General features: G+C 39.8%; 3 protein-coding genes across 6 annotated transcripts in view; 1 reads left to right on the forward strand and 2 right to left on the reverse strand.

Moving 5' to 3' along the window:
- The first annotated feature begins 9,433 nt into the window (after nucleotides 1-9,433).
- On the forward strand, nucleotides 9,434-60,043 carry LOC128694619 (uncharacterized). Of its 4 annotated transcripts, none has more exons than XM_053784765.2 (2): nucleotides 9,434-9,601; nucleotides 55,847-60,043. In XM_053784765.2, the coding sequence occupies exon 2, from the start codon at nucleotides 56,246-56,248 to the stop codon at nucleotides 58,385-58,387; it is 2,142 nt and encodes a 713-aa protein (XP_053640740.2). In that variant the 5' UTR covers nucleotides 9,434-9,601; nucleotides 55,847-56,245; the 3' UTR covers nucleotides 58,388-60,043. The 4 variants fall into 4 exon arrangements, with proteins under 4 accessions (XP_053640740.2, XP_053640739.2, XP_053640741.2 ...); XM_053784764.2 differs by lacking the exon at nucleotides 9,434-9,601 and adding an exon at nucleotides 33,783-34,334; XM_053784766.2 differs by lacking the exon at nucleotides 9,434-9,601 and adding an exon at nucleotides 34,792-34,940.
- Nucleotides 60,044-68,532: 8,489 nt separating this feature from the next.
- Nucleotides 68,533-194,013, reverse strand: Cpsf100 (cleavage and polyadenylation specificity factor subunit 2). The gene is made up of 18 exons (XM_053784763.2): nucleotides 193,874-194,013; nucleotides 190,299-190,447; nucleotides 189,539-189,698; nucleotides 189,271-189,376; nucleotides 188,579-188,667; nucleotides 173,757-173,913; nucleotides 153,487-153,674; nucleotides 144,042-144,164; nucleotides 134,307-134,407; nucleotides 133,419-133,583; nucleotides 121,870-122,014; nucleotides 121,224-121,344; nucleotides 120,599-120,720; nucleotides 119,708-119,860; nucleotides 86,533-86,671; nucleotides 84,452-84,516; nucleotides 83,800-83,937; nucleotides 68,533-72,885 (listed from the first exon to the last, which is right to left on the reverse strand). The coding sequence occupies exons 2-18, from the start codon at nucleotides 190,445-190,447 to the stop codon at nucleotides 72,793-72,795; spliced, it is 2,214 nt and encodes a 737-aa protein (XP_053640738.1). The 5' UTR covers nucleotides 193,874-194,013; the 3' UTR covers nucleotides 68,533-72,792.
- Nucleotides 194,014-207,329: 13,316 nt separating this feature from the next.
- CRIF (growth arrest and DNA damage-inducible proteins-interacting protein CRIF) overlaps nucleotides 207,330-217,500 on the reverse strand; it is a 22,147-nt gene continuing 11,976 nt past the window's right edge. Inside the window, exon 4 of the mRNA XM_070095906.1 lies at nucleotides 207,330-212,531. Coding sequence (XP_069952007.1) covers nucleotides 212,262-212,531 — 270 coding nt within the window. The 3' untranslated portion in view covers nucleotides 207,330-212,261. The remainder of the gene's footprint in view (nucleotides 212,532-217,500) is intronic.

Here is a 217,500-nt window from a genome sequence, read left to right on the forward strand (position 1 = left end):
CAGTGGAGAACGCTTCAGTCTGGAGGTCCCAAGGTGGTAATTGCAGTGATGTATAACCCGCCACAGAACAACAGGGGGCCAAGGCAAGAGTATGATGAGAGTAATAAAGCAATGGTTGAGACACTGGCTGTAGTGGCAAGAGGGGCTCACGCGAGCAGGGCAAAGCTACTGATCATGGGTGACTTCAGCCACAAGGAAATCGACTGGGAGAACTTGGAGCCACATGGGGGCCAAGAAACGTGGAGAACTAAGATGATAGAGGTGGTACTGGAAAGCTTCATGTACCAACATGTAATAAACACTACCAAAGAGAGAGGAGTTGATGAACCAGCGAGACTGGACTTAGTATTCACCTTGAGTAGTGTAGATATTGAGGACAGCACACATGAAAGACCCCTTGGGGCCAGCGATCATGTGATTTTAAGATTCGAATACACAGTAGAGTTACAAATGGAGGAGGGGGGGGGGGCAGGAAGAGCTGGACGAATGAAGCCAAACTACAAGAAGGGGGACTACGCGGGAATGAAGAACTTCCTGAATGGAGTTCAGTGGGATAGAGAACTGGCAGGGAAGTCAGTAATCGAGATGATGGAATACGTGACAACAATATGCAAGGAAGCTGAGGAGAGGTTTGTACCCAAGGGTAACAGGAATACTGAAAAAGCCAGGATGAGCCCGTGGTTCACCCAAAGGTGCAGGGAGGCCAAACCAAGTGTGCTAGGGAATGGAAGAAGTATAGACGGCAAAGGACCCAGGAGAATAAGGAGAGCAGTCGTAGAGCCAGAAATGAATATGCACAGGTAAGAAGGGAGACCCAACGACAATATAAAAATGACATAGCAGCGAAAGCCAAATCTGACCCAAAGCTGTTGTACAGCCACATCAGCAGGAAAACAAGAGTCAAGGACCAGGTAATCAGGCTAAGGAAGGAAGGAGGAGAGATCACAAGAAACGACCAAGAAGTATGTGAGGAACTCAACACGAGATTCAAAGTGTTCACAGAGGAGACAGAAGGGACTCCCAAAAGACAAAGAGGCGGGGTACACCACCAAGTGTTGGACACAATACATGCAACCGAGGAAGAAGTGCTGCTGAGCGAGCTAGACACCTCAAAGGCGATGGGGTCGGATAGCATCTCTCCATGGGTCCTGAGAGAGGAAGCAGAGGCGCTATGTGTACCCTTAACAACAATATTCAACACATCTATCGAAACAGGGAGATTACCTAAGGTATGGAAGACAGCAAATGTAGTCCTAATTTTTAAAAAAGGAGAGAGACAAGAAGCACTAAACTACAGACCAGTGTCACTGACGTGTATAGTATGCAAAGTCATGGAGAAGATTATCAGGAAAAGAGTGGTGGAACACCTAGAAAGAAATGAGCTTATCAACAAGAGCCAACACGGTTTCAGGGACGGGAAATCCTGTCACAAACCTACTGGAATTCTATGACAGGGTGACAGCAGTAAGACAAGAGAGAGAGGGGTGGGTAGATTGCATTTTCTTGGACTGTAAGAAGGCGTTTGACACAGTTCTACACAAAAGATTAGTGCAAAAACTGGAGGACCAAGCAGGGATAACAGGGAAGGCACTACAATGGATCAGGGAATACCTGTCAGGAAGACAGCAGCGAGTCATGGTACAAGGCGAGGCGTCAGAGTGGGTGCCTGTGACGAGTGGGGTTCCACAGGGGTCAGTCCTAGGACCGGTGCTGTTTCTGGTATTTGTGAACGACATGACGGAAGGAATAGACTCCGGAGTGTCCCTGTTTGCAGATGATGTGAAGTTGATGAGAAGAATTCAATCGGACGAGGACCAGACAGAACTATAAAGGGATCTGGACAGGCTGCAGGCCTAGTCCAGCAATTGGCTCCTGGAGTTCAACCCCACCAAGTGCAAAGTCATGAAGATTGGGGAAGGGGAAAGAAGACCGCAGACGGTCTAAGGGGGTCTAAGGGGCCAGAGACTACAAACCTCACTCAAGGAAAAAGATCTTGGGGTGAGCATAACACCAGGCACATCTCCTGAGGTGCACATCAGCCAAATAACTGCTGCAGCATATGGGCGCCGAGCAAACTAAAGAACAACATTCCGCCATCTTATTAAGGAATCGTTCAGGCCCCTGTACACTGTGTACGTTAGACCCATATTGGAGTATGCGGCACCAGTTGGGAACCCACATCTTGCCAAGCACGTAAAGAAACTAGAGAAAGTGCAAAGGTTTGCAACAACACTAGTCCCAGAGCTAAGGGGTATGTCCTACGAGAAGAGGTTAAGGGAAATCGACCTGACGACACTGGAGGACAGGAGAGTTAGGGGGATATGATAACGACATATAAAATACTGAGGGAAATTGACAAGGTGGACAAAGACAGAATGTTCCAGAGATGGGACACAACAAGGGGACACAGTTGGAAGTTGAAGACACAGATGAATCACAGGGGTGTTAGGAAGTATTTCTTCAGCCACAGAGTAGTCAAGAAGTGGAATAGTTTGGGAAGCGATGTAGTGGAGGCAGGATCCATTCATAGCTTGAAACAGAGGTATGATAAAGCTCATGGTGCAGGGAGAGTGACCCAGTTGCGGCCAGTGAAGAGGCGGGGCCAGGAGCTATGACCCGACCCCTGCAACCACAACTAGGTGAGTACAACTAGGTGAGTACACAATAAGCTCTGGGAAAAAGAGACCACATTACAGATATTTTTACTTGTTATTCCTGACACAAAAATGGCGATTACCCTCTATTTCCAATTATATTTGAGTTTGCTGGAAGGTTTAAAATTATTTAATTTGCTAAGGAAGGTCTCAGATGTTATCATTTTGGAAAAATAAAAGTCATCTTCTACAGATCTCACCCATAACTGATCAGGAAGTAAAGTCTGTTAATAATTCAGCCTGAAAGTATCCCATAAAAAAAATGTCCCAGGATTGGTCCAGTGGATTTTCCACTGCACTGCGAAGTTATTCTTGCGATGTTAGATTCGGGACGTTAGACCTGAGAGTTGCAAGGTTTGGAAAAGGTATTTAGGAGGGTGTGTAAAAGAAGAAAGTTTTAATGATCACTCAAAATGACCAATGTGATGAATTAGAGTAAGATAATGTCTACGACATGAAAGAATAGACATTAGACTGGAATGAAGTATGAAGAGAGGATGTCAGGGCAGATGGGTACATGAAAGAATAGGAGAATCAGTGAACAGATAAAGGGAAGAACGTAGCTGGTGCTTTGAAGTATCGTTGAAAATATAAACACAAATGCAGTATAATGTGATCCTTTATTGACAACGTTTCACCCACACAGTGGGCTTTATCAAGTCACACACGGATCTACCTGGGGTTGGAAGGTACGAGAGTATTTATAGTCATGACTATAAATACTCTCGTACCTTCCAACCCCAGGTAGATCCGTGTGTGACTTGATAAAGCCCACTGTGTGGGTGAAACGTTGTCAATAAAGGATCACATTATACTGCATTTGTGTTTATATTTCCATTGTGTCGGTATTTTCTACCATTTATTTCCATTCTATCGTTGAAAAAAAAAAGAATTTTGTCAATGGATGTAAAAAAAAAGTAATTTATTATAACATTATGGTTCAGTATTTCTACATGGATGTGATACACGGCATTTTTCAATGTAACAGTGAGGGGAAAGGGGGCGGCTGGAGGCAGTGGAGATGTGCTCTGTGACTGGCGTGTGCCATAAATATTATACAAAGACTAAGGAGTAGAGAAATTTGCTTGTTGGTATGATAAACACGATTCAGAGAATAGAGGAGGGGTTGCTAAAATGGTTTGTTAATTTAAACACGATGAAGATAATCTGTTCAAGAAGTGTATAAATCTAGGATGGATGGAAGGTGTAGGGGACATCATAAATATTAAGGGCTATGAGAAGGTTATGAAAATATTTTTTGAGAGTCAAGAATTTGAACATCCTGCAGGTATGTGTGTTGGGCCGGAGACACATGTCTTTAAGGGATATGATGAGCTACTGGAGAGTGAGCAAGGTAACATCTGTGAAGGAATTCAGGAAAATTAGTTACCTGAACCTGTTTTCTGGAGGTAGAAAGTGCATTGAGGTAAGGTCGTTGCTGTTTGGTGGGTTATTTTGTAATAATGTTGGTAGGATTACCGATATGTTAGGCAAAAGGACACAAGTGCAACTAGTGCGACATTTTACTGTGGCAACATTTCGTTCTCCAGGAGCTCGACAAATCTCTTGGAGAGCGAAGCGTTGCCACAGTATAATGTCCCATTAGTTGCGCGTGTGTCCTTTTACCCAGCATTTTCATTATGATGTTTGTGGGTTTCTGGAAAGACAGCTGTTGATTGACTGATGGTGAATATTTTCTTCTTTGGGCCAACCTACCTTGTTGGGAAACAGCCGATTTGTTACCTCTCAAAAGCGATTTTACTTTCAAGAATAATGCTAAAAACACCAATGACTCAGACGAGAATCACTTTGCTGAGAGTTCAGAGTCGACGCAAAACTGGACTTGACAATACTCCTCTTCATGTAATTATTATATTTAGTGTGCAAATTTCAAAATTTATATTGTGGTTGCAGTCACGTGCACGATGGAATAGAGCATTGCTGTCGTTATTGCTGCATTGCTGTTGTGTTCATACACAGCATTATTCCAAATTTTACACGTTTTTCACACACTTATTCCAAACCCCGCTTGCAGGGAGGAAAGTAAACACTTTTTCTCAACATTATTCTTGGGTTTAGTTTTTACTACTGATCTCTTGGTATTATATATGTAAGCTACATCAATGTTATAAATGACAAATTTCCATCTAGTCAAGTTTAAACTACCCAACTGATGAAGGCACTAGTTAGAGGCACGAGTTATTATCTTTAAGTACAGTTTTCTTGTCTTCCACTAACTTCCTTCAAAGGCTTCCGTTGTTAACTTCTGAACGCCTTATCCAATCATCTTCAAATTTTCAACTATGGTAAACTATAATCTGAGGAAGGTTCATGGAACAAATGGCACGTGCAGGTACCCTCTGCTCAATTTTACATGGACCATTCCCGATTTTAGTTTCCATGCGATTAATGTAAAAAGACTCTTCTGGTCGGCTTCAAATTGAAAAAAACACTCGTGTTTCCAACTAAGAACAATGTTGGCATTGTCAGTGGAGTGTGTAGGTACCGTTTTGTTTAATTTCGAAATGGTACAGCAGTATTTTCCATTAAACATCTGGATTTTGCTGCTTCTGAATGGCTTAAATTTTCCATGGCTGATTTATGTTATAAAATAGGTGAAAATTTTAGGGAGGTTTAGGCTTTGAGGTCCAAATTTCTTAACTTAATAATCTAGTTAATAAACTTGAAATCGTTGGGTCCTGGACAGCTTTAGGATTTTAGTACCGATGCGTTTTTCTCTACTGAAGCTTCATCTTTATTTTATTAAAAAAAAATATGCTCCACTAAATAACCGGAGAATGTATCTCCTGATCAGGAGCTCGTGTCTGACTACTGAGTTATCCTAGATTAAATTTACGTAATGCATTTTTTATGTACTCGTGACATCTGAATGCCCTCAAAGCCATTGTAACAAATTAGTATATTATGTACGCAAAACCTCAATAAAAAGATACTAAAATAAAATAAAAGTTACTAGACCTTAATCGCTGATCAATCTTTCTTAGAGTAAAGAGTGATTGATTTTGGCCTGTGTTGGTCCCAAATTTTCATTTTTATTGAAGAAATTGGGAAAATTTAAATAGGCTGGTTTTGATAAGATAATGTCAGTTTCTCATCCGATTGGCTTCAACCCTTCAGCCCTATACCCTGATAATGAAATTTCTGAGCAGCTTCGCACTTAAGTGTCTTATGTGATACTGATCTATGTGAGATAACGACAGACTGCCTCTTAGCTTTGCTTTAAACTTTTAAAGCTAGTCTTTCTTGGTGGAAAGTTTGAATTTGTGCTGGGCTGTGTATGTACTAATTTGTTAATTTCTATTAAATAAATTGAGACATAAGTGTCCATGTGATAACTTGTGAATGTCTCTTCTCTTTCACTTAAAATCTCCAATGTTAATATTAAACTGCGTTACAAACTTGTACCTCACTCTTCACTCTGCCTTTCGAGTGCATTAGGCACAGGGGACTGGGATTATGCAGTAAGGGGATACCTTTCTCGAATCGTACAACGACCGAGAAAGGTGTGGAAAATACTGTATATTCTCCAAAAATACAGTATTTTGTATGTAAATTGATGGAATATATTGTAGGTAATAAAAATTAATTTGTAAATAAATAAAGAACCAGCAAAAGGGGTGAGGGTCGCTGGGGAAGAGTCGCCATGTTTTGAATTGACCGAGACAAACGTTAGTGAAAATCGGAAGAATTTTCGTAGCTCTAGGGGTTATATTGGGCTTAAAACCTCTCAAATAGGAGCCGAAATTGTTTGAATTTGCAGTCCTGCATAACGTGAGCATTAAGCAGATGGACAGGACAGCTATGGAACCCCAGCTAAGTTGTCTATTTATGCTGAAATTCTGGCCAGTATTTTCTTCATGATTTTAGGCAGGGGGTTTTGTGCATTACACACCGTAATCTCCAGACTAATTGGTGAGTCTTATTATTATAAATTCTCCTTCGATGTATATGTATTCATTTTTTAAATTTAATATACAGCCCACATATTTATATAATGTTTTTACCAGAATTCCTGGTGATGTATATTCCATTTGAAATTAATATAGGTCCAGAGTGACTTGTGGAGATATGACAGTAGTAGGTATCGAAGGACATTTTTTGCGACCTAGGTGTCCTAAAATGTCTCTGTAACTTTGATAAAGAATAATTATCTTTGTTACCATTTACTGGTATGTATCTAATGAGATTCATCCAAGTAAATTTAATTTTCCACAAAAGGTATCTAGTTTTTTTTTTATAACACCTTTTATGAAGATCTCATCAAATGGTTATGAGTTGTGCTGGGTGTATGTGTTTGCTCAGATTATCGGTTTGCGTCGCGTACTTGTTTACGTTGATACGAATGGTTACCTGGCAGTTTCACCTATGTACATCTTGCTACAATCTTAACATGGGATTTGGTAAACTGCAGCATTTACAAGTGTCTGCTTGTGACTGCAGTATTCTTGCCTTACAAAGTCGTGAATAATGGGGGAAATATTGACAGCTATTTTATTGTCGGTTTATAGAGTTTAGTCCCAGTTTTCCAGAAGACGAGTGTAAAATTGTCAGAGCTATTGGCAAAATATTCACTAATGTAATATAATGCATTCCTTTATTGGCAACGTTTCGCCCGCATTGTGGGTTCCATCATGTCATAAACAACGCGGTTGTCACAAACAGAACTGAGTCTTCATAAAGCCCACTGTATGAGCAAAACGTCAATAAAGGATCGCATTATACCGAATTCGTGTCTTTCCATCGTGTCAGTATTTTATACCATTTACCGCCATCAAAGATATTTTCAGAAAACTACATTACCTTACATATTTTATTCTAAATTGATGACAAAGAGACACAAAAATTCCAAAATACATCTAGATCCGACAGCAAAACAGGCAGATGTTTAGTCTTCCCCACAAGTAAATTCGCTTTCAACGTCACCAAAATGTTGAGCCCAACACGGGCAAAACCAATAATGAAGCGGCCACAAGCGCCACCACTATTTATGATCCTGCAAGGAATAAATACAGCGACCCTTAAGCAGGCAGAAGGAAGTCTTGCAGAAACAGTCGAGGAGAAACATACGTGACATCGATCACGTATGCATCGAGACACGACGGGAAAATAGTGAGAAAATGGCATATTTCTAGTTGAGGTTGTAAGCTCCTGAATCGCAAAACGAGCATTGAGGTCCTAAAGTCCATTACCCTGAAAACCATGTGCAGGAAGTCACGCAAGAGAAGACTTTCACATTAACTAAAGAGGCGACACAATCACTGTTTAATGTGAAGAACAATGGGATGAGAAGAATCAAAGCACTGTATTGCTTATTGACATTGAGAGATTCGGAAACTATGGCAAATAAAAGTCAGAACAAGGACGAAATGCAGATGACAACTGGAAGGAGTACATTAAGCTACGCAATGGAAACGCTGATTATATCTGGTAAAAGGCCACTGATTACACAGTCCTGGAAGACAGCCACGTACCCGGCACCTTCAACATATTGGGATCCATCAGTGTATACAGTAATAACATGGGACTGTGACTGAAAATGCTAGAGAAAGAACACATTGTTGTAGATGTGAATAAGAGTAACGTCTAAAGAGACTTGCCCAGACCTCTCGCCCTGCCCACAAATCGATCCCAGGTCTCTGCAGCTGCGGGCCGAACACTTCACTTACGAGGGATCCTCGCGATATGTTCAGCCATGGTATTGTGATTTATATTTTGCATGAATGTATAATGTGTTTACCTTGTGGACTAATTGAATATATTTAAAACTGTAAACCCACGTTATTTGTTAACTGTTGTTATTATTTATATCATAATTTAGTATATTATTTGAGTTAATGATTAGTGTTGTTGTTTGTTATCAGTGTATTTACTGAGTCATTGCTTAAGGAATGTCGGTGCAATATTAAAAAAAAGCTTTTGTTTGCACTGATATAAAAGGATCATCTTCTATATAAAAAAGAAAGTATTATATTAGATTCTCGGTGCGATTTTCTTGTTTCCGGTGTAACGATAAGATTATATTCTCCGCGGTTTTATTATGCCACAATTATATTCTTGACGTAGCGCTCTATTACATTCTCAATGTTATGTAGCAAAACTGACAATACATAATTTGCATTATAACGTCACAAAATTGCAATGTGACGTCAGCGAATAGTCCAAGTAACTACGTATAGAAGTTCAATCAATGTTCCTTCAGTGAGTACTCGGCTAAATTAATATTTAATGTTTATCAACTTGGAAGTTTTGGGGCTTATCCTACATAATAGTGTATAATTATTAGGGGCGTACAGTAATAAGACTATTATTTTATTTACAAAAAAAAAAAATATTTCGCGAATGCAAAAAAAGTGTATAAAGAAAAGAATTTAGCTTAAACTGATCAAGATTTTTTCTTCTAGAATATAGATGATGATTATGATTATTACATGCATGCATGCATAGGGAAGAAGTAAACCCTTAAGAGGTCATACATCGATTGGGGGGAATGGGAGACAGTGAGGTTCAAGCCAAGGAAAATGAATATGGGTTTAATTCCTTTGATCAAGTCACTCACCAGCATCAAGGCGCCTCCCTTGAAAGGTCTCCAGTGCGCCCAATGCCACGTACCGCTCTACAAAATAAATGCTAAACAGAAGCTGGCCAATTTTTAAATAGAATATCAAGTGATTATTTGACACGTCTTTGTGACGTTATTATATTTATCGTTTTCTTTCGCTTGAGGCAGCGCGCACTATGGGGGCGCCGCTCCCAGTGTGCAACCAGCCCTGGTAGGTGTAGGAGTACTGCGCTTCGCTCGCTAACTTCTAGCCGTTTTTAGGACCCTTTCATGTAGTGTGTCTTGCTTCACATTCTGTTTCCATCGCCACAATCACTAGAGTGTGAAGAAAAATCAGTGAAGCATCAGATTGTGTTTAATGACGTAGGTAAGTTTAGAAGAAGCCGCCGCCAGGTCTGCCATCCAGACACGGCACCTCACGTTCCTATGTTTACATTATTCGTGTGTATGAATGATGAGCTGCATTCCTATTCTCCAGTTCCTCTTAACCTATGCACCAATACACGCCCATATATTGATGTTCAGCATAGCATTTTAACTGTACTCAGAAGGGTTAGGTTTTATTACTAGATGTTAAGAGTGATTTGCTTGCTTAGTCGTCTGATGTTGTGCTTAGGAAGTGGTGATGGTGCAGTTTCTTATCCAACCATCCACCACTTACGAAACCACCACGGAAAGTACGTCTTATGTCACTGACTAACGGACACTGGCTTACATTATGTGAAAGAAAGTAATGCGAATACAAAGTAAGTTCAAGGTTATTTAAATCACGATTTTAGCTAGATCATTCGAACTGTTTGGATTACTTAAGATTTATTTCCAGACCTAAGGAATATTTGCGTAAAATTGTAGTATTCTCTTACCAGTACGCAATCTTTATGTTTCTGTTGGAATTCGCAGGATATATGATGTCTTTTTTTTCTTTACATTTCCTTGCAACGCTGTACAATTTACATATTTAGCGCTTGTTTTGAAACTTTAATACAGTTAACAATACTGATGTACATTAATATATTTAATATACTGAGTTTATTACATTTCTCAAGATGCCAGGGTAAATACCACTAAACCAGACCAAAGAAGAATATTTCAGTGAAACAGATACAGTTTAAAAGTGATTGATGCAATTTAATGCAGAGAAGAGTATCTGGTTGAGTACAAATAGGAAGCGTAACACGTCTCGCGCTAAGCAGACAGAATCAAACCATCACCACGTCTTGCACTGGATGATCCACATGGATTTAGCGCTTAACATGAATTATTTATTTTTATGAGTGCAGACAGTGTATGGTTCTAATCCTAAGAAAAGAAAATAATTGGCACTTATAAATTAAACTTAGGTCGCTGCGCAATCCGAATACTGCAGAGTGCGGCTTAAGTTGAAAATTTAGTTAAATATTAGTGTTGAAGATTTGAAAGGAAACAGATTAGGCTTTCATAAGTCATCATATGGAAACTGATATCCAGATTTCTTCGTTATTTTTTTTTAAATTAGGACATACGGTCCAGATCTAGTTCCAATCTTTCAAAGAAAAAAAAATGTTCTAAAATAAACAAGCACATTAAGCTTGAAGCTACTCAGAAGTTGCATTATCACGTTACGGATGAAAGTCTTGAAGCTAATCAGATGTGGCACTCAGAAACTACCGCATGAAGAGCATTATTTTTTTTCCAATTTCTTAAAAAAAAAAAAAATGGGACCTACGCAAGCTAAGATCACTCCAACTTTTCTCTAAGCAAGAGCGACCAGTTTCTAAGAAACAAAGGATGTAAATTTTATGAAAGCCTAGTATATGTAACTTACAAAATGTTACAGAAGGATCTTGAGGGGTCACACAAGTTATAAACGCAAAAAAGAAAATTAAGCTGATTTAACCATTGATAACCTAATAAAATCAAACACCGACATTTCTTATGAGAAGAGACATTCTCCAATTATTTCACAGAAATCAACTTGATTAATGAAACTGGCATATGATAGCTTACACAACCTAGCATCAAGAGCTTGTTTCCCTTAAGGAAAACATAAGCACTAAATGTTTAAAGCTGACCAGAAGGTGTATTTTCCAGTTATTACACAGAATCCAACAAAATTTATGCCTACACAGCCTTAACCTATGAAACGTTCCACCCATTTCGTATGATGCATCAGCCAGTGAAGACTGATGCTATTCATAATTGTTATATTTTAATCAGAATAAAGCGATTAACCCTCTTAAGGTCAAAGCTCCTGTCGAATGGGAGACATAAAAATTCGATTCAAGCAAGGGAAAGATAATTATGTCCAGTTCTTTGAATCGAGAGCCCTTCACCAGCATCAAGGAGGAAATAATGCGATAATATAAAAAAATACTATACTATTTCGTGGTTAAAAGTGGCAAAATGGCCGATCATAGGAACCTTTCTCCAATCACGCGGAGACAAAAATATGGGAATGACCTATGTAGCATTGCATATAGGACGTCATTGCATGCAAATAGTCCCATGAATCTTGCCCAAGATACGTTAAACAAACATTGAAATTTTGAAGCCGATCGAATAAGGCATTCTCGAGTTATAAACAAAAAAAATGTGATAGAACTAACGAACTAACGAAAAATGTTCCGAAATATAGGAAAGTCTCCCTCGTTAAACGGCCCAGTCCCTGGACCCATTACGTACCTCTGTAATCTGTAAATACCTTTGTAACTTGTCATGATTGTGACTAGACCTACCTGGAGTTCATTACCTTTGTAATTTGTGAGTTCATTACCTTTGTAAATTGTGAATTCATTACCTCTGTAACTTGCTCAGCTATCAAAACTTTGGAGTCCAGTCCCTGGACCAATTATGTACCTCTGTAATCTTTTGACTACCGCCCACAGGATGGGTATGGGGTGCATAATAAACATATTAAACTTAACTCGTTAAACCTAAAAAGCCATAAATTCGCGGATTTTTTTTTATTTGCATTTCACATTTACATTCTATTTAAAATTTTGTATAATCCTGTAGGGAAGAATATTTTACTGTAAATTTTCTGGAAAATCCAGTTTAATAAAAAATGGCAAATTGGCACACAAAAATATTGAGACACCTCCAGGGCCTTGAAGTTGATCAGAAGAGGACTTCAATATTTATTACTTTAGAAACAGTTTACTTTATAAAATTGGCAAATTTAAATTTACACAACTGAATGTGAGTAACAACCTGCCGATGGTAAAAGTTTGAAGCCGATCAGAAAAGGCATTCTTAAGTAATTGATCTGATTCCAAGTTTTTAACTTTCAGTAAAATTTCAAATTTGCATCTATTCAGGCTACACTTAAGAAAAGATAAGATTTTTTTTTTAACTCGGAGGTTTAGCCACCCAGGATAACCCAGTCAAGTAAGTGCGTCGTCGGGGACTGCCTGTCTTATGTCCAATGGGGTTCTTTTAATCTTGTCCGCCAGGATGCAACCCACAACAGTCGATTAACACCCAAGTACCTACTTACTGCTAGGTGAACAGGGACAGCAGGTGTAAGGAAATATGCCAAACGTTTCCACCCGTACCGGCATGTTTCCTCAACGATTCAGTTATTTTTTTTTTTAATATTCTATAACAACAAATTTACCTGCACGCAAACAGAACTTGGTAGGCCATTAAATATTAAAGTCGTTCAGAAAAGAGAAACTGAAATTTATTGAACATGATTTAACGGGAATAAAAATTAACGATATTTTACACATAAAAACTGTCAAATCTGTATTTACACTTTTGAATTGTACTCTGTCGTCGTCGTATTTTTTGGCATTTTATGTGAACGTTTGACGCTCCGTCGCTTAGAATTTTGTTAGCTGAGCCATTCCGGGATGCTGGGGATGGGTTCGATAACTTTGGTTAAAAGGAATGTGAACAAGCTAATTATTCATAGAATTTGGCCCTTGTTGTACACAGGTGTTGAAAATTTCAAGCCGATTGGATGAGGGGTTCTCGAGTTATGAACTAAATAAAATCGAGAAGTAGGAGGATACCTAATAATGTAGATCTTCAGTCAGATGAATGCGAAAAGGATTTAGGAATTTTGGTTACCATAAATTTAAAGTTAAGACAGTGCATGGTATAAACCTTGGTAATAAATACCGACAAGTTGGTTTAGAAAGACACGTAAGCAAACACTATAACATATTTATTAGAAAACGTTTCTGTCCTGGGACCTTGATCACTTCTAACATAGAGGTAGAAAGACATTATATATATAGGCGGAGAGTGAGATGTGATGCACGTGACCTGAGGAATGTCATAAGAACATAAGAATGGAGGAACACTGTAGAAGGCCTACTGGCCCATGCGAGGCAGGTCCTTATCAAAACAACCTCTGCCTATGATGAGGACGGGTAGACGATGAAATCATGTGACTCCTGTGTTGTTGGGTTGGTGCTGCTTAAGTATCATGTATGCCAATGTTTTTGAAATTTTGTAGTTTCCAGTGTTGCGTTCTATAGTGTCGGTGACGGCGATTAGTGAGGCTTCTAGGCACCGTCGGCGTCTGAGGTCTGGTTCGGTGAGAACGAGTTGTGCCTCGTTCCAGTTCATCAAATGCCCCGTGGAGTCTCTGTGGAGGACACAGGCGTACCTTACATCGTCTCTGTTAGAGGCATTTCGATGCTCATTCAGGCGGACTGCAAGATCTCTGCCTGTCTCGCCTACATATTTCTTGGGACAGAACCCACAGGGGATAGTGTAGACGCCTGCTGTAGAAGTTAGAGGTGTGGGGCTGCGTTTCGTAGTGAGGTCTTTGATAGAGGATGTGTTTATGAGTAACATCAACGTTTCCACCATAAACACATCCTCTATCAAAGACCTCACTACGAAACGCAGCCCCACACCTCTAACTTCTACAGCAGGCGTCTACACTATCCAACGCTTCTCACTTGAAAAGCTTGTCCAAGGTGTTTTCTGTACCAAGATGCCATGTGTTGCATGGGGGAGACTTACCTAACAACCTGTCGGTATTGTATACCATTTTGATGTTCATCTTGTCAGACACTGCAACATGTCTTACCTAACAACCTGTCGGTATTGTATACCATTTTGATGTTCAACTACTGGATTTTTTGCTTTATAGTGTTACTGACAGAAATTAGTGCAGCTTCAATGCATTTTCTCCGTCTTAAGTCGTCTTCTTTAATAACTAGTTTAGCTTCATTGAATTTCATGAGGTGTCCAACATCGTCTCTATGTTGAACACATGCGTTTTTGCGGTCATCATTTCTGCAAGCATTTTTGTGTTCTGCTATTCTAATGTCCAGAGTTCTGGCTGTTTCCCCTACATATACTTTGTCACACCCCCCACATGGTATAGTGTAGATTCCTGCACTTGTGCCAGAATCATGCTTGGGTTTTTGTATCAGGTTCCTAATAGTAGTTGAAGAGCTGGTAGATATTTTAGCCAGTTTTCTGTCAAACATGTTTGAAACATTAGTGGCAACGTTGCTGACCGGTAAAAGCCTCCAAGTTACATCGTTTTACCGGTCAGCAACGTTGCCACTAATGTTTCAAACATGTTTGACAGAAAACTGGCTATATATATAAATGTTTTCTTAGTTTTCTCTGTATTAGGACTGAAGAAGCCACTCGTGGCGAAACGTTTCCTTTAATAAATGTCCTGAACTGTACATAAGTGTCTTTTTCCACAACCCCAATCAAGATTAGACAGATGTTTCCTAAGTCCATTATAATCGGCAGAACGAAAATCAGGGATTTTTACTGTATTATCATTATTCTTGCATTCCCAATTAATGCTAAAAGTGATGGATTTGTGATCACTTACGCCAAGCTCTTCAGTGATCTCCAGATTATTCACGAGTGTTTCCTTATTTGACAAGACTAGGTCTAGCAAATTATTACCCCTTGTAGGCTCAGTTACACTCTGTTTCAGAAAACAGTCCTGAACTGTTTCCATAAAGTCACTGGACTCTAGATTACCTGTCAAAGAATTCCAGTCAATTTGACTAAAGTTAAAGTCCCCTACTATGACTATGTTACTGTGTCCAGAAGCCCTAACAATTTCGTCCCAAAGAAGTCTCCCTCTATCGTGATCCAAGCCTGGAGGTCGGTATATTACACCTAGAATTAGTTTTTTTGACCCTCCACGAACTCTACCCAAACAGACTCTGTTACTGCTCCATCTATTTTTATACCTGTTTTTATGCAACAATTAATATTTGCTCGAACATACAATGCAACGTCTCCCCCCTTCCCATTACATCTATCCACATTGAACAACTTAAATCCCTGAATATTACACTCAGCAGTCATATCCCGACTCTTTAAATCATACCACGTTTCAGTTAATGCAATGATATCAAAGTTTCCAGCACATGCTACCAAACGTAGTTCATTAATTTTATTTCTTGCACTTCGACTGTTAGCATAAAATACCATCATATGTTTTTTCTTCTGCACATTTTTCCTATTCATCTTTGTTTTTACACAATTTCTGAAATTATCATTACCCAGAGTTACTCCATGACAGTTACTATTAAGATTCTTAATATCAGAGCGTAAGTCAATATATCCATACTCATTATTAATAATTTCTAAACCCATACCTCTAACTAATCCTAGTTTAAAGTCCTAACAACCCCCTCAACTGAGTTAGCAAGAAAACCCACACCTGCCCTGGATAAGTGAACCCCATCCCTGGCATACATGTCATTTAGGCCATAGAAGTTGTCCCAGTTGTCAATGAATGGTACTGCATTATCCTTACAGTGTTTATCCAGCCAACAATTAATACCATTTGCTCTGGACAACCATTCATTACCAACACCTCTTCTTGGCAAAATGCCACATATAACAGGGCACCCCCCCCCTTCTTCCTAATTATGTCTATAGCTGTCCTGAACTTTCTAACTAAATCCTCACTTCTACACTTGCCTACATCATTGCCTCCAGCACTGAGGCAAATAATAGGATTGATCCCATTACCGTTCATGATGTTGTCAAGCCGGCTAACAATGTCCTCCATCCCAGCCCCAGGAAAGCATACCCTTTGTCTCCTACTCCTGTCCTTCAAGCAGAATGCCCTATCCATGTATCTAACCTGGCTATCCCCAACAACAACAATATTCTTACCTTCCTTGTTGTCGTTCGTCGTGACGATCCCAGTAGTCGACTCACATTCGTCGGGTAGCACCGAGAATGCGTTGGAGGTTTCCACAGGAGTTTCCACAGCAGTCTCTTCATCGTTTCTGGCTTTCCATTCGTCTTCTTGATCGTCAACTTTGTCGTCCCCTGCTGTCCAGCCACTGACCACGATCCCTTCTTGACCTGAGGACTCGAAACAGGAGGACTACTACGAATCCTCTTGTTTTCCTCGGTCAATCGCCGTATCTCCATCTTTGCTGCCCTCAATTCTTCCTTAAGTTGCTGGTAAAGTTGCTTGATGGAGGGCATCTTGGTTCAGTCCACGGGAGCAAACAAGACACTTCTTCACAGAGTTAAGTACAGGTCACCACTTATCTTCCACTTATACACCTCGATCAGGTCTTCCCTCATTCTTCGTCTAACAAGTGAATGTAACTTAAGAGTCTTCAATCTTTCTTCATAAGGAGGATTTCTAATGCTATGTATTAATTTAGTCATCCTACGCTGAATGTTTTCTAACGAATTTATGTCTGTTCTGTAATATGGAGACCAGAATTGAGCTGCATAATCTAGGTGAGGCCTTACTAATGATGTATAAAGCTGCAGTATGACCTCTGGACTTCTGTTGCTTACACTTCTTGATATAAATCCCAGTAATCTATTTGCCTTATTACGTACGCTTAGGCATTGCTGTCTTGGTTTAAGGTTGCTGCTCACCATAACCCCCAAGTCCTTTTCGCAATCTGTATGGCTAAGTTCTACATCATTTAACTTGTAAGTGCTAGGGTTATGGACACTCCCGAGCTTCAGAACCTTGCATTTATCTACAATGAACTGCATCTGCCACTTTTCTGACCAAGAATAGAGTTTGTTTAAATACTCCTGAAGTTCACTAACATCTACGTTTGAATCAATTATCCTACCTATCTTTGTATCATCGGCGAATTTGCTCATATCACTAGTAATTCTCTCACCAAGATCATTGATATATATTATAAACAACAACGGGCCCAAGACTGATCCCTGTGGAACGCCACTTGTTACAGATCCCCACTCAGATTTAACCCCATTTATGGACACTCTGCTTCCTGTCTGTGAGCCATGACTCGATCCACGAGAGCACTTTTCCCCCAATGCCATGAGCTGCCACTTTCTTTAACAGTCTTTGGTGAGGAACTCTATCAAAAGCCTTACTAAAATCTAAGTAAATAATATCAAATTCTTTATCGTGGTCAACAGCCTCAAAAGCTTTACTGAAGAAAGTTAATAAATTAGTTAGACTAGACCGGCCTCTTGTGAATCCATGCTGAGTATCATTAATCAAGCTATGCTTATTGAGATGGCTTCTTATAATCTGAGCTATAACTGGTTCTAGTAATTTGCCTACAATTGAGGTCAGGCTTATTGGGCGGTAATTTGACGGTAACGACTTGTCCCCTGTTTTAAAAATAGGAATTACATTAGCCATCTTCCACATATCAGACACTAAACCTGTTTGAAGAGATAAATTAAAAATATTAGTTAATGGTTCACAGAGTTCCATTTTGCATTCCTTAAGAACCCTTGAAAAAACCTCATCAGGACCCGGCGACTTATTTTGCTTCAGTCTGTCTATCTGCTTCACAATCATTTCACTAGTGACTGTGATGTTACATAATTTATCTTCTTCTAGCCCACTATAAAAATTAATTACCGGAATATTGTTAGTGTCTTCCTGTGTAAAAACTGAGAGAAAATAATTATTTAAAATCGAGCACATTTCATTCTCTTTGTCAGTAAGATGCCCATAGTTATTTTTGAGGGGACCTATCTTATCTCTAACCTTTGTTCTATAGACCTGGAAAAAACTTTTTGGGTTAGTTTTAGAATCCCTAGCAACTTTAATTTCATAGTCCCTTTTAGCTTTTCTTATCCCTTTTTTAATGTCCCTCTTAATGTCAATATACTGATTCATAAGATGACCCTCACCTCTTTTGATATGCCTATAAACTCCTTTCTTATGCCCTAGTAGATATTTCAGCCTATTATTCATCCATTTTGAGTCATTTCTATTTGATCTAATTTCTTTATACGGGGTAAACATTCTTTGGGCAGCATGTATAGTGTTTAGAAAGCTGTCATATTGATAGCTCTCTTCGTTACCCCAGTCAACAGATGATAAGTGTCCTCTAAGCCCATTGTAATCTGCTAAGCGAAAATCTGGGACTGTTATTGAGTTGTCCCTACTATCATACTTCCATTCTATGCTAAAGGTAATTGATTTGTGATCGCTTGTGCCAAGTTTCTCATTAATTTCTAAATTATTAACAAGGGTTTCCTTGTTCGCCAGAACCAAATCAAGTAGGTTATTTCCCCTTGTAGGTTCTGTCACAAACTGCTTCAAAAAACATCCCTGAACTACTTCTAAGAAGTCATTTGATTCTAAATTTCCAGGCAAGAAATTCCAATCAATGTGACTAAAGTTAAAGTCCCCTAGAATTACTACATTATCGTGCCTTGTGGCCTAACAATTTCCTCCCACAGTAATTTCCCTTGGTCACCTAGGCCTGTATACTTTGTACACCATGTACTTATAGAAATAAGGATTATTATTTTTAAAACAGTGAGCAAACATTCAATACGTATTAGGGCAGGGGAGATAACATATCACATAAGTAAACGTAGAAGCGAGATAAGAATCTGAAAACTTTCCTTGGAGGGTAATACTTGGAGAGGGTTTAGGGGGGTCAACGCCCTCGCGGACCGGTCTGTGACCAGGCCTCATGGTGGCTCGGCCTGATCAACCAGGCTGCTACTGGAAATAGATGGTATAAAATACCGACACAATGGAAATATAAACACATATGCAGTATAATGTGATCCTTTATTGACTACGTTTCGCCCACACAGTGGGCTTTTTCAAGTCACAAACAGAACTACCTGGGGTACGAACGAACGAAAGTTCAGGTAAGATCCCAAATGGGATGAGCGGGGAAGACGGGACAGACGAAGAATAGTGCTGGAGAGGAGTGTTCTTAGTCGTAGAAAATGAGCCAGGGCTTAACCCAGCAGCGAAGGCGATCGTGGGACAGATATTGAGAAGAGAAATTCAGGCTCTTCTGTTAGGACTCCACTGGGGTGAGCGAGGAGGAAAGGACATGCGACGTTTAGGGCTAGAGAGGAGTGTAGAACTGGGTCATGTCTTAACCCAAAAATGCTAAGGCAAAACGTGGGTCAGAGAATGGTACCTGTCATAGAAGGTACCTGTCAGCGGATCCAAGGTTATTTGTAAGTAGGGTTAGGAGCAGGATCATGCAAGGAGTAGAAAAGGTTGTGTTGGTTTGTGGGTCTGCGAATGTCTTCGTCAAGGAGAGAGGTCCAGTAGTCATGTCGTGTCTCAAGTTTGTTTATCTGTCTGTCACTGAGCCTCTTCCAGTACAGATTCAGCGCAGGGATGTCTAACTGGGCATGGAGAGACTCGCTTGTGGCGAACTCCTCCCATCTGATATCAAGCACCCAGCGCAGCACCTTGTTCTGGACACGCTGCAGTTTAAGTAAGTTTGTTTTTGCTGCAAGAGAGAGGGCTAGAGGAGAGTAAGTTATCAGAGGACGTATTAGGGATTTGTAGAGGTGTAGTTTGGTGCGTTGAGAGGCATGTTTCAGCTTGTAGAGGCCCGCAAGGGCCTTACTAGCTATTGCATGCCTTGAGTGAATGTGTCCGTGTAAACGAAGAAGGTAGTCAAGATTAACGCCAAGGACAGTGACAGATTGTGTGATAGGGAAGTAAGTGCGGGTGTCAGCTGTTCTGAGTTCGACAGGTAATGGAGGATCACGTTTCCTGTAGTTAAAATATGTAATGCTGGATTTAGCTGCATTGGTTTTGATCCTCCATTTTTGTTCCCAGATGGCTATCCTGTCGACCTCATTTTGTGTTTTGTGTGTGAGTGTATCTATATTGGCATGAGTGATAAGTTGTGTAATGTCGTCTGCATAGGCTAGTGTGATGGAGTTGTGGTATACAGGTGTTGGAATGTCATTAGTGTATAAAATGTAGAGGGTAGGGGAGAGGACAGATCCCTGGGGTACTCCGGCTTTTAGTGTGAAGTAGTCAGAGTAACAGCCTTGGAATTTGATTCTCATGGTACGGCCGTCTAGGAAGTTGCAGAGGAGTTTACGAGTAGTGAGAGGCAGGTTGAAGTTAGTGCAGAGTTTGTACTTGAGCCCTTCGTGCCAGACAGTGTCAAAGGCCTTTTCAACGTCTTTTGCAACCAGGGCTGTCCTGTTTCTTTGTTTTGTGCTGATGTGGATGTAGTTGAGAATGATGTTAATGGCATCCTGTGTGGATCTGTGTGTTCTGAAGCCAAACTGGCCATCAGAAAGTAGAGAATTGTGTTCCAGGTATCTGCGAAGGCGATGATTGATGAGTTTTTCAAAGAGTTTTCCTAAAGTTTCGAGGAGGCTGATAGGGCGATAGTTTCTAGGGTCAGAGTGGTCTTTATTGGGTTTAGGAAGGAGGATAGCAGTAGCAGCTTTGAAGAGGGAAGGGAAGTATCCAGAGGCAAGGGAGGCATTGAGGAGGTTTGTGTAGGCAGTAATGATAGAGTCAGGAAGGTGTTTCAGGATAATATGGTTTAGGCCAGAAGCACCAGGTGCCTTGGGAGGAAGGTGTCTGAGGAGAGATTTAATGTCTGTGTTGGTGAAAGGAGTGTCGAGTTCTTGGGAGGAGGTAAGAGAGTCTAGATGTATGTGGCTGTCTGGTGTTGTTTCGTGTGTGTGTGCAGTGTTCCAGTGTTCTATGTTCTGAATGTGTTGAATAACGTTAGGGTGAGGTGGGTGAGCGTGGTGTCTCAATTCTTCAACTTGTCGGTTTTCAAAACCATTCATCACATCTGTCAGACACTGCAACATCATGGGATCTTGGTACAAAGACTTCATCGCTTGCCCAACCTTTGAACGACGACCTACTTACACTAGTGGCAGGTCCCACTGTGATCCCGCCTCCTCCTGCTTGGACTCATCTCACCGCAGTATATAAGCCACCTCTCTGGCCCTGTGCTGCACTTCCTACAAGAGTGATGGACTGAACACATCGATTCCAGGTTGAGGGACTGATTACCTCAAAACTTCTACTCTCCTTACCCATTTCTACTTTGTATTGGACTGATGAAGCCACTGTGTGGCGAAACGTTTCTTCAATAAAGATTCCCATGTGTTGCATAAGTGTCTCAATTCTGCATTGATCTTGTTGAGAAGGGCCTGGATATTGAGACGTCTCGGATAGAAAACCAATATATCATCAACGTATCTTAGCCAGGTAACGGTGTTGGGAATGAGGGTGCTGAATTTCTCTGTCTCCAAGTTTTCCATGAAGAGGTTGGCAAGCACAGCACTGAGCGGGCTGCCCATTGCCATCCCAAAGCATTGTTTGTAACAGTTGTCCTGATACTTGAAGAAGTTGAAATTAACACACAGTTCCACTAGATTGATGAAATCTAGAAGAGGTAAAGGGAGGTCGTGGTTTTCAGTGAGCCTCTGTCTCAGAATGTTGATTGCAGCATCAGTAGGAACGTTCAGTACCAACGTTCCTACTGATGCTGCAATCAACATTCTGAGACAGAGGCTCACTGAAAACCACGACCTCCCTTTACCTCTTCTAGATTTCATCAATCTAGTGGAACTGTGTGTTAATTTCAACTTCTTCAAGTATCAGGACAACTGTTACAAACAATGCTTTGGGATGGCAATGGGCAGCCCGCTCAGTGCTGTGCTTGCCAACCTCTTCATGGAAAACTTGGAGACAGAGAAATTCAGCACCCTCATTCCCAACACCGTTACCTGGCTAAGATACGTTGATGATACATTGGTTTTCTATCCGAGACGTCTCAATATCCAGGCCCTTCTCAACAAGATCAATGCAGTTGAACCATCAATAAAGTTTACACTTGAACTCGAAAATGATGGCAAACTTCCTTTCCTCGACGTTCTACTGTGCAGATCTCCCGACAGTGACAAACTTCTCTTCAAAGTGTATAGAAAACTTACCAACAAGGACGATCTTATACACTTTTATTCACACCAAGACACCCGCACTAAGAGAGGAGTCCTCATTGGCTTCTTCTTGAGAGCTCTTCGCATCTCCAGCCCTTGTTTTCTAGAAGAAGAATGCACTTACATAACACAAGCCTTTACACGTCTTCAGTTCCCATCTTTCTTCATCCGAGATTGCAGACTCAAGGCACAAGCTATCCTCAACAAACCGCCCATGGAACAGCCCCCTAAACAGTTCATAGTACTCCCATGTGGCGATGTTGCCACGAATACTCGCCGGGCACTTGCTATGAGTAACATCAACGTTTCCACCATAAACACATCCTCTATCAAAGACCTCACTACGAAATGCAGCCCCACACCTCTAACTTCTACAGCAGGCGTCTACACTATCCCCTGTGGGTTCTGTCCCAAGAAATATGTAGGCGAGACAGGCAGAGATCTTGCAGTCCGCCTGAATGAGCATCGAAATGCCTCTAACAGAGACGATGTAAGGTACGCCTGTGTCCTCCACAGAGACTCCACGGGGCATTTGATGAACTGGAACGAGGCACAACTCGTTCTCACCGAACCAGACCTCAGACGCCGACGGTGCCTAGAAGCCTCACTAATCGCCGTCACCGACACTGTAGAACGCAACACTGGAAACTACAAAATTTCAAAAACATTGGCATACATGATACTTAAGCAGCACCAACCCAACAACACAGGAGTCACATGATTTCATCGTCCACCCGTCCTCATCATAGGCAGAGGTTGTTTTGATAAGGACCTGCCTCACATGGGCCAGTAGGCCTTCTACAGTGTTCCTCCATTCTTATGTTCTTATGACATTCCTCAGGTCACGTGCGTCACATCTCACTCTCCGCCTATATATATAATGTCTTTCTACCTCTGTATGTTAGTGTTGAGACAATCGTATTACGACAATCCATTGACACACACTCAGTTCACGGAGTTCACTACCTTATCACAAGATAGGCACATGGCTTCTGCCGAAAAGAAGAGGTCACGATGCTCCATGAACACGACGGAGGACTCAGATTTGGAAATGTGGGGCGAAATTCTAGCGAAGAAGTTGCGAGAGGAAGAGGAAGATCCTGCTCACATTGTAGCAGATCTGGCAGTCCCAACCATGGAGCCAGCGACAATAGAAACAGGTGCGGAAATAAACACCCCACCCCCCGAAAACCAAGAGAGATGGAACACTGTGGACAACAAGAAGAAGCGCCATCCGTCCAAGGAGCAGGCAAACCAGCTCAACCGACCTGGCAAATTCAAGGTGAAGTCTTACGGGGACCACAGAACCCACTATGGGGTTGTTTCATACCTGGAATCACGACACAACCTGAAGTTCAAGATATGATTCAACTTGAGGGGAGAACCAATATTGACTCCTCTCAACAAGGAAATGTATACCACCTTGAAGAGAGTCATGGAGACAGATGGCTCATTCACCCTGGAGGAACTGGACTCTCGGCAGAAGATCACCAAGGGTGTAGTGATGCGATACCCGCTGATGATGCCCATCGAGGCAGTAGCAGCTCACCCCAGTGTGGTGTCAGCTCAACGTCTCAAGGCAAAGACGGCAGGCAATGCACCAACCCGACAGGTCCTCATTCAGCATGTAGGACCACTGCCATCCCAGCTGGACCTCGGTTCTTGGGGCAGGTACGATGTCAGGACCTTCACAGCAGAACCAGTTCGCTGTTTCAAGTGTCAGCGTTTTGGACACCTGGGTGCGCTCTGTCCGAACAGAGTAATCTGCGGTGTCTGCAGCCAGCACCACCCTACCGAGGAATGCATCACCAAGCTGAAAAATGCATTGCCACCCACTCCACAATGCCCGAACTGCAGGCAGAAACACCATGCCTGGAATCCTCGATGCCCCGAGAGGCTCGCCAGAATTCAAGAAGTCTGGAAGACGCCAAAAACTCGGCAACAGGCTACAACGGATCATCACTCTCAGCAAATGATGGGTGCAGAGAACCCTGCCATACTGCAGATCTCTCAGCAGCCAACCCAAGTCAATGCCCAGGAATTCCCAACCCTAGAAGCCTCAACCAGGCGTCAAGGTCAAGAACCTCCTGCACCCCTACCTCAACGAAGAAACAGAAACAAGAGGAACAGGAGGCATCAACAGGGTGCATCTGGTCAATGCGATCAGCAGGCGGCACTAAACGAGCCCCCACTGGCCATAGCACGACAACGCAGGCACTCCTTACCCGGCACAGGCGCTTTGCAGACTCAACTGGCACCTCACCAGCAGATCCCGGCTACCCAACCTGGTATACAGCAACAGACCACGGTGCATACAATAAAGAAATCCAACCCTCAGCAGTCCCTACAGACCACAACAACCCAGATAATATCCACTCTTTCGAACCCAACTCCAAAGCAGGCCCTCACCAGGGAGGATCTCGTAGCACTCATCAAGGTGTTCACAGATCTTATTTGCAACACAATCAACTCCACGGAACAACAGAGCGCATTCCGGCAGATGGTCAGTACGCTCCTGAGAGTGTGCTTTCTGACCGAAGAGGAGACAGTGGATGCCATGAATTTGCAGGTTCTCAGAGCGGGCAGGACTCAGTCTCCAGCTCAGGAAACAACATCGATGGAATAACCTCGGTACCAAATCACACCCTCAAGGCCCTACAGTGGAACATTCAGGGCCTGAGGGGCAAACAGCACCTCTTGCTGGAGGCAGTAATTCGGGATCGGGTTGATATCGTCTTGCTACAAGAAACTCTGACTGTCCCGACTATGTGCCCAAGACTACCCGGTTTTGCTGGGTATTTTCGGCACACGGACCCGGGCGTTCACTGCAGAGGCACAGCTGTATTTGTATCCAATACAATACCTCACGAGGTTATAGCCAACCCTGTGGACTGTGGGGAGGATGTCGAGGTACAGGCCATCCTTGTGCACATACCTGGGGCACCCATTACCATCTATAACATCTACAAGAACCCAAGACACACCCTTGACATTGCAGAGCTCCTCGCACTAGCACACACTGAGTGTATTATTGTGGGTGGAGATTTCAACGCACATCACCCAATGCTGCACTCTCACTCAGCAACCAATGCTGCTGGCAGACACATAGCAATGCTCCTACACGATATTCCAGAGGTAAAGTTGCTAAACAATGGAGACCCCACACACCTGTTGGGTGGCTGCCTCGACCTTACCTTCGGGTCAAGACAACTCGCAGCAGGAGCCACATGGGAAACTCATCCTCACCTTGTCAGTGACCACTTTGCAGTGATCACCACCTTCAACATCAACAGGCCTCCCACAGTTGTGCTGCCTCCTAGATGGGACGTAAAGAGGGCCAACTGGAAGGTGTTCCAGGATTATCTTCATGACTGGTGGTCCACATACTCTCTATCTGAAGACTGTGATACGGCTGAACAGGAGCTAATCACTGTTCTCATCCAGGCAGCAGAGTGCGCAATTCCAAAGAAGTCCGCAGGACGCACTCACAAAAGAGACTGGTGGTTCTACAACGACGAGGTGCAGGAGCAGAACCACCGCATCAACTCTTTTAGGAAGCTATACAGGCGTAACCCTACGGCAGAGAACAGGAATACTCTGAGAGCTATTGTGCAGCATGCCCGCAGAGTCTCTCTCTCAGAGTAAAAACTGAGAAATGGCTGGAGTGGTGCTCAACATTCGGGCATCACACCACCTTATCTGAGATATGGGGCAAGCTCAACATAGCAAATGGCAAGAGCAAGCCGAGGCCACCAGCACACCCGAACCCATCCCAGGAAGCTGAGAAACTAGTGGAGCTTTTCACTTCCAGGGGAGCATCCACTCAGCTCCCACAGGACATCCGGAATATACAGACAGATCTTCTGCCACAGCGCCAGCTAACGATACAAGCTGCATGTGAGTCGGAAGATGTGACTGATGAAGACCTCACGGACTTGGAACTCCGACGTGCCATTAAGAACACAGGTGACACTGCCCCGGGCATCGATGGTGTTACATACTCCATGATTGCACGGGCTGGGCAGAGTGGATGGGAGGCTATACTAGACGTCATTAACAAGTCGTGGAGGGCCAGGACACTCCCAGCAGCTTGGAAGAAAGCTACCATCGTACCAATTCCAAAGCCCAAGGACCCAGGCAGTATGAGACCCATATCGCTGACCAGCTGCTTAGCCAAGACTGCTGAGAGGATGGTGTTAAACCGCCTCCTATGGAAACTTGGACCCTCTCATCATCACATATTTGGCTTCACCAAAGGAGTGGGTACAGCAGAGTGCATAACCACTCTACTAAGCCAGATTGCTGACAGTAACAAAAAACCTAGTATTGTCGTCTACCTCGACCTTGAAAAGGCATTTGAGCTAGCCAGCCCCACAGCAATTCTGGCAATACTAGCTCGGAAGGGAATCAAAGGACGCCTCCTGGCCTGGATAGAGTCCTACCTTAGGGGCAGGCAGGCCTGTGTCAGCTTTCAGGGACACTACTCTTCCTTTAAATCCCTGGAAAACGGTACGCCACAAGGAGGTGTGCTCAGTCCTACCCTGTTTAACATCCTTATGCAGGAACTTGTGAGCCTTCCCTTTCATAGTGGTACACAGCTCCTCAGCTATGCTGATGATCTTGCACTCGTAGTGAATGGGAAAGGCAATTTAGAACGACAGGCTCAGAGAGCTTTGGACCTAATTACGCAGTCTTGCAAGGAACTAGGCCTCAAGATCTCGGCCGAGAAATCTCTTGCAATGATGTTCAAGGGACCAGATCCTGTGAATAGATTACGTATTCAGGATATAGAACTTGAGTGGACAGGCTCCTACCTGTACTTGGGAATCTACATTGATAAAAAGCTGACCTTTCAGAAACAGGCCGAGTATGTCAGGTCACGTGCTCTACTCAGACTCAACGCCATGAGAGCCATGACGAGGCACCGTGCAGGGGCAAGCAAAGATGTACTTTGCTTGTACTATATACAAGCTATACGCTCGCTCATTGACTACGGCACACCGGCGTTAGCTCATCTCTTCCCGCAGAGCAGGCAAAGAGTGGAGGTCGTACAAAATCAGGCGATAAGAACTATGCTTGGGGCCCCCATCTGGACCAACACAGTATGTCTCAGATCTGAGGCCCGGCTTCCTTCCCTGGTTGACAGAGTAAGATACATAAACGCCTGCAAAGTGGCCACGATTCTGCACAGGCAGCAAGGTACCCCACTAAGGAGACGGATATTGACAACCATGTCACAAGATCCCACACTCTTCACGGACTACTCCTGGATTCGTTCGTTTTGTGCTGCTGGGCGGAAGCTGCTGCCTATACAACTACTCCTTGAGAAGAGTTGTGACCTTCCTGTTGCTGGGTACCATCCAACACCTCCCTGGCGCCCAGATCCAGCCGATGTTTGCATCATGCAGCTACCCATCTCTAAGCGTCTCTGCAGTCAAGACACTCTCAGCAATCATGCTGAGACTAGCATGGCACTGGCAGAGGGAGGCACATGTGCAGTGTATTTCACAGATGGTTCTGTCGACCCTGACAGGAAGAGAGCAGCAGCTGGACTGTACCACAATGGTCACACACAAGGCTGGCGACTCCCTGACCACTGCACGATCCTTCAAGCTGAGCTGGTGGCGATTCAGCAGGCATTGTCACATGCCCTACGACATCGACTCCGACCTGTCATACATGTTGATTCCACGTCTGCAATCAATGCCCTCTCCCATCCTCAACCACAGGACAATGTTCACCTCATCACATCGATCCTGAGCATAATGACAGCCTTAGAAGTTCAGGGTAACAGGTCGACATTGAACTGGATCCCCAGCCATGCTGGCATCCGGGGAAATGAGGCGGCAGATGATGCAGCCAAGGCAGCAACAGACTATCCACATGTTGGGATTACTGTCCCAATCAGCCTACGACAGACCAAACTGGTGGCTGCCAGAGCCATGAAACTTATGGGGGAGGTCTTAGGTGATACCCCATCTCAACACTGGTACCGAGCAGCGACTCAGGGAGAACCCCCTCCATGTGATAGAAGCTGGTCCAGAGCGCAGTGTACCACCATCCATCGGCTTCGTTTGGGCTTTCCCACAGCCAAGATGATGGTAGACAAGGCTGAGGAGGAGATGTGCCAGTACTGTCAGCACGTTGTCCAGCGGCCCCTAACACACTATCTTCTGGAGTGCGAAGTTACTGAGACACTCCGCAGGCAACTAGGAGTGATATTCCCTCCCGAAGAGGAACCAGAGATGACTGCGGCCACACTAGTGTACCATGGAGTCAACCAACCAGACAAGCTGTTACCTGTGATAACGACATATCCTCCTCCTCGCTAGTGTCCATAGTTAGGAGTACATACGGTGTTGTCGCTTATGAGATGCACCAGTTGAACTGACCAGAATGTCGCATCAGTGCTTGAACATCGCATATGTCGCATCATTGTATGGAAACACTTTCTCCCTCAGTGGGCTTTTTCAAGTCACCAGAGACGAGGTCATCGCAAGATTGAGACCATAGAATCAGTAATGATGATAGAGTGCCAGGAGCTACGGTCAGTTGACGCCCAGTTGTTAATTCTTATGCCTAACTCAACATTATCTTTCTTAACTAGGGAGGTGGCAACAAGAGCAGATGCAGCCCTGCCAGAAGACTCCTGTTTAGATCCATCAGTGTATATAACTTGTGATAACTTGTTACTACCAGCTAGGTGAGAAATTTCTTCTTGAGCAGTTGCTCTAACAAGAGATTTAAGGAAGGGATTACTAGCAATGAGCTTCTTGGGAGGGACTTGTAGGTATGTGATATTAAATGAACACATCTTCCATGGAGGGGTGAAATGCTCTTGTTGCCTACAGTGATACAGTTCATGCAGGTTATAAAACTTAATGCAATTGCACGTTTTCACAATCCATTTAGATCTGTGTGTATTTACCTCTAGACACTTGGTAAGATTCACTGTGACAGTGTCTGGTTCGTTTCTCAACATTCTAATACCGAGTACAGTGTTAATTTCAACAATCCTATCACTGATACTAGAAATACCAAGCTCCTTCCTCATGTTAAGAACTTTTGTAGATCTGGGACAGCCAAGAATAATCCTGAGAGCTTCATTTTGCATTAACTCCAAGGGTCGGAGAGAACTTTCTCTAGCTAATATCAACATGGGAGCAGCATAATCAATTAAGGACCTAACATAGGCTATGTACATCATTCTCACGATTCTCACATTAGCACCATAGTTGGGATTGTAGCCAGCAACAGCTTTGAGAGCATTTAGCCTAGCTTTACATTTCTTGTTTAGTTGTGGTATAGTGGATTTGTTAAAGGGTACATCTACACCAAGATATCTGTAAGTTTTAACGTAGCTAATGATTTCACCCTGCAAATAGATGGGTGGGGGATGTCGTTTGCTTGTTAATATCTTAGTTTTAGAGGAAGATATTATGAGGCCTAGTCGATTACAAATTGATTGAACTTCATTAAGAATGGTATTCATCTTCTTATGCCCTGTTGTATGGATCATGATATCATCAGCATAGCTTATAGCTATATGTTTAGGTGAGGCAGGTAGAGCATTTAGGAGAGCATTAATCAGAATATTAAATATCATGGGACTAAGAACTCCTCCCTGCGGTGTACCTAAAGACATTTCTTTAGAATCACTTCTGAAGCCTTGGTAAAGGACAGAGGATACTCTATTTGACAGGTATCCTATTATCCAGCAGAGTAAGCTACCACCAATATTCATTTTGGCTAGTTCATGTAGTATAACGGTTCTGTTCGCAATATCAAATGCAGATTTTAGATCAAGAAAAGTGGTAAAACTAGTAGAGGTGTGTGCACTGAGAAAGGTGGAAATACAGTTCTGCACACTTTTACCTTTCATGAACCCATAGAGGTAGGGGGAAAGTTGATGTCTGATTCTGTAGTACAGTCTGTTAAGCATCATTCTTTCAAAAGTTTTACAAAGACAACTAGTTAAGGAGATCGGCCTAAATGTATCAGGCTGTTGGGGCTTAGGGATAGGCACAATGAGACTATTGGTCCAGGAAGTAGGAAGAACGCCCTCAATGTAACTGAGATTATACAGTGCCAACAAAGGGTTATCAGGCACGTGCCTTAGAGTTCTGAGAATATCATAGGTTATACCATCCTCTCCAGGAGCAGTTGATCGACCTTTGGTTAATGCATTATCTAATTCATACTCGGTAAAGAGGCAATCACTCTCATCAATATTTTGGCTCATAAAATTAATCAGTTTCAACATTTCTTCAGAAGTACTCTCTAAATTTTTTCTAATATGAGATGGAAGGCTTTCATGCCTGGATGTTTTGGACCAGTCATTTATGAGGTCATTTGCTTTTTCAAGAGGAAAGGGATGAGCAACATTGCCAGTCTTTTTCCTGGTTATTTTATTTATACCTTTCCAAGCCAAACTCAAAGGGGTGGACCTATTTAATCCACTAACAAACTGTTCCCATTCCTGTTGCCTAAGTTCTTCCTTTCTATTCCTTGCATTTGTTAGTGCAGCTTGGAACGTTCTGAGCAGGTCTGGGGTTCTACATTCACGGTATGCTTTACCAATCATCCTAGCTGCATGTGTTAGATTGCGCAGCTGTGGATCATTATAGTATTTACAGTGGTTTTTATTGTTATTTATAGTGGAGGGTTTTTGTTTCCTATTCCTGCCCACTTGATCTGTGAGAACACTCTCAATAGTGGTAATTAAATCATCATTAAATTTTTGTGTGCCAATGGGCTCGTAATTCTTATACCATTGATCCAAGTGGTTAATAAAGTTGTCTCTGTGTTCTGGTTTGAGAATAAGTTTCCTCCTTCTGTATTTAGCTCCTTGATTGCTGGAGATGTGATCAAGATTGACAGTTGTTAGTCTTGGGAAGTGATCAGATAGAAGATCATCAACTATGACAGAGTCATGCATCGTATATGATGTATTAAATCCAAGACACAGATCTAGTATGCCACCATATATGTGAGTAGGCTCAGTAGTGCCCACAATTCGAACATTATCATGCTCATTTAGCAATCTCACTAGTTTAGTTCCATTGGTGTTTGTTATAGACCCACCAATATTCTTATGTCTGGCATTAAAATCTCCAAGAATGATGGTAGGTTCACTATTGATGCGATCTGGTAAAGCATCAGGTCGAAGCTGGTTCGCTGGGGCATAGAGATTAAAAATGTTTATGGAAAAATCGCCTGCATATACTTTGACACCATGATACTGCATGTTAACTCGACTCTGCAAGGAAAGGAGTGACTGTGGCAAGCTCTTTCTGACATACATCACACAACAGTTGGTTGACCTTAGGTTATAAGCTGCATATCCAGGCAAGTTTGGTGGAGGTGCTCCATCTTTCAATCTACATTCCTGCAAACAGATGACATCAATATTCTTGGTTGCACTAATATGATGTAAGTCAGGCAACCGCTTCCTGATGGAAGCAATGTTCCATGAAAAGATTTGTAATGTATCCATTGTAGTGAGTTATTACAATCTCTTGCTCATAAGATGGTAAAACTATTATGCTTTGACTACAGTGTGCAGATACTTAGTTTTAGTTTAATATGTTTATTATGCACCCCATACCCATCCTGTGGGCGGTAGTCAAAAGATTACAGAGGTACATAATTGGTCCAGGGACTGGACTCCAAAGTTTTGATAGCTGAGCAAGTTACAGAGGTAATGAACTCACAATTTACAAAGGTAATGAACTCACAATTTACAAAGGTAATGAACTCACAATTTACAAAGGTAATGAACTCCAGGTAAGTCTGGTCACAATCATGACAAGTTACAAAGGTATTTACAGATTACAGAGGTACGTAATGGGTCCAGGGACTGGGCCCCCAAAGTTTTGATAGCTGAACTAGGTACAAAGGTAATGAGCTCACAAGTTACAAAGGTAATGAATTCTGTAGAATGGTTACTTACGTTTATACTTTGGCTACAATCATGAACAAATTATAGAGTAATGAGCAATTCACACTTCCACACCCGGTCACAATTGTAATGAGTTATTGGTGCAAATATTGATTGTTGAGTCACACACACCACACACACACACACACACACACACACACACACACACACACACACACACACACACACACACACACACACACACACACACTTTAGTTTAATATCTTTATGCACCCCATACCCATCCTGTGGGCGGTAGTCAAAAGATTACAAAGGTACATAATGGGTCCAGTGACTGGACCCCAAAGTTATGATAGCTGAACTAGTTACAAAGGTAATGAACTCCAGGTAGATCTGGTCACTAATCATGGCAAGTTACAGAGGTAATGAATCAGCTTCACTCCTATACATGGTTACAGTCATGAACAAATTACAAAGTAATGAACCACTGATACGTCCACACCTGGTCACAATTGTAATGAGTTATAAATACAAATATTAAGTGGATACTTAAGTGGATACTTAAGTGGATACTTAAGTGATACTTAAGTGGATACTTAAGAGCAAATAGCATAGTTTGTACGTCTTTATCTTCAGGACCTTTATTTTTAAGTATTTTTCGGCATTTTGGCAGCCAGTGATAAGGCAAGTCTTGAAGGCAAGAGTTATGGGCTTCTTTCTCACAAATTGCTGGAAGCTTGAACGGAGATTGCTGCACTTTTGACATCACCATGCTCAAGAGCATCATCCTGATTACATATATTTATTAAACTTATCAGGATCTGTTCAAGATGCTCAATTTTTTTCTGGAAAGTTGTTATAATATGAGGAAGGTCTAACGAATCCAATGCCTCTCCGGAGGATGGCACTTCTGGGTTAGTGCTTTCTTTAACACCTATCACCTTAACAGGTACCATGGTTACATTAGTGTTCTCTGTTTCATCATTCATTGCAGGTAGGTCCTGTGCATCTGACTCATCTCCAATTTCCAGGGAGGTTACCTGTGTGGTGTCCGTCTGACTGTTGTAGTTGTGTGTATTGGGAGAAATGACAAACTCATCCCCATATTCAGGTGTAGCCATAGGTATCTGTAGTGGCAGACCAGTAGTTCCATATGCGCTAGCAGGGATGGCTAGCTCCTCCACAGCTGGTGTGTGTGATGGCATTCTGGTATCACCAGAATCCTTTGCAGTGAGGTGGGAATTATACAGAGGAGGTAGAGGAAAGAAAATAAGGGGTGGAGGAAAATATGGATGTGTTAAGATATTCAGCCCCCCTCCCCACACATTTATTTATTTATTTATTTATTTATTTATTATTATTATTATTATTATTATTATTATTATTATTATTATTATTATTATTATTATTATTATTATTATTATTATTATTATTATTATTATTTATTATTTATTATTATTATGCAATAATCGCGAACAAGCGATACAAGATGCAAAACAACCATAAGAGAGTTGAATGATAGATCTAGGTCTTTCTTGTTGCAATCAACACATCAGGAGCTTGCAGTGTTGCAGAAAGGGGGAGGAAGGCCAAGTAAATTTGTTCAGGAGGGCACGTTTTGCTTGAATGAGGTATGGGGGCAGGAGATGCTAAGTGCCCCAGGCATACGAGTACCCAGTGCCAGAAAGATTGATTAAAGCATTAGAAGACAGCCAGCCCACAAGCAATGATATTGTAGTAATGACCCAATGAACATGACATTAGTGACAGGACAGTTATCAAAAATTTGGTTGAACTTCGATACAGTATAAAAGACTTTATGTTCTGAATATAGATATACCTGGCAATTGCCTTAGGAAATTTCCGTACATTTAGAAAACGGGTCCATGGCCAACTCAGAACTAAAGGGAGACATATGTAGTTTATCCATAGGAAGACGGCCATAGTTTATCCTACAAGATTCTTGGGCAGACGCTGGTCTAACCATCAAGAACAAGCAGGAAAACAGGCCGAGTCCTTAACACAATCCAAAGCATTCCTATAGGAGTCCAGTTTTAGGGTATGCAAAATAGCCTCAATTATTAATGAATTGAGTTTGGATAAGCTGGGACTATTATTATATAATGAATGTTCATCATGTTTTATAATTGCTGATTCTACAATATTTTGTTCAAGTTGAGAGGCACAAGGGACAATGACTAGCTTCTGATCAATTTGCAGATTTATTGCAGACTCTTAATGTGGCTGAAAATCACATTTGATTCCTGTGCAGTTCCTTTTGAATATCAGCATTGTGATATCCTAACATCTAGAGGTTTGCTAGTCTGTCCCACATAAGATAAGTTGCTGAGGTCAGTGATCACGTGTGGTCATACCAGTCCTAGTTGTCTGGGATTAACATGGGGTGTTACCTAGCACCATGGCTTGTTATAGTGTTTTAAAATCTCAGGTTAAAGTGTTGAAGGAGATTCTACTTCTTCAGGAGAAAAATAGGAGGCTGAAGCTTCGTCTAGATGGGTTTGGGAGTGAGTGTGAGATGGTGGTAGCTGGTGAGGAGGAAAAAGTTACCAGCAGTGATTTGGAGAGTGGCAGCCGCTTTAAGTGGCAAGTGGTTCACCATTCAGGAAGAAGGATGATAAGGAAGGTTAATAGAGAAGATGTGAAGGTAGGAAATCGATTCTCTTCTCCAGGACAAGTGTACTTCAGTGGTTAGTGAGATTAAAGGTACCACTGACTCCCCTGCTTATCAAGGTAAGAATATTCTGATTGTGGGAGATTCTCAGGTAAGATATATGGACATTGCTTTTTGTAACAGAGATAGAAAGGTCAGACAGAGGGTGTGTCTCCCAGGAGCTGGTGTTGGTGACATAGTCAGCAGGTTGGATAATATTATGACAGGCAATGGGAACAAGCCCATTATCTGTCTTAGTGCTGGTGGAAATGACATCAGGATTGGCAGGAGACAAGAGCTGCTGGATAAGTATAAGTCAGCCATAGATGTAGGCAGGTCTAAGGGAGGGATCCCAATCATATGTAGCATCTGGCCTAGAAGTGGAGCCGGCAATGAATGGATGTCTACGGCAGTTGGTATAAATTGCTGGCTAGACAGGTACTGCAAGGAACTTGCAATTCCATTCATTGATAACTGGGACATATTCTATGGCAAGCATGATATGTATGCAAGGGATGGGGTTCATCTCTCTGGGGCTGGAGTGGTTGCATTAGCCAATTTGATTGAGGGGGTCATTGATGACTTGTCTAGGACTTTAAACTGATAGATTATAGAGGTATGGGTGTGTGGGAAACAATCAGGCTGCAGTACTAGGGTTGAAAACAGCAGATATAACCAGGATACTCCAGGGATATGTTTAAAAGACAATATTCAAAATAAAGTTGCTAGTAAAGGCAAAGCAATTGATTAATAAACAAAGAGGGATAGTAGAGGGCAACGAGTGACTAGCTCCCTTAAGGTTTACTATACAAATAGTAGGAGTCTAAGAAAGATAGATGAGCTAAGATTACTTGCAAGTGCAGGTAATATAGATATTATTGCTATAACAGAGACCTGGTTCAATTTGAAAGATAGAGATATGCCCTCCGAATGCAACATACAGGGTTATAAACTATCCCATACTGATAGGGTCAACAGGAAGGGTGATGGAGTGGCAATGTATGTCAGAGATAATTTAAATTGTTGTATTAGACAAGATATAAGATTAGAAACATCGGACACAGAATATGTTTGGCTACAGTTTCTCGAAGGTCATGAAAAGTTAATTTTGGGTGTGATTTATAGGCCCCCAAACCTTGATAGAGGGTACAGTAAGCTGCTATGGGACAAAATTCATAAGGCATCTAGATATGAAAATGTTGTGATAATGGGAGATTTTAACTTTAGACAAATTGATTGGAACAATGTGACAGGAAATCTTGAGTCGAGTGACTTTCCTGATATGGTTCAGGATTGCTTTTTAAAACAGTTTGTGACAGAACGAACTAGAGGAAACAATCTACTTGACTTGGTTCTTGCCAACAAAGAATCACTAGATAATAATCTTGAGGTTAATGATGAGCTAGGGGAAAGTGGTCACAAATCACTTAGTTTCAATATATCATGGAGTTACCCAGATAACTGCAATCAAATCTCTGTCCCAGACTTTCGCTTGGTCGATTTCGTGGGACTGAAAAATTACCTGGGTGGGCTAAATTGGGATGTCCTGACTATGGGTCAGGTAGGTGGTCTTGGTTGCCAATATGACATTTTTCAGAGCATGGTTCTAGCTGCCCAGACAACTTCTGTTCTGAGTAGGAAAATTAGATCTAACAAAAATGATCCCAAATGGATGAACAATAGATTAAAACGTCTCATTGGTCAAAAGAGAAGCATATATAGGCGTATCAAAAGAGGGGAGGGGCAGTTAAGAAATCAATATATTCAATTAAAGAGAGAAATAAAAAAAGGAATAAGAAAAGCAAAAAGGGATTATGAGGCTAAAGTCGCGAAGGATTCGAAGACTAACCCAAAAGGGTTCTTTCAGGTACACAGAAGTAAGATTAGGGACAAGATTGGCCCACTTAAGAGTAACTCTGGTCAGATCACTGACAGTGATAAGGATATGTGTGAAATTTTCAATTCTTACTTCCTCTCAGTTTTTACTCAGGAAGATACTAGTGAAATTCCAGAAATAATAGATTATGCACGATTGCGGTAACTAGTGACATGGTCCTCAGACAAATAGAGAAATTAAAAGCTAACAAATTCCCAGGCCCTGATGAACTGTTTGCAAGGGGGTTAAAGGAATGTAAAGAGGAACTTAGCATACCTTTGGCTAATCTTTTCAACATATCACTACAAACTGGCATAGTACCTGACAAGTGGAAAATGGCAAATGTAATACAGTGGACCCTCGACTAACGCTAATAATCCGTTCCTGAGAGCTCATCGTTAGTCAAAATTATCGTTAGTCAAGTTAATTTTCCCCATAAGAAATAATGGAAATCAAATTAATCCGTGTAGGACACCCCAAAGTATAAAAAAAAATGTTTTTACCACATGAAATATTAATTTTAATACACACAAACTGAAGAAGACATGCACAGTTACATGACACTTACCTTTATTGAAGATCAGGTGATGATTGATGGGATGGGAGGAGGGGAGAGTGTTGATGGTCTTAGTGTTTGGAAGGGGAATCCCCTTCCATTAGGACTTGAGGTGGCAAGTCCTTTTCCGGGGTTACTTCCCTTCCCTTTAAATCTCTCAAACCAACCTTTGCTGGCCTTAAATTCACTCACATCACCACTAGTTGCTGGCATTTTTTTAATTAAATCGTCATGCAACTTCCTAGCCTTTTCACATATGATCGCTTGAGAGATGCTGTCTCCTGCTATCTGTTTTTCGTTTATCCACACCAATAACAGTCTCTCAACATCTTCGAGTACTTGCGATCTCAGTTTCGAAAACATAGTTGCACCTTTGGCAAGAACAGCTTCCTTGACTGCCGTTTTCTTGCCCACAATAGTAGCGATGGTTAATTCGGATTTTGTGTACCCTTTTTGCTGTAGGGTTGGCACTAGAAGCTTTCTTGGGCCCATGGTGACTTATTTTGCAGGTGCAATAACTAAAAAGGCTGTGATAATATGAAATGTTCTGATTGTATGCTTGGAAGCGACCGCGGTGGCTGGCTGGCTTGTAAACACTGGCCAGAAGTGGACGCGTCTCAGACAGAACGAATAGTGTTGGTCGAGTTTTTTAGCGCTAGTCGAGGCAAAATTTTTGCGTTAAAATGTATTGCTAGTCGGATTTATCATTAATCGATGCCATCGTTGGTCGAGGGTCCACTGTAGTACCTATTTACAAGGCAGGTGACAGGTCCTTAGCTTCGAACTATAGACCAATAAGCCTTACCTCCTTAGTGGGAAAATTTATGGAATCAATAATTGCCGAAGCAATTCAGTCATCTCGAAAGGCGTAAATTGATTAATGAATCTCAGCACGGTTTTACAAAGGGGCCTTCCTGTCTTACGAATTTACTAACTTTCTTTACTAAGGTATTTGAGGAGGTAGATCATGGTACTGAATGATATTGTGTATATGGATTTCAGTAAGGCTGTCAATAGAGTTCCACATCAGAGGCTATTGAGGAAACTTTAGGCACACGGAATAGGACGAGAAATTTTTTTCCTGGGTTGAGGCATGGTTGACGAACAGGCAGCAGAGAGTTTGCATAAATGAGGAGAAATCAGAATGGGGGCACATCACAAGTGGTGTTCCACAGGGGTCAGTGTTGGGCCCCTTGTTGTTCACAATCTACATAAACGACATAGATGAAGGAATGAATAGCGACATAAGCAAATTTGCTGAGGACACCAAAATGAGGCATGGTTGACGAACAGGCAGCAGAGAGTTTGCATAAATGAGGAGAAATCAGAATGGGGGCACGTCACAAGTGGTGTTCCACAGGGGTCAGTGTTGGGCCCCTTGTTCACAATCTACATAAACGACATAGATGAAGGAATGAATAGCGACATAAGCAAATTTGCTGAGGACACCAAAATAGGCCGTCCAATTCATTCTAATGAGGACATTAGAGCACTCCAGGATGATTTGAATAGACTCATGCAGTGGTCGGAGAAGTGGCAGATGCAGTTTAATATAGACAAATGCAAAGTTCTAAATGTTGGACAGGAAAATAACCATGCCACATATAAACTAAATAATGTAGATCTTGATATTACGGATTGCAAAAAGGATTTAGGAGTTCTGGTTAGTAGTAATCTAAAACCAAGCCAACAGTGCATTAGTGTTTGCAATAAAGCTAACAGAATCCTTGGCTTCACAGCAAGAAGTATAAATAATAGAAATCCTCAGGTTGTTCTTCAACTCTGTATATCTTTGGTTAGGCCTCATTTAGATTATGCTGCACAGTTTTGGTCACCGTATTACAGAATGGATATAAATGCACTGGAAAACGTACAAAGGAGGATGACAAAGTTGATCCCATGTATCAGAAATCTTCCCTATGAGGATAGACTGAGGGCCCTGAATCTGCACTCTCTAGAAAGGCATAGAATTAGGGGGGATATGATTGAGGTGTATAAATGGAAAACAGGAATTAATAAAGGGGATGTAAATAACATACTAAAAATATCTAACATAGACAGGACTCGCAACAATGGCTTTAAATTGGAAAAATTCAGATTCAGGAAGGAAATAGGAAAGCACTGGTTTGGCAATAGAGTTGTGGATGAGTGGAACAAACTCGAGTACTGTCATAGACAATAGAATTAAAAATAGGTTGGATAAATACATGAGTGGGTGTGGGCAGGTGTGAGATGGACCTGACTAATTTGTGCTACTAGGTCAGATGCACTGCTGCTCCCTTAAGTGACATGACTAGGTCAAGGCATTGGCTTAAGCTGGTGGGAGAATTGGAGCTGCCTCGCATAGGCCAGTAGGCCCGTTGCAGTGTTCCTTCTTTCTTATGTTCTTATGTTCAGTTCTGTAAACACCACCATCACAGTTTTAACAGTCCATGAATTCTTAAAAACTACTTGTATGTTAAATCTTTTAAGGGCATTCAGCATTCCTGCTGAATGCTGGACACTGATGCTGGAGAGCCATACTGAACACAAACATTATGCAGGAGAGCATGCTGAACACAAGCATGATGCAGGAGAGCCGTACTGACCACAAGCAAAAAAAGGCTTGAAAACTGATGTAAATGTATGACAAAGTGTAAATATATGACTACAGTGTCCCATAGCTCAATCGCTAGCACACTCAGCTCACACACTTATGTCCAGAGTTTGAATCTCTGGTACAGCTGGAAAACATTAGAGACATTGTTTCCATAAGGCATCTGCTCTCCATGTTCACCTATCAGTATAAAATTGGTACCTGGGTGTTAGTCGCCTGGTGTGGGTCACATCCTGGGACAAAACTGACCTAATTTGCCTGAAATGCTCAGCATAACAAGCGGCTTTCTATATAGTAGTATGTCATTCATGTTAGCTATGGCCTGTATACCTTGTACATGTACTTGTAGAAATAAAGATATTATTATTTTGTTACTATTAAGTTATATTTCTGTTATTAGTGTTATATATTATAAACTTACATTAAGACAGTTTTTTGTCATTACATACACTACACTTAATATGTAGGCATAATATAATATTGTGTTAGGTAACACATATCATGTGGTTCTACAGTCTTAAATACCCAAAATATTGATCATAAGATTTCAAAAGTCCTTACGTGATAGGCACTAAACAAGCTCAGATTTGTAATCAGTACATCAGAGTTAGCCTACAACAAATTTTGTTTCTGAATTGGATAAAAAATTAAATTTTGTTGGCTAGTGTAATAAAAAGTAAGGGGGATATACAATTACTAGATTACTGGGAGGGGGAATAATATAACACTGTATTGGGTTATGACTGATCTGTTTTGCAACATTGAAAATAGTAATATATAATATGCTAGTGAAAGATATACTTATAATCAGTGGGTCCACCTGGGCCCTTCAGTCTTTATTTTGGGAATGGCTTCACACTGAAATGGTTTCACCAAGCCATTCACTTTCAGCCAGTTCGGTGACTGAGCCTTCACTGTTTTCTCTAGTCACCTTCTATGACCCCCATTTCCTCTTGAGTAGGTGAGTAGTGTAGCAATTTGTTGGGATATGTTGGCTCTTTTTCCAGGATGTGACCCACAAGTCAGCTAATACCCAGGTACCTTTATACTGCTAGGTGAACAGGGGCATACTGTAAATATTAGAGACTTGCCCATTCATCTTGCCTAGAACCGAACCCAGTAACACTGAAAATCATCAAATTATGCTATAATAATAATAATACAGTGGTTCCTCAATAATCGTCCGGCCTGAAAGTTGTCCACTTCGGAAATAGTCCTGTTATTTCGTCTAAATATTGGCTCGCAAATGGTCTGTTAACTCACTAATCGTCTTTCGTCCTGGACGCATACTCACGGCTCGGCCTCCCTTCCCAGCCAGTGTGCCATTGTTTACCAGTGGGTGACGGTCCCCTCACATGTTCATACGAAATATTTCATAATATTCCATTCATTTTAGTGATGACACTGTGCTCTTGGGAGATTCTGAAGAGAAGTTGCAGAGATTGGTGGATGAATTTGGTAGGGTGTGCAAAAGAAGAAAATTAAAAGTGAATACAGGAAAGAGTAAGGTTATGAGGATAACAAAAATATTAGGTGATGAAAGATTGGATATCAGATTGGAGGGAGAGAGTATGGAGGAGGTGAATGTATTCAGATATTTGGGAGTGGACGTGTCAGCGGATGGGTCTATGAAGGATGAGGTGAATCATAGAATTGATGAGGGGAAAAGGGTGAGTGGTGCTTAGGAGTCTGTGGAGACAAAGAACTTTGTCCTTGGAGGCAAAGAGGGGAATGTATGAGAGTATAGTTTTACCAACACTCTTATATGGGTGTGAAGCATGGGTGATGAATGTTGCAGCGAGGAGAAGGCTGGAGGCAGTGGAGATGTCATGTCTGAGGGCAATGTGTGGTGTGAATATAATGCAGAGAATTCGTAGTTTGGAAGTTAGGAGGAGGTGCGGGATTACCAAAACTGTTGTCCAGAGGGCTGAGGAAGGGTTGTTGAGGTGGTTCGGACATGTAGAGAGAATGGAGCGAAACAGAATGACTTCAAGAGTGTATCAGTCTGTAGTGGAAGGAAGGCGGGGTAGGGGTCGGCCTAGGAAAGGTTGGAGGGAGGGGGTAAAGGAGGTTTTGTGTGCGAGGGGCTTGGACTTCCAGCAGGCGTGCGTGAGCATGTTTGATAGGAGTGAATGGAGACGAATGGTTTTTAATACTTGATGTGCTGTTGGAGTGTGAGCAAAGTAACATTTATGAAGGGGTTCAGGGAAACCGGCAGGCCGGACTTGAGTCCTGGAGATGGGAAGTACAGTGCCTGCACTCTGAAGGAGGGGTGTTAATGTTGCAGTTTAAAAACTGTAGTGTAAAGCACCCTTCTGGCAAGACAGTAATGGAGTGAATGATGGTGAAAGTTTTTCTTTTTCGGGCCACCCTGCCTTGGTGGGAATCGGCCAGTGTGATAATAAAATAATAAGTGCTAAATAAGCTACCATGGCTCCCAAGAAAGCTCATAGTGCCAAGTCTTTGGTAAAGAAGGTGAGAAATACGATTGAATTTAACCCTTTGACTGTCGAAGGGCCAAATCCTGAAGTTGCTTCTGGTGTCGCAAAATTTTCGAAAAAAAAAAAATTATTTTTTCTTATGAAATGATAGAGAATCTTTTCCCGATTGTAAAGACACCAAAAAAACGAAATTTGATGGAAAACTGACGGAATTACGCTCTCGCGAAGTTAGCGACTTCGGCGATATTTAAAAATCGGCAATTTCGCCCACTTTGAGCCCTATTTTCGGCTAATTCCGTTATTCCAGTCAACCAAACTCATAACTATTTCTTCAGAACTCTATTTTTTCTATCGATTGAGTACAAGAAACTGCCCATTTACCGAATTCAACTACCCAATAACATGGTCAGAAATTTGCAATTTGGCCAATTTCACGAAAATTAAAAAATACGACAATTTCAAAATAAGGTCCAGAATGAACAATGCAGACATTCCTGGCTCTAAAATAACATTTTCTTTGTTCTTCAGTCATGTCTCCAGGTCCCTGTGATATTACTCTTGCTTTTTATTTTGAAATTTTATTCAAACAAAAAATAGAAGATTTACTGTTATGCAGACTACTGCAATACTGCAATAATTGTAAAAATTACATCAACCCATTCATGACTGCGTATTAGAATGGCTATTTGGTCATTTATTGGACAATGACATCATTTGTTCACTTTTGAACATCGGCAAAAATCAAACATTTCCTGTACTTTGTGCTCCATTTCCAGGTTCTTTTTATAGTAAAATTAATCAAAATCACCTCCATTTCTATAATATAGTTTCCATTCTATCAAATGAGACCAAGAAAACGAGAATACAACCACAAATACTATACGAAAATAGACCACAAAGTCGGCATTTTAATTAAAAAAAACGGTCGGAGTTTTTTTTTTCTCATTATGCACTGCGTGCTCCAGGATTTTTTTTATGTGGCGCACACTGACCACACAGACCCATTCTCTCACATGTGGGCCTACTAGCTTTCTCCTGCCTGATTTGAAGCCGCTAGAATTTATGAGTATATATACGTCAAACACGGTACCTCGCAAACGTATATATACGGCCGCGACAGTCAAAGGGTTAAGAAAAACATCATTGAACAATATGAAAGTGGCTTATGTATGGGCAAACTGGCCAGGATGTATAGCAAATCCCGTACAACCATATCTTCCATCATAGCCATGAAAAAGGAAATCAAGGAAGCTGTTGTTGCAAAGGGGGTAAATATGCTGACAAAAATGAGATCACCAGTACTCAAAGATGTTGAGAAGTTATTATTGGTGTGGATAAACGAGAAACAATCAGCAGGAGATAATCTTATGACGTCGCTTATTTGTGAAAAGGCTAGGCAGTTGCATGACGATTTGGTAAAGAAATTGCCTGCAACTAGTGGTGATGTGAGTGAATTTAAGGCCAGCAAAGGCTGGTTTGAGAGATTTAAGAAGCATACTGGCATACACAGTGTGATAAAGCATGGTGAGGCTGCCAGTTCGGACCAAAAATCGGCTGAAAAATATGTGCAGGAATTCAAGGAGTACATAGAGGCTGAAGGACTGAAACCTGAACAAGTGTTCAATTGTGACAAAACAGGCCTCTTTTGGAAGAAAATGCCAAAGAGGACCTACATTACCCAGGAGGAAAAGGCAATGCCAGGACACAAGCCTATGAAAGACAGGCTGATGCTCATGTTCTGTGCTAATGCTAGTGGGGATTTCGAAGTGAAGCCGTTACTAGTGTATCATTCTGAAAATCCCAGAGTGTTCAAGAAAAACAATGTTATGAAGAGTAAATTGTGTGTGTTTTGGAGATCTAATAATAAGGCATGGGTCACGAGGGAAATTTTCGTTGAGTGGTTCAATGAAGTGCTTGCCCCTAGTGTGAAGAATTACCTCCTGGAAAAGAAATTGGATCTCAAGTGCCTCCTAGTAATGGACAATGCACCTGCTCATCCTCCAAACTTGGATGACCTAATTCTGAAGGAGTTTGGGTTCATCACAGTAAAGTACTTGCTCCCAAATACCACTCCTCTCCTCCAGCCCATGGACCAGCAGGTCATTTCAAACTTTAAAAAGCTCTACACCAAAGCAATGTTTGAAAGGTGCTTTAATGTGACCTGACACTCACTTGACCCTAAAACAGATTTTTGGAAAGAACACTTCAGTATTCTCCGTTGCATAAGCCTTATAGGTAAGGCTTGGGAGGGAGTGACTACCAGGACTTTGAACTCTGCTTGGAGAAAATTGTGGCCAGATTGTGTACCTCTTCAGTACAGGAAAGACTGTGCTATAACTTAAATTGCCAGGCACACCATCTAAAGGGGACAAAAAGATACAAAACATCCAGGCCATGGGAAAACCTGGGTAGTCACAGCCACTCAAGAGGGAGAGGTTTTTTAGTGCCAGGAAGGAAAAAAAAACTGGCAGGAAATGGCAGAAATCGTACACCAAATCCAGCCATTCCTGGTGAAAAGCTCTGTTCCACAAGGCACAGTACTCGCTCCCATCTTGTTCCTCATCCTCATATCTGACATAGACAAGGATGTCAGCCACAGCACCGTGTCTTCCTTTGCAGATGACACCTGAATCTGCATGACAGTGTCTTCCATTGCAGACACTGCAAGGCTCCAGGCGGACATCAACCAAATCTTTCAGTGGGCTGCAGAAAACAATATGAAGTTCAACGATGAGAAATTTCAATTACTCAGATATGGTAAACACGAGGAAATTAAATCTTCATCAGAGTACAAAACAAATTCTGGCCACAAAATAGAGCGAAACACCAACGTCAAAGACCTGGGAGTGATCATGTCGGAGGATCTCACCTTCAAGGACCATAACATTGTATCGATCGCATCTGCTAGAAAAATGACAGGATGGATAATGAGAACCTTCAAAACGAGGGATGCCAAGCCCATGATGACACTCTTCAGGTCACTTGTTCTATCTAGGCTGGAATATTGCTGCACACTAACATCACCTTTCAAGGCAGGTGAAATTGCTGACCTAGAAAATGTACAAAGAACCTTCACGGCGCGCATAACTGAGATAAAACACCTCAATTACTGGGAGCGCTTGAGGTTCCTGAACCTGTATTCCCTGGAACGCAGGCGGGAGAGATACATGATTATATACACCTGGAAAATCCTAGAGGGACTAGTACCGAACTTGCACACGAAAATCACTCACTACGAAAGCAAAAGACTTGGCAGACGATGCAACATCCCCCCAATGAAAAGCAGGGGTGTCACTAGCACGTTAAGAGACCATACAATAAGTGTCAGGGGCCCGAGACTGTTCAACTGCCTCCCAGCATACATAAGGGGGATTACCAACAGACCCCTGGCAGTCTTCAAGCTGGCACTGGACAAGCACCTAAAGTCGGTTCCTGATCAGCCGGGCCAAGCTGGCACTGGACAAGCACCTAAAGTCGGTTCCTGATCAGCCGGGCTGTGGCTCGTACGTTGGTTTGCGTGCAGCCAGCAGTAACAGCCTGGTTGATCAGGCTCTGATCCACCAGGAGGCCTGGTCACAGACCGGGCCGCGGGGGCGTTGACCCCCGGAACTCTCTCCAGGTAAACTCCAGGTAAACAGTCAATGGCCTCCACTCCAAACCAACAGATACAGATACTAATGCCGGAAAAAAAATCCCCCCCCAGTACCAACAATACCACCAGTCCGATGACATTCTTCTTTGCAAATATACAGGGTCTAAAGCCAGCAACAAACAACAAAATACCTTTCATCCGTGGACTGCTTGCAGAGGCAAAGGCAATGTTCGCGGCTTTCACTGAGACCCACATAAAGGATCACTTGGACAACGAAATATATCCATCCCAGGTTACAACCTATACAGATGTGACAGAGTGAACAGGCAAAAGGGGGAAGGGTTGAACTGTACATTGCAGAGTCACTTGTTTGCACAGAACTGCTTAATGCCTCAAATGATGTAGTGGAAGTTTTAGCAGTAAAGGTCGAGAACCAAAACCTAGTCATTGTGGTAGTCTACAAGCCTCCGGATGCAACATCCCAGCAATTCCAGGAACAGCTGTTAAAAATTGACCACTGTCTGGAAAATCTTCCAGCTCCTGCACCCAATATCTTGCTCCTGGGGGATTTCAACTTAAGGCACCTAAAATGGAGGAATATAGCAAATAATATTGTTGCAGTAATAACACCAGGAGGCAGCTCTGATGAAAACTCACACTCACACGAGCTTTTAAATCTCTGCACAAAATTCAATTTAAACCAGCAAATAATAGAGCCTACTAGACTGGAGAATACACTAGACCTCATCTTCACTAACAATGATGATCTGATAAGAAATGTCACCATATCAAAAACAATATACTCAGATCACAACATAATTGAGGTTCAGACATGTATGCGTGGAGCCCCAGACCAACATAATGAGACTAGTCACGAGGGAGCATTCACCAAATTCAACTTCAATAACAAAAACATAAAGTGGGACCAAGTAAACCAAGTCCTAACTGATATAAGCTGGGAAGATATACTAAGCAACACAGACCCCAACTTATGCCTAGAACAGATTAACTTGGTGGCACTCGATGTATACACAAGGCTTATTCCTCTAAGAAAAAGGAGGAGTAGATGTAAAATAGAAAGAGACAGGCGCTTCCTTTACAGGCGATGGAAAAGAATAACAGAGCGGCTAAAAGAGGTCAATATATCTGAAATGTGTAGGGAGACACTGGTCAGAGAAGTAGCAAGCATCGAACTTAAGCTAAAGGAATCTTATAGGAGTCAGGAATCGCGGGAAGAACTAAAAGCCATAAATGAAATCAAAAGAAACCCAAAGTATTTCTTCTCCTATGCCAAATCAAAGTCGAGAACAACGTCCAGTATTGAGCCCCTACTTAAACAAGATGGGTCCTACACAGATGACAGCAAGGAAATGAGTGAGCTACTCAAGTCCCAATATGACTCAGTTTTTAGCAAGCCGCTAACCAGACTGAGAGTCGAAGATCAAAATGAATTTTTTATGAGAGAGCCACAAAATTTGATTAACACAAGCCTATCCGATGTTATCCTGATGCCAAATGACTTCGAACAGGCGATAAATGACATGCCCATGCACTCTGCCCCAGGGCCAGACTCATGGAACTCCGTGTTCATCAAGAACTGCAAGAAGCCCCTTTCACGAGCCTTTTCCATCCTATGGAGAGGGAGCATGGACACGGGGGTCGTCCCACAGTTACTAAAAACAACAGACATAGCCCCACTCCACAAAGGGGGCAGTAAAGCAACAGCAAAGAACTACAGACCAATAGCACTAACATCCCATATCATAAAAATCTTTGAAAGGGTCCTAAGAAGCAAGATCACCACCCATCTAGAAACCCATCAGTTACACAACCCAGGGCAACATGGGTTTAGAACAGGTCGCTCCTGTCTGTCTCAACTATTGGATCACTACGACAAGGTCCTAAATGCACTAGAAGACAAAAAGAATGCAGATGTAATATATACAGACTTTGCAAAAGCCTTCGACAAGTGTGGCCATGGCGTAATAGCGCACAAAATGCGTGCTAAAGGAATAACAGGAAAAGTCGGTCGATGGATCTATAATTTCCTCACTAACAGAACACAGAGAGTAGTCGTCAACAAAGTCCGAGGCAGCTACGGTGAAAAGCTCTGTTCCACAAGGCACAGTACTCACTCCCGTCTTGTTCCTCATCCTCATATCCGACATAGACAAGGATGTCAGCCACAGCACCGTGTCTTCCTTTGCAGATGACACCCGAATCTGCATGACAGTGTCTTCCATTGCAGACACTGCAAGGCTCCAGGCGGACATCAACCAAATCTTTCAGTGGGCTGCAGAAAACAATATGAAGTTCAACGATGAGAAATTTCAATTACTCAGATATGGTAAACACGAGGAAATTAAATCTTCATCAGAGTACAAAACAAATTCTGGCCACAAAATAGAGCGAAACACCAACGTCAAAGACCTGGGAGTGATCATGTCGGAGGATCTCACCTTCAAGGACCATAACATTGTATCAATCGCATCTGCTAGAAAAATGGCAGGATGGATAATGAGAACCTTCAAAACTAGGGAGGCCAAGCCCATGATGACACTCTTCAGGTCACTTGTTCTATCTAGGCTGGAATATTGCTGCACACTAACAGCACCTTTCAAGGAAGGTGAAATTGCTGACCTAGAAAATGTACAGAGAACCTTCACAGCGCGCATAACGGAGATAAAACACCTCAATTACTGGGAGCGCTTGAGGTTCCTAAACCTGTATTCCCTGGAACGCAGGCGGGAGAGATACATGATTATATACACCTGGAAAATCCTAGAGGGACTAGTACCGAACTTGCACACGAAAATCACTCGCTACGAAAGCAAAATACTTGGCAGACGATGCACCATCTCCCCAATGAAAAGCAGGGGTGTCACTAGCACGTTAAGAGACCATACAATAAGTGTCAGGGGCCCGAGACTGTTCAACTGCCTCCCAGCATACATAAGGGGGATTACCAACAGACCCCTGGCAGTCTTTAAGCTGGCACTGGACAAGCACCTAAAGTCGGTTCCTGACCAGCCGGGCTGTGGCTCGTACGTTAGTTTGCGTGCAGCCAGCAGCAACAGCCTGGTTGATCAGGCTCTGATCCACCAGGAGGCCTGGTCACAGACCGGGCCGCGGGGGCGTTGACCCCCGGAACTCTCTCCAGGTAAACTCCAGGTAAACAAGAGGAATTTTGAAGGGTTTGAGGCGGCCCCTGATGAGCCTATGTCAGTTGTGAACTCTATTGTGGCACTGGGAAGTTCCATGCGGTTGGATGTGAGTTTGGAGGATGTGGAAGAGTTGGTGGAGGACCACAACAAAGAGCTAACCACTGAGGAGCTGCAAGAGCTTCAGCAGGAACAGCAACAGATCGCAGCTCAGAATCTTGCTGCAAAGGAGGAGGAAGGGAGATGGAAGAAGGTGCCTTCTTCAGAAATTAAGGAGATTTTTGAAATGTGGGGTAGGATGGAAAGATTTATGGAGAAACATCACCCTGAGAAGGATGTTGCAAGCTATATCGGCAACTTGTACAGTGACAGAGTCTTGGCCCATTTTAGGGAAGTTTTAAAGAAACGCCAGAAACAGAGCTCTCTGGACAGTTTTTTTGCGAGACAGGACTCCAGTGACTCTCAAGCTGGTCCTAGTGGCATTAGGAAACAGAAAAGAGAAGTAATCCCAGAAAAAGCACTTGGTACCTGAGGTGTTGATGGAAGGGGATTCCCCTTCCAAACAGTAATTCAATCTCTCTCCTCCTCCAGTCTTCCATACACTAAGAAGAATTGCCAATAAAGGCAAGTGTTATGCTGTTAATGTGTCATTCATCATGTCCCATTGTATTGTTTATGTACTACATCTATATTTCATGTAAAAAATTTTTGTTTTAATACTTCTGGGTGTCAGGAACGGATTAATTGTATTTACATTATTTCTTATGGGGAAAATTGATTCAAAAATCGTCTATTTTGATAATAGTCCCACTTCCAGGAATGGATTAAGGACGATAATTGAGGGACCACTATAATAATAATAATAATATCTTTATTTACTACAAGTACATGTACAAGATATACAGGCCTAGCTAACATCAATGACATACTACTACATAGAAAGCCGCTTGTTATGCAGAGCATTTCAGGCAAATTAGGTCAGTTTTGTCTCAAAATGCGACCCACACCAGTTGACTAACACCCAGGTACCCATTTTACTGCTGGGTGAACATAGACAACCTGTGTAAGGAAACACATCCAATGTTTCCACCCCTTCGCTAGGAATTGAACCCAGACCCTCACCATGTGAAGCGAGAGGTTTTGCCACCAGGCCATGGTGGCCTCATGGTCTCACTAATCAAGGAGTATGCAGACATTTCAATGCCTTCATATGTTTACTGTATATATCCTTTTTGACATCCCCATCTTCAATATGGGTTCTTTTTGATTTCTAACTATATACTGTAATTGATTTATCACACCAGCAGTATTTTCCTTTTACTTTTAAGCTCACCATTGACACATCTATATCTTTCCCTCAGTCCATATCATATACAGTACATGTACTCTAAAGCCAGGGTGGGCAGCCCTGTTGTCAGTCGCCACAAGTGGCACATTGGCCATGAAAATGGTTAATTTGAGTTTGCCGTATTTTAACTTTAACACTAAAACATGACAAAAACATTTTGACTGTGCTGGTTGCAACTTGAAATTTAATATCCCATCTTACAAAAGAGTTACTGATGAAACAGTGTCAGCCAATACTTCCCTCACTCCCTTCCCCTTCCTTTTTTGTAACTTATAATATAGACAAAAGAATTGTCAAATTATGCAATCAGTTTTTCTCATTTTTTTTAAATTTAATTTTTTTTTTTGTGCCTAAAGCAGTTGTAACTGAATAGTCAAACTTACATATTTTGAATAAACTTGTTCAAACAATTTAATGTACAGTGGAACCCCGAGTTTTGAACGCATCGACTGTCAAATGCTTCAAGTTTCAACTGCTTTTTTTGCACCAATTTTGTCCCAGGTATTGAATGTGCCCCGTGTTTCGAACCGCATACCCGACTTGTCTGCATCCCCTGCGCAGGCATTGTGAGCCAGTCTGGCTTTGCTTATGCTTGAGTGAACATTAGCTTGTGTGCTCATTTAAACATTTCACAATTAATTCATTATGTTTGGTGCTTGTTTATTAAGTGCGACTGAAATAAGCTACCATGGTGGTGGTAGTGGATGGTGGTGGTGGGTGATGGTGGGGTGGGTGGTGGTGGATGGTATTGGTGGATGGTGGTGGATAGTGGTGGATGGTGCCTTCTTCAGAGATTAAGGAGATTTGTGCAATGTGGAATAGGGCATTTGCTGAAAAATATCACCCTGAGCAAGCTGAAACAAGCCATCTCTGCAACAAGTTCAGTGACAGAACCATGTCCCATTTTAGGGAAATCTTAAAGAAGGGAAGTAACCTCAGATTATCTGGGGTTACTAAAGTCTTTATGGAAGGGGATTCCCCTTCCAAACAATAAGTGCTCCCTCATTCCTCCCTATCTTCCAGATGCCATCAACAATCTTCAGTAAAGGTAAGTAAAAATGTTATTTTATATGTTTATTTAAATGTTTATTTATCTACATGTATTACTAATTGTACTATGTATGTTTGTTGTATGTAAAACTATAATTAATCTCTATAAAATGTATTTTTTTGTGAATATTTTTGGGTTTCTGGAACAGATTACTTGTACGTACTTACATTATTTCTCATGGGAAATATGGCTTTGAGTTTCGAACGTTTCAACTTTAGAACTAGCTCCTGGAACAGATTAAGTTCAAAACTCAGAGTACCACTGTAGTTTATAATTTTCAGTTGAGCAGCTTAATTTCTCATTTTTTGCATGAAGTGGTGAATTTCACTTCTCTTTTGCCATATCTGTGGCTACAATAAAACACCTCAATTACTGGAAACACCTGAAGTTCTTCAACCTATACTCCCTAGAATGCAGGTGGGGGAGATACATGTTTATATACACTTGGAAAATCCTAGAGGGATTAGTACCAAACTTGTACACATAAATCACTCCCTATGAAAGCAAAAGACTCGGCATACGATGCAACATCCCCCTACTGAAAAGCAGGGGCGCCACTAGCACGATAAGAGACAACACAATAAGTGTCAGGGGCCCAAGACAGTTCAGCTGTCTCCCAGCATACATAAGGGGGATTACCAATAGACCCCTGGCTGTCTTCAAGAATGCGTTGGGCAGGCACCTCAAATCAGTACCTGTGGTTTGTACGTCAAGTTGTGTGCAGCCAACAGTAACAGTCTGGTTGATCAGGCCCTGATCCACCATGAGGCCTGGTCACAGACTGGGCCATGGGGGCATTGACCCCCAAAACCCTCTCCAGGTATACATTTAAAAATATGCTGTCCATCTGTGCTCTAAAATACTAATACCCCACTCCACCACACCTCTTCTTAGGTCATTCCTCAAAGGGGGATGACATGATGTCCATGAATGGCTCTTAGGAATGGCTCAAAGGAATTAGAGCTCCCATCCCCTTCCTTGAATTAAACTGGATTGCTTCCAATTCTCAAGGAACTGTATGACTCTTATGGTTCATACAGTGCCTGTTAACTTCATTTTATTTGTGGAGGTTGGAATGTATTTATGTTCATTTCTTGTTTACAAGATACAATAATGGTGTCTCTCTGATACATAAAAAATCTGATCCTAATAAAAAAATAAAGCAGAATTTTTTCAAGGAATGTATATCTCAAGAAAACATGGGAATATATGTTTACCTTAGTGTAATTTCATTGAGCAAAGCTTGAAATTTTTTTCCGGACTGCATCTCTGTTACTATGTGAAGAATAACTGTGTTTAAAATAAGAAGAAGAAATAAGAATGTACAGCAGGTGAGAGATACCACTTACTGAGCGAGAATAAGCTAAGTGTAAGTCAACCTACACAGATTTCCTGCATCCCAGTGAGCTCCATGACCTGCAGAGCTTTACGATACAACAAAATATGTTTGCATAAGAGAGATTCTCTTCTCTGCCATCCTTCATGCAGGACACACAACCATCCAGGTTAAGCCAGTCCCAAAACTTCACTTCACTGCTCTGGACTGTTGTTGTTTGCTCTTCCTTGACTATTTCTAGCCACACTATGTCTACTGGTGTGTATATTGATGGCTTCAAAATCCAGTAATGGAGTGGGATACTCTGGAGTTTTCTTGATCATATGAGCCCCAAATTAAGGACCATAATCAGTATGAGCCCCAAATTAATGACCATAATCAGTATATTTTTTACTGGCTGCTGTCATCCATACTGTTACCATGTCTGTGTCATCATTTCTTGTACTGGAGTTTCAAATTAAGTGGATTGGTGTGAGTGATTAAGACCACTGATTCTGGCTCATCATTGATTGTACTGGAGTTTGATTAAGTGGGCTGGTGTGAATGATTCAGACCACTGAGTCCTTTTATCCTTTCATCCTTTACATTCAGTGCTGGCTGTGTCCCATTTTCAGTGGACACAAATGGTCATCTTTTGCCGAATCTCTGGCCATGCTAGTATTTAGGGCATTGACCTTGTTGATTCCTCTGCACATTCCACAGTTCAAAAACCTTCAATATCCTGTAGGCTGTTGATATTTTCTAGTACTAACTTAACTTAACATCCTTGATCTGTACGTACTTATTAAGGACTAACAAGCTTTTTGTTTAAACAACATTGGGCTTCTGGCCATCCTTTGTTCATCTCTGCCAGTTATGGAAAACTATGATCATGCACCTACATATTCATCACAATAGACTTTTGTTGTGTGGTTATCTTATGAAAGAACAGGGCACCTAGTACCATGGAAAAAATTATTAGGTCATGCCGACAGCCCAACACCTTTAAATTGATGGTCTCCTTCATCAGAGAGAATGCTGACTTTATTTTTTATCTCTCCATAAATCCCCTTAACTACTTTTATTTGCCCTGCTATCTGTCAGCCCAACCTTAATACAAATTCTGCAATTCGCTTTAATTGAAACCAATTTACTGTATCAACTGTGACTTTCTCCTTTTGCCCTTGTTCTCTTCCTCAACTCTCCTACCTCTAATCTTCTATTAGCCTCACTCAACCAATGCAGTAATGAATGATCCACATGGGTTCAGCATTTTCCCTGAATGTAATCAGTGTGTGTTCTTAATAATATATATTCAGGATGGTTATTACCATCCTGAATACGTATATATTATTTGATTCGAGTAAGGGAAAGATAGCTACAATTCCTCGAATGAACAGCTCTTCACCAGCATCAAGTTTCCTCTTGAAGGGACTCTGCTTGTAATATAACCTATCCAAAACCTGGAATTCATAATACAGTAGACTCCCAGCTTTCGTAATTAATCCGTTCCAGAAGGTTGGCTGAAATCTGAAATGGCCAAAAACTAAAGTACATGTAATATTTCCCATAAGAATAATGTAAATCCAATTAATCCATTTCAGACACCCAAAAACATTAACAAAAGATACATTTTATAGAGAATAGCTAGTTTTACATACAGAAAACAATGAGAAATAAATATGACTAATTTTAATGGTAAAAGAACATTACATACCTTTATTGAAGACTCTTTTTGGTGAGTAGTATTTATTTGTAGTCCCAGGCGAACTACGTCCCAGGTGTATACCTACCGGCTACATACACTGCGGCCTACACCCATATTATTACTATCGACACACCATGTTCACTGAGTTTGTTTCTCACAACTACCTTTAGATGCCATCATAAACAAAGGGAGAAGTAATGAATAATTCATTCCGAGAATTGTAAACAAAAGCCTTATGTCTTAAGGGCAGTTACTGGGCCAACGCAGATTCATACACGTTTTTTCTGAAGCTGGACCAGAGAAAAATGTAATGTTTACCCTCCACCGACCCCTCAATAGCATATAAACATTGCATTTTTATATGCTATATAAACATTGCATGTTTATATGCTATGTAACATGTTTCTTAAGTAATTTTGAAGAAAATATCATAGATGGATTAATGAAAATGTCTATATTAACATAAAATAAGACATTTAATGTGCCTAAGAGTGATTATTATTACGTACTATTAGTATTATTACTATGGAGGGATGTTCTTAGTGAACGAGTAACGAAGGCACGTTTATATGCTATGTAACGTGTTTCCTAGATATTTTTGAAGAAAATATCTTACATGGATTAATGAAAATGTCTATATTAACGTAAAATAAGACATTTAATGTGCCCAAGAGTGAGTCACAAACGTATGAGTGGCCCAGGCAGATGCATCTGGTACCAACGATTTCCGAGCAGATGTATGAAACCCAGGGGAAAATTTTGCCGAAAAAAGTGCTTGAAATCCAAATTGTACGATTTCCACACCGGCTGAAAACCGGGGGTCCACTGTACTGTATCTACATTACCAGTGGGAAATAATGCCATTTATTTTCTCATAATGTTTCACTCTTATTCTCGTGTTCATTGTCACCTCTCAAGAGTTACTCATATGCATAGTGTGTTTTATTTGTCATTATACCTACCTATTGCATTTTCTTGGCCTTCTCATTCTCCTACTGTCATATTCATGCAAATATACTTTCTACACAAAGCTAAAACAGAATGTAACATTCTCTGGCAACTATTAACCTGCTACTTCAGATATGGTATCTTCAAAACATAAAGACTTTTGAATGTCATGAGATTCTACATGTGACCATATCCTTGAAGAAGGAAAGTTCTCAGAGGGAACACAGCATTATTAATATACATTAATATAAAAATAAAAATTATTAATTTGTTATTAGAATAACAATGTAATCTTTCTCGCATTTCAGATAAGACGTGAAGTGGGAGCCAGAACATTCACAGGTATAAATACCAAGTTGAGAGAAGAGAGCTTACACTGGCAGATGCATGAGAATATCAGAATCTTCTTTCAAAAGTAACACAAGTTTAAATCACAATTCTGAGGCAGTTCCTGAGAATATCTTAATTCAGTAATCAAACTAAAATTTTGTGTTGCATATTAAGTACGGTACATAATCATAAAATTAGTGATAAACCTTGCAACAAGTGTGCAAAAAAAATCATAATACATGATTGTAGTGCAGTGGCTAAGGTGGCAGACAGGTAATCCCAGACTGTAAGTTTGAATCCTGATCACTCTGTTGAAATCTTAAACATTTATAAATACATATGGAAAATAAAGATTCAGTGTTGTTTGAGATATAGGCATGTCGGCAAATATTTTGAAGTGCTTCCATTGTCCTGACTGCAGTAAGGAATTTAGTAAAGAAAAGACATTGATAAAACATTTTAAAGTGCACAGCTCAGGAAAGTCCTATAGATGTAAAATATGTTATAATGTATATCCAAGCAAGAGACAGTACAATGATCACAAAAAAACACACTTAGAAAAGGAATACAGTAGCTGTGTCGAATGTGAAAAGAAAGTTCTCAAAACATTATTACATAGAAAATGTTGTGAAGAATGCTTTTTTAAACCTAAAAAGTACTTGTGTGAAAAATGTGGTAAATCATATGATTCCCTGGTGGGAGTAAGAATTCACATAAAAAAGGGAAAGCATTCTACCCTGTTTTTACAATGCTTTATATGTGCTTTGACATTCCATTCGAATATGGCATTGTTTTTACATGTGAGTCAACATTCAGAATATAATGTAAAAATAGTTGGGGCATCTGAACAAAGCTGCTTTGGAAATGATTGCTCAAAACCAGGAAATCTAGAGTTCAGTAACACATCATTACATTTCAAGGTGACTAACCTCTCTATGATGGTATTCAAGAATCATAAAGAAGTAAATGAAGATGCCAATAGAGAAAGTTCACAGGCTAGCACAAGTGAAGAGAAAAAAGTACTGCAAGGTATGAACAGAGCAATCAGTGAACATTATAAAAGTAAACAAGTTATGCCAGAGATGAATAGTATGCTACAGGCAGAGAGAATGCAGGAACTGGGAGGTCTGACACTTCAAGGCAACACAGTACAGCAGGCTATTACACCTAATAATACAATCTTAGATTCATATGTTGTTTTGCCACAGCAACAGGGCATGGCACAAGAGATGATAAGGAACAAGGTGTCACTGCCTAAAGACAGTAGTGCTTCAAATAATTCTACTCAGTTACAGAGTATAATGGGATTTGATTATGCAAACCCCCAGGAAAGGAAAGTCCCACAGGATGAAATATCAACATTGGGGAGTGAAAAATATGGGAATGACCAGAAAAGTGTTGTGGCTCCACAGAAAATTAACTCTGTACAGTATGAGTTACCAAACTGCAAAAGGGTTTTGCAGGAAGGTGGAACAATTTCTCTAGAAGCTTCAGTAGCTCTACAGGTTCATGACAAACCACAACCTAACAAAGACACACCTAGAATACCAAATCAAGAATGTTTATTATATGAGAAAATGTTTGGAAGTGAACTGAATATGGGAAGGTACACACAGTTGCACAACAAAATAAATAATCAAGCTGGAAGTCAGGATTTAATGACATTGCATCATGCATGGCCAAATGGTTACTGTGATGTGTTACTGAATGGACTACTTGCAGAAAATGTACAGTTGCATGAAAAAATAAAAAGTTCCAATCCAGTAGCAGTACAAGATAAAAATACTGAAGAACACCTCTTACTGGACTGTGAAGTGAGCAAGAGTAATGAACTTGGAATACACATGAAAGATATTGGAGAAAAAGAGGAAGTGCTGATTTTCAATGTAAGGGATAAGCTGGAGAAGAGCATGCAGGACAGACACTTTAAACAAGGAAATAAACAGCAGCTACTTTATAAAGAAGATTTGCAGTGTAAGTTTGAACCTCACCATGGCCAGACAATTCAAGCAAAAACTGCATTTCCAGTTGAGGATGACAGACTGGTGCACCATAACAAATTGACAACAAATGGGACAAAAGATACAAATAAGGTATTTGGTCTAAACAAGCGAGATAATTTACAATTAATAAATGATATGAAAAATGAAACTTTATTAATGTACAAGTTGTGGCTCGAACGTAAAAAGAAACAGAGTGTAACCGATGATATTGAAAGCAAGAAAAAAGACAGTGATAATTGTCTGGAAATGCTTAGTTCAGAACATTCAGAAAATAAGCTGAAATTAAGCTTTAGTCCAAAACAAAATATGTTAACTAATTCTCATCATTTTGATATTCGAAGTACTTTTCATGTTGGAAACCAGCATACAGAAAATGAAAATGTAATTTTCAGTGAAACTGAGAGACATATAATTGATCAGTTTGATGAAAAGTGGGCAACTGTTCCTCTACAAAATTCCATTGTTACAGGTGGTGTTAATGTTGAAGATTATATCAACCATCTCATGTGGCACTGAATTTAGTACTGTACTTGTTGTTAAATGTGCATTAATTTTTTACAAATACCAACAGGCCAACCATACCTGAATAAATTTAAATGCAACTTTTGATATAATTACTTCCATTGAAAGTACCTCCTCCCCTTCCTTGGATTAAACCTAAATGCCTCTCATTTCCTAGGTGCTATATAACCCCTATGGGTTTAGCATTTTCCCATGATTAAAAAAAATAATTTAGTGTCTCCAAGTATAAGTCAATAATACTGTCTGTCATTCTTATGGATTATAATATTACCTTGCTGTCTCCACCTTACCTGATGTTTTTGTTACTATTCACTTGTAAGAAATCAGAATCTAGTTTTGATTCCTGCACTTTCTATTAACTCATTGTTGCTATCAAGATTTTGCCACCAAAGATGTTTATAGCTTTATATGTTTGGGTTAGATTATGAGGTTAGCTTCAGGTCAGGCTGCAAGAACAAAATAACTCCTGGACTAGTCAAAAGAAATATTTAATTGTGTTAGTAAGAGGTTTCAGGCCGAGATGAAATTGAAAGGGAGACTGACAGAATTTTCAGGCTTAATAATAATAATAATAGTAATAATAATATCTTTATTTCTACATGTACAAGGTATACAGGCCTAGCTGACATCAATGACATACTACTGTATAGAAGGCCACTTGTTATGCAGAGCATTTCAGGCAAATTTGGTCAATCTTGTCCCAGGATGCAACCCACACCAGTCGACTAGCACCCAGGTACCCATTTTACTGATGGGTGAACATGGACAACCGGTGTAAGGAAACACGCCCATTGTTTTCACCCTTGCAGGGAACTGAACCTGGACCCTCAGCATGTGAAGTGAGAGCTTTTGCCACCAGGCCATGGGCCACCATATGTAGCTAAAAGTTGAGGGTGTCAGCTGACATATTTGAAGAGGAGCAAGTCATTATGAGATAATGACTTGGCTGTAGGCCTGTTTTGAAGTTTAAAGTGATCCTTGAAACAAGTGATACCCAAGTTTAATGGTGGGATTTACAGGTGAAATCCACCTCAAGGTCTCTTAATGCTAGCGAGGGGCATTTATTATTATAATCAAGGGGAAGCGCTAAACCCGGAGGATTATACAGCGCCTGGGGGGGGGATATGGAAGGCATTCAGGCTTAATTCGGGGAACTGGAGCACAGATCCAATTCCCTAAATCAAGAGCCCCTCACCAACATCTAGCGAGGGGCAGTTGACCCAAGGAATTGGGCCTATCCTTCCCTGCCTTGGATCAAACCTGAATGCCTCCAATTACCCCAAGTGCTGTATGACCCCACTTGGTTTAGCACTCCCCCCATTACGAGTGAGCTCAAGAGGGTTAGGGAAAATGTAAGACTTGGATTATATAATGAAAAGTATACCATATTTTGGCATTTCTATATTTGTATTGTAAGTGTTGTATACAGAAGGTACATATTTAAATTAATAATTACTATAATGTGAATAGTTGATGTTCAAATATTGAATTATTATTTTCACAAAAGACTAAAATTGAATAGGTGGTGTAACAACTTGGTATGTACAAACTTATCTGAATATTATGCCTTTATTTAGGCCTGTGATATCCTCATTATTTTTCTGAGGTTCATGGATATGGATAAACAAGTACAAAATATTTTGGAGGGAATTACACATAGGAACTTAAAAAAAATATGAATTTTTCTTATGGCATCTATTTGCAAATATAAGGAATAATATTCTCTGAACATGAAAAAGGTTATTTTGTAATCAATAATTTTGGTATGAATTTTTTTTTTTTTTTCAACAAGTTGGCTGTCTCCCACCGAGGCAGGGTGACCCTCAGCATTTCTTTTGTTTTTGTAAAAACACAAGACACATGTATCAGTTTTGCTCTTTTGATAAATATCTTTAATTTAAGAATATTACTACACCAATTTATATTTTTTTTAATAAGATTTTCCTGGTCTACTCCATTTTCATCTGTAATTTATTTTTGAGTTTTATCAGACATAGATACATGCATATGATAAAAACTAAAATATAATACAGTAAGCCCTCAATATAACACTTAGAATTATGAGCAAAATCCACTGGTTAACTTATATTTTTAATTGCTTTATTTCCAATGTTTATTGCAGTATATCTCTATATATTCCCTACCCTGCAGCGCTGTATAGCCCTTGTGGCTTAGCGCTTCTTTTTGAGTATAATAATAAATAATATGTTCAGTACTATTAAGTATACAGTTAACACTTTCAGGGTCCGTCCCGTAGATCTACAGCTTTACGTTCAGGGTCCAAACCGTAGATCTACGCCATGAGCTCAGCTCATTCTGATAAACTGTGAGTGGTACATTTGGGCCTAGATACGAGAGAATACATCTATGTGGTATGTGTGCACCACATAAAACAAATCCTGCAACACACTGTATATAATGAGAAAAAAAAAAAAACTGAGACCATGATTTTCGATTAAAACAACGACTTTGCAGTGTTTTTTCGTATGTTTTTTATAATTGTATTTGCGATTTCTTGGTCTCATTTGATAGAATGGAAGACGTACTACAGAAATAGAGATGATTTTGATTGGTTTTTGCAATGGAAATGGCTTGAAGCTTAGCTCAAAATAGCGGAAATGTTAAAATTTTGCCGATGTTCAAGAGTAAACAAACGACCTCACACATCTAATACACGCCAGCTGGTGGGTCTAATATACATTCACAAATGTGGTGATGATATTTATACAATTATTACAATATTGCATAACAGTAAATCTTCTATTTTTTGGTGTGAATAAAAATTCATTATGTGAATAAAAAATCAAAATGGAATTTATTTGTAAATCCTCAAAATGTAACTAATGAACAGAGGAAATGTTAGTTTAGTGCCAGGAATACCTACATTGTTTATGCTGGACCCTATTTTGAAACTGGAATATTTTGAACTTTGTGTTAAATTGGCCAAATTACCAATTTCCGATCACTTTATTTTGTAGTTGAAACAGTTGACTTGGCGACTTCTTGAGCTCAATCGATAGAATAGAATAATACTAGTGAAATAGCTAAGAATTTGGTCGACTGGAATAATATAATTGGCCTAAAATGGGAGTCAAAGTCGGCAAAATAGCCGATTCGTAAATATCGCTGACACATCAAAATTCGCGAAAGCATAATTTTGTCAATTTTCCATCAAATTTTGTACTTTTTGTTTTATTACCTTCACAAAAAGATTCTCTACCATTTCATAAGAAAAAATAAAATTTTTTTTTTTTTTTAAATTCTTGGACACTGGGGCACCACTTCAGATTTTGGCCTTGGACCCTGAAGGGGTTAAGTACAGTGGTACCTCGAATTACAAACTTAATTCGTTCCAGAAGGCTGTTTGAGTGCCAATACCAAATTTGTTCCCATAAGGAATAGTCCGTTTCAGACCCCCAAAAATACACTTACAAAAATATACTTACATAACTGTTCGAGTTGGGAACTGTTCGAAACTCAAGGTACCACTGTACTTTAGTATTCTACTGTATGCTGGTCTAATAGACACTCACAATCTCCTATTAGTCCATTTTATCAAAGGTTTACTGTATACAGTACAGTTGCCCCCCAGCTTAACTATGATAATGTTCACAAAGTAATTTTAACCCTTTCAGGGTCCGTCCCGTAGATCTACGGCTGGTCGGTGAGTGTCCAAACCATAGATCTACGCCAAAATTCTAGCGCCGTCAAATTTAGCGCGAAAGCGCTCATAGGCCTACATGTGAGAGAATGGGTCTGCGCCGTGGGTGTGCGCCATAAACAAAAAATCTAGGCGCCTGCATAGCATTGTGGGAACGCCGGCTCAGTCACCCTTGTTCACCATGCCTCGTCGCAAGTCAGCTCTCACTCCCCGGAAAATTGGGACTCTCCTCTTCCTGTCTGATAGTTCTGACACTGATGGAAGTGGAAATGAAGACGAATTCTACGGCTTTGATAAGTTAGTGACCGAAAATAATGACCAGGATATCGATAATGGTGCAGAAAACCCCGACGATCCTCGACCTTCTACCTCTGGTGTGGGCACTCGTGACTCACGGTCGGGTGTTCCTAAACATAAGAGAAAACTAATATTTTCCCGTGGCCTGGCCTCTGACTTCAGTAATGACGATGATTCTGACGTGGATTGTGATTTTATTGCGCTCGACGATCATTCGAGTAGTGATAGTGAGGAAACATATTCACCAGTGAAGCGTCGGTATGTTCGCCGCCGCATGCGCTCGGGTAGTGTACCCTATGCTGTGCCCAGGGGACGGAGTACATCCCGGAGTACATCCCGTGGCCCTACACCCGTTTTAGGTAGTGATAGTGAGGATGATGTGGCTACACTTGGCATGGATGGGCCACAGGCATCAGTGGATGGTGTTAGTGGGGCTGGTGGTGGTAGTGGCACCGCCATGCGTGACTCACTGTGCCACGCGGGGACCCACGCTGCTGACTCGTCAGTTCAAGGACAAAGCGGAGCGTCACCCACCAGCCCGCCACAACCACCCGTACAACCAGCCTATGATGTCCAGTATCCACCAGCAAACCGTATCTGGGATTGGCAGCAAAATCCCAATTTTGTTCCCAGCCCTCACCACTTTGATGACTCTCAAAGTGGAATTCTACCTACCTGTCCCCTTGGAACCACGGCCAATGAACTGGAATTCTTTGAATTATTCTTTGACCAGCCATTGATGGAAATTATTGTCAGGGAAAGTAATAAGTATTTTCAGTACACCATGGCAAATACGATCTTATCACCACAGTCAAGACTACACAGGTGGAAAGAGACGACTGTTGCAGAAATGTATTTGCTTTTTGCAACAATAATGCTTATGCCTCACGTCTATAAGCATAATATAAAAGCATACTGGTCCACAGATCGGCTAATTTGTACCCCATCCTTCAGTGAAATAATACCAGTGAACAGGTTTATCTTACTGTTACGTATGTTGCACTTCTCTGACAAAACCAGGCCTGACAGAAGTGACAGGTTATACAAGATTAGAAATGTTTTTATGTATCTCAAACAAAAGTTCAGGATATACTTTTATCCATTCAAGAATCTTGTAATTGACGAGTCTTTGATTTTGTTCAAAGGTAGACTGTCATTCAAGCAGTATATACCGAGCAAGAGGAACCGCTTTGGTATAAAATTGTTTGTACTCTGTGATTGTGACAGTGGCCTGGTGTTGGATATTGTTGTATACACGGGTAGTAAAACATTGAAAGATACCAAGATGTTATTGGGTATATCAGGTGACGTAGTGAGAAACATGATGGCACCTTATCTTGGTAAGGGCCATACATTATATACCGATAACTGGTACACAAGCCCATTACTCAGTGATTTCATGCGAGTGAACAAGACAGATGTGTGTGGCACAGTACGTTCTAATCGTAAACATATGCCCAGGCTCAACGCAGGTGTTCGTGGTGATGACGTGCAGGTGTTTACTGCCAATGACATCATGGCATTACGGTGGCATGACAAACGAGATGTCACATTGTTGACAACCATTCACCGTAATGAAATGCAAGACAGTGGCAAAGTTGATCGAGTGACTAATGAACGTATTCGAAAACCAGTGACAGTGATTGATTATACACAAAACATGCGCTTGGTTGACAAGTGTGACATGCAGATTGGTTTTGTTGACTGTGTTCGTAAGAGTTACAAGTGGTACATGAAACTTTTCTTCCATCTCATGGACATTTCAATGCTGAATGCATATAATATGTACCAAATAAAGACTGGTAACAGACCACCGTATGGTGAATTTTGTTTGTCTGTTGTCAGACAACTCATAATGAAGTACCAGGTAACAACACCTGCAATACAACATGGTCCTCGAATTCATCACAATATACCCAAGCGTTTGAGGAGAGAAGGTGATCATTTCATAATACAGCTTCCTTCAACTCAAAAGAAATTTGCTCAGAAGAGATGCATTGTCTGTGCACAAACAAAACGACGGCAACAAAGACGCAAAGACACTCGGTTTATGTGTGAGGAATGTAAGGTGCCTCTGTGCATGGTGCCTTGTTTCAAGGAGTTCCACAAGCTCCAGCAGTTCTAAAACCATGTCCAGTGATTGTAAATATGTAAATATATGATATGCATGTTTATTGTAATAAACAACAGTGGTAAACAATAATATGATAATAACTTTAGTGCGGTTATTGTGTTCAATACAGTGAGTATATATATATCAATTATATACAGTATTGGTCTCTCAGGCCCCAAATGTTAGTAGGAATAGAAAAAAATTGGAAAAGAAAAGAAAAAACAACTAAAACAACAAAATAATATAATACGCGTATGTGGAATTCGTCGATGTTGCCGCCACCACATCATTTTCTACAAACTTCTTGGCACTGTATCTCGGTAAGTACTGATCAGATTCTAATTTTTTTTGTTTTATTACCTTCACAAAAATATGCTCTTTAATTCTGTAAGAAAAAATAATTTTTTTTTTTTTTTCAAAATTTCTTGGACACTGGTGCGTGACTTCAGATTTTGGCCTTGGACCCTGAAAGGGTTAAATACTGTAATGACCCAAAAAAGCTTTGAGCTCCTACATAAAACTGGAATTTTTATTCATGCAGTGACCTCAAGTTAGCAAAAATTAGCAACATGTAAGGTTTGTATATCCCTGCTGCTGGTTTGATACAGTAGTACATAGCACTTGAGTATTTTTATACCATCCATGAATTTTTTTTTTATCCAGAAACAACTGAAAAAAAATAATTACAAACATCTCCCCAACAAGCATAATACAGACATCAACATTTCTTGACCACATTATACCAAACAAACAGGAACTTGCTGTCCTTCACCAAATGACCATATACCAAAGATAAATACATTTAGCATTAAAAACAGAAAAAAATAAATACTGCATAAATGTGGAGGCAGTATATGACAAGTACATGCAGTCAACCCTTAACCTGCCATTAATGTAAATTTATGCCAAGTGGGAAAATGCCATTGACATATATATTTATGCCAGAATTCAGGACATCCAAAATGGTCCTAATGAGCCTGTTTAGGCCTTCATCAAAGAAAACAGATCTGGGTCATAGGTGTGTGCAGTACAAAAAATAAATTGTGTGCAGGATATTGTGGGAGCCAGAAAATGCTATTTCCTTAGTACAGATTATTGAACATTAAATAGAAGTGACATGCTATATAAAAAACATAGGAGTAGGCCACCTTCAAACCTTAATATCTCAGTAAGTACTACTTCGATTTTATTCATTCTGGTCTTGTTACACTTCTTAAATTAGTACAGTATTTAATATTGTTTTCAAAATTGCCAGCACTGGATGCATGTTTATTTTAAAAGCTTCAGCAGTTTAAGGGTGGCAGTGTATGACTAACAGTCCTTTCTCCTCTTCTCCATTAAATATAACCTTTTTAGCTCCCTTATACATATTAGTTATATTAAAAAATTCCTGAACCTGCCCCAACTAAAGAGATGCTCTCTTTTGCATAGGTCATGAATATAAGCTGTACAGACAGTGCAGATGTGTGGCAGGCTTAGATTACTATATTCACGGAAAAGCACTCGAGCCATAAGTGGAGTGTTAGTGAAATTGCTAGGTCTCATTACTTCACTTGAGCAGAGGTATCAGTTGAGCTCAGACACTAGTGAGTGTCATCAGGCTGCTGCTCGACACACTTCCTTACTGGTTCTGAGTTTTGCTATCTTATGCCATTAATAGCATCTAATACTAAATAATAAGTTTGATCTACAACTGTTTTTAGTTAGTAAATGCAGCACAGTATAAGGGAGAAAAAATTACTAACAAATTACTGATGTATGGGCCACAAGCTATCCTCAGCTACGTCACTTGTACTTCTCTCATTGCCTCTTCTACTCATACCACCACTACCATATTACCTTGTCAGATACAATGGGAGGGAAGGAGTAATGTTGTCTTATTCACATCTCCAATTATAAAGAGTTTTTTATGAGAAAATGGGATTTAATTAAGGAACTATTTTATTTATCCCTATTTAGTGTGTAAGGTGTGACCAATATTTCAAAAATGTTTTCAGCATTCTCTTCACTGTATTTACTCAGGTATTAGCAAAATTTTGATGAAAATAAGAAAAAATTTTAGAGTGAGATAAACAGGTTAAGAAAGCTTAGGGAATGAATGGATTTGTCAGTTAAAAACAGAGTAGGGGAGTTAGTAGATGGGGAGCTGGAGGTATTGGGTAGATGGCGGGAATATTTTGAGGAACTCTTAAATGTCGATGAAGAAAGGGAGGCAGTAATTTCATGCAATGGCCAGGGAGGTATAACATCTTTTAGGAGTGAAGAAGAGCAGGAAGTGAGTGTGGGGGAGGTGTGTGAGGCATTACATAGAATGAAAGGGGGTAAAGCAGCTGGAACTGATGAGATTATGAGAGAAATGTTAAAAGCAGGGGGGGATGATATATTGTGTTGGAGTGGTCGGTATTTTTGTTTAATAAATTATGAAAGAGGGGAAGATACCTAGGGACTGGCAGAGAGCATGTATAGTTCTTTTATATAAAGGGAAGGGGGACAAAAGAGAATGTAAAAATTATAGGGGAATAAGTTTACTGAGTATATCAGGAAAAGTGTATGGTAGGATTATTATTGAAAGAATTAGGGGGAAGACAGAGAGTAGGATTGCAGATGAGCAAGGAGGCTTTAGAGTGGGTAGGCGATGTATTGATCAAGTGTTTACATTGAAGCATATATGTGAACAGTATTTAGATAAAGGTAGGGAAGTTTTTATTGCATTTATGGATTTAGAAAAGGCATATGATAGAGTGGATAGGAGAGCAATGTGGCAGATGATGCAAGTATATAGAATAGGTAGTAAGTTACTAAATGCTGTAAAGAGTTTTTATGAGGATAGTGAGGCTCAGGTTAGGGTGTGTAGAAGAGAGGGAGATTACTTCCTGGTAAAAGTAGGTCTTAGACAGGGATGTGTATGTCACCATGGTTGTTTAATATATTTATAGATGGGGTTGTAAAAGAAGTCAATGCTTGGGTGTTGGGAAGATGGGTGGGATTGAATTATGGGGAATCAAATACAAAATGGGAGTTGACACAGTTACTTTTTGCTGATGATACTGTTCTTATGGGAGATTCTAAAGAAAAGTTGCAAAGGTTAGTGGACAAGTTTGGGAGGGTGTGTAAAGGTGGAAAGTTGAAAGTGAACATAGATTAGAGTAAGGTGATGAGGGTATCAAATGATTTAGATAAAGAAAAATTGGGTATCACATTGGAGAGAAGGAGAATGGAAGTAGTCAATGTTTTCAGATATTTGGGAGTTGATGTGTCAGCAGATGGGTTTATGAAGGATGAGTTTAACCACAAAACTGATGGAGGAAAAAAGGTGAGTGGTGCATTGAGGTATATGTGGAGACTGCTTGACACATCCAACAATGAAGTAGGAGTATACATCAGACCATGCAGAGAAGAATCTTTCCATTTGTGTTCAAGAACACAATAATGCTTGCAACCAAGATGACATAAAACAAAGATATATCATCTCAATAACTCTGGCATGCTTCTTCTCAACTGCCACGTAACAGCAATAAGAGGACCTCACGCATTCGCCTATCACCAATGATGTGCATTCTCCACTATCCATGCTGTACTTTCTTGTTATCTTATCAAACCATACCCCGGCCGGGATTGAACCTGCGGTCAGAGAGTCTCAAAACTCCAGCCCGTCGTGTTAGCCACTAGACCAGCTAGCCACAATAAGATTCGTCCAACTAGGTATATTTCTACACCATAGGAAGGTTAGCACAGGCACCACTGTGACCACAAATGCAAGTTTTTACAGACGAATCTCCAGCTAGTGTGGCCGTGACGAACTCTAGCTCAAGTCCCTTCACTGCCGTCAACATGACTCACGAAATCGTAATGACACGATTGCAAACAAACCATACCCCGGCCGGGATTGAACCCGCGGTCAGAGTCTCAAAACTCCAGCCCGTCGCATTAGCCACTAGACCAGCTAGCCACAATAAGATTCGTCCAACTAGGTATATTTCTACACCATAGGAAGGTTAGCACAGGCACCTCTGTGACCACAAATGCAGCTAGTGGCTAACGCGACGGGCTGGAGTTTTGAGACTCTCTGACCGCGGGTTCAATCCCGGCCGGGGTATGGTTTGTTTGCAATCGTGTCATTACGATTTCGTGAGTCTTGTTATCTTATATCATTTGGAGTGACCAAGGTTCTGGAACTGAAATGTATCCAATAAAGACATTAAGTGTAAACACTTGTCTTTTCAACCATACTGTGGATATCATATTCCTTGTACCTTAAGAAAAGTTACTGATCATGTTGATTGAACATACAAAGAAAGGTGCTCCACTTAATGCCCTCATGATAAAGAGAAAAAAATACTGCTAGGTAAAAGAAACAGTAAAGATGCATTACAGAATACATGAGCACTTTAACACAGCCATCAACTACTGACAACTCTGCCACAGTTACTCACATTAAAACAAGAACCACAGGTCACCAGTTTGGCCACAGTAACTCTCTCCACACATTTACAAATAAGTACCAGCAACCAGAATTTAAAGTAGGGAAACAATGGGGGAGAGGTACACACACGCATGCACTCACTCCCCAGGATAGGAATTCTTAAACAATCGTCTGCATTTTTCCTTTCATTTCTGCCATTGCGTACTGCATTGATATTACAGAATTGTATAAACACCTTTCCTATCAATTTTCTTGATATATTATTTAAAGAAAATACTGTATTAATAAATGTAGCCCTTTAAAAGAAAGCTATATAAGGAGATTAAAGAAATTATAAAAACTTCTCAGCAAATAAACTTATAGAAAAAACAAAAAACAATAAAATATGAGAAGTAAGCAAATAGAAGAGTATGAAAAAGGATTAAAAGTGGGTGCTCCTTGAAAATTCTAAAATTATAACAAGAGAAATGAATACCTTTTCATACAGTGTTTCTGGGTTGGCCTCCCCTTCCCCTTAACCCTTTCAGGGTCCCCAGGCCCTCTCCCAGAGTTGTTCTCAGGGTTGCCCAAATTTCAAAAAAAAAAAAGAAATTATTTTCTCTTATGAAAAGATAGAGAATCTTTTCCCAATCATAATGACATGATTTTTGATGGAAAACTTACGGAATTATGCTCTCGCGAAGTTAGCGGTCTCGACGATGTTTTCGCATCGGCGATTTTGCCCATGTTGAGCCCTATTTTCGACCAATTCCAGAGTACTAGTCGACAAATATCATAACTATTTTGCTAGAACTCCATTTTTTCTATCGAATGAGTACAAGAAACCACCCATTTACCAATTTCAACTATCCAATACAATGGTCAGAATTTAGCAATTTTGCCAATTTCACACGAATTTCAAAAGATGCAAATTTCCAAATAGGGTCCAGAATAAACAAGAAAGACATTCCTAGTACTAAAATAACATTTCTTCTGTTCATTAGTCATGTCCCCATGCCCCTCTTACATTCTTTTGCTTTTCACCTTGAATTTTTATTCTCAAAAAAAAAAAAAATAGATTTACTGTTATGCAGACTACTGCATTAGTGTAGAAATAGTATAAATAATATCGGCGTACTTGTGAAAGAATATTAGACTCACTAGTTGACGTGTATTGGACGCTTAGCATGATTTGTTTACTTTTGAACTTTGGTAAAAATTGAACATTTCTGCTACTTTGAGCTCAATTTCAAGGTACTTTTCATTGTAAAACCAGTCAAAATCATCTAAATTTCTGTAATATGTCTTGCATTCTATAAAATGAGACCAGGAAAACTAGAATACAACAATAAATACCATACGAAAATACAGTGCAAAGTCGCTGTTTTAATCCAAAAACACGGTCAAAGTTTTTTTTTCTGATTATGCACTGTGTGCTGCAGGACTTTTTTTTATACTGCACACACTGACCACATAGATCCATTCTTTCATATGTAGGCCTACCAGCTTTCTCTCACTTGATTTGAGGGCGCTAGAATTTAGGCGTACTAGTACGTCAAAAACCCTGGTGCGTAAGCCGTACTAGTACGTCCGAAACCCTGAAAGGGTTAAAGGAGGGTGCCTCTGCCAGTGAATGATTTAATACAAAAAATTGTAACTACCACTTTTCCCTTTCCCTAGATCAAACCTGATTAACTAGGTGCTGAATGACTCCTATGGATGCAGCACTTTCTATGAATAAAATAACCAATTTTCTGTGCTTAAAAAATATGGAATGCCTATATCAACATGTAGAAATCATATGAATTATTCTTTTGTTAGTCATGACAATGTTACATATAATTTATGATGCTCAAACCTCAGTGCAAATGCTTCATTTTCTCTCCCTACCTTTAACAAAGTTGCTCATCACAACTCATCAGTACGATAAAAATATGAGTAAATATATCAAAATTTTTAACCCTTATAACTAGTTTTACATCACCTGTTTGAGTTGCATCTTTAATTAAATCTTAAAATAATGCTTGATGTTAAAATGGTATACAGTACAGCAAAGTTTCATCAACTAAGGCAATACAAGATGTGGTAGTTTCCAAAATTTTAAGGCAGTCTATGACAATTTTTTTTTACAGTCTGGTATTCGGAATTTAGCTATTAGGATCATATTCAAAGCAATCAAAGGGAATTTGACCATTTCTCCGACCATTCCTGCAGCTTGTGGAATATCGATATCTTTGGAGTAACTTGCAGTGGAAAATCCAGCTCTCCATGACTAAAAACAATAAAGTGATGAAATTTAACTGTTGGGACCAAAAGTTTTTTTCTTAATAATGAAATCCTGTCACTGATGAAAACCATGACTTGTAAAGTTATAAAAAATAAATACACAATGAGGGAATTTGCTTAGCACTAAATTTTCAGTTCTCTTTAACTTTTTTGATGTGGGTGTTGTTAATTTCATCATCAACTGGAGTACATAATATATGAACTGCATAATTACAATGTAATGCATATAGGAAGTGGGTGCTAATATTGCAGCTCTCAGTGGCTCAGTAATGTGTTGGGTGCTGTATCTCCTGATAAACATGTCTCTTAATAGGAAATTTAATACTGGTTTTATATTAAGCCAGTCGTCAAAGCTAATGTATTCATTATAAACTTGCACATTAAGAAGAAGAAATAATTCTATTTTAAATATAATGTATAGGCAAATGTTTTCATCATCACATGTTGCCTTTCTCCATCACTGCATTATCTGCACAACTTCAGAATGTTTTCTTTCAACCCTAAAAAGGACCCAAGCTGACTAGCATTTTGAATGTGACCCTAGTAATGAACATTTTGGTCCTAAACAATTAATATGGTAAATCATCTGCATATGGAAATAAATGTTTAAAAGAGTATTTGCTGAATACTCTCCTGTGTTGTTAAATATAAACTGATTCAAATTACAGTAAAACCTCTCGCTAACAAATTTTGTAAATTTCGGAAAAAAAAAAAAAACATATAAGTGCTCTAATTATCTGACAAAAATGGACAAAAGTTTGTAATTCCACACTTTGCCCATAGAGATAGTGCCCAGTTGTCTTCTGAAGTACATACTGGGCCAAATCCACTAACTCCAACGTTTGTCTGGTACGGACAAATAAAGAGGAGCTTTACAACTCCTGACTCAAAACAGTCATTCTGAGTTACTACTATCAATCAGTGCAGTTTACACCCAATCTCTCCACCATGAGAAACTAAGTAAAATTACTGCAAATTGTGTAGAATACTATAAAATTACTATATAGTACAGTATTATACTGTAGTACTACAAGTTACAATACTTGTATTCTTAGTGTCTCTGGTTGTCTTCTGCATCATTAGACCAAGTCCACTACTTACGAAGACAACTGGGTGATCATGAAATCTTAATTTCATAATTCAGGAGTTGCGGACAACTGGCATTATCGTACACCCCCCTCCTCTCCATTAGTTCATTAATGAGAGATTTCACTGTATCTTGTAGGGAGTAAAAATCAGACTCCAAACAATAAAAGCTTATATGATCCAGCCAAGCATTTCTTTATGCCAAATTTCATTTGTACCTAGAAAAGTAAGGCTGTCTCTTGGCTTTCTCTTCCTTAAAAAAAAAAAACTGAAATTCAGGTCTCATAAAAAGAAGACTTCTAGTTACAGTGTTCACAATTCTCAAGTCGCATATTTATAAACTGATCATGGGCCACATGTTGCATCACTGGTATGCTATGCAGGTACATAAGCAAATACAAAGGCTCATTTCAAATATAAATAAGCTTATTTATACCTTATTACACAGAGTTTGTGCCTTGATATTTGTGTTACATACTATGATAACTGCAACTGATGGTTCATCTCTAAGCTTCAATTTTTCCATGTCCTTCATTATGATTATTATATGTCTTCTATAATATTGCATATTGAGAATACAGCAGCTCACGAATTTCATAGTAATCAGAACTCAGTGGGCCTTCTAGGGATATACTGCCGGAGTCTTGCTGTTGGAAAAGTTTGTTTTAATATACATATTTAAGAAAATTGTACAATAAATACATTAAATGATTAAGAGAAAAATTAAATTTAGTAGCACAGTGGTTAAATACAACCTCTCCTCACTTAGCGACATACTCGTTTACCGAAGCCTCAGACTTACGATGGGCTCTCTGGCCAGTATTCATACTGAAATAATGTATATTAGAGCTGATTTCCTGTATTCTGTTTATTTAAATATACAGTACACTACTGTATAAACATTTAAAAATATACCAGAAATGTTATAAATGGTGCAAAGGTGACATTAAAACAATATCAAAGATGGTTGACACAAACTCACTATCATTATAGTACGTATGCTCCTCACTCAGCGATGAATTCATTTAACAACGTGGTCTCAGAAACAAAACTCCGTCGTTAAGAGAGGAGAGGTTGTATAAGGTCTTAATACAGCTGTTGCTGCTTAGGTGGTTTTTCTTTTTGTCCACTTTACCACTGACATATTTTCCCTTTCACTGACAATCAAACCATTCATCTCATTTGATTACTGTATATTTATCAGAAAAGTTGCTTTTCAAATAATTCTACACAGACACAGTGTGTTTTACAAATTTACATTAATGGCTTTCTTTTGTGCCTATTGTATTAATACATTTAAACTACATTATTTGTATGGCATAAAGAAATAACCATTATTATATTATTACTCGATACTATTTCTTGAACTTGCAAAATTCTTACATACTGATTACATTTGTGTGTTGTATGATGGGAACCCACATGAAACGTCACATGCATTCACACACAATAACTGCCACACCTCTCTATGTACTTTTTTCTACTCAATTTTGCATCCACTCACCTGTTCTTACTTGCTATGGTGCATATTGCCACATGTTTTCTTATGCATACCTAAATGACCAATTGTCAACTATTTGCAAAAACAAAGACCTAACCTATTTCTGCAATGAATCACTTACTAAAGAAAATGTTGAATTACTTAAACAGCTGATCGAGCAACTGAGTCTGCATGGTCCTTGCCCTAAACATCAGCATATCCAGGGACCTAGCAAAATATGACTTCTTTGTGCTTTCTAGAAATAGGATGAGGGAAGTTAGATTTCTGAATCGCCTATAATGCACTTTGGGAGTAAGAAGCAACTATGAAAGATGAAGTGGATACAGTCACAATGTGTATGATAGCAATGCGAATTTCATATAACTCTGCTGTGAAAATACTAGCTATTTCTAATAAATGACCTTTCATGATTCCTTCAGGAAAAATAACTGTATATCTGACACCATCAGGGGATTTAGAATCATCAGTGACCTCTGTAATAGCACAAGAGTGAAATTGGAAGTTATCAAAAAACATTAACATAATGTTGTAGGAGGCAAGTGAGCTTTTGCACATGCAAGTGGGGGAAGAGCAAAAATGAATCATTGGAACTTCCCAATAAGGAAGAGAAAGGTAAGATGCAGGGTGAATGCAAAAGGGAGGCAAACTAAGGGAATTCAAGCATGGATCTTTGATTGTTTCTACACATGTTGGCTTGCTGTTGCCTCTCCTGATTGCCAGCTTACTGTGTTCTGTTACATGCTTTGCTCTGAGCAGTGTGCACAGATCATCTGCAAACCATTATGGCACACCTTCCTGGGTCTGATACATTGCCCCTTCTAGCAGAGCTAGGTTACCTGGACTCCCCTGTATGGATTCTACCTCCACTTAGTTGCTTCCTCCATGTCTTGGTACCGGTGGTATGACTCAACACATGTCCCCAAAACTCCACAAATACTACCAGCATCTCTCCCAACTATTGTATTACAGATTCCAACTTTTCATTCAAGCATGCTCAAAGACCATAACAAATGAGTACACAATGAGCAGCACGGGTGATAGAGGTAAGATTGAGCAAAAAGGTATGTGGTATACTATACTAAGGATGAAATATATAGGGCAGGTAAATGTCTCCATGGGGAAGTGGAACAAAATTCTTCCTCAAAAAAAACCATGTGTGTTGTAAGAGGCGACTGAAATACCAGGAGCAAGGGACTAGTAACTCCTTCTCCAGTATATACTATTACTAAATTTAAAAGGAGAAACTTCATTTTTTCCTTTGGGCCACCCTGCCTCAGTGGGATACTGATGGTTTGTTGAAAGAAGAAGAAATGTCTTTTGCAAACTTAATATTTCATGCGAGTTCCCTGGCCCGCCAGTGCAAAAATGCTTCCCATGCTTCAAAAATGTAGTAAAGTACCTGTACCACTGTGATGTAAACCTACAGGTAATAATGAGGAAAAGCAGTTCTAAATTTTACATGGTAAATTTTTTGTAATACTGAATACATTTACATTTTCACCTAGGTAGCAGTAGCTGGTAGACAGCAATCACCCAGGGAGGTGCTACCATTCTGCCAAGTGAGTGCAAAATGGAATCCTGTAATTGTTTTACATGATGGTACGATTGCTGGTGTCTTTTTTCTGTCTCACAAACATGCATGATTTCAGGTACGTCTTGCTACTTCTACTTGCACTTAAGTCACACTGCACATACATGTACAAGCAATACAGTAGGGCCCCACTTTACGGCATTCCGCTAATACAGATATTTCAAATTATGACCAAAACTCACTATACGGCTCCCCCACCTGACTTTATAATATGGTCACCACAGGCCACCTGGTTTGTTTATATTCTCTATGAGCACTACTCTCCATTATGTCTTGAAACTTTCCAAATTTTCAAGTGTTATTTCATACTTTATATATACAGTGGACCCCCGCATAACGATCACCTCCGAAGGCGACCAATTATGTAAGTGTATTTATGTAAGTGCGTTTGTACGTGTATGTTTGGGGGTCTGAAATGGACTAATCTACTTCACAATATTCCTTATGGGAACAAATTCGGTCAGTACTGGCACCTGAACATACTTCTGGAGTGAAAAAATATCGTTAACCGGGGGTCCACTGTACTCTGATAATTGTACTTATTGTAGGTAGTAGGTTGGTAGACAGCAACTGCCCAGGGAGGTACTACTGTCCTGCCAAGTGAGTGTAAAACGAAAGCCTGTAATTGTTTTACGTGATGGTAGGATTGCTGGTGTCTTTTGTCTGTCTCATAAACATGCAAGATTTCAGGTATGTCTTGCTACTTCTACTTACACTTAGGTCACACCACACATACATGTACAAGCATATATATATACACACCCCTCTGGGTTTTCTGCTATTTTCTTTCTAGCTCTTGTTCTTGTTTATTTCCTCTTATCTCCATGGGGAAGTGGAACAGAATTCTTCCTCCGTAAGCCATGCCTGTCGTAAGAGGCGACTGAAATGCTGGGAGCAAGGGGCTAGTAACCCCTTCTCCTGTATATATTACTAAATTTGAAAGGAGAAACTTTCGTTTTTCCTTTTGGGCCACCCCACCTCGGTGGGATATGGCTGGTACGTTGAAAGACGAAGAAATTGTGCTTATGTGTACCTGTACCTAAATAAACTTACTGTGCTGGCATGCAGGTACACATTAAAATCACTAAGAGTATCTTATCAGTCTTGAAGATGCCATATTAATAATGATAATACAGTGGTACCTTGACATATGAGTTTAATTCGTTCAGTGACTGAGCTCGTAACCCAATTTGCTTGTATATCAGATCAATTTTCCTCACTGAAATTGATTGAAAAGCCATTAATCCAGTCCAGCTCCAAAAAAAAGCCCCAATTTTTTTGTTACGGGTTTTTAAATAAGAAAAATCTATTTATAAATAAGAAATGATTTTTGCCTTTTTTTGCCAGGTCCCAGCAATGTTTTAGAAATGCTGGAGTATACATGAAACTCCAGAGAACACGGTGTAAGATGAGCATCTTACACCGTGCACTGCCTTGGCTTTATTTTTCACTGTTACACATAAACATGTCTGTCCATCTGTTTGTTTCTATCTGTTTGTCTAGCTGTGTCTGTTTATCTCTGTCTCTGCTTATCTGTCTGTCTGCCTGTATTTCTGTGTTCCTGTCTCTCTACTTGTCTCTCTGTCTCAGAGAGAGAGCCGCTCATGAACCAACAGGCATTACACACGATGCAGTTGTCACATCTGATTCCTGAACAAGTGAAAATGTGTATTACTTGCCAGTCAAGCTTATCATACCTTACATCTACAAGCACAGTATAGCACTTAGTTTGGATTTTTTGGGTTATCCTAGGTAATTTACATTATGTATAACTGTATTTATGTGTACCTGTGAGATAGAGACAGAGATAGACAGAGACAGAGATAGACAGAGACAGAGATGGAGATAGAGACATATACAGGCAGAGACATGTACAGACAGACAGGAGATTGAGACAGCCAAAGCAAATCAGCCAGACAGCCAGCGGCTGGCTGGCATTTCCTTGGTATCTCCTGTGAGTGGCAGTGTATCTGAAGCTCGCTCAAAACTTGAATTTTGGCTTGCAACTCAAAGCAAAAAATTGACTGAGAGATGGCTCGTAACTCGGAAACTCGTAAGTTAAGGCACTTGTAATAATAACACACAATAATAATCACTCTGAGGCGCATTAAATATCGTATAGAACATTAATATAGACATTTTGCTTAATCCATCTATGATATTTTTTCAAAATTAAATAATAAATTGCTACATAATATATAAACATGATAAATACACCCACAATAGAATAAATTAACATAAATATGAGAGGTTTTTCTAGTCGTCTTGTCGAAGTGTCAGAAAGAATAGTTCAGCACCAAAGAAAATATGTACACAATAGTATTACTGGAGGTAACTGTATAAAATTATTCCTTTTGTATGCCTTCACTCAGAGCGGCATTCATTCCAAAAATGGTGTATTACATGAGAATGGGAGTGTTGCTCTTTATTTATTGTACTGTACCAATGTGGAGACAACTTGTACACAATGTAAGGTGTTTGTATGATGATATAAGCTTTACAATTATGGAAATGAACACGTATCAACCCACCAGCTGCGTTCGTCTGTTTGTTTACATACTCTGCAGCTCTGTCCTCTCTCATTTACTCGTTTTCTCTCTCTCTCTCTCTCTCGTTTATTCGTTTTTATCTCGTTTACTCACCTCTCACGCTACATTAAGACTACAAATATTTTGAGGTAAATAATGAGTGTACTGTACCTGTATGCATTTTATCACTCTAGGGCGCTTTAAATGTCATAGTATATTACGTGTAGGTGGGGTGGCCAGATGGGCTACCATACCTATCACACCTGACTTTCTACAAATACTATTCACCTCTCACCCTACATTATGACCATTATGACTACAAATGTTTTAAGGTAAGTAATGAGTGTACGCTATATGCATTTTATTGCTCTAGGGCGCTTTAAATGTCATAGTACAGTGGTCCCTTGCTTTTCGTAGTTCTCGGCAATCGTAAATTTTGCCAATCATAGGGGTATTTTCGTATAAACATGGACTCGCTTTTCATAGGTTGACTCGCGAATAGTAGTTCGTCCGGGACGCGTACACACGGTGTGAGCCAAGGCGGCCTCCCTACCCAGCCAGTCTGGCATTGTTTACCAGTGAGTGAAGGTCCCCTCAAGTGCTCCTACGAAATATTTCATAATATTCCACTCATTTTAGTGCTTGCAAGTACTAAATAAGCTACCATGGCTCCAAAGAAAGCTCCTAGTGCCAAGCCTGTGGTAAAGAAGGTGAGAAATATGTACAGTGACAAAGTCTTGGGCCATTTTAAGGAAGTGTTAAAGAGACGCCAGAAACAGAGCTCTCTCCACAGTTACTTTGCGAGACAGGACTAGAGTGACTCTCAAGGTGGTCCTAGTGGCATTAAGAAACAGAGAAGAGAAGCAACCCCAGAGAAGCAATTGGTACCTGAGGTGTTGCTGGAAGGGGATTCCCCTTCCAAACTGTAAACAATCCAATCTCTCTCCTCCTCCAGTCTCCCATACACTAAGAATCTTCAATAAAGGTAAGTGTTATGCTGTTAATGTTTCATTCATCATTTCCCATTGTATTGTTTATGTACTACATGCATATTTCATGTAAAAAATGTTTTTGTTTTAATACTTCTGTGTTTCAGGAACGGATTAATTGTATTTACATTATTTCTTATGGGGAAAATTGATTCGCAAATCGTAAATTTTGTTTATAGTAGCTCCTCCAGGAACGGATTAATTACAAAAAACGAGGGACCACTGTATATTATGTGTGGGTGGGGAGGGGTGGCCTGGCTGGCTACCATACCTGACTTCTTACAATAAACACTACTCACCTCTCACCCTATATTAAGACTACAAATATTTTGAGATAAGTAATGAGTGTACTGTGTGTATATTTTATTTTTTATTGTTTTTTAATGCCTAGTTCTATTGCTAACTTAATACATGCTAGTGCAAACTTATCATCTGGCTTTTATATGCATTCATAAGTGGAAAAAATGGTGTTCTGCTTTCTGGCGATGTCTGCTTTCCTGCAGTAGTCTGGAACCTATGTGAATGTGTTTTCTTTGGCTGTCTCCTGCCTTGGTGGAAAACAGCCATTGAGTTGAAATACAATAATAAAATAATCATATAAAATAGCTGGAGGGAAGGGGTAAAAAAAAGTTTGAGCATCCAGCAGACTTGTGTACGCATGTTAGATAGGAGTGAATGGAGACAAGTGGCTTTTAATGGACATGCTGATGGAACATGAACGAGGTAATGTAAATAAAGGGATTCGTGGAAAACCAGTCAGCTAGACTTGAATCTTGAAGGTGGGAAGTACAGTGCCTGTACTCTGAAGAAGGGGTGGGAATGTTACAGTTCAGAGGGTCAGATGAGCTGTAATGTCAGCATTCTTCTGGGAGACAGCTGGCTTTAAAAAAAATGATAATAAAACTCAATCCCATTGCCTAGCCAAGGAAAGAAAGTGTGGAAACAGGAAACTTAAAGAAATTAAAAAAAAAAAAGAAATAAAGGTTCAATCTGTGCATAGCTGTCATTTAATAAATCAACTTTTCATATCCAGTAAGGTTTAATGGTTTGGCAATATTGCACCTGTTTATGTTGGAATTGTATTAGTGGATAAAGAAACAGGAAAAAATTACACTTTACATATTAATGAAGGTCTTAACACATGCATCAAGATGGAAAACAAATGAATAGTACAGTAGACCATCGTTTAACATGGCTGTTACGTTCCTGGGAGCCCCCCCAAAAAGCCAAACAACTTTTTTTTAGACCAACAGATCTTACAAAAATAAAAGTGAATATGTAATTGTTGTTCACTGTTGTGATGTATTATGTTTTTTTACTGCATAAGATTACAAATGCAACAGAAATAATAGTATTTCTTACCTTAAATTATGGGTGCTGATGTTTGTGGACGATTGTGAAGAGAGTGGAAAGTTATGCTGTGGCCCTACTGGGTTGAGGTGGATGATAAGAGGTACTGGTACTGAACTCAATGGTTGTACTGGAGTGTGCATAAATTCTGTAAGGGATTTCTGTTCTATCTTACCCTACAGTACATTATACATTTTTTTTTTTTTTTTTTTCAACAAGTCGGTCGTCTCCCACCGAGGTAGGGTGACCCAAAAAAGAAAGAAAATCCCCAAAAAGAAAATACTTTCATCATCATTCAACACTTTCACCACACTCACACATTATCATTGCTTTTGCAGAGGTGCTCAGAATACAACAGTTTAGAAGCATATACGTATAAAGATACACAACATATCCCTCCAAACTGCCAATATCCCAAACCCCTCCTTTAAAGTGCAGGCATTGTACTTCCCATTTCCAGGACTCAAGTCCGACTATATGAAAATAACCGGTTTCCCTGAATCCCTTCACTAAATATTACCTTGCTCACACTCCAACAGATCGTCAGGTCCCAAGTATCATTTGTCTCCATTCACTCCTATCTAACACGCTCATGCACGCTTGCTGGAAGTCCAAGCCCCTCGCCCACAAAACCTCCTTTACCCCCTCTTTCCAACCCTTTCGAGGACGACCCCTACCCCTCTTTCCTTCCCCTATAGATTTATATGCTTTCCATGTCATTCTACTTTGATCCATTCTCTCTAAATGACCAAACCACCTCAACAACCCCTCTTCTGCCCTCTGACTAATGCTTTTATTAACTCCACACCTTCTCCTAATTTCCACACTCCGAATTTTCTGCATAATATTTACACCACACATTGCCCTTAGACAGGACATCTCCACTGCCTCCAACCGTCTCCTCGCTGCTGCATTTACCACCCAAGCTTCACATCCATATAAGAGTGTTGGTACTACTATACTTTCATACATTCCCTTCTTTGTCTCCATAGATAACGTTTTTTGACTCCACATATACCTCAACACACCACTCACCTTTTTTCCCTCATCAATTCTATGATTAACCTCATCCTTCATAAATCCATCCGCCGACACGTCAACTCCCAAGTATCTGAAAACATTCACTTCTTCCATACTCCTCCTCCCCAATTTGATATCCAATTTTTCTTTATCTAAATCATTTGATACCCTCATCACCTTACTCTTTTCTATGTTCACTTTCAACTTTCTACCTTTACACACATTCTCAAACTCATCCACTAACCTTTGCAATTTTTCTTTAGAATCTCCCATAAGCACAGTATCATCAGCAAAAAGTAACTGTGTCAATTCCCATTTTGAATTTGATTCCCCATAATTTAATCCCACCCCTCTCCCGAACACCCTAGCATTTACTTCTTTTACAACCCCATCTATAAATATATTAAACAACCATGGTGACATTACACATCCCTGTCTAAGACCTACTTTTACCGGGAAGTATTCTCCCTCTCTTCTACACACCCTAACCTGAGCCTCACTATCCTCATAAAAGCTCTTTACAGCATTTAGTAACTTACCACCTATTCCATATACTTGCAACATCTGCCACATTGCTCCTCTATCCACTCTATCATATGCCTTTTCTAAATCCATAAATGCAATAAAAACTTCCCTACCTTTATCTAAATACTGTTCACATATATGCTTCAATGTAAACACTTGATCTACACATCCCCTACCCACTCTGAAGCCTCCTTGCTCGTCCACAATTCTACATTCTGTCTTACCTCTAATTCTTTCAATTATAACCCTACCGTATACTTTTCCTGGTATACTCAGTAAACTTATTCCTCTATAATTTTTACAATCTCTTTTGTCCCCTTTCCCTTTATATAAAGGGACTATACATGCTCTCCGCCAATCCCTAGGTACCTTCCCCTCTTTCATACATTTATTAAACAAAAGTACCAACCACTCCAACACTATATCCCCCCCTGCTTTTAACATTTCTGTCATGATCCCATCAGTTCCAGCTGCTTTACCCCCTTTCATTCTACGTAATGCCTCACGTACCTCCACCACACTTACATTCTGCTCTTCTTCACTCCTAAAAGATGGTATACCTCCCTGGCCAGTGCATGAAATTACCGCCTCCCTTTCTTCCTTAACATTTAAAAGTTCCTCAAAATATTCTCGCCATCTACCTAATACCTCCCTCTCCCCATCTACTAACTCCCCTACTCTGTTTTTAACTGACAAATCCATACTTTCCCTAGGCTTTCTTAACTTGTTTAACTCACTCCAAAATTTTTTCTTATTTTCATTAAAATTTCTTGACAGTGCCTCTCCCACTCTTTCATCTGCTCTCCTTTTGCACTCTCTCACCACTCTCTTCACCTTTCTTTTACTCTCCATATACTCTGCTCTTCTTATAACACTTCTGCTTTGTAAAAACCTCTCGTAAGCTACCTTTTTCTCTTTTATCACACCCTTTACTTCATCATTCCACCAATCACTCCTCTTTCCTCCTGCCCCCACCCTCCTATAACCACAAACTTCTGCCCCACATTCTAATACTGCATTTTTAAAACTATTCCAACCCTCTTCAACCCCCCCACTACTCATCTTTGCACTAGCCCACCTTTCTGCCAATAGTCGCTTATATCTCGCCCGAACTTAAATTGACGGTAAAGCATCAGCTGCTCTAGACACCGTTTCAAGGTCCTCTTCAGTGAAAAAGTCTAACTTTAAGTCATTCAGTCAGTCAACTCAGTCAGTCAATTCATTCAGTAAGTCAGTCAAGTCATTCATTCAGTGAAGTCAGTATATCAGTCAAGTCAGTAAGTCAGTCAGTCAATCATCACAAACTCATACTTACCTCATTCTTTTTGTGTACAAATTGATGCTTCATTTCAGCTACAGGCTATCTCTTGTCTAATGTCTCTATTTTCTTCGTTAATTCTAAGACTTAAATACTTAAACCTTTTCTTGCAACTTTCAGCAATACTCATATGCCTACTGGGTGCCATGATTGCTTGGCAGATTAAGATATGGCAATTAATACGTATCTAAACAAACAGCGAGCTACTGGCACAGGTTCATCCAACACACGTATGAACAGAACTGAAGGCTGGGAGGGTGGTGGAGGTGCTTGATGCTGGCGGGGGATGGTGGTAGGTCTCCCCCATTAACTCAATGATATAACCCACAGCCCAACCCATCCCGCGGGCGACTGTGCGCTCAAAATTTTCCCCCCTCCCTCAACCGTGTTAAATTAATTTTACTAAGTGTTAAACAAAAATATGCCACAATTCTTCCATCGTGCTATAACTAAAACGTGCCAGACAAAGCCCTGTTAAACGATGGCGTACTGTATATCAAAAAACCATACCACGGGCGAGGTTTGAACATGTTGCGATTGAGTAGTAAAACTCTAAGCCAGCATGTAAGCTTACTTACGCGCTGGCCTGGAGTTTTACGACTCACTCGCCATGAGTTCAATCCCCACCCATGGTATGGTTTGTTTGCAATCGTGTCATTACAATTTCGTGAGTCGATAGTATATTAATCAGAAAGAGAGGTGTGGCAGAAACATTAGAAGTAATGCTGAATCTACTTACTTTTTTGAGAGCTAAAGTGCCATTAGCACACCACAGAATACCAGCATTGAATTCCGAACTTATTCCTGCCCGACTAAGAACTTGCTTAAATTCGCTTAGTCGAATGTCATTGATGAAGACAGGACTGTGAGAGGGTGCCTGGTCAGTACAGAAGTTGAGTGGTTAAAAATGCTCATTATTATATCCAGTACTTAGTAATTTCACTGAATTATACAACAATCAATCTTCAAAAATTTTTCAACATTATAAATCTTTTTATCTCTCAATTCATCCAACACCTAATCCTACTTTCCATTAAAATGTCTAAATTCTATTCCTTATGATTAAAACATAAACATACATGCAACATTACTAACATAATCAAAACCCAGCCCTACTGCTTTACTGATATTATTCTGCCTACCAACATATTATATTTGTAGGGAATTAGAGTGAAGAATACTTTATACAGTATGAGTATGGATACATTTATCATTGCAGTATTTATTATTATTAATAATGCATTCATTACATATAGTAGTTTTACTTGGCTATTATTTTCTAATAAGAAACTACACAAAATATTTACTTTATAATTTCTTACTAGGTTAATATTTTTTTATTTGAGTGATTTTAATGGAAAAGCAATACAAATAATTCTGATTGTTTTTACCTGTTCCCCATGAATCAAGTTGAGCACTGCCATGTCACCATCCCGCTGATTTTCACTTGCGATAACTGCAATATAAAATATTGTGATAATAGGTCATTTACGTCTACCAGGAACATTAGACAGGTAGGCTGCCGGAGACCTGGAAGATAACTAATGTAATTCCAACATTCAAAAGGGTTAAGGTTTAGTTTCCCCTGGAATAAAATGATAACAATTGTGCAAAAAGTCAATAGCTGCCATTAAACCAGTATCCTTTACAAGCCTCACATGCAAGGTTATGGATAAATTATTAAGAGATCTTGAAAATATGAATGTCACCACAATGATCCTGGTGTCCATTTCTGTTGACACAGCACAAAACACTCACAGTAAATTAAAACCAACCAGAGGGTTTTTTTTAAGAATAAACTCACTGGATTTACAACATCAATTCTGTTTTCTTTCTATTAATATTTCTTAGGAATATCAATATAAACCAGTTTAGAGTGATATTTAACCCCTTCACTGTCCAAAGCCCCACAAATAAGTACTCAGTGTTCACATTTAAAAATAATTATTTTTTCTTCTGTAATGGAAGAAAATCGTTTTTCTTTGCAGTCGCAAAGTTAGCAATCTGGGCTCAATTTAAGCATTGGCAATTTTGCCCAATCTGAGTCCTATTTTAAGCCTATTCCATTGCTCAATTCAACCAAATTCTCAGTTATTTTGCTAGAAAGTCTTCCATTCTAGCAACTGAGCACCAGATACTGTCCATTCAACTATTAAAACTACCACAAAATGTGCAGAAAAGTCGATAATTTGGCCAATTTAACACAAAATTAAAAAAAATCCAATTTAAAAGCAGTCCAAAATGAACACACACTGTAGGCATTCCAAGCACTAAAACAGCATTTCTTCTGTTCATTAATCATATCCCCAGGCCTCTCTTATATTACACTCACTTTTCATTTTGAATTCATTCACACAAAAAAAATCATAGTTGCCTATTTCTTGGATAATAAAATATAACCAGGAATGATTGGCCCTAGTTTGCAGTGTTCCAATAATTGAATCAAATCTAGTAAAAACCCACAAAACAGTCTGAGGTGGGAGAAATGTAGGGGGTCTTAGCAGTCCTTAGGAAAATAGACAAAAAAGTGAATATTTCTTCTACTTTGAGGCTGATTTCAAGCTACTTCCAGTCATGGAACCAATCAAAATCATCTTTATTTTCTGTGGTACACCTACCAAGAAACAACCAATAAAACCATCCTAGAAAACATCTCAAAGTCACTATTTTAAACTATACATAAGGTCAGTTATACTTTTATCATCATGCACTGTGTGTGGCAGGATTTTTATTCTGTGTGTACTCACCATACAGACCCATTCTCTCACATATTTAGGCCAAAATTTACTGCTCGCAACTCATTTGAGTGAGCTAAGCTCAAGATGTAGATGTGAGGGACCCCAGCATCAATAATGTAGATCTATGGACAGTGAAAGGGTAAATAGATATTGTTGGTACTGGGCTTGGGTGACTGTGTAAGAATGCAAAATGCATAGCAACATCCCTTTCAGATTGCTTAAGAGCAAATTTTTACTGTATGTAGCAAATTCCTGGTGAAAAAGGGTCACCTCATACAGGCAAATCTACACAAAAAAAATTTACACAAATGAAATTCACCTAACAAACTTTTTTTCCAGTCCCTTTCTACATCATTCAGTAAGGGTTAACTGTATAAGCACAGAATTCACCCATCAAGGTGGTGAGTGTATTGTACAGCATTTCACAAATCACTAAACCTGTGTGGATCATACAGTGGAAGGAGTGGCAGAGGCTAAATTGTCTTTCTGCTAATCATGACTCCAGTTTCTGGTTAATTACTTTTATCCCAGGAATTGAAGCTACTCTACTCTTCCTTGGATAAAATCTGATTACCCACCACCCCTCCTATTTCCCAGGCACTGTAAGGCATCTATGGACTTAGCACTTCTGAAATAATATAATAATAATATATAACCCAACCATTTATTATTTGTTCATTAGTAAGAACCAACCTCCCAATCTTATCAAGGACAAATTTTAGGTTAACACTAACCTTGTCTATCAGCCTCTTCTATCATCCCATTAATGTTTTCTGTAGGGTAAGAAACATAGCCATCAACCCAGGCAACTTCCATGTCACGCCCTGCAGGCATCAGCATCAATGATGACACCAATGACTCAGAAAGTTTTATCTGAAAAAAAAAATTAACAAACTGAGCTTGCGTTTTTAAGCTAAAGTATGAAGAGGAACAAAAAAATAAAGTTCAGTAAACTTTCAATTATTATTGCACAAATTACATTCTAGACACCTACAAATTTGTCAAATAACATTTCTTAACAGGTTATTTTATCTTTCATTCTCTAGTTATTACTGGAAACATTTGAAGACTCTGGGGAGAGTTAATATAGGCTCACTGGGCTGAGATAGATGTAGTGAGGTTAATAAACTGATGCAAATCTGAACTTAGTTTTGTTCCAACATGTAGAGTTTCTGTGAGATAGAACCACATGGTGAATTTCACCATGTGAGAGAGCTCAGGGAAACCTGAACAGAAGCAAAAAAGCATGACAACTGTGATGCAAATATATCTGTATGACTATGGAAATTTCTGCTATTTTTATTATGCATATGTATAAAGAATTTTCATTAAGAAAGAGTAGTGTTTGTCACTGCAAGAAGAACCTCATGTAGTTCTTCATCTTTAAAATATCCAAAATTCTGATCATAAGATTTCAAATATTTACGAGTGGACATGCCAGCAGATGGATCTATGAAGGATGAAGCGAATTATAGAATTGATGAGGGGAAAATGATGAGTGGTGCACTGAGGAGTCTGTGGAGACAAAGAACTTTGTCTGTGAAAGCAAAGAGGGGAATGTATGAGAGTTTAGTTATACCAGCACTCCTGTATGGGTGTGAGGCATGGGTGGTGAATGTTGCAACGAGGAGAAGGCTGGAGGCAGTGGAGATGTCATGTCTGAGGGCAATGTGTGGTGTGAATATAATGCAGAGAATTTGTAGTTTGGAAATTAGGAGGGTGTGGTTCAGACATGTAGAGAGAATGGAAAGAAACAGAATGACTTTGAGAGTGCATAAATCTGTAGTGGAGGGAAGGCGGGGTAGGGGTTGACCGAGGAAAGGTTGGGAGGGGGGGGGGGGTAAAGGAGGTTTTGTGTGCGAGGGGATTGGATTTCCAGCAAGCATGCGTGAGCATATTTGGTATGAGTGAATGGAGACAAATGGTTTTTAATACTTGATGTGCTGTTGGAGTGTGAGCAAAGTAACATTTATGAAGGGATTCAAGGAGACCGGCAGGCTGGACTTGAGTCCTGGAGATGGGAAGTACAGTGTTTGCACTCTGAAGGAGGGGTGTTACTGTTGCAGTTTTATAACTGTAATGTAAAGCACCCCTCTGGCAAGACAGTGATGGAGTGAGTGATGATGAAAGTTTTTCTTTTTTGGGCCACCCTGCCTTGGTGTTTTTTTGGGCCACCCTGCCAATGTGTTAATAAATAAAAAAAACAAAGATTTCAAAAAACCTATGTGATAGAGACTAAAAACACTCAACTTTCTGATCAGAGGATCAAAGTTAGCTTAAAACTTTGGATTCTGAATTGGATAAAATTTGGTTTCTGAAATGAATAAAAAGTTAATTCTGATGGCTAGTATTTTCCATATAAGAACCAGGCCTCCTCCCCATCCTAAAGGATGTTATACCCCTCTTTCCAATGCATGAAATCAATGTCTCCTTTTATTCAACATTTAACAGGTCCTCAAAATATTTCTGCCATCTTCCCAATACTTCCAACTCCCCATCTAAAAACTCACCTTTTCTGTTTTAAACTGTCAAATCTAATCATCCCCTAGGCTTTATCAACCAATTAATCTCCAAAACTTTTTTTTTATTCTCAGCAAAGTTTATTGACAAACCCTCCTCCACTCTCTCATTTGCTCTCCTTTTACACTACCTCACCATTATCTTAACTGCTTTTTTATGCTCCATACACTCCACCCTCCTTATATCATTTCTGCTTTGTAAAAACCTCATATTCTAACTTTTTTGACCTTATCACTCCCTTTACCTCATCATTCCGCAAATTGCACCTCTTCCCTCCCATGCTTATCCTCCTATATCCACAAATTTCTGCTACACATTCTAACACTGCATTCTTAAATCTACCCTATATCTCTTCAACCTTATTCCCTATACTCTCACTAACCCATCTCTCTAAATAGTTGCTTATATCTTACCCTAACTAACTCCTCCTCTAGTTTATACACTTTTGCATCTCTCTTACTCACTGATGCCATTTTCCTTGTGCTCTTATTCTCACTGTATCTATAACTAAATAATGATCTATCTGTTGCCCCTTCATAAACATGCACATCCAAACATCTACCCATCAACCTTTTATCCACCAATACATAATCCAACAAACTACCGTCATTATGCCCTATATCATCTCTCTTATACTTATTTATACTCTTTTTCTTAAATTATGTATTACCTACTACCAGACCTTTTTCTATACAAAGTTTGATCAAAGGCCTCTCATTATCATTTACCCTGGACACCACAACAGTTGCTCCCACTTCACCATTTAGCTCCCTCAATGCAATTCCTCTCTCACTTGGATTAAAACTCCCTAGATACTCATTTAATATCTCCCAAAATCTCCCTCCCTCCCCTCTACCCTCCTCTCTCCTCCAGGTGCAAAAAACACTTAGTATAACTCCTTTTTTCATCCAACCCTTATTTTACTCCACATAATCCTTGAATTTATATATTTATATTCCCTCTTTTCTTGTTATAACTGATCCTTCAATATTATTGCTACTTATTCCTCAGTAGTAGGTTGGTAGACAGCAACCACCCAGGGAGGTACTACTGTCCTGCGAAGTGAGTGTAAAACGAAAGCCTGTACGTAATTGTTTTACATGATGGTAGGATTGCTGGTGTCTTTTGTCTGTCTCATAAATATGCAAGATTACAGGTACGTCTTGTTACTTCTACTTACACTTAGGTCACACTACACATACATGAACACGTTTATTTATACACACTCATCTGAGTTTTCTTTGATTTTATCTTAATAGTTCTTGTTCTTATTACTTTTCCTTTTATATCCATGGGGAAGTGGAATAAGAATCTTTCCTCCATAAGCCATTCATGTTGTAAAAGTCATCTAAAATGCCGGGAACAATGGGCTAGTAACCCCTTTTCCTGTAATAATTACTAAAAAGAATAAGAAGAAAATTGTCAAAGTGGGATGTCTGAATGTGCATGGATGTTGTGCCAATGATAAGAAAGAGATGATTGTGGATGTTATGAATGAGAAGAAGCTGGATGTCCTGGCTTCAAGTGAAACAAAGCTGAAGGGGGTGGGAGAGTTTCAGTGGAGAGGAATAAATGGGATTAGGTCAGGGGTTTCAAACAGAGTTAGAGCTAAAGAAGGAGTAGCAATAATGTTGAAGGATAAGTTATGGCAGGAAAAGAGGGAGTATAAATGTATTAATTCAAGGATTACGTGGAGTAAAATAAAGGTTGGATGTGAAAAGTGGGTTATAGTAAGCATATATGCACCTGGAGAAGAGAGAAGTGTAGAGGAGAGAGAGAGAGATTCTGGGAAATGTTGAGTGAATGCATGGGGAGTTTTGAACCAAGTGTGAGAGTACTTGTGGTTGGGGATTTCAATGCTGAAGTGGGTAAAAATGCTGAGGAGGGAGTAGTAGGTAAATTTGGGGTGCCAGGGGTAAATGAAAATGGGGAGCCTTTAATTGAGCTATATGTAGAAAGAGGTTTGGTAATAAGTAATACATATTTTATGAAAAAGAGGATAAATAAATATACAAGGTATGATATAGCACGTAATGAAAGTAGCTTGTTAGATTATGTATTGGTGGATAAAAGGTTGATGGGTAGGCTCCAGGATGTACACGTTTATAGAGGGGCAACTGATATATCGGATCATTATTTAGTTGCAGCTACAGTTAGAGTAAGAGGTAGATGGGACAAGAGGAAAATGGCAACATCAAGTAAGAGGGAAGTGAAAGTGTATAAACTAAGGGAGGAGGAAGTTTGGGTGAGATATAAGCAACTACTGGCAGAAAGGTGGGCTGGTGCAAGTATGAGTAGTGGGGGGGTTAAAGAGGGTTGGAATAGTTTTAAAAATGCAGTAACAGAATGTGGGGCAAAAGTTTGTGGTTATAGGAGGGGTGGGTGCAAGAGGAAAGAGGAATGATTGGTGGAATGATGAAGTAAAGAGTGTGATAAAAGAGAAAAGGTAGCTTATGAGAAGTTTTTACAAAGCAAAAGTGTTATAAGAAGAGTAGAGTATATGGAGAGTAAAAGAAAGGTGAAGAGAGTGCAAAAAAAGAGCAGATGATAGAGTAGGAGAGGCACTGTCAAGAAATTTAAAAGAAAATAAGAAAAAATTTTGGAGTTAAACAAGTTAAGAAAGCCTAGGGAATGAATGGATTTGTCCGTTAAAAAAAGAGTAGGGGAGTTAGTAGGTGGGGAGATGAAGGTATTGCGTAGATGGCGGGAATATTTCGAGGAACTTTTAAATGTCGACGAAGAAAAGGGGGCGGTAATTTCATGCACTGGCCAGGGAGGTATACCATCTTTTAGGAGTGAATAGCAGGATGTGAGTGTGGGGGAGGTGTGTGAGGCATTACTGAGAATGAAAGGGGGTAAAGCAGCTGGAACTGACGGAATCATGACAGAAATGTTAAAAGCAGGGGGTATATAGTGATGGAGTGGTTTGTATTTTTGTTTAATAAATGTATGAAACAAAGGAAGGTACCTAGGAATTGGCAGAGAGCATGTATAATTCTGTTATATAAATGGAAGGGGGACATAAGAGATTGTAAAAATTATAGAGGAATAAGTTTAATGAGTATACCAGGAAAAGTGTATGGTAGGGTTATTACTGAAAGAATTAGAGGCAAGACAGAATGTAGGATTGCGGATGAGCAAGGAAGTTTTAGAGTCTGTAGGGGATGTGTAGATCAAGTGTTTACATTGAAGCATTTATGTGAACAGTATTTAGATAAAGGTAGGGAAGTTTTCAATGTATTTATGGATTTAGAAAAAGAATATGATAGAGTAGATAGAGGAGCAATGTGGCAGATGTTGCAAGTATATGTAATAGGTAGTAAGTTACTAAATGCTGTAAAGAGTTTTTATGAAGATAGTGAGGCTCAGGTTAGGGTGTATAGAAGAAAGGGAGACTACTTCCTGGTAAAAGGTGGGTCTTAGACAAGGATGTGTAATGTCACCATGGTTATTTAATATATTTATAGATGGGGTTGTAACAGAAGTGAATGCTAGGGTGTTGGGGAGAGGGGTGGGATTAAATTATGGGAAATCAAATACAAAATGGGAATTGACACAGTTACTTTTTACTGATGAGACTGTGCTTACGGGAGATTCTAAAGAAAAGTTGCAAAGGTTAGTGGACGAGCTTGGGAGAGTGAGTAAAGGTAGAAAGTTGAAAGTGAACATAGAAAAGAGTAAGGAGATGAGAGTATCAAATGATTTAGATAAAGAGAAATTGGATATCAAATTGGGGAGGAGGAGTATGGAAGACGTGAATGTTTTCAGATATTTGGGAGTTGACGTGTCAGCGGATGGATTTACAAAGGATGAGGTTAATCATAGAAATGATAAAGGAAAAAAGGCTAGTGGTGCGTTGAGGTATATGTGGAGAGAAAAAACATTATCTATGGAGGCAAAGAAGGGAATGTATGAAAGCATAGTAGTACCAACACTCTTATATGGATGTGAAGCTTGGGTTGTAAGTGCTGCAACGAGGAGGCCGTTGGAGGCAGTGGAGATGTCCCGTCTAAGGGCAATGTGTGGTGTAAATACGTATAATGCAGAAAATTCGTAGTGTGGAAATTAGGAGAGAGAGTGGAGTTAATAAAAGTATTAGTCAGTGAGCTGAAGAGGGGTTGTTGAGGTGGTTTGGTCATTTAGAGACAGTGGATCAAAGTAGAATGACATGGAGAGTGTATAAATCTGTAGGGGAAGGAAGGCAGGGTAGGGGTCATCCTCGAAAAGGTTGGAGGGAGGGGGTAAAGGAGGTTTTGTGGGCGAGGGGCTTGAACTTCCAGCAAGCATGCATGAGCGTGTTAGATAGGAGTGAATGGAGACGAATGGCATTTGGGACCTGACGAGCTGTTGGAGTGTGAGCAGGGTAATATTTAATGAAGGGATTCAGGGAAACCGGTTATTTTTATATAGCCGGTCTTGAGTCCTGGAAATGGGAAGTACAATGCCTGCACTTTAGAGGAGGGGTTTTGGATATTGGCAGTTTGGAGTCATATGTTGTGTATCTTTATACGTATATGCTTCTAAACTGTTGTGTTTTGGGCACCTCTGCAAAAACAGTGATTATGTATGAGTGAGGTGAATGTGTTGAATAATGATTAAAGTATTTTCATTTTGGGGATTTTCTTTCTTTTTGGGTCACCCTGCCTCAGTGGGAGACGGCCAACTTGTTAAAAAAAAAATATGTATATGTATATATATACAATGGACCTAGGTAGTAGGTTGGTAAACAGCAACCGCCCAGGGAGGTACTACCGTCCTGCCAAGTGAGTGTAAAACGAAAGCCTGTAATTGTTTTACATGATGGAAGGATTGCTGGTGTCCTTTTTTCTGTCTCAAAAACATGCAAGATTTCAGGTACATCTTGCTACTTCTACTTACAATTAGGTCACACTACACATATATGTACAAGCATATATTTTTTTTTTTTTATTATCACACTGGCCAATTCCCACCAAGGCAGGGTGGCCCGAAAATGAAAAACTTTCACCATAATTCACTCCATCAGTGTCTTGCCAGAAGGGTGCTTTACACTACAGTTTTTAAACTGCAACATTAACACCCCTCCTTCAGAGTGCAGGCACTGTACTTCCCATCTCCAGGACTCAAGTCCGGCCTGCCGGTTTCCCTGAACCCCTTCATAAATGTTACTTTGCTCACACTCCAACAGCACGTTAAGTATTAAAAACCATTTGTCTCCATTCACTATCAAACACGCTCACGCATGCCTGCTGGAAGTCCAAGCTCCTCGCACACAAAACCTCCTTTACCCCCTCCCTCCAACCTTTCCTAGGCTGACCCCTACCCCGCCTTCCTTCCACTACAGACTTATACACTCTTGAAGTCACTCTGTTTCGCTCCATTCTCTCTACATGTCCGAACCACCTCAACAACCCTTCCTCAGCCCTCTGGACAACAGTTTTGGTAATCGCGCACCTCCTCCTAACTTCCAAACTACGAATTCTCTGCATTATATTCACACCACACAAGCATGCATATATGTATATATATATATATACAGTGAACCCCCGCATAATGATATTAATCCGTTCCTGAGAGCTCATTGTTATGCAAAATTATCGTTATGCGAATGAATTTTTCCCATAAGAAATAATGGAAATCAAATTAATCCGTGCAAGACACCCAAAAGTATGAAAAAGTTTTTTTTTACCACATGAAATATACATTTTCCTACACACAAAGAGAAGGATACATGCACAATAGTAGAGTAGTACATGCACAATATATATTGTGCATGTACATACTACTCTACTAAATGAAGAATAAATGACACCTTTATTGAAGATGCAGCAATGACTGATGAGACACTGTGTCCTGGGAGTGCCTTTTCCTCCTGAGTACTGTAGGTCCTGTTCAGCATTTTCTTCCAGAACATGCCTTATCACACTGTGTATGCCACTACGATTCTTAAATCTCTCAAACCAACCTTTGCTGGCTTTAAATTCACCAATATGAGCACTAGTTTCAGGCATTTATTCCTGTTCTCCTGGGTGTTAGTCGACTGGTGTGGGTTGCATCCTGGGAGACAAGATTAAGGACCCCAATGGAAATAAGTTAGACAGTCTTCGATGACACTGACTTTTTTGGGTTATCCTGGGTGGCTAACCCTCTGGGGTTAATTGTTTCTTGGTATTCTCAATAAGCCACACCAACAACGGTGCTACAGCAGCAGCAGACGGTGCTACAGCAGCAGCAGACGGTACTACAGCAGCAGCAGCAGCTGACGGTGGTACAGCAGCAGCAGCAGCTGACGGTGCTACAGCAGCAGCAGCAGCTGACAGTGCTACAGCAGCAGCAGACGGTGCTACAGCAGCAGCAGATGGTACTGCAGCAGCAGCTGACGGTGGTACAGCAGCAGCAACAGCAGCAGCTGACGGTGCTTCAGCAGCAGCAGCAGCTGACAGTGCTACAGCAGCAGCAGCAGCAGCTGACAGTGCAGCAGCAGCAGCAGCTGACAGTGCTACAGCAGCAGCAGCAGCTGACAGTGCTACAGCAGCAGCTGACAGTGCTACAGCAGCAGCAGACGGTGCTACAGCAGCAGCAGACGGTACTACAGCAGCAGCAGCAGCTGACGGTGGCACAGCAGCAGCAGCTGACGGTGCTACAGCAGCAGCAGCAGCTGACAGTGCTACAGCAGCAGCAGCATCAGCAGTTGACCATGGTACCACAGTATTTCGATAATATTTCTCACCCTTTTTACCACAGGGTTGGCACTAGAAGCTTTCTTGGGGCCCATGGTCACTTATTTTGCAGATAAAATCACCAAAAACGCTGTAATAATATGAAATGCTCCGATTGTATGCTTGGATGTTACCGTGGAGGCTGGCTTGTAAACATTGCCACCGGCGGAACATGTGAGGCTGGCTCAGGCCTCACATAGACGCGTTTCAGACAAATAGTGTTAAGCGAGTTTTTTAGCGCTATGCAAGGCAAAATTTTAGTGATAAAATGTATCGCTATGCGGATTTAACGTTATGTGATGCCAATGGTATGCGGGGGTCCACTATATATATATATATATATATATATATATATATATATATATATATATATATATATGTATATATATATATATATATATATATATATATATATATATATATATTTCTTTCTTTCAACACACCGGCCGTATCCCACCGAGGCGGGGTGGCCCAAAAGGAAAATCGAAATTTTCTCCTTTTACATTTAGTAATATATACAGGAGAAGAGGTTACTAGCCCCTTGCTCCCGGCATTTTAGTCGCCTCTTACAACACGCATTGCTTACGGAAGAAGAATTCTGTTCCACTTCCCCATGGAGATATAAGGAAATAAACAAGAATAAGAACTAGAAAGAAAATAGAAGAAAACCCAGAAGGGTGTGTATATATGTGCTTGTACATGTATGTGTAGTGTGACATAAGTGTAAGTAGAAGTAGCAAGACATACCTGAAATCTTGCATGTTCATGAAACAGAAAAAAGGACACCAGCAATCCTACCATCATGTAAAACAATTACAGGCTTTCGTTTTACACTCACTTGGCAAGACGGTAGTACCTCCCTGGGCGGTCGCTGTCTACCAACCTACTACCTATAATATATATATATTATTATTTTTTTTTTTTATTATCACACCGGCCGATTCCCACCAAGGCAGGGTGGCCCGAAAAAGAAAAACTTTCACCATCATTCACTCCATCACTGTCTTGCCAGAAGGGTGCTTTACACTACAGTTTTTAAACTGCAACATTAACACCCCTCCTTCAGAGTGCAGGCACTGTACTTCCCATCTCCAGGACTCAAGTCCGGCCTGCCGGTTTCCCTGAATCCCTTCATAAATGTTACTTTGCTCACACTCCAACAGCACGTCAAGTATTAAAAACCATTTGTCTCCATTCACTCCTATCAAACACGCTCACGCATGCCTGCTGGAAGTCCAAGCCCCTCGCACACAAAACCTCCTTTACCCCCTCCCTCCAACCCTTCCTAGGCCGACCCCTACCCCGCCTTCCTTCCACTACAGACTGATACACTCTTGAAGTCATTCTATTTCGCTCCATTCTCTCTACATGTCCGAACCACCTCAACAACCCTTCCTCAGCCCTCTGGACAACAGTTTTGGTAATCCCGCACCTCCTCCTAACTTCCAAACTACGAATTCTCTGCATTATATTCACACCACACATTGCCCTCAGACATGACATCTCCACTGCCTCCAGCCTTCTCCTCGCTGCAACATTCATCACCCACGCTTCACACCCATATAAGAGCGTTGGTAAAACTATACTCTCATACATTCCCCTCTTTGCCTCCAAGGACAAAGTTCTCTGTCTCCACAGACTCCTAAGTGCACCACTCACTCTTTTTCCCTCATCAATTCTATGATTCACCTCATCTTTCATAGACCCATCCGCTGACACGTCCACTCCCAAATATCTGAATACGTTCACCTCCTCCATACTCTCTCCCTCCAATCTGATATTCAATCTTTCATCACCTAATCTTTTTGTTATCCTCATAACCTTACTCTTTCCTGTATTCACCTTTAATTTTCTTCTTTTGCACACCCTACCAAATTCATCCACCAATCTCTGCAACTTCTCTTCAGAATCTCCCAAGAGCACAGTGTCATCAGCAAAGAGCAGCTGTGACAACTCCCACTTTGTGTGTGATTCTTTATCTTTTAACTCCACGCCTCTTGCCAAGACCCTCGCATTTACTTCTCTTACAACCCCATCTATAAATATATTAAACAACCACGGTGACATCACACATCCTTGTCTAAGGCCTACTTTTACTGGGAAAAAATTTCCCTCTTTCCTACATACTCTAACTTGAGCCTCACTATCCTCGTAAAAACTCTTCACTGCTTTCAGTAACCTACCTCCTACACCATACACTTGCAACATCTGCCACATTGCCCCCCTATCCACCCTGTCATACGCCTTTTCCAAATCCATAAATGCCACAAAGACCTCTTTAGCCTTATCTAAATACTGTTCACTTATATGTTTCACTGTAAACACCTGGTCCACACACCCCCTACCTTTCCTAAAGCCTCCTTGTTCATCTGCTATCCTATTCTCCGTCTTACTCTTAATTCTTTCAATTATAACTCTACCATACACTTTACCAGGTACACTCAACAGACTTATCCCCCTATAATTTTTGCACTCTCTTTTATCCCCTTTGCCTTTATACAAAGGAACTATGCATGCTCTCTGCCAATCCCTAGGTACCTTACCCTCTTCCATACATTTATTAAATAATTGCACCAACCACTCCAAAACTATATCCCCACCTGCTTTTAACATTTCTATCTTTATCCCATCAATCCCGGCTGCCTTACCCCCTTTCATTTTACCTACTGCCTCACGAACTTCCCCCACACTCACAACTGGCTCTTCCTCACTCCTACAAGATGTTATTCCTCCTTGCCCTATACACGAAATCACAGCTTCCCTATCTTCATCAACATTTAACAATTCCTCAAAATATTCCTTCCATCTTCCCAATACCTGTATATATATATATATATATATATACATATATATATATATATATATATACAGGTCTCCCTCAACATTCGCGAGGGTTAGGGGATCAAGAGCCTCGCGAATGTTGAAAAACCGTGAATGTTTGTTGCCCCAATATATTGTAGGGAAATATATTACAATACTGCTTCCTTAACTTGTTGAACCATGAATAATCATAAAATACATGAAAACGTCGTAAATTGTACAAAATATATACATGTTATGCTTTAATAACGTATGTTATTTAATAACATGTATGCTAACAACATGTATGTTGTTAAATACCACAGACTCCACCAATGCCTCCACCACTGCGAGTCCCTACTACCCTCCCTCCGACCCCCGCAACTGGCAGCCAGCCCTCCCACCATTCAGTGTGGTGAGTGTTTTGTTTGTTCATTATTTGCTATTAAACTACAGTATAAATAATGTAAACTCATTCATGACTGCACATTGGAATGGCTATTAGGAAAGGTATTAGACGGTGACATCATGTGTTTACTCTTGAACACAGCAAAGAATCGAACATTTCTGCTATTGCTAATAATAACAATAATAATAATAATAATAATAATAATAATAATAATAATAGTAATAATAATAATAATAATAATAATAATAATAATAATAATAATAATAATAATAATAATATAGGTAGTAGGTTGGTAGACAGCAACCACCCAGGGAAGTACTACCGTCCTGCCAGATGACTGTGAAACAAAAACCTGTAACTGTTTTGCATGATGGTAGGATTGCTGGTTTCTTTTTCTGTCTCATAAACACGCTAAGATAACAGGGATATCTTGCTACTCCTACTTACACTTTGGTCACACTTCACAGACACGCACATGCATATATATATATATACATACATCTAGGTTTTTCTCCTTTTTCTAAATAGCTCTTGTTCTTTTTTATTTCTTCTATTGTCCATGGGGAAGTGGAAAAGAATCTTTCCTCCGTAAGCCATGCGTGTCGTATGAGGCGACTAAAATGCCGGGAGCAATGGGCTAGTAACCCCTTCTCCTGTATACAATTACTAAAAAAGAGAAGAAGAAAAACTTTATAAAACTGGGTTGCTTAAATGTGCGTGGATGTAGTGCGGATGACAAGAAACAGATGATTGCTGATGTTATGAATGAAAAGAAGTTGGATGTCCTGGCCCTAAGCGAAACAAAGCTGAAGGGGGTAGGAGAGTTTCAGTGGGGGGAAATAAATGGGATTAAATCTGGAGTATCTGAGAGAGTTAGAGCAAAGGAAGGGGTAGCAGTAATGTTAAATGATCAGTTATGGAAGGAGAAAAGAGAATATGAATGTGTAAATTCAAGAATTATGTGGATTAAAGTAAAGGTTGGATGCGAGAAGTGGGTCATAATAAGCGTGTATGCACCTGGAGAAGAGAGGAATGCAGAGGAGAGAGAGAGATTTTGGGAGATGTTAAGTGAATGTATAGGAGCCTTTGAACCAAGTGAGAGAGTAATTGTGGTAGGGGACTTGAATGCTAAAGTAGGAGAAACTTTTAGAGAGGGTGTGGTAGGTAAGTTTGGGGTGCCAGGTGTAAATGATAATGGGAGCCCTTTGATTGAACTTTGTATAGAAAGGGGTTTAGTTATAGGTAATACATATTTTAAGAAAAAGAGGATAAATAAGTATACACGATATGATGTAGGGCGAAATGACAGTAGTTTGTTGGATTATGTATTGGTAGATAAAAGACTGTTGAGTAGACTTCAGGATGTACATGTTTATAGAGGGGCCACAGATATATCAGATCACTTTCTAGTTGTAGCTACACTGAGAGTAAAAGGTAGATGGGATACAAGGAGAATAGAAGCATCAGGGAAGAGAGAGGTGAAGGTTTATAAACTAAAAGAGGAGGCAGTTAGGGTAAGATATAAACAGCTATTGGAGGATAGATGGGCTAATGAGAGCATAGGCAATGGGGTCGAAGAGGTATGGGGTAGGTTTAAAAATGTAGTGTTAGAGTGTTCAGCAGAAGTTTGTGGTTACAGGAAAGTGGGTGCAGGAGGGAAGAGGAGCGATTGGTGGAATGATGATGTAAAGAGAGTAGTAAGGGAGAAAAAGTTAGCATATGAGAAGTTTTTACAAAGTAGAAGTGATGCAAGGAGGGAAGAGTATATGGAGAAAAAGAGAGAAGTTAAGAGAGTGGTGAAGCAATGTAAAAAGAGAGCAAATGAGAGAGTGGGTGAGATGTTATCAACAAATTTTGTTGAAAATAAGAAAAAGTTTTGGAGTGAGATTAACAAGTTAAGAAAGCCTAGAGAACAAATGGATTTGTCAGTTAAAAATAGGAGAGGAGAGTTATTAAATGGAGAGTTAGAGGTATTGGGAAGATGGAAGGAATATTTTGAGGAATTGTTAAATGTTGATGAAGATAGGGAAGCTGTGATTTCGTGTATAGGGCAAGGAGGAATAACATCTTGTAGGAGTGAGGAAGAGCCAGTTGTGAGTGTGGGGGAAGTTCGTGAGGCAGTAGGTAAAATGAAAGGGGGTAAGGCAGCCGGGATTGATGGGATAAAGATAGAAATGTTAAAAGCAGGTGGGGATATAGTTTTGGAGTGGTTGGTGCAATTATTTAATAAATGTATGGAAGAAGGTAAGGTACCTAGGGATTGGCAGAGAGCATGCATAGTTCCTTTGTATAAAGGCAAAGGGGATAAAAGAGAGTGCAAAAATTATAGGGGGATAAGTCTGTTGAGTGTACCTGGTAAAGTGTATGGTAGAGTTATAATTGAAAGAATTAAGAGTAAGACGGAGAATAGGATAGCAGATGAACAAGGAGGCTTTAGGAAAGGTAGGGGGTGTGTGGACCAGGTGTTTACAGTGAAACATATAAGTGAACAGTATTTAGATAAGGCTAAAGAGGTCTTTGTGGCATTTATGGATTTGGAAAAGGCGTATGACAGGGTGGATAGGGGGGCAATGTGGCAGATGTTGCAAGTGTATGGTGTAGGAGGTAGGTTACTGAAAGCAGTGAAGAGTTTTTACGAGGATAGTGAGGCTCAAGTTAGAGTATGTAGGAAAGAGGGAAATTTTTTCCCAGTAAAAGTAGGCCTTAGACAAGGATGTGTGATGTCACCGTGGTTGTTTAATATATTTATAGATGGGGTTGTAAGAGAAGTAAATGCGAGGGTCTTGGCAAGAGGCGTGGAGTTAAAAGATAAAGAATCACACACAAAGTGGGAGTTGTCACAGCTGCTCTTTGCTGATGACACTGTGCTCTTGGGAGATTCTGAAGAGAAGTTGCAGAGATTGGTGGATGAATTTGGTAGGGTGTGCAAAAGAAGAAAATTAAAGGTGAATACAGGAAAGAGTAAGGTTATGAGGATAACAAAAAGATTAGGTGATGAAAGATTGAATATCAGATTGGAGGGAGAGAGTATGGAGGAGGTGAACGTATTCAGATATTTGGGAGTGGACGTGTCAGCAGATGGGTCTATGAAAGATGAGGTGAATCATAGAATTGATGAGGGAAAAAGAGTGAGTGGTGCACTTAGGAGTCTGTGGAGACAAAGAACTTTGTCCTTGGAGGCAAAGAGGGGAATGTATGAGAGTATAGTTTTACCAACGCTCTTATATGGGTGTGAAGCGTGGGTGATGAATGTTGCAGCGAGGAGAAGGCTGGAGGCAGTGGAGATGTCATGTCTGAGGGCAATGTGTGGTGTGAATATAATGCAGAGAATTCGTAGTTTGGAAGTTAGGAGGAGGTGCGGGATTACCAAAACTGTTGTCCAGAGGGCTGAGGAAGGGTTGTTGAGGTGGTTCGGACATGTAGAGAGAATGGAGCGAAACAGAATGACTTCAAGAGTGTATCAGTCTGTAGTGGAAGGAAGGCGGGGTAGGGGTCGGCCTAGGAAGGGTTGGAGGGAGGGGGTAAAGGAGGTTTTGTGTGCGAGGGGCTTGGACTTCCAGCAGGCATGCGTGAGCGTGTTTGATAGGAGTGAATGGAGACAAATGGTTTTTAATACTTGACGTGCTGTTGGAGTGTGAGCAAAGTAACATTTATGAAGGGATTCAGGGAAACCGGCAGGCCGGACTTGAGTCCTGGAGATGGGAAGTACAGTGCCTGCACTCTGAAGGAGGGGTGTTAATGTTGCAGTTTAAAAACTGTAGTGTAAAGCACCCTTCTGGCAAGACAGTGATGGAGTGAATGATGGTGAAAGTTTTTCTTTTTCGGGCCACCCTGCCTTGGTGGGAATCGGCCGGTGTGATAATAAAATAAAATAAAAATAATAATAATAATAATAAATACAATATAATTGAAGAAGGAAATTGTACAAAAATACGAGGGAGTGGTTGACACATCGTCAGTGTGACTTTGTTTATGCTGGAGAGAACATTAGTCTCCCTGCTCTTTCAAACATTTCACAATAATTCAGCGGTTGAGGCAGTGGTATTTAATAACATATATGTTATAAATAATAATAGTACATGTTATTATTAATAACATGTATTATTATTAACATGCATGTATTTAATAACATATATGTTATAAATAATAATAGTACATATTATTAATAACATGTATTATTATTAACATGTATGTTATTAAATACCACTGCCTCAATCACTGCCTCTACCACTCCAGTCATACTCAATCTACAAGCACCAAACACAATGAATTATTGTGAAATGTTTGTTAGAGCATGGAGACTAATGTTCACTCCAGCATAAACAAAGTCACACTGACGATGTGTCAACCACTCCCTCGTATTTTTGTACAATTTCCTTCTTCAATTATATCATATTTATTATTATTATTATTATTATTACTATTGTTATTATTAGCTGTAGCAGAAATGTTTAATTCTTTGCAGTGTTCAAGAGTAAACACATGATGTCACCGTCTAATACCTTTCCTAATAGCCATTCCAATATGCAGTCATGAATGGGTTTACATTATTTATACTGTAGTTTAATAGCAAATAATGAACAAACAAAAACTCACCACACTGAGTGGTGGAAGGGCTGGCTGCCAGTTGCCGGGGTCGGAGGGAGGGTAGTAGGGATTCGCAGGTGGCGGGAAACGTAAATATGATTTGGCGGCTGGGAATTTGGCGGCTGGCAATTCGCGAATGTGTGAAGCCCGTGAAAGTTCAAAACGTGAATGTTGAGGGAGACCTGTATGTATATATATATATATATATATATATATATATATATATATATATATATATATATATATATATATATATATATATATATATATATATACATATTATATACGTATATATATATATATATATATATATATATATATATATATATATATATATATATATATCTATATATATATATATATATATATATATATATATATATATATATATATATATATTAGTCAGAGGGCAGAAGAGGGGTTGTTGAGGTGGTTTGGTCATTTAGAGAGAATGGATCAAAGTAGAATGACATGGAAAGCATATAAATCTATAGGGGAAGGAAGGCGGGGTAGGGGTCGTCCTCGAAAGGGTTGGAGAGAGGGGGTAAAGGAGGTTTTGTGGGTAAGGGGCTTGGACTTCCAGCAAGCGTGCGTGAGCGTGTTAGATAGGAGTGAATGGAGACGAATGGTACTTGGGACCTGACGATCTGTTGGAGTGTGAGCAGGGTAATATTTAGTGAAGGGATTCAGGGAAACCGGTTATTTTCATATAGTCGGACTTGAGTCCTGGAAATGGGAAGTACAATGCCTGCACTTTAAAGGAGGGGTTTGGGATATTGGCAGTTTGGAGGGATATGTTGTGTATCTTTATATGTGTATGCTTCTAGACTGTTGTATTCTGAGCACCTCTGCAAAAACAGTGATAATGTGCGAGTGTGGTGAAAGTGTTGAATGATGATGAAAGTATTTTCTTTTTGGGGATTTTCTTTCTTTTTTGGGTCACCCTGCCTCGGTGGGAGACGGCCGACTTGTTGAGAAAAAAAAAAAAAAAAAAATATATATATATATATGTATAGAAAGGGGTTTAGTTATAGGTAATACATATTTTAAGAAAAAGAGGATAAATAAGTATACACGATATGATGTAGGGCGAAATGACAGTAGTTTGTTGGATTATGTATTGGTAGATAAAAGACTGTTGAGTAGACTTCAGGATGTACATGTTTATAGAGGGGCCACAGATATATCAGATCACTTTCTAGTTGTAGCTACACTGAGAGTAAAAGGTAGATGAGATACAAGGAGAATAGAAGCATCAGGGAAGAGAGAGGTGAAGGTTTATAAACTAAAAGAGGAGGCAGTTAGGGTAAGATATAAACAGCTATTGGAGGATAGATGGGCTAATGAGAGCATAGGCAATGGGGTCGAAGAGGTATGGGGTAGGTTTAAAAATGTAGTGTTAGAGTGTTCAGCAGAAGTTTGTGGTTACAGGAAAGTGGGTGCAGGAGGGAAGAGGAGCGATTGGTGGAATGATGATGTAAAGAGAGTAGTAAGGGAGAAAAAGTTAGCATATGAGAAGTTTTTACAAAGTAGAAGTGATGCAAGGAGGGAAGAGTATATGGAGAAAAAGAGAGAGGTTAAGAGAGTGGTGAAGCAATGTAAAAAGAGAGCAAATGAGAGAGTGGGTGAGATGTTATCAACAAATTTTGTTGAAAATAAGAAAAAGTTTTGGAGTGAGATTAACAAGTTAAGAAAGCCTAGAGAACAAATGGATTTGTCAGTTAAAAATAGGAGAGGAGAGTTATTAAATGGAGAGTTAGAGGTATTGGGAAGATGGAGGGAATATTTTGAGGAATTGTTAAATGTTGATGAAGATAGGGAAGCTGTGATTTCGTGTATAGGGCAAGGAGGAATAACATCTTGTAGGAGTGAGGAAGAGCCAGTTGTGAGTGTGGGGGAAGTTCGTGAGGCAGTAAGTAAAATGAAAGGGGGTAAGGCAGCCGGGATTGATGGGATAAAGATAGAAATGTTAAAAGCAGGTGGGGATATAGTTTTGGAGTGGTTGGTGCAATTATTTAATAAATGTATGGAAGAGGGTAAGGTACCTAGGGATTGGCAAAGAGCATGCATAGTTCCTTTGTATAAAGGCAAAGGGGATAAAAGAGAGTGCAAAAATTATAGGGGGATAAGTCTGTTGAGTGTACCTGGTAAAGTGTATGGTAGAGTTATAATTGAAAGAATTAAGAGTAAGACGGAGAATAGGATAGCAGATGAACAAGGAGGCTTTAGGAAAGGTAGGGGGTGTGTGGACCAGGTGTTTACAGTGAAACATATAAGTGAACAGTATTTAGATAAGGCTAAAGAGGTCTTTGTGGCATTTATGGATTTGGAAAAGGCGTATGACAGGGTGGATAGGGGGGCAATGTGGCAGATGTTGCAAGTGTATGGTGTAGGAGGTAGGTTACTGAAAGCAGTGAAGAGTTTTTACGAGGATAGTGAGGCTCAAGTTAGAGTATGTAGGAAAGAGGGAAATTTTTTCCCAGTAAAAGTAGGCCTTAGACAAGGATGTGTGATGTCACCGTGGTTGTTTAATATATTTATAGATGGGGTTATAAGAGAAGTAAATGCGAGGGTCTTGGCAAGAGGCGTGGAGTTAAAAGATAAAGAATCACACACAAAGTGGGAGTTGTCACAGCTGCTCTTTGCTGATGACACTGTGCTCTTGGGAGATTGTGAAGAGAAGCTGCAGAGATTGGTGGATGAATTTGGTAGGGTGTGCAAAAGAAGAAAATTAAAGGTGAATACAGGAAAGAGTAAGGTTATGAGGATAACAAAAAGATTAGGTGATGAAAGATTGAATATCAGATTGGAGGGAGAGAGTATGGAGGAGGTGAACGTATTCAGATATTTGGGAGTGGACGTGTCAGCGGATGGGTCTATGGAAGATGAGGTGAATCATAGAATTGATGAGGGAAAAAGAGTGAGTGGTGCACTTAGGAGTCTGTGGAGACAAAGAACTTTGTCCTTGGAGGCAAAGAGGGGAATGTATGAGAGTATAGTTTTACCAACGCTCTTATATGGGTGTGAAGCGTGGGTGATGAATGTTGCAGCAAGGAGAAGGCTGGAGGCAGTGGAGATGTCATGTCTGAGGGCAATGTGTGGTGTGAATATAATGCAGAGAATTCGTAGTTTGGAAGTTAGGAGGAGGTGCGGGATTACCAAAACTGTTGTCCAGAGGGCTGAGGAAGGGTTGTTGAGGTGGTTCGGACATGTAGAGAGAATGGAGCAAAACAGAATGACTTCAAGAGTGTATCAGTCTGTAGTGGAAGGAAGGCGGGGTAGGGGTCGGCCTAGGAAAGGTTGGAGGGAGGGGGTAAAGGAGGTTTTGTGTGCGAGGGGCTTGGACTTCCAGCAGGCATGCGTGAGCGTGTTTGATAGGAGTGAATGGAGACAAATGGTTTTTAATACTTGACGTGCTGTTGGAGTGTGAGCAAAGTAACATTTATGAAGGGATTCAGGGAAACCGGCAGGCCGGACTTGAGTCCTGGAGATGGGAAGTACAGTGCCTGCACTCTGAAGGAGGGGTGTTAATGTTGCAGTTTAAAAACTGTAGTGTAAAGCACCCTTCTGGCAAGACAGTGATGGAGTGAATGATGGTGAAAGTTTTTCTTTTTCGGGCCACCCTGCCTTGGTGGGAGTCGGCCAGTGTGATAATAAAAAAAATAAAAAATATATATATATATACAGTGGACCCCCGGTTAACGAACTTTTTTCATTCCAGTAGTATGTTCAGGTGCCAGTACTGACCGAATTTTTTCCCATAAGGAATATTGTGAAGTAGATTAGTCCATTTCAGACCCCCAAACATACACGTACAAACGCACTTACATAAATACACTTACATAATTGGTCGCATTTGGAGGTGATCGTTAAGCGGGGGTCCACTGTATATATATATATATATATATACATGTATATATATTTATATATATATATATATATACAAAAAGGGACAACCAGCCTTATTCAAATAAAAATATGTTGGTTCTCCCTTACCATGAAAACTTGGTTGATATGCCTTCTCTTCTTAAGACTTTTAATATTAAAGTTGTATTCAAAAATCTCGATACAGTAAAAAAACTTTTGATAAAGAATTCCCCCCAAAATGCTGATGGATGTGTCTATAAGATTCCTTGTAAAATTTGCGATAAAGTTTATTACGGTCAAACTGGTAAAAATCTCGAACTAAGATTAAAACAACATAAATATAGCATTAGAACTGGACAAGATTCCAATGCTCTATTTATTCATGTAAGAGATTTTAACCATCCAATTGATTTTCAAAAAGTTGAGAAAGTAGTATCAAGCAAGTCCATGGTCGACAGGAATATAATTGAATCTTGTTTCATAAAAAGCAGTTTTGACAATAATATGAATATTTCCTTTGGTTTATATAAATTAGATCCATTTATAATTAATAGAATTTGGGAAGAATTTAATAATACACTGGACAAATAATCTTTAAAATTTCTTATTTCTTGGGTAGAATAGCTTGTGGGTGAGTTGTGCCAAGGACCTTTCCAAGTTGGCTCGCCGCGCGTCACGTGTTTAAACCGTTGTGGGATCTGATAGTGAGGTGCCGACCAGACCCCTTATATAGCTTCCTTGGATGCTTTACTTTCATAGTTCCTTGATAATGTGAGTAGTCACGAAAGCGCTTGGAATTTCTCTATTCTTTCAGAGTGGTTGTTTTGCATATTCTGAAATCACCTGTTTACTGTGATCTTATTGCATATATATATATATATAGTATCAAGCAAGTCCATGGTCGACAGGAATATAATTGAATCTTGTTTCATAAAATGCAGTTTTGACAATAATATGAATATTTCCTTTGGTTTATATAAATTAGATCCATTTATAATTAATAGAATTTGGGAAGAATTTAATAATACACTGGACAAATAATAATTTTTAAATTTTCTTGGGTAGAATAATTTGTGGGTGAGTTGTGCAAAGGACCTATCCAAGTTGGGTCGGCGCGCGTCACGTGTTTAACCGTTGTGGGATCTGATTATGAGGTGCTGGCCAGCCCCCTTATATAGCTTCCTTGGATGCTTTACTTTCATAGTTCCTTGATAATGTGAGTAGTCACGAAAGCGCTTGGAATTTCTCTATTCTTTCAGAGTGGTTGTTTTGCATATTCTGAAATCACCTGTTTACTGTGATCTTATTGCATATATATATATATATATATATATATATATATATATATCTTCTTCTTTCTTTCAACACACCGGCCGTATCCCACCGAGGCGGGGTGGCCCAAAAGGAAAAACGAAAGTTTCTCCTTTTACATTTAGTAATATATACAGGAGAAGAGGTTACTAGCCCCTTGCTCCCGGCATTTTAGTTGCCTCTTACAACACGCATGGCTTACGGAGGAAGAATTCTGTTCCACTTCCCCATGGAGATAAGAGGAAATAAACAAGAATAAGAACTAGAAAGAAAATAGAAGAAAACCCAGAGGGGTGTGTATATATGTGCTTGTACATGTATGTGTAGTGTGACCTAAGTGTAAGTAGAAGTAACAAGACGTACCTGAAATCTTGCATGTTCATGAGACAGAAAAAAGGACACCAGCAATCCTACCATCATGTAAAACAATTACAGGCTTTCGTTTTACACTCACTTGGCAGGACGGTAGTACCTCCCTGGGCGGTTGCTGTCTACCAACCTACTACCTAGATATATATATATATATATATATAAATATATAAATATATATATATATATATATATATATATATATAAATATATAAATATATATATATAAATATATATATACACACACCCCTCTGGGTTTTCTGCTATTTTCTTTCTAGTTCTTGTTCTTGTTTATTTTCTCTAATCTCCATGGGGAAGTGGAACAGAATTCTTCCTCCGTAAGCCATGCGTGTTGTAAGAGGAGACTAAAATGCCGGGGGCAAAAAGCTAGTAACCCTTTCTCTTGTATAAATTACTAAATTTAAAAAGAGAAACTTTTGTTTTTCTTTTTGGGCCTCCCTGCCTTGGTGGGATACGGCCGGTTTGTTGAAAAAAAAAAAATATACAGTGGACCCCCAGATTAAGTTATCATCGGAGTAAGTAATGTTTTTCCGTCAAAAGTCACTGAACTCGGTATAAGTCATTCGTCCAGAACGTGTCCGCGAGGCCTGAGCAGCCCCGACACTCCATATACTGCCAGCGTGCCATTGTTTACCAGCCAGTGAGGATGATACCACGCATTCATACAATACATTTTGTGCTATTCCATTCTTTTTAGTGCTTTTAACTGCTAAATAAGCCATCTTGGGCCCAAAGAAAGCTTCTAGTGCCAGCCAGCCCATTGTTGTTGGAGGTATGTAGGGCTACTGACTAACACTGCCGTCTCTGCTGCCACCTTCACCACCACTATGTAAGGCTTATCTTTCAGTGGCCCTTATACACCCATCAACAAACAACACACCACCACTCATGACATTCTTCATGCCATATTTTATTCATTCTAGAGTATATATCATGTTTCTATGTAATAATATTGTTTATTATGTCATAGAGAGGTCATACTGCAGCTTTATACATCATTAGTAAGGCCTCACCTAGATTATGCAGCTCAGTTCTGGTCTCCATATTACAGAATGGACATAAATTCGTTAGAAAACATTCAGCGTAGGATGACTAAATTAATACATAGCATTAGAAATCTTCCTTATGAAGAAAGATTGAAGACTCTTAAGTTACATTCACTTGTTAGACGAAGAATGAGGGGAGACCTGATCGAAGTGTATAAGTGGAAGATAGGTATTAATAAAGGGGATATTAATAAGGTCTTGAGGATGTCTCTCCAAGAGAGAACCCGCAGTAATGGATTTAAATTAGATAAGTTTAGATTTAGAAAGGACATAGGAAAGTATTGGTTTGGAAATAGGGTAGTTGATGAGTGGAACAGTCTACCTAGTTGGGTTGTTGAGGCTGGGACTTTGGGTAGTTTCAAATTTAGGTTGGATAAGTACATGAGTGGGAGGGGTTGGATTTGAGTGGGATTTTCACATCAGAGCTTATTTCTTGGGTGGCATTGAAAATTGAGTTGGGCAAATGTTTTGTTAGTGGGATGAATTGTAAAGGACCTGCCTAGTATGGGCCAACAGGCCTCCTGCAGTGTTCCTCCTTTCTTATGTTCTTATGTTCTTATATTATATGAATTGTGCTAGATAAATAAGCTGTGAAGGGAATGTATGAAAATATAGTGGTGCCAACACTCTTATATGGGTGTGAAGCTTGGGTTGTAAATGCTGCAGCAAGAAGGCTGTTGGTGGCAGTGGAGATGTCCTGTCTAAGGGCAATGTGTGGTGTAAATATTATGCAGAGAATTTGAAGTGTGGAAATTAGGAGGTGTGGAGTTAATAAAAGTATTAGTCAGAGGGCTGAAGAGGGGTTGTTGAGGTGGTTTGGTCATTTAGAGACAATGGATCAAAGTAGAATGACATGGAGAGTGTATAAATCTGTAAGGGAAGGAAGGCAGGGTAGGGGTCATCCTCGAAAAGTTGGTGGGAGGGGATAAAGGAGGTTTTGTGGGCGAGGGGCTTGGACTTCCAGCAAGCGTGCATGAGCGTGTTAGATATTAGTGAATGGAGACGAGTGGTTTTTTTGACCTGATAAGCTGTTGGAGTGTGAGCAGGGTAATATTTAGTGAAGGGATTCAGGGAAACCAGTTATTTTTATACAGCCGGACTTGAGTTCTGGAAATGGGAAGTACAATGCCTGCACTCTAAAGGAGGGGTTTGGGATATTGGCAGTTTGGTGGGATGTGTGATAGGACAGTACAGTGGAACCTCTACTTGCGACTTTAATCTGTTCCATGACCTTGCTCGCAACTGGATTTGCTCGTTTGCAGAGTCAATTTTCCTCATTTAAATTAATTGAAATGCAATTAATTCGTTCCAGTGGAATTCTGTACTTCAATAATTTCGCTAATATCAACTCTACGGCTTATTTATCCATCTCACTTCATCTAATATGACATAATAAACAATATAAATAACATGGAAACCTGATATATACTCTAAAATGAGTAAAATATGTCATTCATGTAGTGGTATGGGCGGTGTCGGCGGTGGACAAGAGTTTGTCTGGAGACCGGGCAAAATACTTAATGAATAATTTCGCTAATATCATCTATATGGCTTATTTATCTATCACAATTCATCTAATATGACATAAACAATATAAGTAACATAGAAACACGATATATACTCTAGAATGAATAAAATATGTCATTCATGTAGTGGTACTGGCGGTGTCGGCGGCCGACGGGAGTTTGTCTGGAGACAGGACAACATACTTCTTGAATATTTCACTGTCATCAACTCTACAGCTTATTTATCTATCACAGTTCTTCTAATATGAAATAATAAACAATATAAATCACATAGAAACCTGATATATACTCTAGAATGAATAAAATATGTCATTATGTAACAGGTGGAGGCGGCGACAACAGCTCCCTCCTTGTTGTGGTAAACACTGCCATCTAGAGATGGCCTTTTGAAGCCGTCTATTATTATAATTATTATATGTAGTACATTATTATTATATATAGGTAGTAGGTTGGTAGACAGCAACCGCCCAGGGAGGTACTACCGTCCTGCCATGTGAGTGTAAAACGAAAGCCTGTAACTGTTTTACATGATGGTAGGATTGCTGGTGTCCTTTTATCTGTCTCATAAACATGCAAGATTTCAGATACGTCTTGCTACTTCTACTTACACTTAGGTCACATTACACATACATGTCATTATTATTTTTTATTAACACACTGGCCGATTCCCACCAAGGCAGGGTGGCCCGAAAAAGAAAAACTTTCACCATCATTCACTCCATCACTGTCTTGCCAGAAGAGTGTTTTACACTACAGTTTTTAAACTGCAATATTAACACCCCTCCTTCAGAGTGCAGGCACTGTACTTCCCCATCTCCAGGACTCAAGTCTGGCCTGCCGGTTTCCTTGAATCCCTTCATAAATGTTACTTTGCTCATACTCCAACAGCACGTCAAGTATTAAAAACCATTTGTCTCCATTCACTCCTATGAAACATGCTCACGCATGCCTGCTGGAAGCCCAAGCCCCTCGCACACAAAACCTCCTTTACCCCCTCCCTCCAACCTTTCCTAGGCCGACCCCTACACCGCCTTCCTTCCGCTACAGACTGATACACTCTTGAAGTCATTCTGTTTCGCTCCATTCTCTCTACATGTCCGAACCACCTCAACAACCCTTCCTCAGCCCTCTGGACAACAGTTTTGGAAATCCCGCACCTCCTCCTAACTTCCAAACTATGAATTCTCTGCATTATATTCAAACCACACATTGCCCTCAGACATGACATCTCCACTGCCTCCAGCCTTCTCCTCGCTGCAACATTCATCACCCATGCTTCACACCCATATAAGAGCGTTGGTAAAACTATACTCTCATACATTTCCCTCTTTGCCTCCAAGGACAAAGTTCTTTGTCTCCACAGACTCCTAAGTGCACTGCTCACCCTTTTCCCTTCATCAATTCTATGGTTCACCTCATCTTTCATAGATCCATCCGCTGACACGTCCACTCCCAAATATCTGAATACATTCACCTCCTCCATACTGTGACAACTCCCACTTTATATGTGATTCTTTATCTTTTAATTCCACGCCTCTTGCCAAGACCCTCGCATTTACTTCTCTTACAGCCCCATCTATAAATATATTAAACAACCATGGTGACATCATACATCCTTGTCTAAGGCCTACTTTTACTGGGAAATAATCTCCCTCTTTCCTACATACTCTAACATGAGCCTCACTATCCTCGTAAAAGCTCTTCACTGCTTTCAGTAACCTACCTCCTATTCCATACACCTGCAATATCTGCCACATTGCCCCCCTATCCACAATGTCATACGTCTTTTCCAAATCCATAAATGCCACAAAAACCTCTTTAGAGTTACCTAAATACTGTTCACTTATATGTTTCACTGTAAACACCTGGTCCACACACCCCCTACCTTTCCTAAAGCCTCCTTGTTTATCTGCTATCCTATTCTCTGTCTTACTCTTAATTCTTTCAATAATAACTCTACCATACACTTTACCAGGTATACTCAACAGACTTCTTTCTTTCTTTCAACACACCGGCTGTATCCCACCAAGGCAGGGTGGCCCAAAAAGAAAAACGAAAGTTTCTCTTAAATTTAGTAATATATACAGAAGGGGTTACTAGCCCCTTGCTCCTGGCATTTTAGTCGCCTCTTACAACACGCATGGCTTACGGAGGAAGAATTCTGTTCCACTTCCCCATGGAGATAAGAGGAAATAAACAAGAACAAGAACTAGAAAGAAAATAGAAGAATACCTTGAGGGGTGTGTACATTTATGCTTGTACATGTATGTGTAGTGTGACCTAAGTGTAAGTAGAAGTAACAAGACATACCTGAAATCTTGCATGTTTATGAGACAGACAAAAGACACCAGCAATCCTACCATCATGTAAAACAATTACAGGCTTTCGTTTCACACTCACTTGACAGGACGGTAGTACCCCCCTGGATGGTTGCTGTCTACCAACCTACTACCTAGGACTCAAAAGACTTATCTCCCTATAATTCTTGCATTCTCTTTTGTCCCCTTTGCCTTTATACAAAGGAACTATGCATGCTCTCCTAGGTACCTTACCCTCTTCTATACATTTATTAAATCTTTCTTTCATTCAACACACCGGCCGTATCCCACCGAGGCGGGGTGGCCCAAAAGGAAAAACAAAAGTTTCTCCTTTTACATTTAGTAATATATACAGGAGAAGGGGTTACTAGCCCCTTGCCCCTGGCATTTTAGTTGCCTCTTACAACACGCATGGCTTACGGAGGAAGAATTCTGTTCCACTTCCCCATGGAGATAAGAGGAAATAAACAAGAACAAGAACCAGAAAGAAAATAGCAGAAAACCCAGAGGGGTGTGCATATATATGCTTGTACATGTGTGTGTAGTGTGACCTAAGTGTAAGTAGAAGTAGCAAGATGTACCTGTAATCTTGCATATTTATGAAACAGACAAAAGACACCAGGAATCCTACCATCATGTAAAACAATTACAGGCTTTCGTTTCACACTCACTTGACAGGACGGTAGTACCCCCCTGGATGGTTGCTGTCTACCAACCTACTACACTCCAAAACTATATCCCCACCTGCTTTTAACATTTCTATCTTTATCCCATCAATCTCAGCTGCTTTACCCCCTTTCATTTTGCCTACTGCCTCACGAACTTCCCCCACACTCACAACTGGCTCTTCCTCACTCCTACAAGATGTTATTCCTCCTTGCCCTATACACGAAATCACAGCTTCCCTATCTTCATCAACATTTAACAATTCCTCAAAATATTCTCCCCATCTTCCCAATACCTCTAACTCTCCATTTAATAACTCTCCTCTCCTATTTTTAACTGACAAACCCATTTGTTCTCTAGGGTTCCTTAACTTGTTAATCTCACTCCAAAACTTTTTCTTATTTTCAACAAAATTTGTTGATAACATCTCACCCACTCTCTCATTTACTCTCTTTTTACATTGCTTCACCACTCTCTTAACCTCTCTCTTTTTCTCCATATACTCTTCCCTCCTTGCATCACTTATACTTTGTAAAAACTTCTCATATGCTAACTTTTTCTCCCTTACTACTCTCTTTACATCATCATTCAACCAATCACTCCTCTTCCCTCCCGCACCCACAAACCACAAACTTCTGCTGAATACTCTAACACTACATTTTTAAACCTACCCCATACCTCTTTGACCCCATTGCCTATGCTCTCATTAGCCCATCTATCCTCCAATAGCTGTTTATATCTTACCCTAATTGCCTCCTCTTTTAGTTGATGAACCTTCACCTCTCTCTTCCCTGATGCTTCTATTCTCCTTGTATCCCATCTACCTTTTACTCTCAATGTAGCTACAACTAAAAAGTGATCTGATATATCTGTGGCACCTCTATAAACATGTACATCCTGAAGTCTACTCAACAGTCTTCTATCTACCAATACATAATCCAACAAACTACTGTCATTACCCCCTACATCATATCTTGTATACTTATTTATCTTCTTTTTCTTAAAATATGTATTACCTATAACTAAACCCCTTTCTATACAAAGTTAATCAAAGGGCTCCCAATATCATTTACACCTGGCACCTCAAACTTACCGACCACACCCTCTCTAAAAGTTTCTCCTACTTTAACATTCAGGTCCCCTACCACAATTACTCTCTCACTTGGTTCAAAGGTTCCTATACATTCACTTAACATCTCCCAAAATCTCTCTCTCTCCTCTACATTCCTCTCTTCTCCAGGTGCATACACGGCTATTATGACCCATTTTGCATCCAACCTTTACTTTAATCCACATAATCCTTGAATTTACACATTCATATTCTCTTTTCTCCTTCCATAACTGATCCTTCAATGTTATTGCTACCCCTTCCTTAGCTCTAACTCTCTCAGATACTTCAGATTTAATCCCATTTATTTCTCCCCACCGAAACTCCCCTACCCCCTTCAGCTTTGTTTCACTTAGGGCCAGGACATCCAACTTCTTTTCATTCATAACATCAGCAATCATCTGTTTCTTGTCATCCGCACTACATCCACGCACATTCAAGCATCCCAGTTTTATAAAGTTTTTGTTCTTCTCTTTTTTAGTAAATGTTTACAGGAGAAGGGGTTACTAGCCCATTGCTCCCGGCATTTTAGTCGTCTCATACGACACGCATGGCTTACGGAGGAAAGATTCTTTTCCACTTCCCCATGGACAATAGAAGAAATAAAGAAGAACAAGAGCTATTTAGAAAAAGGAGAAAAACCTAGATGTATGTATATATTTATGCATGTGCGTGTCTGTGAAGTGTGACCAAAGTGTAAGTAGGAGTAGCAAGATATCCCTGTTATCTAGTGTGTTTATGAGACAGAAAAAGACACCGCAATCCTACCATCATGTAAAACAGTTACAGGTTTCTGTTTCACAGTCATCTGGCAGGACGGTAGTACTTCCCTGGGTGGTTGCTGTCTACCAACCTACTACCTGTAATTGTTTTACATGATGGTAGGATTGCTGGTGTCCTTTTTTCTGTCTCATAAACATGCAAGATTTCAGGTATGTCTTGCTACTTCTACTTACACTTAGGTCACACTACACATACATGTACAAGCATATATATACACACCCCTCTGGGTTTTCTGCTATTTTCTTTCTAGTTCTTGTTCTTCTTTATTTCCTCTTATCTCCATGGGGAAGTAGAACAGAATTCTTCCTCCGTAAGCCATGCGTGTTGTAAGAGGCAACTAAAATGCCGGGAGCAAGGGGCTAGTAACCCCTTCTCCTGTATATATTACTAAATGTAAAAGGAGAAACTTTCGTTTTTCCTTTTGGGCCACCCCGCCTCGGTGGGATACAGCCAGTGTGTTGAAAGAAAGAAATATATTATTATTATTATTGTATTATTATACGTATTATAATTATACATATATTATTATTATTATTATTATGATTATTATATAAATAATTCATAATTTTTATTCACACAAAAAATATAAGATTTACTGTTATTTCTTATTGTAATAATTGTATAAATAATGTTAACCCATTCACGACTGCATATTGGAATGGACAGTGACGTAATTTGTTTATTCTTAAACATAGCCAGGCAATAGACCATTTCTCCCACATTGAGCTCAATTTCAAGGTACTTTTTGTTGTGAAAGCAATCAAAATCATATCTATTTCCGTAATATATCTTCCATTCTATCAAATAAGACCCCCCCCCAAAAAAAAACGAGAATACAACCATAAAACCATACGAATGTACCGCTAAGGGGTGGCTAATTGCTGAGAAGTGAACTCCATTATTTATGCTTAGATTTCTTTAATTTTTGGTGTATGTTAAGAAGCATCTTTTCATCATACATTGCCCAAGTTTCAATAAGATAGTCCAACAAACAAATGAGATACAATTCCTGAGATCAGGAACAAGAGCCCCTCACCAGTGTCAAGGAAACTGTCTGAGGTCTGCTCGCTTATGTAAATTTTGCTCGCGTATGGAAGCAAAAAATTGACTCATAGACTGCTCGTATTTGGAAAAACTCGCACGTGGACACGCTCGCAAGTAGAGGTTCCACTGTATATATATAACTGGGGCCCTGATATTGTAATTATTTCAGGTCAGTTTTTATACTGTATCTTTATATATACTTCTATACTGTTGTATCTGGGTGCCTCTGCAAAAACAGTGATTATGTATGAGTGACGTGAAAGTGTTGAATGATGATGAAAGTACTTTCGTTTTGGGGATTTTCTTTCTTTTTGGGTTGCCCTGCCTAGGTGGGAGACGGCCAACTTGTTCGAAAAAATAAAAAAATATACCGTAGAGTTTATATTAGTGTCATACTGAAGGACTATCTTGCCCTTTCTCCCAAGATCCTCTCCAAGATACGATACTACGTGCCGCAAAATGCCCTTCTCACACTATACCACTCACTTATTTATCCATACCTCACCTATGCTATTTGTGCTTGGGGATGAACTGCAGCAACACACCTAAAGCCAATAATAACCCAACAAAAAGCTGCAGTAAGAATAATCACTAAATCCCATCCCTGGCAACACACCCCCCCACTCTTCAAAGATCTAATCTTACTCCCTGTTCAGTACATCCACACTTACTACTGTGCAATCTACATCTACAGGACCTTAAATTCCAATATTAACCTTGACCTAAAATGCTTTCTTGATAGTTGTGACAGAACCCACAGGCATAACACCAGACACAAACATCTCTATGACATTCCCCGTGTCCGACTAAACCTTTACAAAAATTCAATGTATGTCAAAGGCCCTAAAAACTGGAACACCCTACCTGAAAACTCTAGAACTGCAGACACATTCATCACCTTCAAAACTACCATTAGAAAACATCTTATCTCCCTGATACACCCCGTCAACTAATTACACGAATACCACCTGGTGGTTCACACTTACACTCACTCACCCATTTGACCATAAACAGAAATATAAATCTCAATCTTAAAATAATGAATCCTAACTAGTCATAAGTTGGCCTGTGATACTCCAATACTGAAACTATGTATTGTGCCAAAACAAAAGCATTCACATTGCTAAACTCACAAACTAGTATTTAGTCACTTACCCATAATACCAACTTACCTCATAATTTGTAATATTTTAAAATTAAGAATTAATCTAAGTCTGCCCAAAATGCCTAGCCATGCTAGGTGTTCTAGTGGTACCCTCTGTAATTATTATTTTACTACATGTAAACCACACAATAACCAAATTCTGTAAACTCAGCATTGTAATCCTTATAGAGAATAAACTTTGAATTGAATTGAATTGAGTTGAGTTGAGTTGAACACAATTCATAACATACACCAGAAAAAGACCTCTCTGGAATACTTTTTTGAGCAACAGAGGACCAGTGACTCTCAAGCTGGTCCTAGTGGCATTAAAAAACAAAGTAGGGAAGTAACCCAGGATAAGGACTTGGTACGTGAAGTCTTTATGGAAGAGGATTCCCCTTCCAAACAATTGTAAACTCCTCCATCCTCTCCCCTCCTCCTGTCTTCCATACATCACCATGTCTTAATAAAGGTAAGTGTGATGTTATTATTGTTTTATTCTTCATGTATCATTGTTTTCTGTGTAGCTAAATGTATATTTCATGTAGAAATTTTTTTTTTAATACTTTTGGGTGTCTGAAACAGATTAATTGGATTTCCATTATTTCTTATGGGGAAAATTAATTCGAAGTAAGTCAGATTCGGGATAAGTCACTCTCTCTGGAACGGATTAATTGCGTAATCCGGGGATCCACTGTATATATATATCAACAAGTCGGCCCCGTCTCCCCACCGAGGCAGGGTGACCCAAAAAAGAAAAGAAAAATCCCCAAAAAGAAAAATACTTTCATCATCATTCAACACTTTCACCACACTCGCACATTATCACTGTTTTTGCAGAGGTGCTCAGAATACAACAGTCTAGAAGCATACACATATAAAGAGACACAACATATCCCTCCACACTGCCAATATATATATATATATATATATATATATATATATATATATTATATATATATATTATATATACATATATATATGTATATGTATATATATATATGTATATATATATATATATATATATATATATATATATATATATATATATATATATATATATATATATATATATATATATATATATATATATATATATATATATATATATGAATATATATATATATATATATATATATATATATATATATATATATATATATATATATATATATATATATATATATATATATATATATATATATATATATATATATATATATATATATATATATATATATTATATATATATATATATATATATATATATATATATATATATATATATATATATATATATATATATATATATATAGTATATATATATATATATATATATATATATATATATATATATATATATATATATATATATATATATATATATATATATATATATATATATATATATATATATATATATATATATATATATATATATATATATATATATATATATATATATATGTATCTTATATATATATATATATATATAATATATATATGTATTATTATATGTATATATATTATATATATTAATATATATATTATACATGTATATATATATATATATATATATATATATATATATAATATAAATATATATATATATATATATATATAAATATATATATATATATATATATATAGAGTACAGTACCTTAAGTAAATGCACAGAGCCAATGTAACTCACTTGGTAAATGTGGGACTCCATTGAGGCATTGACTACCTGCCCAAGGGCTGGAGTGAATACCTTGGCTCGAGTCATGGTGCGAATATTGTCGGCAAAAGCTTGTAGGTCTGTTTGGGAACCTCTTACCAGGATCACTCGAAGTGGGTGCATTGCCTAAAAGAAATTTTGCATAATAACTGCAAGAAATGTTTGATTAACTTATTATATGCAAATAAATGATACCTTTCTTTGTAGCAATGGATGCTGCTTATCACAAAAATACAAACTCATAATGAATCTGTGAAATATGGAACACACTGGTCCATGTAAAGTGGTAACGTTCAATATTTTTAGTCTTCATTACATAAGACATGGAAATGATAGATTTAATAGTCATATAGATCTTACCAGTATCATATCAAAATGACCAACCAGAGCCACCTTCAGTCTTGCCACAAGATTCTCCAAATCCTGACCTGAGTTTTCTACAGATATGTAAGTGTGGAGACTTTAGAATTCAAAAGGTATAGGTAACTGTGATGTCTATGCACTTATGGCAAGAGTTTTAAATAAATGATGGTGAATGTTTCCCTCTTTGGGAAACCACACTTTGGTGGGAGACCACTAATGTACTAAAACAAATTGAGGATAAGTTTAGTATGACTAGCATGAATGCAATGTTCAGGCCATTTCTACTTAGCAGGGAGATGAAAATATTCACCTTCTATTCTCAAAATATTGAGCTATACTGAATGGATGTTTTTGAATGCATTTATAGTTTTTAGGGACATCATCCATGTAGGAGACAGCTGGTGTGTTAAAAAATAAACTTGCTTCATAGACAGAAAATACTAGAAGGAAATAAACTACATAATGCACTTTAACCATCATAAAAACAGTAATTCATCTCACCTCCACAATCTTACGAATACTCTCTCCATCACTGCGACCCTCAAAGTCAATAAAGAGAACCTGGGCTGCAACTCTTACAGTCACTGTTTGTGCCACACATTTTGATGGAACCTCCTCTATGTCTGAAATGTTGTACATAACAAGAAACTTCACATCTGAAGATAAGTTTGCTAAACATATAGATATATAAAACACCTAAAATAAGTTATCTTTCAAACAAAAAACACATTTATGAATTTACATTCTTTAATCACTTGTTTTCTATAAAGAAACAGTAGCCTGATACAAAATCTTTAACAAATTTCAATAGTTACAAGGCTTTTGATAAAATAAAAAGAGAGAATGACAAAAGTAAAATTAGTCAAATTTACTTAGCTTAGGTTCTTAAACTACAAAAAAGAAAAGTTAAAAAATTTGGAGCTATATTGTCTAGTGTTCTGAAGAAATCTATAGTAATGCGACATTTTATTTTCAGGCAGTGATTTAAATATGGCATGCATATATTGGGAGGAAAGCTAGGGTGTGGGATTAAATGATAACATATTTGATATAAAGTGGGAGTTGTCACGGTTGCTTTTTTGCCAATGATGGAGTGAGTGATGGTCAAAGTATTTTTTCTACTCACCCATAATATCCTCATCTTCATAAGTAATTTGTATATCAATATTCTCTTTATTTTCTTCCTTCATGGATCCTATGTCAAAGTCCTCAAGATTAATAAATTCTCCATAGTCATCTCCTCTTACCTGAAATATATCAAATGAAGTATGCTAGCAGCAAGAAACAAAACTGCATCAAAGATTAAGCATATACTATACAGAGGGAATATATAAGACTGCATACCTCATAAGTTGGCCAGGCCAAACATATGTTCTAAAGGAGGGAGGGAATTATGATTGTAGGTTGTTAACCAACAGCCTGGGAACAATGTCATACATCATAAAACTGAGACAAAGCCTGATTAACCTAATCAATCCATCTACCATTATACAGTACTATCAAGCAAGACATAATCTTATGCTATTGTCCACAAGTATGTAATGCATAAAAGTTTTCAAATTAAGTCATGCAAGAGCCTCAAGCACTAGAATACAGACCAAGTGTAACATTATAATTCTTGCTCCCGGCCAAGTCCCAAAACAACATATGTGAATTCAAATAATACCTTTCACTTTTAGCAACCTAAGTCTTCCATGCAATACCTGAATACTCATACTATTGTCCATCTGTAATTTTTTTTTATCTCATTATAAGCCAATTTCTTGTCTCACCTTATCTTCATGGTAAGGAAACATGGGGTGATGTTTGCGACTGCGAAACATGCTTTGGGTGCCGGCTTTCTCGTGCAAAACAATGATATCATGCTTTCCAGCTTCAAGGCCTTCCTCACCTTCACTGTCACTTGATGATTCAACCCTAAGAATTAAAATTAATAACTTTGTTAGTCATATGACTAGCTAAATATATTGTACCTTGATAGATATACATACCTGGAACTATTATACTGTACATAAATAAGATTATTCTTTTCTTGTCAAAAACAATACAAAAACTCGCATTAATAGTGAAGAATAAAATAATGAACATTAAAAATAATTAAAAATTTAAAGAATAGCTCATAAAAAGTACACTAAAATCTTTCATTAATAGACCTCTCGTTAACCCTTTCAGGGTTGGTGCCGTACTAGTACAGCTTGCACGCCAGGGTTGGTGCCGTACTAGTACGCATAAATTCTAGCACCAAATCTAGCGAGAAAGCTGGTAGGCCTACATATGAAAGAATGGGTCTATGTGGTCAGTGTGCACAGTATAAAAAAAATCCTGCAGTACACAGTACATAATGAGAAAAAAAAACTCCAACTGTGTTATTGCTTTAAAACAGCGGCTTTGCAGTGTATTTTCGTATGGTATTTATGGTTGTATTCTAGTTTTTCTGGTCTCATTTTATAGAATGGAAGACATATTACAGAAATTGAGATGATTTTGATTGGTTTCACAATGAAAAGTACCTTGAAACTGAGCTCCAAGTAGCAGAAATGTTAGATTTTTGCCAAAGTTCAAAAGTAAACAAATCATGCCACACTTCCAATACACGTTTATAAAATAATGACTACATATATTCTTTCACAAGTGCGCTGATATTATTTATACCATTTCTACACTAATGCAGTAGTCTGCATAACAGTAAATCTTCTATTTTTTTCTGAGAATAAAAATTCAAAGTGGACAGCAAAAGAAATGTAAGAGAGGCTTGGGGACGTGACTAATGAACAGAAAAAAATTTATTTCAGTGCCAGGAATGTCTGTTTTGTTTATTCTGGACCCTATTTGGAAATTGGCATCTTTTGAAATTTGTGTGAAATTGGCAAAATTGCCAATTTCTGACCACTTTATTGAATAGTTGAAATTGGTAAATGGGTGGCTTCTTGTACTCATTTGATAGAAAAAATGGAGTTCTAGCAAAATAGTTATGATTTTTTCCGACTGGTAGATTGGAATTGGCCAAAAATAGGGCTCAAAGTTGGCAAAATCGCCGATGCGTAAACATCGTCGAGACCGCTAACTTCGCGAGAGCATAATTCCGTACATTTTCCATCAAATTTCATACTTTTGGTGTCATTATGATCGGGAAAAGATTCTCTATCATTTCATAAGATTTTTTTTTTTTTTCAAGAAATTTCCGACCCTGAGAACAAGTTTAGGAGAGGGCATGCCGACCCTGAAAGGGTTAATGGATTTCAGCAATTTCACACAAAAAAAAATTTCCACACAATGCTGGAAGCATCAGACCAAAAAAAGTCATACAAACAGGGGACTCCTGTAAGTAGAATTAAGCAAGCTTTACTTGTTACCTTGCATGGTCATGAGACAGCAATTTTACCCGCATGTAAAATGGTTAACATACTTGCTTCACATTAATATAATAAGATAATGCCAGGAACAATAGGCTAGTAACCCCTTTTCCCAAACAGTTTACTAAAAAGAAAAAGAAGAAAACCATCAAAGTGGGATGTTTGAATGTGCGTGGATGTTGTGCAAATGATAAAAAAGAAATGATTGTGGATGCTATGAATGAGAAGCTGGATGTCCTAGCTTTAAGTGAAACAAAGCTGAAGGGGGTAGGAGAGTTTCAATGGAGAGAAATAAATGGGATTAGGTCAGGGGTTTCAAATAGAGCTAGAGCTAAAGAAGGGGTAGCAATAATGTTTAAGGATAAGTTATGGCAGAAAAAGAGGGAATATAAATGTATAAATACAAGGATTATGTGGAGTAAAAAAGGGTTGGATGTGAAAAGTGGGTTATAGTAAGCATTTATGCACCTGGAGAAGAGAAAAGTGTAGAGGAGAGAGAAAGAGATTTTGGGAAATGTTAAGTGAGTGCATGGGGAGTTTTGAGCCAAGTGAGAGAGTACTTTCACTTGGGGATCTCAATGCTAAAGCGGGTAAAAATGTTGTGGAGGGAGTAGTAGGTAAATTTGGGGTGCCAGGAGTAAATGAAAATGGGAAGCCTTTAACTGAGCTATGTGTACAAAGAGGTTTGGTAATAAGTAATACATATTTTATGAAAAAGCGGATAAATAAGTATACAGTGAACCCCTAACATACAAAGTTCTCATCTAACGATAAAATCAACTTACGAAGCGTTTCAGTGTAAAAAATTTCCCCCGAAGTATGAACAAAACTCGACTTATATCATTCGTCCCGAACACGTCCATGCGTCCCGTCTGGCCTGAGCGCGCCTTAGCTGCCCTGCCTTCAGTTAGTGTGCCAATGTTTACAAGCCAGTGCGGTCGTTCCCACACATGCATTCGGTACATTTTGTATTATTCCAGTGTTTTTAGTGCTTGTAACTACTAAATAAGCCACCATGGGCCCAAAGAAAGGTTCTAGTGCCAACCCTGTGGTAATAAGGCCAAAAATTACTATTGAAATGAAGAAAGAGATAATCACAAAATATGAGAATGGAGTACATGTCTCTGAGCTGGTCAGGTTGTACAACAAACCCCAATCAGCCATCGCTAATACCTTGGCCAACAAAAAGGCAATCAAGGAAGCTGTTGTTGCAAAAGGTGCAAGTATCTTTTCGAAACACAGATCGCAAGTACTCGAAGATGTTGAGAGACTGTTATTGGTGTGGATAAATGAAAAACAGATATCAGGAGATAGCATCTCTCAAGCAATCATATGTGAAAAGGCAAGGCAGTTGCATGACAATTTAATTAAAAAAATGCCTGCAACTAGTGGTGATGTGAGTGAATTTAAGGCCAGCAAAGGTTGGTTTGAGAGATTTAAGAATCGTAGTGGCACACACAGTGTGATAAGGCATGATGAGACTGCCAGTTCGGACAAAAAAGCGGCTGAAAAATATGTGCAGGAATTCCAGGTGTACATAGAGGGTGAAGGATTGCAACCCCAAGAAGTGTTTAATTGTGATGAAACAGGCCTGTTTTGAAAGAAAATGCCAAACAGGACCTACATTACACAGGAGGAAAAAGCACTCCCAGGACACAAGCCTATGAAGGACAGGGTTACTTTAATGTTGTGTAGTAATGCTGGTGGGGATTGCAGAGTGAAGCCTCTATTTGTGTATCACCCTGAAACTCCCAGAGTGTTCAGGAAAAACAATGTCGTCAAGGCTAATTTGCGTGATGTGGAGGGCAAACACTAAGGCATGGGTCAGTAGGGACATTTTCTATGATTGGTTTTAGCAAGTGTTTGACCCCACTGTTAAAAATTACCTCCTGGAAAATAAATTGGACCTTAAGTGCCTCCTGGCATTAGACAATGCTCATCCTTCAGACTTGCCAGAGCAAATTTCGGGGGAGTTGAGTTTTATTAAAGTAAAGTTTTCGCCTCCTAATACCACTCCTCTCCTCCAGCCCATGGACCAGCAGGTCATTTCAAATTTCAAAAAACTGTACACCAAAGCTGTTTGAAAAGTGCTTTGAAGTGACCTCAGACACTCGAGTGACCCTAAGAGAGTTTTGAAAAAATCACTTTAGTATCCTCAATTGCATAAACCTTATAGGTAAGGCTTGGGAGGGAGTGACTATCAGGACCTTGAACTCTGCTTGGAGGAAATTGTGGCCACAATGTGTATAAGAGAGGGATTTAGAAGAATTTGGGGCTAACCCTAAGGAGTCTATGCCAGTTGTGGAATCTACTGTGGCATTGGAGAAGTCCATGGGGTTGGAGGTTAGTAGGGAGGATGTGGAAGAGTTGGTGGAGGACGACGATGAAGAACTAACCACTGATGAGCTGCAAGAGCATCTGCAACAACAAGAGGCCACAACTGAGGAAAATGCTTCAGAGGAGGGGAGAGAGAAATTGAGGAAACTGCCTTCTTCAAAGATTAAGGAAATGTGTGCAGAGTGGGTTGAACTGCAAGCCTTTATAGAAGAAAATCATCCTGACACAGCTATTGCAAGCCATGCTGGTGACTTTTACAATGACAATGTTGTTAACCACTTTAGGAAAATCTTAAAGGAACGTGAGGTACAGAGCTCTATGGACAGATTTTTGGTGCGACAGAGGTCCAGTGACTCTCAAGTTGTTCCTAGTGGCATTAAAAGAAGAAGGAAAGTAACCCCAGAAAAGGACTTGCTACCTAAAGTCCTTATGGAAGGGGATTCCCCTTTCCAAAAATTAATACATTTCCATCTCCCCTCCTCCCATCTCATCACACAGCACTACATCTTCAATAAAGGTAAGTGTCATTTATTCTTCATTTAATACAGTATGTATATTGTGCATCTATCCTTCTTTTTGTGTGTAGGAAAATGTATATTTCATGTGTTAAATTTTTTTTTTTCATACTTTTGGATGTCTGGAACGGATTAATTGGATTTCCATTATTTATGAGGAAAATTAATTCGACTTACAATAATTTTGTCTAACAATGATCTCTCTGGAACGGATTAATATCGTAAGTCGGGGGTTCACTGTACAAGGTACGATATAGCACGTAATGAGAGTAGTTTGTTGGATTATGTATTGGGGGGTAGGCTACGGGATGTACATGTTTATAGAGGGGCAACGGATATTTAGGATCATTACACCTACCATCCGACTTACGACCTGCTCGACTTACGACCACTCGACTTACGACCGTGTTTTTTATGCCAAATTTCTGGGAAATAAACAACTACAGTGGACCCCCGCATAACGATGGCATCACATAGCGATTATTTCGCATACCGCTTACTTTAATTGCAAAAATTTTGCCTCGCATACCGCTTAAAAACCCGCTTACCGATTTTCGTCCGAGACGCTTCCAATGTGCGGCCTGAGCCACGCTCACATGTTCCGCCGGTGGCATTGTTTACCAGCCAGCCTCCGCAATAACATCCAAGCATACAATCGGAATATTTCGTATTATTACAGTGTTTTCGGTGCTGTTTCTGGAAAATAAGTGACCATGGGCCCCAAGAAAGCTTCTAGTGCCAACCCTGTGGTAAAAAGGGTGAGAATTAGTATGGAAATTAAGAAAGATTTTGAAGGGTTTGGGGCTAACCCTGAGAAGCCTATGCCAGTTGTGGAATCCATTGTGCCTACTTCAAAAATTAAGGAAATGTGTGCACAGTGGGTTGAACTGCAAACCTTTATGGATGAAAATCACCCTGACACAGCTGTTGCAAGCCGTGCTGGTGACTATTTCAATGACAATGTTGTGGCCCATTTTAGACAAATCGTAAAGGAACGGGAGGTACAGAGCTCTATGGACAGATTTGTTGTGCGACAGAGGTCCAGTGACTCTCAAGCTGGTCCTAGTGGCATTAAAAGAAGAAGGGAAGTAACCCCGGAAAAGGACTTGCTACCTCAAGTCCTAATGGAAGGGGATTCCCCTTCTAAACAGTAAGAAGATAATGCTCTCCCCTCCTCCCATCCCATCAATCATCACCAGATCTTCAATAAAAGTAAGTGTCATGTAAGTGTGCATGCCTTTTTCAGTTTGTGTGTATTAAAATTAACTTTTCATGTGGTAAAAAAAATTTTTTTTCATACTTTTGGGTGTCTTGCACGGATTAATTTTATTTCCATTATTTCTTATGGGGAAAATTCATTCACATAACGATTATTTCGCATAACGATTACCCCTCTTGCACGGATTAAAATCGTTAACCGGGGGTCCACTGTATTTGTGTTGTACAAAGTGTTTATACTAAACCTTACAGTATAAAATACAGTAGTACTAACAACATAAAAAGTAAAGTAAAACATGAAATACCAAAATAAAACAATAAAATAAAGTCATTACAAAAATGTTTTGTTGATATTCAGTAGTAAAGTTCGACTTACGACCATTTCGACTTACGGCCAGTTTCTCAGAACCGAACTCGGTCGTAAGTCGGATGGTAGGTGTATTTAGTTGTAGCTACAGTAAGAGTAAGAGGTAGATGGGACAGAAGGAAAATTGCAACAGCAATTAAGAGAGAGGTTAAAGGGTATAAACTAAGGGAGGAGGAAGTTAGGGTGAGATATAAACAACTATTGGCAGAAAGGTGGGCTAATGCAAGTATGAGTAATGGGGGGGGGGGGGGGGGTTGAAGGTGGGGAGAGTTTTAAAAATGCAGTATTAGAATGTGGGGCAGAAGTTTGTGACTATAAGAGGGCGAGTGCAGGAGGAAAGAGGAGTGATTGGTGGAATGATGAAGTAAAGAGTGTGATAAAAGAGAAAAAGGTAGCTTATGAGAGGTTTTTACAAAGCAGAAGTATTGTAAGAAGCGCAGAGTATATGGAGAGTAAAAGAAAGGTGAAGAGAGTGGTGAGAGAATGCAAAAGGAGAGCAGATGGTAAAGTGGGAGAGGCACTGTCAAGAAACTTTGCAGAAAATAAGAAAAAAATTTGGAGTGAGATAAACAAGTTAAGAAAGCCTAGGGAAAGAATGGATTTGTCAGTTAAAAACAGAGTAGGGGAGTTAGTAGATGGAGAGTTGAAGGTATTGGGTAGATGGTGGGAATATTTTGAGGAACTTTTAAATGTCGATGATAAAAGGGACGCGGTAATTTCATGCACTGGTCAGGAAGGTATAACATCTTTTAGGAGTGAAGACGAGCAGGATGTGAGTGTGGGGGAGGTGCGCAACGCATTACGTAGAATGAAAGAGGGTAAAGCAGATGGAACTGACGGGATCATGACAGAAATGTTAAAAGCAGGGGGATATACTGTGTTGGTGTGGTTGGTATTTTTGTTTAATAAATGTATGAAAGAGGGGAAGGTATCTACGGATTAACAGAGAGCGTGTATAATTCCTTTATATAAAGGGAACGGAGACAAAAGAGATTGTAAAAATTATAGGGGGTATAAGCTTACTGAGTATACCAGGTAAAGTGTATGGTAGGGTTATTACTGAAAGAATTAGAGGTAAGACAGAGAGCAGGATTGCAGATGAGCAAGGAGGCTTTAGAATAGGTAGGGGATGTGTAGAGCAGGTGTTTACATTGAAGTATATATGTGAACAGGATTTAGATAAAGGTAGGAAAGTTTTCAATGAATTTATGGATTTAGAAAAGGCATATGATAGAGTGGATAGGTGAGCAATGTGGCAGATGTTGCAAGTACAGTGGACCCTCGACCAACGATGACATCGATTAACGATAAATCCGACCAGCGATACATTTTAACGCAAAAATTTTGCCTCGACTAGCGCTAAAAAACTCGACCAACACTATTCGTTCCGTCTGAGAAGCGTCCACTTCTGGCCAGTGTTTACAAGCCAGCCAGCCACCGCGGTCGCTTCCAAGCATACAATCGGAACATTTCATATTATCACAGCCTGTTTAGTGATTGCACCTGCAAAATAAGTCACCATGGGCCCCAAGAAAGCTTCTAGTGCCAACCCTACAACAAAAAGGGTGAGAATTACTATGGATATGAAGAAAGAGATCATTGCTAAGTATGAAAGTGGAGTGCGTGTTTCCGAGCTGGCCAGGCTGTACACAAAACCCCAATCAACCATTGCTACTATTGTGGCCAAGAAAATGGCAATCAAGGAAGCTGTTCTTGCCAAAGGTGCAACTATGTTTTCGAAACTGAGATCGCAAGTGATAGAAGGTGTTGAGAGACTGTTATTGGTGTCGATAAACGAAAAACAGATAGCAGGAGATAGCATCTCTCAAGCAATCATATGTGAAAAGGCTAGGAAGTTGCATGAGGATTTAATTAGAAAAATTCCAGCAACTAGTGGTGATGTGAGTGAATTTAAGGCCAGCAAAGGTTGATTTGAGAGATTTAAGAATCGTAGTGGCATACATAGTGTGACAAGGCATGGTGAGGCTGCCAGTTTGGACAAAAAAGCAGCTGAAAAATATGTGCAGGAATTCAAGGAGTACATAGACAGTGAAGAATTGAAACCTGAACAAGTGTTTAATTGTGACACTGACAATGTTGTGAAACACTTTAGGAATGTCATAAAGGAACAGGAGGTACAGGCCTCTATGGATAGATATGTTGTGCGACAGAGGTCCAGTGACTCTCAAGCTGGTCCTAGTGGCATTAAAAGAAGAAGGGAAGTAACCCCGAAAAAGGACTTGCCACCTCAAGTCCTAATGGAAGGGGATTCTCCTTCTAAACACTAACACCATCAACACTCTCCCCTCCTCCCATCCCATCAATCATCACCAGATCTTCAATAAAGGTAAGTGTCATGTAACTGTGCATGTCTTCTTCAGTTTGTGTATTAAAATTAATATTTCATGTGTTAAAAATGTTTTTTTCAATACTTTTGGGTGTCTTGCACGGATTAATTTGATTTCCATTATTTCTTATGGGGAAAATTAACTTGACTAACGATAATTTTGACTAATGATGAGCTCTCAGGAACGGATTAATAGCGTTAATCGAGGGTCCACTGTATATGGAACAGGTAGTAAGTTACTAAATGCTGTAAAGACTTTTTATGAAGATAGTGAGGCTCAGGTTAGGGTGTTTACCTGGAGTTTACCTGGAGAGAGTTTCGGGGGTCAACACCCCCGCGGCCCGGTCTGTGACCAGAGGGAGATTACTTCCTGGTAAAAGTATGTCTTAGGCAGGGATGTGTAATGTCACCATGGTTGTTTAACATACAGATGGGGATGTAAAAGAAGTAAATGCTAGGGTGTTGGAGAGAGGGGTGGGATGAAATTGCGGGAAATCAAATACAAAACGAGAGTTGACACAGTTACTTTTTGCTGATGATACTGTGCTTTTGGGAGATTCTAAAGAAAAGCTGCAAAGGTTAGTGGATGAGTTTGGGAGGGTGTGTAAAGGCATAAAGTTGCAAGTAAACACAGATAAGAGTAAGGTGATGAAGGTATCAAACGATTTAGGCAAATGACAATTGGATATCACACTGGAGGGAGGGCATATGGAAGAAGTGATGTTTTCAGATATTTGGGAGTTGACTTGTCAGTGGATGGGTTTATGAAGGATGAGGTTAACCATAGAATTGATGAAGGAAAAAAGGTGAGTGGTGCATTGAGGTATCTGTGGAAACAAAGTTATCAATGGAGGCAAAGAGGGGAATGTACGAGAGTTTAGTGATACCAACACTCTCATGTGGGTGTGAAGCATGGGTTGCAAATGCTGCAGCGAGGAGGCGGCTGAAGGCAGTGGATATGTCCTGTCGAAGGCAATGTGTGGTGTAAATATTATGCAGAGAATTCGTAGTGTGGAAGTTAGGAAGTGTAGTTACTAACATTATTAGTCAGAGGGCTGAAGAGGGGCTGATGAGGTGGTTTGGTTATTTAGAGAGAATGGAGCAAAGCAGAATGACTAGGAGAGCATATAAATCTGTTGGGGAAGGACAGTGGGGTAGGGATTGTCCCTGAAAAGGTTGGAGAGAGGTGGTAAAGGAGGTTTTATGGAAGAGGGGCTTGGACTTCCAGCAAGAGTGCATAAGTGTGTTAGATAGGAGTGAATGGAGATGAATGGTTTTTGGGACCTGACAAGCTGTTGGAGTGTTAGCAGGGTAATATTTTGTGGAGAAATTCACAGAAACTGATTAGCCGGACTTGAGTCCTGGAAATGGGAAGTACAATGCATGCACTTTAACCCTTAAACGGTCCAAACAGATCGACGTTCAAATTCATAGTGCTACAAAAGTAGATCTACTTTTTTTTACATATTTTCAAATATAACAAAAAAAAAAATGTAGATAAAAGTTTTTTTTACACGTTTTCAAATGTAAAACAAAAAAGAAGATCTATATTTTTTTACATACTTTCAGATGTTGAAAAAATGTATATATACGTTCGGACCATTTAAGGGCTAAAGGAGGGGTTTGGGATATTGGCAGTTTGGAGGGATGTCTAAACTTGTATATGAGTGCCTCTGCAGAGACAGTGATTATGTATGATTGATGGTGAAAGTGTTGACTGATGATGGTTTTTTTTACCTTTCTTTTTGGGTTTTTCTCTCTTTCTGGGTCACCCTACCTTGGTGGGAGGTGGCCAGCATGTTACAAAAACAAATTGTACCTCCCTTAGTGGTATCTATCTACAAGACTAACCTTACTAACCTTATTGATATTACACTACATGCAGTCCTTAATTCCAGAATATAGTGGACCCTCGGTTTTCGTGTTTAATCCGTTCCAGAGCCATCAGCCAAAACTGAAATTGGCCAAAACCGAAACCATTTTCCCCATAAGAAATAATGTAAATGGAATTAATTCGTTCTAGACACCCAGAAATATCAACAAAAATTTTTTTTTTACCTTAAAGATAGATTTACATGCACAAAAGAATGAACATTACACATGACACTTACCTTTATTGAAGGTTGTTGTTGATGGATGGAAGACAGGGAGGAGGGGAGAGGGAAGAGAAGTTACTGTTTGGAAGGGGAATCCCCCTCCATAAGGACTCTAGGTACTAAGTCCTTATCAAGGGTCACTTCCCTAGCCACTTCCCTAACTTAAACATAGATTTACATGCAGAAAAGAATGACAAATAAATATAAAGCACTAATAAAATGTATAAATGAGCATTTAACATCACACTTTCCTTTATTGAAAAGGCTTGTTGGTGTATGGCAGACCAGGTGGAGGGGAGAGGGAGGCAAGTTTATTGTTGGAGAATATGACACTAATATCAACTCTATGGCTTATTTATCTATCGCAATTCAACTAATATGACATAATAAACAATATTAATAACATAGAAACATGACATATACTCTATAATGAATAAAATAAGTCATTATGTATGTAACAACAGGTGCTCTGTTGTTGTTGGGTGTATAAGGGCCACTGTGAGCATAAGCCGTACATAATGTTGGTGAAGGCTGCAGCTGAGGTGTTTTCTGTAGCCCTATATAACTCCAACAACATTGGAGGAGTTAGTAGAATAGCTGAATTACTGAAGAAGACACCCTCTACCACCATCACAACCACTACCACCCTCTACCACCATCACAACCACTACTACCCTCTACCACCATCACTACCACCCTCTACCACCACAACTTTCCTATTTTTCTACAAACTTTTTCTTGAATTATATTGTGTTTCTCACATTCTTTACTAAAGGGCTGGCACTAGAAGCTTTCTTTGGGCCCATGGTGGCTTATTTAGCAGTCACACACAATAAACAAGTAGTAAATGTTTCGTATGACCTGGCAATGGTGTGGGAGGCAGCTTTGTCTGCATGCTGGGCACTGGACAGATTCCATACAATCAACAAAAACGAAGGTAATCGACGAAAACAGAACCAAAAAAATCAACGAAAAAAGTCAGCCAAAACCGAAATTGGTGATAACGGAGATCGACAAAAATGGAGGGTCCACTGTAAAGTCTTAAACAAAAGGTGAATCAACAAAGCAAAATCTGAACTGGAGCTTACTCTTCCATTTTGATTCTTTGGTGTTGTTCCTCTTCTTCTCGTTTCTGTCGGTAATGTTCATCCAGTTCAGGACCCTCCAACTTCATTCTTCTCTTCTCTAGAAGTTTAAAAGTTCTAATGTGGGGATTTTCTATAAGCCGTCTAGCCAGTGTGTCTGGTCCAGTCCTAGAAAAAACTTCTTTTTTAATTCAGAATAATTTAGTAAAACTAAATAGTAAGGACATGAAAAATATATAATGTACAGTATAGTAATAAAACTTTATGAAAAGTGAAGTAAGATTTTTAAAGTCCATTGTGCAGTTTAAATAATGCATATTATTTCCAACAGCATAAGAGATTTGAAGTGTCTTGGAACTATAAATTAATGAATAGTTTTGGATTATGCCACTCTGTACTTTCTTATTGTTTTTTCTTATTCCTCTTTGACAAACTGAGTAGTTTTGGCCTTAACCAACAATGGAATATGGAAGAAATATAATGATAAATAAAATAACAGCAAAGGATCAAGTGAAAAGTATACTCACTCACATAAATGAAAGAGATATGGAAAAATTAATGAAGACCCCACCCCCAAAAAAAAGCTCCTAATGGGACTGACTATTTGGTGCATAGTTATGTATGTGGCTGGAAAGAGAAAAGATATCATATGGAGAAATTTGTAAAAAATATAAAATACTGTACAATGTTTAAAAGCATAACAAACAAACCAACTTGTAAATTTTTCAGCGTAAGTAATGTCCAAAACTCTTACATGCCCAGGAGGCTTCACAAATGTTATTAAACTGTCCCATTATCTTTAATCAGTGATTATTTATGGAACAAAGCAACTGATTTGTTACTGAATAGAGAACTTAATTCAATATGAAACTTTCACATGCACAAGTTTACCGTGAAGTTAAGATTATAGTGTTCTTGGGGTTGGTGGCCCACTGTACAAACAGCTCTCGTGCATATCCACATTCCAGGTCAGGAAAGCTTGCCAACACAACCTACCAAATGACAATAAAACATTTTCAACATTCCAGAAGGGTGTCATAAGTGTCTGAAAAATCAATTCTATGTAAGAAATTTATAAACATATGTAATGGTTTTTTCTTTTGCCAGCATTATGATTTGGCAGTCTATGAAACATCCTCAAAAACAATAGTATCTCATTATTCTTTAAATCTACAACTCAGATGAGTTTATGGCAGCTCTCATGATTCAGTCAAAGTTCTCAATCATCCAATAAGGTAAAAACTGTATAACAGCTGAAAGATGAGGTAAATCTCTTTATATGTATGGGTCAGAGTGAGAGAGAAGCATTACTTAGCAGAGAATCAAGAGCTTCCTCTTCCACCTTGGAGTTCAAGTAGCATGTATGAGCATGTTAGATAGGATTGAATGGAGACAAATGATTTTTGGGACCTAACGAGCTGTTGGAGTGTGAGCAGGGTAATATTTTGCGAAGGGATTCAGGGAAACTGGTTAGCCGGACTTGAGTCCTGGAAATGGAAAGTACAATGCCTGAATTTTAACCCTTTGACTGTTGCAAGCCCATTTCTGAAACTGCCATTCTAGGTCACAAATTTTTTGGAAAAAAAAAAAAAAAAAATTATGAAATGATAAAGAATCTTTTCCTGATGCTAATTACACCAAAAGTACAAAATTTGACCAAAAATTTATGGAAATACGCTCCCACAAAGTTAGCGGTCTCAGCGATATACAGTGGTCCCTCGATAATCGTCAGGCTCGATAGTCATCCTTTTCGGAAATCGTCACGTTATTTTCCTCCAAACATTGGCTCGCAAATGGTCGGTTGACTTACTAATCGTCGTTCGTCCTGGACGCGTACTCACGGCTCTGAGCCGCCTCGGCCTCCCTACCCAGCCAGTGTGCCATTGTTTACCAGTGAGCGACGGTCCCCTCACTTGTTCATACGAAATATTTCATAATACATGTACATACACCTACCATCCAACTTACGACCTGCTCGACTTACGACCACTCGACTTACGACCGTGTTTTTTTTGCCAAATTTCTGGGAAATAAACAACTATTTGTGATGTACACAGTGTTTATCCTAAACCTTACAGTATAAAATACAGTACTAACAGCATAAAAAGTAAAGTAAAACATGAAATATCAAAATAAAACAATAAATTTAAGTCATTACAAAAATGTGATGTTGATATTCAGTAGTAAAGCTCAACTTACGTCCATTTCGACTTACGACCGGTTTCTCAGAACCGAGCTCGATCGTAAGTCAGATGGTAGGTGTACAGTGGACCCTCGACTAATGCTATTAATCCGTTCCTGAGAGCTCATCGTTAGTCAAAATAATCGTTAGTCAAGTTAATTTTCCCCATAAGAAATAATGGAAATCAAATTAATCCGTGCAAGACACCCAAAAGTCTTGAAAAAAAAAAATTTTAACACATGAAATATTAATTTTAATACACACAAACTGAAGAAGACATGCACAGTTACATGACACTTACCTTTATTGAAGATCTGGTGATGATTGATGGGATGGGAAGAGGGGAGTGTGTTGATGGTCTTAGTGTTTAGAAGGGGAATTCCCTTCCATTAGGACTTGAGGTGGCAAGTCCTTTTTCGGGGTTACTTCCCTTATTTTAATGCCACTAGGACCAGCTTGAGAGTCACTGGACCTCTGTCGCACAACATATCTGCCCATAGAGGAGTGTACCTCCCGTTCCTTTATGACATTCCTAACGTGTTTCACAACATTGTCAGTGTCACCGTCACCATTAAACACTTGTTCAGGTTTCAGTCCTTCACTATCTATGTACTCCTTGAATTCCTGCACATATTTTTCAGCTGCTTTTTGGTCCAAACTGGCAGCCTCACCATGCCTTATCACACTATGTATGCCACTACAATTCTTAAATCTCTCAAACCAACCTTTGCTGGCCTTAAATTCACTCACATCACCACTAGTTGCTGGCATTTTCTAATTAAATCGTCATGCAACTTCCTAGCCTTACACATATGATCGCTCGAGAGATGCTATCTCCTGCTATCTCTTTTTCGTTTATCCATACCAATAACAGTCTCTCAACATCTTCGAGTACTTGCGATCTCAGTTTCGAAAACATAGTTGCACCTTTGGCAAGAACAGCTTCCTTGATTGCCGTTTTCTTGGCCACAATAGTAGCAATGGTTGATTGGGGTTTTGTGTACAGCCTGGCCAGCTCGGAGACATGCACTCCACTTTCATACTTAGCAATGATCTCTTTCTTCATATCCATAGTAATTCTCACCCTTTTTGCTGTAGGGTTGGCACTAGAAGCTTTCTTGGGGCCCATGGTGCCTTATTTTGCAGGTGCAGTCACTAAAAAGGCTGTGATAATATGAAAGGTTCCGATTGTATGCTTGGAAGCGACCGCGGTGGCTGGATGGCTTGTAAACACTGGCCAGAAGTGGACGCGTCTCAGACGGAAGGAATAGTGTTGGTTGAGTTTTTTAGCGCTAATCGAGGCAAAATTTTTGCGATAAAATGTATCGCTAGTCAGATTTATCGTTAATCGATGCCATCGCTGGTCGAGGGTCCACTGTATTCCATTTATTTTAGTGCTTGCAAGTGCTAAATAAGCTACCATGGCTCCAAAGAAAGCTCCTAGTGCCAAGCCTTTGGTAAAGAAGGTGAGAAATTCGATAGAATTTAAGAAAAACATTATTATTATTATTATTATCACACCGGCCGATTCCCACCAAGGCAGGGTGGCCCGAAAAAGAAAAACTTTCACCATCATTCACTCCATCACTGTCTTGCCAGAAGGGTGCTTTACACTACAGTTTTTAAACTGCAACATTAACACCCCTCCTTCAGAGTGCAGGCACTGTACTTCCCATCTCCAGGACTCAAGTCCGGCCTGCCGGTTTCCCTGAATCCCTTCATAAATGTTACTTTGCTCACACTCCAACAGCACGTCAAGTATTAAAAACCATTTGTCTCCATTCACTCCTATCAAACACGCTCACGCATGCCTGCTGGAAGTCCAAGCCCCTCGCACACAAAACCTCCTTTACCCCCTCCCTCCAACCCTTCCTAGGCCGACCCCTACCCCGCCTTCCTTCCACTACAGACTGATACACTCTTGAAGTCATTCTGTTTCGCTCCATTCTCTCTACATGTCCGAACCACCTCAACAACCCTTCCTCAGCCCTCTGGACAACAGTTTTGGTAATCCCGCACCTCCTCCTAACTTCCAAACTACGAATTCTCTGCATTATATTCACACCACACATTGCCCTCAGACATGACATCTCCACTGCCTCCAGCCTTCTCCTCGCTGCAACATTCATCACCCACGCTTCACACCCATATAAGAGCGTTGGTAAAACTATACTCTCATACATTCCCCTCTTTGCCTCCAAGGACAAAGTTCTTTGTCTCCACAGACTCCTAAGTGCACCACTCACTCTTTTTCCCTCATCAATTCTATGATTCACCTCATCTTTCATAGACCCATCCGCTGACACGTCCACTCCCAAATATCTGAATACGTTCACCTCCTCCATACTCTCTCCCTCCAATCTGATATTCAATCTTTCATCACCTAATCTTTTTGTTATCCTCATAACCTTACTCTTTCCTGTATTCACCTTTAATTTTCTTCTTTTGCACACCCTACCAAATTCATCCACCAATCTCTGCAACTTCTCTTCAGAATCTCCCAAGAGCACAGTGTCATCGGCAAAGAGCAGCTGTGACAACTCCCACTTTGTGTGTGATTCTTTATCTTTTAACTCCACGCCTCTTGCCAAGACCCTCGCATTTACTTCTCTTACAACCCCATCTATAAATATATTAAACAACCACGGTGACATCACACATCCTTGTCTAAGGCCTACTTTTACTGAACAATATGAAAGTGGCGTACATGTGGCTGAACTGGCCAGGATGTATATCAAACCCCATACAACCATATCTTCCATTGTGGCAAAGAAAAAGGAAATCAAGGAAGCTGTTGTTTCTTGGAGAAAATTGTGGCCAGATTGTGTTCACAAGAGGGATTTTGAAGGGTTTGTGGCTGACCCTGATGAGCCTATGTCAGTTGTAAAATCTATTATGGCATTGGGGAGTTCCATGGGGTTGGATGTGAGTTTGGAAGATGTGGAAGAGTTGGTGGAGGACCACAACAAAAAGCTAACCACTGAGGAGCTGCAAGAGCTTCAGCAGGAACTGCAACAGATCGCAGCTCAGAATCTTGATGCAGAGGAGGAGGAAGAGAGATGGAAGAAGGTGCCTTCTTCAGAAATTAAGGCAATTTTTGAAATGTGTTGTAGGATGGAAAGATTTATGGAGAAACATCACCCTGAGAAGGATGTTGCAAGCCATATCGGCAACTTGTACAGTGACAAGAGCCTTGGCCCATTTTAGGGAAGTTTTAAAGAGACACCAGAAACAGAGCTCTCTGGACAGTTTTTTGCAAGACAGGACTCCAGTGACTCTCAAGCTAGAAACAGAGAAGAGAAGTATGTAACCCCAGAAAAGGACTTGGTACCTGAGGTGTTGATGGAAGGAGATTCCCCTTCCAAACAGTAACTAATCCAATCTCTCTCCTCCTCCAATCTTCCATACACTAAGAAGAATCACCAATAAAGGCAAGTGTTATGCTGTTAATGTTTAATTCATCATGTCCCATTGTATTGTTTATGTACTACATCTATATTTCATGTAAAAAAAAAAAATTCTTGTTTTAATACTTCTGGGTGTCAGGAACGGATTAATTGTATTTACATTATTTCTTATGGGGAAAATTGATTCGAAAATCGTCTATTTCGATAATCGTCACACTTCCAGGAACGGATTAACGACGATAAACGAGGGACCACTGTATACACACTGGAGATTTCTCCGACTTTGAGCTCTATTTTCAGCCAATTCCATTGTTTCAGTCAACCAAACACATAGCTATTTCTTTAGAACTCCATTTTTCCTATCAACTGAATACATACAAGAAACTCCCCATTTATGGATTTCAACTGCCCAATAAAATGGTCAGAAATTGGCAATTTGGCCAATTTCATACATATTAGAAAAGATGCCAATTTCAAAATAGGGTCCAGAATAAACAATGCAGACATTCTTGGCACTAAAATAACATATCCTCTGTTCATTAGTCACATCTCCAGGCCTCTCTTATATTACTCTTGCTTTCTATCTCGATTTTTTATTCACAAAAAAAAAAAAAAATAGAAGATTTACTGGTATGCAGATTACTGCATTATTGTAAAAATGGTATAACTAATATCAGTGCACTAGTGAAAGAATATTAGACTCCCCAGTTGATGTGTATTGGATGTATGGTGTGATTTGCTTAGTCTTGAACATTGGTAAAAATCAAACATTTCCACTACTTTGAGCCCAATTTCAAGGTCGTTTTCTTCGTCAAACTGATCAAAATCATCTCTATTTCTGTAGTATGTTTTCTGTGCTATCAAATGAGACCAAGAACACGAGAATACATCCATAAATACTATACGAAAATACACCTCAAAGTCGGTGTTTTGATCCAAAAACATGGTCGAAGTTTTTTTTCTCTTTATGCACTGTGTGCTGCAGGATTTTTTTTATGCAGTACACACTGACCACACAGACCCATTCTCTCACATGTGGGCCTACCAGTTTTCTCATGCTTGATTTGAAGCCGCTAGATTTTTTTTTTTTTTTTTTTTCAACAAGTCGGCCGTCTCCCACCGAGGCAGGGTGACCCAAAAAAGAAAGAAAATCCCCAAAAAGAAAATACTTTCATCATCATTCAACACTTTCACCACACTCGCACATTATCACTGTTTTTGCAGAGGTTCTCAGAATACAACAGTTTAGAAGCATACACATATAAAGATACACAACATATCCCTCCAAACTGCCAATATCCCAAACCCCTCCTTTAAAGTGCAGGCATTGTACTTCCCATTTCCAGGACTCAAGTCCGACTATATGAAAATAACCGGTTTCCCTGAATCCCTTCACTAAATATTACCCTGCTCACACTCCAACAGATTGTCAGGTCCCAAGTACCATTCGTCTCCATTCACTCCTATCTAACACGCTCACGCACGCTTGCTGGAAGTCCAAGCCCCTTGTCCACAAAACCTCCTTTACCCCCTCTCTCCAACCCTTTCGAGGACAACCCCTACCCCGCCTTCCTTCCCCTATAGATTTATATGCTTTCCATGTCATTCTACTTTGATCCATTCTCTCTAAATGACCAAACCACCTCAACAACCCCTCTTCTGCCCTCTGACTAATACTTTTATTAACTCCACACCTTTTCCTAATTTCCACACTCCGAATTTTCTGCATAATATTTACACCACACATTGCCCTTAAACAAGATATCACTGCCTCCAACTGTCTCCTCGCTGCTGCATTTACCACCCAAGCTTCACACCCATATAAGAGTGTTGGTACTACTATACTTTCATACATTCCCTTCTTTGCCTCCATAGATAACGTTTTTTGACTCCACATATACCTCAATGCACCACTCACCTTTTTTCCATCATCAATTCTATGATTAACCTCATCCTTCATAAATCCATCCGCCGACACGTCAACTCCCAAGTACAGTGGACCCCCGGTTAATGATTTTTTTTCACTCCATAAGTATGTTCAGGTGCCAGTACTGACCGAATTTATTCCCGTAAGGAATATTGTGAAGTAGATTAGTCCATTTCAGACCCCCAAACATACACGTACAAACGCACTTACATAAATACACTTACATAATTGGTCGCATTCGGAGGTAATCGTTATGCGGGGGTCCACTGTATCTGAAAACATTCACTTCTTCCATACTCCTCCTCCCCAATTTGATATCCAATTTTTCTTTATCTAAATCATTTGACACCCTCATCACCTTACTCTTTTCTATGTTCACTTTCAACTTTCTACCTTTACACACATTCCCAAACTCATCCACTAACCTTTGCAATTTTTCTTTAGAATCTCCCATAAGCACAGTATCATCAGCAAAAAGTAACTGTGTCAATTCCCATTTTGAATTTGATTCCCCAAAATTTAATCCCACCCCTCTCCCGAACACCCTAGCATTTACTTCCTTTACAACCCCATCTATAAATATATTAAACAACCATGGTGACATTACACATCCCTGAGTATATATATGTCCGAAACACTGGCTCATATGACGTTGTACATATACAGCTGAAACAGTCAAAGGGTTAAAGGAGGGGTCTGGGATATTGGCAGTTTGGAGGGACTTCTGAACTGTCGTACCTGAGCACCTCTACAAAGACAGTGATTATGTATGTGTGAGGTGAGAGTGTTGAATGATGATGAAGCTATTTTCTTTTTGGGGATTTTCTTTCTTTTTGGGTTACCCTGCCTTGGTGGGAGATGACTGATGTGCTAAAAAAAAAATTATACCTCATTTAATTAACTCATGACTTCATTCATTCTGAATGAATTAGCCCTCAGCTATCCACCAAAATCAACTATTGCATATAGTGAGAAAAAGACATGAACAAATCAAGTACTAGAGATTCCACTTACCAATATATATTTGTTGAAGTTATCTTCTTACTTCATAGTATCATCTTCATTAAATTTTAGCTTCAAAAGTATATCAGTAATCACAGAGTTTTTTCAGTTGGTGCTTTACACACACACACACACACACACACACACACACACACACACACACACACACACACACACACACACACACACACACACACACACAGTAACAAGGGGGACAGTTGGAAGTTGAAGACACAGATGAATCACAGGGATGTTAGGAAGTATTTCTTCAGCCACAGAGTAGTCAGTCAGTAAGTGGAATAGTTTGGGAAGTGATGTAGTGGAGGCAGGCTCCATATACAGCTTTAAGCAGAGGTATGATAAAGGTCATGGTTCAGGGAGAGTGAAATAGTAGCGACCAGTGAAGAGGCGGGGCCAGGAGCTCGGACTCGACCCCTGCAACCTCAACTAGGTGAGTACAACTAGGTGAGTACACACACACACACACACACACACACACACACACACACACACACACACACACACACACACACACACACACACACACATGCACACACGCACACACACAGAGGCATGCACGCATGCAAACGCAAGCACACGCACACATGTATATTCAGTCCAGCCAGATCCTGATTAGTGTGTATAATGAATCACATGAAATTGTCTCATTATTTGAATTCACACTATTCAAATCGTATGTAATTTTTGCACAATTTGGAGAATTTAGGGGGAACTAGCAATAATTAATTCTGCACTAAATCGTAATTTGCACTATTCAAACTGTATTAATCAAGATCTAACTGTATTCAGAGATATAATACTGTAGACGGTATTAAGTCCTGCAACACAGAACATGCAGTATGATTAAGTTACCTAACAGTAAGAGTACTAGCTCATACTTTCAGATGTCCTCTGTAACTCAATCACCAAAAATTTACAGAATTTTCTAAACATTAACCCCTTGACTGTCGCAACCCCAAATCCTGAGGCGTCTCCTGGTGTCGCAAAATTTCCGAAAAAAAAAAAAATTCTTATCAAATGATAGAGAATCTTTCCCCAATTGTAATGACACCAAAAGAGCAAAATCTGATGGAAAACTGATGGAATTACACTCTTGCGAAGTTAGTGACCTCGGCGATATTTACGAATTGGTGATTTCACCCAATTTGAGCCCTATTTTTGGCTAATTCCATTGTTCCAGTTAACCAAACTCATAGCTATTTCTTTAGAACTCCATTTTTTCTATTGATTGAGTACAAGAAACTGCCCATTTACTGATTTCAACTACCCAATAACGTGGTCAGAATTTCCAATTTGGCCAATTTCACGAAAATTAAAAAATATGACAATTTCAAAATAGGGTCCAGAATGAACAATGCAGACATTCCTGGATATAAAATAACATTTTCTTTGCTCATCAGTCATGTCTCCAGGCCCCTCTGATATTACTCTTGCTTTTTATTTTGAATTTTTATTCAAACAAAAAATAGAAGATTTACTGTTATGCAGACTACTGCAATATTGTAATAATTGTATAAATAATGTCAACCCATTCATGACTGTATATTAGAATGGCTACTTGGACATTTACTGGAAAATGACATCATTTGTTTACTTTTGAACATCGGCAAAAATCAAACATTTCCCCTACTTTGCGCTCCATTTCAAGGTTCTTTTCATAGTAAAACCAATCAAAATCATCTCTATTTCTATAATATGCTTTCCATTCTATCAAATGAGACCAAGAAAACTAGAATACAACCATAAATACTATACGAAAATAGACCACAATGTCGGCATTTTTATTAAAAACAATGGTCAGAGTTTTTTTTCTCATTATGTACTGCGTGCTGCAGGATTTTTTTTATATGGTGCACACTAACCACACAGACCCATTCTCTCACATGTGGGCCTACCAGCTTTCTCCTGCTTGATTTGAAGCTGCTAGAATTTACGAGTATATATATGTCAAAAACAGTGGCTCGTAAGACGTATATATATACAACCGAAACATTCAAAGGGTTAACAGTGCAAAAACAATATGACAAAAAAATTTCAGCAACAGTTATCAAGAAACTTCTAGAGGTAAGAATACATGAGAAGATTACCTTAGGAGACGGAAGACGATTGAGGTCAGTGAGATTATGGCAGAATTTCAGGTGCTTGAAACTAAAGGGGTTTGTTCGCAGGGAGTCAAATGCTTTAGTTAACTTCTCGCTCATCCACTCAATCTGTAGAGATCAATTCCAATATAGTTAGGAAAATATAATAGCAAACATTCACTTTATGAACTCAGCAAAAGGCAGATAAAGATAAATTTAACACCTAACAGATAAAAACATCATGTACATAATGTTTCATGATCCTTTATATCTGTTGAAATCTGAAGATGGCTTAAGTATCTGAAGAAAGTATGTACAGGGAACAAGGCAATAACATAAAAAGAATAAAATAAAGTATATTATTATTATTATTATAATCAAAAAGAAGCGCTAAGCCACAAGGGCTATACAGCAAAATAAAGTATAAATGCAATACAATTTAAAAAAAAAAAAAAAAAAAAAAAAAAATTGGAAAGAATGATTAAAACAAAGTTCAATAAACTTAATTAGAGAGCTTGGAAAATACAAACCATCAATATTTGGTCATTTGACCTTTTGCTTTCATTTCGGTTTTAATTCTTTTTGTTTGGTACTCATTTCATGCCCAAAGTTTTTTTTAGAGACTGTATAACAAATACCTGTATGATATTTTAATGCATTTCTCATTGTTAGTTTATCTTAATGTAGAGGTCTTTTAATTATTCACCACTTTTCTGGAAAACATATACAATTAGACACTGTTGCAGGCATAAAAGAAAACGTTCGCTAAAAATGCATAATAACTTCTACTGAGGGAGGGTGATGCAACATAGAAGAAAACACTTTCACTGTCACTCATTCAATCACTGTCTTTCCAGAAGGGCATGAGATTACAGTTCAGATGACTCTCTAAGCCACAATAACCCCTTCAGATAACAGGCACTTTACTTTCCACCTCCATGACTCAAGTCCGGCTAACTGTTTGCCCTTGAATCCCTTCATAAATATTACTTTGTCCACACTAACAACATTCTTTCTTTCAACACACCAGCCGTATCCCACCGAGGCGGGGTGGCCCAAAAAGAAAAACAAAAGTTTCTCTTTTTAAATTTAGTAATTTATACAGGAGAAGGGGTTACTAGCCCCTTGCTCCCGGCATTTTAGTCGCCTCTTACAACACACATGTCTTACAGAGGAAGAATTCTGTTCCACTTCCCCATGGAGATAAGAGGAAATAAACAAGAACAAGAGCTAGAAAGAAAATAGAAGAAAACCCAGAGGGGTGTGTATATATATGCTTGTATATGTATGTGTAGTGTGACCTAAGTGTAAGTAGAAGTAGCAAGACATACCTGAAATCTTGCACGTTTATGAGACAAAAGACAACAGGAATCCTATCATCATATAAAACAGTTACAGGCTTTCGTTTTACACTCACTTGGCAGGACGGTACTACCTCCCTGGGTGGTTGCTGTCTACCAACCTACTACCTAGGACTAACATGTCAAATCATAAAAACCACTTGCCTCCATGTACAAGCCTTTACTCCCTCCCTCCAAACTTTCCTAGCTAGGATGACCCCTACTCCTCCTCTCTACCACCACTACATTTGAGGCTGATTTCAAGTTGTTTCCAGCCTTGAAACCTACTAAAATCATCTCTATTTCAGTAGTATGTCTTCAACTGTATCAATTGATACCAAGAAACTGTCAATAAAGCCATAAAAAATCCTAGAAAATACCTCAAAGTTGTTATTTTAAGCCAAACAAAAGGTTGGAGTTTTGCTTTTTCCGTCATGCAATATGTGAGGCATAATTATTTTTATACTGTGAACACTCATCGCACAAATCCATTCTCTTGTATCTAGGCCAAAATTTACCACTCACAGCTTATCTGAATGAGCTGAGCTCATGGTGTAGATTTATGTAACAGACCCTAGTATTAACAATGTAGTTCTACGTGATAGACAGTGAAAGGATTAAGAGCATTTTACAGGTCAACTGTTTCTGTATAGACTGTTATTCAGCTATTTTCACTAAATGTGAACAATAAATTATGAAATTATGGAGAGCAAAAACATTCATTATTTTATACTTATATACTAGCAGATGAACAAGGAGGCTTTAGGAAAGGTAGGGGGTGTGTAGACCAAGTGTTTACATTGAAACATGTAGGTGAACAGTATTTAGATAAGGGTAAAGAGGTTTTTGTGGCATTTATAGATTTGGAAAAGGTGTATGACAGGGTGGATAAGGGGGCAATGTGGCAGATGCTGCAAATGTATGGAACAGGAGGTATGTTACTAAAAGCAGTGAAGAGTTTTTACGAGGATAGTGAGGCTCAGGTTAGAGTATGTAGGAGATAGGGAGATAATTTCCCAGTAAAAGTAGGCCTTAGACAAGGATGTGTGATGTCACCATGGTTGTTCAATATATTTATAGATGGGGTTGTAAGAGAAGTGAATGCTTGGGTGTTGGCAAGAGGTGCGGGGTTAAAAGATAAAGAATCTAACAAAGTGGGAGTTGTCACAGTTGCTCTTTGCTGATGACACCGTGCTTTTGTAAGATTCTGAGGAGAAGTTGCAGAGGTTGGTGGATGAGTATCGTAGGGTATGAAAAAGAAGAAAATTAAAAGTGAATATAGGAAAGAGTAAGGTGATGAGAATAACAAAAAAATTAGGCGATGAAAGATTGGATATCAGATTGGAGGGAGAGAGTATGGAGGAAGTGAATGTATTCAGATATTTAGGAGTGGATGTGTCAGCAGATGGGTCTATGAAAGGTGAGGTGAATCACAGAAGTGATGAGGGGAAAAAGGTGAATGGTGCATTTAGGAGTCTGTGGAGACAAAGAACTTTGTCCATGGAAGCAAAGAGGAAAATGTATATGAGAGTATAGTTATACCAATGCTCTTATATGGGTGTGAAGCATGGGTGGTGAATGTTGCAACAAGAACAAGGCTGGAGGCAGTGGAGATGTCATGTCTTAGGGCAATGTGTGTGTGTAGACAGCCTATGCTGTCTGCCAGCTTAGTTCATATTTTGCACCATGCTCATGCTGCCACCTGTAAGCCTCTCAGTGGGCATGCCACTTGAAACAGCATCACCCTGCCTCTCTCTCTCACTCAATGCCAACACAACCTAGAGTCAACAAGGCCTACTCCTTTCTCCCTTGCTGGCACGGCCCCTTGGAGCCATGGGCACACACTGCCTGTGTACCCAGATATCGCAAATAAAGAAAGAAGCCTCCGAAGCCTTATCACTGAACCCCGCCTGCAACAACGTGACACAATAACCTTTTCACAAACATTGGTGGCACCAGTGCTTCACAGCAAGTGTGTTTGCCTGGAGAGAGGAAGGATGAGGAATGAAGTCGTCTTTACTTCATCGTCACATACAAGAAGCATCCGTCTCTCAATGAGTTATCCTGATGTCGTGTCTGCAAGTCTCAGCATCCAGACACAGGTTAAAGCAGGATCCAGGCAAAAAATTTGCCAAATTTTTTCGAGAAATGTAAGTGATGTCACCTGGCACTTCACAGCGCCCCATGCTGTTTTTCAAGTCACATTTTCAGCATCACTTGTATGTTAATGCTGTTGTTTTCAGCCCTGCATGGCTATTTCAGCAAGTCAGAGGTGAGTTTGTGGTGATTTCTATGCTCAGTGTGGTAGAATCTGCAATATCTTCCGTGTGTGTATGGGTGAGGAAGGTAGGCGTGCAGTCCTGGCTCCACCGAACACCACTCACCCATGCTTACCACACCATGCACCACTCACCGTTGCTCTCACTCCCTCTGCTGTTCCTGTGAATTTTCATGTGAATTCTAGGCCAGAGCTGTGTATCGGAGTGCCCGAGGTCACTTGAAGCCATGTGGATCACGAAGTCATGTGTGGATGAAGCCACATGGAGCAAGCCATGTGGGGTGTGGACGAAGCCATGTGGAGTTACAAGCCACATGGTTTAAGCCAGAGCCCAAGCCACAAGCTGTGGTCTGCTGCCGCATCACTCCACTGACGTCTCCTCACGATGTCACCCATGATGCTGCCCAACTTCACCCAAGATGTTCCCTGATGTCACCTCACAATGTCACCCCATGACATCTCTCACAATGTCATCTCGCAACATCTGCTGATGTCACCATGCTGCATGATGTCACTTTGCAATGTCACCCCATGACATCCATCACGATGTCATCTTGCAACGTCTGCTGACATCACCATGCTGCATGACGTTACTTCGCAATGTCACCCCACGACATCACCTCATGATGTCATGCCTGACATCACCACATGATGTCATATCGACAGTGTTAGTTTCACAATGAGCAATATGTTGTGTTGTCGAGAAGATTGAGAGAAGATATATGTTATGTGTTAATTAATTCCTCTCAGTCAGTGTTCTCACATGTTCATGTATGGCTTAGAGTTGATTTTTGCACAGAAAAGCGTCATTTGCTAGTAAGCTATGTTGTACCGCATGTGCAAGTTTTCCTTGTCACCTGGTGTGCCCTGAGCATTTGACAGCTGACATTAGTCAGCCCTGGAGTGGTATTAGGAGGCAAAAACTTGACCTTAATGAAGTTCATTTCTGCAGAAAGTCGCTCTGCCAAGTCTGAAGGATGACCAGGAGCATTGTCTAATACCAGGAGGCACTTAAGGTCTAATTTCTTTTCAATTAGGTAATTTTTCACAGTGGGGGCAAATGCATGGTGTAACCAGTCATAGAAAAAGTCCCTAGTGACCCATGCCTTACTGTTTGCCCTCCACAGCACACACAAATTAGCCTTGAGGACATTGTTTTTCCTGAACACTCTGGGAGTTTCAGAGTGATACACCAATAAAGGCTTCACTTTGCAATCACCACTAGCATTGGCACACATCAACAGAGTAAGCCTGTCTTTCATAGGCTTATGTCCTGGGAGTGCCTTTTCCTCCTGAGTAATGTAGGTCCTGTTTGGCGTTTTCTTCCAAAACAGGCCTATTTCATCACAATTAAACACTTGTTCAGGTTTCAGTCCTTCACTGTCTGTGTACTCCTTGAATTCCTGCACATATTTTTCAGCCACTTTGTGGTCCGAACTGGCAGCCTCACCATGCCTTATCACACTATGTATGACATTACGATTCTTAAATCTCTCAAACCAACCTTTACTGGCCTTAAATTCACTCACAACACCACTAGTTGCAGGCATTTTTCTAATCAAATCCTCATGCAACTTCCTACCCTTTTCACATATGATCGCTTGATTATATGTGATCCTGATATTTGTTTTTCGTTTATCCACACCAATAACAGTCTCTCAACATCTTCTATCACTTGCGATCTCTGTTTCGAAAACAAAGTTGCACCTTTGGCAAGAACAGCTTCCTTGATTGCCGTTTTCTTGCCCACAATAGTAGCAATGGTTGATTGGGGTTTTGTGTACAACCTGGCCAGCTTGGAGACACGCACTCCACTTTCATACTTAGCAATGATCTCTTTCTTCATATCCATAGTAATTCTCACCCTTTTTACTGTAAGGTTGGCACTAGAAGCTTTCTTGGGGCCCATGGTGACTTATTTTGCAGGTGCAATCACTACCCATCAGTTACACAACCCAGGGCAACATGGGTTTAGAACAGGTCGCTCCTGTCTGTCTCAACTATTGGATCACTACGACAAGGTCCTAAATGCACTAGAAGACAAAAAGAATGCAGATGTAATATATACAGACTTTGCAAAAGCCTTCGACAAGTGTGACCATGGCGTAATAGCGCACAAAATGCGTGCTAAAGGAATAACAGGAAAAGTCGGTCGATGGATCTATAATTTCCTCACTAACAGAACACAGAGAGTAGTCGTCAACAGAGTAAAGTCCGAGGCAGCTACTGTGAAAAGCTCTGTTCCACAAGGCACAGTACTCGCTCCCATCTTGTTCCTCATCCTCATATCCGACATAGACAAGGATGTCAGCCACAGCACTGTGTCTTCCTTTGCAGATGACACCCGAATCTGCATGACAGTGTCTTCCATTGCAGACACTGCAAAGCTCCAGGCGGACATCAACCAAATCTTTCAGTGGGCTGCAGAAAACAATATGAAGTTCAACGATGAGAAATTTCAATTACTCAGATATGGTAAACATGAGGAAATTAAATCTTCATCAGAGTACAAAACAAATTCTGGCCACAAAATAGAGCGAAACACCAACGTCAAAGACCTGGGAGTGATCATGTCGGAGGATCTCACCTTCAAGGACCATAACATTGTATCAATCGCATCTGCTAGAAAAATGACAGGATGGATAATGAGAACCTTCAAAACTAGGGAGGCCAAGCCCATGATGACACTCTTCAGGTCACTTGTTCTATCTAGGCTGGAATATTGCTGCACACTAACAGCACCTTTCAAGGCAGGTGAAATTGCCGACCTAGAAAATGTACAGAGAACTTTCACGGCGCGCATAACGGAGATAAAACACCTCAATTACTGGGAGCGCTTGAGGTTCCTAAACCTGTATTCCCTGGAACGCAGGAGGGAGAGATACATGATTATATACACCTGGAAAATCCTAGAGGGACTAGTACCGAACTTGCACACGAAAATCACTCACTACGAAAGCAAAAGACTTGGCAGACGATGCACCATCCCCCCAATGAAAAGCAGGGGTGTCACTAGCACGTTAAGAGACCATACAATAAGTGTCAGGGGCCCGAGACTGTTCAACTGCCTCCCAGCACACATAAGGGGGATTACCAACAGACCCCTGGCAGTCTTCAAGCTGACACTGGACAAGCACCTAAAGTCAGTTCCTGATCAGCCGGGCTGTGGCTCGTACATTGGTTTGCGTGCAGCCAGCAGCAACAGCCTGGTTGATCAGGCTCTGATCCACCAGGAGGCCTGGTCACAGACCGGGCCGCGGGGGCGTTGACCCCCGGAACTCTCTCCAGGTAAACTCCAGGAGTCAGTTACAAGCGTCTGAGCCCCTTGTACAGAAAGCTCTTATTGTTCACCGCTCGTGATGCCCTGCAGAATCATACCCGCTACGATTCCCATCGATATTTGGTTCACGTCACCTCCTAACCTTCAGAGTAGTTATATGTAGAGAACCAGTCTGGGGACACTTAGACTAACCTCTGCTATAACTCCAACTGCCGAGAGAATGACACTCATCAAGCTGCAGTTAGACCTTGTCGGCAGGCACTGTGTCAGCCTCGTGTCACAGCTTCAGTGAGCAGCCTGCACAAAGATGATGTCACTTTGACTGCTAGCCCGCTCACTCCAGTATGGTGTATGATGTTACAACTTCCAGATGCTTTGCAGAGTTGTCTCTGCCATGACTCGCTCCACACTCACCGACAGTGACAGCCACAGCTAAAGTACCAGTCGAGAAATGTCCTCCTGAGTCACTTCTCAGAAGAAATCTTGCCCAGTTGCTGAGTACTGGTGACGCCTCACTCGAGGGCACCAGCAGGTTGTGCCCCAGGATGAGTGAACCCTGCAGCGACTACTACAATGACTGCTTTATCCTTCCAGAGGAGACCGTACCCTGTTACGTCACAGCTCAGCCGAAGCAATGTCTCCTGTGTTGTAGTATCTTTCCAGACACAGAAAGGTGTGCAGTGATGCCTCTGAGGATCACTGCTTTGGACCATGATGTTTAGCATGTATGAAGTTTTTTTCCATGTCCATATGTATATATATACTGTATATATGTTTTTATTTTGTGTTTTGTGCCCTGTTCCTGCGAGAGAGAGACCGAGTTTTTTTCTGCCAGTCATAGTCGAGGACAACCATGGCGGTGCGTGGCCAAGCAAATGTAGACAGCCTGTACTGTCTGCATAGACAGCCCATGCTGTCTGCCAGCTGAGTTCATATTTCGCACCATGCTCTTACTGCCACCTGTATGCCTCTCAGTGGGCATGCCACTTGAAACGGCATCACCCTGCCTCTGTCTCACTCAATGCCAATGCAACCTAGAGTCAACAAGGCCTACTCCTCTCTCCCTCGCTGGCATGGCCCCTTGGGGCCATGGGCACCATGCCAATGCAACCTAGAGCCAACAAGGCCTACTCCTCTCTCCCTCACTGGCATGGCCCCTTGGGGCCATGGGCACAAACACACTGTCTGTGTACACAGATATCGCAAATAAAGAATGAAGCCTCCGAAACCTTATCATTACTCCCCGCTACCAAGAACGACCTAATAAACTAGAACGCATGTGGTGTGAATATAATGCAGAGAATTCATAGTTTGGAAATTAGGAGGAGGAACGGGACTATCTAAACTATTGTCCAGAGGGCTGAGGAGGGGTTGAGGTGGTTTGGACATGCAGAGAGGAGGGAACAAAATAGAATGACTTCAAGAGTACATAAATCTGTAGTGGAGGGAAGGCCGGGTAGGGGTCAGCCTAGGAAAGGTTGGAGGGAGGGAGTAAAGGAGGTTTTGTGTGCTAGGGGCTTGAACTTCCAGCAAGCATGTGTGAGCGTGTTTGATAGGAGTGAGTGGAAACAAATGGTTTTTAGGACTTGACATGCTGCTGGTGTGTGAGCAAGGTAACATTTATGAAGGGATTCAGGGAAACCGGAAGGCCGGATTTGAGTCCCAGAGATGGGAAGTACAGTCTCTGCACTCTGAAGAAGGGGTCTTAATGTTGTAGTTTCATAACTGTAGTGTAAGCACGCCTCTGGCAAGACAGTGATGGAGTGAATAATGATGAAAGTTTTTCTTTTTCAGGCCACCCTGCCTTGGTGAGCGACAGTCGATGTGTTAATAAAACAAAATACAAATTTACTGCATTTTCTATAAAAAAATCATGGTTATTATACGGTGTGTGGTGAATGTTAGTGAGTGGGACAATGAGGATTTGGTCAAGTGAATCATGATGACTAGGGCACAATCGCAATTCTTGGGTATCTTATTTTGGCTACACAATAGGCTTCTTCAGTCAAATACATGAAGCAGTAGAATTCTGGAAGCAAAAGTAGTAGTTTTGACATGATGAGTTTGTTAGAATTGCTGGAGGGTGGAAGGTCCCTTCCAATGCTTTCAGAATTCTACCACTTCATATATTTGCTAAAGAAGCCTGTTATGCAAGGGAAACATTTTAGTAATAAAGATATGCAAGTGCTGTAAATATGTCTCATTCATCAACTTGTCAGTATTGTATAATATCAGTAATAAGATACAAATGTTAGTTAAAATGAACATGGAGTATGATAACAGTTTTAAAATAAAATAAACTTACAACTGTTGCTACTGATGAAATTTTATATTATATCAAAATAGCACTGATCCAGCAAGAAAATTATCAGCAAAATAAATTTTTGACTTTTAAAAGAAGCACAATGATGAACATTCATCTTAAAGAAAAGTACAATAGTATGGCAGCTGACATCCAAGTGGGCCTTGGTAGCATTTTATAAAGATCACATTTGACTGTCATATAGTTACACCAATAATCACAAATTAATAACTTCTTAATTATAATATTACCATCTGTTTAGCAAAATGTATGACATGGTATCCAGTGTTTGATAGAATACAGAGTGAATATGCAGCTAATCCACTCTCTCGCGTGCTCCACATTTGCTCCAGCATGTGTGTCATTTCCAATACTCTCCCACCTGTGTCAGTAGCTATTAGAACATTTCCTCCATTCCGGCATGTTTCTTGCAGCTGGGCTGAAAAGATGATAAAGGTTTTTTTTTCTGATGTGGTTTACTTGTTCTCAATCTTCACTAACATGTTTATGAATAAGATATATTTTAATCTAACTGCTTCAGTTACTGACTGGGAAACTAGAATAACAAAGCAAGGAGTATCTGTCCCATACATCTTGTGCTGAATGATCACATGGGTTTAGCACTTCACAAAAACATTTTTTTTTTCAACAAACCAGCCGTATCCCACTGAGCCAGGGTGACCTAAAAATTTTTTTTTTTTTTTTCAACAAACTGGCCATATCCCACTGAGGCAGGGTGACCTAAAAAGAAAAAAAAAAATTTAAAAAAGAAGCAAAAATTTTTCTTTTTAAATTTAGTAACTTATACAGTAGAAAGGGTTACTAGTTCCTTATTAGTGTCTTCAGTTATTAACAGCAATACCTTATTATTATTTGAAAAATCTTTCTTTCAACACACCGGCCGTATCCCACCGAGGTGGGGTGGCCCAAAAGGAAAAACGAAAGTTTCTCCTTTTACATTTAGTAATATATACAGGAGAAGAGGTTACTAGCCCATTGCTCCCGGCATTTTAGTCGCCTCTTACAACACGCATGGCTTACGGAGGAAGAATTCTATTCCACTTCCCCATGGAGATAAGAGGAAATAAACAAGAATAAGAACTAGAAAGAAAATAGAAGAAAACCCAGAGGGGTGTGTATATATATGCTTGTACATGTATGTGTAGTGTGACCTAAGTGTAAGTAGAAGTAGCAAGACGTACCTGAAACCTTGCATATTTATGAGACAGAAAAATGGACACCAGCAATCCTACCATCATGTAAAACAATTACAGGCTTTCGTTTTACACTCACTTGGCAGGACGGTAGTACCTCCCTGGGCAGTTGCTGTCTGCCAATCTACTACTGAATTTAAGGAGCATTTATTTCAAAACTTACAATACATAGATGAAAAAATCCAGAAAATTAAATACTATTGTACAATGAACCCTCTCACTGTCCATCACATAAAACTATGATATTAACACCAGGGTCTGTCACATAGAGCTACTTCATGAACTCAGCTCACTCAGATAAGCTGTGAGCACTAAATTCTGGCCTAGATATGAGAGAATAGGTTTTTGGAGAGTGTGTGCATGATGAGAAAAGCAAAACTCTGACCTTGTTTGGTTTAAAATAGCAACTGTGAGGTGTTTTCTAGAATGTCTTTTATTGGCTGTTTCTTGGTATCAATTGATAGAATGGAAGACAAACTACTGAATTAAGAGATGATTCTGATTGGTTCCAGGATGGCAAGTAGCTCGAAATTGGCCTCAAAAAGTAGCAGAAATATTAAAATTTGAAGATTTTCCAAAAGACAAGCAAGGCCCCCCCTGATCTGTTTTATGGGTTTTTACTAGGGCTGGTTCAATTATTGGGACACTGTAAACCTTGACCAGTCATTCCTGTTTATATTTTATTAGGTGAGAAATAGGGTAGAGTTTCGATTTTTTTGTGATGACAAATTCAAAATGGAAGGAAGTGTAATACAGGCCTGGAGACATGATTAATGAACAGAGGAAATATTGTTCTGTTTGCTAAATGGGCAATTTCTTGTGCTTAATCAATAGAATGAAAGGCATACATGCAAAATAGCTAAGAATTTGGTTGAATGGAGAAAAAGAAATGGCTTAAAATACGATTCAAAGTTGGCAAAATCATTAATGTATAACCTGCACCCAGACTGCTAACTTTACTCCTACATAGTTCCATAAGTTTTCCATTAAATTTCATATTTTTGGTGTTATTACTTTCAGAAAAAGATTCTCTACTATTTCAGAAGAATTTTTTTTTTTAAATGAACACTTTTAATTTTGAGAGTCTGGACAGACAAAAGAGGTTAACAATACTGCTGTGGAATACAGCTGACTGAAACCTCCAAATGCGTTAATAATTTTTCCTGGCACACAGGTGTTATGGCAGTGGTTGTAATATTTACTGTACTTCCACTACTCTCACTTAAAAACTTTTCTTTCTTTCAACACACCGGCCGTATCCCACCAAGGCAGGGTGGCCCAAAAAGAAAAACGAAAGTTTCTCTTAAATTTAGTAATTTATATGGGAGAAGGGGTTACTAGCCCCTTGCTCCCGGCATTTTAGTCGCCTATTACAACACGCATGGCTTACGGAGGAAGAATTCTGTTCCACTTCCCCATGGAGGTAAGAGGAAATAAACAAGAACAAGAACTAGAAAGAAAATAGAAGAATACCTAGAGGGGTGTGTATATATATGCTTGTACATGTATATGTAGTGTGACCTAAGTGCAAGTAGAAGTAACAAGACATACCTGAAATCTTGCATATTTATGAGACAAAAAAATGGACACCAGCAATCCTACCATCATGTAAAACAATTATTCATTCTATATTACCAATCAAGAGTAGATACAGTACATCAATTTTGAAGGCATAGGGATGTATAATTTCACTGTAATAATAACATACAATACTTGGTTACTGCACTGACCTTCAGAATTAATATTCCAATAGTGTTTGACTGAACCTTTCGTTTATTGCTGATAATTATAATGCACTAACTATTCCTTTCAAACTTTTTACACAGGTGGTGGTGGTCTATATAAATTAAGTCTGCAAAAGTTACTGGTATATAAATTCTGGATAACATTTGTTAGCTAAGGATAATGCTGTCTAGTGATGTGACTTGCTTCTGCTTAGCAAGAATGGAAAAGGCTGGGAAAGGCATCACTCATGGCCCAGTGGCTGGGGAAGCACTGCTTATGGCCTGGTGAGCAGATTGAGAAAATCTATGGAGGGAGCTACCAAATTTCACATAATTATTTTTCTTTTTAAATTTAATATCTTTATCTTTATTTACTACATGTACATAATATACAGGCCTAGCTGACATCAGTGACATACTACTTGTCAAGCAATCCTTTTCCTATGCTATAATTTTTTTTGGTGTAGCTTTTCAACAATGTTATGACAATCTCATGCAGTTTGACTGAGCTCTAACTGGTATCTACTGTATGCAAAATATGAATGCACTTAGTGAAAAAATAGCTGAGAAAAACTATTTACTGAAAACAATAGAGTTAGAGCTATAGGAGTAGCAATAATGTTGAAGGATAAGTTATGGCAGGAAAAGAGGGAATATAAATGTATAAACTCAAGGATTATGTGGTGTAAAATAAGGGTTGGATGTGAAAAGTGGGTTATAGTAAGTGTTTATGCACCTGGTAAAGAGAGAAGTATAGAGAAGAGAGAGAGATTTTGCAAAATGTTGAGTGAGTGCATGGGGAGTTTCAAACCAAGTGAGAGAGTAATTGTGCTTGGGTATCTCAATGCTAAAGTGGATAAAAATGTTGTGGAGGGAGTAGCAGGTAAATTTGGGGTGCCAGGGGTAAATGAAAATGGGGAGCTTTTAATTGAGCTATGTGTAGAAAGAGGTTTGGTAATAAGTAATACATATTTTATGAAAAAGAGGATAAATTAGTATACAAGGTATGATATAGCATGTAATGAAAGTAGTTTGTTAGATTATGTATTGGAGGATAAAAGGTTGATGGGTAGGCTTCAGGATGTACATGTTTACAGAGGGGCAACTGATATATCGGATCATTATTTAGCTGTAGCTACAGTTAAAGTAAGAGGTAGATGGGACAAAAGGAAAATAGCAACAGCAAGTAAGAGAGAGGCGAAGGTGTATAAACTAAGGGAGGAGGAAGTTAGGGTGAGATATAAACAACTATTGGCAGAAAGGTGGGATAGTGCAATATGAGTAGTGGGGGAAGGGGTGGTTGAAAAGGGTTGGAATAGTTTTAAAAATGCAGTATTAGAATGTGGGGCAGAAGTTTGTGGCTATAGGAGGGTGGGTGCAGGAGGAAAGAGGAGCAATTGGTGGAATGATGAAGTAAAGGGTGTGATAAAAAAGAAAAAGGTAGCTTATGAGAGGCTTTTACAAAGCAGAAGTGTTATAAGAAGAGCAGAGTACAGTGGTACCTCAGGATATGAACAGCTCCCAACTCAAACAATTATGTAAGTGTAGTTTTGTAAGCGTATTTTTGGGGGTCTGAAACAGATTAATCTAATTTACATTATTCCTTAGGGGAACAAATTCTTTCGGTATCGGCACTCAATTGAGGGGCCTATATGTACTCCGAGTTTCTGACGCGGTCATGATAATTATGCGAAAAATATGATTTTGGGTTTTGTTTACAGAAAAATAGTTTAGGTATCTGGGAACATTTTGGTGAAAACCCCATTGTAATACGATGTTTCTAAAGCAAATTATAGATACTTGAAACATGTCAGGTAAATATATGCGTAAGTGCGAGGTGAATGTTTTATATATTTTTTGTTTGTTTTTTAATTTTCTGACTATTTTTCTTTCTAATACACTAAATTTACCACTTAATATCATTACAATGTGGGAGGAGCTTATATCAGATGTGGAAGGAGCTTGCATGATGGTGCAACATCCAGTTGCCGTGACAACAGTCCGATCACCACTCACAAGATGTCTTATACTGATGCTATTATTGCTAATATCCTTTTTCTGCTTATATCATTTATTCAATAGTGATAGTATGCATAATATAACTTGGATAAATGCATAAGAAAGCCAGCCAAAATAATAACATTTGTATATTATATCCAGAGGTGGTGGCTGACCTTGATGAAATAATTACATCAGACCCTCTCTATAAGAGAAGGATTTTCTATGTTACCCCTGGTAGCACTACAGAAAATGGTGTACTATACATGGGAAACAATAAGAAATCACTTACATCGCATAAATAAACCAAAGTAGCGCGATTTTCGTGATTTTTTTTTAATTTCATGACGTAATTTGCTAGTCCTCGTGTTTACCCGAATACAGTGGACCCTCGCATAACGCTATTAATCCGTTCCTGAGAGCTCAATGTTATGCGAAATTATCGTTATGCGAATTAATTTTCTCCATAAGAAATAATGGAAATCAAATTAATCCGTGCAAGACACCCAAAAGTATGAAAAAAAAAAATATTTACCACGTGAAATATTAATTTTAATACACACAAACTTAAGAAAACATGCACAGTTACATGACACTTACCTTTATTGAAGATGTGGTGATGATTGATGGGATGGGAGGAGGGGAGACTGGATGGTTTTAGTGTTTAGAAGGGGAATCCCCTTCCATTAGGACTTGAGGTGTGCCAATTTAGTCAAAACCTAGGAAGTATGATAACTGATGCACGCATGAACAAAGATCACTTACTACTCTCAGGTGACTTCAATATAAATCTCCTGCAAGACCAGGACCCACACGTTACTGAATTCACAAACACAATGAGTAACTACATGTTGCTACCAACAGTAACAAAACCTACAAGAGTTACAGAGACTAGTGTTTCCCTACTTGACCACATCTGGACCAACACCATATCCCCTTTAAAATCAGGCATAATTACAGATAATACCACAGACCACTACCCTACTTTCCTCATAACAACTCTTGGTAAATTACCCCAAGACACTACTAAAGTCACCTTCAGACTTCACAATGAGCCAGCCATTAATAACTTCACAACAGCAGTAACAAACATTGACTGGCACACTGAGCTAGAAATCTATAGAGATATTGACGAATGTATTACTAATTTTCTAAAAAAGACCCAATACCTCTATAACAAGCACTGCCCTAAAAAAAACTAAACAGATGACAGCTAAGAGACTGAACAGTCCCTGGCTAACACCCAGCATTCTTAAATCCATAAATACAAAACACCGATATGAAAAACAGTACAGAATGGGTCACATAACCAGAGACCAAACAAAACGTTACTCGTCAATCCTAACCAGCCTGATAAGAAGGGCAAAAAAATTGTATTACGAGAACAGATTATCCAACTTACGAGGTGATATAAAAAAGACCTGGAAAACCCTATCAGAAATTCTTGGAACAAAAAAGATATCACGAAATAGCGAAATAAAATTAGCAAAATCAGATGAACCCCAACTCCCACCAACAGAAACAGCAAACAGACTCAATGATTTCTTCTCCACTATAGGACAAAACCTTGCCAATAAAATCCCAAGCTCAGATACCCCACCAAATGACTACCTCACTGGCAACTACGCGAACACACTGTTCCTAGCTCCGACTAACCCATACGAAGTCTCCCTTATTATCAACGCACTAAAAAACAAGGCAGGAGATTTAAATACCTTACCACCCTTTATATACAAAAAAGTGTCACAAGTGCTATCACCAATCATTGCAACACTCTTTAACAAATCCATTGAATCCTCCACCTTCCCTACAGTTCTCAAAATAGCAAGGGTCACCCCTATCCATAAAGGAGGAGACCAAACAGAGTTGAATAACTATAGGCCAATATCCAGCTTACACCCTCTCTCAAAAATCTTCGAAAAATTAATTCATAAACGAATCTACTCCTACCTCATCTCCCAAAACATACTCAACCCCTGCCAATTTGGATTCAGGACTAATAAAATTACTAATAATGCTATTATACACATGCTAGAACATATATACACTGCAATAAGAGAAAAAAGAAGTCCCACTGGGGATCTTCATTGACTTACGTAAAGCTTTTGATACAGTTGACCATGACTTGCTGCACATAAAATTGTCACACTATGGTATAAGAGGGCACTCCCTCAACTACCTCAAGTCACACCTCAGCAACAGAAGCCAATATGTGTACGCAAATGGGGCAAACTCTTCCGCGCAACCAATTACAGTTGGTGTCCCACAGGGAAGTGTCCTTGGCCCTCTTCTCTTTCTCCTATACATAAATGACCTACCAAATGCTTTGCAATTACTCAAACCCACACTATTTGCAGATGGCACTACATATGTCTTCTCTCACCCGAGCCCAGTCACGCTAGCCAATACTGTAAATACCGAATTACAGAAAATATCTACCTGGATGAGGACTAACAAACTTACACTAAACATTGACAAAACCTACTTCATTCAGTTTGGTAACAGAGCTACAGATGTCCCTCTTAACATAATGATAAACGGATCACCTATCACAAAGCTAACAGAGGGAAAATTCTTGGGAATCCACCTTGATAATAGACTCAAATTTCATACACATATACAACAAATTTCTAAGAAAATTTCCAAGACCGTAGGCATACTATCGAAGATACGGTACTATGTTCCACAGTCAGCCCTCCTGGCCCTATATCACTCTCTTGTTTACCCCTATCTCACCTATGGAATTTGTGCATGGGGCTCAACAACAATTAACCATCTCAGATCACTAATTACCCAACAAAAGGCTGCAGTCAGAATGATAACAAATTCCCACTAAAGGCAGCACACTCCACCAATATTCAAAACACTAAACCTACTCACCATACAAAACATCCATACTTATTACTGCACCTATTACATACATAGAACACTTAACTCTGATATTAACCCTCCCCTCAAACATCTCCTTGCCAACCTCAACAGAACACATGACCATAACACAAGGCACAGATCACTCTTTGATGTTCCTCATGTCCATCTCACGCTATGCAAAAACTCAATGCACATAAAAGGCCCTGAAATCTGGAATTCATTACCTGTAAATATAAAAGAAACACTACCTGTTTATAAATTCAAGTCTCTTCTCAAAGATCACTTACTCACCCAAAACCAAATAAATACTGAATAACTGAACCTTATAACTTGTATATCTTAAATGTTTCTCACAATTATATCACATAAATGTTAAACCTACGACCCAATCTAACTTTGTTATTTTTTAAATACACTACCTAACAGAATACTCCATTCGACTGAATGTACAGCAATGCATGCAACCATATGACCTGTCTTTGTAATAATTATTTGTGCTTTATTGTTATCTGTTTACAATAATGTTTTATCACTGATTACATCATTGCTTAGTTAATCTTAAGTTAATTTTAAGCCATCCCGTAATGCTATGCATACAAGTGGCTTTGGCATGCTGCTCTTACCTGTATTTTTTTGTACCTCTGTATGTATGCTCAAATTACTAAATAAATAAATAAAAATAAATAAATGCCACAAGGACCAGCTTGAGAGAGAGAGAGAGAAAGGGAGAGAGAGAGAGAGAAAGGGAGAGAGAGAGAGACAGGTATCTCTTTTATGTCTTGTTCTCAGCATTTCTTGGTGTGCGAACTAATTACTGGGATCATTTTCATTGCCTTGTCAGATTTGAACTCAATTAGTAGCTGCGTGCGGCCAGCAGTAACAGCCTAGTTGATCAGGCCCTGATCCATCGGGAGGCCTGGTCGTGGACCGGGCCGCGGGGGCGTTGATCCCCGGAATAACCTCCAGGTAACCTTCAGTTCACAACGGAAAAGACCCAGGTTCGAACCCTGTCCCGTAGCTCGGTTGGTAGCGCATTCACCTCACATACTGAGGTCCGTGGTTCGATCCCCGGTACAGATGGAAACATTTGGGCGTGTTTCCTTAAGACATCTGCTGTCCCTGTTCACCTAGGAGTAAAATGGGTACCTGGGTGTTAGCCAACGGTAGAGGGTCGCATCCTGGGGAAAAGGATCAGAAATAAATAACATAAAAATACAGTGACTGGAACAATACATAAATAACCCGCACATAGGAGAGAAGACCCACAATGGAAATGACGCAGACTGACTGGCTTTCATAAGAAGGGTTATTCTGAGTTACTAACTCTCGGGTAAATATGAATATAATCTGCATCATCTGTGCTCTCGAGGGCGTCAGGCGGCTCTGAGAACCTGAATGCCTCATCCTTTTTACGGAGATCTGAGTGACATCATTAAACCTCATGTTTACACAACATGAAATTTGAGAGAGAGAGAGAGAGAGAGAGAGAGAGAGAGAGAGAGAGAGTGTCACCTGACTGTGGTTGCTGGGGTAGATTCACAGATCCTGGCCCCGCCTCTTGCCACACTTTAGATTCACTCCCTTTCAACCTCGTCTATATCGTGCCTGGTCTTTAAACTACGTTATAGAGCCTGCCTCTACTATTGCCTCTCCAGGATAATTACACTTCACATAAAGGTGGTGACCCTACAGACTTAAACAACTATAGGCCAATATCAAACTTACCATTGCTATCCAAAATCTTTGAGAAACTCGTGCACAGGAGACTATATTCATTTATAACAGCACAAAACATACTCAACCCCTGCCAATTTGGATTTAGGAAAAATAAAAGCACTAATGATGGAATCATAAAAATGCTAGATCTGCTTTACACAGCATTGGAAAATAAAGAATATCCACTAGGAATTTTTATTGACCTAAGAAAAGCTTTTGACACAGTAGACCACGACATCCTACTCCACAAACTTGACTTGTTCTATCTAGGCTGGAATATTGCTGCACACTAACAGCACCTTTCACGGCGCGCATAACGGAGATAAAACACCTCAATTATTGGGAGCGCTTGAGGTTCCTAAACCTGTATTCCCTGGAACGCAGGAGGGAGAGATACATGATTATATACACCTGGAAAATCCTAGAGGGACTAGTACCGAACTTGCACACGAAAATCACTCACAACGAAAGCAAAAGACTTGGCAGACGATGCAGAGTCACTGGACTTCTGTCGCACAACATATCTGTCCATAGTGGCCTGTACCTCTCGTTCCTTTATGACTTTCCTAAAGTGTTTCACAACAGTGTCAGTGTAATAGTCACCAGCACAGCTTGCAATAGCTGTCTGAGGGTGATTTTCATCCATGAAGGTTTGCACTTCAAGCCACTTCGCACAGATTTCCTTAATCTTTGAAGTAGGCAACTTCTTCAATTTCTCTCTCCCCTCCTCCGAAGAAATTTCCTCAGGTGTGGCCTCTTGCTGTTGAAGTTGATCTAGCAGCTCATCAGTGGTTAGTTCTTCATTGTCCTTCTCCACCAACTCTTCCACATCCTCCCCACTAACCTCCAACCCCAAGGACTTCCCCAATGCCACATTGATTCCTCAACTGGCATAGGATTCTCAGGGTTAGCCTCAAATCCTTCAAAATCCCTTTGGTCTACACATTCTGGCCACAGTTTCTTGCAAGCAGAGTTCAAGGTCCTCTTAGTCACTCCCTCCCAAGCCTTACCTCTAAGGTTTACACAATTGAGGATATTAAAGTGCTCTCTCCAAAACTCTCTTAGAGTCAATTGAGTTTCTGAGGTCACTACAAAGCACCTTTCAAACAGAGCTTTTGTGTACAGTTTTTTGAAGTTTGCAATAACCTGCTGGTCCATGGGCTGCAGGAGAGGAGTGGTATTAGGAGGCAAAAACTTCACCTTAATGAAGCTCATGTCCCCACAAAGTTGCTCTGCCAAGTCTGTAGGATGACCAGGGGCATTGTCTAACACCAGGAGGCACTTAAAGTCTAATTTCTTTTCAGTTAGGTAATTTTTCACAGTGGGGGCAAATGCTTCATGTAACCAGTCATAGAAAAAGTCCCTAGTGACTCATGCCTTATTGTTTGCCCTCCACAGCACACACAAATTAGCCTTGAGGATATTCTTTTGCCTGAACGCTCTGGGAGTTTCAGAGTGATACACTAATAAAGGCTTCACTTTGCAATCACCACTAGCATTGGCACATATGAGAAGAGTAAGCCTGTCTTTCATAGGCTTATGTCCTGGGAGTGCCTTTTCCTCCTGAGTAATGTAGGTCCTGCTTGGCATTTTCTTTCAAAACAGGCCTGTTTCGTCACAATTAAACAATTGTTCAGGTTTCAGTCCTTCACTGTCTATGTACTCCTTGAATTCATGCACATATTTTTCAGCTGCTTTTTGGTCCGAACTGGCAGCCTCACCATGCCTTATCACACTATGTATGCCACTACGCCTCTTAAATCTCTCAAACCAACCTTTGCTGGCCTTAAATTCACTCGCATCACCACTAGTTGCATGCATTTTTCTAATTAAATCCTCGTGCAACTTCCTAGCCTTTTCACTTATGATCGCTTGAGAGATGCTATCGCCTGCTATCTGTTTTTCGTTTATCCACACCAACAACAGTCTCTCAACATCTTCTATCACTTGCGATCTCTGTTTCGAAAGCACAGTTAAACCTTTGGCAAGAACAGCTTCCATGATTGCCGTTCTCTTGGACACAATAGAAGCGATGGTTGATTGGGGTTTACTATACAACCTGGCCAGCTCGGAGACACGCACTCCACTTTCATACTTAGCAATGATCTCTTTCTTCATCTCCATAGTAATTCTCACCCTTATTCCTGTAGGGTTGGCACTAGAAGCTTTCTTGGGGCCCATGGTCACTTATTTTTCAGGTGAAATCACTATAAAAAGGCTGTAATAATACAAAATGTTCCGATTGTATGCTTGAATGTTACCACGGAGGCTGGCTTGTAAACAATGCCACTGGCAGAACAAGTGAGGCTGGCTTGTAAACAATGCCACTGGCAGAACAAGTGAGGCTGGCTCAGGCCGCATGGACGTGTCTCAGACGAATCGCGTTGAGCGAATTTTTTAGCACTATGCGAGGCAAAATTTTAGTGATAAAATGTATCGCTATGCGGATTTAACACTATGCGATGCCAACGTTATGCGGGGTACACTGTATCTCGAAACCAGGATTTTGGTCTATTGCTTGTCACTGCACCATTATTAATGATTAGATTGAAATGATTTTCACAGACAATATAAAAAAAAGTGTGTTTGAATATATTAAGGTAAAATTTTTGGAATATCTCAAATATTTTTTATTTTGTGGGGGGTAAAAGGTAGATGGTAGGTAGTAGGTTGGTAGACAGCAACCATCCAGGGAGGTACTACCGTCCTGCCAAGAGAGTGTAAAACGAAAGCCTGTGATTGTTTTACATGATGGTAGGATTGCTGATGTCTTTTGTCTGTCTCATAAATATGCAAGATTACAGGCATGTCTTGCTACTTCTACTTACACTTAGGTCACACTACACATACATGTACACATTTATTTATACACACTCATCTGAGTTTTCTTTGATTTTATCTTAATAGTTCTTGGTCTTATTACTTTTCCTTTTATATCCATGGTAGAGTTATAATTGAAAGAATTAAGAGTAAGACGGAGAATAGGATAGCAGATGAACAAGGAGGCTTTAGGAAAGGTAGGGGGTGTGTGGACCAGGTGTTTACAGTGAAACATATAAGTGAACAGTATTTAGATAAGGCTAAAGAGGTCTTTGTGGCATTTATGGATTTGGAAAAGGCGTATGACAGGGTGGATAGGGGGGCAATGTGGCAGATGTTGCAAGTGTATGGTGTAGGAGGTAGGTTACTGAAAGCAGTGAAGAGTTTTTACGAGGATAGTGAGGCTCAAGTTAGAGTATGTAGGAAAGAGGGAAATTTTTTCCCAGTAAAAGTAGGCCTTAGACAAGGATGTGTGATGTCACCGTGGTTGTTTAATATATTTATAGATGGGGTTGTAAGAGAAGTAAATGCGAGGGTCTTGGCAAGAGGCGTGGAGTTAAAAGATAAAGAATCACACACAAAGTGGGAGTTGTCACAGCTGCTCTTTGCTGATGACACTGTGCTCTTGGGAGATTCTGAAGAGAAGTTGCAGAGATTGGTGGATGAATTTGGTAGGGTGTGCAAAAGAAGAAAATTAAAGGTGAATACAGGAAAGAGTAAGGTTATGAGGATAACAAAAAGATTAGGTGATGAAAGATTGAATATCAGATTGGAGGGAGAGAGTATGGAGGAGGTGAACGTATTCAGATATTTGGGAGTGGACGTGTCAGCGGATGGGTCTATGAAAGATGAGGTGAATCATAGAATTGATGAGGGAAAAAGAGTGAGTGGTGCACTTAGGAGTCTGTGGAGACAAAGAACTTTGTCCTTGGAGGCAAAGAGGGGAATGTATGAGAGTATAGTTTTACCAACGCTCTTATATGGGTGTGAAGCGTGGGTGATGAATGTTGCAGCGAGGAGAAGGCTGGAGGCAGTGGAGATGTCATGTCTGAGGGCAATGTGTGGTGTGAATATAATGCAGAGAATTCGTAGTTTGGAAGTTAGGAGGAGGTGCGGGATTACCAAAACTGTTGTCCAGAGGGCTGAGGAAGGGTTGTTGAGGTGGTTCGGACATGTAGAGAGAATGGAGCGAAACAGAATGACTTCAAGAGTGTATCAGTCTGTAGTGGAAGGAAGGCGGGGTAGGGGTCGGCCTAGGAAGGGTTGGAGGGAGGGGGTAAAGGAGGTTTTGTGTGCGAGGGGCTTGGACTTCCAGCAGGCATGCGTGAGCGTGTTTGATAGGAGTGAATGGAGACAAATGGTTTTTAATACTTGACGTGCTGTTGGAGTGTGAGCAAAGTAACATTTATGAAGGGATTCAGGGAAACCGGCAGGCCGGACTTGAGTTCTGGAGATGGGAAGTACAGTGCCTGCACTCTGAAGGAGGGGTGTTAATGTTGCAGTTTAAAAACTGTAGTGTAAAGCACCCTTCTGGCAAGACAGTGATGGAGTGAATGATGGTGAAAGTTTTTCTTTTTCGGGCCACCCTGCCTTGGTGGGAATCGGCCGGTGTGATAATAAAAAAAAATAGTTCTTGGTCTTATTACTTTTCCTTTTATATCCATAGGGAAGTGGAATAAGAATCTTTCCTCCGTAAGCCATGCGTGTTGTAAAAGTCAACTAAAATGCCGGGAACAATGGGCTAGTAACCCCTTTTCCTGTAAAGATTACTAAAAAGAATAAGAAGAAAATTGTTTTCTTTCTTTTTTGGGTCACCCTGCCTCGGTGGGAGACGGCCGACTTGTTTAAAAAAAAAAAAAAAAAAAAAAGTAGATATTTTGGTTAATGTCAAAAAAGCGCACCAATGTATTTTTTTTCACCATAATAATAAGGTATATTAGATGAACTGTATCCATTAAATATTCGTTTTAGAAGTACAGTGGACCCCCGGTTAACGATTTTAATCCGTGCAAGAGGGGTAATTGTTATGCGAAATAATCGTTATGTGAATGAATTTTCCCCATAAGAAATAATGGAAATAAAATTAATCCGTGCAAGACACCCAAAAGTATGAAAAAAAAAAAAAATAAAAGAAATCGGGCAAAAAATAAAGGAGGGGAACGAGATTGGTGCACTAGGCCCCTCAAACAGCCTTCTGAAATGAATTAAGTTCGTATCTCGAGGTACCACTATACGTATATGGAAAGTAAAAGAAAGTGGAGAGAAGGGTGAGAGAGTGCAAAAAGAGAGCAGTTGATAGAGTGGGAGAGGCACTGTCAAGAAATTTTGAAGAAAATAAGAAAATTTTTTGGAGATAAACAAGTTAAGAAAGCCTAGGGAAAGAATGGATTTGTCAGTAAAAGCAGAGTAGGGGAGTTAGGTGATGAGGAGCTGGAGGTATTGGGAAGATGGCGGGAATATTTTGAGGAACTTTTAAATGTCGATGATAAAAGGGAGGCGGTAATTTCATGCACTGGTCAGGGAGGTATAACATCTTATAGGAGTGAAGAAGAGCAGGATGTGAGTGTGGGGGAGGTGCATGAGGCATTAAGTAGAATGAAAGGGGGTAAAGCAGGTGGAACTGACGGGATCATGACAGAAATGTTTAAAGCAGGGGGATATATAGTGTTGGAGAGGTTGGTATTTTTGTTTAATAAATGTATGAAAGAGGGGAAGGTACCTACGGATTGGCAGAGAGCATGTATAATTCCTTTATATAAAGGGAAGGGGGACAAAAGAGACTGTAAAAATTATAGGGGAATAAGTTTATTGAGTTGTAGGTAGTAGGTTGGTAGACAGCAACCGACCAGGGAGGCACTACCGTCCTGCCAAGTGAGTGTAAAACGGAAACCTGTAATTGTTTTACATGATGGTAGGATTACTGGTGTCTTTTTTCTGTCTCATAAACATGCAAGATTTCAGGTACGTCTTGCTACTTCTACTTACACTAAGTCACACTACACAGACATGTACAAGCATATATATACGTATACACACCCCTCTGGATTTTCTTCTATTTTCTTTCTAGTTCTTGTTCTTGTTTATTTCCTCTTATCTCCATGGGGAAGTGGAACAGAATTCTTCCTCCGTAAGCCATGCGTGTCGTAAGAGGCGACTAAAATGCCAGGAGCAAGGGGCTAGTAACCCCTTCTCCTGTATATATTACTAAAAGTAAAAGGAGAAACTTTCGTTTTTCCTTTTGGGTCACCCCGCCTCGGTGGGATATGGCCGGTGTGTTGAAAGAAGAAAGAAGTTTACTGAGTTTTAGGCAGTAGGTTGGTAGACAGCAACCGCCCAGGGAGGTACTGCCGTCCTGCCAAGTGAGTGTAAAACGGAAACCTGTAATTGTTTTACATGATGGTAGGATTACTGGTGTCTTTATTCTGTCTCATAAACATGCAAGATTTCAGGTACATCTTGCTACTTCTACTTACACTTAGGTCACACTACACATACATGTACAAGCATATATATACACACACCCCTCTGGGTTTTTTTCTATTTTCTTACTAGTTCTTGTTCTTGTTTATTTCCTCTTATTTCCATGGGGAAGTGGAACAGAATTCTCCCACCGTAAGCCATGCGTGTTGTAAGAGGCAACTAAAATGCCGGGAGCAAGGGGCTAGTAACACCTTCTCCTGTATAAATTACTAAATTTGAAAAGAGAAACTTTTGGTTTTCTTTTTGGGCCACCCTGCCTCGGTGGGATACAGCCGGTTTGTTGAAAAAAAAAAAAAAAAAAAAAAAAGGAAAAAGGAAAAACTTTCGTTTTTCCTTTGGGGCCACCCCGCCTCGGTGGGATACGTTCGTTGTGTTGAAACAAAGAAGAAGTTTACTGAGTATACCAGGAAAAGTGTACGGTAGGATTATTATTCAAAGAATTAGAGGTAAGACAGAGAGTAGGACTGCAAATGAGCAAGGAGGCTTTAGAGTGGGTAGGGGATGTGTAGATCAAGTGTTTACATTGAAGCATGTATGTGAACAGTATTTAGATAAAGGTAGGGAAGTTTTCATTGCATTTATGGATTTAGAAAAGGCATATGATACAGGAGTTAGGGGAGTTAGTAGATGGGGAGAGGGAGGTATTAGGTAGATGGAGAGAATATTTTGAGGAACTTTTAAATGTTGAGGAAGAAAGGGAGGCGGTAATTTCATGCACTGGCCAGGGAGGTATACCATCTTTTAGGAGTGAAGAAGAGCAGAATGTAAGTGTGGTGGAGGTACGTGAGGCATTACGTAGAATGAAAAGGGGTAAAGCAGATGGAACTGATGGGATTATGACAGAAATGTTAAAAGCAGGGGGGGATATAGTGTTGGAGTGGTTGGTACTTTTGTTTAATAAATGTATGAAAGAGGGGAAGGTACCTAGGGATTGGCGGAGAGCATGTATAGTCCCTTTATATGAAGGGAAAGGGGACAAAAGAGATTGTAAAAATTATAGAGGAATAAGTTTACTGAGTATACCAGGAAAAGTGTACGGTAGGGTTATAATTGAAAGAATTAGAGGTAAAACAGAATGTAGGATTGTGGATGAGCAGGGAGGCTTCAGAGTGGGAAGGGGATGTGTAGATCAAGTGTTTACATTGAAGCATATATGTGAACAGTATTTAGATAAAGGTAGATAAAGTGGGAAGTTTTTATTGCATTTATGGATTTAGAAAAGGCATATGATAGAGTGGATAGAGGAGCAATGTGGCAGATGTTGCAAGTATATGGAATAGGTGGTAAGTTACTAAATGCTGTAAAGAGCTCTTATGAGGATAGTGAGGCTCAGGTTAGGGTGTGTAGAAGAGAGGGAGAATACTTCCCGATAAAAGTAGGTCTTAGACAGGGATGTGTAATGTCACCATGGTTTTTAATATATTTATAGATGGGGTTGTAAAAGAAGTAAATGCTAGGGTGTTTGGAAGAGGGGTGGGATTAAATTATGGGGAATCAAATTCAGAATGGGAATTGACACAGTTACTTTTTGCTGATGATACTGTGCTTATGGGAGATTCTAAAGAAAAATTGCAAAGGTTAGTGGATGAGTTTGAGAATGTGTGTAAAGGTAGAAAGTTGAAAGTGAACATAGAAAAGAGTAAGGTGATGAGGGTATCAAATGATTTAGATAAAGAAAAATTGGATATCAAATTGGGGAGGAGGAGTATGGAAGAAGTGAATGTTTTCAGATACTTGGGAGTTGACGTGTCGGCGGATGGATTTATGAAGGATGAGGTTAATCATAGAATTGATGAGGGAAAAAAGGTGAGTGGTGCATTGAGGTATATGTGGAGTCAAAAAACGTTATCTATGGAGGCAAAGAAGGGAATGTATGAAAGTATAGTAGTACCAACACTCTTATATGGATGCGAAGCTTGGGTGGTAAATGCAGCAGCGAGGAGACGGTTGGAGGCAGTGGAGAAGTCCTGTCTAAGGGCAATGTGTGGTGTAAATATTATGCAGAAAATTCGGAGTGTGGAAATTAGGAGAAGGTGTGCAGTTAATAAAAGCATTAGTCAGGGGGCAGAAGAGGGGTTGTTGAGGTGGTTTGGTCATTTAGAGAGAATGGATCAAAGTAGAATGACATGGAAAGCATATAAATCTATAGGGGAAGGAAGGAGGGGGAGGGGTCGTCCTCGAAAGGGTTGGAAAGAGGGGGTAAAGGAGGTTTTGTGGGCTAGGGGCTTGGATTTCCAGCAAGCGTGCATGAGCGTGTTAGATAGGAGTGAACATTAAAATGGTATAAAATACCGACAGGTTGTTAGGTAAGACACATATGCAACAGTTAGGTATCTTTATTGTGAAACGTTTTGCCTACACAGTAGGCTTCTTCAGTCATACTATGGAACAATGCTCTTCTCCAGACTGAGGGACTGACCACCTCAAAACTTTAAGGGTGATGGACTGATTACATCGTCTTCAAGTATCTTCTGCTTCTATCAACCTTTCCTGTACTTGACTGAAGAAGCCTACTGTGTAGGCGAAACGTTTCACAATAAAGATACCTAACTGTTGCATATGTGTCTTACCTTAGATAGGAGTGAATGGAGGCGAATGATACTTGGGACCTGACGATCTGTTGGAGTGTGAGCAGGGTAATATTTAGTGAAGGGATTCAGGGAAACCGGTTATGTTCATATAGTCGGACTGGAAATGGGAAGTACAATGCCTGCACTTTAAAGGAGGGGTTTGGGATATTGGCAGTTTGGAGGGATATGTTGTGTATCTTTATACATATATGCTTCTAAGCTGTTGTATTCTAAGCACCTCTGCAAAAGCAGTGATAATGTGTGAGTGTGGTGAAAGTGTTGAATGATGATGAAAGTATTTTCTTTTTGGGGATTTTCTTTCTTTTTTGGGTCACCCTGCCTCGGTGGGAGACGGCCGACTTGTTGAAAAAAAAAAAAAAAAATATGATAGAGTGGACAGGGGAGCAATGTGGCAGATGTTGCAAGTATATGGAATAGGTAGTAAGTTACTAAATGCTGTAAAGAATTTCTATGAGGATAGTGAGGCTCAGGTTAGGGTGTGTAGGAGAGAGGGAGATTACTTCCTGGAAAAAGTAGGTCTTAGACAGGGATGTGTAATAAACCATACCACGGGTGGGGTTTGAACCCGCGGTCAGTCTCAAAACTCCAGACCGTCGCGTTAGCCACCCATGGTATGGTTTGTTTGCAATCGTGTCATTATGATTTCGTGAGGGATGTGTAATGTCACCATGGTTGTTTGATATATTTATAGATGGGGTTGTAAAAGAAGTAAATGCTAGGGTGTTAGGGAAAGGGGTGGGATTAAATTATGGGGAATCAAATACAAAATGGGAGTTGACACAGTTACTTTCTTGTGATGATACTGTGCTTATGGGAAATTCTAAAGAAAAGTTGCAAAGGTTAGTGGACGAGTTTGGGAGGGTGTATAAAGGTAAAAAATTGAAAGTGAACATAGATAAGAGTAAGGTGATGAGGGTGTCAAATGATTTAGATAAAGAAAAACTGGATATCACATTGGAGAGAAGGAGAATGGAAGAAGTGAATGTTTTCAGATATTTGGGAGTTGACTTGTCAGTGGATGGGTTTATGAAGGATGAGGTTAACCACAGAATTGATGAAGAAAAAAAGGTGAGTGGTGCATTGAGGTATCTGTGGAGACAAAAAAACATTATCCATGGAGGCAAAGAAGGGAATGTATGAAAGTATAGTGGTACCAACTCCTTTATATGGGTGTGAAGCTCGAGTTGTAAATGCTGCAGCGAGGAGGCGGTTGGAGGCAGTGGAGATGTCCTGTCTAAGGGTAATGTATGGTGTAAATATTATGCAGAAAATTCAGAGTGTGGAAATTAGGAGGAGGTGTGGAGTTAATAAAAGTATTAGTCAGTGAGCTGAAGAGGGGTTGTTGAGGTGGTTTGGTCATTTAGAGAGAATGGATCCAAGTAGAATGATATGGAGAGCATATAAATCTGTAGGATAAGGAAGGCAGGGTAGGGGTCATCCTCGAAAAGGTTGGAGGGAGGGAGGGGCTAAAGGAGGTTTTGTGTGCGAGGGGCTTGGACTTCCAGCAAGCATGTGTGAGCATGTTAGATAGGAGTGAATGGAGATGAATGGTTTTTGGGACCTGACAAGCTGTTGGAGTGTGAGCAGGGTAATATTTAGTGAAGGGATTCAGGGAAACCTGTTATTTTAATATAGTCGGCCTTGAGTACTGGATATGGGAAGTACAATGCCTGCACTTTAAAGGAGAGGTTTGGGATATTGGCAGTTTGGAGGGATACGTTATATATCTTTATATATGCTTCTAAACTGTTGTATCTGGGCACCTCTGCAAAACCAGTGATTATGTATGAGTGAGGTGAAAGTGTTTTCTTTTCAGGGATTTTCTTTCTTTTGGGTCACCCTGCCTCGATGGGAGACGGCTGACTTGTTGAAAAAAAAAAATTGAATAATTGTAATCAGCATAACTGCAAATGTTTAAGTGCACAACATTGCTAGTTGAAACACTGTAAGTAGGAGACCTATTGTACTACATTAAATATAAAAATATAACTATTTTTATACATACTGTACATACTACACCAACAGTTAATTTTACAATTAAAACAGAAAAATTAAAAGTGCAATCAAATGTCTCCTGCATACCAAACTTTAAAAACAAGAAACTAACCAACAAGTTTTTCATCACGATGACGTCTACGCTCCTGTCTGTAGGAAGCATTAAAAGCATCAGTAATAAGAAGAGATGGGCGAGAGATCTTGTCCAACTCACAGCCTCCTAAATGGCGTTCTTTCTTGTGGTTAAAATCAACAGCATACACAATATCCTGTAAAGAAAATTTTATTGAATATTAAATTACATGCAATTATGACTAAATACAGTATGTAATACATAATCATGCTAACATTTTATATATATATTATTATATGTACTTATAGGTAAGTGCTAAGCCCATAAAGGTCATATAGCACCTAAGAAATAGAAAGCATATGAGAAGTTTTTACAAAGTAGAAGTGATGCAAGAAGGGAAGGGTATATGGAGAAAATGAGAGAGGTTAAGAGAGTGGTGAAGCAATGTAAAAAGAGAGCAAATGAGAGAGTGGGTGAGATGTTATAAACAAATTTTGTTGAAAATAAGAAAAAGTTATGGAGTGAGATTAACAAGTTAAGGAAGCCTAGAGAACAAATGGATTTGTCAGTTAAAAATAGGAGAGGAGAGTTATTAAATGGAGAGTTAGAGGTATTGGGAAGATGGAGGGAATATTTTGAGGAATTGTTAAATGTTGATGAAGATAGGGAAGCTGTGATTTCGTGTATAGGCAAGGAGGAATAACATCTTGTAGGAGTGAGGAAGAGCCAGTTGTGAGTGTGGGGGAAGTTCGTGAGGCAGTAGGTAAAATGAAAGGGGGTAAGGCAGCCGGGATTGATGGGATAAAGATAGAAATGTTAAAAGCAGGTGGGGATATAGTTTTGGAGTGGTTGGTGCAAATATTCAATAAATGTATGGAAGAGGGTAAGGTACCTAGGGATTGGCAGAGAGCATGCATAGTTCCTTTGTATAAAGGCAAAGGGGACAAAAGAGAGTGCAAAAATTATAGGGGGATAAGTCTGTTGAGTATACCTGGTAAAGTGTATGGTAGAGTTATTATTGAAAGAATTAAGAGTAAGATGGAGAATAAGATAGCAGATGAACAAGGAGGCTTTAGGAAAGGTAGGGGGTGTGTGGATCAGGTGTTTGCAGTGAAACATATAAGTGAACAGTATTTAGATAAGGCTAAAGAGGTTTTTGTGGCATTTATGGATTTGGAAAAGTCATATGACAGGGTGGATAGGGGGGCAATGTGGCAGATGTTGCAGGTGTATGGTGTAGGAGGTAGGTTACTGAAAGCAGTGAAGAGTTTTTACGAGGATAGTGAGGCTCAGGTTAGAGTATGTAGGAAAGAGGGAGATTATTTCCTAGTAAAAGTAGGCCTTAGACAAGGATGTGTGATGTCACTGTGGTTGTTTAATATATTTATAGATGGGGTTGTAAGAGAAGTAAATGCAAGGGTCTTGGCAAAAGGCATGGAGTTAAAAGATAAAGAATCACACAAAGTGGGAGTTGTCACAGTTGCTCTTTGCTGATGACACTGTGCTCTTGGGAGATTCTGAAGAGAAGTTGCAGAGATTGGTGGATAAATTTGGTAGGGTATGCAAAAGAAGAAAATTAAAAGTGAATACAGGAAAGAGTAAGGTTATGAGGATAACAAAAAGATTAGGTGATGAAAGATTGGATATCAGATTGGAGGGAGAGAGTATGGAGGAGGTGAATGTATTCAGATATTTGGGAGTGGACGTGTCAGCGGATGGGTCTATGAAAGATGAGGTGAATCATAGAATTGATGAGGGGAAAAGGGTGAGCGGTGCACTTAGGAGTCTGTGGAGACAAAGAACTTTGTCCTTGGAGGCAAAGAGGGGAATGTATGAAAGTATAGTTTTACCAACGCTCTTATATGGGTGTGAAGCATGGGTGATAAATGTTGCAGCGAGGAGAAGGCTGAAGGCAGTGGAGATGTCATGTCTGAGGGCAATGTGTGGTGTGAATATAATGCAGAGAATTCGTAGTTTGGAAGTTAGGAGGAGGTGCGGGATTACCAAAACTGTTGTCCAGAGGGCTGAGGAAGGGTTGTTGAGGTGGTTCAGACATGTAGAGAGAATGGAGCGAAACAGAATGACTTCAAGAGTGTATCAGTCTGTAGTAGAAGGAAGGCAGGGTAGGGGTCGGCCTAGGAAAGGTTGGAGGGAGGGGGTAAAGGAGGTTTTGTGTGCGAGGGGCTTGGACTTCCAGCGGACATGCGTGAGCGTGTTTGATAGGAGTGAATGGAGACAAATGGTTTTTAATACTTGACGTGCTGTTGGAGTGTGAGCAAAGTAACATTTATGAAGGGGTTCAGGGAAACCGACAGGCCGGACTTGAGTCCTGGAGATGGGAAGTACAGTGCCTGCACTCTGAAGGAGGGGTACTAATGTTGCAGTTTAAAAACTGTAGTGTAAAGCACCCTTCTGGCAAGACAGTGATGGAGTGAATGATGGTGAAAGTTTTTCTTTTTCAGGCCACCCTGCCTTGGTGGGAATTGGCCAGTGTGTTAATAATAAAATAAATAGAAAGTAATCAGATTTCATACAATGGGAGTATAGCTCCAATTCCCTGGATTGTATAGTGTTTATCATCTCTCTACTTACAGTACAATATTTAGTAGGGCCTGATGCGGTACCTTAATTGATTAAAATAGATATTTTTTAAACGAGTTAGTATCACAATTTATTGTTCAATAATTTACCATACAATAGAAAAGAAACAAACTACATTCCATAGACAATGTTTTGTAAATGCAAATAATATTCCCTTAACCTGCATAACCAATATTAGTTATCAGAAGAAAAGACAATCATGAATAAAACATAGGAAAATTAAAGAACAGGTGTGATAGGACATGAATATATTAGTTGAAGACAATATGATAAAGCAGCTAAAAAGCCATGGATATCTGCATTATAGATAACACTTTCAGAGAACTGATAGAGTAAACACAGCAGGGTGTGAAGAGAGATGCTGAAAACAAGGAAAATGCACTCTGAAGTAAATCCATTAGGATGTGCTGCATGGTAACTATGGCCTGGCTAACTTCACACTGCACAGCAGGATGCCAATAAATGAGATGGCCATGGGCAAGCTAGTTATGTCCATTAAAAGCAGTTATGAGAAAACAGTTTCCCATAAATGCCAATGATAGAAAAAAAAGATAGCCAGAAACCCAGTTGTAATATTATAGAAAATTACTTGTTGGTAATCAATGTGCATCAATGATGCTGCCAGCTATCTTAAACTTTCTGGGTAAAAACTGGTCAACTGTTTGGAGAGTAACTGCCTGTAGGAGAACAAAAGATTCTTAACTTCTGACCAAGCAAAGGCATTCACAAGTTCACTGCTCAGAATGCCAGAAAAACTAGAGATCCAGTAAAAGAATACTATTTTGTGGCTAAATATGGATATTCAGGAAAAAACTTCTAGATAAACATCTGCAACTCTGATTTCACCTTCACCTTCTGATATTCCATTGTAAATCGGATATAAAAAACTAAAAGGAAATCATATTGACAACAAAGCACAAACCATAAAAAGCTGAAGTAATGAGGAGGGCAAAAACACTTCAAGGGATCCCCTTCAAAATTATCTCTAAGCCCAAAACACTTAGCCATCCAACACAGGGTAACCCCTCCAGCAAGTGGGCCTAACAACCAACAAGTAATTCCTACAATGTAGCAGCAATATGTCAGACATCTCACTAGTGGCCAAAACTGTGGGATACACATACACCTTTCCTACCCAAGGGTGCCCACCAATATCATCTACTGGGATACAAATGCAATAAGCCCCCCCTCTATTGAATAAAAAAAAATGGAAAAACCTACACCTACTGTTGTAATTTTTATATTAATGAAAATTAGTGTCATAAGGCTGATCTCACAGTTTATCAGTGAAGTCATTTTCCTAAGGCTGCCTGCTGGTTAGATAAACAAACACTTGTTTATCTAACCACCTAGATAAATGCATAATTACAGTACATTTAATGTCCTTTATTATTTATAGCAGTAAGAAACTTTTTTTTATTTTCACACTTTGAATACAATAAAATGATTGTTGTAAATACAGTGGACCCCGACTTACGATATTAATTCGTTCCAGAAGGCTGTTCGGGTGCCGTTACCAAGCGAATTTGCTCCCACAAGGAATATTGTAAATTAGATTAGTCCGTTTCAGACCCCCAAAAATACACTTACAAAAGCACTTACAAAAATACACTTACACAATTGTTCGAGTTGGGAGCTGATCCTAAGTCGGGGGTCCACTGTACTGCTGTATTCTACTTTTTCTTCTTTAATTCACCAGCCATTTCCCCACCAAGGTAGGGTGACCCAAAACAAAAGAAACACTTGCACAATCATACACGCCATCACTGTCCTGCCAGTGGTGCACTGATACATTTCAGATGCCCCTCTAAACTGCGAATATCTCCACTATTCCTTCAGAGTGGAGGTGCTATACTTCCCACCAAAAGAATTCAAGACTGGCTAACCAGTTTTCCTGAATCCTTTCACAAAATGTTACCTTGCTCACAATTCAACAGCTCATCAAGTCCCAAAATCCATTTGCTTCCACTCCTTTCTAATAAGCTCACACATACCTGATGGATGTCCAGGCCCCTCACACACAAAACCTTTTTTTCTTTTACCTCCTCCCTCCAACCTTTCTTAGAGCAACCCCTACCCCATCTTTCCTCCATTACAGATTTATGTACCATCCAAGTAATCCAATTCTCCTCCATCCTCCCTAAATGTCCAAACCATCTCAACCCCCCCCCCCCTTCAATCCCCTCCTCATCTCCAAGCTACGAATTCTCTACACAATATTTACACCACACATTACCCTTAGATACAACATCTACACTGCCTCCAGCCTCCTCTTCACTGTGACATTCACAACCCATGCTTCACACTAATATAAAAGTATTGGTACCATTATACTATCATATATTTTTGCTTTTGCCTCCATGAATAACATTTTGTCTCCACAGATGTCTCAATGAACCACCCACTTTTTTTCCTCAATTCTATGGTTCACCTCGTCTTTCATAGACCCATCTGTCGACAAGTCCACTCAAAAATATCTGAACACACTGACTTCCTCCATACTCCCTCCTTCTGATCTGATATCCAATCTTTAATTACCTAATCTGTTTGTTACCCTCATCACCTTGCTCTTTCCCATGTTCACTTCTAATTTCCTTCTTTTACATACCCTCCCAAATTTGTCCACCAACCTTTGCAACTTCTCTTTAGAATCTCCAAAAATCACAGCATTATTAGCAACAAGCAACTGTGACAACTCTCATTTTGTATTAGATTCTGCATATTTTAGTCTCACACCTCTCCCCAACACCCTATTATTCACTTCTGTTACAACCCCATCTATAAATATGCTTAACAACTAAGGAGACATCATGCATCCCTGTATAGGCCTACATTTACTGGAAAATAATCTCCCTCTTTTTTACATACCCTAACATGAGCCTCACTATCCTCATAAAAACTCTTAACTGCTTTCAGTAACCTAACACCTATTCCACATACTTGCAACATCTGCCACACTGATTTCCTATCCACCCTATCATATGGTTTTTCTAAATCCATGAATGCAACAAACACTTCCTTTTTTTTTTTTTTTTTTTTTCAACAAGTCGGTCGTCTCCCACCGAGGCAGGGTGACCCAAAAAAGAAAGAAAATCCCCAAAAAGAAAATACTTTCATCATCATTCAACACTTTCACCACACTCACACATTATCACTGCTTTTGCAGAGGTGCTCAGAATACAACAGTTTAGAAGCATATACGTATAAAGATACACAACATATCCCTCCAAACTGCCAATATCCCAAACCCCTCCTTTAAAGTGCAGGCATTGTACTTCCCATTTCCAGGACTCAAGTCCGACTATATGACTATATAACACTTCCTTACCTTTACTTAAATACTGTTCACTTGTATGCTTCAATGTAAACATTTGGTCTACACTTCCCTACCCGTCCTAAAACCTCCTTGTTCATCTGGGATCATGCTCTCTGTCTTGCCTTTAATTCTTTCGGTAATAACATTAACATACACTTTACCTGGTATAGAGTGGAACTTTGGTACTCAAACTTAATTCGTTCCAGAAGACTGTTCGAGTGCTGATCTGTTCGAGTACCAAACAAATTTTTCCCAACCAATTTTCTTTTTTGTTGGCTGCTATCACTAATCTTCTTAAGCCTCTTGGTGACTTATTTATACATTAAAAAAAAAATGCGAAGAAACACGAAAGTTTACAGCAAAGTTCTGGCAGGTTGTGTTTGTTTGGCCGAGTGCCAAGCAAATGGTTGACTGAGCGATTTTTTTTTTTTTACCAAACAAAGCGTTCGAATACCGAATTGTTCACGTAGGGAGTTGTTCAAGTACCAAGGTTCCACTGTACTCAATAGGCTCTCTGCCTATCCCTAGGTACCTTTCCCTCTTTCATACATTTACTGAACAAAAGTACCAACCACTCCAAAACTATATGACCACCTGCTTTTAACACTTCTGTCTTGATCCCATCAATCCCAGCTGCTTTATTCCTTTTCATTTTACTCACCGCTTCATGCACCTCCACCACTTTTACATCTGGCTCTTTCTCACTCCTAAAAGATGCTATACCTCTCTGATTAATGCACAAAATCACTACCTCTCTTTCTTTGTTAACTTTTAACAGCTCCTCAAAATATTCCTGCAATCTTCACAATACCACCATTCATTCCTTAGGCTTTCTCAAACTATAGCTCTCACTCTAAAACTTTTTCTTATTCTCAGCAAAATTATTTGACAGAAACTCACCCAATCCCTCATTTGCTCTCCTTTTACACTCCCTCACCACTCTCTTAACCTTTTACTCTACTTATACTCCACCCTCCTCATACAGTGGAATTTCCGCTTACGAGTGCGCCACCATGTGAGTTTTTCAGGATACGAGCTGTCGCTCGGTCGATTTTTTGCTCCTGAATGAGAGCCAAAATTCAGGTTGCAAGCTTCCCCCTCAAGGGAGGTTCCTTGACGCTGGTGAGGGACTCTTGATCTAGGGAATTGTATCTGTGTTCCAGTTCCCTAAATTAAGCCTGAATACCTTCCATCCCCCCACCCCCACAGGCGCTGTATAATCCTACGTGTTTAGCGCTCCCCATAATAATAATAATAATAATAATAATAATAATAATAATAATAATAATAATAATAATAATAATAATAATAATAATAATAATAATAATAATAATAATAATAATAATAATAATAATAATAATAATAATAATAATAACAAGTGAGCTTCAGAACACAACAAAACAACAAACGCTGCCACTAGATGGCACAGTAAATACCCCAACAACGCTCACCATCACCAGTGAAAAACATGGAGAAAAAGCCAAGAATCAGTGAGAAGTGAAGTGAAAAAATAAAAAAAATTGTAGCAGTTAAAGTCAGTGATAAAGTGTAGCATTAAGAGTGTAGGAAGTAAGTTAAGCGATTAAGCAATAGAAAAAGGACGAAACGAAATGAACTACTCCAATGTTGTTGATGTTGTTGGGGTTTATAGGGCCACTGACAGCATATGCCGCTCTGCCTATCTTTTCCACCATCAACCTCCGTCAGCATCTCTTCTCCAAGGTAAATGCTGTTCGTACACCAGTTTATTTCTTTACATTCTCTATTATTTTTCATTATGTTTTTATACAATATTTCTTATTTCAGTGTTTTCCTTATAAAACTTGTGCAGTTAGCCTCTTATAACAACACCTCAGAAGGGTAAGCATGGGAAGATGTTTTCAGAGCGGAAGCGGAAATGGCCACCATCACTTGTCACGTAATAACATATTTTAATAATATAATAATAATATCTTTATTTACTACAAGTACATGTACATCCGGTTAGCCAGACTTGAGTCCTGGAAATGGAAAGTATAATGCCTGCACTTTAAAGGAGGGGTTTGGAATATTGACAGTTTGGAGGGACTTCTAAACTGTCGTATCTGAGCATCTCTGCAAAGACAGTGATTATGTATAAGTGAGGTGAAAGTGGTGAATGATGATGAAAGCATTTTCTTTTTGGGTCACCCTGCCCTGGTGGGAGACGGCTTATTTGTTGAAAAAAAAAAAAAGTACATGGTACACAGGTCTAGCTGACATCAATGACATATTACTACTATATAGAAAGCTGCTTGTTACGCTGAGCATTTCAGGCAATTTAGGTCAGTTTGTCCCAGGATGCGACCCACACAATTTGACTAAGACCCAGGTACCCATTTTAAACTGATGGGTGAACAGGAACAGGGACAGCAGGTGTCTTATGGAAATACATCCCTAATGTTTTCCAGCCATACCGGAGGAGATTTAAACCCCAGACCTCAGTGTGTGAGCTGAGTGCACTAGAGATCGAGAGTATATATCAGGATTCTGTGTTAATTATATTGTTTATTATGTCATATCAGATGAAATGTGATAGATAAATAAGCCGTAGAGTTGATATTAGCATCATATTCAAGTATTTTGTACTGCCTCCAGAGCAGGAATTCTGCTGGAACGGATTAATGGCATCTCAGTTAATTTAAATGAGGAAAACTGACTCAGCATACGAGCAGATCGGGTTACGAGCTAGGTCACGGAATGGATTAAACTTGTAAGCAGAAGTCCACTGTACGTCTGCTTTGTAAAAATGTCTCATATGATAACTTTTTCCTCCTTAACACTCCCTTTACCTCATTATTCCACCAATCACTCCTTTTCCCTCCTGTACCCTCCCTCCTATAACCACAAACTTCGGTTCCACACTCTAACACAACATTCTTAAATCTACCCCATACTTCTTCAACCTCCTCATTACCTATACTCTAACTAGCCCATTTTTCTTCCAATAGTTGCTTATACCTTACCCTAACTACCTCCTCCTTTAGTTTATAAGCTTTCACCTCTCTTTTACTCAGTGATATTGCTCTCCTTGTACCCCATCTACTTCTTAATCTCATAGTAGCTACAACTAAATAATGATGTGATATACCTGTTGCTCCTCTATAAACATGCACATCCAGAACTCTACCATCAACCTTTTATCCACCAATACATAGTTCAACAAACTACTGTCATTACATCCTATGTCACATCTTGTATACTTATTTATTCTCTTTCTATACTAAATTCAATAAAAGGCCTTCTATTATCATTTACCCCTGGCACCCCAAATCTATCTACTAGGCCCTCTACAAAAGTTGCTTCCACTTCAGCATTTAGGTCCCCCACCACAATTATTCACTCACTTGGTTTTAAACTCCCTTAACACTCACTTAACATCTCCCAAAATCTATCTCCTCTACACTATTGTCTTCTCCAGTTGCATCAACACTTAATATAACCCATTTTTTTTTTTTTTGGAGGTACTACCGTCCTGCCAAGTGAGTGTAAAACGAAAGCCTGTAATTGTTTTACATGATGGTAGGATTGCTGGTGTCTTTTGTCTGTCTCATAAATATGCAAGATTACAGGTAAGTCTTGCTACTTCTACTTACACTTAGGTCACACTACACATACATGTACAAGCATATATATACACACCCCTCTGGGTTTTCTTCTATTTTCTTTCTAATTCTTGTTCTTGTTTATTTCCTCTTATCTCCATGGGGAAGTGGAACAGAATTCTTCCTCTGTAAGCCATGCATGTCGTAAGAGGCGACTAAAATGCCGGGAGCAAGGGGCTAGTAACCCCTTCTCCTGTATAAATTACTAAATTTAAAAGGAGAAACTTCAGTTTTTTTCTTTTGGGCCACCCCACCTCAGTGGGATACGGCTGGTACGTTGAAAGAAGAAGATATATATATATTTTTTTGGGAACACATCAGCCATCACTCACCAAGGCAGGGTGACCCAAAAAATGAAAGAAACACTTTCACAATCATTCAACACTTTCACCATCATTCACACTTACTGTCTTTGCAGAGGCACCCAGATATGACAGTTCAGATGTCCCTCCAAACAGCCAATATCCTAAACCCCTCCTTTAAAGTGTAGGCATTATACTTCCCACCTCCAAGACTCAAGTCTGCTTAACAAGTTTCCCCTGAATCCCTTCACAAAATATTAACCTGCTTAAGAACATAAGAACATAAGAACGAAGGAACACTGCAGAAGGCCCACTGGCCCATGCGAGGCAGGTCCAAGTCTCCTACCGGCTTAAGCCAAAGCACCCAACCTAGTCAGGTCAGGTCACATTGACTTAAGGGAGGAACACGGCAACCGACCTGTTAGCACAAGCTATCAGGTCTAACTCACACCCACCCACATCTACTCATGTATTTATCCAACCTATTTTTAAAGCTACACAACGTTCTGGCCTCTATAACGGTACTTGGGAGTTTGTTCCACTCATCCACAACTCTATTACCAAACCAGTACTTTCCTATATCCTTCCTGAATCTGAATTTTTCCAACTTAAAACCATTGCTGCGAGTCCTGTCTAGGCTAGATATTTTCAGCACACTATTTACATCCCCTTTATTTATTCCTGTCTTCCATTTATACACCTCAATCATATCCCCCCTAATTCTACGTCTTTCTAGAGAGTGCAGTTTCAGGGCCCTTAGTCTATCCTCATAGGGAAGGTTTCTGATACATGGGATCATCTTTGTCATCCTCCTTTGTACATTTTCCAGAGAATTTATATCCATTCTGTAATACGGTGACCAAAACTGTGCAGCATAATCTAAATGAGGCCTAACCAAGGATGTATAGAGTTGAAGAACAACCTGAGGACTCCTATTATTTATGCTTCTTGATATGAAGCCAAGGATTCTATTAGCTTTATTGCGAACACTTATGCACTGTTGTCTTGGTTTCAGATTACTGCTAACCAGAACTCCTAAATCTTTTTCGCAATCCGTAATATTAAGATCTACATTATTTAGTTTATATGTGGCATGGTTATTGTCCTGTCCAACATTTAGAACTTTGCATTTGTCTATATTAAACTGCATCTGCCACTTCTCCGACCACTGCATCAGTCTATTCAAATCTTCCTGGAGTGCTCGAATGTCCTCGTCAGAATGAATTCGACGGCCTATTTTGGTGTCATCGGCAAACTTGCCGATGTCGCTCTTTATGCCCTCATCTATGTCGTTTATGTAGATTGTGAACAGCAGGGGGCCCAACACTGACCCCTGTGGAACACCGCTCGTGACGCTTCCCCACTCTGATTTCTCCCCATTTATGCAAACTCTCTGCTGCCTATTTGTCAACCATGCCTCTATCCAGGAAAAAATTTCTCCTCCTATTCCATGTGCTTTAATTTTCCTCAATAGTCTCTGATGTGGGACCCTGTCAAAAGCCTTACTGAAGTCCATATACACAATATCATATTCATTACCATGATCTACCTCCTCAAATACCTTAGTGAAAAAAGTTAATAAATTCGTAAGGCAGGAACGCCCCTTTGTAAAACCATGCTGAGATTCGTTGATTAATTTACGCTTTTCAAGATAGCTACGAACTGCCTCGGCAATTATTGATTCCATAAATTTTCCCACTATGGAGGTTAGGCTTATTGGTCTATAGTTCGAAGCTAAGGACCTGTCACCTGTTTTGAAAATAGGTATCACATTTGCCATTTTCCACTTATCTGGCACCATGCCAGTTTGTAGTGATATGTTGAAAAGATTAGCCAAAGGTGTGCTAAGCTCCTCTTTACATTCCTTTAGAACCCTTGCATACAGTTCATCAGGGCCTGGGGATTTGTTAGGTTTTAATTTATCTATTTGCCTAAGGACCATGTCACTTGTGACCCTAATAGTGCACAGTTTATTATCGTCCTGTTCTACATAATTTATCATTACTGGAATATCGCTGGTATCCTCCTGTGTAAAAACTGAGAGGAAGTATGTGTTAAAAATTCTACACATTTCCTTATCACTGTCAGTGAGCTGACCCGAGGAACTTTTGAGTGGGCCTATCTTGTCCCTGATCTTACTTCTGTATACCTGAAAGAATCCTTTTGGGTTAGTCTTCGATTCTTTTGCAACTTTAACCTCATAATCTCTTTTTGCTTTTCTAATTCCCTTTTTTATTTCTCTCTTTAACTGAATATATCGATTTCTTAATTGCGCCTCTCCTCTTTTGATTTGCCTATATATGCCTCTCTTTTGACCAATCAGATATTTTAATCTATTGTTCATCCATTTAGGATCATTTTTGTTTGATCTGATTTCCCTATTTGGAACATAATTTGACTGAGCAGCTAGAACTATGCCCTGGAAAGCATCATATCGGCAACCATCACCACCTACCTGACCCTTAGTCAGGTCATTCCAGTTCAGCCCACCTAAGTAATTTTTCAGTCCTATGAAATCAGCCAAGCGAAAGTCAGGGACGGAGACTTGATTGTCATTATTAGGGGAATTCCATGATATATTAAAACTGAGTGATTTGTGATCACTCTCCCCAAGCTCATCATTAACCTCAAGATTATTAATTAGTGTTTCCCTACTGGCAAGAACCAAGTCAAGGAGGTTATTTCCCCTAGTTGGCTCTGTCACAAACTGTTTTAAAAAACAATCCTGGATCGTATCAAGAAAGTCACCCGACTCTAAATTTCCTGTCAAATTGCTCCAGTCAATCTGTCTATAGTTGAAATCTCCCATTAGCACAACATTTTCGTATGTAGATGCCTTACGAATTTCGTCCCATAGAAGTTTACTGCACTCCCTATCAAGATTTGGGGCCCTGTAAATCACACCCAAAATTAGTTTTTCTCGGCCCTCGAGAAGCTGTAACCAAACAGATTCAGTGGCTGACGCTTCTAATTTAATATCTTGTCTAACACAACAATTTAAATTGTCTCTGACATACATCGCTACTCCACCACCTTTCCTGTTGACCCTGTCAGTGTGGAATAATTTATAGCCTTGTATGTGACATTCAGAGGGCATCTCTCTATCTTTCAGATTGAGCCAGGTCTCTGTTATAGCAATAATATCTATGTTTCCTGCACTTGCAATTAATCTTAGCTCATCTATCTTATTTCTAACACTCCTGCTATTAGTATAGTAAACCTTAAGGGAGCTAGTCCCTTGCTGCCCTCTGCTGTTCCCCTTTGTTTGCTGGCCTGTTCTATTGTCTTTATTTATAACTTCATGCTGAATGCCTTTTATACATTTACTGTTTCCAACCCTAGTGTTGCAACCTGCTTGTTTCCCACACACACCCATACCTCTATCTTCCATCAGTTTAAAATCATAGGCATTTCACCAATGGCCTTCTCAATCGAGTCTGCAAGTGCTACCACCCCTGCCCCAGAGAGATGTACCCCATCCCTTGCATACATATCATGTTTGCCATAAAAGTTGTTCCAGTTGTCAATGAATGGGATTGCAAGTTCCTTGCAGTATCTGTCTAGCCAGCAATTTACACCAATTGCCCTAGACAACCATTCATTTCCTACTCCCCTTCTAGGCAAGATGCTACATATGATTGGGATCCCTCCCTTAGACTTAATGAAATCTATAGCTGACCTGTACTTATCTAGCAGCTCTTCTCTCCTACCCTTCCCAATATCATTTCCACCAGCACTGAGACAGATAATGGGCTTGTTCCCATTACCTGACATGATATTATCCAGCCTGTTGACAATGTCCCCAACACCAGCTCCAGGGAAGCACACTCTATCTCTCATCTTCTTATTCCTATTACAAAAAGCACGGTCAATATATCTTACCTGAGAGTCACCAACCACAAGAATGCGCTTACCTTCATTAGCAGGGGCAGTAGTACCCTTACCTTCACTGGCCACTGAAGTACATTCATCCTGGAGAACAGAGAAACGATTTCCTACCTTCAGATCTTCACTCTTAACTTTCCTTACTCTGATGCGCCTCCCATTACTGTGAACAACTCGCCACTTGTAGCAGGTGCTGGGCTGCACCTCACTGCTGGTAGCCGTTGCTACCTCCCCAACTACAGCCTCCTCACAGCGAGAGACAGACTGCACCTCACTGCTAGAAGTCTCATTCCCCACAACTCCAGCCACCTCACACTCTCTCCCAGACCCATTGAGGTGGACCTTCAGCCTCCTAATCTCCTCCTGGAGAAGCAAGACCTCCTCCTTCAACTCTCCAACCTCAGTTTTTAAAACACTGCAGAAGCAAGCCATGCTTTGTAACCGTCCACGCTAATCCCCAAAGCAGCTCAGGGTCTGTGACCTCACGTGACGACTGACCACTGACCACTGACGACTGACCACTGACCACTGACGACTGACCACTGACCACTGACGACTGACCACTGACCACTGAAGATGGCAATGCTTGCACTACATCATCTCATCAAATCCCAATAACCACTTGTCTCTATTCTCCTATCTAACATGCTCACATATGCCTGCTTTATGTCTAAGCCCTTTGCATACAAAGCCTCTTTTACCTCCTCCCTCCAAATAAATATAATTATTGTATCTATTTCTAAATTTTCTACAGCATATCTATGTACAAAAAAAAAGATGGCAATGTAAATTTCAATAGGGTGTGGTTTGGAAGGGTTTAAACTCTCAACTTGTTTTCTACTGGTTGAGATCTCGATGGGTCACATTTAAGTTGAAAAAAGTCACCAAGAAATAAACTAAAATTAGTAACATTTGTGATTTGATATAAATAAAAATGTGACCCAAATTCTAACCTTCTCACCTTTTTGAAACCTACTTGGTCACCATTTCAGGTTTGCAGTATGCAGGACCACAAGCTGGCTTGGATGGTTTGAAAATGTTGGAGAGACTTAGTCTATATTTTTGGATATGTTTCTCTTTTAAGTCATTAAATTTATCACAATTTTTCTGTTTATGCTGATGAATAGAACTTACACCTTCTCCATCTTTTAATATCCTCCATATGGAGCCTCCAATCATGTGACCAGCAGGCTGGGCAGAAATATTCAAGCCTATTCCTTTTCCTGAAACAATGACCACAAAAATTAATACAGTATTTTGAATACAGTATGATAAGCATAAATATAAAAAGAAACTAACTTTCAATTTAACTAGCCAAAAATGATATACTGTACAATATAAATAACTTAAACTAGGGATGGTTTTATACAGAGGGTGCATGTTATAATGCTAACATTCTTCTTCAATTAAAAAACCTATATAAATAAAAATCTTAAAGCATAGCACTGCTGATGTTCTTGAGACCTAACTTATTTTACTGTTTTACAATCTAACTTACATATATGAACAGTGGTGAGTCTTATCACCTTTTGGGCATAGTCATTATTATACCTAAAATATAGCTCTTAACTCAAGTGGTTGGCCATTAGTCCAGAGTACTATACTATGGAGTTTAGGTATTGAAAATTTATTATCCTGTTGGAAAATGAATCTCAAAAAAATTATATCAGAGATCATATAGGCAAAGGAACTGACATTTAAAGCTCCTGTCTTATTCCATTTCACATGACTGAATGGCAAACATGGAGCCTTATATAAAATGTGTTAAAAGTTGTGATACAGAACTTGTTGTAAACTAAAACAAAATGAGCACACACTATGTTCACCTCTCATTGGTATGCTCTGGTTGTACTTGATTTGCGTGATGAGTTCAAAGGCAGAATCAACATCATCCAATGTGAAGTGTTCCACCAAGTCATAATTATGGTGGCTCTGAAAATAAGACGATTAGCACAATTAGAAAGCCAACTGAGGATAAGAAAGAGATAATACAATAATTACTTGAATCTTAAGTTAGGAGATAAATAGCCCCCCATGAAAACAACCCAAATGATAAAGAAAAAGTACATGTTTCATTTGTCCAATATTACACACCTGAAACCAGTCATACATGAACATCTGCCCCATCTTGAAAACAGGAATAGTAGCATATATTGGGCATGACAACTGGCACCTTCCTACCAAGTATGGCAAAGCGCCCATGTGTAGGGGATCAGGATATGAGATCAAAACACAGTCAACACGTGGAAGGACCCTGTACATTGAAAAATGAAAGGACAAAATAAATATGTTGTACTGTGGAGGTATTTCAAAATCTTGTATGTCAGCATATGATAAACAGAACAGTGTATCAGGTAACAAATATAATTTTAAATACTATAGTACAATACTGTATTGGGACAATCAGGCATTAATTAGAGAGACATCACATATTATACAGTTAAGATATTTTACTTTCAATATATCCCTTAATATGGAATAATTTTTGAAATGCAGCCATATGATCATATGAATTGTATAATTTATTGAAAATTTTGGTAAACTTATTGAAATTTTTTGGCAGTACAGAAGTTAGTAATTTAAGGATCTTTAAAGGTACAATACAGTACATTGTAATTCTCATACTGCCTATGCCTTCACTATTCATTTTTTTCCTTAGACACTAAATGCCTAAAATAAAACTGTTTTTCTAATTTTAGGAAAATAACAATGTACGTAATATACATATGTACTGTGACTCATTCCTCCAGGTTATATACTGTATTTTACTTGTGCGATATTATCCATTACATGTATTTACTTAAGTGTATAAGTTTGAGCAGTATTCTGAACCCATAGAAGTTTTTCTATTTACCTGGCCAGCCGGTCGACATAACTCTTGTCAAACTTTTCATCCCACCCACAGTCGAGGAGGAAAGTGAAATCATCGACAGTTAGGAGGTAACAATGTGGAGTTTCCTCCCCAACCCCCCAAATACCCTCAAACTTAACGATGGATGTCATCTGAAACAAAGGCAAACAAATAAGACATAAAATGTGTGAAAAGATTCCACTCTTATACGTATATGGGTTTAGGTAATAAAATACGATATTCCAACTTGAAATTGAATAACAATGTGACATAGAGTGAAAAAATTTTGGTTTTAGATGTCAAAACTAGAGTACAGTTTGATTACATGAACTCTAGGTTAGACTATACAGTACTTAGTGGAATTTAAATATCTATACAGTATAATATAAAGCAAGCCAATTAATTTTATCAAACCTAGTCCACCAAGTCTAGTCTAATATTAAGTCTGGAATATATATAGCAGATACTACATTGGTAGGTAAGACACATAGGCAACAGTTAGGCAACTTTATTCCGAAACGTTTCGCCTACACAGTAGGCTTCTTCAGTCGAATACAGAAAGTAGGCAGGAACAGTAGAGATGTGAAGATGATGTAATCAGTCCATCACCCTTGAAGTCGTAGAATTTGAGGTTGTCAGTCCCTCAGCCTGGAGAAGTTCAGTTCCATAGTCAGGAACTATGGAACTGACTATAGAACTGAACTTCTCCAGGCTGAGGGACTGACAACCTCAAATTCTACGACTTCAAGGGTGATGGACTGATTACATCGTCTTCACATCTCTACTGTTCCTGCCTACTTTCTGTATTCGACTGAAGAGGCCTACTGTGTAGGCGAAACGTTTTGGAATAAAGTTGCTTAACTGTTGCCTATGTGTCTTACCTACCAACCTGTCGGTATTGTATACCATTTTGATGATCAGATACTACACTGTAAGCTGTGCACACTATCCACTGTTTCATAGTTTTAACTCTCAACAGAAACTAAATTAGCATTTTCAAGTTGAATGATTACACTCATTATATTTAGGGGAAAATGCTAAACCCTCAGGGTTTACATAACACTTACGAAATGGGTGGTAGTCAGGATCAACCCAAGGCAGTGATCTCTGCTCTCTGCTTTCCCTCATATACACATCAATGATTTTCCAAATGCATCTCAAAAATTTAGACCTATTCTGTTTGCAGACAACACAACTTTCATCATCTCACACCGAAATCCAAATTCTCTCAATAACATTGTTAATGAGGAGCTCATAAAGATATCTACCTGGATGACTATCAATAAACTAACTCTTAACATTCATAAGATCCATATCATGTTTGGAAACAGAGTCATAAATGTCCATCTAAATGTTATAATTAATGGTTTTCACACTGCAAGACAAACAAAGGAAAATTCTTAGATCTATACACTGACAGAAACTTGAAATTCAACACCCACATTCAGCACATAACAAAAAAAAAAGTATCCAAATCAGTTAGCATTCTTTCTATGATATGTTATGATGTATCTCCAACAGCACTACTTACATTATACTATTCTCTAATATATCCCTTCTTCACCTCTGCTATTTGCACCTGCAGATCCACTAAAGCAAATCACTTAAAGCCAATAATAACTCAACAAAAATTGACTGTACAAATTATCACCCAGTATAGTGCCAGGTAACACACTCCCCAACACTTCGAACTCTACACTTAACATAAATGTTCATGCAATTCACTCATACTACTATGCATACTACATATACAGGACATTCAATTATAATATCAACTCTGCTCTGAAACTCTTTCTTGAGAGCTACAACAGAACTTATAGGCATAATTCTAAGCACAGAAATCTCTTATGATATTCCCTGTATCCCACTCAACCTGTGTAGCAACTTAACGTGCATAGAAGGACCTAAAATCTGGAACTCTTTACCTGAAGCTTCCAGGGGCTACCTATCGGCTTACAACTTCAAAGTTACTGTTATAAAACACTTCTTTAACTTAATGTGACCCTGCCAACAATTTATTATGCTTGAAACCCTGTCATTGATCCAACACTGTCCCTATTCTTGTTTCATGCTTCCTTCAACTCTTATTTATTACTAGATAGTAATTTACAGTATATACTATCTCATCATTTTTTAGTATCAATTCATCCTTAGTGTAATTTTTATTAGAATTTTATAGTGAATTACTGAATACTTATCTGTTGCATATAAATTTGAGTAATTTTTATTGAATTTATTTTACTGTATCATTCGTGTATTACATACAGGTAAAACACACTCTCATCACATTTGCATTAATTCAGGTTACCAGTTTCACTCCTAATGTAAGCTTTATTAGAATTATTATTTTGAATTAACTGAATACTTTTAATATAGTAATTATCTAAGTGTTCTTATGTATCATTAGCAACCTTATTGACCTAAATCATATTAACATCCATACTGATACTCACATCATCATCAGTCCATTTCAACATGCATTAATTTCAAAATATCACAAACCAGATTAAAAATTTTTACAGTTTGTGATGTCCAATACTACAACTCACAGCATTTTAATAAACTACTGTGTGTGTGTCTCACTGTCTAGCAATTATAAGTTAGTTTTAAGACTGCCAGTGGCTAGGTTGGGAAGATACTCCCCTCATACACAATGAGTGTTTGTGGTTCAAGCCCCGGTAGGTGAAAATGTTGAACATGTTTCCTTATACCTGTTGTCACTGTTCACCTAGCAGTAAGTAGGTACCTGGGTGTTAGCTGACTGGTGTGGGTCACATCCTGAGGGACAAGATTAAAGGACCCTAATGACACACTGAATTACTTTAGATATCCTGGGTGGCTAACCCTCTGGGTTAAGAATCCAAACAAATCTTATCTTACAAAGTAGTTTATACATCTCAATTGCTCTAATTGTATATTGCACAGTACTCCACTTTATAAAGCTGCTTGTCTGTAAGAGGGAAGGACAATTCAGTTTCTTAGTTCACAAACCCCTTAACTGCATCGAGGGTCTTCCCTTTAAAGGACCCCAATGGAAATAAGTCACTCTGGCCTTTTTCTGGTTATCCTAGGTTCTCTACACATATGCTGCTATGTATGATAATCTATGTAACTGTATTTGTGTATACCTGAATAAACTTACTTACTTAAGGGGCATACCACTTCAACTTAAATACCAGATCACCTCATCATTGAAGCCAAGGTGGCCCGTGGCCTCGTAGGCAAAGCTCTCGCTTCATACACAGTGTCCTGAAAAGGGTGGAAACACTGGGTGTGTTGCTTTATACCTGCTGTCCCGTTCACCTTGCGAGCAAGTAGGTGCTGGGTATTAGTCGACTGGTATGGGTCGCATCCTGGGGAATAAGACTGACGACCCCAGTGGAAATAAGACAGTCCCTCTATGACGCACTGTCTTTTTTGAGTTATCTTGGGTGGCTAACTCTCCGGGGTTAAAAATCCGAACGAAATTTTATCTTAACTTTTACTAGAAACATATAAAGCTTCTGACTATTATAAACCGAAATACTAATATACATTCTTGAAGTTTCCGCAAGTGCCTAAGTGGATTAGTAGCTTACTCTTTTCCTGTTTCCTGATGCTGTAATTATAATGAGATGGTGAAAACCATTAAATCTCTTGATTCCTCGAAACAGAAACAAGCGCGATAGCAGTTGTTGTTGTTATTGTTGTTGATGTTGGTGTTGGGGGTGTTAAGGGCCTCTCTCTCCCCGCGGGGTCCGGCAAACATGTGCAACCCAAATCCGAGGGTAACTTTATTTAGGGCGGCAGTTGTAACCATCTCTGAATCCTGGTTGGATGATACGGTGACTGACGACGAGGTCAAAATAGAAGGTTACAATATAAAACGCTTAGATAAGAACAGAAAGGGTGGTGGAGTATGCGCCTACATTAGAAATGACTTAGCTTACAACTCAAGACCTGATTTAAATAACAATAAACTGGAGATTCTATGGTTTGAAGTGCTGCTTCCCAAGACCAAACCCATCTTAGTAGTAACTAGTTACCGCCCTCCTACCCAGGACCAGTTCTTAGAAGACTTTTCCACAGTATTGTCCGAACTTGAAAACAATTGCGAGACAATAATACTGGGGGACTTCAATATCTGTTTTTAGCAGCAAAATAACGGGCTATGCAAAACGTATAAGCAAATTCTCGGTGGCCCGGTGGCCTGGTGGCTAAAGCTCCCGCTTCACGCACGGAGGGCCCGGGTTCGATTCCCGGCGGGTGGAAACATTCGACACGTTTCCTTACACCTGTTGTCCTGTTCACCTAGCAGCAAATAGGTACCTGGGTGTTAGTCGACTGGTGTGGGTCGCATCCTGGGGGACAAGATTAAGGACCCCAATGGAAATAAGTTTGACAGTCCTCGATGACGCACTGACTTTCTTGGGTTATCCTGGGTGGCTAACCCTCCGGGGTTAAAAATCCGAACGAAATCTTATCTTATCTTATCTCACTCAACTAATTAATACACCATCCCGGATCACACAGTTCTCAGCCACCCTAATTGACCACATACTTTGTAACCGCTCTGAGAACATTAGTCAGTCAGGCGTCATTACCACAGGTCTTAGTGATCATTTCATCATTTACTGCACCAGGAAAATCACTAGGAATAGGATAGGCCTACACAGAACAATAAAAATGAGGTCAACTAGAAACTACAGTAAAGAAACACTGGTAAATAGGCTGCACAATTGTGGCTGGACAGAGATAACAAGTTGCACGGACGTAAATGATGCCTGGGAAAAATTCAAAACAATGTTCACTACCATCCTTGATAATATTGCTCCAGTTAAAGAGGTTAGGATTAAACGAAGAACTGAACCCTGGATAAATATTGAGATATTAGATAATATGAAATTCAGAGACCAGCTGCTAAAACGATTTAAAGCAAACAGACAGGATATTGCAGCACTAAATGAATTCCAAAGGGTGAGGAACAGAGTGCAGAGACTTATAAAAAGAGCAAAGGCAAAGCACTATTGCTCAAAAATTGAAGAGTATAAGCATAACCCCAGAAAGCTCTGGCAACAACTAAAACAGTTGGGGTATAGCCATAAGCCAGTAGATAGGTCTAACATAGTACTCACTATCGATAATGAGGTATGCCACGAAACATCTAAGGTGGCAAATTGCTTTAATTCCTACTTCACATCTGTTGCATCAACACTAATAAGTAAACTACCAGCTGCATCAAATACCTTTAGCACAGACTCTGATAAGTTTCAAACATACTATACCAATAAAGGAGTAACCCCAAACAGTTGTCAACTAGTAAGTGTATCTCATGACTTTATTCAAAAAGAACTAAGCAGGTTAAACCCAACTAAGAGCACTGGCCCGGATAACATTCCGTCTAAGTTCCTAAAAGATGGTGCTTCTGAACTGTCAATCCCTATTGTTCACATAATAAATCTATCAATCACCACTAATACCGTACCAGAGGGGTTCAAGGAGGCCAGAGTTACTCCTATCTTCATGAAAAATAGTAGGTCTGATGCAAGCAACTATAGGCCTGGTGGCTAACACTGTTAGGTAAGACACATATGCAACAGTTAGGTATCTTTATTTCGAAATAAAGATACCTAACTGTTGCATATGTGTCTTACCTAACAATCTGTCGGTATTTTATACCATTTTAATGTTCGTGGCTAACACTCTCGCTTCACACGGCGAGGGCCTGGGTTCGATTCCCAGCCAGAGTAGAAACATTGGGCGTGTTTCTTTCCACCTGTTGTCTATGTTCCCCATCAGTAAAATGGGTACCTAGGTGTTAGTCGACTGGTGTGGGTCGCATCCTGGGACAATGACCTAATTTGCCCGAAATGCTGAGCATAACAAGGGGATTTCTATGCAGTAGTATGTCATTGTCAGCTAGGCCTGTATACCATGTACATGTACTTGTAGTAAATAAAGATATTATTATTATTATTATTATTATTATTATTATTAAAATTCTAGAGAGGGCGGTGTACTCTCAAGTAGTTAAGTACCTTAAATACAACAACATTCTCCATAGCTATCAATCGGGCTTTAGAAGAACCTACTCAACCGACACCTCCCTTATTAATCTGATGGATTACCTGAGAACTGAAATGTCAAAGGGGAACCTCATAGGTATGGTAACCTTAGACCTGCAAAAGACCTTCGATACTGTCAACCACAATATATTATGTAAGAAACTTCAAGCTATCGGTATAGGTTCTGTAGACTGGTTTAAGTCCTACCTTAGCAACAGGAGACAAATAGTCAAATCAACAAAACGGAATCAGAACCCCTGCCGATAACATGTGGAGTTCCCCAAGGTAGTATTCTGGGTCCCTTATTATTCTTATGTTATGTCAATGACATGCCTATCAGTGTCAAGTGCAAACTCCTACTGTATGCAGATGACAGTGCTCTGTTAGTGTCAGGTAAAGACCCACAAGATATAGCTAATGTTTTAACACTGGAACTGGAGTCCTGCAGCAAATGGTTAGTAGACAACAAACTATCATTACACCTCGGGAAAACTGAAGCCATTCTCTTTGGCACGAAACATAAACTGAGAAGGGTAAATAATTTTAATGTTCAGTGTAATGGGGAGCCCATCACTTTGGTTTCATCAGTAAAATATCTTTGAATCCCCTTTGACCCATGCATGTCAGGAGAATTGATAGGGAACAGTGTAGTAAAGAAAGCGAATGCCAGGCTGAAGTTCCTGTATAGACAAGCACAGTGTCTACCTACTGAGGCTCGCAGGACCCTATGTCTAGCCCTTATACAATGCCATATGGATTACGCTTGCTCTTCTTGGTACTCTGCCTTGACAAAAAAACTGAAAGATAGACTGCAAATCACCCAGAACAAAATCGTAAGATTCATCCTGGGGCTGGGACCAAGAGAACATGTAGGCCAGGATGAATTACAGCAGTTGGATATGCTGAATGTTGAAGACAGAGTAAAACAACTGAAGCTAAATCATGTTTATAAAATTGCTCACGAACAGTGTCCAGAATATCTTGCTGTCAATTTTGTCAAGGTTGGGAACCAAAGCAATCATAGTACTAGGGGGAGAGAGCACAACTTTGTAGTACCCACAGTCAGTGGCCAGGCTTCAAACACCTTTTATTGTACAGCAATAAAGGAATGGAACAGACTACCCACAAATGTCAAGGCCAGTCATAGCTTGAACCAGTTCAAGAAGACTGCCAAAAAGTGTCTGATGAATGAAGCAACAGAAGGGGAGGGGAATGATTTTCTATTTTTTAGCTAAAATACGTGTAAATTTTACCTTATCCCTAGTAATGACCCTCGTATTGTAGATAGTCGTAATGACCCTCGGGTAGTAGATAGTCTTAATGACCCTCGTATTGTAGATAGTCTTAATGACCCTCGTGTAGTAGATAGTCTTTTTAGTATGATAATAAGATGTTATCTTCATTATAGAATAATAAGAAAATATTATAACCTTTATATTATAATAAGGTAAAAGGACCCCAATGGAAATAAATCACTCTGTCTGACTTTTTTGGGTTATCCTAGGTTCTCTACACATATGCTGCTATGTATGATAATTCTATGTAACTGTATTGTGTATACCTGAATAAATTTACTTACTTACTTATTGTTTGTGTTTGATAAGGGCGCCTACAACCCCATCCGTTTACAGTCTGCTTTATTGTCCAACGAAACCGTTTGAAACCAGTCAAGGGTTCGGACCAGTCGATCTGATCTGATCGGTGGGTCACTTATTTAAAACATACTAGACGGTGATTTGGGCTAACACATGAGGGATCTACTTGAAATTATCTACCCGAGTAATATGTGATTTGATTGATACAAAAGTATAACTTGCGTGTTGAAGAGCCGGTGATTTCTGGCAGCTCCTACAGTGACGAACGGTCGACCTCCACCCTTGTTTATCAATCGCTGTATCTAGCTTTTCTAGTTTTTTTTTCGTCTCCATCACAATAAATGCTATATTATCACTATAGTTGACTGGTGGAAATTTTGGAGGAAGGACACTTTTTCTGTAGTAATAATTGCTTCTCGTTGTGTATATTGCGACCGCTGGTAACTACAGGTTATATGAAATTCACAGTATGTGTCTGGTATTTCAAGAAAAAAGAAACTAATGAAAGTCACTCCACTCCACTAAGTACCATTATAATACTGGTTAGTTGCTACTACAACACTGTATCCTGCTATTCACTGGTATCACTAGATTATATGCGAGTACACTAGCAGGCCAGAAAGATTATTAAAACAGCTGACCACTGTGGTAAGATTCTGGCGACTTCTGGCACGTGCCCCTATAGGCTTATCCCCTCAAGGAAGGTTCCTTGATGTTAGTGAGGGGCTCTTGATTTAGGAAATTGGCTCTGTGCTCCAGTTCCCCGAATTAAGCCTGAATGCCTTCCACATCCCCCCCACGCGCTGTATAATCCTCCGGGTTTAGCGCTTCCCCTTGATTATAATTATAAAAATCTCTAGGCTTATCACTTCATTTACAAATTCACCTGTTTTCAAATGACACTTTAGCCTTTATCATCTATATACTAGGGAACCACTGTAGTATACACTATACACTATGTATACACAATGTTATCAGGGAGACTTTCTTTCCCCTGACAAAGAAAAGTTCTATTATTATTATTTTGCACACGGAACACAGGCCTATGATTCCCCTCTGGCAGTAAACTCTGCTAGGTAGTGCACACTAATTCTCCTTTTTTGACTCAGTATATAATGTTTTCCGCCCAAGATTGGTTCCAGGCACTAGAGGGATGTATCGTATATGGGAGAACACTAAACCCTTAGGGGTCACACAGTGCCTGGGAAGGGAATGGGAGGCAACCAGGTTCAACCAGTGGAAGGGGAGGACAGGTCCGATTCCATGGATCATGAGCCTCTCTGGCTCATGGCTCAATCGATAGCAACCTGAACTTTCACACTGAGGGAGGGGCCTGGGATCGCTCCCTGGCATGGGTAAAATATTGGGCATGTTTCCTTACACCTGCTGTCCCTGTTCACCCAGCTGTAAGTGGATACCAGGATATTAGTCGACTGCTGTGGGTCGCATCCTGCAGGAGAAGATTACAGGACCCCAGTGGAAATAAGAGACAGTCCCTGATGATGAGCTTTACTTGGTTAGCCTGGGTGGCTCACCCTTCAGGTTAAAAATGTGAACAAAATCTAAATCTCTCTCTCTCTCCCCCTTATGGGGAGAAATGTGAAAAAATCATGAATTTAGAGACAATTCATTCACAAATGTTCAAGAAATGTCAAAGTATTTTATCCACAGCAACATATTATCAATTCTTTAACACAAAAAAAAAAAAAAAAAAAAAAAAAAAAATATTGTGGCTTAGCGCTTCTTTTTTATTATAATAATAATAATTTAAAAATATATTACTTTGCCTATTGTAAACAACTCAATGGAGTTCAGTGTGACTTGTCAATGGTCCAAGTAAAAATGAAATGTCATCATTACTTTCCCTCTCCTAAGTGTGGATTATTTATGTACTGGGTATTATAAATAATTTATAACTAGATATAAACTACATTGTCATGTTTTTGCTATTGGATTCATTTTCTTAACACCCTGGCCAACTCCCACAGGTATAGCAATCCAAAAAAAGCACTTTTTAGCTTTCATGGATTTAGAAAATGCATATGACAGGGTGGATAGGGAAGTGATGTGGCAGATGTTGAGTGTATGGAATAGGTAATAGGTTACTGAAAGTTCAGTTTTTATGAAGATAGTGAAGCTCAGGTTAGGGTATATAGAGAGGGAGATTATTTTCCATTAAAAGTAGGCCTGAGAGAGGGATGCATGATGTCATCATGGTTGTTTAACAAATTCATAGATGGGGTTATAAAAGAAATGAATGCTAAGGTGTTGGGGAGAGGTGTGGGGTTACAATATGCAGAATTAACATACAAAATAGGAGTTGTCACAGTTGCTTTTTGCTGATGACACTCTGCTTTTAAGATATTTAAAGAGAAGTTGCAAAGGTTGGTGGACGAATTTGTGAGGGTATGTAAAGGAAATTAAAAGCGAACATAAGGAAAGAGCAAGACGATGAGGGCAACATACAATTTAGGTAATGAAGAATTGGATATCAGATTGGAAGGAGGAAGTATGGTGGAAGTGAATGTGTTCAAATATTTGGGAGTGGACTTGTTAACAAATGGATATATGAAAGACGAGATGAACCACAGAACTGACAAAGGGGCGAAAAGGTGGGTGGTGCATTGAGACATCTGTGGAGGCAAAGAGGGAAATGTATGAAAGTATAGTGGTACCAGCACTTATATATAGATATGAAGCACATCTGGAGGGTCAACACCCCCCACGGTCTAGTCCATGATCAGACCAACATGGGTTGTGAATGTTGCAGCAAGGAGGAGGCTGGAGGCAGTGGAGATGTCATCCCTAAGGGTTATGTGTGGTGTAAAGATTATGCAGAGAATTTGTAGCTTAGAGATCAGAGGTGCAGAGCTACTAAAAGTATTATCCAAAGGACTGGAGAGTTGTTGAGGTGGTTTGGACATTTAGAAAGGATGGAGCAAAATATGATAACTTGGAGGGTGTATAAATCTGTAGTAGAGGGAAGGCAGGGTAGGGATAGGTTTTAGGGAATAAAGGCAGGTTTGTGTGTGAGGGGCTTAGACATCCAGCAGGCATGTGTGAATGTATTAGACAGGAGTGGAGGAAAATGGTTTTTGGGGCTTGACGAGCTGTTGGAGTATGAGCAAGGTAACATTTTGTGAATGGATTCAGGAAAACTGGTTAGCTGGACTTGGGTGCTGGAGGTGAAAGTACAGGGCCTGCACTCTGAAGGAGGGATGGGGATTTTTGTACTTTTGAACAGTAGTATTGGCACTCCTCTGGCAAGACAGTGGTAAGTGATGGTGAAAGTGTTTCTTCTTCTGTCACCCTGCATCAGTGGGAAACAGCCGGTGAAATTAAAAAAAAGTACAAAAGGAATAAAATAAAATGAATAAATTACATAAACATTAAATAGAGAAAATCAGTCTAATATAATAGTTACACGAATGTTAACTATAACCTTACTACTATAACCTGTTCGGCTATTAAATCATTGTAGACCAATTCCTGGACCCATTATGTGCCACTGTAATCTTGTTGACTACTGCCCACAGGATGGGTATGGGGTACATAATACCTGAGCTCTCCACCCTACCTTGGATGCAAATAAGTTAGAATTATTGGCAGTACATTCATGGTTGATTTACCTGAAATGCTGTGCATGCCACAGGCTTTCAAATTACAGATTTGTGTGTGTATGTACTGTACATATTAATTTGAAAGTCATTATATTGAAATAGTCATTATCATTATCCTTATATGGGAGCACTTAACACGTAGGAGCCAGAAAGTGCCTGGAAAATGAGAGGTAATCAGGTTTGATTCAGTGAAGGGAAGGAGAGGTCCAATTCCCTGAATGAAAAGCCCCTTCCCTCAAGAGGAATTAAAGTCAATTTTATTTTGATTATTCACCCAAGGGTGAATAATCAAGGTACACTAGTGCTGAAAGTATGAAACTGATAATAAGTAGTAGTCTCCAGCTATCTCAAATGGTGATTAACACCAATTAGTGTCTCTTACATACATCTCCAGTTATCAACAATTTCAAGTTTTTTAAACTATGTTAGTATACTGGCACATTTGCATCTACACAACCTAAACTTAGGATATCATCCTTCTCACAAAATGCATCAGTATTAAAGATTTGAAGTTGATCAGATAAGGCATTCTCAAGTTATTGAGTAGAAATCAATATCACAATTTGTTTAATACATATGACAGATCAGAACTTACAAAGCCCAGTCACAATGTGAACAAACCTTCGTTGAGCAAGACACACCAGCACTAAAGGTTTGAAGCTGACCAGAAAGGAATTCTCCAATTATTGCACAGAATCCAACTATTCCAAGTTATTTAATAAAGTTAGTATATTGGTAAAATTTATGCCTGGAGTTTACCTGGAGAGAGTTCCGGGGGTCAACGCCCCCGCGGCCCGGTCTGTGACCAGGCCTCCTGGTGGATCAGAGCCTGATCAACCAGGCTGTTGCTGCTGGCTGCACGCAAACCAACGTACGAGCCACAGCCCGGCTGGTCAGGAACCGACTTTAGGTGCTTGTCCAGTGCCAGCTTGAAGACTGCCAGGGGTCTGTTGGTAATCCCCCTTATGTATACTGGGAGGCAGCTGAACAGTCTCGGGCCCCTGACACTTATTATATGGTCTCTTAACGTGCTAGTGACACCCCTGCTTTTCATTGGGGGGATGGTGCATCGTCTGCCAAGTCTTTTGCTTTCGTAGTGAGTGATTTTCGTGTGCAAGTTCGGTACTAGTCCCTCTAGGATTTTCCAGGTGTATATAATCATGTACCTCTCCCGCCTGCGTTCCAGGGAATACAGGTTTAGGAACCTCAAGCGCTCCCAGTAATTGAGGTGTTTTATCTCCGTTATGCGCGCCGTGAAGGTTCTCTGTACATTTTCTAGGTCAGCAATTTCACCTGCCTTGAAAGGTGCTGTTAGTGTGCAGCAATATTCCAGCCTAGATAGAACAAGTGACCTGAAGAGTGTCATCATGGGCTTGGCCTCCCTAGTTTTGAAGGTTCTCATTATCCATCCTCTCATTTTTCTAGCAGATGCGATTGATACAATGTTATGGTCCTTGAAGGTGAGATCCTCCGACATGATCACTCCCAGGTCTTTGACGTTGGTGTTTCGCTCTATTTTGTGGCCAGAATTTGTTTTGTACTCTGATGAAGATTTAATTTCCTCGTGTTTACCATATCTGAGTAATTGAAATTTCTCATCGTTGAACTTCATATTGTTTTCTGCAGCCCACTGAAAGATTTGGTTGATGTCCGCCTGGAGCCTTGCAGTGTCTGCAATGGAAGACACTGTCATGCAGATTCGGGTGTCATCTGCAAAGGAAGACACGGTGCTGTGGCTGACATCCTTGTCTATGTCGGATATGAGGATGAGGAACAAGATGGGAGCGAGTACTGTGCCTTGTGGAACAGAGCTTTTCATCGTAGCCGCCTCGGACTTTACTCTGTTGACGACTACTCTCTGTGTTCTGTTAGTGAGGAAATTATAGATCCATCGACCGACTTTTCCTGTTATTCCTTTAGCACGCATTTTGTGCGCTATTACGCCATGGTCACACTTGTCGAAGGCTTTTGCAAAGTCTGTATATATTACATCTGCATTCTTTTTGTCTTCTAGTGCATTTAGGACCTTGTCGTAGTGATCCAATAGTTGAGACAGACAGGAGCGACCTGTTCTAAACCCATGTTGCCCTGGGTTGTGTAACTGATGGGCTTCTAGATGGGTGGTGATCTTGCTTCTTAGGACTCTTTCAAAGATTTTTATGATATGGGATGTTAGTGCTATCGGTCTGTAGTTCTTTGCTGTTGCTTTACTGCCCCCTTTGTGGACTGCGGCTATGTCTGTTGTTTTTAGTAACTGTGGGATGACCCCCGTGTCCATGCTCCCTCTCCATAGGATGGAAAAGGCTCGTGATAGGGGCTTCTTGCAGTTCTTGATGAACACGGAGTTCCATGAGTCTGGCCCTGGGGCAGAGTGCATGGGCATGTCATTTATCGCCTGTTCGAAGTCATTTGGCATCAGGATAACATCGGATAGGCTTGTGTTAATCAAATTTTGTGGCTCTCTCATAAAAAATTAATTTTGATCTTTGACTCTCAGTCTGGTTAGCGGCTTGCTAAAAACTGAGTCATATTGGGACTTGAGTAGCTCACTCATTTCCTTGCTGTCATCTGTGTAGGACCCATCTTGTTTAAGTAGGGGCCCAATACTGGACGTTGTTCTCGACTTTGATTTGGCATAGGAGAAGAAATACTTTGGGTTTCTTTCGATTTCATTTATGGCTTTTAGTTCTTCCCGCAATTCCTGACTCCTATAAGATTCCTTTAGTTTAAGTTCGATGCTTGCTATTTCTCTGACCAGTGTCTCCCTACGCATTTCAGATATATTGACCTCTTTTAGCCGCCTAAACTTATAGAATATCATCCTTCTCATAAAATGAATCAGCAGGAAAGGCTTGAAGTTAATCAGAAGATGCAGTCTCCAGTTATTGAAAAGAAATCAATATAGTAATTTATATAATAAAATTAACAAATTTTGACTTACACAGGCCAGTTACAGTGCAAACCTTATGTTGAGGAAAACACACCAGTTTTAAAAGTCTGAAGCTGATCAGAAGAGAGTTTCTCAAGTTATCACACAGAAACTAAAACTGGTAACACTGCTAGAGAGCACTTGCACAAGCCAGTAGTTGCATGAACCTTTCCCTATCTATGGTACACAAACAATAAAAATTTGAAGCTGACTGCATGAAATGTTCCCATATTATAAACAAAAACCCTGAAGGACAAAAAAATCAGGCAACCATATTAAGGTACCCCTTTGGATACCTAAAAAACTAAATATAATTTAGTCATTGAACAATCAATAACTAAATGTAATTCAGTCACTAAGCAATCTGAGATAGATACCTTAGTGTCCTACTGCAAGTCCCCTCAATCTCAATGCACATACAAGGATTACTTATGGACAGTCATGGAATTCTAATGCAGCAAAATATAAAAACATTATACATATGCATGTGTACTCACATATATGTGGTTGCAGGTGTCAAGGCCCAGCTCCTGGCCCCATATCTCAACCTGACACTTACCTCATTCACCCCCCCCCTTAGCCTCGTGGGCCCTATTGTACCTGCTCTTTAAATCATGTATGGAGTCTGCCTCCACCACTTCCTCACCAAAATCACTGCACATTTTGACTCATTATTATTATCCTGAATTCACAAAAAAATCAGTAAAGCTCCACAGATTATATTCATAGGAAGCACTAAGCCAATACAGTAGGGCCCCACTTATACGGCAGGTTAGGTTCCAGGCTACCACCATAAAGCAGAAATCGCCGTAAAGTGGAACACCCTTTTTTCCACTTATAAATGCATACAAATACTAGATAACAAGTTTACACTAACATATATTAAGTTAACAATAGAACTAGGCATAAAAAAACAATAAAAAAGTACAATACACACATAGTGCACTCATTACTTACACTAAAATATTTATAGTCTTAATCTAGGGTGAGACAAGTAGTATTTATTGTAAGAAATCAAGTGTGGTATGTATGGTAGTCAGCCGGGCTACCATACCAGGCCACCCCACCTACACATAATATTCTATTACATTTAAGCATCCCAGAGTGATAAAATGCACATACAGTTTACTAATTACTTACTTTAAAATATTTATAGTCTTAATCTAGGGTGAGATGAGTAGTATTTATTGTAAAAAATCAAGTGTGGTATGTATGGTAGTCAGCCGGGCTACCATACCAGGCCAACCCACCCACACATATATTCTATGATATTTAAGCATCCCAGAGCAATAAAATGTATATACAGTTCACTCATTACTTACCTTAAAATATTTGTAGTCTTAATGTAGGGTCAGGAGTAAGTAAATGAGATAAAACGAATAAATGAGAGAGAAAGAATGAGTACATGAGAGAGGACAGGCGCAGTTATGTAAACAAACCAGGCGAAGGTAAGTTTTGTAAACAAACAAAGTGTACAGGTCTGATTTGTGTACAAGTTACATTGTGTACAGGTTGTCTATACATTGATACGGTAGAATAAATAAAGAAGAACACTCCCATTCTCATGTAACATCATTTTGAGAAGAAATGACGCTCTGAGTGAAGGCAATGGAAATAAGTCAACCTGTCTGACTTTTTTGGGTTATCCCAGGTTCTCTACACGTATGCTGTTATGTATGATAATCTATGTAACTGTATTTGTGGCCCGGTGGCCTGGTGGCTAAAGCTCCCGCTTCACACACGGAGGGCCCGGGTTCGATTCCCGGCGGGTGGAAACATTTCGACACGTTTCCTTACACCTGTTGTCCTGTTCACCTAGCAGCAAATAGGTACCTGGGTGTTAGTCGACTGGTGTGGGTCGCATCCTGGGGGACAAGATTAAGGACCCCAATGGAAATAAGTTAGACAGTCCTCGATGACGCACTGACTTTCTTGGGTTATCCTGGGTGGCTAACCCTCCGGGGTTAAAAATCCGAACGAAATCTTATCTTATCTTATCTTAACTTAACTTACATACATACGAAAGGAATAATTTTCTACAGTTACCCACAGTAACACATTTTCTCTTGTGTTAGATTAGAGAAAATGTTATTTTTGGCATCACTTGTACAAGTTATCTGGCTAGGACATCTCATATTTATTTATTCTATTGTGGGGTGTATTTATCATATTTATATGTTATGTATCGTGTTTATTATATAATTTTGAAAAAATATCATAGATTGATTAATGAAAATGTGTATATTAACGTAATATACGACATTTAAATGACTCGGTGATTATTATTATCATTACTAATATGACGTCTGGAGACATAAAACACTTACTGTTTTTAATGTGTACCTGCATGCCAGCACAGTATGTAAGTTTATTTAAGTACAGGTATACATAAGTATAATTATCAGAGTATATATAAAATATGAAATAACTTTTAAAAACACTTAAAATTTTGGAGTTTCCAGACATAATGGAGAGATTTAGTGCTTACGGATCTCACAGACAATGTAAACAAACCGGGTGGGGTGCGGTGACCGTATTAGAAAGTCAGGTGGGGGGAGCCGTATAGCGAGTTTTGGTCATAATTTGAAATGACCATATTAGAGGAATGCCGTAAAGCGAAACGCTGTAAAGCGGGGCCCTACTGTATAAGAATCCAGAGTACAGTACATCTTCCGTCAGAAACCTTTAGATCACGCCTCATACTGATGAAGATTTAGCTAATAATGCAACCACATAAAGCAATAAGTTTAAGTATCTGCATCAATGGCCCAGATCATGTCACTACAATAAATGTTTATGTTGAGCTGCTCTGCACATTCTCTTGAAACTGCATTGATATAAACAGCTTTGGTGTATTTCTTTATTAATAGCTAATATACATAAACATTTCAGGCTCTCAGAAAATCTAATTTTATATGCATACAGTTTAGGTTGTAAAATACAGTAAAATCTCTCATTAACAGACTAACAGAGGGAAGGGGATATACGATAATACCAACTGTCTACAACTCCTGAATTATGAAATTAATATTTCATATCTGTCCAGTTGTCTTCTGAAGTAGTGGACTTGGTCCGATGATGCAGACGACAACTGGACACTCAGAATACGGGTACTGTATTCTTTAGTACTACAGTACAGTACTGTTCTGTAATTTTATAGTACTCTACATAATTTGCAATAATTTTACTTACCTTTCCATAGTGGAGAAATGAGGTGTAAACTGCTGTAGAACTGTAACCAAAGACTCTCTTAATGACTTGAAGTCACTTGTTCTCAGAAAATAGCATTTGGTGCACCACTTACTATTCTCTCAGACTGAGTGATTAAGATCCTCGTGCAGTACCTCCGGATATAATCCAGGTGGGAGTCGGTAACGCAGGTTAGGGCTGAGAGTTTCGGCAATCGGTCCGCCTGCGACTAAAGCTGCACAAACTGCCACATGCAGAGCCTTTTATTCTGAATTTAGCTTTTACGGGTTGTAATAAGAGTGGGCATGACCCATTCTAGTTCTGTACGTGGCAAAACATTATGTTGAGTTGTCCTCAATAATGATGGCGGTTGATAATGGAGCTCCATTTCGATGCCTTGTGTGTGGTGTGGTGTGTCGGAGTAAGAGTGGATTGTCCATTCATATGCATAGCAAGCATCCCGACGAATATCATAGGGATGTGGAGGGGGCGGTTGCCCATGTGAAGACCAGATGGTCTAAGAGGAGGAGTATGTGTTGGCTATGGCCAAGGCAAAGATCCTGAGAGAGGCCAGGAGTGCTGGTCAAGGTGTCCCTGCAGGGATAAATTCTTTGTTGGCGAGAGTCCACACCGGGAGATCGGTGGAGGCAATTAAGGGCCACAGGAGAGTGGTCTCATATAGAATTCTTGTTGATAGATTTATGTCCGAAGTGACTGTTGAAGGTGGTGGTATGTGAAGGATTCAAGATGTTGACTGCCAGGAGGCGCGAAGCAATGAAATTGGGGGTGGGGAAAGGTTGTTCGGAGTTGAAATCTCCCACAATCTAAGTGTTCCAACAGTACATGCACTAACACAGCACCTACTGGACACAATTAACACTAGTGCATACACGAACACATGTCAGAAACTACAGAACATGATACATTTTGTTACACTTTGTGTGGAGAAGATGCGGGAGGGATATGGGGAGTTTGGTCTTGATGTTTTTAATGATGAGTGTGTTACCTCTGTTCAGAGTACGTATATTGGATGAAATGGCAGAGGCTATGCTTACATATGTGTCCAAGAATAAAGGTGGTGCTGCTCGAAGAGGAAATGCCCCCCAGTATAACAACAATAGGGGTGGTAGAAGAGCTCAAAGAAGACAACTGTATAGAGATCTGCAGAAGCTGTATAATAAGGATAAAACCAAATGTGCGAGGATGGTTCTTGAAGGAAGATGGCGGCACTTGGGTGCCCCTGATCAGCAAGTTGTGGTTAAGGAGCAATTGCAAGACTTTTGGTTAAATTTGTTTGCAAGACCATCTGAAGAAGATGCAAGACTGGGAAGGACACTTGTTGAAGAACAATTATGGCAATTGCAGTTACCTATTGAAGTTGAGTTTAAGAGAGTGGTAACTGCATCCAATGGCAGTTCTGCGCCAGGTCCTGATGGATGGAAGCCTAAAGATCTAAGGATGTTTCCAGAACAGTTCTGGGTTGATTTGTTTAACATCTGGTTGTATATTGGATACCTACCGAAGGTATTCAGGAAGGCCAGAACTGTCTTGCTGCCCAAGGTTGATTGTCCGGAAGAACCAGGTCAGTACAGACCCATCACTATATCCAGTATCATCGTTAGAGTATTTCATAAAATACTGGCAGCAAGATATGTCCATTGGGTTCCCCTCCATATGGCGCAGACAGCGTTCCTGCCCACAGATGGCCTGGCCCAGAATGTGATGTTGTTGGATGCAATAATTAGTGAGAGTAAAGAGAGAATTAAGCCACTTTATGCTATATTTTTAGATGTAAAGAAAGCCTATGACTCGGTTAACCATTCCTCGGTGAGGAGGGCACTTCAGATTCATAATGTGCCTCCCTTGGTGATCAGTTATATTATGTCAACGTATAAGGATGCGTCTACTGAGGTTATGGGAAAAGAGGGGAATGTGTGTAGAGGTGTGAAGCACCCTCTATCATGTATCCTCTTTAATATAGTAATGAATGAAGCACTATTGGCATTAAATGAGCAAGTTGGATGGCCAATACGTGATGCCGAGTCTAAAGTGTCTGCTTTGGCTTTTGCTGATGATGTGGTCTTGGTTGCCGAGTCTGAGCAGGGCCTTCATGCACAATTGCAGCTGTTTTTGAAGTATTTAGAAGTATCGGTGTTGGAAATAAATCCACAGAAGTGTGCCACGTTGAAGATCCAAACAGTTCCAAGAATGAAGAAGTGGTATGTAGATACGACTCATAAAACAGAGATTTATGGAGCTCAAGTCCATTCTCTGCAGCCAACAGCAGTGTACAAGTATTTGGGAATGCACTTTTCTTCAGCTGGTAGGGGAAAGCCAGATATACAAAAGTTGCATGAGAAACTTACAGCGCTTGATGAGGCGCCCCTGAAACCACAACAACGGTTATATATACTGAATAAGCACCTGATTCCTGGCATCATACATATTATGGTGCTTGGTAGCGTCTGTCAGAATACCTTGAGGACGTCAGACAAAGTAATCAGGCAGATGGTGAGAAAATGGCTGAAGTTACCAAAAGACACATTGGTTGGTGTGTTCTATGCTCCGGCAGCTGCGGGAGGTTTGAGATGTATTTGCTTGTTAACAAAGGTTCCTATATTGCGATGAAACAGGTTGGATGCATTTCACAACTCTGAGGATCACATTATACGGAATCTGGCGTTGCACCCAAACACCCTGAAGGCATTAAGGTTTGTAGGGAGGAGTAGAGTGAAAAATGTGGTGGTGACAATTAGAAGGCAGGAGCTCAAGGAATGGATGAATGTCTTGGTGGGTTCGTTAGATGGGGCTGGACTGAAAGAACATCATTTGGTCCCGCAAGTTCATCGATGGATGACAAATGGAACAAGCTTGATTAAGGGAGCCACGTATATTGATGCTTTGAAGATTAAACATAATTTGATGCCAACTAAGACAAGGCATGCGAGAGGATGAAGACAGATTAACACAACCTGCGAGGGTTGTGAGCAGCATGAGTCCTTAGGACACCTTCTCCAGGTTTGTCCGCGGCTTCATGGACAGCGGGTCCGACGACATGATAATGTCATGGATGCTATCGCCTCTGACTGTATAACGAAAAAGCATGCAGTGGTCAAGGAGCCACATATTCCAACAGCCCTTGGCACACATAAGCCTGACCTGTTAATTTGTGACTTGGAAAACAAGAAGGCTTACGTGCTCGACGTGAAGATAGCAAGCGACTCCAGCATTTCAACTATGGCGGATCAGTATCAACGGAAGGTCGAGTACTATGATACTGGCCAGATTAGATGTTGGGCTGCCCTTTGGGCGACCCAGCAGCTTCATCTCTACAACGAATCGCAGGACAACGCTGTGTCGCCATCTACTACAATCAACATACAGCCTATTGACCCTCAAGAAGTTGTCCTTGGAGCAGTGATAATTACCTGGAGAGGAGTTATGTCCCCAAAAACGTACAAAATTCTGAATAAAGAACTTCGAAAATTGAGTTGTATGTAGTCAAGGCCTTGGAAGGTTCCATAGTGCAGCAGAGAATGCATAACCAGTGGGGTGGCCTAAAGGCACCTTAGTTCTGGTTAGAAAGAGTTATAAGATCTGACTAGTATTGAAGGACTTCTCAACGGGACAGCGGAATGAGAAGAGACCAAGCGGCAAGCCATCCTTGCAGGTGAAAATTTTAAACCTGCTCTTAACATCACGCCGAACAGGACTAAAACAAAAAAAAAAAAAAAAAAAAAAAAAAAAAAAAAAAAAAAAAGCTCTAATAGTGAAAATAATGTAGATGGCTGAGATGTAGATAGCTGAGATGTAGAAGACTGAAAAAACATAGATGACTGAGATGTAGATTACTGAGAACCACACGCTTTGTCTTGACACCACTGTTTGCTTTAGAGGCCACTGTTAATTACATTTTACTTAATATGTTCATAAAAGTATCACAAAATGCTCAAAATCCAAGGAAAAGTAGAGATAATAACAAGTATAAGCATGAGTTAGCACAAACATCAAACAGGTGTGGGTGACCTATGGCTCAGGGAATAAAAAAAACAGCCAAGACCACAATGTGGCCACTTTGGCCCACACTGAACAAATTTTGGAGTTAAGGAGCTTGGTCTGATACTTGAAAAAACAACCTGATACTATTGCTACAGACAATATCCGGAATAACAATACTTTGTCCAGTAGAGCATTTGTCTGGTCAATTTTTGTCTGAAACTGATGAAATTTCAGAATGAGAGGTGTGTTAATAAGAAGTTTCACTGTAATGCCCTCTGCATTGCTACTACTCTGCACCAACACTTAACTCTGTTTCATTAAAAAAAAAAGAATTAAAACTTACTGTAGCCAAGTATTTAAATAAGGACTCTACACTTACATTTCAAGTGTGGGTGCCTTGACAGCTGATAAATGTTCTTGATCCAAGAAATTGGAGATACCCTCTCCCTCTCTCTCAGATCAAACTTGGTTACCTACCATTCCTCAAACCCTGTATGACCCATACAGATTTACCACTTTCTGCTGAACATAATATTTGTAAATTCTTTACTTCAGGTGGTAAGTGAAGAATGTCCAGAAGGTAGCAATGTTTACACTTCAGGTGACCCTGATGTATTACTGGGTGGGTCCCTATTTGGTTCATCATCAGTAGAAGACCTGCCAGCACTTGGAACCTCAGCAGATGCTTCAGTCAGTCTCTCAATCAAGCGTTGCTGTCGTGCCAGCTTCTTAGCAGCTTTGGATGCCTTCTTATCTTCCATTTCTTTTTTCAGCAGAGCTTCTTTGAACCGTTCATCTTTGGGATCAATGCGATAGCCAAGAATACTTCGCACTTCCTCAATAAGACGTTCCTTCTTTTCCTGAAAATTTATGTGAACAGTTATTTATTTCACAGTAAGAAATGGAGGAAATCTAATAAGTTAATGTACAGTACAGTGGAACCCTGGTTTTCATCTTTAATCCGTTTCCGAAGGTCGGCCGAAAACCGATTTGTACGAAAACTGAAGTAATTTTTCTCATAAGAAATAATGTAAGTCCAATTAATCCGTTCCAGACATCCAAAAATATTAACAAAAAATACATAGTTTTACATACAGAAAACAATGAGTAATAAATAAAAAGCACTAATGAAATGGAAAAATGAACATTTAAATCACTTTTTACCTTTACTGAAGACTCTTGTTAACATATGGAAGATGGCGAGGAGGGGAGAGGGAAGAGAAGTTATCTCTACCACCCTCACAACCACTACCACCATCACTACCACCCTCTACAAGTAACAAAGGCACGAATGTATGAGTGACTGCGTCCCACAGGCAGGTGGACGCATCTGGTACAGATGATTTCTGAGCGGATGTACGAAAACGGGGAAAATTTTGCCGAAAAGTGGTTGAAAACTGAATTGTACGATAACCGGACCAGACAAAAACCGGGGTTCCACTGTAATTAACAAGATATTGTTATGCAGTCAGTAATTTGTGAAAAGGCAGGGCAGTTGCATGCCGATTTCATAAAGAAAATGCCTGGAACAAGTGCTGATATTGGTGAATTTAAGGCCAGCAAAGACTGGTTTAAGAGATTTAAGAAGCAGTGTGGTAAGGCATAGCGAGGCTGCCGGTTCTGACAAATATGCGGCAGAAGAATTCGTGCAGGAATTCAAGGACTACATAGAAGATGAAGGATTCATCCCCCAACGAGTGTTTAATTGTGACGAAACAGGCCTCTTTTGGAAGAAAATACCGAAGAGGACCTACATCACGCAGGGGAAAATAGCACTCCCAGGACACAAGCCTATGAAAGACAGGCTAACACTCATATTCTGTGGTAATGCTAGTGGGGATTTCAAAGTGAAGCCTTTACTGGTATATCACTCTGAAAATCCCTGAGTGTTCAAGAAACACAGTATCGCCAAGAGTAAATTGTGTGTCATGTTGAAGGCTAACAGTAAGGTATAGGTCAGGGAAATTTTCCTTGATTGGTTCAATGAAGTGTTTGGCCCGAGTGTGAAGGAATACCTCCTGGTAAAATAACTGCCACTCAAGTGCCTCCTGGTAATGGACAATGCTCCTGCTCATCCTCCAGACTTGGATGACCAAATGGTGGAGGAATTTAGTTTCATCACAGTGAAATTCTTGCCCCCTAATACCACTCCTTTCATTCATCCCATGGACCAGCACATCATTTCAAACTTCAAAAAACTCAACACCAAATGTTTCAAAGGTGCTTTGATGTGACCTCAGACACTCAATTGCTCCTAAGAGAGTTCTGGAAAGATCACTTCAATATTCTCCATTGCATAGGCCTTATAAATAAGGCTTGGCAGGGAGTGACTTCCAGGACTTTGAACTCTGCTTGAAGAAAATTGTGGCCAGATTGTCTTTGACAAAGATTTTGAAGGGACAAAGATTTTGAAGGGTTTGAGGCTGACCCTGTCGATCCTACACCTGTTGTGCAATCAACTGTGGTATTGGCGAATTCCACGGGGTTGGATGTGAGTGGCCAGGATGTGGAAGAGTTGGTGGAGGACCACAATGAAGAGCTAACCACTGAAGAGCTGCAAGACCTTCATCTGCAACAGCAACGGACCACAGCTGAGAAAACTGCTTCAGAGGAGAAGACAGATGGAAGAAGGTGCCTTCTTCAAAGCTTAAGAACATTTGTACAAAGTGGAGTGAGGTGTAAATGTTTATGGAGGAACATCACCCTGACAAAGCTGTTGCAAGCCATGTCGGCAACATGTACAATGACAATGTCCCATTTGAGGCAAATTTTAAAAAGACGCCAGAAACAGAGCTATCTGGAACAATTTTTTGAGCAACTGGGGTCCAGTGACTCTCGAGCTGGTCCTAGTGGCATTAAAAAACAAAGAAAGAAAGTAACCCCGGATAAGGACTTGTTACCTAAAGTCTTTATGGAAGGGGATTCCCCTTCCAAACAATAGTATAACTAATCCATCCTCTCCCTTCCTCCTGTCTTCCATACACCAACAACAGTCTTCAATAAAGGTAAGTGTGATGTTATTTTTTGTTTTATACTTGATGTCTCATTTTTTCTGTATGTAAGTCTATATTTAATGCAAAAACAAATATTTTTTTTATTAATACTTTTGGGTGTCTGGAACGGATTAATTTGATTTACATTATTTCTTATGGGGAAAATGGTTTCGCCATTCATAAATTTCAACTTTCATCACACTCTCTGGAACGGATTAATTATGAAATTCGAGGGTCCACTGTAATAGTAAATAGTAATAATAAAAAATAAACATACTGTCCATATTAGCTGAATGCCGTAAAGTGAAACGCCATAAAGTGGGGCCCTACTGTACTGTATATACAGCACATTCTGTAAAAGTAAGTTTCAATAGTAAGTGTGGTTGTTTCATTTTTGAACAGTGGGAGTATGTGTGATCATTCTAATAACAGATTTTTGTTGAGTTATGAAGTGTTTTAGGGGATTTGCTGTTGTAGATCTTCATGCACATATAGATTACCATAAGTGAGGAAAGGATGAATTATAAAGTACTGAGTAAGTAGAAGTTAGTGTATGAGGACATAACAAATACATAGGTTTCACTGTATTTCTTTTTTCAACAAATCAGCTATCTTCCACCAAGGCAGGGTGATGCATCAGTCATTCCACCACTCTCTTGCTAGAGGGGCATCCATACTACAGTTCAAAACTGCAAATATCCCCATCCCCAGGGCCCAGAGGCCTGGCTGGCAAAGCTCTCGCTTCACACACTGAGGGTCTGGGTTCAATTCCCAGCAGGGGTGGAAACACTGGATGTGTTTCCTTACACCTGCTGTCTTGTTCGTGCAGCAAGTAGGTACCTGGGTGTTAGTTGACTGGTGTGGGTTGCATCCTGGGGGACAAGATTGAGGACCCCAGTAGAAATAAGACAGACAGTCCCTCGACAATGCACTGCCTTTCTTGGGTTATCCTGGGTGGCTAATCCTCCGGGGTTAAAAATCCGAACAAAATTTTATCTTATCACCCCTCCAAAGTGCAGGCACTGTACTTTCCACCTCCAGGATTCAAGTCTGGCTGACCAGTTTCCTTGAATCCCTTCATAATGTTACCTTGCTCACACTCCAATAGCACGTCAAGTCATAAAAATCACTGTATATACAGTACAGTTACTAAAATGAGTGAGAATATTTGTAACAAAACCCTGTATTTTTAAGTTTAAAATGCACTACAGCAAAGGGAAATTAGTCAAATGATTATAGTAAAAAGCAAAATAGATTTTTTCTTAAACATCAGCTATTGTAATTTGAAGTTCTTGCAAGACAGCTATTGCATGAATGATAGTGAATGTGTTTCCTTTTGCAGGTCACCCTGCTTGAGTATAATTAGTGACTTTCTTCTTAGCCTTCAATTTTTTTATTAACATACTAGCCATTTCCCACTGAGGCAGGGTGACCCAAGAAAGAAGAAACACTTTCATCATTATTCACTCCATCACTGTCTTGCCAGAGGCATACTGATACTACAGTTCAAAAACTGCAACAAATCTCCACCCCTCCTTCAGAGTGCAGGCACTGTACTTTCCCCTTCCTGGACTCAAGTCTGGCTACCTGGTTTCTGTGAATCCCTTCATGAATGTTACTTTGCTAACACTCCAACAGCATGTCAAGTCATAAAAGCCATTTGTTTCCACTCACTCCTGTCTAACATGCTCATGCACATGTGCTAGAAGTCTAAGTCCCTTGGACACAAAACCTCCTTTACCCCCTCCCTCCAACCTTTCCTACGATGACCCCTACCCCACCTCCTTCCGCTACAGATTTATATGCCCTCCAAGTCATTATATTTTATTCTATCCTCTCTAAATGTCAAAACCACCTCAACAACCCCTCCTCAGTCCTCTAGATAATTATTATTTTTATTATTATTATCACACTGGCCGATTCCCACCAAGGCAGGGTGGCCCGAAAAAGAAAAACTTTCACCATCATTCACTCCATCACTGTCTTGCCAGAAGGGTGCTTTACACTACAGTTTAAACTGCAACATTAACACCCCTCCTTCAGATAATACTTTTAGAAATCCCGCACTTCCTTCTAATCTCCAAACTAAGGAGTCTCTGCATAATATTTGTGCCACACATTGCCCTCAGACACAACATCTCCACTGCCTCCAGCTTTCTCCTTGTTGCAACATTCACCACCCATGCTTCACACCCATGTAAGAGCATTGGTACCAGTATACCCTCATACATTCCCCTATTTGCTTCCATGGATAATGTCCTTTGTCTCCACAGACTCCTCAGTGTGCCACTCACCTTTTTTCCCCTCATCAATTTGATCGTTCCCTTCGTCTTTCGTACACCCATCTGCTGACAAGTCAACTCCCAAATATCTGAACACATTCATTTCCTATATACACCTCCTCCCTCCAATCTGATATCCAGTCTTTCATTACCAAAATTTTTTGTTAGCCTCATCACTTTGCTCTTTCCTATGTTTACTTTTAATTTCCTTCTTTTACACCCCCCCCCCCAAATTCGTCCACCAACCTCTGGAACTTCTCTTCATAATCTCCCAAAAGTACAGTGTTAGCAGCAGAAAGCAACTCTGACACTCCCACTTTCTGTTCAATTTCTTATCTTTCAATCCCACACCTCTTCCCAACACCTGAGCATTCACTTCTCTTACAAACCCATCTATAAATATATTGAAACAACCATGGTGACATCACAAATCCTTGTCTAAGGCCTACTTTTACCGGGAAATAATCTCCCGCTCTCCTACATACCCTAACTTGAGCCTCACTATCCTCGTACAAATCCTTAACTGCTTTCAGTAACCTACCACCTGTTCCATA

This window comes from Cherax quadricarinatus, chromosome 51, assembly GCF_038502225.1.
Source record: "Cherax quadricarinatus isolate ZL_2023a chromosome 51, ASM3850222v1, whole genome shotgun sequence".
In the NCBI taxonomy this organism is placed as follows: Eukaryota; Metazoa; Arthropoda; class Malacostraca; order Decapoda; family Parastacidae; genus Cherax; species Cherax quadricarinatus.

What these genes read in the sequence shown, in the direction of transcription:
- LOC128694619 (XM_053784765.2), top strand. Translation starts at nt 56,246, where the DNA reads ATGTCGGCAAATATTTTGAAGTGCTTCCATTGTCCTGACTGCAGTAAG.
- Cpsf100 (XM_053784763.2), bottom strand. Translation starts at nt 190,447, where the DNA reads ATGACATCCATCGTTAAGTTTGAGGGTATTTGGGGGGTTGGGGAGGAA. An exon ending in TGAAGATGAGGATATTATGG is followed by an intron (nt 120,721 to 121,223) that starts GTGAGTAGAAAA and finishes ACAACATTTCAG; the next exon opens with ACATAGAGGAGGTTCCATCA. An exon ending in AGAAGAGGCTGATAGACAAG is followed by an intron (nt 84,517 to 86,532) that starts GTTAGTGTTAAC and finishes TTTATATTGCAG; the next exon opens with TTATCGCAAGTGAAAATCAG.